The 288,358-nt window shown below is 41.1% G+C and overlaps 1 protein-coding gene across 1 annotated transcript; it reads left to right on the top strand.

Moving 5' to 3' along the window:
• Window positions 1-113,824: 113,824 nt before the first annotated feature.
• On the top strand, window positions 113,825-254,734 carry NCAN (neurocan). The gene is made up of 15 exons (XM_063455369.1): window positions 113,825-114,199; window positions 152,933-152,991; window positions 182,137-182,538; window positions 197,955-198,129; window positions 204,780-204,907; window positions 206,994-207,281; window positions 214,084-215,142; window positions 227,628-229,349; window positions 240,623-240,739; window positions 241,371-241,484; window positions 246,091-246,249; window positions 246,927-247,009; window positions 247,302-247,446; window positions 248,635-248,817; window positions 252,042-254,734. The coding sequence occupies exons 1-15, from the start codon at window positions 114,177-114,179 to the stop codon at window positions 252,227-252,229; spliced, it is 4,845 nt and encodes a 1,614-aa protein (XP_063311439.1). The 5' UTR covers window positions 113,825-114,176; the 3' UTR covers window positions 252,230-254,734.
• Window positions 254,735-288,358: the final 33,624 nt, after the last annotated feature.

The raw sequence follows: 288,358 nt of genomic DNA, 5'->3' as shown, positions 1-288,358 counted from the left end.
ATAACAGGGCGGATGCCGCTGTGCTCCTGGCGGGTTTTGCGACAGGGTTTTTTATTCCGTTTCAGGAGCGGGAGGGGGGATCGGGGAGGCTGCGCAACCTGAAGTCTGTGGCTGACTTCCCGGACGTGGTTAGGGAGAAGCTGGGCAAAGAAGTCGGGCTGGGCCGCATGGCGGGCCCGTTCGCAGTGCCTCCGCTGGAAGGCCTGCGGATTTCCCCACTTGGGGTGGTTCCCAAGAAGGAGCCGGGTAAATTTAGACTCATTCACCATCTCTCGTACCCAAAAGGGGAGTCGGTGAATGACGGTATTCATAAGGACTTGTGCTCGGTGTCATATGCATCTTTCGACCGGGCGGTCGATCTGGTCCGGCGGGCCAGGCGTGGGGCTCTGATGGCGAAAGTGGACATTGAGGCCGCGTTTCGGCTGCTGCCGGTCCACCGGGACTGTCATCACCTACTGGGGTGTTTCTTCGAAGGGGCCTACTTCGTGGACTTGTGCCTGCCCATTGGTTGTTCCATTTCGTGCTCCTATTTTGAGAAATTTAGCACTTTTCTCGAATGGGTGGTACGGGTGGAAGCGGGGAATCGTTTTATTGTGCATTATCTGGATGATTTTCTGTGTGTGGGGCCGGCTGATTCCTTGGATTGCCTGCACCTGCTGCGGATGGTTGAGTGGGTGGCGGGCCACTTCGGGGTTCCGCTGGCGGCGGATAAAACTGAAGGCCCGACCACGTGTCTGAGTTTCCTGGGTCTGGAGATTGACTCCGGGTTGGGCGAATGTCGGCTGCCCCGGGATAAGCTGGACAGGCTTCGAGGGGCGGTGGCTGCTGTGGCCGGGGCGCGCAAGGTTACTCTGCGGCAGCTACAGTCTTTGATTGGGCTGCTCAATTTTGCGTGTCGGGTCATTCCAATGGGAAGGGTCTTCAGTCGCAGTTTGTCGCCCGCTACCGCGGGGGTTCGGTCCCCGCACCATTTCATCCGGGTGTCGGCGGCCATGAGAGCGGACTTGGGCATCTGGGATGCCTTCTTGCGGGACTTTAATGGGACAGTGTTGTTCCGACAGGAGGGCCAGTCGTCGGCCGAGCTTGAGCTTTTCACGGATGCATCGGGCAGTGTGGGCTTTGGGGCATATTTTGGTGGCTGCTGGTGTGCGGAGAGGTGGCCGGACTCTTGGGGTTCGAGCCCTCTTATGCGCAACTTGGCTTTCCTTGAGTTGTTCCCGTTGGTCGTTGCGATGGCACTGTGGGGCGACAGGCTGCGCGATCGGAAAGTGGTCTTTTTCTCGGATAACATGGCAGTGGTTCACGCGGTGAATCGTCAGTCTGCGGCCTCGAGGCCGGTGGTTAAGCTGCTTAGGCGACTGGTATTGCTGTGTATGTCTCGGAATGTTGTTTTTCGCGCGCGCCATGTTCCCGGCTATTTGAATGAGGTGGCTGATGCTCTGTCTCGTTTTCAGTGGTCCCGATTCTGGCTGGTGGCGCCGGGGGCATCGAAGGAAGGGCAGGCTTGCCCGGACGAGATTTGGCAGCTGGGAGCATCCTGCTTGGAGGACTTGTGAAGGCTTCTCTGGCACCGGCCACTTGGGCCTCGTACAGTAAGGTTTGGGGCTTGTGGGAGCGGTCGCTGGACGGGTTGGCCATGGACAACGGGGATGCCCTGCGGGATGTTTTTCTGTGGTACACCTGTCAGTTGCTGGCAAAAGGGGCGTCGCCTGCCATGGTAGACAGGTCCATGGCGGCGATGGCATTTTGGTTTAGGTGGCATGGGAAGGAGGACTTCACCAAGACCTTCGTCATCAGGCAAGCCCTGAAGGGTTATCGCAAGGGACGCAGGTCGCCGGATACCAGGCGCCCGGTGTCAGTTCAGCTACTGGGGGATTTGGTGGGTTTCTTGCCTGAGATCTGTTTCGATGGGTTCGAGGCTTCGCTGTTCAAGGTGGCGTTTATTTTGGCGTTTTTTGGGGCATTCCGAATTGGGGAATTGGTGAGCGCTAATAAGATGGTGCAGGGGGGCCTGCAATTTTCGGGGGTTCGTGTCTTGGATGGGAAGGTGGTGGTGCACCTTGGCAGATCCAAAACGGACGTCCGCGGCGTGGGCCGGGACGTGGCACTGGGGGCCTTGCCGGGCTCGGCTTTGTGCCCGTTGGCTGCTACGGCAGAGTACCTGGCGCGGAGGCCAGCGATGGGGGGTTCCTTGTTGGTGCATGCCGACGGATCGTCCCTCTCTCGGTTCCAGTTCACGAAAGTTTTTCGGTTGGGCTTGGGCAAGTTAGGGCTTCGTGCTGAACGATTTGGAACGCACTCATTCCGTATTGGGGCGGCCACGGAGGCGGCTCGGTTGGGATTGGGGGACGAGGTGGTGAAGCGGATCGGGAGGTGGGAATCGGTAAAATTCCGTTCCTATGTCCGGTTGGGTCTGTTGGAGTAATGGACTTGGGGACCGTTTTATGCAAAAAAAAAAAAAAAAAAGGGAATAATAGACTTGTAACTGGCTGTACTGAAATGGTTCACTGTGTTGTTTGGGCTGGGGTGGGGGTCTCTGTCGGACTTCCCTCATCATTTGTTTCGGCACCAGTTCGCTGGTTTGGGTATCGGGGTTTTTGCTGGGGGGATGTTTGTGGTACACTGTTTGGGATGCTGGCGGCGGGATGCACGCCAGACTTACTGGTCCTACATATTGGGGGTAATGACCTGGGCCTTACGCCGCAACGCCGGCTGGTGAAGTGGATGAAGCAGGACATCAATAAGTTGAGGGGCCTGCTTCCGGGGGTCATGTTGGTCTGGTCGGAGATTGTCCCTAGGCGCCGGTGGCGGCACGCTCGGGATCCGGTGGCTATGGATAGGTGCAGAAAGAAAGTGAATAGCTTGATGGCAAGCTTTGTCCGGAAGGTAGGGGGTGTGGTGGTAAGGCACCTTGAGCTGGAGGAAGGGTTGCCAGGATACTACCGCTCGGATGGTGTTCACCTCTCGGATGTGGGTTTGGACCTGCTCAACTTGGGTTGGCAGGATGGTATACGGATGGCTCTGTTTCTTCGGGGTGGCGGAGCTCAGACAGCTTAAGGGGTCAAGGTCTGAGCTTGTGGCGGGACGGGGAGCTGAAGGAGAGGAAATAGGCTCCCCTGGATGAACGTGAGGTGGAATAAACAGATTGTGGTCATCGGTGGTTGAGAGGTTTCGAGTCCTGGAGGTGGCTCAGAACCTGGTGGGGCAGGGGTATCCGGGTATACCCCTGCCGTGGTTAATGGATGGTTGGCACTTTGGAATGTTGGTGTATGTTATAAATATGTATATGTGTTATTATATGGGGGTCATTGCCTTTTGTATGGTAGCCGAAGGAACAGGATGCGAGGGGGCGGAGTATGGGGGGCAATGACCCATGTTTATCTGTTAATTTATTATTGTTATTATTATTATTATTATTATTATTATTAATTATTGGTTAATAAAGCTGTGGACAAATTTCCCCATATTACTTAGTGTCTGTGTGTTATTGGGTTAGGATATGGGGGTGGTTTGTCCTGGATTCCGACTGCCCAAATGGCGACTATACACCTGTCATGTAGCCCCATGTAGCTAGAGCGCAGCTAAGCGGAAAAAGGCCTTGACAGGGGTTAGGAGGCGGGCTTAGGAGGAAGTAAGCAAGGGTTGGAATTATGGGTAAGTAGGATTGGCTATTTAAATGAGCAGCCATTTTAGGTGAGTCATTCTAACTTTCTACCTGGTTGAGTTTGTCCCACCCACCCTCCCTTTGTTTGTTATGTGTTTATTTAACCCGTTTCTTTCACAGCGGCGGGACGGGGAGCTGAAGGAGAGGAAATAGGCTCCCCTGGATGAACGTGAGGTGGAATAAACAGATTGTGGTCATCGGTGGTTGAGAGGTTTCGAGTCCTGGAGGTGGCTCAGAACCTGGTGGGGCAGGGGTATCCTGGTATACCCCTGCCGTGGTTAATGGATGGTTGGCACTTTGGAATGTTGGTGTATGTTATAAATATGTATATGTGTTATTATATGGGGGTCATTGCCTTTTGTATGGTAGCCGAAGGAACAGGATGCGAGGGGGCGGAGTATGGGGGGCAATGACCCATGTTTATCTGTTAATTTATTATTGTTATTATTATTATTATTATTATTAATTATTGGTTAATAAAGCTGTGGACAAATTTCCCCATATTACTTAGTGTCTGTGTGTTATTGGGTTAGGATATGGGGGTGGTTTGTCCTGGATTCCGACTGCCCAAATGGCGACTATACACCTGTCATGTAGGCAGAGCTGCTGTAATCTGCTTGCTGGGCTTAGCAGGGGCATTGGGGGCAGAAACCTGTTTGTCAGCTTGAGACTGCATACTGGCTAGAGTTTAATACAGATCTTGACTTGGGGAAACATGCACTACACAGTATGGTGAGTAATGGGAATGGCACAGGTCAACTGACACCTTTTATAGTGGGTAATGACATGAGTATGGCACTTAAACCAACAAAAACCCTGTCTGCACAGTATTGAAAGCACTTGGGCAAAGGCACACTATCTGGCACACAAAACAAGGTATTGCACAAATAATATGGCAGCTTACCAAGTGTTCCCTCAGGAATGACTCCTGGGGGACACTGGTAAGCTGCCCAACACCTCCCTTATCCAATCAGCTTGCGCCCCTCCCCTAACAAATGGCGCGAGTGCTGGGTGAAAAAAGGCGGCAAATCCGCCAATCGCAAGATGGCCACTGCGATGCGCGGGAGTGAACCGCGCATGCGCGGGCGGCCGAACTATCGGTAAACACTGGCCACGATCCTTCTGGCGGCTAGACTGCTCGTTATGAGCAGCGGAGTGGAGGAGGAGGTGGAGGAGGATGGAGAGGGGGGGGGGATTGGTAGGAAAAACCGGGTTATAAACAAGCCGTGCGGTAGTGCAGAGTGGAGGCTTGCCCCAGGGGAGGGGCAAGTACTCTGCACTTAAGGAAACAGAAAAACCAAACACTAAACATTAACAGACATCAGTAATAACTAATGAAATGATATGCAAGGTACATTAACACTTAGCAAAACACTTCAATATAGTACAATTTTTTCAGAGTAGAAAATATGAGGTACTTAGCTGAGGCAGCAGCAAAGAAAGAGGGAGTGGCTTAGGTCCCATTGATTAATATATCTGGAATGTTATATGGTTAACCCTGAAGGGTATTTGTTTTTTTGTTATTGCTATATTAAAAATATCAATATCCTTTCTGTGCTGCTGAGGAATAAAGAAAGAGATAAAGCCTAATATGAGCCTCCGTGTCCTTTAATAAAATTCCTTGTCTGCCTGGTTACATCGATGTCACGCAAACTGTTCTCATAATATTAACAATGGCTGGACTTTTTCCGGATACACCTCGTATATTATAGGCCCCAATAAATGGATGACTAGACTGAATAGACATTATTTATATTCTTTATATTCTCTTTTTCATGTTTTTATACTACAGCTAAACAATGTTTATATTTCTCATTTTATTTTCTTCTGTATCCGCCCCTGTTTGTAAATTTTGAAAATGGCTATCAGCATTACTCAGTAGTTGGGCTTCCAAAATATCAGCACCAACGAGTTACATCCTCCAAAAATAAATCAACTCTATACACAGAGAATGTTAAACCCACTGCATCTGAACAGTGTAAAATCTGTAGAAACTGTGATGACACATTCCTGGTGCTACTCAGTAAAGCGTTGGATGTGAAACATTTATTTTAAATTGTTTGTGTATCCGTAGATGTCAGAGAAAAACACCAATAAAAGATAAGAGGTAAAAAAAAAAGAAAAAAGAAAATCAATGCACAATGAATCTGTGCTGGGCAGAGTTAAACATAGTCTGTACAAGAGCACATCCAATTAACAAGTTTACAGTCCCCCTGGGCTTCATATGCTGAGATTACCCATTGTGAAAATGAAGTGTTTTTAATACTAATTAACCCTATTTTTCTGACAGAGTATAAAAATAAATGGAATCCAGAGAAAGACGGATGAGTATATTTAAAAAGGTACTAATTTTAAATGGGTCTGACATAATTCCTGCCATGCCAGTAACTTGTGTATGTAGCCTTTTAAATCGGTGTCACAGTGACTGCACATTTGAGGACTCTATAGATTTTGCTTGGGCTCTTGTATGTACGTAGTGGGGAATCGCGATGCAGCCTAGAACAAAATCTAACCCCATTAAACCCCCCAGTAACGACAGACCACTTAGTATGGATGAAACAGGCCACAGCATTTATTATCACAACTAAATTACTGCATAACACATCCATAACTTTATTTATTAAATCTCTTCTTTTCTGTAACCAAAACATTAGACATAAATAAGCATAAATTAACATATATACATATATAACTCCACCCATAGTGTTATACAGTGACCCAACCGTCCTTGCCAATAAAAACATGGAGTGGTTCCTAATCACCACTCCCTCTCACCTCCCCCCTCGTCATAAAAATCCTTCCAATGCCTGCCATCAGCCGACCTTATCCACGCTCGATGGGCACGAGACCTCAGGCAACCTAAAGTTAAACCTTTAGAGCAGGGGAGGTTTGAGACCTTAAAAAACTTGTTCATCTCATTCCATCTACTTAAACGTAACCTCAAACTCAATTGGCAAGGACATACCCCCGGCTAGCTGCGACAAAATATAGTATAGGGTGGGCGGGAGGGAAGCTGTTTGCTGGCCCGAATCCCAAGTGGCACTGAGGTAAGACCTCCCCCACACTGTCTTACACAGAACATAATCACACCCACAGACTCTTCCCAACCAATCCCATGCATCTATCCCCACACTCCTACATGTGCCCTTGTCCTCTTAGCTGCGCTATCTCCCCAGGGCCTTAACGTTGATAGCTTTTTGGCACTTACATAATAATTGATTAGAGAGAAGATGATCTTTTTCTTAATATTGATTAGGAAAGCCTGCAACATCTGCCAGGTTTTCTGGCCTGTGCTATGTACTGTGTAGGAAGTATTATTACATAGACACTATTTTTCGAGTGTGATTTGCACTAGTGAATTTGACATGCAGCCTGGAGTATTGAGCACATATAAATTTAATCATGTACAGTGAATCCATGCTTTGATCAATGCTGCTGTCGGAAATATTGCATTGTAAGACTTATATTCTGAAAAAGGAACCGGTACTTCTGAACTAATGACACATCCTAATAGCTCACTAAAAGGTAGACATTAGCTATTCTTATTATATATTATATATATTTTCTAAATTCTCTATTTTTCTTGTGCATACGTTCACAAACAGGCTTGTAGCGCCACGACAGCGAGTACAAGCTTTACTTTGGCATACAATATCATGGCAGAGTTGTCAGCACATTTAATTTTGTAAAATGTCACGCTTGGAGTACTAGAGTAGCATTTATATAGATTAATTAGACTATACAGACTTGAGTAGATTTTCGTTACGTCGTTAGTGAGTTTACTGACTGTTTAAGCTAACATAAGCTACATACTAGTGACTGCAGTAAATAAGTATGCTTATTTCATCTCGCTAAATACAACATTACCATTCAAGTAGTTGATAACTGCTAGTGATATAGTTTTGCATGCTAGTTATTGAGCTCTTCTGTTCTTAGGCTGACTGCAATAATGAGTAGCCATCTTTCTTAGCAGCCTAAGCTTTGTGAGAGTGGTTGCAGGTAAGGCTGGGCTAGAGCTAGAGGATGAGTGGCTATATTAAACTCTAAAGCAGCCTTAACATTTCTGATTAGACTTCAAAAGTAAATGTCCACCCCAGGTGGGTTCCACGTCGCTTATTATACTTTTATCTACAAAAAAAACAGTATATTTTATTTTTATTGCTTTTTTATAAATGTTTTTTATAAATATTTTTTATATTTATTTTTTATAAATATTTTTTATAAATCACACATTGTCGTGGGAAGATGTACAGTTTTTTGCTAATCATGTATAAATGGTAATTGCATAAGTGTACTTATATTTATTTACGTACTAATGCAGCACACCTAGTCCAAAGTTAGGCTTCAATAGTGTAAGGTCAGGGGATTCTACACTGTGAAAGTTGAAATTACCTCTTTAAGTACAAAAAAAAAAATTAAAAGAAAATTTTACTTTAGCACAATACAGTTTTTTTTTTATTATTTTACAGTACAGTGTTCAGTAATTTTTCCTCAACAAGAGGTTCATGTCTCAATAATGCCGAATGTTTTTTCAGTCCAATAGGCCAGACATTTCTATATTATTAATCAATGATGCAACCTGATAGGATTACCTGACACTTAATGCTTGCCATTTTATAACCTCCAATGTAATCCAATACTCTGACAAGATGATGAGAGATGAAGAAATAGAAACTGTAAGGATCATTTGATAAAAGCTTCCTCAGCTTTTAGTTGTTACTGCGAGATAGTATAACTGTATAATGCTTCCTCTACTCTATTTATAAATATATATATATATATATATATATATATATATTTTCTAAAATAAGCCTAACCTTTCCTTTTCTCCAATGTCAGTTATCAGGTTATGCCCAACGGTCCCCAATTAATTTACATTAAAGGACAACTAAAGTCACCATAACCACTTAATCACCATGCAATGGTCTGGTTGCAGTGGTCCTGTAGCTGTAAGTGTTGTAATGAGAATGTGGCGAAACCAACCTCGCCACTGGGCCCTGGAGAAGCCTGTTTGCTAGCCTCCTACCTGCTGACTATGGCCCCTGGGTTATTTGGGGCATATTGTACTTTATATTGCTGCTACTGGCCCTTTAAAATCAGCAATGGATATATTGGGACTTTTGGGACTACTGTCCCTTTAAGACTGTGGAGCATATTCCAGTATACTGCCTTTAATATTACATATGTATTTATGTGTTGAGTTTAACCTGGGATATGTATGCAGCATTCACCTGATTGTTCGGTAGAATCACTCCATTCATTATATTGAGTGAAACTACCGAACAACCAGACCACCCAGGACTAAGTGTGCCTCCAATTACAGTTTGCAACAATGTTGCAAACGGGTAATTGGCAATCAGTGTAATGTATTCTTTGTCCTCTGGGTGGCCGCCATTCGGGAAACAAACACGTGGCGGCGGCCATCTTAAACTACCGAACAGCGGTGTTTTGCCGTCGAGTGTCTGGAACTAAAATCGGACACTTGACTAGGCAAACACCGCTGAGACCTCCATACTTCCAGAAATTCGTATAGAAACTACTGAATGACCCGCCGTTCGGTAGAAAGAACCCCACAAACAAGGGAATTCATTCAAACCCTCTCCAGGCTCTATAACACAGGCAATTCGCCTGTTTTCATTCCCTTGTTTGTGACCGACCGCAGGGCCAAAATGCATGGAACTGTTTTCGGATACTTTACCCATGCGGTCGGTCAAATCTTTGGAACCTCATATCTCCCGAACTGTTCATCCGAATGACTTGAATTTTGGATATGTTGTCCCCCTGAATAAGGGCTATCCAGCGATGCTGGATTTAAAGGTGTACCCCCTGTTTTTGGGGTACATCCAGAACTTGGCTGGAAAAGTGTACCGGATAATTGGGTTTAATGTTATCTGAGGGGAGGGGATGTGTGGGCTGAACCATGTATGTGATTGGTTATTTTATGCCTCCCCCTGGGTGTGGCCTGTATGTGGATTATTGTAATAAAAGCCAGGCTGGATGAGCCAGTCCAGAGTTCCTGTTTTACCCTCAAAGTGATGTGTCGTCTCATTATTGGGGGAAGGATTTATTGTATGCTGTTCCAGTTGACTGCTAGGAGTACAAGCCTATTCGTATGGTTCCTATTCAATGGTCTACAGCATTCAGAGGCTTGAGAAGGTTCATATGTTTCTCGGATTCGGTGATTGTGGTGTCTGCCAGAGTGCTTGGAGTCCTCAGGAAGCACTAGGAGCATCCATTAACGGAGGTACCAAGTCGGGGTGCCAGGTGATCCGTTACATTGGTGGCAAGCGGTGGGATGGCGTCCTAGTGTGAGGTAAAGCAGCTCGGAGACACAGTTCGTTTGGATTTACAAATTGAGGGCAACGCTAGCAGTCGTGCAGCGCCCCTGGGAGCAGACAAGTATGGAAGGTTCTGGCTCTGGAGATGATTGGCTGGCCGAGGTGAGGCAGCGAGTGGCCGAGTATGGGGATGATATACCCATGGAGACACGCCGGGAGATCTGGAACCAGGTCATGGCCGAGCGAAACACAAGGCTGGACCGAGAATTCCGGTTGGCAAAAGAGAGGAAGTATGCTCAGCAGCAGGAGCGTTACAGCAGCCGGGTAGAGGCTGCATCCGAGGAGGTTAGCCGTCTTTCCCTGAGGCGGCGGGAGGAACCCGAAGTGGGGGTCCTCATAGACTGGTCCTGTGAGGAACCACAACAGGCAGGTAGAGATGGGACCAAGGTCACTCCACCGGGATGCTGGGCAGGCGGCCCAGATCCCCAGCAGCAGCCAGAGTTGCCAGGTGGGGAAGCAGGTGGCCCTTACTCACAAATGTTGAGGGGCCTCACGGATTGGTCCTGGGAAGACCCACAGATGGCAGGTGGAGATGGGACTGCGGTCTCTCTACCGGCCCTACAGGGATGCTGGGCAGTCGGCCCAGATCCCCAGCGGCAGTGTGCGTTACAGGGAGCTGAAGGTGCCGTTCTTGCTCCCCAGCGGCAGTCTACGGTGCAGGGAGAGGAGCCTGTTATCCCCTCTCCCCAACGGTTGAAGGTGTGTAAGGGAGAGGAGTTTGTTATTCCCTCTCCCCAGCGGCAGCACAGCTCACCAAGGGGAGACAGTAAGCCCCTCACCAGGGCAGATGGGACCGTGGTCTCTGCGCCCTGCCTACAGGGAGTACAGAGGGTCAGCCCTGCTCCCCAGCGGCTGAAAGTGTGTAAGGGAGAGGAGTTTGTTACCCCCTCTCCCCAGCGGCAGCTTAGCACACCAAGGGGAGACAGTAAGCCCCACACCAGCGCAGATGGGACCGTGGTCTCTGCGCCCAAGCTACAGGGAGCTGAGGGGGCCGTCCTCCCTCCCCAGCAGCAGTGTGATTTGTTGGGAATTGGGAGCCCAGTCTCCATTCCCCAGCGGCAGTGTGAATTGCAGGGAATTGGGAGCCCAGTCCCCATTCCCCAGCGGCAGGCTGAGTTACAGGGGGCAGAGGTAGTTGGTCCTACCCCCCAGCAGCAGAGTGATATGCCGGGAAGGCAGTGTGAAGTGCAGGGAGAGGAGAGCAGCGTCCTCCCTCCCCAGCGGAAGGCTGAGTTACAGGGGGCAGAGGTAGTTGGTCCTACCCCCCAGCAGCAGCGTGATTTTTTGGGAATAGAGAGCCCAGTCTCTATTCCCCAGCAGCAGGACACTGAATTGGGAGGAGAGACAGTCGGTCTCCCTCCACAAAGACTGAAAGTAGGCATGGGAGAGGAGATTGTTACCACCTCTCCCCAGCGGCGGATCATCAATGGGCAGAGTGTTCTAATGGGAGAGGAGCTGGTTACCACCTCTCCCCAGCGGCAGCTTAATGTACCAGGGGGAGACTGTAAGCCCCACACCTGTGCAGATGGGACCGTGGTCTCTGCACTTCCAGCACAGGGGGTAGGGACGGTCGGTCCTGCCCCCCTACAACAGGGCTGTTTAGCCAAAGGGGAGCCAGTCTGTCTCCAGCAGCAGAGCTGTGTAACTAAAGGGGAGACAGTCGGTCTCCAGCAGCAGAGCTGTGTAACTCAAGGGGAGACAGTCGGTCTCCAGCAGCAGAGCTGCGCAGCTAAAGGGGAGACAGTCGGTCTCCAGCAACCAGGCTCCAACCAGACTACTCCCGTAGTAGTGCTGGCACCAGGGCAGAGTACCGCTGGTCTCTGCCCACTCAGCAACCCACCAAAACAGCCTACCAGTCCCCCACACAGCCGGGGTGAGGCACCTGGACCTGGACAAGTTTTTCCATTACTCCATAGGTGTAGTAACCATTCATTGTGGGTGGGCTGTACTGCTGTTTCTGTTTTGTGGGTGGGCTGCTGGACTAACAAGGGCACTGACCGGCAAGAGGTCAGGTACCCTGTTAGTCTGTTTGGAAAAGGGGAGAAATGTGGCGAAACCAACCTCGCCACTGGGCCCTGGAGAAGCCTGTTTGCTAGCCTCCTACCTGCTGACTATGGCCCCTGGGTTATTTGGGGCATATTGTACTTTATATTGCTGCTACTGGCCCTTTAAAATCAGCAATGGATATATTGGGACTTTTGGGACTACTGTCCCTTTAAGACTGTGGAGCATATTCCAGTATACTGCCTTTAATATTACATATGTATTTATGTGTTGAGTTTAACCTGGGATATGTATGCAGCATTCACCTGATTGTTCGGTAGAATCACTCCATTCATTATATTGAGTGAAACTACCGAACAACCAGACCACCCAGGACTAAGTGTGCCTCCAATTACAGTTTGCAACAATGTTGCAAACGGGTAATTGGCAATCAGTGTAATGTATTCTTTGTCCTCTGGGTGGCCGCCATTCGGGAAACAAACACGTGGCGGCGGCCATCTTAAACTACCGAACAGCGGTGTTTTGCCGTCGAGTGTCTGGAACTAAAATCGGACACTTGACTAGGCAAACACCGCTGAGACCTCCATACTTCCAGAAATTCGTATAGAAACTACCGAATGACCCGCCGTTCGGTAGAAAGAACCCCACAAACAAGGGAATTCATTCAAACCCTCTCCAGGCTCTATAACACAGGCAATTCGCCTGTTTTCATTCCCTTGTTTGTGACCGACCGCAGGGCCAAAATGCATGGAACTGTTTTCGGATACTTTACCCATGCGGTCGGTCAAATCTTTGGAACCTCATATCTCCCGAACTGTTCATCCGAATGACTTGAATTTTGGATATGTTGTCCCCCTGAATAAGGGCTATCCAGCGATGCTGGATTTAAAGGTGTACCCCCTGTTTTTGGGGTACATCCAGAACTTGGCTGGAAAAGTGTACCGGATAATTGGGTTTAATGTTATCTGAGGGGAGGGGATGTGTGGGCTGAACCATGTATGTGATTGGTTATTTTATGCCTCCCCCTGGGTGTGGCCTGTATGTGGATTATTGTAATAAAAGCCAGGCTGGATGAGCCAGTCCAGAGTTCCTGTTTTACCCTCAAAGTGATGTGTCGTCTCATTATTGGGGGAAGGATTTATTGTATGCTGTTCCAGTTGACTGCTAGGAGTACAAGCCTATTCGTATGGTTCCTATTCAATGGTCTACAGCATTCAGAGGCTTGAGAAGGTTCATATGTTTCTCGGATTCGGTGATTGTGGTGTCTGCCAGAGTGCTTGGAGTCCTCAGGAAGCACTAGGAGCATCCATTAACGGAGGTACCAAGTCGGGGTGCCAGGTGATCCGTTACAGAGAAACATTGCTGTTTTGTAAAAACCAAGTCAAACCCTGGTGATAGTGGCGTTTTTGTCCCAAATGTTTCTCTATGAGAAGCATTGGATTGGACTAACTAGCAAAAGATAGATTGCAATGAAGTTGACATCAACAGAGGCTGAGCTCTTTGCTACAGTGGAGGAGTCTGGGCGTTGGAATTTTACAGAGCAAAGGGGTTGGACAGTGATCAGGCTGCTGGAAGGGAATAATTTTTATTTTTGGGACTATAGGTTCCCTGTAAATGTGTATTTTGTATAGTAAAGGGGTTGTGCATAGTGATATGATGGACACTAATTTACATTAATTGTCCATAGGATACCAATAAACATCACACATTTTTGTCTCACCTTTTACCGGTTTTCTATCAAATTAATTACTCCTTTTCAATATACAGAATTTGTATATATGATATTTACCTGTAGGTGGTGATCTATTGGATTTAAGTCTGATGAATGTTTTTTTTATGTATTTATCCAATTTAACCTGTCTTTTATTTGCTAAAAAAATCAAAGATAAAACTCACCTCTGTATTACCAGTTGGAAAACATATATGACGTCAGCCAAAGGTATTCAAATATTGTGCATGAAATATTAGATGGTAAAGGGCTATCTACTGGGTTGGAGTGGTTTAATGTGTTATGTCTAGCTAGGAAGCAGGGTATATTGCTTACATTATTGATAATAATACTGAATAATACTGAATACCAACATACTGAAGAATTCTGTACTGTGGTACAAGCTTAAGGACACAGTGTGCAATAACTTGCCTTCCTTCTAGAAAGCCTATCTGCCTGGGGAAAGTATGATGTATAAATGTGGTATATCATCATACAAATACTATCCTCAGCGTGATGGAAAATTCCTGCTTTACCTTCCTCCTTTTCTTATGTTTCAACCCTTTAATATCACTTATATACAGTCTAGACTTATATACAGTCTAGACTGAATTTTCATTGTGGCTTGTAATTTGTTTTACATTGTTTCTATCAAGACTTTAAATAAATAATTTACAACGAATACCTGCTTCAAGGTGGACCTATGTCCTTCTGCATGGACCTGACAAATGGCAGTTTCCCAATGCACATCAGTAAGAGGCTATTGCTTGGTGTGCAGTAACTACAATTTCCACCCAATACCCATCACATTGCCATGTGAGAAGAATGTATTTATTGACACAGGACTCAGCTGGACATGATTTGGAAAAGAAAAACACAACTATATCATATGAAACACAACCCAACCTCGTGCCCACCAACAGGAAATGAATAAAAGTCCATAGATGGATGCAAGAAGGATTCAGGTTAAAATGAAATTACCGCATAACGCAAGGGTTCTGTGGTTAATACGGAATGAAAATATTGCAAACAATAGTGAGCAAGCACCATTGTTATAAGAACAGTTTCATTGTTTAAGGAGCCAGTAGGGGGAGACATTGCATGATGCTAACGGCTGCAATAACAGCATTATGAGGTCAGGAATAAACACATAGCTAGGTTCAGAGGTGGATGAGCCCCCTGAGAAACGGTATAGGCATGCATGTCTGGCTCTGTGCATCAGCTAGTGATATATGCTTTTTTCCTTTCATTTATTTGATACCATGTAATTATTAAAATATTACAAGAACAACAGAGAACAAAACAAAGACCCTCACATATCTAAATGCATTTTTTATATTGGGGTATATCTAAACACAGCTTACAAAAGCTACAGATCTCTTGTCTGCAGCCTTTTCAAACACCACCCTTCTAACCCCGTCCAAACTTTCTGTGGCTGTCCAATCGCTGACTTTACAGTGCAACTAATTAAGAAGTTTTTGCAAGGCAGGTGCTCTGGGAAATTGCTGCCCCCTGAGTTTAGCTCTAGGTAGTAACAGGACTGGTTGTCTGATTGACAGCTGGTGGAGGGTGTAACAAGGTTTCATCTTTTTGTAAAATGGAAAAAGAAATTGGACAAACCCTTCACACATAAAGCACTTCGGCAGAACTCTGAAAGTCTGAATGGCAATATTTAGTTAAAAAAGCAGATTCAGAAGAATTGTTAGATACAGCTATTCTCACGGCGTGGCTACTTTAGTCTAATTTATTTCTGTTTTTAATTTTCTACAATTTGGAGTTTAGTAAATATTGGAATTTATTCAGAATAAAACAATTCACCCAGGATTTACTTGTGAAGTTGTATTAATTGAATAAGACTCTATGGGTAAATCCTGGACTGATTGATTTGTTCAGGTGTAGATTAAAATGAATTTGATTAGGATTGACAGGTCAAAACAAAGTCTCAGAAATGTACCCTGTGATGATCTTAAAGACTACTTGCAATATTTAGTACAAAACAAAAAACTTGGGAATATACTTTTCTGACGTGAAATTTAAGTGAATATTTATTGGGGCGAATAACGCAGTGTAGGTTAGTAAAAAACAAACAAACAAACAAAAAAAACACCTCTGCTGCACTTGCATTTTTGTAGGTGTCTTTGGGAATTTGTATTCACCCTTGTCATTTCTACATAAATGCTGTATGAGTGCACGTGTGATTGGTCATTCCTTCAGTAGTGTCACATGTGCGCACGCTCCGTGGAAACGACACAGTGGGGACTAAGTTAAAATACATATAGATAGATAGTGGAAGTGCACTCAACCCTTTGTCAAGGAATCCAGGGTGCTCCAAAGTCCCAGTACCAAAATGGACCAAATGTAAAATTATTAAATGTAGAAAATAATCCAGGCACTCCAATAAATTCCAAAATGTAGGCAATTTTATTTAGAACCAGAAGCTACACAGCAACATTTCGACCCCTTAGGGCCTTTGTCAAGCTTGACAAAGACCCTAAGGGGTCGAAACGTTGCTGTGTAGCTCCTGGTTCTAAATACAATTCTAACAAGCTTGACAAAGGCCCTAAGGGGTCGAAACGTTGCTGTGTAGCTCCTGGTTCTAAATAAAATTGCCTACATTTTGGAATTTGTTGGAGTGCCTGGATTATTTTCTACATTTAATAAGTTAAACTACATGACATGGTAGGAAGGGCACCTAAATTACAAAAAAAATAAAAAATAAACTGCTGAAATAGATAAAACAATTAACAGCTCACTTTTCCTTAGCTATTTGGTTGTGCAGAAATCTAATGTGTGATAGTTTGACTGTAAAATTCCAGAAAAACTGAAAATTAAAATGAGTATGAGACATGTAAAAAATGTAAGTAACAATGTGTCAGGTAAAGGAACACTACAAGAACCATGGCCGATTTGACTTCTTACCTGGGAATCACTGGGTGCCACTCTGTGCCTTGACTACTAATAAGGGTAGCCAGAAGCTCTACGTCAGACTTAAGCTCTGCAGTGTAGGGCTTACCTAAGAGGCCGAGAGTAATCAACTGCTTAAGAGTTCCCAGCTCTCGGTTGTCATTCGTGGAGGCGGACCCCAGGGACGAAGTCAAACCATTCTAAAACGGTTTGGCTGCCTACAACTGGAGGTGCACAAGGGCACAACAAGCTATAGTGGTTATGGTGCTTGATGTGTGTTTGTTGCAAACACTAATGTGAGAATTCAAAGTAAATTTCAAATTTAAGGTCAAAATAGTTAGACTGTCATGTCAGTAAATAACCTTGAATGAATAATATTGTCTTCCACATAGAGATGCATATAGGTATTGCAGATATCTGCTTCTAAGGCGCATCAGTTTGCATTCATTTTCATAAGAAAACAAGTTCAAGTGAAATAATATAATGAGTTGAATTAATTTGCCCACAATGTTCCTTGCGGCATCATGAAACAAACTGGACATCTGGCACACAGCCTCTGCCTTTCTCTGTGTGATTCAGAAAGACTGAATCATTACAGCAGATCGCAGCATAATGTACTAGAAACCATTAATGACAACACTGATAATTGTACGCATTGCATATGGCAGGATATTATTTTTAAAACTGATTATTCCACATTTTAGGCAGTTTTTAAAACCTGAATCCCGTAAAAAAAAACTAGATTTGAACACCTTCATGCTGTCTATCTTTATAACATCGTAATCTTGGTTGATAAAGTTCAACTTTTCACACCTTTGTGTATGCTCATGATTAAAAAGGAAACAAGATTAAATTTGGAAAACATATTTTCAATTGTGTACCAAAAGCGCAAAAAATGTTTTTTGTTTCCATCATGTTATTTTTGGTGCATGTATCTAATTTGAATTTTTTTTTATTTTGGTTCAGGCAATATAAGAATACAATATTTTGTCCTTAGTTCAGAAGAGAGCTTAGTGTGTGGCATAGTGTGTTTTAAAGTACAATAAACATTATACAATGATATATAACATATAAATAAGATATCAATAATATGACTGAAAAAAAGAAAGAATATTAGGGTGTTTGATTGACAGCCAGTGAGGACTGCTGACTATACCTTTTCACAGGCCTGCTGTTCACCTCTTCTGTGTTCACTAAAAAACGCTATTAAATCCTGCTCCTGGTGTGACGCTCCAGACAATAAGCGAGCAGCTGGTATTGTGCAAGCATACAGCGACTGGCTAACTCTTACACTGCTATAAGAAGCAATCTGAAGCTTGCAGAGTTAGAAAATATGTTTTCTCTTCATACAATCCGATCTGATATACTTAAACCTTGACTACATGTTCCCGTATTTTATTGGCTATTAAATTAAAAATAATGAGAGCTCGGAGGTAAACAGTATCTTCTCTTTGATAACATTTTTAAAAATCTTTATAATTTGTAATGCTCTCTTTGACCAATGGAGAACCATTGGGTTAAATCTGAGGCTTTAAATTGTATGTTCAAATTTCTTTTGTAGGCTTTTCAATCCACTTCAAAGGGTTGTAAATATATGCCTTTCCCTCTAATTGCTGCCTTTTGGTCCTACAGAATGGAACAGATTCTTGAGAAGATATGGCTCACGTCTACAGAACGGGTTAGAATATTGCATCTAATTTGATTTAGAAAAACATGAATGGAGGTCATAAGAGTACCCGTTAATGATGCCATTAAATGCAGCTGAAAACCCATATCTTAGTAGTATAGTACAACGGGTTGGAGAAATGCAATGACATTATTATTCTTTTAATTAACTCTTTACGGGATGCAACATCTGCGACAATAATTGACTTCCTGTAATTTATGACATGCACACATGAGGTCTCTATGAATTTAGATTGAATAGGCTTAGATTGGATGGTAATAAGCAATCCAATGATCTTGAATGCAACACAGTAAAAAAAAACTCAGTATATTTCAGTGGCGTGACTTACAGGTTCTGCCCACACACTGTGGACACATTTAGAATAGGGATATGTTTCTAATTAACTGGCACAAAAAGAACACTGTAGCTATTGAACCATATTATCAATATCTTAATTGCCTATATTTAAATCTGGCTGTTGGTTTACAAAGTCCCACAAATATTAATTCCCTCAATTTGCACCATGAAAACAAGAAGGTGTGGTTGGTGTAGCCAACCTCCCAAGTGTCCCTATTTGTCCCTATGTCGGCCCAAATCCTTCTGTCCATGTTTTCTAACCTAATGCCCCTCTTTTCCAGGAGCGCCACATTGTTGGTGTGTCTGTGTGTATAGCAGTGTTCCGCAGCAATAATACTCACAGTAATGTGTTAATATACTACAGTAAAACTGTTTAGAAATCAGTCTCTCTCTCTATATATATATATAAGATACATTGTTCTTGTTCTAAATTACATGTTAGCTGTACTTGTTATACAAGAGTCTGATCTGGCCTCATTTCCTCACCCAGATCCAAGAAATACTCAATCTCTCCATTTTATATCTACCTGTAACTTTAGGTACTGACTGAAGCTTGGAACATACTCAACATCATTTATTCTTACTGTGGGGATATTTATGGGATGATAATATTAAACAGTCGAGAAGTGCCCACTATTTCAATTCTCTTAGATCTTAGAGATCGTTATCATGTAAATGAAATGTATTCCATACAAATAAAATCACAATTTGTTATAAAAATAGATATAATTTATTGTGACAAATAAAATAATAATAATATTAGGCAACATGCATAATAATAATCAGTGAATATTTAGTATAACATAAGTATGCAATACAGTTGAATGGCTATACACGTTCCAATAGCTAACAGCATCAACTGTCAAGACTTTAGATTTATGAGGGTACTTCACAGACAGAAAGTAAAACTTCACACAGCCCAGCGAAAAGCCATAAAACCTTGGCTAACAGTTAACTGAGTAACCCTTTCAATGCTGGCTAGATACCCCTAGGCATATAATATCATATTCTTATGTAATTTTCAATCAAAATAACATTCAAACCAGTTCATTAATCATTTCCTGGAACCATCCAATACGTATAATCTACCAGATTCTATAAGCCAAATTTTAATTTGCCTAAAAAGATATCATTTTATTTAGAGCAAATCAATACACCTGGATAAAAACAACGGTATGCTAACACGTGATAATATCACACTAATATATAATTATTCTTAATTCCACCTGCAGAATGGAATGTTTATAACTATATATTCTTTAGTTAACTAAGATTTCTAAATATTGAAATCTGACTGTGATTTATCCAGTCATATATCATGCTATTAGATTTTTAATTGATTTAGATTAATTAAATAAAACCCACATAATTACCAGTTTAGTAGATGTTCTCATCAGATGAGTAGGTAGTCCCAGGAACTTGAATGCGTGTATGATTGGTTGTATGGAGGTATGTAAGTGATAGTAAAAAGTAAGTGTCAAGGAGTGTTTCTTGAGTTGGGTCCAAGAGAGTTGAATGTTAGTCCCAGAGTGAATATCTGTCATGGATCTCTCTGCAGGTCCGCATCTGAAAGCCCAACTCCAACTAACTTCTATCTTCCCTTTGTCCTTACTTTTAAAGGGCCAGATTCTCTGTACTTCATCAGTTGGTAAGGCCAATAGGATACTGAAGGTGTGGTCAACCTGCAGATTGCAATTTAGGTATTTGGTCTATAGAGGGCAGTCTCGCTCACTAAACCTTCCTATCCAGGAAAGAGTTAACTTTTCCTGATAACTAACTTCTCTCTTCCCTTTGTCCTAACTTTTAAAGGGCCAGATTATCTGTACGTCATCAGTTGGTAAGGCCAATAGGATACTGAAGGTGTGGTCAACCTGCAGATTGCAATTTAGGTATTTGGTCCATAGAGGGCAGTCTCGCTTACTAAACCTTCCTAGCCAGGAAAGAGTTAACTTTTCCTGATGACGATTTTGACGTAATTTGGCTTATCTAATATGACTACCATAACTTAGATTTGCTGTCAGTTCAAAGCATTTGCCCCAGTCTTTGTGGTAACGACTTTGATCATAATTTCTAAAATTGACAGTTGTAAACTCAATTTCACCCCTTACTTACAATGGGAACTTGTAAAATTTAGAAAGTAAAATTAATTATTTAATCTTCTCTGTCACTAATGTCTGTGTTTAAAATTATTTCTATTCTATTAACATTTAAACAGAGCATTCCATCCCCCCTGCTTCATTGCTTATCACTTGACTTGTTTATATAATGCATTCCTTAGCTCAGGCTCAGTGGTTAGTTACAGAAAGGATTGAAATTATGTATCTTTGTTAGTCTGAAGATAGCAAAATGGAGTCCGCTCTGTTCTGAGTGACTCAGGCAATATACACTTTTAATTTCTATTTTAGCACAAAATGTCTGCCGATATAAATATCCTGACATTACTTTGTTACCATATTAGTATTTGTTACTATAGCATTGTTACCATTTATACCTGTAGTTTGCCACAGTAATTTTCTTTACATGCAGTTTTCACTGTTATTTTCATTGAATGTATTACGCCACGATTTCATGTACACATAGTTATTAAAGGGACACTATAGTCACCCAGACCACTTCAGCTCAATGAAGTGGTCTAGGAGCCAGGTCCCTCAGGTTTTAACCCTTCACATGTAAACATAACAGAGAAACTGCTATGTTTACATTTGGGGTTAATCCAGCCTATAGTTCCGGACAGCCACTAGAGGGGCATCTGCAATGCTGGAGGCGAATTCAGCCTCCATCGCGCAGAGCGTCCATAGGAAAGCATTGAGAAATGCTTTCCTATGGACACTTTGAATGCGCGCGCGGCACTTGCCGCGCATGCGCATTCGGCTCCAGTGACATCGGATGGGGGGGCTGACGTTGGCAGGGGAGGAGAAGTCACCAGCACAGAGGGAGCCCGGCGCTGGATAAAGGTAAGTGGCTGAAGGGGTTCTAACCCCTTCAGTGCCACGGGAGGGGGACCCTGAGGGTAGGGGCACCCTCAGGGCACTATAGTGTCAGGAAAACCGCTTTGTTTTCCTGACACTATAGTGATCCTTCAATATTTGGGGTGATAGAATTTGGTTGGTAATTTTTTCAATTGTATATAACAAATGGTTGCCCCACCCGCCCCTCTCTTTCCATCCTTTGTCCATCCTGGCTGTATATATCTTAACTGTCTCATGTCTATCCCTGTTCCTTCGGCCTCACTTTACACACCCAGATCCAAGCAATACGAATCTCTCAATTTTTTCTAAGCACTATTAAAAGTTTTGCGAATGGCTGTGGGGCAGAAGTCAAGTCAGCAGTTTAGCTCACAGTGATCTCTCATTGATTGGGCTACACTGTTCCTTTCTATCAGGAAGACTTTTTGTAAAAAGTAGAGATGTGGCTAAGGGGTAGCGCTATGCTTCAGAAAGCTCGAAAATATTTTTCTTTTTTTAGGCAAAATATACAAGATTTTATTTGTGTTACACACCTCTTCCTCACATTTACTGTTTTATCTACTGTAGAAATATGCTTGGTTGACAAGTTCACAGCCACCTAGAGGTATCATGTACTATGGCTGATACTCTTATTTACATTTCTGATACATTAGGAATATATATATATAAATATATATACATACATACCAACAGACTTGTGGTGGGGGAAAAAAGGGTGAATGAAAACCCCTTCCACCTGAAGTAAGAGGATAGTTAATACGTTGCTAAACACAAATATACACACCAGTCAAGCCATAAGACCACATTTTTGCCTCATAATTCCACTTTATATATGGATTCCCTGGAGTATGTGTCTGTTGTGTACAACAGCTTTGAAACACAACTCAGGACTGTTAATGCAACTCATCAGCATGAGGCTGGTTACTGGCTTGCTATGGAGGCTTGGCGTTACTTGTAAAGTACATTCCAATTGAGTTGTGGTGGGGAAAAAAGTGTGTATGAAAACCACTTCCACCTGAAGTAAGTGGATAGTTAATACTTTGCTAAACACAAATACACACACCAGTCTAGCCATAAGACTTGCTTTCCCACAGAAATCTCAATTTAACAGTGCTCTCACTACTGCAAGGGATTCTGGGTAGGCATATGCAAATGAGCTCAACAAAGAACCAAATTTTTGCCTCATAATTCCACTTTATACATGGATTGTTTCAAAGCTGTTGTATACAGCAGACACATACTCCAAGGAATCCATGTATAAAGTGGAATAATGAGGCAAAAAATACACCTACCCAGAATCCCTTGCAGTAGTGAGAGCACTGTTAAAGTGAGACTTCTGTGAGAAAAGCAGGTCTTATGACTGGTGTGTGTATTTGTGTTTAGCAATGTAATATATATATATATATATATATATATATATATATATATATATATATATATATATATATATTTTGTTAAATCAGTTTAGAAGTCTCTACCTTGGGGGCACTGTTATAATAAAGCCAAGCCCATTTGTTTTGTCAAATAAGGGTTGGGGTGTTTATATATCAGACTTTACTATTAAGTACATGGTGTATGTGCCCTAAGATATCCCTTTATTTTATGATATATCTCTGTAGACAACCTAGTACATTGAGGCAGGATAATTGTATGTTGACGAAGGTGAAAGATTTTTGCTACATTGCGTATGGTACTCATATAGCAACTATATTATTGGTGATTAAGTAAAACTGTAACAAGCTGGGGAAAAACTCTTTATGTTGGTGTTATTTCCAATCTTTTGATTCACTCAGTTAATTTAGGGTCAAGCCCTTGACAATTCTGGTCTTGTCATACTGGCTACGGTAACCGCTTTCAACAATAGTTGACTGACGTCTGTTGTTATTGGTTTAAAATATAATGGCTGCACTCAGATATTGTAAGAAACTATAATAAATATAAACAAAGTAAGAAAATATAATAAATATAAACAAAGGCAAGTGACAAGGAGGGGAGTATAATCATAAAATACAGGGAGCACAAGGAAAGGTAAACTAAACAAATGACTGGTCACTTTAAGGCTCATTTCCTTGTTTGTCACGAACTGCAAACATGGTTTTCACCTATGAAATCTGGCAAGTCAGGTGCTAGCATTTTTCTCAAGATATGTTGAAATTCCAACTTTACTAGCTGGTTTATTCACCAAACTTTTGCGCAAATTAAATCTGAATGGAAAAAAACTGGGACAAAGATAGCTGATCTGGAAACATTTTCCAACTCGGCTCTAGTCATGACCTCGTTTTGTCATTTTAAATTTCAGTGAATGAATCTGTAAGTGCTGGACAGTAAAAGTAGATTTGAAACATGTGAAATACAAGTGTTGACAAAGTAAACCTGCTAGCATTTTTAAAACTGGAATCGTCTTAACAGCTGCAGGTAATTTTATTGCTTAACAGCGACATTGTACCTAAAACAGTAGAAACGATGTATGTGCATACACTGGATATTTATGCATATAATTTTGAGTGTATAAACTGTACGCACTGCCTTGCATGTTACTGCAGGTAATAAATACAGACTGACTGCAATTGGTTGCATTCTTGGTATCGTCCTGCAAAAAATTCTCCATGCTTTTTGTCCCACCTTTTCACACATAATTTTTGCTCAATATTTGCATGCTCCATTTTTTCAATATTTCTATCCTCTTTTTTTGTTCCACTTTTGAATGCTCCTTATTTCTACTTTTGCATAATTTTCTTTCTGCTCAGCTGCATTGCTCTGAAACGCATGGGTACCTGCTGGGAAACATTACTTTCTTTTTATTGTAAGGGGTATGTTGTGCCCACTACTTGTGTCACGAGGTTAGTTTGGTGGCAGTTTCTCTTACGGTCTGGGCTATAGGCTGTGATCAAGTTTCTTTCCTTTTATTCTCTCTGCAGAACTGGCTGAAGCAAATTCAAATCGACGAATGTGGACTACATGACTACAAACTGCACAAAAATCTGGTGAACTCAATATATAAGCAGCAAATTGTACAACTGTGGGGCACAGCATAACCAAGAAGTGTAGAATCTTCCTGCAGTTTCATAAACAAAGCAATCTATCATACATGTTAACCATGAATTATACCCAGCGGTAATCAAACCAGTGGGCTCTTGGCAGGTTACCAGTTCGGGCTTCACCCCTTCATTGTTCACATTGGGTTGGGTAATGAGGCCAAACAAATTCATGGTTTTGGGGCCCTTGTTTAACCCCTGGGCCCTAGCTAGACGCTGAGGATTGTCTTATGGTTAATCTTGCTCTGCTTGCCTGCTAACATGTCTCAGCTACTACCATGCCTATTGGTCTATCTTCCCTGCAGGACAGTCCCTGGTCTAGATTTGACACTGTGACAATTTTCCTCACTTTGTAGTCTTCCTTACATAATGCTAATATGCTAATGCTATATAAGATATGTAACAGGGTTGATGTTCCAGGAGGGATAAGCCAAATGGCTAATGATTTAGGTAAACTAGAAAAATGGTCAGAGTTGTGGCAACTGACATTTAATGTGGATAAGTGCAAGATAATGCATCTTGGACGTAAAAACCCAAGGGCAGAGTACAGAATATTTGATAGCGTCCTAACCTCAACATCTGAGGAAAGGGATTTAGGAGTGATTATTTCTGATGACTTAAAGGTAGGCAGACAATGTAATAGAGCAGCAGGAAATGCTTGGTTGTATAGGGAGAGGTATTAGCAGTAGAAAGAGGGAAGTGCTCATGCCATTGTACAGAACACTGGAGTATTGTACGCAGTACTGGAAACCGTATCTTCAGAAGGATATTGATACTTTAGAGAGATTTAAGAGAAGGATAAGGTTAGGGACTAATGAAAGTATTTAGAAAATTGGGAAGACTAGATGGGCCGAATGGTTCTTATCTGCCGTCACATTCCATGTTTCTATGTTTCTATGCAATCTTGAAAGGCGAAATGCAACACCACACAGCAGCAATTTAAATTGCAATTCATTTTAATAGGAAAGCTGCATGTGCATTCTGCTCCCTTAGTTTAGGTGGTGTCCAACTGACTCACTGACATTACTTGATCTGTTCCTTCATGCTCCTACTCACGATACTGGTGTTTACCTGACCACTATCCATATAGGCTGCTAAGATGAAGACTCTACTGCTTGCCCTTTCCTAGTACTACACAGATAATCCAATAAACACAAAGTGTTCTGAAAAATTTATTTATGGGGGTTTAAAAATCTGTTCAATTCATTAAAGTGTTCTAAACATAGTCTGAGAAGGGCCACTTTTCTGCTTTGCAAATTCATATTAAATGTAATATACTGTGCAAACACACACTTTCCTATTCTTTAACCAGTGCCAGATCAACCATAAAGCAGCATAGGCTCTGGCAGGACAGTGGAAAAGAACAACTTACACAATAAGACACTAGATACACACACACACACACACCCAACCAACCACATTCAGACTCCCCATTACACACACAAACACACACACACACACACAATTCATCCACCACACACAGAACACTCAACTAGCACACAGGCACACTCAGCTTCCTTCCCACATATAGCACTGAGTCTTCCCCCAGCAAATACATTACTCAGCCACCACACACAACACTCACTAAACAGAGCCCAGAGCACTAGACGGGGGGCCCAGTCTCACATCCTACCTAGGGCCCTGGGAAACCTTATTCTTTCATCAACGACTGTGTCATCCTGTGCTGCCTTCAGCCTCAATCCAATGCACATTTCTCCCACACTTGTCATTTATGATAATCCCAAACCTCATTACATGCTTAGAAAGCACACGACTTGTCACACAATGCCACAATGTCATTAGACATATAACCACACAACAATGTGTACATATTATATGCATAGGTATCCCTGACAAAAGTCTTAGAATTTGGTTTTATTCCCAGTACTTCAATCCTTAATGCTGTGATTACTTTTTTTTTTTTAATTCTTTATTTTTCTTTGTACAAAGAATGACAGAACGTTTGCCCATGCCACAACAGCAGGAATTAAACATATAAACACAGTAGTTATAGAGTAGTGACATGAAAATTTCAGAACATTTTTAAATTGTTAAGTCATGGAAAAGCTATTCGGACATTGCCATTTGTGGTACGTAACTGATTAAAATCGTTTAGGATACAATATGTTAGTGGTTCGATTGCACTATGTGTTTCGGTTACTTTAAGTAAGACTCAGTGCTAAGTGCTACTCTCATGGCGGTAGCCTGGGAGTAGTTTGCGTGCGAGGTGATGCTGTTATGCAAGATTAATACATTTGGTTAAACGAGTGTGGGGATGTGAGTCAGCGTTTAACTGTGGGAAGCATGAAATAAAGCTGGTCGCACACTCCCACAGTGAGGTACCGTGGTCTAAACAAGTGTATAACAGTTTATGCTTGGCTTTGCTAGCTTGACTATGGTTGGTAGTTAGATCTACCTGACTAGGTACATGCTAGCTGGGTCATCTCGGTATCCACTGAAGTAGATGGAAATCCTGCGTTTACATATAACATCTTGACAATTTACTTATAACAATGCAAGAGAATAGAATAGAATAGAGGTGGCCTAAACAGTTACTTGTAAGGCATGACATAAGAGTATAAGATTGACACCAAATAAAGGAAAAACAATAAAAACTTCAACATTTGCATATAGAGGTTATATGAGGTATGGAGCGATTGACTCATCTGTAGTAGCAAGAGTCCCGGTCAGCCAACCCCCGCAAGAGGTATTCCACAAACCCACTCTGGTGCTTTTGTGAGTCTTTGTGGTTGAGTCTTGTGGTTGTGGGACGTTGTTGGGCCGACCCGGTGTCGTCGCCATTTTGTGCCCTGTGTCTAGCTGTCTCCTCTCCTGTTTCAGTGTCACTCCTTTCTTAGGTGAGTCCCATCTGGGAAGCCCTCTGCTTGCCAGTGTGCCTCATGCTCCGAGGTCCTCCACACTTCCATGCCCTGTTTACCGTCGAGTAGCACAGTCCGCAAGCCGGTCTAGGCCCAGAGGGTCCTCTGCTTGTCTGTAGGCGTCGCTGCGATATGTGCCACTTCTGGCTGTGTGGAGCGCGGTGTCGGTCCTTGCCGGAACAACGGTGTGGCAAGAAGGCAGGCTTGCATTGGCGCCCTGCTTGGGTGAGTGAGGGCGTTTGGCGGCTGTGCTGTTGCCGGGTCGCTTGATGGGAGTGGGTGAGTGATGCTCGCCTTGTAGGAGTGGGTGGTTGTGGTGAGGCGGGTTAATTTAGCTTACCCACCAGCTTCATCAAAAATGCCTTGAAGTGGTTGTCTATTCGAGTGAGGATATCTTGTGAGGTGTCACTGGGGTTGTAAGCACATGTGTCCGCCATCTTAGGGAGGTCTCCGTTTATTGCCTTTGTTGGTGTTCCCCTTCTCCTCATACTCAGGGTCGCCACCCCAGGGTGGACCGGGATCACCCCCGCCGGTCCGAGGGGGGGGTAGCGGGGCTTGCTTGTGTGGTGGGCACCTCCCGGACAGGGGAGCGGCCGCCTCCCCCGCCCGATGCAAACCAGGCCGCAATGTCGGTCTTGATTTCATCTGGCCCCAATTAGGTCGCATAAGAGCCCCTTGTGTGCCCTCCATCGTGGGTGGCATTAGGGTGCCTGTGAATGCAGTTTGTGTCGCTTGGGTGAGCATATTATCGCTTGTTTTGTCAGGCTTTTGTGGGAGCTCATGGAGAACACGACTCTCCGCCATGGTGGTCAGGCCCCGCCCCCCGCTGTGATTACTTTTAATTTAACTGTCTGTATTTTTTTTTTTGTTTTGTTATTTCATGTTCTCTGATCACTGTCTGCTCTTGGCCTTGCTTGCTTGCTGTTGACCCTTACCATTTAGACTTCTTTTGATATAACTGTTATGCTACTCATAATCATTGAACCTATTCAATTCCTGAGGATCAATAGCAGTTTGTTAGTAGATACATTTATCAAACACATCAGTATAATCTTCTGGTGCTGTGATCTTCTAGCTGATGTAAATATGCAATACTTGATAAAGGCTTATGAGTACAACGTTTTTAATAGAAAATAGTGTTATTTTTGGTTGCTTGAACCCTTAGTATATGTGGGTTCGCATCCTTCTGTTTTTGTCCTGATTCCATAGTGCACAACATTCTGACAATAAGGTCAAATGCTTAACTCTCCTGGGCAACTGAAACTGTGGTGCATGCAGGAAATAGTTTGTAACCGGGCTCCGTTCTAAACCATAACTCCAATAAATGCCCTTAAGCATCTCATAAAAATGCAGACAAAGAATATGATCCAGGCACATTCTAAACGAGGCATTAAATTAATTCCTCAGAGATTAACTGGATGACATAAGATATCCTGAACAAAATAAATGTGATCTAAAAATGAACTAAAGAGCAAGCTGACAATCATTAAATTGTGTGTTTATTAGATAAATACCATTCAAAAATACATCACACACACCGCACGCAGGAAGAATTGGATGGCTCACACACTGTGTGGAGTAAAAGCAAGAATTTTACATCAACACAAATATGCATAAAAAGTGTAAAGCTATTTACGATTAACATAAAATTCGAAATTCTGAGTTTTCTGCTTCTTAGATGCACCTGTATTTATGAGCAGACTTTTGTATGCATTGCACTGATGCCTAAAGATACATTTATTCATCTGGGAGATGGTGAGTAAGTATACCATATTTGGGTCTCAGTATACCAAAGGTGTGGAAATGCATGTTTGATGTCCACAAGTTCACAAAGTATGTAACAAAAAAAAACCCAAAAAAAAAAACCCCCAAAAAGAACATTTACATTTATTGGATATAGAGAGACAATTTTAAAGTTACAGTGATTACTAAACAGTTTTAATTGATGTTCCTTAGACTGACGATGAAGTGTTCACTTATTCCACGCGGAGACATTTTTAATAGGATGAAAAGGGCAGCCGTATTCTGTTTCTTTGAATTATTTGCTTCTTATTCTATACTTGTATTTTTTTCAGCCACTTACCATTAAAATCTTTACTGAATTGGCATCGGCCCTTAATATTCTACATACAGTATGTGTCAATTGTGGAAGCTAACAGGAATAGACAATTCTCAAAAAGGGACTGTATTTTAAATTATTCTTCCACAGGTGGCAGGATTTGCCACTCTTTTTAATTTATAACACTTGTTCATTAGTGCCTAAACCCATTCCCTCACTTTTTATCTTTCCATTGTTACATAGCTTCCGTTTTTCATGACACATTGCCAAAAGGAATAAGTAAGGACCTCACTGGATTCAGACAGAGCAAATCTGGTGGTGTGCAAATAAAAAGTTGGCATCAAGACATTGAATTACAAAGAGATTAAATATTGCTCCCAAAACAACACATTAGGCGCCATAACCATGACAGCATGCTGAAGTGGATATGGTGTCAGGAGTGCGCCGGCACCCTCTCCGATTAATGTATCAAACTGTTTAAGAACAGTTTTCCAAAGTGCCCCTGGTGCCCTTGTTGTTGTCTTTTTCTGCAGGAGAAGCAAGTCAGATGTCTTCACTGACCTAAGCAGGTCCAATACAGGACATTTCTCATTGCCTGTGAATGCCCAGCTGATACTCTCAGCCAATAAGAGCGACACTGCTTAGCTCAGTGGAGCTGACCGGATTCTCAAGGGATGCAGGTAAGTTGTCAAACTGTTCTCTTTTCTTTCATACCACTCTTCTTCCAGTCTGTTACTTCCCTGGTGTCTGGTGGAATAAGGGAGCTATACTGGGATTGGTTCTAAACACAGCTCCCTCACTGCTCTCTGTAGTGATGCATAAACTACAGAGCAAGCTTTTTAGAACTGGCTTAGGTACAGCTCCTACTGGCTGTGCTCTATTTAATGGGCAGGGACTCTTGGCCTTTGAACCTCCAGAGCTAGCAGGTGTTTTTAAAACGGAAGTTTTTCATAAAATATTGTATTTTATACACTATATATTCAATTAAACAGTAGGTTTGCAATAATAGGAGGAAAAGAATAAAGAAGAAGGAAAAAACAAGGAGGAAAAAATCACAAAGAACTATTCAGATGGATGGAGGGGTACCATTCATATTCTTAAACTGTACTTACCTCCAGTGCAGGATGTATGCAGGTGGGAACCAGATACCTAAACGGCACAAAGGGATACACATTTGTATTCCTAACATTAGAGTTCTCCTTTAAACTACATTTCAGATTTATAACTAACAGCTTCAATTCTAGTTTTAATGTTTTGCTTTTTATGTTTAAATTTGCTATTTTTGCCCTTCCATATTTGTATATATATATATATATATATATATATATATTTTTTTTTTTTTTTTTTTTTTAAAATATGCTAAATTCCATTTCATAATGAAAAGCTTATGATGTTGGGTGAACAGGCAGACTTGTCCACGATCTAATCCATGGCTAATTATTAGGTTAGATGGTCATGACAATGATTAAGTTGATAACAATGGAAAATTATGGTATGATTTTATAACAGATAATAAAAAGACAGTGTGTGGGTTATGAATTCTTTTATATCTTGAATAATAACTAGGAATGATAAGGAATAAAGTCAGTGCATAATAGAAACATTTGTATTTCTTGAAAGATATGCAAATGGACAAAGATTACAAATGTAATAAGAAAGACGTTGCGGTGTAAAACCATTTCTAAGATAAAGCAGTCAGCCAATAGAACTCCAATGCAAGTAGGGATCTTTGACTATTGGGGCCGAACAATAAACTAAATAAAAGTGACACCACCTGCAGCAATTGTTTAATTGACCATTCAATAACTCTGCATAAATTAACTACATCAAGAGTTCAATGCGATCACATAATGAACCTGTAACACTAACAAGTCACAGGGGTTAGAGGGCATAGAAACACAGACTGTAATACATTAAATGAAACTGTCTGGGAATACTAACATACTATTTAAACATATATAGCACAGAACTATAGGTTTCATGTCCTATGCACATTTAATTATTTATGTTCGTTAAATGTAGTAGAATAAACACATATATTAATAAGCTAGTGAGGTGGAAATTTATCAAGGCAAAAACAGCTAATATTTTGGGCCAAAGTGTTATATCAGAAACAATCACCAAGGAAACCAGTAGAATATCTCTCATCATTCACTTTGCAAACAAAATGGCACCTGGTTTGTTTTGACAAAGTTTCCACGTGATTTTTTTAGAAAACAATGTTGTTTACACCATTCTATCAGATGCCACCCTCAATTATATTTCTAGAAGCCCCAGGTTCCAGGATTTTGTGCTTTTTGGGCAAACAGTGGTGCCACTGATGTTTTTCTCCTGCAATGTGAAGCACTCCTTTTATGGTGATACAGCAACATTTAATTGTGAGGCTAAACACAGCTCTCATCATAACCACTAGATGGTTCTTCTGGAGTGAGAACTGAGTAAGATTGTGATGCTTTTCACAGGGAAGCATTTGATTGATGGAGACAAAATGTTCTCGTCCAGGTCGGGTGGGCGACTGGAAGTACTGTGTGTTGGCGCTGGAATAAAAGTAAGTAGAGGGTTACCAGTCATTATTTAGTTGTAAAGAGGTGGCAGAGGGACATGAATGTGCATGTGGCTAAAAGTGCTTCACTCTTTCACCGAATTTCAACTAATTGGAGTTGCGTACCATTTATAAATACAAGAACCTTTAAACCAATCCAGTTGCTCCATAACTTAAAGTGAATCTGTAAAGGGAATCTGTCATTACTGGTTCACTTTAACAATTAACAGCTCTCAAGACAGTAAATACATAATTAATTGACTGATAAACCATATATTAAATGTGCTTTAAGAAATGCTATATCTTACCTGCAGCCCCTTACTCCAGCGTCACCATTCTCAGAGGTACGTTGGTGTTACAGTGCTTTAAAACCAACAATTATGTGTCTGGCCCTGAAATACTTAACCAAGAAGGGCCATGCTCTTTGCTGAAGACATGCTGACATTCTCTGTGCTGGCAAAGGTGGAGACTCTAGGAAAAGTACACAGGAAGGGGGGCACAAACAATACCACAATCAAAACTGGGTTGGTACCAATAATTTCTACCACTAAATTATATTAGTATTGTTTGCAGGGGGATAGAGGCTGTAGTAGGTGTAGGAGAGGGATTGGGGCTATAATGAGTGCAGGGGAGGGATAGAGACTGTAGTGAAGGCTGAAGAGGGTTATAGACTGGAGTGGATGCAGGGGTAACAGAGACTGTGGTACGTCCTTGGGGCGTATGGCTGTTGAGGGATGGGGGCTGTAGTGGGTGCAGGGAAGGTTAGAGATTGTAGTAGCTGCAGAGGTAACAGAGGCTTTAGTCAAGGCCAGTGCTACGATAAGGTGGCACAGACGGTCTACTTAGAGCGCACCGGCCTGGTGGGCGCAGGATCCAGCTGACTGGAGGAAGGGGAGCACACTGCACAGCACTTTTTTCCAGCCAGTGATTCCTTGTAGCGTGGCCAAGCTGTGGAACATTGCAGAGGAGCCTGTTTCCCTCTACCTGGTCTGACAGGAAGTGGACACAGAGAACACCAAACTGCTTTCTGTCAGACCAGATAGAGAGAAAACAAAAGCTCCTGTTTCATGGTCCGTGGCTTGGCCATGCTACATGATGGAGGTAAGCTGGGAGGTACAAAGAGACAGACAGGGGCAAAAGAGGGGGAGACACTCAGAGTGGCTCGGGGTGGGGTCAAATAGAGACACAGAGGTGCTGGGGTGGACACAAAGAAACACAGAGTTGTTGCGGGGGGGAGGGGAGAGATAGAGACCAGATGCTGGGAAAAAAGACACACAGAAGGGCAGGGAAGGGGACAAAGAGACACATACAAGGGATAGTGAAGGGGCAAAAAAGTCAGACATGGGTTGGGGGAGACAAAGAGACACAAAGGGGCTGGAGAAGGGGAAAATAATAATACATAAGCTTGGGGGGAGACACCCAGAGGGGCTGGGGGGGGGTGAGACAAAGAGACACAGAGTTGTTGGGGAGAGAAAGAGACAAGATGCTGAGGGAAGAGACACACAGGAGAGAAAAAGGAGGGAAAGAGACACACACGCAAGGGACTGTGGGGAGAAAGAGGCATACAGAGGGGCTAAGGAGAGAACAAGACATAAAAGGGTGAGTAAGGGGAGAAAGAGATACACACAAGGGGTTGGGTGGGAAGAAGGATAAATAGATACACACAAGGGGTTGGGTGGGAAGAAGGAGAAATAGATACACACAAGGGGTTGGGTGGGAAGAGGAGAAAGAGACATATAAAGGAGCTGGGGGAAATATACACACAAAGGGGCTGAGTGAAGTAAGAGACACACAAAGGAGCTAGGAGGAGTAAGAGACACACAAAAGCGGCTGGCAGGAGAGTAAGAAATGCCAAAGGGAAAATGCGGGATACAATATACAAATGGGGTTAAGAAATACAAAAGAGAGGATAGGAAACACAGGGGATAAGAAATTCAAGAAAAGGGTTAAGGGACACACAGGTGAATATGCATTTTTGGGGAGGGAGAGCAGCAAAATGCATTTTCTCCTGTGTAGCCAAAAATTCTTGTACCGGCTCTAACTGTAGTGGGTGCAGAGGTATAGGGGTTATTGTGAGTGCAGTGTGTAATGGGGCTGTGGTGGGTTTGTTATGGGCAAATGCAAATATTACAAGTTTTAGAATGAAATGTTGTATTTCTTAAACTGTGTACATTGTCTTTTAGAGATATTGCAAATTGACAAGGTGTTAGAAATGGAACATGTTTTTCATAGATGTTTCTTTAAGCAATAACCTCAGTGCATAATATGTTTGCGCCATTTTGTCCCAGACAAATTACAATAACAATAATGCATAAACAAGCTTCAAGGCTATCCTATGACTCTTTCAGTACACAATATACTGTGGTAACCCCAAGCTAATGGAACTTCCCCAAATCCGGGAATCTCCCACGACTGTGCACTTACGTCTTAGTATAAACAACAGATAAGCTATTCAGACTTTAAGATGCCATCTTGAACTAAGTCAGGAAAATTTCCATGACGTATGCACCCTTTAGTTATGGCCTTGTATGTTTGCCAAATTAAGGGTGGTCCTAAAATGAATAAAGTAAAAAAAGTAACTTTTTCAAATATGAACTACAGTGACCGTAAAATGACGACACCTAAGGTATAAATAGGTGTACTTTTTTAAATGTTAAGACACAGAGGAGAGACTTGGAGACAGACGCTGCTCCATCTTAAAATGACTGAGAGGCTGACATGATGACATGTTCAGAAAGAGTATGTTAACCTATTAATGATATTTGCAAGCATTTAATTTCCTCTAATAAACTCTGCTATAATGGATTTTATATGTCTATATTTATATTTTTATATAATAAATATCTAAAAGACAAAACTATTGCTTCCAAGACAATCCTTATTTTATATTGTATTCTCAATTATTTATAAATGTTAAATAGAGGATCTCTTACACTAACTATATAAAATTATGGCTAAGATATCTGTATGGTTAGCCCTACTAAGTTCTATGCTTTAAGACATTATAGTGGTAAATAAGGGAACCGCCAGTTACAGGTTCAAGGGGTATAGGGGCTATAGTGGGTGCAGAGGACAATGGGGAATATAGTGGTTAACAGTGGCTGAAGTGGGGGCAAGGGGTTGGGGGATGTAGTGGGTGCAGGGCTAACATGAGCTGCTGTGGGTGGGAAGGTTATAGGGGCATTAGTGTGTAAAGATGGCTGGGTGATAGGGGCTGTGCTGGGGATAGGAGCAGAAGATCGGGGTAGGAGTTTATTTTATTTATTTTATTTATTAAAATTCTTAAGAAACGCAGTCTTATTACCCATAGGGTCTCGATGCGCATACCAGCAATCAAAAACAAGCAAAACAATATCCAGCACACAACAGCATTATAATCACATGCATTTGAACCAGGTTAAAAATTTCATGTAATCCCGTATGCCTGAGCAAATAAAAAGTTGTGATGAGAGATGGGGCAGTAGTGTGGAGATAATTTAATAAATGTAAAAAAAATATATACATTAAAAAAGTGTTTACTACCCCCTCTGTGAACTTGACCTTTTACCAGGGAGGGGAGAATCTTTATTCATGGTACGGTGGGAGATAATACTTGTCTGCACTAACAGCGGGCTCCTTCCGGACAGTTTAGGGGCATATTTCAAAGTTTTGCCATGGCGACGACATGCTGGCATCATTGCCAGTACAGTGGCATCAGTGAGTAATACTTGCTTGGGGTAGTACAGTGACCTCAACCAAGAGAATCACCTGGAAGAGTCCTCTTGTTCTCTTGTTTCCCTGTCACTCACTCCTTGGAATTGGACGCTGTGTGGCAGACAGATGTAATGCAGATAATTTGATTGACAGATGGGGTAGGAGCCATCATTTTTAAGAGCTTTAAATAAAAAACTATACATTTCTGCTAGCACAATGAATAGATGGAGTTTAATGTTCTTTTAAAGGAGATTACCTTGTGTGCACTATGACAGACACACTGTTTGAATATAAACCATTCTGCCCATATATTGTTCTTAATCTCTGATGGAGTCTAAATGGTATTTAATGGCAAAGGTATAGAAATATCTAAAAACAAGCACACACAGGTTTCTGTCTAAAGAAAACTTAAGGCCGAAGTTATTCTCTTTTTTCGTATAATATACAATGTAAAGCCTATGTAAAGCTAATTATTGGAGAAGCAGATAACACTGTATCTACACTAAGAATGCTGGTCTCTGTCCTGCACATTACTCTATTCTAATTCATGTTTCATATTTAACAGTCAGGATATTTGGTTGCTCAATTTCTTCCCCTATCTCTTGACATCAAAGCGTCAGCCAGTTACCATCTATTCTAGATCTATGGTTCACAACCTTTTTTACGCCAAAGTACAATTTAAAGGACCATTCAAGTCACCCAGACTACTTCATCTCAGTAAAGTGGTCTGCAGGCAGTAATACTGTAATTTTAACCCTTCAATGTAAAACATTGCTGTTTTGTAGAAACCGCTATGTTTGCATTGAAAGCTTACCGGTAAATACACTTCGAGTTACTCTCTTCCTGACAGCAACCAGAGGCGCAAGCACCACAAGTCAAACTTGGTCCTGCAATCAAATGTTCACACACATACACATGCATATCTCATCCCAAATGCTTCTCTATAAGAAGCATTGGATTGGACAAGATCGCATTAGAAGTCAGCAGGCATGCAGAGGCCGGGTAGGTGACTGCATCGGAGACGTCTCGGTGCTGAAAACAAACCAGCAAATTGGGTTAGGCACAGGTCAGAATAATAGAAGGGAACTTATAGCGCTGAAAAATATTATTATTTTCAGGATTATGGGTTCCCTTTGATAACAGAAACATTTCCAAGGTACAGATATTTCTTCTTTTTACTGTCGTTAGAAGCTTATTAATATCACATTTACCCAAAGCCTTACTGGATAGATATGCACACTTCTAGTTAAACTAACCTATTAGTATTATAAGGGAACGTCCCAGGACTTGTTTACGTACCCAAGACGTCTAACAAACACATGCATGAAAAGCAAGATTAACTTTATGCTGCAGCTGGGTACCCCCATTCTATTTCCCTGTCAATCTGTGTTATGTTATGTTCTTCACATCTGAAAGCTAGCATAAAGAAAGCATACAGAGAAGATGAGACATGAAACATTATATCTATTTTCTATTCTTCATTTAAAATGTGTGCCCTGGATCTACCTGGACTAAACTGCGTTGTGATGCTATTTGCTCAATCTTTAAAAGGATACTAAAGTTATCATAGCCACTTTAGCTTAATGAAGCAGTTTTGGTGTATAGCTCATGCTTCTGCAGTCTCACTGATTGGCTCTCTGCCATTTAGGAGTTAAGTCCATTTAGTTTCTGTTTATACAGACCTAGCCACAACTCCCCGTGATGTAACTGACACAGCCTGCATTATAAAAATGGTTTCACTTTCAATCAGATGTTAACTTGCTTTAGAAGTTTTAATCTCCAGTTCTGTAAATTGAACTTGAGCAGAGTATGAAGACGCCAAACAACCCTTATTGGTATGTATTGAGTCAATGCATTTCTATTAGGAGATGCTGATTGAAGCAGCGTGACAATTGCTGCATGTGCGCACTAGCCCTCTCTTGCTTCCTTATGGGAAAGTGCTGGATCAATAATCTAAATAGTGGGGCAAACACACTAACGGAAGAAATACATATTTGTATTCATAACGCTAGAGTGTTTCTTTAAATGAGATTGCGGAAACCTGACAATGGAATTGCAATGTTATGCCTTGAAAAATAGCTGAAAAAAAAGATGATTTTTCAAGCCGATCTATTTTGCTTAAAATTTGCAATTCCCATGTTAGTGCTTCAGAACTCCAGGTTTGGCAAATAACCCCAAAGTGTTGTTTTATTGTTTTTATCTGATCTCAACTAGACTATGTAGTATCCATAGAGATATTCTATAATATTAGCAATCCATTATATCCAGATGCAAAGTCCAAGGCTTTCCCTGAGCCTTGTGAATACAAATGTATTAAAGATATTAACATGCGGAATCTATATAATGACTTTGTTATAGATGGACATATCCCCAACAGGCAGACTGATATAATAACATGTGCAGTTAAACATAACACGAGCAAAGATTTAATGTGCAGGTCAACATATTGATATGCTGCACATGGCGCCAATGACACCAAGATCAATAGAACGGATGTAGGATAGATATTATGACATGCAGATGAGAATACCAATGTGTGGAGTGATCACAATGCATTTGGTGATAACAGCATGCAGAGTGATCTAATAGAATGCAGCATTATATAACAATATATTGAAAAACATTACCTAAATGCATGCACTGCTTTAACCCTTTGATTCAAAGGGATGTAAGCAGTGGGATGACTTCAAACTTCTTGCCCTTTCAGTGCTCAGGTAGTTAAAAGACCACTATACACCTACACAGTACCTTAGCTTGCTGTATGCATTATGAGTGAAGCGTGTCCTCTTTTTTTCAAAATAGAAATTGGCATTTGTGTAAATTATGTACAATGTGTAGCAAAATATGGGATACAGCTGTGTACCTAAAAGGAAATGTAAAAAAACAAAAACAAAATAGTGTAGTATCCTTTAGTAAAAGCAAGGTATCACAGGATGTATAGATAAGTCGCCTGTAGGGTGCCTCCCCCAATAGAGTTGGGGGGCTAAATGAGATCTTCCTTTCCTTCCTCTTATGGATTTTCAGCAGCCAAACGAAGCAGGAATCGGGTAAGGTGCAAAAGATACATGTATTGACAAAATAAAATATTTAAAAAGATAAACTTATTCTGGACCTTAGCTCCTGAAAATCCATAAGAGGAAGGAAAGGAAGGTCTCATTTAGCCCCCCAACTACAAAGAAGTCAGTCAGAATAGTCAACATGAGTCACATGGTGTATCAGTATAAAGGCGTTCAGACCCTACAGGCACCCTACAGGCGACTATTATCTCTACATCCTGTGAGTGTGCAATCTCAGCGTGTCATACCTTGCTTTACTAAAGGATACTACACTGTATTGTTTGTTTTTTATATTTCCTTTTAGGTATGCAGCTGTATTTCACATTTTGCTCCACATTGTACATTTTTCTGAGAGGTACCAATCTGGGAGTGTTACCTTGGAAAGCAGTTTCTTACAAGTTAAGTTATAATTTGTGTTTCTTTTATTTTGTAATTTGTGTAAATTAACCTGTTGTTGGGGTCAACTTTTCTTTTTGCATAATATTACACTGCGGGGCAAAGTGTTCCAATCCACTTTAATTTTGGACCAAACGTTCGGGTAGAGCCTTTCAGTGATACACAGACAATGTGTTTCAAATTGGGCTACTACCAGTGTATCAAGGATCAGGCAAACATATTTATAGACATAAGTTACAGCAAAAGTACATCAGCTAAACACGATTATGCTCATTCAGCAACCAACAACCCGAACGTTTGGTCCAAAATTAAAGTGGATTGGAACACTTTGCCCCGCAGTGTAATATTATGCAAAAAGAAAAGTTGACCTCAACAACAGGTTAATTTACACAAATTACAAAATTAGGTAGCACACTTAAGAAAAGGACCTCCACGGTGGTATTCTCTGAGATATTACCTGTGCCACGCGCTACAGTGGAAAGGCAGCGGGAGATTAGAGAGGTTAATGCGTGGCTGACGTCTTGGTGCAGGAAGGAGGGTTTTGGGTTTTTAGAGCACTGGGCCGACTTTGCGATTGGGTACAACCTTTATAGTAGTGATGGATTGCACCTAAACGGGAGAGGGTCTGCAGTGCTGGGGGATAGGATGGCTAGAAGGTTGGAGGAGATTTTAAACTAGTAGTAGGGGGGGGAGGGTCATAGCAATTTACAAAATGGAGATAGGAGAGAAAGGAGATGGACTTTAGCACAGAATAAGGAGGGTGGAGATGGGGGAGGGGCAAGCTCAGAACAGAGAAGCTATGTAATGTTGATAATTCACAAAATATACAAGTGATGCATGATATTAAATGTATGCTTACTAATGCAAGGAGCCTAAATAACTAAATGGGGGAACTAGAGGCATTAGCATACACTAAACAATATGATATAATAGGCATAACTGAAACATGGTGGGATGAGACACATGACTGGGCAGTTAACTTAAATGGATACATGTTATTTAGGAAGGATAGGAAAAACAAGAAGGGTGGTGGGGTATGTTTGTATGTCAACCATGATTTAAAGCCAAATCTTAAGAAAATGGAATGCGATGAGGAAAATGTGGAGGCTTTATGGGTAACTATCTGCTTGGGGGAAAATAAGGGAAACCAACTATTGGTTGGGATATGTTATAAACCACCTAATGTTAAGATTGACGAGGAACAACAGCTGTTTGAGCAAATTGAGAAAGCTGCAAATCTGGGTAACACTTTAATTATTGGAGATTGTAATTACCCGGACATAAATTGGGACAGAGGGACTAGTAGCTCAGCAAAGGGAATTAGGTTTTTAAACTTGTTAAATGACACCTTCATGTCACAACTAGTACAAGCACCAACTAGAATGGACGCTTGTCTGGACCTGGTTTTAACAAACAACGTTGATCTTTTGACCAACATTCAAGTAGGTGAGCACTTGGGAAATAGTGATCACAATATAGTGTCCTTTGAAATAAACTCAAAAAAACAAAAGCACATGGGGTATACTAAAACATATAATTTTAAAAAGGCCAATTACAAAAAGTTAAGGGAAGCTTTACAATATATTGACTGGCATAAACTCTTTAGTGAAAAGAACACTAAGGATAAATGGATCTTCCAACAAATATTAGAAAGGTACATTTCTCAGTATGTACCATTGGGAAATAAATATAAAAGAAACAAATTAAAACCAATGTGGCTTACTAGAAAAGTAAAACAAGAGATTAAAAATAAGAAAAGGGCATTTAAAGCATTTAAATCGGACAAATCAGATGCATCTTATAAAAGATATAAGGAAGCAAATAATGCGTGCAAAAAGGCAATTAGACTTGCTAAACTTCAAAATGATAGCTAAAGAGAGCAAAACCAACCCCAAAGCATTTTTTAAGTACATAAATTCTAAAAAACCCAAAAATGAAAGTGTAGGTACACTAAAAACTGAAACGGGGGTGTTAGTCAATGAAGACCAGGAAAAGGCAGGAATTTTAAATAACTATTTCTCCTCTGTATATATTAAGGAAGAACCCATGGCAATAGATGTGCAAATGATTGCTACTAAAAACGTGCAGAATAATTGTAATTGGTTAACTCAAGACAAGGTGCTGCAGCAACTAAAGAAAGTTAATATAAACAAAGCTCCAGGGCCTGACGGTATCCATCCACGTGTACTTAACCCCTTAAGGACACATGACATGTGTGACATGTCATGATTCCCTTTTATTCCAGAAGTTTGGTCCTTAAGGGGTTAAGGAACTAAGTGTAGAAATAAGTGGACCTCTGTTTTTAATCTTTCAAGATTCTTTTCTTTCAGTAAGTGTTCCGGAGGATTGGAGGAAGTCAAATGTGGTTCCTATATTCAAAAAGGGTTCAAAATGCTTGCCTGGAAATTATAGACCTGTGAGCTTAACTTCTGTGGCTGGTAACATATTTGAAAGGTTATTAAGGGATTACATTCAAGAATTCCTTGAGAAGAACATGGTTATCAGCAAAAATCAGCACGGTTTTATAGAGCATAGGTCGTGTCAAACTAACTTGATTGGATTCTACGAAGAAGTAAGTAGAAGTATAGATCAGAGTGTTGCAGTGGATGTGATCTATTTGGACTTTGCCAAGGCATTTGATACAGTTCCACACAGAAGATTAGTGCTCAAACTCAAGGAAATCGGTCTAGATGAAAATGCTTGTTCTTGGGTAGAACATTGGCTTAAAAACAGAGTACAAAGAGTTGTCGTTAATGGTAAATTTTCAAGCTGGACAGAGGTGGCAAGTGGTGTCCCTCAGGGGTCTGTTCTGGGACCCCTTCTATTTAACATGTTTATAAATGATCTTGAAGACAGCTTTGAAAGTCATGTTTTAGTGTTTGCAGATGACACAAAACTTTGTAAAATAATACAATGTGAGCAAGATATTACTTTGCTGCAGAGGGATTTAGATAGACTGGAGGACTGGGCACTCAAATGGCAGATGAAATTTAATGTTGAAAAATGCAAAGTTATGCACTTCGGCGTAAAGAATACACAAGCAACGTATACCCTTAATGGAAGCGAATTAGGGATAACAACACACGAAAAGGACTTGGGAATTGTTATAGACAACAAACTATGCAACAATGTGCAATGTCAATCAGCAGTGGCCAAGGCCAGTAGGGTATTGTCATGCATGAAAAAGGGCATTCATTCTCGGGACGAGAATATCATTTGCCTCTTTATAAATCACTGGTAAGACCACACATTGAATATGCTGTGCAATTTTGGGCACCTGTTCTAAAGAAGGATATTATGGCACTAGAAAAAGTGCAGAGGTGGGCTACAAAATTAATAAAAGGAATGGAACATATCAGCAATGAAGAAAGGTTAACACATTTAAACCTATTTAGTTTAGAAAAACATCGCCTGAGAGGGGATATGATAACATTATACAAATATATTCAAGGCCAATACAAACCATTGTGTGGAAATCTATTCACAAACCGGACTTTACATAGGACACAAGGTCATGCGTTTAGACTAGAAGAAAGAAGATTTCGTCTAAGGCAAAGGAAAGTTTTTTTTACTATAAGAACAATCAGGATGTGGAATTCTCTGCCTGAAGAAGTGGTTTTATCAGAGTCCATACAGATGTTCAAACAGCTACTAGATGCATACTTGCAAAAACAGAATATTCAAGGATATAATCTTTCAATGTAGGGTAATAAATGATCCAAGGATAAATCTGACTGCCATTCTGGGGTCAAGAAGGATTTTTTTTCCTAGCTTGTTGCAAAATTGGAAGTGCTTCAAACTGTTTTTTTTTTTTTGCCTTCTTTTGGATCAACAGCAAAAAACATATGTGAGGAAGGCTGAACTTGATGGACGCAAGTCTCTTTACAGCTATGTAACTATGTAACTATGTAACTTTGTAACAACATGTATTTCTAATAGAAAGGTTAAAAGGTTATCTCTCTGAGGGTCTGCAACAGGTTCACTTCAAGCTGACATTTAACAATTGCTATATCTAAAATAGTCTATTTCCGGTAGTCAAATATTCAAATTTTCACCCTTTCACCCTGTTACACCCCACCTGGCTGTCAATCAGACAGCAAGTCCTCTTACTTCCTGGATTGGTTAGCTCAGTGGAGCTACACTCAAGAGGGCATGCAAATGCTCAGAGCACCTGCTTTGCAAAGACTTCTCATTGAGCTGCATTGGGACGTTTGTGTTTTGACAGCCACGGAAGTCCACCATCCCCTGACGAAGGTGCATCATAGAAAGCACCGAAACGCGCGTCGGGCTCGAAGCTCTCCCTTTCCTTTCTCACTAGGGCTATCACTATGTGCATGCAACCAACATCCTAAGTATGGTTCTGCACATAGAGTCACTTTAACTTTTATTTTCTTTACTTTTGTACCTCCTCACTGGTCACTATCTCTCTGTCTAGATATATTCTGACATTGCTAAGTTTGGGACAGAAATTCTCATTGCCAGCTGCACATTATCTAGAGGTTACAAGTGTTTAGTGGATTAGCACATGCACCATTATTTAAAGGTGCACTACCCACTCTTTACAGATACCTTAATTACATAAATTGAATTTCTAATGCAGCTACCTGTTCCAATAAGCCGGTCTTTGGATATTGTTGAACATTGTGGTATATGATGTGCATTTATAGGCGATAAGCCCTTATTACGCCATCACTACTCACACAACATTCTCCAATAATCAGGCATTTTTGTAGTGACCAGTCTCCCAGTGACTGACCTCACAAGCTCAGAGCGACTAGACTTGACCACATACAGTTGATTAAAGTCTCTAGTCAGCCGCCAAGTAGGAGCAAAGTGAGTTCGTATATATTTCACTGGGATATCTGGAGGTAAGCCACTAAGGCTAAGATTACACTTCACCATAGTGTCTCTTTTCACATTTCTAGCCAATCTCTATAGATATACAGTCTATGGGTACATTGATTTATCTATTTGCATTACCACTCTGCATTATATTCCAGTTTTTACTCAGTGAGGTTGGTTCTCCCAACTCTCTGAGTACATTTATTCTACTCCTAATAGGGGTTATGCCCCAGGGCACCACTGGAGTGTCCATCCAGGTGTACTTCCACCAGTAGGACAGATCCTAATTCGCTAGGACCCTCCTACATTGGTGGAATTTTTTCAGTTGCTCTTCTGCAAACTGTTTTTAGATATACCCCAATGCATGCAATTTTTTTTCATTGGTGGTATATCTATTAAATAATGCAATAGTGAAAAGTGCAAATATTCCATTAGTCCAACTTGTTATTGTTCCATAGTGCCATATCCCAGATCCCAACGTATGTGCTTCTTGCGATCTTCCTCTACTGGGTAATTGCTCTGTAAAGTTCTATGTGGCTTAGCATCCTGCCTCAATTGTCTCCAGCTTGGACCATCTCTGCTGTTAATTCTGCTCTGCTCCTGGGTTGGTTCCAGTTGTCCTAACAAAGGCTTAAAAATAATTTTAGGAAGTATTACATTACAGAGAGGGTAGTGGATGCTGGAATAGCCTTCCAGCTGAAGTGGTATAGGTTACCACAGTGAAGGAGTTTAAGCATGCGTGGGATAGGCATAAGGCTATCCTAACTATAAGATAGTTAGAAAATTGGGCAGACTAGATGGGCCGAATGGTTCTTATCTGCCGTCATATTCTATGTTTCTATTTTTCTAATGAAGTCCACTGCTTTTAACCTACTGGTTCAAGAGCAGAGATGGATTCCAGCTCAGTCCCATTACAATTTTCCTTTGCCTGTACAATCATACTAATACTCCAAGAAACTGCAGAGTTAATACTAGCAGGCTTTTTATTTGTCTCAAGAGGCTGTCAAAAAGTGGGGTGTGTGACTTCTCTAATGAAAACTGCATAAAAAAACTTCAAAGTAGTCAGTCAGAATAGTCAACATGAGTCACTTGGTGTATCAGTATAAAGACAGAGGCGTTCAGACAAACTAACAATGCTGAAATGTGTAGAGATCCTCACTGCGTCGGTGGAATTGTTGTCATAAAATCACAAATTGCATTACGCCACCAGTTTCAGCCAGTATTTGAGTCATCACTATTACCCCCAGATGGGTAAAGGGTGTTGCACCCTGCATCATGTCTGTATTGTCACCAATTTTTATTCTAATTGTATTCATTTTGTACTTAACGAGTTACCCAAACCTCCATTACTACTTCTGCTCTTAGAAGTGGTCATGGTAGTAGGAATCTGCATGTCAAGCAGGGCCGGCGCGTCCTACAGGCGACTTAGGCAGTCACCTAGGGTGCACCGGCCCTGGGATACGCAAGATTTGAGTGACCCGGCAGGAGGAAGGCACACTGCACTCCCTTCTGCCAGTCCCTCAGTGTAGAGTGGCCGGGTGGCTCGGACCTCTCTCAGTGAGCACTTCCTGTCAGTCCAGCCTGGTAAAGGAAGCAGAAGCTGATGTACCGCGGCGCCCGGTCATGCTACAAAGAGGTAGGAGGCACAACAGGGAAGGTATGGGGAGATGGCACTATGGCACACTGGGGGGGAGGAGAGACCACTAAGGGACACCAGGGGGGAGGGGGAGGAGAGATCACTATGAGACACTGGGGTGGGGGAGGAGAGACCACTAAGGGACATGGAGGGGGGAGGAGAGACCACTAAGCGACACTGGGGGGGCGAGGGAGGAGAGACCACTGTGGGAAAGGTGGGGGGGAGAGAGGAGAGACCACTAAGTGAAAGATGGGTGAGGTGGGAGAACTCTAAGGGACAGGGGGAGGGAGAGCACTATGGGAAGGTTGAGGGCAGGGTAGAGCCCTATGGTAAGGGGGCGGGGGAGAGCACTAAAGGACAGGGGGCAGGGGAGAGCACTAAGGGACAGGAGGGAAAGGGAGATCACTAAGGGACAGGAGGGCAGTGAAGAGCACTAATGGACAGGGGAGCAGGGAAGAGCACTAAGGGACGGGGGCAGTGGAGAGCACTAATGGACAGGGGAGCAGGGAAGAGCACTAAGGGACAGGGGGGCAGTGTAGATCATTAAGGGACAGGTAAGGAAGGGAGATCTCTAAGGGATGGGAGAGCACTAAGGGACAGGAAGGGATGGGAGAGCACTAAGGGACAGGAGGGGACGGGAGAGCACTAAGGGACAGGAGGGAGGGGGACAACACTAAGGAACAGGATTGCAGGGGAGAACACTAAGGGACAGGAGGGGAGGAGAGAGTTCTAAGGCACAGGAGGGGAGACCTCTAAGGGACTGGGGGAGAAGTGGAGTTGAGCACTAATGGACGGGGGAAGTGGAAGAGATCATTAAGGGATGGGGGGGAGTGTAAGACACACAGAGAGGCTGAGGAAGGGGTGAAAGAGAAGCACAGAAGGGCTGGTAGGGGAGATAGAGACACACAGAGGTGCGCAGGAGAGAGACACACAGAGTTGCTTGTGAGGGAGACACACAGATGGGCCTGGGGGGAGAAGAGACACACCAAGGAGCAGGGAAGAGTAGGCAAAAAAGGGGGTTGGGGGAGTAAGACATGCAAATGGGTTGGGAGGATGTAGGAGACATACAAAGAGGGGGGGAATAAAAGACACACAAGGGACTTGTAAGAGATACACTAAAGAGGAGCGTAAGACACAAAACTTAAAGAAAAAATATACAATAAAAATATATTAACAAAATAAATATTATACTAATAAAAATAAAGATCTGCTCCCCTCTCAGCCTCTATCCTACCCCACAAACCCTCTCTTTCACACTACACACATACACAATGCATCCTTACACATACACAGACACATACATACACAGAATACATCCCTACTCACACACAGACACACTGAAACACACAATGTATGCTACACTCAAACAGAAACACACTATGCTTCACTTACACACACAGAAACACACAATGTATCTATTACACACACAATGCATACCTCACAAACACACACAAACACACAATGCAGCCCTTGCACACATACACAGAAGCACACAATGCAGCCCTTACACACATACACACACACACACACAACTTCTCTTAATGCATCTCTTACACACACTCAATGCACCCCTTACACACACAGTGCTTTACATTACATACACAGAAACACACCTTGCATCCCTTACACATACAAACACAGATTCACATAATTAATCCCCCCAACACACACACAGAGAAACACACAATGCATTCCTTACACACAGAAACACTCTGCATCCCATATGCACACCCACTACTTCCCTTACACAAACTGATATCCCTATACATTCCATTCCATAAGAACACACACACACATTACATCCTCTATAATAACACATAACGCATCCCCTATACACATTCACTCCACTCCCTGTGGGCGGCAAAAATCCTTGCACTGACCCTGATGTCCAGCATTTTAGCTTTATACACTGTGCATTCAGAGATGCATTCGGGCTCACTAATCTTAATTCTGTGCTAAATTTCTATTGGTTGTCAGTGTGCACTGCCCGATGGTGACAGATAGAATGATCTTTTACCCTTGCAAGCAGTGCTGGAAGAGAGCATACAAGGATGAACCTAGATCTTCTCTTCCTCTTTCATTTGGGCCCTCTCTATCGATCCCACCTCCAGGCAAAGTGCAAGGATTTTGGTCTACACAGACGAAGATACATTACCCCAGCCCCCCCAAAAAAATAATCTCTATCTATGTGTCTCTTAACCCCCTTTAAATAAGTGAACACTATTAGTCAACAGCTTGGCAATTCTATTGAGTATGCTAGTCAGATATGTCCCCTTACAGAGATTGATAATAAAATACAAAACATGTATAAGATAATAATTTATAGACAGTTTCTGGATTGAGATCAGCATTAACTCTGACTTCTGGCCTGGACAGTATGCAACAAGCATGTTGAGACTTTTAATCCACAGCTGCCTGCACGGTATGATGTCTTGCCTACATATTCTGGATAAAAAAAATTAACATCCCACATCACTCTATGAATATTAATGAAGTGGTACACAAATAAAGTGAAGGTAGGTGAAGAAAAGATGACTCTTTGTGAGACACATTTGCATGTCTCTAATTGGCATCACTCACTGTAGAATCACTGCATGTAGATGCATTCTGGGAAAACATGTCTGCTAACTTGTCTCAGATGTGTAGATTTGCTCAGAAAGGCTCCTTTCTGCATCTACAGTTACTTTTTTAATCACCGTCAATGTACCCAGGTCACTTGTCACCTGGAACAGAAATGTATGTTGGCAGCCCCCCCTCCCCCCCCCCCCCCAACCCCCCCCCTGCCAATTTTTGTATTTTGCTCACTTAAGTGCAAATACAGTTGCAAGAAAAAGTATGTGAACCCTTTGGAATGATATGGATTTCTGCACAAATTGGTCATAAAATGTGATCTGATCATCATCTAAGTCGCAACAATAGACAATCACAGACTGCTTAAACTAATAACACACAAAGAATGAAATGTTGCCATGTTTTTATTGAACACACCATGTAAACATTCACAGTGGAGGTGGAAAAAGTATGTGAACCCTTGGATTTAATAACTGGTTGAACCTCCTTTGGCAGCAATAACTTCAACCAAACGTTTCCTGTAGTTGCAGATCAGACGTGCACAACGGTCAGGAGTAATTCTTGACCATTCCTCTTTACAGAACTGTTTCAGTTCAGCAATATTCTTGGGATGTCTGGTGTGAATCGCTTTCTTGAGGTCATGCCCAGGGCCGCCACCAGAAATTTTGGGGCCCCTAACTCAGCTCAGGGTCTGGGCCCCCAGGGGCCCGCCTCCAAATACCGCCCACTGGGTCCACCTCCAAATACCGCCCACAGGAATACATACACAGACACAAACACACACACTGATACAAAAGGACACAGATACATACTAACAGAGACACATACTGAAACAGACATACACGCATACAGGCATACATACTGACACACACATACTGAGACATATACACAGGCATACATAGTAAAAGACAGACACATACTAACATACATACAGACACACATGCATGAAGACATAAAGACACATACATACATACAGACACCGACATACATACATACATACATACACACATTCATACATACAGACATACAGACACTGACATCCATACACACATACATTCCTAATGGCATACATACATACATTAATACATACAGACTGACATACATGCATAGATACAGACCTACTGACAGACATACATGCATACAGACATCCATACACACAGACATACGTTCATAATGATATGCAGACATACATTCATACTGACATACAGACATACATACAAACACATATACATACACACACAGACATACATACAGACAGACATACATACATAGACATTCATGCAGTCAGACAGACAGACATAGACAGACATACATGCATGCATCCAGACAGACATACATAGACATACATACATACAGACAGTCAGGCATACACATACATACAGACAGACATACATACACAGACATACATGCATGCATACAGACATACACACATGCATACAGACATAGACATACAGACAGACATACAGACATACATACATAGACATACATGCATAGACATACATGCATACAGACAGACATACACAGACATACATACAGACACACAGACATACAGACACAGACAGACAGACACATACATGTATACATACATACAGACATACATACACAGACTTACATACAGACACATACATAGACATACATACATGCATACAGACAGACATAAATACATACATACACAGACATACATACATATACATACACAGACATACATACATGCATACACATACATACAGACACATACATAGACATACACATACAGACATACATACATAGACATACATACATAGACAGACAGACAGACACATACATACATACATACACATACATACATACACATACATGTATACAGACATACAGACATACATACACAGACTTACAGACAGACACATACATAGACATACATACATACACATACATACATACAGACATACATAGACATACACATACATGCATACATACATACATATACATACACAGACATACATACATACATACATAGACATACACATACATGCATACATACATACATAGACATACACAGACAGACACATACATACATACATACACATACATGTATGCATACATACAGACAGACATACATACATACATACACAGACTTACAGACAGACACATACATAGACATACATACAGACATACACAGAAAGACACACATACACAGTGCTCATTTTCTAGCCACCCCCCGTCTCTTGCCTTTGCAGGAGGGTGGCTGGGGATGATGGGAGTCGGCGTGACTCCCTCTTCACTTGCGCGCGCGCTCCTCCCGCGCGGAGTGTGCTGGGAGGAAGTGACCACTTCCTCCAAGCAGCACTTGCGACTGCTTTTTTTTTTTTTAAAGGGGCCCAGTCGCGCTATACAACGGCGCTATGTCACCCCCTGATGGCGGCCCTGGTCATGCCACAGCATCTCAATAGGGTTGAGGTCAGGGCCACTTCAGAAGGCATATTTTCTTCTGTTTAAGCCATTCTGTTGTTGATTTACTTCTATGCTTTGGGTCATTGTCCTGTTGCAACACCCATCTTCTGTTGAGCTTCAGCTGGTAGACAGATGGCCTTAAGTTCTCCTGCAAAATGTCTTGATAAACTTGGGAATTCATTTTTCCTTTGATGATAGGAATCCGTCCAGCCCTGACTCAGCAAAGCAGCCCCAAACCATGATGCCCCCACCACCATACTTCACAGTTGGGATGAGGTTTTGATGTTGGTGTGCTGTGCCTCTTTTTCGCCACACATAGTGTTGTGTGTTTCTTCCAAACAACTCAACTTTGGTTTAATCTGTCCACAGAATATTTTGCCAGTAATGCTGTGGAACATCCAGATGCTCTTGTGCAAACTGTAAACGTGCAGCAATGTTTTGTTTGGACAGCAGTGGCTTCCTCTGTGGTATCCTCCCATGAAATCCATTCTTGTTTAGTGTTTTACGTATTGTAGATTCGCTAACAGGGATGTTAGCATTTGCCAGTGACTTTTGTAAGTCTTTAGCTGACACTCTAGGATTCTTCTTCACCTCATTGAGCAGTCTGCGCTGTGCTCTTGCAGTCATCTTTACAGGATGGCCACTCCTAGGGAGAGTAGCAGCAGTGCTGAACATTCTCCATTTATAGACAAATTGTCTTACCGTGGACTGATGAACAGCAAGGCTTTTGGAGATACTTTTATAACCCTTTCCAGCTTTATGCAAGTCAACAATTCTTAATCGTAGGTCTTCTGAGAGCTCTTTTGTGCAAGGCATCATTCACATCAGGCAATGCTTCTTGTGAAAAGCAAACCCAGAACTGGAGTGTGTTTTTTATAGGGCAGGGCAGCTGTAACCAACACCTCCAATCTCATCTCATTGATTGTACTCCAGTTGGCTGACATCTCACTCCAATTAGCTCTTGGAGATGTCATTAGTCTAGGGGTTCCCATATTTTTTCCACCTGCACTGTGAATGTTCACATGGTGTGTTCAATAAAAACATGGCAACATTTCATTCTTTGTGTGTTATTAGTTTAAACAGACTGTGATTGTCTATTGCTGTGACTTAGATGGTGATCAGATCACATTTTATGACCAATTTGTGCAGAAATCCATATCATTCCAAAGGGTTCACATACTTTTTCTTGCAACTGTATATGTATACGTTAGAATTCACATGCTTCTATCCTGATATTATAGATACATGTTAGTCACAAAATTAATTGTACTACAATTCAAATAGGAAAAAGAATACAGCATCTCAGGACCAATCTATCACTGCTTGCCTTAAAATAACTCCAATATTATAAAAATACAAAAAAGGGTGAGGTCCAGTCCCAAAGTTGCAGCGCATGCTGACGACTTGGTCTTAAAGGGTCTAGTTCGGTTGTTTAAAAACTGAACAAACTACCAAACATAGTCAAGAGGCTTACCCTGAAGCTTGTTCACCTTGTTTGTGGGAATGTTTCCTCCGAACAGTCACCTTCTAAGTTAAGAAGAACCGAACGCAGGTGATCCTGGAAGTGCAGCGGTGTTTGGGAGTTTTAGTGTCCAAAAACTGTTCCATGAACTCGACGACCAAACACCGCTGCCTGCGTTTGGGGGAACAAGATGGCTGCCACCTCGTGGTCGTTCATGCGAACTGCAGCCACCCAGATGAACACTTAGAACGCTGAGGTAGAAAGTGTTAAAAAACTGTCAATTCGGCTTAACAACTCCCGGGTGGTCTCTGGTTCATGCGCCAGTTTGGTTCCCGAACCAAATATAAAATCCCACGAACAAAGTCTGTTCACATCGTTTTTTAAAGGGCCCATAGCCTTTTCCAGGAAGCTGGCAAGCAGGCCCCTCCAAGTACCCGTGACGAGGTTCCATTCGTCACAGAATGCATCTAAAAAAGGGAGGATGTTAAGATTACTTGTCTTAATAGGTAGGATTAAAGAGAACAATAAAAAGCACAACCTAAAAATACAAAGGAAGACCAAATAGTGCAGATAGAAAAATTTATAAAAAACATAAAAAGGAAGACTAAAATGCACTCACAAACATAGGAATAAAAAGGCAGGGTATAGCCAGTCCTCTTCAAGTGCTTCTTTTCTTCTCTTATATAAAGATGAATGCTTGAAACAAAGCACAAAAAAAGAACAGTGTATATCTGTATAGTATTAAAAAATAGCTTTATTGTATGCACTTACAAAATGACAGTGGTAAAAGGGCTCATCAAATCAAACTCAATGTCTTCCCACCAGGAACAGATATAACCATCAGGATATGGAGACAAGGTAGATTTAGAAAGTTCACAATTAAAAATTCAGTAATAGAATAAAGCTTGCCACCCTACGCGTTTCGTCTGAATGACTTTGTCAGGGGCTTGTGGCAACAATACAAATATAATACACACACATACACTTTAAATACCCTGCCAGAGAAGACTTCAATGAACATGTAACCAATCCTAGAAGAGTCTTTCAAATCGATCCACCTGAGAGTAATCCCGTCCGTCAGACTTCGTTTTCTTTTTGCGCTTCAATTTCGCGCTTGCGTCCCAAGCTTCATCCTTGGGTAACAACCGGAAGTGGAAAAGAGTCTGTGCTGGAACGCAAATGCGTTCCACTTCTTCTGGAAGCGACAACGAGTCTGTATTGGAACGCAAATGCGTTCCACTTCTTCTTTATGCTCAGACATCGGAAATTGTAGCCAGAACTTCTAAATTAATATTGGAACGCAAATGCTCTCCAAAGATGGAAAAAGTCCATGATATAAAAACAGATTGATCGTAAAAAGGGAAAAAAGAAAAAGAAAAACAAAACTATAAAACAATCATATTAAGACAAAAATAATCATAAATAGTTAATACACATAAACCAATTATAGGAAACAAGCCATATCAAAATCTACATTCATACCATCAGGATGCGTTGTTTTTAAAGTATGAATCCAATAGCCTTCTCTCTGTCTTAATTTAAGTACCAGATCACCACCTCTTTTATCCAAAGACACCTTTTCAATCCCAAAACATGAAAAAATATTGGGATTGAAATGTTGATACCTATTACAGTGGACGGGAACTGAGTAGGTTAATAATTTATTTTTGATATTATTACAGTGCTCTAAAAATCTTTTTTTTACTGGTCTAATTGTCCGTCCAACATATTGAGTTCCACATCCACATGTTAGGAGATATACCACATGTGTAGAATTACATGTGATGTGTTCCTTAATTTTAAATTTATTTTTCGTTTTTGAACTACAAAAGTAATAATTTTTTTGGTTCTTATGATGACAACTTTTGCATGAGCCACATGTATAAAAACCCACATCCTTTTGAATTTCTTGCTTGTCTCTATTTCTAAAAGTACTGGGTGCCAAGACATTTTTAAAACTTTTCCCTTTCCTAAAGATAATCTGTGGAACAGGGGGAAGTTCTGTCTTTAAAAAATCACCTTCTAACAGAAGAGGCCAGTGTTTGTTTAATATTTTCTTGATTTTGTTGGCATGAACATTATATTGGGTATTAAAAGAGAAGGCAAATTTGTTGTTAGCCAATGGAACTCTTTTTTCCTTATTAAGTAATAAATCTCCTCTCTTTTTATTATAGTAATGCATAATTTATTTATTTATAAAATTATTTGTATAACCCTTTTCTATAAACTTATTTTTTTTAAAAGAGGCCTGGTCTAAAAAAACTCCCTCAACCGTACAATTCCGCCTAATTCTTGTAAATTGACTCCGTGGAACACCACGGAGCCAATTGGGATGATGATCATTTTCTATGTTAATATAACTATTAGCATCAGTAGGTTTGGAGAAAGTGTTTGTATTAATCTTAGCATCTTCAATAAAAATGGTAAGGTCTAAAAAATGTATTTCACTATAGCTAAAAACCCGAGAGAAGATTAAAAAGAATTTATTAGAATTAATATAATCAATAAAATCTATTAAATTACTTTCTGAACCGTTCCATATAAAAAGGATATCATCTATATACCTTCTCCAAGTTCGCGCCGAAAGGATTATTCATCCAAATAAAATTATTTTCCCAATAGTCTAAAAAGATATTGGCATAACTCAGCGTGAACTTGGTACCCATAGCTGTTCCCTGTAATTGCAAGAAAAAATCTTCGTTAAAAGAAAAAAATTATGTGTAAGAATAAAATGAATACTGTCTAATAAAAAACTACTAAAATTAGGAGATATTTCAGAATCTAAATCCAATGCTGATTTAACTGCAGCAAGCCCTAAATCATGTTGAATAATTGTATACAGTGATGTAACATCTACTGTAACCCAGATAAAATCTTTTTTCCATTCCAGGCACTCCAATTCTTGTAATAGACTCTTAGTGTCTTTAAGATAAGATCTGGCCCCCTGAGCATATTTCTGAAGGTGAAAATCTATAAATTCTGATAATTTAGATGTTAGTGAGTCTACTCCACTGATAATAGGTCTACCTGGGGGATGGGTTATTGATTTATGCACTTTGGGCAAAAAATAAAAAGTCGGAATTCTAGGGGTTTCTGAATACAAAAATAAAAAAAAATTTCCATCGATAATACCTTCTTCCTTATATTTAGTAAGTAACAATTTTAACTCACTAGAATTCCGACTTTTTATTTTTTGCCCAAAGTGCATAATCAATAACCCATCCCCCAGGTAGACCTATTATCAGTGGGGTAGACTCACTAACCTCTAAATTATCAGAATTTATAGATTTTCACCTTCAGAAATATGCATAGGGGGCCAGATCTTATGTGCTATAGCATCGCTGGACGTCCTCAAGCTATGCGAGGACCTCCAGCGTCACTAAAATCCCCATAGGAAAGCATTGCCGCGCATGCGCATTAGGTCTCATCCCGCCGGCGGCCGTGCATGCGCAATCGGTCTCCCCTGTCAGCTGATGTCGGCGGGGGAGAAGCGTGGGCGGACCTTAAACCACCACCGAGGGACATCGGCACTGGTCTCAGGTAAGTCACTGAAGGGGTTTTCACCCCTTCAGCAACATGGGATGGGGGGTGGGAGGGAGAGGGGACCTGCAGTGCCAGGAAAATTATTTGTTTTCCTGGCACTGGATTGTCCCTTTAAGTACATTTTTCTTTTACATACATGCTCTGGTCCCATTGTGTACATAAAAGTGGGGTATGCCTGAATATAACTCGAGACAGGAGCTCTATAGCATTAGGGATACAGATTTGTATAACTCACACTATAGTGTTCCTCTATTTTTGTCTAACTACCAATGGCATGTAAAAATTTTACTATTTTAATCGGTGTAAAATGCATTGTCTCTGTTTTAAACCAAAACAATATTTGCTCATGTGTATCAGAAATACGATACTGTTGTGACCATAGAAAGTATCTTTTGTGTTTTACCAACCTACCAACAGACTAGAAAACTGTCAGAGCTCCCTGTAGTTTGTAGTTTGTAAGATTGCTGCGGGCAGAATAAACGACAATTTGTTTCACTTCTTAGCACAAAGCACATTTGTACATCTGCCTAATTTCATCTCAAGAGAATTTTCAGAAAAAAATTCACTAGATGCAGTCCATCCTGCAGCTATGTACTAATTAAAATATTAATTAAATTAATCATATATTTATATTATATTATATATATATATATATATATTATTTATTTATGTAATTAATTATATATATATATATATATATATATATATATATATATATATATATATATATATATGATGCTTGAATTATTCTTATTTGTTATTTCATAATTGCATAGTTTTCTTTCCTCCCTTCAGACCTTTCTTTGCCCTCAATACATCCCTAGGAATTATCTTTTGGAATATATAATGACAGCACAGTCCAGCCCCATGCTGTCTTTTGTAGCAAGTCACATTACACACGACCAAGCACAAATGGACAGCTAATGGTATTTAAATTGTCAGCAGAGGGGAGGTAGAAATAAATGGGCGTTTTATTGCAATATCTTGGCACCAAACTTCCGATTGGACATATGATGCATTATCTAATTGTTAACATTGTTCTAAACTGTCAAACTAGGTATATACCAGACCCTACACTCTTATTTTTGTCCATATATGCTTAACATTTTTTTTATATAATTTAACATTTGTTATTGTTTGCCTTTATTTAAATGTATTCCACAAAAAACAATACTAATACAATTTTTGAATATAAACAAAAACATAAAGTAAAAACAAATTATACTTATATATTTTAGGTTTTTAAGTTTTTACTTTAGGTTTTTGTTTATATTCATAAATGTGCATGAGATGGGACAGCAGCATATTAAAACTAGGATAACTAAAATTATTCAACAGTGGAAAGAGCCCTGGACAAAAAAACTATTCACAAAAAAGGGTATCTGGGAGGCACACAGAGAACACGCATTTTGCAGCAGCAGTACTGCAGTAAAGGCCAAATTGTATGCAAAATACAGAATAAGGAACATATTTCAATTTTACAATTTTTAAATTTTTGTAAAATCAGCTAGCAGACAAATATGGGAATTTAGTTACACCAAATGGCCATATCATGTTAAGTCCACCACTGTGTCACAGAACCCAAATATCGTTGGGGCCTATGCTAATTTTAATATGAGAGATGAACATGCTAAATTCAATACTTACAGCTTAAATGGCTTTCAGAGACTCTTCCCAATTTATACTTTCTTGTGGTCACCTATAAAGGATGGGTGGGATTTGCAACCCAAAAGGAATCTGGTCTGGGTTCCAAATATTCACAAAGATTAAGAAAAGATTAAGAAACATCATATAGACAAAATGTAAACAAACTCAACAGAAAGGAGTGTAATCAAACTTTTTTTTTCTTTTTTTTTTTTAATTCTTTATTTTTGTTATGCAATATGGGTTACAAACATGCCTGTTATGCCACGACAGCAGTCCCAGGTTCATCAACACAAACATTGTCATGACAAGATTGAACTGCACATTTTTATAGGTAGATAGGTCTAATAGGTGAGTACGTGTGATCATTGTCAAAAGTATGCAAGTTGTTATAAGTTAGGCTTCTTAACATGCAATGTTGCTCTATGCTTGGTACACTTTAAGAAACATGCGATTTAAGGGAAACAAGCTTAGTCTAGTTATAGGGTTCAAACATCAGAAATACAGTTTAGTTCAAGCTTAAATTGTTAACATAGTGAGTTTTAGATATTATAGCGTGGTCGAACTAGTGTGGTTTAGCTCAAAGACATCGGGTAAACTTCATTGCAGAGCATAGTAACCGGTGGCACTAAGGTACAGCCTTCACATTGTGTGTTATGGTATGTTTAGGTTGTAGGCTGGCTAGTGTATGTCTAGGGTGAGTGGGTCTCGAGAGTAAGTGTTCAGGCAGAGGTGGATAGCCGGTGTCCCAGGTAACCTTAGGGTGGGCCTCTCTCCCATAGTGCCGGTCAGCCGATGCCACGTGTGGGCAAAGTATAGTCCTGTGCCAGTTGCTGGAGCTGCTTGCTCCACGTTCTGGGTGTGTAGAGGAGAGGAGCGGCAGAGAGGGTTGTAGGTTCTCCTGGTGGGTATCTTGGGGTCCTGGCAGTGCCTTGTGCTGATCGGCGTTGTCGCTGACCTTTGCCGGTTCGCTGTGGCAGTGTAGTGGTATCTGCTAGTTTAGGCTCGGCAATCCACCGTCTACCCGGACTGTCTGGATGGGCCTTACCCCTCCTGAGTCTGCTTTGGGTTGTTGCTTTGCGACGGGGCTGCCCATGATGTTGTGCCGCGGGAGTCCCCTCAGTTTTATGAGCTTTGTGCAGGCCTTCTGCAGTCGCGGCGTTGCTCCGTGTGGGCACTGTAGGGTTGGGCCATGTCTTAAAAGTGGCCATATGGGGAGGGGGGTTTATCCCATCCTTCTTTTTGCCTTTATGCTGAGATCCCTGCAGCATACTGCCGGTTGAAGATTCTGCTTGTGGGGGCCACAGTAGAGCCTTTAGCTTCTTCCAGGTGGCCCTGAATATGCGGTTGTACCTGAGCTCCATCTCTCTCTCGATCGTGTGCACGGCATTGTAGTATGGGTCAACCGCCATCTTGTGGGCTCCGCCCGTGGCCCCTGGGCTGTGTGGTCCTGTCGCTTGGGCCTTGCGTGGCCAGTTAGTCACTTGAGCTAGGACCGGGATGTCCCCCGCCGGTCCAGAGGGGGGGACAGGGGCTCCGAGTCTGTGTTCTCCTTGCGCTCGGCGGCAGGAGAGCGGCCGTCTCTCCCGTGGCCGCCATGCCAGTAGGCCTCAACGGCGTGTGGGGGTTAGGTCGGGTCGATCGTCGCTTGGAAGGTATCGTTTTTTTGTGTCCCGATTTCCCCCATCGCTTGGTAGCCCCAATCTGGCTGTTAGGTGCCATTTTCGTAGGGTTATTTTGCTTTTTTTTGCTCTGGATGCAGGAGCTGGCAAGGTTTGCTGCTGCTCAGCTCTGCGGTTCGGCCCCGCCCCCGGGTGTAATCAAACTTAATAGGAGCTGGCTACCTATTAAGCTCATAGCCAGCGCTGTAGCTACCGCGAGGCAGGCAAGGCATGTGCCTTGGGCAGCACTTTCAGGGGGCGGCAAAAAAAAGCCACCCCCCAAACGCTCTGGCATGCCTTGCCAGTCTGTTGTCCTGGGGGGCAATGAGCTCCCTCACCGCCTCCAATATGAACCTGCCTGACTGCCCGCCCATGCCCGTGCTTGCCAGCCCAGCGAACAAAATTTAAGTGTGTTAGTGTGTTTGTTAGCGAGTGTGTTAGTGTGTGTGTTAGCAAGTGTGTTAGTGTGTGTGTGTGTGTGTTAGTGAGCGTCAGCTAGGAAGCATCTGTTGGTGGAGGTGCCCAGTCGGGGTGCCAGGTGACCCGTCACAGAGTATATGTCAGTGCATACATCAGTGAGGGCGTGTGTCAGTAAGAGAAATTTGAAAGGTGGTCGGCTGGTGCTGTGTTTTGGTAGGGCTGTACAAAACCAGAATACACAACTGCTCACAGCAGCCTTCAATTACAAATTGTGTCTTTATGAAATGGATTCGAAATCTAAATCGCACTAAAAATTAACACTAGACTAAAAGACTGACTGTAACTACACGGGTGCTGCACTTAGAGTAGGCAATTCCAGGTCATTTAAACCAAACATGAGTGCTAATGCAGTCCTAAGGATATGAACAGCCCTAAATTACTCCTCTACAAGGCAGGTGTCATCTTGATGCCTCTGTTTGCTGACATGACTTGCTTCATTTAAGTGAATATGTCACATATGACACAGAACAGCACTCAAATCACATGAGACAATTCAGGTGCTTTACCAGACCCAGGACCAGCATAAGGCCAGCGAGAAATAAATACCAGTAGAAAAATGGTCCAGGTACTCCAATGCTCAAAAATTTACTTTTATTTGAACAAGATGAAAACCGCAATGTTTCAACCTACACGGGTCCTTGTCAAGCTTTGTGAGTGTGTTGCGGTGTTCGCCTTGTTCCAATTAAAGTGCCTTTTTGAGCACTGGAGTGCCTGCACCATCTTTCTTCTACTGGTATTTAACTTGCTGGGCTTGTGTTGGTCCTTGGTCTAGTAGAGCACCCAATTTAGCTCATGTGATTTGAGTGCAGTTCCTTTCTTCTTTTACAATTAATATAATGGACAGGGGAAAATGATGACCCAACACTCATGCACTCTACCTAACGATTTGAGATGTGTCAATTAGGCTGTCACACTAAATATAAAATGTTAAATGCAAAAAAAATATTATACGCACACATTTCTAACCATGTTAAACACTTACAAAATGACTGCATCAAAGATGAGAATACTATAAAAGGAATTGTAAATTGGGAAATTTGTGAAATTAGACAGTAGAGATAATCCCTGAACTGTAGAAGCATTTTTGATGCCTGCAGTATCAAGGGAGATAGAAAAGTAAATGGAAGTTGTCCAGGATTGATGGAATGATTAAGGACTTCCAAGAACATTCAAGTGACCATAGCGATAATCTTAAAGTGAGCCTATCACCTTTAGAAGTTTAAAATATATATTGTTCCACCTCCAACATGACCAACAATGAATGGGTATCTATCTTTGCAGTTGCCACCCCGGCACCCATCGTAACATATCTGGAATCCCACAATTTTGTCTATGGACATTTTTGTTGTTAACATGCCAACGGAGCTATTTAAGTTAAAAAAAAGTTAAAATGAGATAAACTAACAGTTCATCTAGCAAAATGGGTAGAAAATGGGTAGAAATTGCATGAAAAATGCAAGATTATAGTTGATCCATGGTTGCAATTGTTTAATGTGGGATGAATACACTAGAAATCGCTTGTCCATCCAGTTAATACTACTTTTTTTTTTTTTTTTAAAAGAGGTGGAGGTATCATTATATCACAATAGATATCACAATATCATTGTGTAAGGCTAACCTCTGTTTTCTATCTATATGGCTTCTGTTGGCAAATGCATTAGCTCCTTTGCATTACAGTACCACCTATACCCAGTGGTGTATCCTGGTTTTGTGCTGCCCGAGGCATGACAAAACTCAGACGCCCCCCTTGCCCCACCACCCTCCAGCCACCACTCCCTTCTCCGCCTTCTAAATACACACACACACATTCGATGACAGGCACATATACACTAGCTAACAGACACGCATACACTCTCACTAACAGACACACACAAACTAACAGACACAGACACACACACTCACTAACAGACACACACACACACTAACAGACACACACACTCACAGACACACACACACACTAACAGACACACACACTCACTCACTAATAGACGCACACACACACACACACTCTAACAGACACACACACACACACACTAACACACTCACATTTCTTTTTAAAATTCAATCCCTCCAGCCTCCTTACCTTTGGGAAAGCTAGGGTGGATTCTCGTTTTGCTGGGGTCCAGTGGGGCTGCTGGGCTGCTGGGCGGCAGGCCGGTGACTGCAGGTGATGAGGGAGCACTGATCCTCCTGTTTAGCTCCCTCGCGCTCGGCAGAGTGATGCCGGGAGCTGGAATATGACGTCATATTCCGGCTGCCGGCATCACTCTGCCGCGCTCGAGGGAGCTGAGTAGAGACAGCTCACTAATAAGTGCTCCCTCGCCAGCACCGCACGCCCGCCTGGATTGTCAGTTAGCCTCCTGGCTAACAAGACATTTGCCTGGTCATTTGGGGGTGGCTTTTTTTGCCGTCCCTCTGGAAAGTGCCGCCCAAGGCAAATGCCTTGTTTGCCTCGCAGCTAATACGTCCCTGCCTATACCTCCTTTTTACTCTTCTAGGACATGTCTTTAACCGCCTTTTTTCATCGCCAGCTGATGTCTTCCTGCTTTTTAAAACTCAAATCTTTCCAAAACTGAGCTTTCTGTCTTCTCTCCTTATAAAACGAATCATCCACTATCATTCTCTCTGTGAGTTAAGATACAATCACTAGCCCACCTTTGAAAGCTCAGTATTATCTCTGATTCTGGCCTCACCTTTATACTCCATATCCAGTCTGTACCAAATCTTATAATTTTCACCTTAATAAACTGCCCTTGTTTGTCCCTTACTTAAAATGCTGCTAAGGAGCTTGTTCAGCTATAATAATTTCCTAGATCGATTACTGCAGTTCTCTCCTAATTGGTCTCTCCAGAACCCATACTGTTTCTCTACGGTCTACAATTAATGATGTTGCCAGGTTTATTTTCCTTTCTTGTCACTCCTCTAATACCTCACTCCTTGGCCAATTGTTACATTGTCTTCCTGTCCCCTTCTATATTCAAGATACGAACACTCTTAACTATGAAGCTCTTAACAACTTTACCTCTCAATACATTTCTTCTAATTCATAGGTACACTTGTCCTCGGCTGTTCTGCTCTGCCAGTAACCTTCTCTTGTGTACTGCTCTCACTCATGCTACTAATTCTTGCATACAAGATTCCTAAAGAGCAATTCTCATTCCGTGGGACAACCTTCTTTTTCCATCAGACTTTCTTCTAGTCTCGGTTATTTTTTTTTTTAAATGTACACTATAGTCACAAAAACAGCATTAGGTTATTGAAGCAGTTTTGGTGTATAGCTCAAGCTCCTGCAATCTCACTGCTCAATTCTCTGCCGTTTAGGAGTTACATCTCTTTGTTCATGCAGACCTAGTCACTTCCCCTGCATGTGACCTACACAGTCTTCCAAAACACTTCCTGAAAAGTAATCTAATGTTTAAACGTCCTCTATTGCACAGCCTGTTTACGCTAGAATTTCTTGTTTCCTGCTCTGTTAATAGCTTGCTAGACCTTGTAAGAGCCTCCTGTGTGTGATTAAAGTTAAATTTACAGAGTGGGAGATACAAACTTCTAAAGAAAGTTAACATCTAGTTAAACATGAAACCACAGGCAGGGGAGGTGTGGCTATGGCTGCATGGACAGAAACAAAAGGGATTTAACTCCTAAATGGCAGAGAATTGAGCAGTGGGTATTATTTATACCACAAAATTCCGCAATTAAGGTAAAGTTGTTTTAAACCTGTAGTATCCCTTTAAGCTGTCTACCCATTCTGTACCATAATTAGTGGCTTCACAGTCAACTACACTACCTTGCAAATGTACTGCTTTCTTGGACACTCCCGTGTTGATATTATCCCCCACGTTACTCTATTATTATTATTATTTTAGTTTTATTATTTATATAGCGCCATCAGATTCCGTAGTGCTGTACAATGGGTGGACTAACAGACATGTAATTTTAACCAGACAACTGGATGTACAGGAACAGAGATGTGGAGGGCCCTGCTCAATGAGCTTACATTCTAGAGGGAGTTGGGTATAGTGACACAAAGGGTAAAAGTAGGGGTATGAAGTAGGTTGTTAGAAAAGTATTCACTCAGGGCTTAGTAGGTAATTTTGACAGTTGCAGGAGAGGAGTCATGGGGAGTGGGAGATAAAAACCTGCTAACAGTTTAATTGATATGATTTCTTGAAGAAGTGAGTTTTCAATGATTTTTTGAATGAGTGGAGACTGGGTGAAAGTCTTATGGAGACGGGAAGGGAATTCCACAGAGAAGGTGCAGCCCTGGAGAAATCTTGAAGGCAAGCATTAGAGGTGGAAGTATGGACAGATGATATACGTAGGTCTTTGGCAGAGCGTAGGGGCCTCGACGGGACATACTTGTGTATTAGGGAGGATAGGTAGGTTGGAGCAGCCTTATGTAGGCACTTGTAAGCAAGCACCAGAATTTTAAATTGAGCCCTATATCTAACAGACAGAGCGGGGAGGCGCGGGAGGTGCAAGCAGACAGGAAAATGAGCCTCACCGCCGCATTCATTATAGATTGCAGTGGTGCAATCTGGGAACACGTAAGACCACTGAGAAGGGGATTGCAGTAGTCAAGGCGAGAGAGAACAACAGCTTGGACCAGCACCTTAGCGGCATTTGGCGTTTTTGAGATGGAAGCGGCAGGATTTGGCAATTGATTGGACATGAGGAGTAAATGAGAGGTTGGAGTCAAAAAGAACACACAGGCAGCGAGCCTGCAAAGGTAGAGGTGATGGTAGCACCGTTGACTTGGAGGGAGACAGACACGGGAGTGTTAACACTTGAGGGAGGAAAGACCAGAAGTTCTGTTTTGGACAGGTTGAGTTTAAGGAAGTGAGCACAATCTGGTGTATACAACCCTCTCGAGGATCTTGGAGGCAAATGGCAGTAGCGAGATAGGGCGGTAGTTGGATGGGGAGTTGGGGTCAAGGCTGGTCTTTTTCCGAATTGGTGTTACAGTTGCATGTTTGAAGGGTTAGGGAAATGTGCCAGAGGAAAGGGAGAGATTGAAAATTTTAGTGAGAGGAAAAGCAAGAGAGGGAGACAAAGTTTGGATGAGATATGAGGGAATAGGATCGAGGGAACAGGTGGTCTACCTCTTATGTTTTTAAACCTCGTGTCCTTAGATTGCAAGCTCTATCGCAAAGGATCCTATTGTTTCCTGTTATATAGAAACATAGAATGTGACGGCAGATAAGAACCATTCGGCCCATCTAGTCTGCCCAATTTTCTAAATACTTTCATTAGTCTCTGGCCTTATCTTATAGTTAGGATAGCCTTATGCCTATCCCACGCATGCTTAATCTACATAAAATATATTGTCTTCTAATATAAGAAAGGCAATGGAATTCCACCTTTTTAAGCTCCATGTACAATGTGTCAGCAGTAGGGTGGGATTGAGAAAGTAAATTTTGCTGATGGGATGGGGAAAGTCTAACACCCTCATCTACTTCAGTTTGGTGGCAAAACCAGAAAAACGGGCATTCTGTTTTTAAGAACATCCAACACACCTGCCAAGGTTATTCACTTAATTGTCTAGAATTCATAATGAATTTAAAAGATAAAGGCAAAATAACCCAACTGGGAAAAAAAAAATCTCTCTTTTTTTGCCAATCCAGCTATTTTAGCATAAAATGGCACATTCACGTTGAATTATCCTGTGAACACGCTTGATTTAAACAATGGACAAAGCGCCATAGATTTTTTAATTGTAATACGTTTTCCAACAATGTCATGGTTGGATGGGAACCACAAATCATTATTTGCATATGCGTCAACTATATGGTGTGTGATGACAGATAGAAATCCCTGCATATCTGAATTAACTTGTATAGCAGACAGAGGAGGTTCAAGCGGCAGCGTCAACATAGTGGAGATAGGAGGCATCTGTCACCTCATGTTTCTATAATGGCATTGGCTATGGTGAATATATATCACAAGACTAGATTATGGTTCAAATATGAGCTGCTCTCAGAAGAATCAGACAGTTTGAGGGGACATCTTCTATGCATATACAATTCAATCAAGGGATTGTCATTCTCCATTTAAATCCTATTTCACTACACAACATATAATTTAGACTTGCCAAGTCTCACATTAAATACACAAAAAGCCTCTGAGGGCTTATTCTGTCATGCCTTATCATGACCCTCTGAGAATTCTGAATTCCCCTGCCTTTTTCAATATCCTCATTGCAATGCATGTAACCTTTTAACCATTGACTGCAAGGGATGCTTTTTAAATAGAGCCGATTGTCTGTGTTGTTCTGAGTGAAATATGCATCCTTTTCCAATCTTGATAGGTACGGGTTTATAAATATGATTTTGTTTTTGAAATCTCTGTCTGTCTGTGCTCCTGGGTCTCAGCTGTTTCATGCAGCTACACAGGAATAATAATGATGAATGACATTTTACATTATTTTGTCAGCTTCTGTTAAGTTTGATCCCAGACTTGCCAGGGCACACTGTGGGTGGGGGAAGTGGGTTATTTCTGGGTTATGCAATTAAATTATATAAAGACCTATATATTTTAGAGCAAATAAGATGTAATAGTAAAATTGTGCAAGAAAATTGATTAAAAGTTTTGCTACGTGCAAAGGCAGAACTGCCAAAAAAAAAGCATATTTAGAAAATATTTTTTTTGGCTTGTGCTTTTAAGGTGGCTGGCACAAAGATGTTTATAGAATGGATCGATTAATTGGAACATGACTGCCAAAGAAAATAGTGGACTCTTTGTCAAAACCAGTTGACGTGTCCTGTCTAAAGATATTGATGTGCAGCAATATAATGGTAGAAAATCTGTATGCTGCTCATGTTCTCTCTTTTAACTTGCTTTGTATGAAACTTCCTTTGGTTTTATTTCTATTGTTTAATCCTATTAGTGACCATACAAAGAGATGGGGTAGGGCTGCGCCAGTGGAAAAGTTAAATAATGTAAAATGGTCCAAAAGAGTCTCACTAGAGCAACAATGCTTGATGGGATATAGATGAGTAGTTGTTTCAGTAGGGGTGCGTCCTAGTGTCTCAGGGTATTCGCATATGTGAAAGACAGAGATACAGGAACAACCAGTAGTGCCAGCTCTGGTGTGAAGAGCGTACAACAGTATAATCCCCGCTGTTGGGACGTGTAAAGGAAATGCAACTATCAGCGCCGTCTGGTCATCAGAAGCTCCAGGGGAAATATAAAGAGGCGACAATAGTGCTCTTAATTTGATAAAAGTAAGTAAAAGTAACTAGAATAATACTTACAGGTATAGAGCAGAAAATACTGCTCTTTAAATAAAGCGTTGGTGGTATGATCCCCAACTGAGATTTCTTTAAGTGCCGGAACAATAATAAAAAGCCAGGAAAGTAAAAAATAGTAGAAGTGCATAAAAATACAATAAAAAGAGAATTGGCACAGTAAAGTAACCAAAAACCTTTAATTGATCTAAAATACACAATTTAAAATAACCATTACGCATTTCACCAAAAAGGCTTTCTCAAATGGCATAAAGAACCTATTTGTGACCATACCTGAAAATTTGGTTAAAACATGTCCACTAGTCCACAATGTACCTTATTTACATAGACCGATTTCGAAACACATTTATTGCAGTTTAAAGACACATTACTGTGAGTGTTATTGCTGTGGAGCTCTGTTATACACTCAGGCAAAAAACCAGCAGCCACTGGACCCTCAGGGAAAAGAAGACCCCCCCCCCCAGCATTCCCAAAGGTAAGGAGGCTGGGGGGGTTAGTGTGTGTCAATGTGTGTGTGTATGTTAGTGAGTGTGTGTGTCTGTTAGTGTGTGTGTGTGTCTGTTAGTGTGTGTGTCAGTGTGTGTCTGTTAATGTGTGTGTGTGTGTCTGTGAGTGAGTGTGTGTTTGTTAGTGTGTGTCTGTTAGTGAGTGAGTGAGTGTGTGTCTGTTAGTGGTTTGTCTGTTAGTGTGAGTGTATGTTAGTGTGAGTGTGTGTCTGTGTCTGTTAGTGTGTCGTTTAGTGTGTCTGTTAGTGTGTGTGTCTGTTAGTGTGTCTGTGTGTGTGTGTCTGTGAATGAGTGTGTGTTTGTCTGTTAGTGTGTGTCTGTTAGTGAGTGAGTGTGTGTCTGTTAGTGTGAGTGTATGTTAGTGTGTGTCTGTGTCTGTTAGTGTGTTGTTTAGTTTGTCTGTGAGTGTGTGTGTGTCAGTGTGTATGTTAGTGTGAGTGTGTGTCTGTTAGTGTGTGTGTGTCTGTTAGTGTGTCTGTGTGTGTCTGTTAGTGTGTCTGTGTGTGTGTCTGTGAGTGAGTGTGTGTGTCTGTTAGTGTGTGTCTGTTAGTGAGTGAGTGTGTGTCTGTTAGCTAGTGTATGCGTATCTGTCAGTGAATGTGTGTATTTGGGGGGAGGGGGTGGGGTGGCGGGGAGGGGGGTCGGTGGCGGGGGGGGGGGGTCTGAGTTTTGTCCTGCCTAGGGCAGCACAAAACCAGGATACACCACTGGATTAGGCCAAACCCCTTGCAGAAGTCATCTTCTGTAAGTAAACCTAGTAAGAAATTACATCCAACTTGTTTTGCTTTTTGTTAGATGTTATCTTTACACACTACAAAGTTACACACAACGTATGTGCTTTCTTCCCAGGCTAGATTTTTGAATGTATGAAGTATGAATTTATTTATCTATTTTCTATGCTCATATATAAATTTTCAAATCTCACAGTACTAACTTTATGTTAAATATAGCCAGACTTAACAGCATCATCTACTCTTTTTTTTTTTGCATTCTCTAAAATATTGAAATGTATGCCACTCATAAATTCGCTTCTGCTGTCCTGGGATTTTAGTTACTGTGTGCCCTGCATCCAGCATCTTCACCTCCAAGATCATCTGAGACCAGCCACCTGGACAGCTGCTGAAACAATTGGTTTGCACAGAATTTCTGCACTAATTGTCAGAAACCGTCTCAGGGAAACTCATTTGCATGCTCATCGTCCTCATTGGGGTCTCGACCTGACTCCAGTTCGTCGTCGTAACCGACTTGAGTGGGCAAATGGTAACATTCAATGGTGTCTGGCACTTTCGAGAGGTGATGAATCCCGGTTTTCACTGTACAGGGCAGATGGCAAACAGCATGTATGGAGTTGTGTGGGTGAGCAGTTTGTCAACTTTGTGGATCGAGTGGCCCATGCTGGCGGTGAGGTTATGGTATGGGCAGGCGTATGTTATGGACAATGAACACATGGTGCATTTTATTGATACCGTAATGAGATCCTGAGGCCCATTGTTGTGCCATTCATCCACGACCATCACATCATCTTGCAGCATGATAACGCGTGGCCCCATGTTGCAAGGATCTGTACATAATTCCTGGAAGCTGAAAACATCCTAGTTCTTGCCAGCATACTCACCGGACATGTCACCCATTGAGCATGTTTGGGATGCTCTGAATCGGCGTATACGACAGCGTGCTCCAGGTCCTGCCAATATTCAACAACTTTGTACAGCCATTGAAGAGGAGTGGACCAACATTCCACAGGCCACAATCAACAACCTGATCAACTCTATGCGAAGGAGATGTGTTGACTTTATTTTGGACCTCCCCGGACCCCTCCTAATACAGTAAAACTACACATTTTAGAGTGGCCTTTTATTGTGGCCAGCCTAAGACACACCTGTGCAATAATCATGCTGTCTAATCAGCATCTTTATATGCCACACCTGTGAGGTGGATGGTGTGACGAGACCAATCTCGCCACATTGCATTGGAGGAGCCTGGTTGCCCGCCTGTTGCCTCTGGACTATGGGCCCATGTTTAAAAGTATTCCTTTTGCCTGCAGAAAAGGCTTGTTCGTGCCCTTCTGCCCGGCGGTTGGTAGATTCAATCTACCGACCTAACGCACGAATGACTGGACCACCTGGGAGCTGGAGTGTGTCGGCAATTTACCTCCCAGAAGCTGCGGTTAACCGCAGCTTAATTGACAAATACTGGGTGGCCTTTGTTCATTTGCCGAACACGTGGCGGCGGCCATTTTAAACATGCGAAAGACCAGCGGTGTTCGGCAAGGATTCTATGGAACTAGAAACGGATACTATTTGGCACGAACACCGCTGAAGCCGCCGACCTCCTTTCTCGTGCAGTAGAAAGCTCACGAACGTCCCTGTATTCGGTACTTTTGACACAAAAAGCCATACCCCAGATAGCCATCCCGTGGAGTCTATTCGTATGGAGAACAGACTATGTGAACACTTTGACTCCACGGCGATTGAACTGTATGCATAGGATCTGAGCGCTATTCGGTAGTTTTGTGTGCTCGGATCCCAGCTATCTGAGGACACATTAAATGCCTGTATTATAGTATAATATTGTAAAGTTATGTATTTTTATGCATTTTGTCATTGTCACCTAAAATGGCGTTTAGGCTCTGTCCTGGGAGATAAGTGAATTACTTCACAATTGTCTCCCAGGCAGAACAGAGGGTCCTGGGTAATTAAAGAGGAATGGCTATGTGTATAACTCTGTGATTGGTTGTTACAATGTCCTTGTCACAGTCTCCCATTTGGTTCCCTAGGGGAGTGTCCACCAGGTGGGAGACCTGCATAAATACCGGGCAGGTAGCCCACATTAAAACAGACCACTGCTTGACCCACAACATGGAGCTCTGTCTCGTTTTGGGGGAGATTTACTGTATGCTGCTAGGGACTGATTGCCAGGAGTGTAAGCCGCTTGGATGCTTTTCCTGTTCGTCTGCTAGCAGCTATTCGTGAGGTTCCAGTTCGGGAGTTTGGAGCATTTCCTTGTATTCAGTTCGGGAATTTGGTGTTCTACAGTAGCTGTGCCTGTATCTCTGAAAGGGGAAGATCTACTAAACGGTGGTTTAACCCTTTTATGCCTGGGGGTGCCATTACAGATGGATTATATCGACAAAGGAGAAGTGCTCACTAACACAGATTTAGACAGATTTCTGAACAATATGTGAGAGAAATAGGCCTTTTGTGTACATGGAAAAACATGAGTTCAGCTCATGAAAAATGGGGGCAAAAACAAAAGTGTTGTGTTTATAATTTTGTTCAGTGTAGATTCATATTCAATATCCCTATACACTTCTCAACCACTGATCTCCAGTCTCTATTGAAAAATGCATTCTAAGTGATAGCGTGGATAGCAAACACAGTGTGGACTATTGCAGAAAGTGAAAAAGGGACACATCCCTAAAAGTGGCTCATACAAGGGTTACGTGTGCAAATCTGACAGCAGAAGCTGCTCTTTCCTATGTCCTCTTACATCATGCTTCCTCCTCTGTACATATATATATATGCATTGAAAGATCTGCTTTAATAAAACCAGAAAAAGCTTCACTTCACACATATAGACTTCAATCAGTATAAAATGTAAGATAAAACTCCATCACCTCAACATGAGGGTCAATAAACAGCTCTGCACAATCAGTGAAGCCGGCACGTCAAGCAGGTTACTAAAGCATGACACAAGGGTATGATTTTAACTTTAAATGTTAAACTAAATAAAAGCTTGACAGACTACTCACTGTGATTTATTATCACGTCCTATGCCAAGCTAAGCAGATTTATTGTATAGCTGGTGGGTGTTTAATTCAGCTCACGGTTCACCAGACGTTTCAGCTGAGATTGTGCGAAAATGTAATTTCCTGGTTAATCATGGCAGCATCACTATTGGGTTTGTTCCCCTCTCTCAGCTGACAGAAAATTAATATAATATTTAAGTAACTAATTAATAAGGTATTAAGGATAGTCCCTCCCAGTCTTTTTTCCTATGATGACAGTAAAACTTACCTGCCCTGGTTACTCGTGATGGTGCAGAGGTTTTCAGGGGTTTTCTCTCTTCTTGAAAGCACCCAGGTGCAGCCTATGCTGTTGGGAATCCCCAGGTTAAAGATATTAAACTGTCTGGAAGAAAGCGTGGTAAGGAGGTAGTTAGAACATTTTTGCTTTAAATACAATTATTAGGTTTAGTGGAGCTTGGGCAGCCTTTTTTCTACCCAGTGATCGTATTGATCTACCTATCCAGTGGCTTCCATTGTTGCTTTAAGTGCCCAGTCTCTATTTTTAGCTGTTTTATTAACAGATATAATCCAATAGATGGTAGCTAGGAGTCTTCCAGCTATGCCTGCACAATCAATAAATATGGTTCCATTTAGTTTTTTAAGCTTATATTAATGGACATTGTGACAAACTGCCATTTGCCACTGGGCATTGGAGAGGACTGATTGCCAGCCTCCTACAATGTGACTATGGCCCCTGGGATGTATTGCCCTTTAAGGAACTGATTTGGGAATAATGGATTTTTATAATGCTGTTTCTGGCCCTTTAATTACTTTGGAGCAGTGTTGCAACTTTAAATTGGCACTTCAGATGCAGCCAAAGTGCCGAAGTAGTCGAAGTGGCCGCCATTCGACAAACGAACACATGGCCATCTTTGTTCATTCGAACGAGGTCAGCTGTATGTGTAGCCAAATCCATGGAACTGAAATCAGCTACACATTTCAACGGAAACCGCTGACCCTTACCTTCTCCTGCACTGAGTTTTCAGCCACAGAGACTAAGTCCCATTCGAAGATTCGTCATTTTTTCAGTGTGAAATTGACCGACCAAACAGCCCAAATCTATGGAACTGTTTTGGGCAGGAAAATGTGCTTGCGGTTGGTCACAAAGGACTTCCGACTAACTTTTGAACTAATGGAAGGATTTGCATGATTTTTGAGTATGTTCATATTTCAAGTATGCTGATTAATAATATGTGGTTTTATGAAGAATGGGTGTCTTTATAAAGATTGGATGTGTGGTTTTAAAGTTACAGTGTATGTGTAAAAACTGTATATTTTCTGCCTGTGATAATTAGAGGCAGAGGGGATGATTTCTGCTGGGATGAATGGGAGTGGTTTACTTTATTGTATGTGTTGTAATGTTTTTATTGGTTGTTCTGAAAAACCCTGTGGGTGGTCCTATGTAAAGAAAACCTGCATAAAAGAAGGCCCTTTGGTGCCAAGTACACAGTTCTTCTTGACCCTCAACACGTAGTCTTGTCTTGTGATTGGAGGGGACTGCTATACTCACAATGGTCTGCATTCTCCCCTGAGCTTGAATCACTTGTCTCTTTTAATAGCTTGTTCCTGATACGCTCTCCTGGAGGAGAGGTCTTCCCCACACGGTCCTGGAGGACAGAAGCTGATCCAGGGTGGACAGAAGACGGCGTTAAGCTACGGCGGTTGTGGAGTCTGCAGTGGTTGTGGTGTCCGGTGCGGTGCTTGTGGTCCTCGGCGCAGGCTTGGAAGCGTCCATCAACGGAAGGTACTCGGTCGGAGTACCTTCCGTTACAGGCACCTTTAAGGGAAACCATAGGCATCAAAACAAATTTAGCTTAATGAAGCCATGTTGATGTATAGTCACCAATCTCCTAGTCACCCCGCCATTAAAAGAAAACTTCAGTGACAGGAAACCAAACTTGTTTTCTTGGCACTATAGCTTCCCCCTCTATCAAGTGGACACTGAGAGACCCAGGGACACTGAGATACTTGGGGACACTGGGAGGCATGGGGGGGCACTGAGACACTTGGGGACACTGGGAAACATGGGGGCACTTGTGGATACAGACATGGTGACATTGGGACTCATGTAGACACAGGGAGACATGGAGACACAGACATTTGGGGACACTGGGAGACATGGGGACACTAGGGACACAGATACATGGGGACACAGACACTTGGAGACATGGGGACACTGAGAGACATGGGGACACAGACACTGGGAGACTAGGGAACACTGGGAGCCAAGGGTACACTGAGAGCCATGGGGACACTGAGACACTAGGGATACTGGCTGGAAGACATGGGGACACTGTGTCCCTAGTGTCTCCGTGTCCCAATGTGTCTCCCTACGTCTCACAGCATCCCCATGTGTCTCAGGGTCCCCATGTCTCCCTGCTGCCTTTCCCCCCATCCTTCACATACCTGAGCTGTTGTTTGTCTCTGCAGGCTGGGAGCTGCTGTATGGACGCTCTGTGCTGTGTAGCTGCTCCCCCGTGGATCAGTGAATAGAGGGAGGCAGGGAGATGCTGTAATTTCCTATCCCTGCCTCTCTCCTTGCACAGTGACCCCTGCTGGGTGGTGCTGGTATTGCAGAGTAATCTCTGTTTATACTGAGAAAAATATTTGCATTTGTATTGCCAGTGTTACTGCAACATCGTCACGGACAGGCAGCCTCAAATACCAGCTGTGCCTTAAAATACCAGTCAGGTGGAAAACCTAAGAGTAGTGTGGAAAAAAAAAATTTATACATATATTTTTTTTAAATGGGCCTATTCCATGGGCCTGGACCTGGAGCTGCAGCTCCATCAGCCCCTATGTTAATCCAGCCCTGTGAGGACATCCAGCATCAGTATAGTGTCCCTTTAATGAATGAAGATTAATTAATAGGCATTATGTAATCCATAGATAAGAATTATATTATGACTGTAATTAGCAATAAAAATATTGTAAAATTTTCAATGCCACTATTTATTTGCCCTGTGATGTTGAACACTGTGATAAATTGTCGAACATTGGGTGATTTTCCGTGTGAGGTAGAGAAAGTGCTATTTTTTAATTTATTATTACAACTGTATTTTCAAATGTTGTGCCCAGGGCAACCACCCCTGTTCCTCTCCCCCCCTCCCCATGCTACGCCACGCCATATTTGTTGATGAAAATCTTTAAAATACGGATTCTTAGACATAACAAAACATATATAAGAAACATAACATATATATATAAAGCCTTTCCCACGCTATGTAAGTTATGACATTACATGGTAAAATTTCCCATGCTCTGCAATATTATTATTATTATTATTATTATTATTATTATTATTATTATTATTATTATTATTATTATAATGGTATTATTTATATAGCACCAACAAATTCCGCAGCGCTTTACAGTGGGTGGACGAACAAACATGTAGTTGTAACCAGACAAGTTGGACACACAGGAACAGAGGGGTTGAGGTCCCTGCTCAATGAGCTTACATGCTAGAGAGAGTGGGGGTAAAGTGACACAAAAGGTGGGACATACTTGTGTATTAGGGAGGATAGATAGGTGGGAGCAGCATTATGTAGAGATTTGAAAGCAAGAACCAGAATTTTAAATTGAGCCCTAAATCTTACAGGAAGCCAATGTAGGGTCTGACAGAAGGGTGAGGCGTAGGAGGTGCGGGCAGACAGGAAGATGAACCTCTCAGCGGCATTCATGATGGACTTTAACGGCGCAAGTTGGGAGCACGTAAGACCACTGAAAAATGGATTACAGTAGTCAAGGCGAGAAAGGACAGTGGAATGGGCCAGCACTGTAGTCGCATCTGGCGTTAAGTAGAGTCGGATGCGCTTAATGTTTTTGAGATGGAAGCGGAAGGATTTGGCGATAAACTGAACAAGAGGCGTGAAAGAGAGGTCGGAGTCAAAGAGAAAACGTAGGCAGCTAGGCTGCGTGGTGGAGCTCATGGTAGCACTGTTGACTTGGAGCGAGACAGACACAGGAGTATCAACCCTTGAGGGAGGAAAGACCAGAATTTCAGTTTTGGTCAAGTTGAGTTTAAGGAAGTGGGCAGCCATCCAGTTAGAAATAGCAGAGAGGCGGTCAGAGACACTAGTTAAGAGGGACAGGGAGAGATCAGGAGAGGACAGATAGATTTGTGTGTCATCCGTATAGAAATGTTATTGGAAGCCAAAGGAGCTAATGGGTTTGCCAAGGGAGGCAGTATAGATAGAGAACAGTAGGGGACCAAGGACTAAACCCTGGTGGACACCAACAGAGAGGAGTTCGGGAGAAGAAGCAGAGCTAGAGAAAGAAACATTGAAAGAGCACTGGGAGAGGTAGGCAGAGCACCAGGAGAGAACAATATCTTGTAGACCAATATTGCGGAGGATAAGAAGAAACTGTTGATGATCAACAGTGTCAAAAGCCGCAAAAAGGTCAAGGAGAATTAGGATAGAGTAGTGTCCGCCGAGATTTTGCAGTGAGTAGATCATTGGATACTTTGGTGTACGTGCAGTCTACACAGAGTGCTTAGTGCAGAAACCGGACTGAAGTGGGTCTTGCAGAGAGTTGGACTCAAGGAAGTCTGTCAATCTCGCATACACAACTCTTTCAAGGATCTTGAACGCAAAAGGCAGTAGCGAGACAGGACGGTAGTTGGACGGGGAGTTAGGGTCAAGGTTGGGCTTCTTTAGAATTGGGGTTACAGTTAAATGTTTGACGGGCAATGGAAATATGCCAGAGGAGAGAGGGAGATTGTGAATTTTAGTGAGAGGTACAGAAAGAGAAGAAAACAGAGTACGGATTAGATGCGAGGGAAATAGATCTAGGGAGCAGGTGGTGGGGCAGGAGGACTGTAGCAGAGCAGAAACCTCTTTCGCTGTAGCGGGTGTGAATGAACATAGAACAGCAGAGGGAGTGAGGTTAGCGGGAATATTGTAAGGCAAAGAAGAGAAATGAGAGATCACTTCCCTGATTGTAGAGATCTTGTCAGTGATATCTTGGGTTCGTGGTAAAGTATGGTTATGAGAGTATTGAAATTATTTACTTTTGCAGAGGAAAGAGCCAAGCTGTATGAGCAGAGCATAAATTTATAGTGGAGAAAGTCAGATGCACAGTGAGACTTTCTCCAACAGCGTTCAGCAGTTCTGGAGCATTTTTGGAGGTATCGAGTCAGCTTGGTGTGCCAAGGTTGTTGTTGGGGGTGCTTGCTGCGTTTAAACGTAGGTGGGGCCATGATGTCTAGTTTAGAGGAGAGGGTGGAATTGTAGAAGGAGGTTGCAGAGCTAGGACACGTAAGGTTTGAAATAGGTAAAAGGAGTGTTTGGAGATTAGTGGAGAAGTGCTCTAGGTCAAGACATTGGAGGTTTCTGTGAGATTGATGTTCAGACGGTGGTGTCAATTGGGTCTTGGGTATGCTGATGTCAAAAGTCAGCAGATGGTGGTCAGATAGAGGAAAAGGAATATTGGAGCGATTAGAGGCAGTACAGAGATTGGTGAAGGCTAGATCAAGAGTGTTTCCCACTGTATGGGTTGCTAAATTGGACCATTGCGTGAGGCCAAAGGAGGAGATTACAGAGAGCAGACGAGAGGCATCAGTGCAGTTGGGGTTGTTGATTGGGATATTGAAATCGCCAAGTATAAGGGAAGGAGTGCTAGATGAGAGGAAGTGGGGAAGCCAGGAAAAAAGTGCTCAATGAATAGCCTACGATGACAGGGGGGGGGGGGGGGGGGGTGTTTAAATGGGCGGACAGTGTGAACTTCAAAAGAAGAAAAGTATAGCGCAGGGGCAGTTATGATTGGTTGAAAGGTACATTGAGGGGAGAGAAGGATGCCTGCACCACTTCATTTACAGTTGAGTGTGAAAGAATTGTAGCCCACCAAAACATAATCGTATTAATCCAACCAATCAGAGCACTCTGACAGGGAAGACCAGCATCCATTATTTATTTAAAATTCCCCCTCCCAGTGGCCAATATCTGCCCACTTGCTAGTTTTAAACATTACGTATTTTTACCCCCACCTGCTGCACAGCAGGTGGGGGCATAGAAGGGGTTTAGATCTCCCTTATAGTAATATGGTGATTTTATTGTGCCCCTCATATGTTTTTTATTTATTTGTTTGTTTATTTATTTACGTATTACTTTTTTAATGTGGCGGCTGGCTAGCAAGCACTGGACGCCAAGGGTTTTTAACTATTTGCCTGCTGGCTTCTATTAGATGCATATAGTTCTGAATTTTATTAAAATGGTGCTTTGTGAATATTCCGAATACTATTTTTTATATACACAACTCTTGTTGTACTGATTTGAATCCGGACACAGAATGCATCTGGGCAATAACTGCAGATTTGCTCAGGATGACCAAATTCCTACCATATTTGGCTTTAGAGAATTATATGAATTGCTATTGCGGCTGGAATGCAGTCATTTTCACTGGATTTTGTCCATCTGTGTAAAATATGATGTTTACTGGATAACTCTGAGAATTTCCCTTACAATTTGTATGATTATATTTAATTATGCTTACATTTTTTTGAGAATGGCCTCTTCTACCTCTTTCTCTCACCATAGAATAGGTCATTTTTGAGACGTCAAATTGTTCAGGATTTAAGGAAAAAGTGCAAGCTGTGTTCAGGCAACGGGAAAAATACATCTGTTTGGACTGCTTTCTGTTCACTGCAGAAGAGGAACCTTCTACATCAGCCATAATTTCTAATATGATGTAAGTGAATTTTACAGGCAGTATGGAATTCAGGAAGTAATCAGTAAAAGCAATTCTTTCAATAGGGTAAAAAGGGCAAAAGAGGAATCTTCTACCTCCAGTCCTGATTGGAAACATTTAGCAATACATTTAAAAAAAAATGAGAAATAGGCCCTCAAGTATTTGCAGTGTGTAAACAGTGAAGCAGTACAATCTATAACTCTATAGTTGTCTAAAAGGGACACACTAAGTATTCCAGAAAACACAGCAGACAGAGCAGAATCTGATATAAACTTTGAGACTTTAAAGACATGAGACCTACTTTACTCATTCATCCAGCCATTAAAAAATCATTAAGCACACATAAAATACTTTCAAGAAAAGTTCTGAAGGGTACTTAGGTTCCATATATATATATCCATAGGTTCCATATATATATATATATATATATATATATATATATATATATATATATATATGCATACTAGAATCTCACACCCTGCATCCATTATTAGGGTATTAAAATAACTGTTCTTCTAGTCAGTGGTTCCCAACCCAGTCCTCAAGTACCCCCTACTAGTCCAGGATTAGAAATTACCTAGTTGTATCTAAGGTCTTTTTAGAAAGAAGGGCAAACGAGTCAAATGCTTGTTGATTGGCTGCCCTGCAGCCTTTCAAAACGCGTCATTAAATCGCAGAAACACCGAACTCCAACCCGAACATACAGTGATATGTCCGTGTTCGGGTCCGGGGTCCAAAAAACATAATGTCCGGTACGAACCCGAACTTTACAGTCCAGGTTCGCTCAACTCAACTAGTTTTCAGCCATTTATTTACTGGGTTGGAGAGGGCGCGAGGGAGGGGGGAGGAAGAGGGTTTGGTAGTGCCAGGAATACAGCTTTGTATTCCTGGCACTACAGTATCCCTTTAAAGAAATCATGCTGACCATGTTTTGTTTCAGAAGGGACCCAGCAGTTATTCTGTTTTGTCACCTCATTGTAAGAAAGATTATTATTTGTTTTAAACAACCAAACAGAAATATATATATATATATATTACTCTGAGAAAAAACAAACGGTGTAATCATCTTTGAGCATTAAGTAATGATGGCAATTCGATGTTGGGCTAAGTGACCCATGGGGATCATTTGTACCCATTTTATGATAAATAAAAGATTAGGGAGACCTAATAACACTATTTGGATACATTATATAGAAACTGGGTTTTCCTTTGATCAAATAGATGGGAATAGAGGAATTATGAGACCAATCTTCCATTTAAAAGGTGTAGTACAGCCCAGAGTGATGTTACAGTACTTCGTAGGCTGATGACGTCACGACGATGGAATGGATATGAGACGTCAATAGGAGGCGGGCTATACAATACTTAAGAGTGGACTCAGACTTGCCAGTTTCAAATCTCTTGAGAAAGGTGCTGGTGCGCCAAAACGTGCGTCGAAATGACGGCACTTTAGATTATATGCACATGTTGTGCATTTGTTTTTAAGCTCACTCTGCCTTGTGGTTCCATATTATCTAGCCACACTATGCTCTAACTAGGGGTATGTTAGATATATGCAAGGGAGGCCAATTCTTCCCTAACTGTTTTGAATTTATATCAATTACTCTAATTCTAATTGTGGCGAAACTAACCTCGCCACTGGGTTATGGAGAAGCCTGATTGCCAGCCTCCTGCCTCATGACTATGGCCCCTCTCATCAGCCCATGCTAAACTTAAACCCCATGGCGATTTGACTGTGTTTGTGGGATCTGAGCGCTGTTTGGATATATTGAGCGCTCAGATCCAAGCCATCTGGGGATAGGTTGAATGTTGTGGGTTCTGTTCAGTATGATAGGAATTATGTATTTTTTTTTTTTGCTGTTGTTGTGAATAAAGATATTTTCTGTACCTGGAGATAGTTGGCTTAGCACACCCAGTTAAGCCAATTATCTCCAGGATAGAGGACTCTGTGGAACTGGTTTGGGCTGGAAAAGCCATGCTTCAGTGGTCACAAAGGACTTTCGACCTAACTTTTAAACCACTGGAGGGAATTGTCTGATTTTTGAGTATGTTTGTATTTGGAGTATGCTGATTCTGACAATGTTTTATGTGAATGTGATGTATACTTTTAAAGTTATGAATATTGTGTAAAACTGTGTATTTTACTGCCTGTGATAGATACATTAGCCCATTGTGTTCAGTAATTATATCACAGGCAGAGGGGAGGATTTTGCTGGAATTAATGGGAGTGTTCATTGTATATTAAAACGTATATTACGTGTTTGATTGGATGTTCCACAAAACCCTGTGGGTGGTACTAATGTGTAAGAATGTGTATATAAGAACAATAAAAACACAGCTCTGTCTGTTCCTGTTTTGCCCCTCAACATAGAGCCTCGTCTCATGATTGGGGGATCTGGCTGTATCTACACTGGGGGATTGCTATACTCTGTATATTCCCCTAGCTATAATCACTGAGCTCTTTTAAGCTTTGCTTTCTGCAGGAAGAGAGGTTCGGTCTGCAGTGCATATGGTGTCTGGAGAAGTGCTTGGAGCCCTCGGGAAGCACTAGGAGCATCCATCAACGGAGGTACTCGGTTGGAGTACTAGGAGCTCCGTTACATTAATATCACATGCTGCATATATATCTAACGATGTCTCTAACCTATTTGTTCTATCCTATCTTAAAATGTATTAAAACTGACTTAACAGCACCTTCTATTTAACCATGGATGTAATCCATGTCGCATAAAAGTGTATTTTCAATGCAACGGGGGCATAGGTGGGAGGGGGAGGAAACACCAAACTACAAGAAATAACACCTTAAGAGATAGCTGGCCACACGGAGGGGAAGCACAACCTAACCAAAGCACAGAATACACGAGCACCCCATACACCCCCCCTGCGGACCCGCAAGCCACACAGCCGAGTTAGTTGCCCAATATGGGTCATAACCGCAAAAGAATTAACGGGTACATGAAGTTTAAACACAGCAAAGAACGGAAGAGCACAAACACCAATGACTGTCTATAGAACGTTTAAATAGGACTAGAAAGAGGAAAAGGGATCTGCCAGAAGGGATAAACCCCAATAGAAACAAAACACCACAAATGTGCCAGGTGAAGCGGGATATACATGACTGAAGGCTATAAATGTTATGATAATAGATCACACTATGAGATATGCGTATCTCGAGTACACCTGCACTGGATTCCAGAACTGAAACCTGCGTGTTTCTCCAAACTAACCATGTACCTTTCTTCTTTCTGTAACAACTAAAAATTTCGAATAAAAAAAAAATTAAAAAAAGTGTATCTTCATCTTGCAACAGTGTAGCCAAATTATCATACTTACTGCTACTTTGAAAGCAAAATCTTTATCTAAGAGTACGCTTGATACATGTAATAACGTATTAACCAGTCTTTGGATCACTAAGGCTGTTTCTATTTATCATGTTTGTGAGGACACTTGCACATTATTTTGTTTTAAATTGTCATTTTAATGTTTTCAGTTTTTAATAAATGTATCTCCTTTCAAGTCCTTCTGGCTTACCATTAATTGCTCTAATATTTGAATATTCTACACCAGAAGCTGTGGCCTTTTCTTTCTGTTTTTATTGAGCTCATCTAATGGAACATTAGAAAAGGGAAGGGTGAGTGTGTTTATTATTCTCCACAGCGCTCCACTATGGGACTTGGTGGTGGAGGTCACTTTACACCCAATACCAATACCCAATGGTTTCTCCTAAGCTAAAACTGTGTTTGTGATCCCAGTATGATAAAGGAGAGGAGAAGCAGCATCAATAGAAAGATGGATTGCTTCTCTGATTAGGAAATTGTATGAGAAAGCAGGACTCCTGACCACTTTAGGAGTGAAAGCCTACTCAACAGAAGCAGTGTCAGGTTCATGAGCAGCATGGACAGAGGTTCTTTCAGAAGCAAAATGATCATCAGAAAGCACCATAACACTTTCACTGTCATAATTTGCTTCTCCTGGCTAATTGTCAGGGCAACCTTGCCATACCCTCCTATATTGATGATGTTCTCCTGACAGCCTGTCATGAGACTGGGAACCCCTGGGAGGGACTACTATTTACACGTTAAAGTGATCCTCTAAGCATCAAAACAACTTTCGTTTAATGTAGTTATTTTGGTGTGTAGATTATGCACCTGCAGCCTCACTGCTCAATTCTCTACAATTTAGGAATTATATCACTTTGTTTATACAACCCTAGCCACACCTCCCTGGCTGTGACTCAGCTTCCATAAAATTGTTTAATTTTCAATCAGATCTTTCAGCAGAGTTTACTTAGCTTTAATCTGCTGCTCTGTTCATTGAACGTTAATCACAAACAGAAGGCTGCGGTAAGCTCTAACATGCTATTAACAGAGCAGTAAATAAGAAATGCTCAACAACATGTCCAATAAGGGAACATTTTAGTCCCAGTAACCATGGCTAGTTATATTGTTTCTTACAGTGTCACTTTAATTGACCAAATATTCTGTGAATTTATGGTCCTGTTGGTTGAGAAGGAGGAACCAACCAAATGGTGATGCTTTCTTGAAAAATAGCCTTTTTAACCCCTTAATGACCAATCTTCTGGAATAAAAGGGAATCATGACATGTCACACATGTCATGTGTCCTTAAGGGGTTAAGAGGATGATGATAACTAATATATAAATGTTCCTGTATAGTTGATGTTTATCATGAGTGTAAGGAGCTTGAAAACAGGGATTGGTTCTGTTAGAACAAAGTGAATATTTGGACTAATGTTGGCCACTCTGGCCTGTTAATGACCAATATTTTATATGGAAAAGTTGATTGATACTTCCCACAAAGCAGGAAGGATGTAAGGAAAACATAGAAACATTGAAACATAGAATGTGATGGCAGATAAGAACCATTTGGCCCATCTAGTCTGCCCATATTGAATATTCAGCCTAGTACAGGCAAGGTTGACAACTTAAACAACCTTTGCAAGAACAGGAGCCTCTGGACTGCAGGCAACAACTGAGCCACATTCCAATGGCAGTTGTCTGTGGACAGAGCCTTGTAATACATGGAGCATGATGATATATTCGTGAAACTGCTTCATCAGAAGTCTCAGTGTTGCATTCAGTCCTTCAACATATCATTATATTCCTTCTTGCAAAATTAAAGAAACACTATAGGGTCAGGAACACAAACATGTATTCCTGACCCTATAATGTTAAAACCACCATCCAGCCCTCACCCCTCTGCAACCCTCTAAATATAATAAAACTTCAATTTCAGTTTGCTGCTGGTGACTCTGCCCTTGATCTGCCTGCTTGACTGACATCATCAGAAGTGGTGATCTGAGACAATCATAATGCTTTCCTATAGGAAAGCATTGAATTGGCTGTGACTGTCAAGGAGGCAGATCAGGGGCAGAGCCAGCTTAAGCCAAACACGATACTGGTCAATCAGTGTCTCCTCATAGAGATGCATTGAATCAATGCATCACTATGAGGAAGATCCAGTGTCTCCATGCAGAGGGTGGAGACAGTGGTGTATTTTGGATTTGTGCTGCCCTAGGCACGACTAAATACGGGCACCCCCAAAATCTAAATTTGCCCCCCCAATTTGTGTCAAGCACATTTTTATGACTGACAGACACATGCCCTCATTGATACATACAATGATATACACTCACTGACAGATACACAGTCATTGGCACACACATACAGTCATTGGCACACACTGTTTAACCAACACACACTTTCACTGACACACCCACTCACTGACAGGCACACACTCTCAGATACACATAAAATGACATACACACACTGACACACACTCACAGGCACACCCATTCTCACTCACAGACACAGTGACAGCTACACTCACTCACTCACTCACTCACAGTAAGGTGGGCAGCCCCAGAACATGAAGCAAACATGGCATTTGTCTGGGAGCTTGGGGTGGCATTTTTTTGGCGCCCCCCCCTGAAAGTGCCGCCCTAGGCAAATGCCTTGTTTGCCTTGTGGTAAATACATCCCTGGGTGGAGACACTGAATGTCAGTGCTGCTCACTGTGCAGCACTGTCCCAGGAAGCACCTCTAGTAGCCATCTGAGGAGTGAGAACTGAAGGTATCCCTAAGCTGTAATGTAAACACAGTGTTTACTGCAAAATGCCTGCAGGTACTGACTATACTCACCAGAACAACTATGTTAAGCTGTAGTCTATTTGGTGACTATAGTGTCCCTTTAAGTTCTTGGACACATTCTATTCACTCTGGCAAACCCAAATTCCTGGACACCTCAGAATATCCACTTCTGAACCATGTGCATAGTGTTTATCACACTAGTCACAGACATACTAGTGAATAAAGTCTTATAGCACATTGCGGGTTATGTACAAAAGTGCTGTGTTTACATTCACATTTGCACTGGTTCCATGTGTATGCACTATTTTCACCATTTACAAAACTGTTAGCTCACACTTTACAGTTGTATGTCTTTTTTCCTCCTTCTCTGTAATGCAACAAAATGATTTGTTCCGCCATTGTTTAATCCTCTTTTTTGCCCATTCTTTCCTGATGATTCAACTGTTGATTACACTCACAAATAAGAGTAAAAATAAAAGTAACATTGATAGTGGGATACAATCACCCCATGATCTTATAGTGGGATACAATTTTGTTTAAAAAAAAAAAAAAAGCCACACTTTTGTTGCCTTTTTTTTTTTTTTTTTTTTTTTTTATAAATTCTTTATTTTTGAGTGTTCAAGAATGTTTCATTTTGTGGGATACAGAAAAGAAAAAGGGTTGCAACGTAGTACAAGGGTTAAGGTTACATTTTCAGATTTCACATTGTCCCTTTTACATTTATTCTTTCTATTTTCATGCATATTGCTTTCTTTACCCAGGGTCAGGAAAAACAGGGTGGGTAGAAGGAGTGGGGGAGTCTTCCCCGGTTAGTGTAACCACCAGTGTCCCTGTGCTTAGTATCTTTGTTTTGGGCGCTAGTCTATGTTTTTATTGTGTTAAGCTCGTTTAAGTTTAACGTCGGGTTCGTGGGCTCCTTGAGATAGTGTGATCACGCTCTGTACTTTGCGTTATGTTGTCTCGGTCCTCGAGGGATGCGGTGTTACCTCTGGGATCGGGGGTATAGAACTTGGAGTCGGTGTGGGAATTGTGGATGCAGGGGAAGGGGTGTTCGCCGCCTTCCCTGGGGGGAGTTGCCCTTGTGTCCTTAGGTCACTTTGTGGTGTTCGAGTCAACTCTAAGAGTTCTCTAAGTTCGGGTCAGGTGTTTTCTTTGTGTTTGTTATGTTTGCGTGTTTATGTGGGTGGTTGTCTTTTTTATATGATGAAAGAGACAAGTTTGCGAACCACAAATAAATGAAAATAGAAAAGGAAAAAGGCAGGAATAAGGAAATAATTAGGTATAAATAAGAAAAGGCCCCCCCCCCAAAAAAAAAACTGCATAAAAACTAAACATGATACTTTTTATACATAACTCACTAGATGGAATGTTGCTGTGAAACATAATTCAAAGTATAATTCCCACGCACAATGAAAGCAAATATATACAATGTAAAAATTCTATTAGGAGTTCGACTACAAGGATCCATGTGTTCATATTAAGCAGGGATTTTTTTTCTAAACCTAGAAATACAAAAAGAACCTATTATGGCAGAACATTAAGCTGTGTTTTTTTAATATATGATAACATTCATCTTTATGCCTGCACTTTTATTTTGTTTGTTGCATTTTACTTCTTCGAGCTGAAATGACTATAATTATGTATGCTACTACTTGATCTACCATAAAAAAAATCAATAATGTACTATTGTCACAGAAATGCTTGACGTAAATTATATCCCCACCATAAATAAGTTTGTCTTAGCTACCTTTACAAGATATCACAATATCCCAGGAGATAATATATATCAATTACAGCCCTATTTAAATATATTTTACTAGTAATATTTTTTATAAAAAAGTAATTTAATAACAACATGGGATTATAGCCTGCAAGCAAACACAGCACTTACTGAAGAAAAATATGGATGTTTCTTCCTTGAACCTGTACGTATCTGAATTTTTTTACTAGCACGGACAAAATGAATACAGAAATTTCACATACCTGATCCACCTGACGGCAATGGGTTTAATATACCGGTACTTTTAAAACGATGTAATATTTAGACAAATATTTTAATATTTTCATTTTTTTATATATTGATCTATGTTTTATATGGGATACATATTTTGTAATATTTTAATATTCTGAAATAAAAAAGCTTATCCAAAAATATTAAATTGAGGCCATAATGTTCACACTACAATCCCTGTATCTTTCTATACAAACAATATTAGCATGACATCTTAGAAAAATGAACAGAAAAATTAATTTTGGTTAGGAATAAATGGAGAGAAAACTATTGGTTATATGTTGAAATATTCAAGGATCAAGGCAGAGAAATAGAAGAAAACTAAACATATACTGAGATGGAAATTTAATCAGAGAGATTTGAGCATAGTTTATGGTTTTTAGTCACTGACTGTGTAGTTTTCTACCAAACATATTGTTTCTGATTCTATCTGTAACACTAAAAAGAATACTGCAGTGTTAAGGATACATATTATCTGTATCTCTAATGCTTGATGTCCCTCCATTTGTAAAAATAAAAAAACAAATGTAATCAGATAATTTACCTTTTCTTTAGTGCCGTGTCTCCCTCGGCGCTGCCCTGACCTCCTTCTTCTCAATTGACGTTATCCTGGAGGCACTCCTCCTTGATGATGGGCCAATCCAATGCCCTTCATAGAGAAACATTGTGGAACGTAGATGCGTTCTGAGATGCACCTACATTTCTGCCACAGAGAATGTTTGCAAGCAATGATTCTCTATGGAAGAACATGATGGCACTGTGTAAGTGCGTGTGATGGTATGGAAGGTTATGAGAGCCAGGAAGCATAGTTTCAGCAGGGTTTATACAATGAGTCATTGGAGGAGTGGCTTGAAGCCACGTTTCCAAGCCTTCAAATTACTAAACTATGGAGCTTTTGGGGCAACTAAGGAGAGGGGAACAAATTCAAGAACTAAAACACCTTCATCTAGTTGAAGTTGTTATAGTAAGTACAGTGTTCCTAGAAGTTCCTAGAAGTTCCTATTATATTGTGATAGAACTTGAATAACAGAGGAAAGAGATAGAGAGGAATACATAATGAACTATGACTTAAACTCAAGGATACAAGTATAGGGTTATTCACTAAAGTGAGAATTAAATTACAACAATTCTCACTTTAGTAAATATGCATCTTGTATGAAATCAAACAGAAAAAAGAAACGTTTGGCCACATTCCAGGGTTTTATGTGCATAGAAGCCCCAAGAATAGGATGATCTGCCTCACTGGACCATGCACATGGTCAATTTGTGTGAAGCAAGATATAAGAAGGAATGGGGGTCAGAGAATTAGAAACAGAGAAGGGAAAGGGGACTGAGGGAGAAGAAGTAGAAATGAAACCCTGCATGCTCTGCACAAGATGGGTTGTGATGTACAGATCTGCACTAAAAATTTTACATTTCTGGAGAATTCTTAACTGAATATTCAGAAGAATTTTCATATGGATATAGTTATGGTCTGTTCATACAGTGACTGCAGCATTAAAGGGGGACATATAGAGCATTTTGCTTCAAATAGGGAATGATGGCATTATGGAACTGTGAGTAGTGATGTCGCAAACATAAAATTTTCGGTTCGCGAACGGCGAACGGGAACTTCCGCAAACGTTCGCGAACCGGCGAACCGGGCGAACCGCCATAGACTTCAATGGGCAGGCGAATTTTAAAACCCACAGGGACTCTTTCTGGCTACAATAGTGATGGAAAAGTTGTTTCAAGGGGACTAACACCTGGACTGTGGCATGCCGGAGGGGGATCCATGGCAAAACTCCCATGGAAAATTACACAGTTGATGCAGAGTCTGGTTTTAATCCATAAAGGGCATAAATCACCTAACATTCCTAAATCACAATGGATATGGATTGACACCTGACATATGACATATTGACACCTTGACATATGGATTGACACCTGTCCTCAGAGACCCTGATACACACTGACACAGAGCAGAATAGGGACTGTTCCCCCTACAAAGGGTCACTTGGCAGATATGGATTGACACCTATCCTAAGGATCCCTGATACACACTGACACAGAGCAGAATAGGGACTGTTCCCCCTACATAGGGTCACTTGGCAGATATGGATTGACACCTATCCTAAGGAACCCTGATACACACTGACACAGAGCAGAATAGGGACTGTTCCCCCTACATAGGGTCACTTGGCAGATATGGATTGACACCTATCCTAAGGATCCCTGATACACACTGACACAGAGCAGAATAGGGACTGTTCCCCCTACATAGGGTCACTTGGCAGATATGGATTGACACCTATCCTAAGGAACCCTGATATACACTGACACAGAGCAGAATAGGGACTGTTCCCCCTACATAGGGTCACTTGGCAGATATGGATTGACACCTATCCTAAGCATCCCTGATACACACTGACACAGAGCAGAATAGGGACTGTTCCCCCTACATAGGGTCACTTGGCAGATATGGATTGACACCTATCCTAAGGATCCCTGATACACACTGACACAGAGCAGAATAGGGACTGTTCCCCCTACATAGGGTAACTTGGCAGATATGGATTGACACCTATCCTAAGGATCCCTGATACACACTGACACAGAGCAGAATAGGGACTGTTTCCCCTACATAGGGTCACTTGGCAGATATGTATTGACACCTGTCCTCAGGGACCCTGATACACACTGGGGGGGACCTACTATCCTCCCCCCCGGCCCCCACCCATGCGCGGTGGGTGGGGGGCATAACTCACAATGGGGGAACCTACTGTCCTCCCCCCGCCCCCAACCCCTGCGCGGTGGGTGGGGGCCATAAAAATAATGAGGGGGGACCTAGTGTCCTCCCCCCCAGCCCCCAACCCTACGTGGTGGGTGGGGGGCCATAAATCACAAAGGGGGGGACCTACTGTCCTCCCCCCACCCACCCCTGAATGGTGGGTGGGGGCCCTAAATAAAAATCCCCCCCAATCAAAGGTGACTAGGTGTCCCCAAGCCCCTAGTCACCCACCCACCCCCCCACCCCCCCCACCCCAAAAGAAGTTACCCCCTACCTATCCCCCTCACCGTAAAAAATAGTGAGGGGGGAATAAAATAACTAACCTGTAAAGAAAAATATAACTTACCATTTGATGTCTTCTTTTTTCTAAAATCTTCTTTTTTCAGCCCCCAAAAAAGGCCAAATAAAAAACCATAAGAACCGACGCAATTTAAAAAAAAAAAACGAGCGCAAAAATAACTAACTTCTTTTGGGGTGGGGGGGGTGGGTGACTAGGGGCTTAGGGACCCCTAGTCACCTTTGATTGGGGGGGATTTTTATTTAGGGCCCCCACCCACCGCTCAGGGGTGGGGGCCAGGGGGGAGGACAGTAGGTCCCCCCCTCATTATGTTTATGGCCCCCACCCACCGCGCAGGGGTGTGGGCCAGAGGGGAGGACAGTAGGTCCCCCCTCATTATTTTTATGGCCCCCACCCACCGCGCAGGGGTGAGGGCGGGGGGAGGACAGTAGGTCCCCCCCCATTGTGAGTTATGGCCCCCACCCACCGCGTAGGGGTGGGGGCCGGGGGGGAGGACAGTAGGTCCCCCCGTTCATTATTTTTATGGCCCCCACCCACCGCGCAGGGGTGTGGGCCAGAGGGGAGGACAGTAGGTCCCCCCTCATAATTTTTTGGCCCCCACCCACCGCGCAGGGGTGAGGGCGGGGGGAGGACAGTAGGTCCCCCCCCATTGTGAGTTATGGCCCCCACCCACCGCGTAGGGGTGGGGGCCGGGGGGGAGGACAGTAGGTCATATCCTCATTATTTTTAAGGCCCCCACCCACCGCACAGGGTGGAGGACAGTAGGTTCCCCCCCTCCCCCCGTGTGTATCAGGGTCCCTGAGGACAGGTGTCAATCCATATCTGCCAAGTGACCCTATGTAGGGGGAACAGTCCCTATTCTGCTCTGTGTCAGTGTGTATCAGGGATCCTTAGGATAGTTGTCAATCCATATCTGCCAAGTGGCCCTATGTAGGGGGAACAGTCCCTATTCTGCTCTGTGTCAGTGTCTGGAGGGAGTATCTGCAGTAACACAGGGTGTCTGGAGGGAGTATCTGCAGTAACACAGAGTGTCTGGGGGGAGTATCTGCAGTAACACAGAGTGTCTGGGGGGAGTATATGCAGTAACACAGAGTGTCTGGGGGGAGTATCTGCAGTAACACAGAGTGTCTGGGGGGAGTATCTGCAGTAACACAGAGTGTCTGGAGGGAGTATCATCAGTAACACAGAGTGTCTGGAGGGAGTATCTGCAGTAACACAGAGTGTCTGGAGGGAGTATCTGCAGTAACACAGAGTGTCTGGAGGGAGTATCATCAGTAACACAGTGTGTCTGGAGGGAGTATCTGCAGTAACACAGGGTGTCTGGGGGGGAATATCTGCAGTAACACAGAGTGTCTGGAGGGAGTATCTGCAGTAACACAGAGTGTCTGGGGGGAGTATCTGCAGTAACACAGAGTGTCTGGGGGGAGTATGTGCAGTAACACAGAGTGTCTGGAGGGAGTATCTGCAGTAACACAGAGTGTCTGGAGGGAGTATCTGCAGTAACACAGAATGTCTGGAGGGAGTATCTGCAGTAACGCAGGGTGTCTGGAGGGAGTATCTGCAGTAACACAAGGTGTTTGGAGGGAGTATCTGCAGTAACACAGGGTGTCTGGAGGGAGTATCTGCAGTAACACAGAGTGTCTGGGGGGAATATCTGCAGTAACACAGTGTGTCTGGAGGGAGTATCTGCAGTAACACAGAGTGTCTGGGGGGAGTATCTGCAGTAACACAGGGTGTCTGGAGGGAGTATCTGCAGTAACACAGGGTGTCTGGGGGGAGTATCTGCAGTAACACAGAGTGTCTGGAGGGAGTATCTGCAATAACACAGAGTGTCTGGAGGGAGTATCTGCAGTAACACAGAGTGTCTGGGGGGAGTATCTGCAGTAATACAGAGTGTCTGGGGGGAGTATCTGCTTGTAACATTTATATGCACTGGAAAAAAAAAATTGGAAAAAAAATGAATGCAGCTTCCGAATGAATCTTAAATGGATGCTGTCCAGGAGGTGGGAGGGTCTGGAAGGGAGGGACGGCTGCTGATTGGCTGGAATGTGTCTGCTGAATGTGCGGTACAGGGTCAAAGTTTACTCAATGATGATGAATAGGGGGCGGACCGAACATCGCATATGTTCGCCCGCCACCACGAACGCGAACACGCTATGTTCGCCAGGAACTATTCGCTGGCGAACCGTCCGGGACATCACTAACTGTGAGCTTTGCCACTCTCTCAGTTTAATGCTAAGGGAAATAAATATCCCTTTACAGTGCATTATGTGAAGCCCTATCTGAACTCTCTGCTCGACCCACTTCTATCTGGTTTGCGCTCTCAGCACTTTGTGGAAATGGCTCTGACCAATGCACTCAACAATCTACTCGCTACAAAATCTTGTGGTCACTATTCTATCCGAATTCTCCTTGACATTTCCGCTGCTTTTGACACTGTTGATCATCAACAGCTTTTTTTCATCCTCCAGTTTACGAGATATTGTTCTCTCCTCGTGCTCCTCCTACCTCTCCCTGTGTTCTTTCAGTGTTTCTCTGGCTCTGCCTCTTCCCCCCTACCCCTTCCCCCAAAGTTTAGTCCTTGGTCCCCCACTGTTCTCGATCTATACTGCCTCCGTTGGTAAACTCATCAGCTCCTTTGGCTTCCAATATCATTAATATCTCTCCTCTCCTGATCTCTCTTCCTGCCTCTCTTGACTGGTGTTTCTGACTGCCTGTCTTCTATTTCTAACTGGATGGCTGCCCACTTCCTTAAACTCATGTTGTCCAAAACAGAACTTCTGGTCTTTCCTCCCTCAAGTGTTGCTACTCCTGTTTCTTTCTCTCTCCACGTCAATGATGCTACCATCAGCTCCACTATGCAGGATCATTGCCTAGGTGTTCTGTTTGACTCCGACCTCTCCTTCACCCCTCATGTCCCCTCATGTCCAGTTGAACGCCAAATCCTGCCCCTTCCATCTCAAAAACAATGCACGCATCCACCTTACCATTGCTTAACGCCAGATGCGGCTAAGGTGCTGGTCCATGCCACTGTACTCTCTCACCTTGACTACTGCAAGCCGCATCCTAGTGGTCTTATGTGGTCCAAACTTGCCCTGTTCCAGTCTATAATGAATGCAGTGGCGAGGCTCATCTTCCTATCCACCTGCACCACCCAGGCCTCACCTCTCTGTCCGTCCCTGCATTGGCTTCCCGTAAGATATAGGGCTCAATTTACAATTCTGCTTCTTGCTTTCAAATCTCTACACAATGCTGCTCTTACCTATCTATCCTCACTAATACACAAGTATGTCCCGTCTAGGCCCCTACATTCTGCCGAAGACCTACGTCTATTCTCTGTTTGTACTCCCACCTCTGATGCTCACCTTCAAGACTTCTCTAGGGCTGCACCGTTTCTGTGGAACTCTTTTCCCTTTTCTGTTAGATGCTCACAAAGTCTCCACTCCTTCAAAAAATCATTAAAAACTCTTCACAAAAGCGTATCAATTTGACACGCCCCCTTGCACTGTCAACCGATTACTGCCATCCAGGTTGGAGGAAATGTAAATAGATAATACAGAAATGTAACTTCTGAATGATCAATGTGGCTGACAGAGAGGCTACCTCTGAGTGCAGAGAAGAACCCTAATTTATGTGAAATCCTAACTGTCCAATGTGGCTTAAGATTAAACCAGGAGACTGAGCCAAGACATTCTAAACAAAATAACCAAAACAGCAAGCTGGTGTTGCTTAGAGTGTCCCTTTAAGTTAGAGTATCTATTAAGTAGATATTCTAAGCACTAAAACAATTTCACTGCTCAATTCACTGTCATTTAGGAGTTAAATCACTTTGTTTCTGTTTATGCAGCCCTAGCCACACCTCCCCTGGCTATGATTGACAGAGCCTGCATGAAAAAAAAAAACTGGTTTCACTTTCAAACAGATGTAATTTACCTTAAATAATTGTATCTCAATCTCTAAATTGAACTTTAATCACATACAGGAGGCTCTTGCAGGGTCTAGCAAGCTATTAACATAGCAGGGGATAAGAAAATATTAATTAACCAGAACTTGCAATAAAGAAATCCTAAATAGGGCTCTCTTTACAGGAAGTGTTTATGGAAGGCTGTGCAAGTCACATGCAGGGAGGTGTGACTAGGGTTCATAAACAAAGGGATTTAACTCCTAAATGGCAGAGGATTGAGCAGTGAGGCTGCAGTGGCATCTTATATACACCAAAACTGCTTCATTAAGCTAAAGTTGTTCAGGTGATTATAGTGTCCCTATAAGGAAGTTTAAACATTAGAACACTTTTTATGGGACATGTGTAAGTCACATGCAGTGGAGGTGTGGCTAGGGCTGAATATACAAAGCGATTTAACTATTAAATGGTAGAGAATTGAGCAGTGAGACCTCAGGAACATGGTCTATACAGCAAAACTGCTTCATTAAGTTAAAGTTGTTTTGGTGACTATAGTGTCCCTTTAAGTTATGCTACGTGATATGGGTCACAAAACGCTTTTCCTAAATATTCACTAAGGTTGGATACCTTTGGGACACATATCATTAATTAAACCTTAAAATACATCTTTACACTATCATAAAAATGTAAAGCATTTCACATTTTTTATGTCTATAAGATATTTCTCTCGGATCAGTCTTTGGCTTAATCTTTTGCATGTTTAGAGCAGAACAAGAGCTTGACAGGGTATTATATAACAAAATGACAAGAGTCAGCATATTTCAGACACTGGATGAAAGCAATCAGCAATTCAACATCTACTCTTGCTGTACCTGAGCCTTCTAACAATTTGGCTGACACCCGATAGGACAGGATTGTATAGCAGATGGCTCTTGTATGGCTTAGACCAATGCAACCCTAGAAAGCATGAGATGTGGATTGGGGGGGAATTAACCCAATCATTTCCACTGGGTTCTATAAAAACATGCAGTTCAAAATAATAATACATTTTCTCTTTATTTGGAATGAGAAGTGAGTGTGCATATTTGGACAGGCACAAATTAGTGTAAATTTGTTGATGTAGAAGACAACAGCTGCAATTCAGTTTCTGCATTTTTTATTTAAGGGACACATCTAGCATCATACAAAGAAAAAGAAGCAAAACTCTTTTCATTGTGCTTTATCAAGGAATTTTAATTTAGGCATTTGGATCATCAATTTAAACTACAATCTAACATTAAAAATAAATATATATATTTTTTAAGACAGATGTATTTCTTTTTACCTTAACCCCTTAAGGACCAAACTTCTGGAATAAAAGGGAATCATGAAATGTCACACATGGCATGTGTCCTTAAGGGGTTAAAGACTCCAGTGTCCAAATACAAAATACATTTTAAAAACCTGTTTTGTATATATACCCAAATGAAAACTTACATGCATTTAATTATGCATTTTTTCATTGGGGTTATATCTAAAAACAGCTTGCAGAACTCATGTCTGTTGCCTTTAAAAGCCCTCCCCCTCTAACCTCACCCAGCCTTTATGAGACTGTGCAATCACAGACTTTCCAATGAAGCTCAATGAAAATCAATGGCTTTCTCTTGTTCAGTGCAGATAAGCTAACTAATCCAGGAAGTAAAAGTCTCTGTTGTCTGCTTGAAAAGCCAGGGGGTGTAACCAGTATAATTTATAAAAGTGTACATTTCTACTTAGATCTGCACTATTTTCAAAATTAAAAAAGAGGGCACACTCTTCACACATAAAGCTTTTAAGCAAGCTAAAGTGCTTTAGAGTGCAAAATCTTGTACTCCAATACGGTGAAAAAATAAAAAAAAATTCCCAGTAAGCGCTTGACATTCTAAAAGGTGTAGTAGCAGCTCAAAACACTTAAATGTGGGAATACCCCCATGCCCACACACAAAAAATTACAAATGTGACAATTTTTTTGAAGGGGCACGGTCGCGCTATTGCATGGCCGCAGCGCTGACTGGGCCCCTGAAGATATAGGGCCCATTGGGTGGTTCTAAATGCTTATGCCACTCAGTGGGCCCTATCAGCCTGCAGGCCCTGGTGAAGCTGCACCGGCGGCAGTTCCGCTGCTACACGTGGGGCCCGTCATGGTTGTCACCCCCTGATGGCGGTCCTGGTCTCACTGCTTAGTTCTCTGCCATTAAGGAGTTAAATCACATTTGTTTCTCTCTATGCAGCACTAGCCATACCTCCTCTGACCGTGGTTCACTCAGTCTGCATAAAAAAGTGGTTTTATTTTCAATCAAATGTTAACTTATTTTAGAAGTTTGTATCTCCTGCTCTGTAAAAGAATAAAAAGGTACTATATTCGGAGGAATGGTACACTTATTACTGAAAAATAAGTCACTTAATGGCAAACTGAGCAACAACAAACTGAGCTGTTATGAAGTATTAGCTAAACCCCCCATCATAAAGTACAATCTATACTTGTGCAAAAAATCCATAATTATTAGCATAATTATCTGGCTAATTATGTATACTGGTATAACATGTGGACATATATGTAAGCACAAACTTGGTAACAGATTTAAAAAATCCAGTTATAAGCATAATTATCTACCTAGTTTTATGTTTACTGCTGTAACAATGTGTAAACCACATTAAGAAAGGATAACTTCACCTATCATAATCCCAATGCTTATCACAATGTACCAGCCATTATTAGACCAGCACCTCATCTATTTAAGCACTGATAACCTAAGTATTGGTACCCAAGGTTTGGAATTCATGCTATTGAAGCATTTTTGGTATAGTCACATCATACTCATCAGAGGAAACTGCACTTTTTTCTACTAAGAAAAATTGCTTAGTAGAGCAGCGCAGCCTTCTCCGGTGAAATGGAGAATGTCTTTGACACATTAACGAAGATGTTCTTAGATTTTAGTTTGCTATATATTAAATTGCAGTGTAAGAATGGGTCACAGCTAATTTTATACTTGAAAAATAGGTCGTTATGGGAATTCTGGAAATTATACCATTAAAAAAGTGATTGAAAGTCACCTGTAATTTGTGTTAACTTTTTTCATTTTCATTTGCATTCATATTAAAGATTAAGTCAGTATCTAGTCAAGTCCAGGAAAAATCAAAAGAATGCAATGGATGGATCACACACGCGGACATGGTGGATTGGTGTTTATCTGCAGTAACTTTTTTCCTAAACTAGCATATTTGCACAAAACTTTATGTTTTTTTGCCCCACCAGGCCATCTTCAATAGATGGATGTGGAAGATTCAATAAACACATCATAGAGAATTCAGTACATTTGCCTCATCTACTTACACTTTCGCAAACTTCAAAACTGTCCTTTTGCTAATGGAATAGGATCTCAAAGGTCGTCCCAGCCCTGATGAATATCTTACTCTCCTGCAATTCTTTAAAATGTGAATTCTTTACTCTCTCCCAACAATTGAAAGGAAAAATGACTTTATCAAGTGAACTTGAATGGTGGGGGAGCTTGCACCACTTCTTAAATATTCATACCAGAACTGTTTACCCAATAGAGAATTCTATAAATGCTTACAAATCAGGTGGTATATGGTAGGCTTTCTCGTATGACTCTCACTTTATAATTATATTTACTGTAACTGTTGTGGTAGCAAGGATACATATTTACATATCTTTTCAGATTGCCCTTTGGTGTGTTCCTTATGGTCCTTCCAAGACCGCTAAGATATATGTTGTGTAGCTACCAAGAAATCTTCAAAGTCAAAAAAGTGGAATATAATTTCTACCCCCTACCCAGTCCATCTCAAAGATATTCTCCAATTACACAGATTATAGGAACAAATGTCCCATAAGAGACACAACACAGTTCATAATTTTCAAAAAAGTTGGCCTTTGTGCTTCATAGCCCCAAATTCTCTAATGTCTGACACCAGCACTTCATCCAGCAATTACAGCAACTGTATTTAAGGTAATCTATAGTTCCAAAATTAAAATTAGTTTTTTGGGGACTATAGGTTCACTTCTGTTCACCTCCCTTTGCTTTAAAAAAAAAAAAAAAGCACTGGATTAGAAGGAAGCATGCGTGCAAAACGTCATGCTCCTCACACTACTACAGCTATCAGCAGTATTTGATTCTATAAAACTGCAATGTTCTAGAGTGCAAGGTTAAAACAAGAGTGCAAGGTCAAAACAAGAGGGCCACTGCACTCAGACAAATTAATTGAGATGAAGTGGTTTAGGTAACTTCAGCTGCACTTTAACCTTTTGTTTATTTTTCTATGCATTAGTCTTTTTCTCTTTGTGTTTATTGCTTATAGAAAATGGTACACCACTTGCTGTGATAATTTCATTCCCGATTATAAAATGCTCTGTAGTGATGTCGCGAACATAAAATTTTCGGTTCGCTAACAGCGAACGCGATTTTCCGCAAATGTTCGCGAACGCGCGAACCCGGCGAACCGCCATAGACTTCAATAGGCAGGCGAATTTTAAAACCCCCAGGGACTCTTTCTGGCCACAATAGTGATGGAAAAGTTGTTTCAAGGGGACTAACACCTGGACTGTGGCATGCCGGAGGGGGATCCATGGCAAAACTCCCATGGAAAATTACATAGTTGATGCAGAGTCTGGTTTTAATCCATAAAGGGCATAAATCACCTAACATTCCTAAATTGTTTGGAATAACGTGCTTTAAAACATCAGGTATGATGTTGTATCGATCAGGTAGTGTAAGGGTTATGCCCGCTTCACAGTGACAGACCAAACTCCCCGTTTAACGCACCGCAAACAACCGCAAACAGTCCATTTGCACAACCGCAAACTCCCCATTTGCACAAGGTTGGATACCAAGCTAGCCATGTCCCGTTCCTTGTCCTCACTGATGTCATTGAAGGTCTCTTCCTCCACCCAGCCACGTACAACACCAAGGGTCCCCGAAAGGTGACAACAAGCCCCCTGTATTTTCTTTATTTTTAAATGTACACTACTGTTACACCAAATATGAGTTGCACTGGTGTGACACTGTGTCCTGGCAGGCCCTGAAATGCACACGTGTGAAGGAAACTGACTGTTATTACTGGCTATGGGGGAGATAATGTATAATAAGCACAGGTTACTGGCTATGGGGGATAATGTATAATAAACACAGGTTACTGGCTATGGGGGGATAATGTATAATAAACACAGGTTACTGGTTGTGGGGCGATAATGTATAGTAAACACAGGTTACTGGTTGTGGGGGGATAATGTATAATAAACACAGGTTACTGGCTATGGGGGAGATTATGTATAATAAGCACAGGTTACTGGCTATGGGGGGATAATGTATAATAAACACAGGTTACTGGCTATGGGAGGATAATGTATAATAAACACAGGTTACTGGTTGTGGGGCGATAATGTATAATAAACACAGGTTACTGGTTGAGGGGGGATAATGTATAATAAACACAGGTTACTGGCTATGGGGGAGATTATGTATAATAAGCACAGGTTACTGGCTATGGGGGGATAATGTATAATAAACACAGGTTACTGGCTATGGGGGATAATGTATAATAAACACAGGTTTCTGGTTGTGGGGGGATAATGTATAATAAACACAGGTTACTGGCAGTGGTGTATTTTGGATTTGTGCTGCCCTAGGCACGACTAAATTCGGGCACCCCCAAAATCTAAATTTGCCCCCCCAATTTGTGTCAAGCACATTTTTATGACTGACAGACACATGCCCTCATTGATACATACAATGATATACACTCACTGACAGATACACAGTCATTGGCACACACATACAGTCATTGGCACACACTGTTTAACCAACACACACTTTCACTGACACACCCACTCACTGACAGGCACACACTCTCAGATACACATAAAATGACATACACACACTGACACACACTCACAGGCACACCCATTCTCACTCACAGACACAGTGACAGCTACACTCACTCACTCACTCACTCACTCACAGTAAGGTGGGCAGCCCCAGAACATGAAGCAAACATGGCATTTGTCTGGGAGCTTGGGGTGGCATTTTTTTGGCGCCCCCCCCCTGAAAGTGCCGCCCTAGGCAAATGCCTTGTTTGCCTTGTGGTAAATACATACCTGGTTACTGGTTGTGTGGGGATAATGTATAATAAACACAGGTTACTGGCTATGGGGGGGATAATGTATAATAAACACAGGTTACTGGCTATGGGGGATAATGTATAATAAACACAGGTTACTGGCTACGGGGGAGATAATGTATAATAAGCACAGGTTACTGGCTATGGGAGGATAATGTATAATAAACACAGGTTACTGGCTACGGGAGGATAATGTATAATAAACATCGGTTACTGGCTATGGGGCGATGATGTATAATAAACACAGGTTACTGGCTATGGAGAGGATAATGTATAATAAACACAGGTTACTGGCTATAGGGGGATAATGTATAATAAACACAGGTTACTGGTTGTGGGGGGATAATGTAGAATAAACACAGGTTACTGGTTGTGGGGGGATAATGTATAATAAACACAGGTTACTGGCCATGGGGGAGATAATGTATAATAAGCACAGGTTACTGGTTGTGGCGAGATAATGTATAATAAACACATGTTACTGGCTATGGGGGAGATTATATATAATAAGCACAGGTTACTGGCTATGGGTGGATAATGTATAATAAACGCAGGATTCTGGCTATGGGGGGGATAATGTATAATAAACACAGGTTACTGGCTATGGGGGGATAATGTATAATAAACACCGGTTACTGGCTATGGGGGGATGATGTGTAATAAACACAGGTTACTGGTTGTGGGGGATAATGTATAATACACACAGGTTACTGGTTATGGGGGAGATAATGTATAATAAGCACAGGTTACTGGCTATGGGGGGATAATGTATAATAAACACAGGTTACTGGCTATGGGGGGATAATGTATAATAAACACAGGTTACTGGTTGTGGGGCGATAATGTATACTAAACACAGGTTACTGGTTGTGGGGGGATAATGTATAATAAACACAGGTTACTGGCTATGGGGGAGATTATGTATAATAAGCACAGGTTACTGGCTATGGGGGGATAATGTATAATAAACACAGGTTACTGGATATGGGAGGATAATGTATAATAAACACAGGTTACTGGTTGTGGGACGATAATGTATAGTAAACACAGGTTACTGGTTGTGGGGGGATAATGTGTAATAAACACAGGTTACTGGTTGTGGGGGATAATGTATAATACACACAGGTTACTGGTTATGGGGGAGATAATGTATAATAAGCACAGGTTACTGGCTATGGGGGGATAATGTATAATAAACACAGGTTACTGGCTATGGGGGATAATGTATAATAAACGCAGGATTCTGGCTATGGGGGGGATAATGTATAATAAACACAGGTTACTGGCTATGGGGGGATAATGTATAATAAACACCGGTTACTGGCTATGGGGGGATGATGTATAATAAACACAGGTTACTGGTTGTGGGGCGATAATGTATAGTAAACACAGGTTACTGGTTGTGGGGGGATAATGTATAATAAGCACAGGTTACTGGCTATGGGGGGATAATGTATAATAAACACAGGTTACTGGCTATGGGAGGATAATGTATAATAAACACAGGTTACTGGTTGTGGGGCGATAATGTATAATAAACACAGGTTACTGGTTGAGGGGGGATAATGTATAATAAACACAGGTTACTGGCTATGGGGGAGATTATGTATAATAAGCACAGGTTACTGGCTATGGGGGGATAATGTATAATAAACACAGGTTACTGGCTATGGGGGGATAATGTATAATAAACACAGGTTACTGGTTGTGGGGCGATAATGTATAGTAAACACAGGTTACTGGTTGTGGGGGGATAATGTATAATAAACACAGGTTACTGGTTGTGGGGGATAATGTATAATACACACAGGTTACTGGTTATGGGGGAGATAATGTATAATAAGCACAGGTTACTGGCTATGGGGGGATAATGTATAATAAACACAGGTTACTGGCTATGGGGGATAATGTATAATAAACGCAGGATTCTGGCTATGGGGGGGATAATGTATAATAAACACAGGTTACTGGCTATGGGGGGATAATGTATAATAAACACCGGTTACTGGCTATGGGGGGATGATGTATAATAAACACAGGTTACTGGTTGTGGGGCGATAATGTATAGTAAACACAGGTTACTGGTTGTGGGGGGATAATGTATAATAAGCACAGGTTACTGGCTATGGGGGGATAATGTATAATAAACACAGGTTACTGGCTATGGGAGGATAATGTATAATAAACACAGGTTACTGGTTGTGGGGCGATAATGTATAATAAACACAGGTTACTGGTTGAGGGGGGATAATGTATAATAAACACAGGTTACTGGCTATGGGGGAGATTATGTATAATAAGCACAGGTTACTGGCTATGGGGGGATAATGTATAATAAACACAGGTTACTGGCTATGGGGGGATAATGTATAATAAACACAGGTTACTGGTTGTGGGGCGATAATGTATAGTAAACACAGGTTACTGGTTGTGGGGGGATAATGTATAATAAACACAGGTTACTGGTTGTGGGGCGATAATGTATAGTAAACACAGGTTACTGGTTGTGGGGGGATAATGTATAATAAACACAGGTTACTGGCTATGGGGGAGATTATGTATAATAAGCACAGGTTACTGTGGCTCACAGTGGTGTATTTTGGATTTGTGCTGCCCTAGGCACGACTAAATTCGGGCACCCCCAAAATATGAGTTGCACTGGTGTGACACTGTGTCCTGGCAGGCCCTGAAATGCACACGTGTGAAGGAAACTGACTGTTATTACTGGCTATGGGGGAGATAATGTATAATAAGCACAGGTTACTGGCTATGGGGGATAATGTATAATAAACACAGGTTACTGGCTATGGGGGGATAATGTATAATAAACACAGGTTACTGGTTGTGGGGCGATAATGTATAGTAAACACAGGTTACTGGTTGTGGGGGGATAATGTATAATAAACACAGGTTACTGGCTATGGGGGAGATTATGTATAATAAGCACAGGTTACTGGCTATGGGGGGATAATGTATAATAAACACAGGTTACTGGCTATGGGAGGATAATGTATAATAAACACAGGTTACTGGTTGTGGGGCGATAATGTATAATAAACACAGGTTACTGGTTGAGGGGGGATAATGTATAATAAACACAGGTTACTGGCTATGGGGGAGATTATGTATAATAAGCACAGGTTACTGGCTATGGGGGGATAATGTATAATAAACACAGGTTACTGGCTATGGGGGATAATGTATAATAAACACAGGTTTCTGGTTGTGGGGGGATAATGTATAATAAACACAGGTTACTGGCAGTGGTGTATTTTGGATTTGTGCTGCCCTAGGCACGACTAAATTCGGGCACCCCCAAAATCTAAATTTGCCCCCCCAATTTGTGTCAAGCACATTTTTATGACTGACAGACACATGCCCTCATTGATACATACAATGATATACACTCACTGACAGATACACAGTCATTGGCACACACATACAGTCATTGGCACACACTGTTTAACCAACACACACTTTCACTGACACACCCACTCACTGACAGGCACACACTCTCAGATACACATAAAATGACATACACACACTGACACACACTCACAGGCACACCCATTCTCACTCACAGACACAGTGACAGCTACACTCACTCACTCACTCACTCACTCACAGTAAGGTGGGCAGCCCCAGAACATGAAGCAAACATGGCATTTGTCTGGGAGCTTGGGGTGGCATTTTTTTGGCGCCCCCCCCCTGAAAGTGCCGCCCTAGGCAAATGCCTTGTTTGCCTTGTGGTAAATACATACCTGGTTACTGGTTGTGTGGGGATAATGTATAATAAACACAGGTTACTGGCTATGGGGGGGATAATGTATAATAAACACAGGTTACTGGCTATGGGGGATAATGTATAATAAACACAGGTTACTGGCTACGGGGGAGATAATGTATAATAAGCACAGGTTACTGGCTATGGGAGGATAATGTATAATAAACACAGGTTACTGGCTACGGGAGGATAATGTATAATAAACATCGGTTACTGGCTATGGGGCGATGATGTATAATAAACACAGGTTACTGGCTATGGAGAGGATAATGTATAATAAACACAGGTTACTGGCTATAGGGGGATAATGTATAATAAACACAGGTTACTGGTTGTGGGGGGATAATGTAGAATAAACACAGGTTACTGGTTGTGGGGGGATAATGTATAATAAACACAGGTTACTGGCCATGGGGGAGATAATGTATAATAAGCACAGGTTACTGGTTGTGGCGAGATAATGTATAATAAACACATGTTACTGGCTATGGGGGAGATTATATATAATAAGCACAGGTTACTGGCTATGGGTGGATAATGTATAATAAACGCAGGATTCTGGCTATGGGGGGGATAATGTATAATAAACACAGGTTACTGGCTATGGGGGGATAATGTATAATAAACACCGGTTACTGGCTATGGGGGGATGATGTGTAATAAACACAGGTTACTGGTTGTGGGGGATAATGTATAATACACACAGGTTACTGGTTATGGGGGAGATAATGTATAATAAGCACAGGTTACTGGCTATGGGGGGATAATGTATAATAAACACAGGTTACTGGCTATGGGGGGATAATGTATAATAAACACAGGTTACTGGTTGTGGGGCGATAATGTATACTAAACACAGGTTACTGGTTGTGGGGGGATAATGTATAATAAACACAGGTTACTGGCTATGGGGGAGATTATGTATAATAAGCACAGGTTACTGGCTATGGGGGGATAATGTATAATAAACACAGGTTACTGGATATGGGAGGATAATGTATAATAAACACAGGTTACTGGTTGTGGGACGATAATGTATAGTAAACACAGGTTACTGGTTGTGGGGGGATAATGTGTAATAAACACAGGTTACTGGTTGTGGGGGATAATGTATAATACACACAGGTTACTGGTTATGGGGGAGATAATGTATAATAAGCACAGGTTACTGGCTATGGGGGGATAATGTATAATAAACACAGGTTACTGGCTATGGGGGATAATGTATAATAAACGCAGGATTCTGGCTATGGGGGGGATAATGTATAATAAACACAGGTTACTGGCTATGGGGGGATAATGTATAATAAACACCGGTTACTGGCTATGGGGGGATGATGTATAATAAACACAGGTTACTGGTTGTGGGGCGATAATGTATAGTAAACACAGGTTACTGGTTGTGGGGGGATAATGTATAATAAGCACAGGTTACTGGCTATGGGGGGATAATGTATAATAAACACAGGTTACTGGCTATGGGAGGATAATGTATAATAAACACAGGTTACTGGTTGTGGGGCGATAATGTATAATAAACACAGGTTACTGGTTGAGGGGGGATAATGTATAATAAACACAGGTTACTGGCTATGGGGGAGATTATGTATAATAAGCACAGGTTACTGGCTATGGGGGGATAATGTATAATAAACACAGGTTACTGGCTATGGGGGGATAATGTATAATAAACACAGGTTACTGGTTGTGGGGCGATAATGTATAGTAAACACAGGTTACTGGTTGTGGGGGGATAATGTATAATAAACACAGGTTACTGGTTGTGGGGCGATAATGTATAGTAAACACAGGTTACTGGTTGTGGGGGGATAATGTATAATAAACACAGGTTACTGGCTATGGGGGAGATTATGTATAATAAGCACAGGTTACTGTGGCTCACAGTGGTGTATTTTGGATTTGTGCTGCCCTAGGCACGACTAAATTCGGGCACCCCCAAAATATGAGTTGCACTGGTGTGACACTGTGTCCTGGCAGGCCCTGAAATGCACACGTGTGAAGGAAACTGACTGTTATTACTGGCTATGGGGGAGATAATGTATAATAAGCACAGGTTACTGGCTATGGGGGATAATGTATAATAAACACAGGTTACTGGCTATGGGGGGATAATGTATAATAAACACAGGTTACTGGTTGTGGGGCGATAATGTATAGTAAACACAGGTTACTGGTTGTGGGGGGATAATGTATAATAAACACAGGTTACTGGCTATGGGGGAGATTATGTATAATAAGCACAGGTTACTGGCTATGGGGGGATAATGTATAATAAACACAGGTTACTGGCTATGGGAGGATAATGTATAATAAACACAGGTTACTGGTTGTGGGGCGATAATGTATAATAAACACAGGTTACTGGTTGAGGGGGGATAATGTATAATAAACACAGGTTACTGGCTATGGGGGAGATTATGTATAATAAGCACAGGTTACTGGCTATGGGGGGATAATGTATAATAAACACAGGTTACTGGCTATGGGGGATAATGTATAATAAACACAGGTTTCTGGTTGTGGGGGGATAATGTATAATAAACACAGGTTACTGGCAGTGGTGTATTTTGGATTTGTGCTGCCCTAGGCACGACTAAATTCGGGCACCCCCAAAATCTAAATTTGCCCCCCCAATTTGTGTCAAGCACATTTTTATGACTGACAGACACATGCCCTCATTGATACATACAATGATATACACTCACTGACAGATACACAGTCATTGGCACACACATACAGTCATTGGCACACACTGTTTAACCAACACACACTTTCACTGACACACCCACTCACTGACAGGCACACACTCTCAGATACACATAAAATGACATACACACACTGACACACACTCACAGGCACACCCATTCTCACTCACAGACACAGTGACAGCTACACTCACTCACTCACTCACTCACTCACAGTAAGGTGGGCAGCCCCAGAACATGAAGCAAACATGGCATTTGTCTGGGAGCTTGGGGTGGCATTTTTTTGGCGCCCCCCCCCTGAAAGTGCCGCCCTAGGCAAATGCCTTGTTTGCCTTGTGGTAAATACATCCCTGGTTACTGGTTGTGTGGGGATAATGTATAATAAACACAGGTTACTGGCTATGGGGGGGATAATGTATAATAAACACAGGTTACTGGCTATGGGGGATAATGTATAATAAACACAGGTTACTGGCTACGGGGGAGATAATGTATAATAAGCACAGGTTACTGGCTATGGGAGGATAATGTATAATAAACACAGGTTACTGGCTACGGGAGGATAATGTATAATAAACATCGGTTACTGGCTATGGGGCGATGATGTATAATAAACACAGGTTACTGGCTATGGAGAGGATAATGTATAATAAACACAGGTTACTGGCTATAGGGGGATAATGTATAATAAACACAGGTTACTGGTTGTGGGGGGATAATGTAGAATAAACACAGGTTACTGGTTGTGGGGGGATAATGTATAATAAACACAGGTTACTGGCCATGGGGGAGATAATGTATAATAAGCACAGGTTACTGGTTGTGGCGAGATAATGTATAATAAACACATGTTACTGGCTATGGGGGAGATTATATATAATAAGCACAGGTTACTGGCTATGGGTGGATAATGTATAATAAACGCAGGATTCTGGCTATGGGGGGGATAATGTATAATAAGCACAGGTTACTGGCTATGGGGGGATAATGTATAATAAACACAGGTTACTGGCTATGGGGGGATAATGTATAATAAACACAGGTTACTGGTTGTGGGGCGATAATGTATACTAAACACAGGTTACTGGTTGTGGGGGGATAATGTATAATAAACACAGGTTACTGGCTATGGGGGAGATTATGTATAATAAGCACAGGTTACTGGCTATGGGGGGATAATGTATAATAAACACAGGTTACTGGATATGGGAGGATAATGTATAATAAACACAGGTTACTGGTTGTGGGACGATAATGTATAGTAAACACAGGTTACTGGTTGTGGGGGGATAATGTGTAATAAACACAGGTTACTGGTTGTGGGGGATAATGTATAATACACACAGGTTACTGGTTATGGGGGAGATAATGTATAATAAGCACAGGTTACTGGCTATGGGGGGATAATGTATAATAAACACAGGTTACTGGCTATGGGGGATAATGTATAATAAACGCAGGATTCTGGCTATGGGGGGGATAATGTATAATAAACACAGGTTACTGGCTATGGGGGGATAATGTATAATAAACACCGGTTACTGGCTATGGGGGGATGATGTATAATAAACACAGGTTACTGGCTATGGAGAGGATAATGTATAATAAACACAGGTTACTTGCTATGGGGAGGATAATGTACAATAAACACAGGTTACTGGCTATGGGGGGGATAATGTATAATAAACACAGGTTACTGGTTGTGGGGGGATAATGTATAATAAACACAGGTTACTGGATATGGAGGGATAATGTATAATAAACACAGGTTACTGGCTATGGGAGGATAATGTATAATAAACACAGGTTACTGGCTATGCGGGGATAATGTATAATAAACACAGGTTACTGGCTATGGGAGATAATCTATAATAAAAACACAGGTTACTGGCTATGGGGGGATAATGTATAATAAACACAGGTTACTGGTTGTGGGGGATAATGTATAATAAACACAGGTTACTGGCTACGGGAGGATAATGTATAATAAACACAGGTTACTGGCTATGGGGGGATAATGTATAATAAACACAGGTTACTGGCTATGGAGAGGATAATGTATAATAAACACAGGTTACTGGCTATAGGGGGATAATGTATAATAAACACAGGTTACTGGTTGTGGGGGGATAATGTATAATAAACACAGGTTACTGGCTACGGGGGAGATAATGTATAATAAGCACAGGTTACTGGCTATGGGGGATAATGTATAATAAACACAGGTTACTGGCTACGGGGGAGATAATGTATAATAAGCAAAGGTTACTGGCTATGGGGGGATAATGTATAATAAACACAGGTTACTGGCTATGGGAGGATAATGTATAATAAACACAGGTTACTTTCTATGGGGGGATAATGTATAATAAACACAGGTTACTGGTTGTGGGGGGGATAATGTATAATAAACACAGGTTACTGGTTGTGGCGAGATAATGTATAATAAACACATGTTACTGGCTATGGGGGAGATTATGTATAATAAGCACAGGTTACTGGCTATGGGTGGATAATGTATAATAAACGCAGGTTTCTGGTTGTGGGGGATAATGTATAATAAACACCGGTTACTGGCTATGGGGGGATAATGTATAATAAACACAGGTTACTTGCTATGGGGAGGATAATGTATAATAAACACAGGTTACTTGCTATGGGGAGGATAATGTACAATAAACACAGGTTACTTGCTATGGGGGGGATAATGTATAATAAACACAGGTTACTGGTTGTGGGGGGATAATGTATAATAAACACAGGTTACTGGATATGGAGGGATAATGTATAATAAACACAGGTTACTGGATATGGAGGGATAATGTATAATAAACACAGGTTACTGGCTATGGGAGGATAATGTATAATAAACACAGGTTACTGGCTATGCGGGGATAATGTATAATAAACACAGGTTACTGGCTATGGGAGGATAATCTATAATAAAAACACAGGTTACTGGCCATGGGGAGGATAATGTATAATAAACACAGGTTACTGGCTATGGGGAGGATAATGTATAATAAACATAGGTTATGCCTATGGGGAGGATAATGTATAATAAACACAGGTTACTGGCTATGGGGGGATAATGTATAATAAACACAGGTTACTGGTTGTGGGGGGATAATGTATAATAAACACAGGTTACTGGTTGTGGGGGGATAATGTATAATAAACACAGGTTATTGGCTATGGGGGAGATAATGTATAATAAGCACAGGTTACTGGCTATGGGGGGATAATGTATAATAAACACAGGTTACTGGCTATGGGAGGGATAATGTATAACAAACACAGGTTACTGGCTATGGGGGATAATGTATAATAAACACAGGTTACTGGCTATGGGGGAGATAATGTATATTAAGCACAGGTTACTGGCTATAGGAGGATAGTGTATAATAAACACAGGTTACTGGCTATGGGAGGATTATGTATAATAAACACAGGTCACTTGGTATGGGGAGGATAATGTATAATAAACACAGGTTACTGGCTATGGAGGATAATGTATAATAAACACAGGTTACTGGGTATGGGGAGGATAATGTATAATAAACACAGGTTACTGGCTATGGAGGATAATGTATAATAAACACAAACACAAAAAAAATGAATGTAGCTTCAGAATTAATCTAAATTGTATGCTGTCTAGGAGGTGGGAGGGTCTGGGAGGGACTGTCTGCTGCTGATTGGCTGGAATGTGTCTGCTGACTGTGAGGTACAGGGTCAAAGTTTACTCAATGATGACGAATAGGGGGCGGACCGAACATCACAATGCAATCATTATTTTCATCATATACATCAAGTGATCTAAAAATAAATTGTTTTCTTCATAGTAAATTCTGTACGTTTTATTAGGAATTTATATCTTAGAGAGGCGAAAAAATCATAAATATTTTGCTTTGGCAAACATATGGCACATGTTCCAATAAAAGATTGGGCACATTAAAAACAGCAGATGAAAAATATTAATTAATAAATTGTGACAAAATATTGCCAAAGAGTCAGCAACCATTACACGGGTCACAAATACATTTTTGTTAAATCTAGGGAGATAAGTAAAAATATTATTAAAGATCCTAGGAAGTCACGGTTCCCTATTAAGTTAGTGCAAACTACATCATAAAAATGTATTTGTGACCAGTGAAAAATAAGTCTCAAAATTATTCAACCCCTTCATGACAAGCACCTTTTGCTGTTATGACCTGCTGCAAATGAGATGCATAGGCAGACACCAGCTTCTGGCAGCGTTCCTGAGGAATTTTAGCCCATTGCTCATGAGCAATGGCCTTCAGCTCAGTATTATTCTTGGGTTTGCGTGCAGCAACCACCTTCTTCAAATCGTACCAGAGATTTTCAGAGGGATTAGAGTCAGGTGACTGCAATGGCGACTTTTCCAGGAATTTTTCAGGACTTCTTCTGCAACCAAGCCTTGAATTTGAGGTATGTATGGGATCGTTATCTTGTTGTAAGGTCCAATGACGCCCAAGCTTAAGCTTCCTCACACACAGCATGACGTTTTCTCCTAGGATTTACTGGTACTTTGATGAATTCATCTTGCCTTCCACAAGCTGCAGGTTTCCAGTGCCAGAGGGTGCAAAGTATCACTGAGCATCACTAGTCACTGCCATGCTTAACTGTAGACAGAGTGTTCTTTTTAGAATATCCCTAATTCTAATGGCACAAGATAAGCTAAAACCAGCTTGAGTTCTGAGCGGGGACCCACCGAAGGGCAGGCTATTTCAGCTGCTGTCCGTCCTCAGTGTACTCTTGCGACTTGTTTTTTGCTCTCCACAATTTGAAAGGGTAATCCAGACGTGGACCCCTTGCTCACGGTGCCTAGAGATATCAGCTATGCCTCACTGATGATGCCTAACAAGGTTGAAACGATCGTCTGGGGTTGCTGTATCTCTCGTGCAGAGGGAACTTGCTGGCATTTCGGATCTGGACTGCCCGTATGGGTGGGACAAGTCTGATATGCTTCAGAGATGTTCTCTCTGTAATGGCACAAGATGAGCTAAAACCAGCTTGAGTTCTGAGCGGGGACCCACCGAAGGGCAGGCTATTTCAGCTGCTGTCCGTCCTCAGTGTACTCTTGCGACTTGTTTTTTGCTATCCCTAATTCTACTTCCTCCAGACATACCGCTGATCCATTAGCCTGAAAAGTTCAGGTTTTGTATCATCGCTCCACAGAACAGAATCCCAAACCTTTTGTGGCTTATTTCTATGATGTTGAGCATATTGGAGCTGACTTTTCATGTGCTTTTGGTCAGTAGTGGCCTATGTCTAGGAGTTTTGGCAAGGAAACCTTCTGCATTTAGTACGCACCTTGCTGTGCTTATTGAAGCTTCAGCGCCTGTTGCCACCAAGTCTTGCTCCAGGTCTATTGCAGTCACTCGAGGGTTTTTCACAACCTGCCTTTTCAAAAATCTGGCTGCGACTGTTTATAGTTTCTTTTTTCTGCTCCATCCGGGTAATGTATCTACTGTTCCTTCAACTTTGAACTTGCAAAGTATGCTTTCAACGGTGTCTCTAGGAGCATTCAGTGCCTTTGCTATCTTTTTGTATCCTGTTCCTTGTTTGTGAAGGGCGCTGATCTCTTCTCTTAACTTTGTGGACCATTCTTTTGACATATTTCTAACATGCAGTCAAACATGGCACTCAGCAAACCCCTAGCCAGTTCAGATATTTGAAATGTTCTAGCTCAAGCACACCTAGTGCAACAAATAAAGCCCTGGATTAGTCACATCAGGTGTGCTTGGGACAACACCTGTTTTGCATATTTGTACTGCTGTGAGGGATTCTATTCAGGGGGATGAATAATTTTGAGACTGGAGACGTCATTATAGGTTGCATTTTCAGTTGAATTGGGGGAAACCCCTTAAAGCATCATTGTCTTGATCTATTTCAATTGCTTTTGTTTCATTTGTTCATTGCAAACACCTTAAAGTCTATACATTTTGACAGTAAACCTGATTTTCAATGGGAGGTTGAATCATTCTGATTATAACTGTATCACTGTTACTATTGGTAATGTGAATTACTTGTCAAATATCGTTATGCTGTAATTGTAAAGCACTGCGGAATATATTGCTGCTATATGAATGCTAATAATAATAATAAAAAATTACACACACCTACTGTCTGGCATTAGCTTACTTTGCATGCTGACGCCGCCATAAAATAGATTAAATTATTGAACCTATTTTAGTTTAAAGCCCCTAGTGGCCGTATGATTGATAGTGACTATAGGAGTGAGGATTGCAAAAAGCAGGAATGGCACTGTTTTCAAAGGCAAAGCTGCAGTACCTACGCCCAAAAACACTTAATTAATCAAAAATGATTTTGGTCTCTTTAAAGGCACAAACATCTTCCTAACCAGTTAGGAACTTGAGCAAGATCTCACTAATGCTAGCTCTGAGTGTACCTTAAAATAATAATACAATTCTAGCTGTAATTCCATTAGCTAGGTCAATCATTAGATATTATTGCATGATACATAAAGCACCACTATCATTGTGTCTAAGTCCATCTATATGATACTAATACTTGTCTTAAAGTGAATTATACATTGCGCCATATCTGCACATCTAGATGCACTTTAAATAGAGTGATACTGCTATTTAAGAGAGTAAATTGATATGTCACACAGTCAAATAACTATAGGAGTCTAGCCCTACCTATTTATATTATATTCACTGTTACATATAGAATGTAAGCTCGATCGAGCAGGGTCCTCTTCAACCTATTGTTCCTGTAAGTTTATTTGTAATTGTCCTATCTATAGTTAAATCCCTTCTCATAATATTGTAAAGCGCTACGGAATCTGTTGGCGCTATATAAATTGCAATAATAATAATAATAATAATAATAATACATAGTTATTATTTTTTTATTATTATTATTGTTAGGGCAATGGTACATTAAATATATAAAATACACCTTGCTGTACTTATAGTAGGAATGTAGAACTGAATATAAAAAAGTGAGGAAAAAAATAACACATGAACGAAACTAATAAGCGATAAGGAGCACTTTCATTATTTCTTCATGAATTAAGAACAGACACTCACATAGGGTTCCATGTAATAAGTGGAGATAGCATCTGAAAGAAAGATTTTTATCAGTCTCAGTATCTTGGGCTCTTTCTTTCAATGACTGGCAGACTTCAGAAACTACAAATTCCAATGGATGGAACAATCCAAAAAGCTCGCCGGTCAGTTACAGCTAGGCCACAGGGGTATTAACAATAGCACTAGTTATTTGAGCTAGCCTGTCGAGTGCTTTTAATCTTTGTGCATGCATCTTTTTATTAGCAGCTGAGTGAACTACCATTTAGCTAGACTTGTTATACATGGTAAAGTTATTATAATAATAATATAATTTCCCAATTCCACATACAGTTATTTCATGGTGGAAGCAGGGTAACTTTTACTTATTTCCATGGTTACTGGGCATCAACTGTCACTACAAATTGGAGGGCTTTGAGGGATCAATTGAGAGGGTAGAGGGGCAGGGATTTGCCATACTGGGTGGCTGGGTATCTCTTGCTATTTATTAATTTTATTAATGATAATAACATAACAGAATAAAAAAAACTAAATAAAAAAAAACACATTATGTTTTGACATGCCAACAAAAACTATTTTCCAAAAAATCAAAAACTGGCTTTCCCACAAACACTGCCATTTTAGAGCTGTGTTGTCTACTGTCCACGCACCCCTGCTGTGCCCCTATACAGCTATTGACAAAGGCCAGGGGTATGATTTCATAACATGGAACAAAACATATCAGGAGAATTATAGGTGAAGGCATCACACCCCTCTTCCAAAAAAAATATCAAAAAACAAAAGCAATATTGGTGAATCAAACCTTGCTCACTTTTACATACTGAATATCCTCTGTAAAATAGTCAGTGTCTTCTCCTCACAGCTGGCCCGACACCTTTTATCTACCTGTATAGCTAATCCATTGACTGCCAGCTTGTCCTTTTCAGTCACCTCCCCTACAACCTATCCCTCAGACTCTCACCTCCTCCCCAGCCCCCCCTCTCCCCGCTTTCTGCACCCCCCTTGGTGCAAGGTGCCGGAGCACAAAGGGTTAACTCGCCCTCACGTGGGACACCCAGGACCACCCTAGCAGGTGGTAAGCTTCGCGGTAACACAACCCCTGCAGTGCAGCACTTGGACCAAACACCAACAGTGCTAAATAAAAGGTGCAGATACCCCCCCCCCCCCCCCCCCCCTCCCACGCATGCTCAAAGCAGCCCAGGCTTCCTCTTGTCTCCCCCACCTTCACTAAAAGACTAGAGAGCAGAATCTCCCTCTCTTATCCTATTGATCATTGCTGATGGCTCAGAGAGGGCAGGCTCGGGGGTCTGGAGAGAAAAGATCCTGACCTTAGCCATTCCCCAGACTGCAGATCACCAAGGCAATGATACAGTGTATCTGTATCCTATTCACACCCTTCCTGCAGTATCTCACATTCATAGCACCTCAATAGATGTGGCTGCCTAGTGTACCTCTTATGCTGCTACACAAATCAGCTCGTTATTCTTTTTATTACCCCTAGTGCTACCCAACATACATTGACTTACAGCTGCATCCTGGGGGGAGATTTTATATTTCAATGAATTCCTGAAGACTTTTAAAAAATGGACTTACAGCATGCTTGCAGGTAAGATATAACCTGTTCCAATTTCATAGCTAAAAGCTTCTTGTTAATATTTTAGCATTATTACACCGCAAGTTCTTTTAATTGTCTTTATAATAAACAGAGTCCACTGATGCATTGCTTTGGCAGAGGCAGTGTGAAATGATTTGTGTTGTGTAGCTTGGTAATTTTACGAAAAACAATTTTAGATAATCCCTTATCTGTTTCATTACTATACAGACTTTTTCTTTTTTTTTTTTTAGAATGTGCTGTTTCTTTAATGTTCTTCAATTTGACACCATGGTGAGGATATTTAATAATTAATTAAACTTTGGTAATGGAATTTTATGTCTGTGATGGTAATTTAAGCATCATTACACTCATTTAATTACAACACACAATGTTTTTATCTTACTATCATTAGAAACTTGTGTGTTGCTCTGGTTGATATGGTGTATGGGGGGGGGGGGGGAGATACTGATTGCTAATAGAAATAATTGTGTGATAGGAAGTAGCTTATCTCTGTTAATGTTCCTTATAACTGCTGAATTCTCTGTGCGTGCTTGCTATACATTCTGTTAATTGATATTATTGTAACAGTCATTTTATCAGTATTTTTATACATTTAGTAAATAAGCCCAAAATACCAGGTATCTATCCATCTATCTATCTATCATTGATCTATCTATCCACCTATCTATCTATCTATTATCTATCTGTCTATCTATCTATCTATCTATCTATCTCACTTCAAGTTTATGGATTGATGGTTTTACTTATAATCATTACTGTCCCATTAAATAGTATTATTATCATTATTATTATTATTATCATTATTATTATCATCCTTTGTCATATATATGATATGTATTATTTTCACATTATGTTTTTATTTTGTTCAAAATGACATTGTGCAAAGATGGTCTATATAAATAGAACATTTATACAAAGTATTCTGAAATTGAAACTAAAACTAGTATCCATGTGTTTATTAGGGAATTGCTAAAGCCATCTCCATAATAATATAGGTAGCTAAGTGAGCTGATTAGAATTGTATATACGTTATAGGTTAATTGTTTCTGTATATTCAATATCTATTCACGCTGGATTAATCATATGACCTTTAATCTACCCCATCAGAAACTTTTCCAGTTCTTATATATAGGTGAATATTAAGATATTCTGTTGTATTTGTTTCTTTGCCACAGTGCTAGAAGTGTCATTCTGATGCTCCATTTGTTTGGCAAGAAATTAGTTAATTGGAAGTGTTTGCATGATTAAACTGAAATGTCTTATACACTCATTACAATTCTAAGTTTAAATAGGAGGACTTGCTTTGCGAATGTTCCTTTAGAATGCAGGGTGACTTGAAACCCATCAAAGATAAATGCACATAGAAACATGTCATTTGTATGTATCCAGGGGATGGATTGAAACCCATTGTGACAACAGAAAACCAATATAATTGGCATTTGTCACACTGTCTATTCTTCATTGGAGCAGGTGGGCCATTAGAATACTGTCTGCAGTCCTATTGAAATTAATAGGGGCTGGGAAGAAATACAACCAAGTCAACAATGTTATAAAGAAATAAGGGAATGATTCATATTAGAAACCACCACTGCTAAAATAAATCTATCTATCTATCTATCTATCTATCTATCCATCCATATATCAATCTGTCTCTTTTTGTTTGCCAGTCTCTCTTTTTCTCTGTGTTTGTCTGTCTTTCTTTCTGTCTGTCTGTCTCTATCAGTCTCTTTTTCGCTATTGGTCTGTCTCTCTATATATCATGTGTTCACTTGATTTTAAACATAAAATGTAATTTCAACATATTCCATAACAGTTTAGAATGGATATAAAAGACATACAAAAAACATGTATTTATGCACTGGTGTATATGTGTGTGAATGTAGTCTGTGTGTGTAGGGGGGGGGGGGGGGAGGGTGAGGGCAGGGGGGTGCTTCTCCCCAAAGAGATGTCTACATGCCTAAGATCAAGGTCTAATGGCCAGTATATTGGTTAAACAAAAATCTTTACAATGGCAAGTTGCTTTACAAGTCATGTCTAAGATTAAGGCTTACAAAATTTATCAGGATCTAACAGTGTGTTGTTGAAATTACACTGTTTAATTAAATTTGTATACACTGTGTCAGAAATGTACATTAAAGCCTTTATTTACCCGTTTAACACTGTTTAACATGCAGATACAGACAATAACAGCAAGATTTTCTTGTTCGGTTATAGTCAAATAGACAGGGACAAACGGAATGACAGGGGGACAAAAGAGAGTGATTCAGAGACAGAGAGGGTAAGGTGATTTATTTGACGTCACAGTTTTCTATTCTAATCTATAGAGGATTTGAAGAAAGAACAAGTGATAAATCCAACTCTTTATTTCATCATTTTTTTCAGCTTTACTTTATCCACTTTATATGCTGAGCTATCTTTTATTTTATTTTTTTCACATTTATACAAACACATAAAGTACAAAGAAAAAAAAAATCTTCACATTAGACAAAAGGGATTACGTGTTCCCAATACTGTATTTGGTCCATTTTAACAAGCGTTATTATATTCCAGATACGTATCTGTGGGCTATACGGGCTTTGTTCTCCTAAGAGTTAATTGTGCTTTCTCCCAACTGAGGTGATAAATGAGAATAAGAGAGAAAAAAGGAACTTGGAATTAATGTGACTGACCCTGGAGTATATTGGATGTGAACCTATAAGGGACAGGGATGGGTGCTGGGTGGAGATGATCTTCCAGGTTAATTTAGCCATTAAATGGAAGATGAAAAAAAAAAAAAAAAAAAACCTCGGCAAGATGTATGACTTGGAAAAGGATAGCATAACAAACAGGTGTTTTATTCCCTGCCATTATATTTACAGCCCAGAGGCTGTGCCAAATTATACCCTCACTTTTTGTTTGATGATCATTGTATCAATCAAGCATTTTCCCCCAGATACTAGTATACCCCAAGGCTGGGAATATTTGTACAATTCATAAGTCAGACACATATTTGGGAACTTTTGTATTCTCTTATTTTGTATTCCTTATAAATTATTCAAAAAGTTTGGTGCAAGCAGCAACAGCCTTATAGAGAGAAGCCTTAGAGCCATCCTCTGATTGTGTAGATATTGTATCGAAACAGAACATTAAATATTACATAGATGACATCACGAGAATGAGTCGCCTAAAGACATTATATTCAGCTTGACGAGCCTAAAAAAAGGGATCTGAATTTGTTTTTGCTTTGAATTTAAGAAAGCATTGATGACATAACGGTCACTTGGGTGTCTGGAAATAGGAAATAAGGAGGTGTGAAACTGTCATGAACTATACAAAGGTTGAAATGTACCAAAATGTTCGGCAAGTAGAATTGGAAATAAGTAACATTGGCTTAAAAATAGAGCACAGAGAGTTGTCATTAATTAGTGGTGTCCCTCAGGGTTCTGTTCGTTGTCCACTTCTATTTAACATATTTATAAATGATCTTAAAATGGGCATTAAAAGTTGTGTTTTGGTATTTGCAGATAACACAAAACTCTGTAAAGTAATACAATATTAGCAAGATATTACTTTGCTACAGAGGGATTTAGATAGATTGGGGGAATGGGCACTCAAATGGCAGATGAAATGCAATTAGAAAAATGCAGTTATGCGCTTCGGGGTAAAGAATGCACAAGCAACTTAGACCCTAATGGTAGTAAATTAGAGATAACAACACATGATAAGGAATTGTTATAGACAAGAAACTAGGCAACAATGTGCAATGTCAATGGGCAGTTGCTAAGGCCAGTATGGTATTGTCATGTAGAAATAGGGACATTAATTCTTGGGATGAGAATATAAATTTGCTTGATTTATAAAGGACGGGAGTATGGACACCAACACAGTGAGAGAGAAATGGTACATACAATGACTTTATTTTCGAAACCTCTAAATATTAGTTAGAAGAGCACTATAGCATACAGGTATACATGTTTATATTACTAATGCTATAGTGTTCCTTTAACCATATCAACACAATAGATAAACTCTATTACTCAATTACACGACACTACAAGGTCATTTCACAAAGTATGGGACCCTTGGCTTCATGGAGACGCTTCTACGTTCTGTTGAAACACACTATCAAGTTAGGGATCACGGGCTTGAAGCAACTGTTCTACTTCCAAACCATACACAGGTTTTTTCCCTCTCCCCCTCTCCACTCTTCTAATATTTTCTCCTCTAACTCTGTCAGGTGCATCTAGACATACCCTCTAACTCCTTTACACAGTACTTTGAATTTTTCATATATTCTCAATTCCCATGACTCTCATCCATCTTACGGTCATGTACCAAGTTTCCAAACCTTTTTGCCCTTAGTTCATGCCTACCTCCAATCTCGAAGCACTCACCAAATGCAGCTCATCCAAGCACAAAGTACCTCTTCCCAGTTTTTCTTCCCCCAACCCACCACAAACGTGAATACACACCATAGGCACATGGACAGTGGGCAGTACAAGTTGACAGAACCATGAGGGTAAAAGGCATCATACAATTGGAAAGAAACTTACCTTGTTCAAGACAGTTTTGTGAATGCAGTGGCACTGATTGGCTGAGAGGATCAGCTGACCATTCTCATCCAATCAGAGGCGCCCCTTACCAGTGGCAATCCGTGCTTCCTGAAACTGAAATTTAAGAAGCTGGATGTCACCGGGGTACAGGGGGCGGGGGGACTGAGATTGGCGCTGGAGGCAACTTTGGGGTTATACCATTTGAAAATGATTTTATCCCTGAGGGTAAGAATGGGCCCATCATAACAACTTAATTTTGAAGAAGTTGTTTTGGTGCCTGGAGTGTTCCTTTAACAATGCACCAACAATGGATTAATGAAATTCACTATAGATTGCTATATTAATTTAGCACTAGTACTATTTCAGTAGTTGTTTGTCTCCCATGTTAAACTTAGTGTGGGACCCATATTGGGGAACTGTGAAGCAGTGGTGGGTTTAACACAATATGGCCATATGGTGGAACTAAATCTCCATATTTATTTGCTTAGATGGGTGATCCTAATTAGCCATGTAAAATTTAAAACTGTATTTTTCTGTGTTTGCTGTTCCTTAATCTGTATTTACAAGTGGGGTGGTTGAACACCAATAGGAAGGTAAGAAGTGTAATTAAGCCCCCCTCTCCCACCACCACCACCTCCACCACCTCACCATGGAAACCACCATCATACATATTGAATATGTATACATAGTCTTGTTTTCATTGACCAATAGACAGAGCTGGATCTGAAATGATATAAATTATATCCAGGATGCCTTTAATAGTTTATACATGTCTAGAACGGCCCACAATATTGCCCTTAATATTTTCAGTTTTGGAAAAAACAAACTAAATTGAAATCTGGCAAATCTTTTTCCATCTGTTGATGACATGTTTGAAGACCACAGAATCCCTTTTGTTTAGTGGATTTACCTATGAAAGACACGTTAGTGTTGTAAACTCTCATATTCCTATAAGTACTTAAACTTAGAGATCATTTCTGGAATCAGACATCTGTATCCAAAATTTGAAAAATGTATCCTAGTTTAAAGATATCTGATTGTAGTCTTTTTAACTCCTTACCTGCATAGCCTCAATATCTAAATAATAATGCATTAGTGCCATATTTCTGATACTGACGCTATTTTTCATCATAATGTTATTAATTATATGCCCGGATATTTAAACCTATGAGGATTCTTTGTGTTGAACCTATTAATGTTGTAAGAGGGTAATGTAATTCTAATCTCGTGAAATGTTGTAGATATTAAATATCACAAGAGATGAGCAGGGATTTCCATGGCAACTGTTCTATGGAAAAGAGATTTCGTTTTTACTGTATGACTCAACCGTGCAACATTCTCCAGAACTGCATGAGTTAACACTGTCCCAAGATCCTGCAATTTTTTATCGTCATGTCATTGGTTCAGGTGTTTATATGGATATATATGTATGTGCTCTATATGTGTCTCACACTCTCTCCATTGACTAATTTTACTGCTCTTTTTACAGTTCGAGTGCCATAGGGCTGGTCAGTTTAGTTGCTGGTTTATATTTTATACAGCTATCACACAATATTTTATTTATTTCTACATTCCCCATTTAGAAACACACAGTACATAGTAGATGCTGCAAAAAATATATAATATATAAAATATAAGATAATATTTAAACCACACATACATGAAATTGTTGAGTGGCTAAAATGTAATTAACATCTAAAAGTGACTAACAGTAAAAATGCATTTAAATGTCGACACTTGCAGCAAGGTTATGGACTGTTTAAAACTGGTAGAATCTGAGAGGCAATTGACCCTTTTAACATGTTTCACTTTACGTGAAATTATAGAATTTATGGAATCCACTCTCTTTTCATTTAGACCAATATGGAACTTCAAAGGTGAATACTTCTCTGAAAATTACACCATTGGAAAAAAATGAATAAAATTCAACTTGCGTTAACCTTTTTTTCATGTGATGCCCCATTTCTTTTTAAATTTATATGAAAGTATTGAGCAGTTGGAATTACTATCCAGTGTAGTCCAAGGGAAGCCATGGCCAGTGGTGTATTTTGGCTCTATACTGCCCTAGGCATGACGGAACTCGGGCACCCCTAATTTACATTTGCACCATCCCTTCCTGTCAATGCCACACCTCTTCCTGTTAAAGACTAACACACACTTTGACTGACAGACACACACACTCAGATACACTGACATACACACACACACTGATTTGACACAATCTGACAGACACACACAATCACTGACTCACTCAGAGACACACACAATCACTGACCGACACGCACACATTTACTGACATACACACACTATGATGCAGACACACACACACTCACTCACTGACACACACACCCACACACAGACACACACACTGACAGGCATACACAATCACTCATACACACACACACTGACAGCCAGACAGCCAGACAGACACACACACACACACACACACTGACAGACAGAAATTAACACACACACACACACACATTTTCCCCCAACACTCATAGATTATTTTAAAATTTTAATTTAAATCCACCCAACCTCCTTACCTTTGGGAGAGCTGGCTGGATATTTTACCTGGGGTCCAGTGGGCTGGTCGGGCTGTTTGGGCAGGGAGGGAGGCAGGCGTGCAGGCAGTCGGGTGGCCAGTTGAGGTCCAGGTGGGTGGTGAGGGAGCTGGAAGATGACATCATATTCTGGCTCCTGGCATCACTCTGCCTGGACCTCAGCTAGCTGCCTGTCACCTTTCTAACAAGGCATTTGCCTGGGCATTTGTGGGCGGCGTTTTTTGCCGCCTACTGGAAAGTGCCGCCCAAAGCAAATACAGCGCTGGCCATGGCACACATTGAAAATGAGAGAGAGCAAATCAAAATTTATCTCCTCTCCTTTTCCCTGTGTGTTTTCTCTGTTGACTGCCAGGTGCAAAGGACAGAACTTATAATGATGATTGACGGGGAGCTACGATGGAGGCATCCAGTTGCAGGATAAAGAATGCTTCTGCTTTAATTTTATATTCCATGGCTCACAGATAATTTTTTTTATTAAATATACGTGATAAGTAAATATAATATAAAAAATCCAAGGCAGTGACAATTCCCATTTACGAGAATACTTTTCTAGTATGGTGGAGACTATTTATTCTAACAAGACTCATGATGATCCAGGAAAGGTCAGAAGAGGCTTGTATGAATAAAAAGTATCTGTGATGCCAGACTAAAATATAATATATTGTAATATAATATACTCAGATTATGGCAAAGGCTTGACAAAGACTTTTCAAAACGTTGAAACATTGCGGGATCACTCTGTTATAGCACCTGAATAAAAGTATCTGAAATTGAACTTTTAAGTGGTGGAGCAATTATTTTGGATTCAGCTCAAGACAGGTCCATTTTATTATCACTCAAAAAACCCCACACATTTCCATTGTGTGTTGATAAGGATTTAACCTATTTTTATCCATATTTTTACTCTTTAAAGGGACACTATAGTCACCTGAACAACTTCAGCTTAATGAGGTTGTTTAGGTGAGTGCTACAGCTACCCGGAGCCTTTTTCTTGTAAGCACTGTATTTTCTGAGAAAATGCAGTGTTTACATTAGAAGCTTGGAACACCTCTTGTTGCAGTCAATCAGACGGCCACCAGAGGGACTTCCGAGTTCAGAGGCCCTAAAAAGGCCTCTCGTCCGATGCATTCTGGGTGAATGCATCAGACGGGCTATCAGCACACAAAGCACTGTGAACGCGCTTTGTGTGCTGACAGCCTGTCAGCACTGCTGTGGGCGTGGCTTCAGCTGACAGCTGAAGCCCGAACCCACAGGGATGCTGTCCGGCCACAATAGTGGTTGAAGGGGGGGGGAGGGACCTACTCTCCTCCCCCCCCCCGGCCCCCACCCCTGAGCGGTGGGTGGGGGCCCTAAAAATAAGGGGGGCACATACTGCCCCCCCGGCCCCCACCCCTGTGCGGCGGGTGGGGGCCCTAAAATAATCAATAAGGGGGGACCTATTGTCCCCCCCCGGCCCCCACCCCTGTGCGGCGGGTGGGGGCCCTAAAATTCACAATAAGGGGGGGGGGGCTACTGTCCCCCCCCGGCCCCCACCCCTGTGCGGCGGGTGGGGGCCCTAAAATAAAAAATAAGGGGGGGACCTACTGTCCCCCCCCGGCCCCCACCCCTGAGCGGTGGGTGGGGGCCCTAAAATTCACAATAGGGAGGGGACCTACTGTCCCCCCCCCCGGCCCCCACCCCTGTGCGGTGGGTGGGGGCCCTAAAATTCACAATAAGGGGGGGGGACCTACTGCCCCCCCCCGGCCCCCACCCCTGAGCGGTGGGTGGGGGCCCTAAAATTATCAATAGGGGGGGACCTATTGTCCCCCCCCCGGCCCCCACCCCTGAGCGGTGGGTGGGGGCCCTAAATACAAAGGGGGTGGGGACCCTAGTTAACCCTCTCCCCCCCACCCCCCCTCCCCCCAAAAAAACTTATCTCCCTACCTACCCCCCTCACCCTAAAAATAATGAGGGGGGACCCTTTAACTAAAAACCTGTAAAGAAAAAAAAAATAAGATAAAAACAACTTACCATTCGATGTTTTCTTTCTTCTAAAATCTTCTTTCTTCAGCCCCAAAAAAGGCCAAATAAAAATCCATAATAACCGACGGAATAAAAAAAAAAAAAAAAAACCCGAGCGCAAAAAAAATAATCCATCTTCACCCATGGAGGGCTCCGCGCAGACTGAGCTCCGCAGGGCGGGGGAAGGCTTATAAAGCCTTGCCCCGCCCTGCAATTAGGCTAAGAACACTCTGATTGGTGGGTTTAAGCCAATCAGAGTGCTCTTTGTCATTTTACAAGCGTGGGAAAATTCCAAAGAACTTTCCCACGCTTGTAAAATGACAAAGAGCACTGTGATTGGATGGCTTGAAATCCATCCAATCACAGTGCTCTTTGTCATTTTACAAGCGTGGGAAAGTTCTTTGGAATTTTCCCACGCTTGTAAAATGACACAGAGCACTGTGATTGGATGGATTTCAAGCCATCCAATCACAGTGCTCTGTCATTTTACAAGCGTGGGAAAATTCCAAAGAACTTTCCCACGCTTGTAAAATGACACAGAGCACTGTGATTGGATGGCTTGAAATCCATCCAATCACAGTGCTCTGTGTCATTTTACAAGCGTGGGAAAATTCCAAAGAACTTTCCCACGCTTGTAAAATGACACAGAGCACTGTGATTGGATGGCTTTAAATCCATCCAATCACAGTGCTCTGTGTCATTTTACAAGCGTGGGAAAATTCCAAAGAACTTTCCCACGCTTGTAAAATGACAAAGAGCACTCTGATTGGCTTAAACCCACCAATCAGAGTGTTCTTAGCATAATTGCAGGGCGGGGCAAGGCTTTATAAGCCTTCCCCCGCCCTGCGGAGCTCAGTCTGCGCGGAGCCCTCCATGGGTGAAGATGGATTATTTTTTTTTGCGCTCGTTTTTTTTTTTTTAATTGCGTCGGTTATTATGGATTTTTATTTGGCCTTTTTTGGGGCTGAAGAAAGAAGATTTTAGAAGAAAGAAAACATCGAATGGTAAGTTGATTTTATCTCATTTTTTCTTTTTTTACAGGTTTTTAGTTAATGGTCCCCCCTCATTATTTTTAGGGTGAGGGGGGTAGGTAGGGAGATATTTTTTTTGTGGGGGGGGAGGGTTAACTAGGGTCCCCCCCCCCTTTGTATTTAGGGCCCCCACCCACCGCTCAGGGGTGGGGGCCGGGGGGGACAATAGGTCCCCCCTTTATTGATAATTTTAGGGCCCCCACCCGCCGCTCAGGGGTGGGGGCCGGGGGGGGGACAGTAGGTCCCCCCCCCCTTATTGATAATTTTAGGGCCCCCACCCGCCGCTCAGGGGTGGGGGCCGGGGGGGGGACAGTAAGTCCCCCCCCCTCATTGATAATTTTAGGGCCCCCACCCGCCGCACAGGGGTGGGGGCCGGGGGGGACAGTAGGTCCCCCCCTTATTGATAATTGTAGGGCCCCCACCCGCCGCTCAGGGGTGGGGGCCGGGGGGGGGGACAGTAGGTCCCCCCCTCATTGATCATTTTAGGGCCCCCACCCGCCGCACAGGGGTGGGGGCCGGGGGGGACAGTAGGTCCCCCCCTTATTGATAATTGTAGGGCCCCCACCCGCCGCTCAGGGGTGGGGGCCGGGGGGGGACATTAGGTCCCCCCCTCATTGATCATTTTAGGGCCCCCACCCGCCGCTCAGGGGTGGGGGCCGGGGGGGGGCAGTAAGTCCCCCCCCTCATTGATAATTTTAGGGCCCCCACCCGCCGCACAGGGGTGGGGGCCGGGGGGGACAGTAGGTCCCCCCCTTATTGATAATTGTAGGGCCCCCACCCGCCGCTCAGGGGTGGGGGCCGGGGGGGGACAGTAGGTACCCCCCTCATTGATAATTTTAGGGCCCCCACCCGCCGCACAGGGGTGGGGGCCGGGGGGGGTACAGTAGGTCCCCCCCCTTATTGATAATTTTAGGGCCCCCACCCGCCGCACAGGGGTGGGGGCCGGGGGGGGTACAGTAGGTCCCCCCCCTTATTGATAATTTTAGGGCCCCCACCCGCCGCACAGGGGTGGGGGCCGGGGGGGGACAGTAGGTCCCCCCCCTTATTGATAATTTTAGAAAGCGAGCTGAGCTGTCAGTCAGACAGCTCAGCTCGCGAACGCGCATTCCGCGCACATGCGCGGTAAAGCGCTCAGGTTCTTCATAGGGCGGCATTCAATGCCGCTCTATGAAGAACGCGATTGGTCCAGCGCGAAGCCGTCCCATTGGGCCCCGCGATTTCGTCATTTTGACGAAAAAGGGGGCGCGGCCTAGCGGGGAGCTCGGCGCTGGAACGGAGGTAAGTTTTTAATATAAAAACACCTCGAAATTTATTTTTAATAAATGAAAGTTCATATAAAAGCAAGAAGGAAGGCTGGGGGACCTGTCTTTCTTGCTTTTATATGGTGACTATAGAGTCCCTTTAATAGTTGAGAAACCTCTACTTAAACTTCAGATATTTTGAAGGTAGCACAAGAACAATTCTTTATATTTCCACCAATAAAACTTAAACAAGTATAATATTATATAAAGGGATGTGCTACAAGTAATTTACTTATATATATACATGTACGCATGCAATTACTTCCATTGTTCCGGGTCCACATGTAAGCAAACATACCAGACTAAATCTTGTCGGTTGTGAGACATTCTTTATTGAACATGGAGTATTAAAAATACATTAGAACCTAATGTACAGAGAGGAACATAAAGGAGGGAGAACGACACAAGTCCGTTATTGTTGTCCCACATGTGGACCCGGCGCTAAGGAAGCATTTGAATGTTAAGTGGAAGAAGAACCCACACACCAGGACTCTCTGATGGTAGAACCATTTTTTCTTTATCTGCTTTGACACTCATCTACCACAGTATTTGTTTTGGAATTCACAACATGTACGCAAGGCCTTTCAGTGACTCCTACATGCATCTGGGCCAATATTAGCAAATGTATTGCAAGGAGAACACCTGTTCCCAAGTCTCTCCTAGGGGTGAGTCAATGGTCTGTGACACTTGGGTGCAGTTTTGGCACCTGTAGCTAAATTACTTTTCATCCCATTTATATCCTCCATTCCTTTTCTGCTAAAAGACAACTGAGAATCGTTGCAAATTACACACACATGCTCACTCAGACATACACACAAGTTCTCTCTAATGGATACACATACAGGTTCACAGACAGAGACATGTTCTCAAGCATTGGGCATATTCCATGATGCCCAGCCAGCTTAGTTTTTTTTTATAAAAATTATAAACATTTTCACGGACAGGGCAAAGAAGATGTTCGTGCATGGAAATTCTGATCATGCCCAATCTGATCTATATCCTAACTGAAAATCAAGGGAATTAAGATCTGGTCATGCCCATGTGTTTGAACCCCATTACCTTTTATGTATAAGGGCTAATCGTAGAGCTGGCTGAGCGCCACAGGAATTAGAGTCCATATTATCTTTAAATATCAAATGAAGAAGATGTTTGTGAATTCCATTTTCCAGCATGTTCTGTCCATAATGATCATTCCACTTAGCACTTTAAATATTTACCTTTGCACCCACTTGTGACTGTCATTTTTAACCATTTCTAACTGGAATGATCATTAACATGTTACAACCATCTATTAGCAAACAAATACACTGTTGTTATGAAGGCGATTTCCTGATCTGATTAGCAGTGATGTCCATTTAGGCTGGAACATCTAAATAATGCTCTTGTTTGAACGCGCGGCCCAATATGTGTCACAAAAATACACTCCACGCCATCACACCACCAGCCTGCAGTGTTGACACATAGCATGATAGATGTATGTATTCATGTGGTTTTCTCCATAACCTAATCCTCCAATTAGTGTGAAACAGCAGGGACCCGGATTTATCCGACCAAGCAATGTTTGGCTGAAAGAAGTGTAACTCTGTTATGTTGTCGCCTGCCATACCCAATGCTTGTCAAAATAGGACATGTTATGCATGCTTATTTATGTCTTTCAGCTTCAATGCTGTACTGGACTGTTAGCTGATAGCTGACTAACCACAACCCTTAATTGCCAGAAAAGAAAAAAAACATTTCCTGAATTTTTTTTTTTTTTTAAATCAGTGTCATCAGTCGTTGGTCTCATTGCATTTTGAACTTTTTTGACTTCTGGCTTCCCAGGGATTAGCTCTTCTGCGCATGGTGAACTATCATTAATACAAGCTAGAATCTCAGACATTTTATAACCATCAAATTGCCATGCATATCTCCTTCTATATCACCATGTTAAAAGATCCTTAACCCCTTCACAACTTAAAGGCCATTAACCCCTTCACTCCCAAACATTAGATTGTAGAAAACTTAAAACCGAATTGCTAAACGTGCACTATTTAGAGTATATTTCTTAATTAGCTGTTTTTGCCTTCATTTTCCGGTTTGGTTTTCAGTGAACTACATTTCTTATTTAGTGAATTAAACCCTAAGTGTTTTTTCAAATAGTAACTATTAGAATCTGTTTGTTTTTTCTGCAAATTCATCTCTAAATCTATTGTCACTATGCATAGGCAGAACATTTTGTAAAAAGGAAAACTCAAGCACCAAAACCACCTTAACCTGCTGTAGTGGTCTGTTGCTATGATTACATTGGTGTTCTCACAGAGTAAATAGTGAAATGATTTAAGAACAGTTTGACAACTTGCTGCCATGTTTCAGTCACAGCCTCCTTTGGTACTGGAAGCTGCTGGAGGGCTGGCTCATTGGCTGAAAGGGTCAGTGGAATGTAGTAGTTATAGTACTTGGAGTATTCCTTCAATGAGAAAACCATAATGTATTTGTTGTATTTGTTGATTATTTTAAAGGCGAGCAAAGCAAGTTAGCACCCAGCACCAATCATTACAGAGACAGAACAGCATGTTTCTTGCATGTACTTCTAGGGACCAATGCTGGCAAATCCCAACATGTCGGCACGCTGTGGATGCAGAGAGCCGGGAGGTAAAGTTTCTAGCTCTTTGAATGTCAGGGTTTTGAGAGTAGAGCAACGAGCACCATTTAAAACTCTATTTTGTAATTTAGACAAGTTAGTTAAATATAACAATGCACAGATACCATAACCCCTTTAATAAGTTAGATGTCCCTTTATTCGATCAAACATCCACTGTTGCCAGTCTATTTCATTGGTTGTTAATATCTGTCCTAACTCTAAATTGTGTCCACATGTTGTCACCGTGGCTATCTACTTGATGGAACAGTAACTGCATATATTCATCAGGCACTGGAAACCTACCCAACATATATATGTTTTCTGTAGCAACTTTGCCCTTCCTGGAACAAAACAGACCCTTCCACCATGAGGAAAAATCTAGTGATTTGCAGAATATGATTCATATTAAAGCAGGGACATGCCCCTTAGACATTCCAGATGTTGTGTACTACATATCTCATAATGCTCTTAAAGCCATAAAGCTGCCAAAGGATCAAGGGAGATGTAGTCCACAACATCTGGAGTGCCGAAAGTTGCCTACCCCTTTATTAAAGAATGGGTCACTAAGCTAGCTACTGCCATAGGCCCATGTGCATACTATGGGTCCTTTAAAAAAAAAAAAAAAAAGAACCACTGGTATATTTCACGGAAAGAACAGGGTCCTAATGTTTAGTACTCAATGGATGTACTTCGCTCCATCAGCATACTCAAGGCTTGTAGAAAAAACTGCCAGAACAGGCCACGACCATCCAGCTGTGTCACTCCAGCTGTTTTTTTAGAACAATCTACAATCATTCACAAACAGCTTCAGAAGTTGGGGGAAGATGATGGCAGCTGTCTTCCAGCACTGGTTTAGAGAGTCTCTTTTAATCTATGGAAAGCAGTGGCACACAAGGGCCAATCCCTTTTCAGTCTCATTGTCCTTATTCTTCCTTCCCATCATCTCTCTGAGATGCAGTGTCATGACTGTCCTCTTTACTATTAATCTCCCCCTCAAAGCAGCCTCAGATGTCTTTCTTTCAGGCATTTTGCTTTGCTCCCATGTCATTTCTCCATATATTTCCTTCCTGGTATATATTTTTTACTTTCTACATCAATTACATCACTTTGCTCTTTATCAACAACAAAATGAATCTCTAGGCATTTGCAAGTGTGAGAACAGTGAAAGCCGTTGGAAGGGGTGGGTGTCAAAATGGTCCCCTTAAGGTATGAGATAAGTGGATAACATAAAGAATCCCTGACGTGCAAATGTATTCCATCAATGAATAGTTAAACAATCATAATGTTCTGCTTATCAGTGCAGAACTGATTATTAATTAAAATCTAAGTCCTTTTTTAATATATATTCTGTCAATACAGGTTTTACAGTCTTCTGTGTTTGACATTCCATTTTTCTGCTGTGCAATAAAGCAAAATATAATCATAAACATCATGATAACCACAAGTCACCTAGAAAATCCCCCACTCACCCTGCATTCAATAAATAGTGGAGCGCAGTCAATAAAAGCACACGTTTCCAAAGCCTTCAATTAACCTCATGGATTGCAGGTGGAACCAGAGAAAACAATGTAATAGAATCCATGGAACTTGTTGTAAATCGACAATTGACTCTCTACCTGTTCCTATGTGCCATGTACTGAAGTATTAATATACACTTCAGTACACTAGTTAATATAGTTATACAAAAGAGGAAGAAGATTTCCCTCTTTCCGGTCCAGGGTCCTACATTACTGCTTTGGAGCTGACCACCTGCGCCGACTGTTATGATCGGTCGTGCGGCAAGAATGTTATAGGTGAGAGTGCTGCTTGTGTACAGATCACGTTCTTAAAGGGGCAATGGGAGCCCCACTTCACTTCTGGCTCCCATTGGTCCACTTTATTCTGGTGCCCCCATTTACACACGTTTTTGGGTCGAAGGCATGATGTGGACTAATCAAAACCCACGTAACCCCTTAAGGACACATGGCGGAAATATTCCATCATGATTCCCTTTTCTTCCAGAAGTTGTGTACTTAAGGAGTTAAAGGTATTTAAACTGCCCTGTTGTGGTTTCTGTTCCCAGTACACTTTAGTGCATTCCTTAATTCTTTGTGTTATATTCTGGTATTGACCTTGGCTTTGTTCCTGACTCTAAGTATGTCTTTAACCCTTCCATGTCTTTTTTGCCTATTTGACTGATTACCGTGTACCCGACTTTGGCTAGTTCTCCATTTATTGACTATGCTTTCCTCTATTTTACGTTAAGTCCAGCTCCAGCCACTTTAGGGCCCATTAATACAGTTATCCTTTGTCTATTTTTCTACGCTATCCTAAACTCTGCATGTTGGTGTTATACCTCATGCCACTTATTTAGTATAGAGAATTAAGGCATCCTAATCAAAATCAAAATAACAAGCATTACTGCCCGTAATTGCTCTTTCTTCTACTCATTAAAAAAGATTTTAAAAACCGCCCTTAAAGGGACACCCAGGTACCAATAAATGGTTTGCAGAATGCTGCTTTACGAGCCTGCCTACTTAGCCACACCTCCTCATGTCAGAAAGACTTCCTCATCAAATGTATGTGCACAGTCTCAGCCACAACAGCACTGGGTGAGCTGTTTTTAGTTCACAGTCAGAGAAAATACAAACATGTAGTAATATCCTTACTATATGTCTCTGGGTGTCCTCTCCTTCTAATGCAGGTTATTTTGTAGTTCAGATCATTCAGCGCATTCAGTGGCTGAGCTGCGTGAATACCTTTTTAATAAGGAAGTCTTTTTCTGGAGTGGGGGTGTGTGGTTAAAGGGACACTATAGTCACCTGAACAACTTTAGCTTAATGAAGCAGTTTTGGTGTATAGAACATGCCCCTGCAGCCTCACTGCTCAATCCTCTGCCATTTAGGAGTTAAATCCCTTTGTTTATGAACCCTAGTCACACCTCCCTGCATGTGACTTGCACAGCCTTTCATAAACACTTCCTGTAAAGAGAGCCCTATTTAGGCTTTCTTTATTGCAAGTTCTGTTTAATTAAGATTTTCTTATCCCCTCCTATGTTAATAGCTTGCTAGACCCTGCAAGAGCCTCCTGTATGTGATTAAAGTTCAATTTAGAGATCGAGATACAATTATTTAAGGTAAATTACATGTGTTTGAAAGTGAAACCAGTTTTTTTTTTCATGCAGGCTCTGTCAATCATGGGGATTGCCAGGGGAGGTGTGGCTAGGGCTGCATAAACAGAAACAAAGTGATTTAACTCCTAAATGACAGTGAATTGAGCAGTGAAATTGCAGGGGAATGATCTATACACTAAAACTGCTTTATTTAGCTAAAGTAATTTAGGTGACTATAGTGTTCCTTTAAAGAGGCAGGATTATGGTGTGGCATTCTGCAAAGCATTTATTGATGCCCCTTTAAAGCTAAGGTAAACTGCTGAAATGCAGGGGTCTTGGGAATTCAGTAAATGCAGAATTTTTTTCCTGGAAATCATGGAAATCACGAAGATCCTATGAACCTGTAATTTAAATATTTATATATAAGCTGTCATGCATAAAAGTAACGTTTTGCTGCTTTAACTACATACCACCCAATATTTCTAATGAACAAAGAGGGACACTGATTTTAGTACATATACACATTTCTGTGAGTATCATTGCTTTGGAGCTCTGTTATACACTCAGACACACCAATAATATGGAGCTCCTAGAAAAGAGGGACATTAGGATAGAAAAGAGGGACATAGGGATTTGAGCCCAAAATAGGGACTTCCTCTCTTCAATAGGGACACTTGGGAGGTACGTAACCATCTGCAGTAACACAGGCACAGGGAGGCCTAACTCGGTATATTTTGCTGCAACAGAGCACATGTTACGTGTCTGACAGTTATCAGTTTGTTTTCCAAATAGCAAGAACAAATCTTGGGCAGTACATTTTCAGAGGGTGGAAGTGCCACTGTTGAATTCTTTACACAAGGTCGTTTTTTTATTTCTACCATTAACTTAGCTTTGCACTTGCAATAGCAGGGCTATCCATTTAATGAGTATTTATTGGATTTCCAACTTTCGTAAATGCTTTTCCTTTAATTTAATAAGTTTTATTTACATGCCGTGCCAATATTCTGCAGCATTTCACAGAAGGACTAGAATTGCAAAAAGCTATATATATATATCAGACTCAGCAATTATAGAAATGACAGCAGACAGAATCTCAATGTACTGAAGGCTTTGTCCAAAAACTTTGCAATGTCACACACCACACGTACTTATTAATTCCCACCTGTCAATTCCATTGATTGGGATATCTGTTGTAATTTAAACCCGTGTATTTTTGTCTTCCTAATAATTTCTGGATGTAAATGCTGTTAAAAAAAATCTACTCTGGGGGGCGGAGCCTGGCTTCCTAGCAGGGTGGACGTGCTACACGATAGCTCCTGCAAACTAGCCGCAAAAACGGGGGATATACCTCGAATTATCGCACACACACTGCTGGGAAGGTGACTACAGAGTGGGGGAGACCCAGGCAAACGTAGTGATACCACACATGATCCCGAGACTCACCGGGTCCCCTCGAATCCAGCTTGCGGCCTACCTGCAAACGAGCCAGGGAGAGGCAGCCGCTCTCCTCGTTGGTAAACCTGCAGATGGCAACCTTGACGTACTCACCTCTAACCCCCCCCCCCCCCTCTGGACCGGCGGGGGTCATCCCGGTCCTCGCTGGGGACGATCACCCCCAAGCCACGACCAGCACAAGAGACAAGTCCTCATGCGGACCGAAGCGACCTAGGCACAAATAAAATGGCGGCACGGACTCAGTCCATACTGAACCGCACACTTAACAAGCCCCCTAAATGCACGAGAGAATTCTACAACCGGCTATGTGCCAATCTATGGATCAAGCTGCACGCCCGGGGACAGGCATTCAAACAGGCGATGAAAATAGTAATGGCATGGATCCGCCCGGCGACTCGACGCCAAATAGGCGGGAATCTCCCCCATACCTTCACAGCAGCCCCGCGTCAAAGCAGAACCCATGAACCGGCACGGAGGACCAGCACCCATATCCTCGTGACCCAGCAGGCGACCTACCAACGAGCATATTCTGCTCGCACCTCAGCGTTTTTAACAACTCTCAGCAGGCAGTGCACGGATCCACACACGAACACCCACGGTGCCGACCACGATACTGACCAGGAGACAGCACAGCATCACACCAGCGGGGCACACAGACGGAGACCCCCCACACGGACCGCAAGAGAGAAAGCATGGAAAAGTGGAGTAGAGGTGCCAACCATGAGACCTTCACAGCGGGACTTTGCGCAGATGCACCACCCACCGCAGGGATTACTCACCCAGTCCCGTCAAGGGACTGAAACTATACCACAGGCATAGTAACCTCAGACACTTGACTTTCTTTGCCCGTCTGGAACGCACACGCATGCCTGCTGATGTGTATCATTTATTTTATGTTTCCTATTTTGTTCAGCCTTATTTTCCTACATATCCCATCACTCGCAGCCATAACAGAGGCTATTAAGATAAGATGCTAGGGTAGATAGGGGGTTTTACTTATAACTTACTTTTTAAATCGATACTCTCATCTCATGTTCCACACATTCAACCCTCTGGCACTGCTCTTGCTTAACATGCATATTTTTCATAAACCACGCGGAGTTAGCTACCGAGTTTAATTATAACTTGTAGTCAAAAAATGTCTATACTTTGTTTGCATATTTAATTTAAAATGACCTGCACTCGCCACTGAGAATAAGCATTGTGCAGCCTGTTTCCTTTATGTCTTTATGCCAGTCAGGTTATTCTAGCATGCCATTCATGTTTTTGTCTGTATAATGTTCCGAATTGTGTGACCTGGGGCGAAGCGGTTCTGCCTCTTTGGCCCCTCTTTAGCCAGCATGTTCACGTTGAGCACATTACGACAACGCCAACTTAAAATCTGCCTGCATTTTATGAATAACATCCAGCGGCTTCTAAGCTACAGAAATAGATATAATTCATAGATTCACTTATTTTAAACATTATTATCGCTAGTCTTCTCGATATGTTTAACTTGTGCTTCCTACCATCTCATTATCTGACTTACTTTGTTTCTGCTTGTTTGTTACTCTTGAGAAAAAAAAAAAAAAAAAATGTGCACCCTTTCTTAATTGCCACAGAAATATGTCTTTTGAAATGCCTGTAACTATTGTCGTGGCAAATTAACATGTCTGTCAAGCTTTTGCACATCAAAAATAAAGAATTAAAAAAAAAAAAAAAAAATCTACTCTGGTAGTAAAAGGGTACTATTCCATTATTGCACACACCCAGCATTTCATATCCCTCTTTCCACTCTGCATGTTTGTTAATAGGATTTTAATCAATGTTCTCTACTGTTCCTTAGTCATAGGCAACCATGAGTTATTCATGATCTGTCCTAGTGATAGATACATTGATTGCAATTAACTTACAGGCAGAATGGGGTGCCAGGAACGTAGGTTGAAATTAACGAGTGGCTTCTTTTTTTGGGTAAAGCAATTACTACTTTTTTGTTTTATTCTGCTCTTCTTTTTGTCATATTCATTATGCCTCTCATGTACAGATAGACCAGACGTAGGCAACCTTAGGCTCTCCAGATGTTGTGGACTAGATCCACAATGCTCTTACACCCATAATGCTGGCAAAGCACCATGGGAGATGTAGTCCATAAAATCTGGAGTGTGGAAGGTTGCCTACCCCTGAGATGGATTAATTGCACACTCTTGAAGAAGGGCACTAGTCCCAGCAATTAACTGTCATGGTATATGCCCCGTAATTAAACACATTTGAAGACACAGGGCAAGTTGAAGACAGAAAACATAGGGGAAGACCCTCCTACAACCTTTGAACAATACACAAAGTTTACTAATTTGAGAGATATAAGTTAATATAGCAAAGTGCTTGTTCAGTTAGCAGTCACATACATCCTGCATGCCCATTTTCACCAATGGAAAAAGTCTTACAATAAATTATCTTACAGGACGTATTGCAAAAAAAAAATCCTAAAAGGCAAAACAGAGAGGCAAAGAGATGGCAGTAATTTAAGAAGAGTCTGTACTCAACTGGCTGTCACTCCACCATGGTAAGCCATGGATTGACAACTGGTGGAGAAAGTCGTATGTAGTGATAAGTGATGTCCTTTTGTCCCTCAAAGTGATGTTCTTCTGGTATCATCTATTCAATGCAGACAACATTTTGAGAGTTGAATTTTGGTTCTTAAGTTTTCTTTTTTGCAGTGTCCCAGATTCTTACAATTTACATTAGTTTTGCATTCCCAGATACACCTCACAAAATACTGAACTGTTTAAGAAAAGGAAGCTATTTCATTATATTTAATGTTTAGCAGAAGACTGTGACAGTGGAATACCCTCTTGCTTAGTCACATCCCGACGCTCTCATATTCAGACAGCAAGTTCTCTCCATTTACACACATGACATCTTCTCTACTATGCCTCCCTTCTGAATTGGTTAAATCGTTTGTTCATTATCTGCCTAAAAACGCGCTAATTGCATTAGGAAAAAAAAAACTTTTTTAATTGCCCTAAACTGCCATCTGCAAAGAATATATGAACAGAAGCCCTGGGTCCCTGCAGATCTGTGTTAGTTTAATGCATTTATTTCCCATGAAATGTTAGCTTTTAAACATGTGGTAAAGTAGGCTGTCTTATGGACCTTGGATCTAGGCTGCTGTATAATGGTTTGAGTTTTTTTTTTGTATATTCTAGTGAATTATTCTAATTTATTCTATGTATATTAGGAAAGAAAATCAAAGTAGTAGTTTTGCATTTCACACTCAGCATCTATTAAGTGATTGAAGCATCGTCTACAGAACATGTAGAAAAACGTGGAATCTGGACTGAGCTAATCTGTCACATGTTAAATGTATTACTTGTTTTTAATAACTTGGTTTTAATAAAAGCCCTATTTCCCTCACAGGGTAATGAGGTGTAGTCACCAGACCAAGGATTGGGTAGAATTGACAATTGAACTGCGAACTATAGCTCATGACAGATAAACTGGAAAAATCCTCTATCACAGCTGTTTTTATCAGCTTAAAGGGATCCTATGGTGCCAGGAAAACAAAGCCATTTTCCTGCACGTTAATAAGCCCCCCCGTCCCTCGGGGCCCCCTTCCCGCAGGACTGAAGGGGTTAAAACCCTGTCAGCCACTTACCTGATTGCAACGCCGATGTCCCTCGGCACTAGGTCAGGCTCCGCCAACGCTCCTCCCCCGACAAAGTCAGCTGGTGGGGGATACCTAATGCGCACACATTATACCTCCCCATAGGAAAGCATTATTCAATCCGTGAGGACCATTATTCAAGGTCCGTGAGGACGTCCAGCGTCAGATAACGGACCAAAAGTCTGTTTGGATTCCGGAAGACCTCTACTGGCTGTTAGTCACAGAGGACAGACTTAGAGCTACAATGTAAACATTGCAATTCCCTGGAACTGTAATGTTTTACATTGCAGCACTAAGTGCAAAAGGGTCACAGCACCCAGACTACTTCAATTAACTGAAGTGGTCTGGGTGCCTACAGTGTCCCTTTAACTACTCTTGCCCAAAATTTCATGTCAAAATTCAACTTAGTAGTTCCATCATGAAGAGATGTTATTAACCACTGCAGGATTATTGCTTAGTACATATGATGGCAAATCTCAAAATATACTTATAAACATTGCTTGGGAAATGGTGGTTTAAATGGTTGTTTCATTTTTCATGCCTGCAACTGCAGTGTCTTTTCTGATCGTAACACCCCCAATTGTGTCCATGATCCAGCAACTACAAAAGCTTCTGTAGTCTTTTCTCTTCACTGACTCCTTTGATTTAGCTTGTATTATGTTTTTTACGGTCAATTGTTTCGTTATTTTTTTGACAATGCCTTTACTCGCCTCACGCAGATTGCTCCTATCACTGGTTCATCTGCCACGTTTGATAATGTGTTGGATTTACCACTTTTAAAATAATGAATGATTTTCTATGTTCCCCTGTCATCTAAATGCAGTGATGCTTTTCATTGCACCAAAGACGTTTGTGAACTGTATTTCTCATGATACAGCTGGCTGAGCATCATGGGTAATATATTCTCAGAATTCTGGGATGGTTAACCATCACTACATTCCATGTCCTCTTTTTTATGGTGTTTTTTTGTTTGTTTTTTTTCCAATGCAGCCTTGCTTACTCATGTTCTCTTTCTCTCTTTTGTCACACAATAAATTTGTTAGTTAGTATTCTTCCCTCCTCTCCCTTGCCTCCAGCGCGTGTTTGTCCTCCCCGTGTGTAGTGAATGATATTTTGGGCTTTGCGCCAGTTTGTAGTCTGTGGTTTCTATCTAATTACTCGTTGTCTGGGCTCCAGACTCAATAATGAACAGGCAAACCATGTCATTCTGAGCCAAGAAGCCAGTCTGCTTTATTCTGCCCTCTCCAAGTCAATAGCGTGCGGTGGATCCTTTGTGTGAGCTCCCAGCAGGCACTATACAGCATATACATCAAGCTCGTATTTATAATGATGTCCTGTGCATGATCTATAATGTATCTATATACTGTTCTATTATCCACCTTTATTTTACTATCATTGAAGCACTACAGTCAAATGGGGACAATATGTATCACTGATATAACTAGCTGGTTCTCCTTCCAATATATAGATGTGTCTTAGTTGCAAATAGTTCCATATTAATAAAGACTAAAAAAATAAAGTCCATGCAGTTCAGGCTTCCACACATCTGTATTTCTTCTGTGGATCCACATCAAGGTAATAAATATTATGAAGTGAGTTCCAATTTTGCCCCAAATTTCTTCATGTGTCAACAAGCTGTTACCTCACATATTTAAGGGCCACTCCAAGAATTATAGCCACTACAACCTGCTGTAGTAGTTATGATGCCAGAAGTACCTGGGTCTGGTTCTCCGGTAATGGAGCAAACTGTTTAGCAATGGTTTGCCTTCTTACCTGAGTCCCAGCTCTGGAAGTTGATCTAGTCGCCATTTATTGGCTCAGAGCAACAGCTTACTACTCTCAGCCAATGAATGGCACAGTGCCAGAGGTGCAGTTACACCTCTGGCAGCAAAGGGGTTAAACTATGTGTGCACAGTGTTTCATACTGAAATTCTGAACTTAGAGACTCCATGCACCATAGCCGCACTGTAAATCACTGATGTGATAGCAAGTGAGAGATCCTGCATGTTGGCTTTCTCATTATCACAAGAGCCAGCTAAGGTCTATGGAAGCCCCGGAATTTATTTATTTATTACTGCTATTTATAAAGCGCCAACAGATTCCGCAGTGCTGTACAATTAGTGGAGAAACGTACAATATACACAGACAAATACAAGAGATAGAGAGCCCTGCCCGTAAGCTGATATCTTGCCCATACTAGCTTGTGCAAACCTTGTAATTTGTGGATGTCCATTAGGAAGGCTTTTGGCATCATTGCATACAGGTTGCTAATAGCAGACACATATTATTATTATTATTATTATTATTATTGCCATTTATATAGCGCCAACAGATTCCGTAGCGCTTTACAATATTATGAGAGAAGGATGTAACTATAAATAGGACAATTACAAGAAAACTAACAGGAACAATAGGTTGAAGAGGACCCTGCTCAAACGATCTTACAGTCTATAGGAGGTGGGGTATAAGACACATTAGGACAGGAAATAGCAATGAAATAAGGTGGGAGTGAAGCAGAGCTGGAGGAGAGAGTAAAGTGCTGCCCTATAAGAGAGGGCAAGAGACAGGTGTGTAAGGTAGAGGTTACTCTGGGAGGCCATAAGCTTTCCTAAAGAGATGGGTTTTAATGCACTTCTTAAACAATTGAAGACTAGGGGAGAGTCTGATGGGGGTAGGCAGGCTATTCCATAGGAAGGGAGCCGCTCGTGTTGTTTTAGATGGTGAATGTCTTTCAGAGTGCTAGATGTTGCCATATATGGTCAGGAAAATCTTCAGACACCCCATCTACTATTTTGTCATAGGTGATGTCATCGATGTATTGGGTATGTTCATGATTTCATGTGCACACCCTAGGAATGGTAGAAAATGGGATTTGCGTTGGTCGCCAACTTAGAAATTCTAAAGTGGCAACTCTAGGAAAGAAGATCCAGCCAGTTGAATCAGTTCCAACGCCAATAAATGTTACGGAGAGGCTAGAGAGGAGGAACTCTAGGCTGATGGCCTGGTGGTAATTTTGTGAAAGAGACACTTTTTGATAGTGGGCTAGTTTTTATGAAAGGATCCAATCCAAGACACAGTGCATGTCCTTTTATGCAGAGCTGAAAGAGCTACTGTTTGTGTTGAGATGGAATTGTCAGTCCTTAGGTTGGTCTTAGTATGTGGTTTAGTGTTTTCTAAAATATAAAGGTTTTTTTAATGGATAAGATGATTGCAGACCTTGTCAACCTGGCAGCCAAGATATCCTACATTAGTAGATATTTAATATGAGAATCAAAATATATTACTAATTTTGCATTAAATTCACCTTCAGGGCCACTGAATAGAGTGAGAGCGACTTTAACGATATACTCTGTTTTTCCATGTGACACTTCATCATTGTATTTTATGAAAAATCTTACAGTGTTTTGATTAGTTTTATAAAAAAAATATGCAAAGGAATAATCCAGGCTTCAACTGACACCCCTTTTCAATGCATTATATACACAGTGCATTGAAAATATGTAAAAATAAATAAATAAAACTGTCAAATTAAAAAAAAAAGATGCTCATATTTGTGTTCGGCGATGTCTCAGGAGTAAAACAGTACCCAGCATGTACAGGCCTTATGGAGTTTTGGAAAGTTACATGGTCAAATATAGGGTTTTCCGATTTCATTTTTTACATATGGAAATTTGCCACATTGGTTACGGTGTCTTTGAGACTGTATGGCAGCCCAGGAATGAGAAATACCCCCATCATGGCCAGTGGTGTACACACAATCCATGGGGCCCCAGTGCAAAACTGATCCATGGGTGGGGATCCATTATGGTATTTTGGAAAGTTACAGGGTTAAATATAGGGCCTGTAAATTAAATGCGCTGGACTTTCTGCCTGGGTTGTCAGGCAGGTCTCTTGAATCATAATTAATAAAATTACTAAATTATGTAAAAATAGTAGAAAAATATACACATTGCATATATATACCGACGGAAGGTTAAATGGCGCAAAAGGAGGAAAATATATATGTATAGCGAGCATACACAATATAAATCGAAACAAATAGCTGCAACTCACTGGGAGTCCTGGTGAGATCTCCTAAGTACTAAATAGGTAATAAGGAATAGTGAGTGCGCTTACAATAAATAAAATCTGAAGGGCATATAACACATTTGATTACAATGCAATAATACCAAAGTGCTATAGTGCTTTAAGAAATTTACACAATATGTGGAGTGCCAAAGTGCATATATGTGCAGACAAGGGATATCCAATATAAATAAAAAAAGGACTGATATACTTGCAGAGCTTCTGGAACAAATAATACACGGCTCTGTAATACAAATAATACAACACCTAGTGCAATATGTTTGTACAGTGCAAAATTAACAATAAATAAATAGGTATCTCACTCACAATGGTGGAGTGGTTGAAGTACCACCCCAAACTATCAGGCTCCAGGGAGGATCAGCCCCCAGTGATCGTGGGATCCACTCAGTGTAGAAAGAACGTGGGCCAATCCGGATCAGTGTAAACCAAGAATTTCTTTATTACCAATGCATAAAAATATAAAACACCAGTCTCCTGCAACCTGCTACCGAAAGTCCGAGAAAGAGAGAGAAGGTCTATAATCAGAGTGTCCTCCTCGCAGCTCAATCCTCATGGATACACGGATACACGGTGTACGTGCAAAAACTTCCGGATTGGTCAGATGCAATGCATTTCGCCCCATCTACAGGGCTTTTTCAAGCATATATATACACACACACACACACACACATGTACATACATACACAAACATATATATATATATATATATATATTATATATATTATTATATATATATAAAATGTAATTCTAAGTGTATTTTGATACACATATATAATATCAAGATACACTTATGATATTACATATATCATATTTAACATTTTCTTTTATATATATCATTTATAATTATATTAATTAAATCATCTGATTAATATACTACATATATAATTTAATTCTAAGTGTATTTTGGTATTAATATATAGATTAATACCAAAATACACTGTGGCAGACCGCCTGGTACCCCGACTGGGTACCTCCTCCAATTCACGCTTCCTAGTAATCACTGAGTATCATAAGCACTGCACTGGGACACCAAGAGCACTTCCAGCCCCTAGCCGCAGCAGCTTGGCTGGGGTCTCACCGTCTCCACCCACCCTGGACCCAAGTCCTGAATCCAGCTCCCAGTGGGTAGACCTCTCCTCCAGAGAGTGTAGCAGGCATAGCGGTTCTCTCACACATGAGCCGAGGCTTAATGCTGGGAATAGGCTGTTTAATGCAGGCAAACACTCACGATTTATACACACATTTTAACCCCCAACAGCCTCATTTACATACAATAGGGTGCATAAAGTACCATAGTGCAAGGAAGGGTGGGGTCAGACAATAGCAAGTGCTGATGGGAGACTGAGGATGGACAAAGCAGCTAATTTAAACTGGTCTGGCAGTGTCCCTGGGACAACGCCCTGCTGGGGAAACAATAGGACAGGAAAAAGGGGGAGGGGGAGAGGCACATACAAGCAATACATTCAACATACTCCTCCTCTGTGCCTGAGAGATAATTGAGTCAGGAACTGTACAAACTCAATTATCTCCAGGTAAAAAAACACACACAATTTCACAACACCCCAAAAGTGCCACCAAAATCCATGGAAACCCCTCAAGAGTCACATCACCGGATAGCCCTGATCTGAGTGACCATCATATCCAGAAATCACTCAAATTGATTCAGTGGTTCGGATTTTCCATGGAATTTTTAACATAATAATAATAATAATAACGACAAAGTATTTAACCAGGAAATGTACATTCAGATTACTCTGGTTTTCAAGTACATCCTGGGGATGTTACCTTGGCCCAACATCCAGGGACTGTTACTATTACCAAATTTAATGGTACTCACTTTATCTACCTTGGAAGGATGAAGAGTTAAACCTGCAACCCAAGGGTTGAACATGTTTTTTTACATGGCTCATAGTCTTTGGGAAGGTGGCTAGTCAGCAGACCCCTTCAGGAACACGTGGCAGAGGCATATTTGCCACATACACTTATTATTAAATTATATACGTATAATATGCTAATCAGATTGTCGGTCCAGGTAAGTCTGCAGCGACAGGGGAGCTAACGATCGTTTATGCTCACTAAATGCGGGGTGGCATAGTACGCCCTAACGGCGTTAAGGGGTTAAACAATATTACACTATGTTTTTATAATTCATTCTTCTTAGGAATATCAGCTGTATTCCAGATTGTGTATCTTGTATTACCAACTAGAACTTGTCTGAATCTCGTTATAACAAACAATGTTGATTATTTGACATACATTCAAGTAGGGGAGCACTTGGGAAATAGTGATCACATATAGTGTCTTTTTAAATAAACTCAAAATGTAATGAAAAGCTTTGAATATGCTGTGCAATTTTGAGCACCTGTTCTAAAGAAGGACATTATGGCACTAGAAAAATTAAGAGAGGGAATGGAACGTTTTAGTTATGAAGAATGTTTAGCAAATGTAATTCTGTTTAGTTTAGAAAAACGGCGCCTAAGAGGGGATATGATAGCATTATACAAATATATTCAGGGCCATTTCAAACCATTGTCTGGAAATCTATTCAGAAACAGGACTATACATAGGGCACAAGATCACACATTTAGGCTGGAAGAATAGCTTCTCCATTCTGGAGTCAAGAATGAATCGTTTCCTAACTTGTTGCAAAATTGGAAAGTGCTTAAAACATGGTTTCTTTTGGGTTTTTTTTGCCTTCTTTTGTATCAACAGCAAAAACAGATGTGAAAAAGGCTGAACTTGACGCATGTCTCTTTTCAGCCTATATAAATATGTAACTGATTTTCAATGAGTGTAATGAACATATGCAAAAATGCCTGATCTGTACAAAAAATGCCTCAGTTACTGCTACGAATTCATACTTGTACTCTCGCTGTTTAGACATTTGTTGAATGCTTTATGCACCCCCTCAAAGGAGCACTATAGTGTTAGGAAAACAAGCCTGTATTCCTTATGCTGCAGTGCACCTGTCCCTAGTTATATCCAAATGTCTCCCCCTTCCCTCCTCCCCCCCCCCTGCAAGCAATCAAAATAAATTAAATAAAAGTTTTACTTACTTTTTCTGCACCGAGGCTCCTTTTGCACTGCTTAACTCTCTACATCCAGCATTATCATCAAGCAGTGGTCCTATTCAATGCTCCTCGAGGGCGGGTATTGGGGACCTGATGTACATGCATCAGGAAGACCTCTACTAGAGGTGGATTTAACTCTGAAATGTAAACATTGCAGTTTCTAATGGTTTACATTGCAGAGTTAAAAGGACAGGGCCGCTGCACCCAGACATCTTCATTGAGATGAAGATGTTGTGGTGACTTTAGTGTCCTTTTAAATACCTGTGGAAAATTATATATTACCATAAACATCTGCACATCAATACAGCTGTATTTACTCTTCACTAGCCTTAACCTTGGAGCTAAGATACCAGTATTTTGTTGGGGGTTGATTTTTTTCCAAATTGGGCACTTAAACCACAGCCCCAATACTGCTACCTTTATAGTGGGGAATTTCACTTCATTATTCTCTGTTTAGTTTTGGATGGCAGTGATAGACTGTGAAGACTGGGAGCTACTTAGCACAGTACACAAATTAGGGCAGACAATTAGAAAGTGAAATTCATCTTTATCTCAGGGGCTGCATACGGAATAGCCTTCAGATGCCACTTAAAAATCAGAAGGACTGTACTCAAAGACATATTGTACCATAACACCTGCATTAAATCTGTAATAGTTCCAGTGCCAAGTGTGAGACTTTAAATAAGGAATTGTTAAACGGGTATCTCTGTAGCCTTCTTCTAATGCATTATTTCCATACGTAAATCTTAAACATATGGTTGAAGAGGTTACTGTGTTAATCCACTTAAGAGAGCAGAAAAGAACCCTAATGTTGTCCTTTGACCCCTTGAACTTTGGCATTCTATTCTCTTAGCATCTCACTTTTGCCCTTCACATCTGCTTATAATAGATACTATAAGCAGTTCTGCACTTTTAAGGAACAGATTGGAGCATTGGCTTCAATGTATTAACCCCTTAAGGACCAAACTTCTGGAATAAAAAGGAATCATGACAAGTCACACATGTCGTGTGTCCTTAAGGGGTTAAAGGAATCTTACTGAAAATAAAAAAACAGTAGAGGAAATAATTTAGGAGTGTTTATTTCTTGTGCCTTATAATGGAAATTCAGATATTTTCCACAACCCAATAACTACATAACCGTTCACTTCTGCCCACTGAAGTAGGAATCTATTTAGAAAAAAATGCAATAGGTAGACACAATTTAAAAAAAAAAACACTACATGTCAAACATTTCATTTTAGAGTTTATGAGATGTGTGTGTTTGGTATGGGTAGCTTATGTACAACCTTTTCCATATACCGGTATGTCTGCAATCTTACATGAAGCATTTCCTCTGCTGGAGCATTGGAAGAGCATTGATATGTGCCTGAAAAATAACATTATTTTTATACATTTAATGACAATTGACTTAGCACAATATAACAGATGATACAGTAGGTCCTACTGTACCACCTGTTATATTGTGCTAAGTCAAATACAGTCTGTCAAATACAGAGGAGCTAACCATTCATCTATAAATTAAGGGAACAAAATGGATACTTAAAATGTTTTGAAAGCATATTTTCAAAATGTTATCCTTTGTCCGGTGGCACCCTGTTGGCATCACTGTTGTAACAATATGGGGTCTTTTCGATCCCCATAGAATTTTTGTTTACTAATTGTTTTTTTTTTATTCGTTTCTTTTTTTCTTTTTTTTATAATAATCTTTATTGAAGAATTTTCTCATTTTATCGTACATATAACAGCACTATTGCAAATTTACATACAAGACAAAAACAAGTGTGACAATAACAACATATAATATTGCATTTATTACAGCAGTTCTAGTCTAAAGTATAAGATTGATTCCCCAACTAGACAGCTGAGAATATCTTTATAAAAAGATACATTTTATCATTTAGAACTGCTGTAGGAATAAATATGGGCAGTGGTCAGTCTGATATATAATAAAAAACATCGTTGTGAATGTAATTATCTATCAGAAACAAAAAATAGTTCATTTGTCTTCCAAAATTCGAATCCAATTAAAGTATTGATCTTGTTTATTTATAAGATGTATAGAGGAGACCGGTAAATCTTTTGATGACTTTTATAATTTAGAACTGCTGTTTTCGTTTTTTTACTTTTTGCATGTGGCGGCTGGCTAACCTGCATTGGTCAGCTGCAACATAATTAACACTTGTGCTGCCAAGATGTCTTAGCTATTTGCTAAAGAGCTTATGTTTATAAACATGCATTTTATTTTTTTAACGACAAGGTAAAGAACAGTCACATTTATTCATATTTGTGAATATGACAGAATTATTTTGAATGCATGACTTAATGTCATTTTTGCTTTAGTTTACATTTAAAATGACCTTTGCCTACCTTACAAGTAAAGCATGGATAGCTCGGGTCAGCACAGAAGGGCCCATTGGTGGAGAGTTAAAAATGAGCATTATATGGATTGATTAGGTATCTGAAGAGTTACAATAGAAAAGATATGGCTTCAGACGGATACAACATGCCAGAGAAAATGCATGGACGAGATTGAAGGAGAGTTGTACTAGAGAAGAGAGTATTTAAAAGCACAAAACATCTGTCATCTGCAAAACATTCTGCCACTTGTGGAAAAGAGAGAATTTAAAAAAGATAAGGGTAGTAGGGTGAAACTAAAAGTAACCAAAGATAGGGGAAAAGTTGGGGGAGAGGAAAGTTTGCTCATTGAAGAGAGAAACAATAGCTGCATAGCTGTAAATATTCCTGTGTCTCTAGTTCCTAAACATTGTTTTGAATGTGACGGTGGGCCCATTGTTCTTAGTTAATTGTACAATGTATAACTACTTTGATAAAAAATGTGTTATGTGTTATCTCGATTTACTGAGATACGGAGCAGTTAACTGGGAGACTACAATATTTTGTTTTGAAGGAAAGATGCCACTGCACAAAAACATACTTACAAACACAAATCAAAGGATAAATGCTTCACGTAAAGTACATATAGTTTTCAATGCAAGACTATTGTCAAATCTGTTTGCATTTTTTTTCTTCCTTAATTATTTTCCTTTAAGCAGGTTGGATTTCCTATCCTGGGTTTCAACTCGTTCAGATGTAGTACTTAAAGGAACACTATAGTGTTCGGAATACAAACATGTATTCCTGACCCTATAGTGTTAAAAACACTATTTAGCCCCCAGGAACCCTTTAACACCCTTAAATAGAGTAAAAACTCACCTTTATTCCAAACCTGCATGGGTCTGTTGGCACTGGCTCAGCCCAAAATTGATATTCAGTATTAGATATGTATTTTAGTTTAAAAAAAAAAAAAAAAATCTAAATTATATGTAGGCTAATGTGTATGCACAGCAAAACACTATGCTTGCCAATCAGCATCTTCTCAAAGAGATGCATTGAATCAGTGCATCTCTAAGGGGAAAGTTAACGTCAGTGCTGCATGACCCAGGGAGCACCTCTAGTGATAGTGTTTACAGCAAAAGGCCTGCTGGGACTGAGAGTTGACATCAGAACAGCTACATTAAGCTGTCGTTGGTCTGGTGACTATAGTGTCCCTTTAATGTTACTGGTTGAGGTGAAAATAGGGCAGACTGTCATTGGGGAGAGCTGAACAGGTTTGTGGATTTAAATCTGCGTTGATGAACGCTCCTCTCAATCAAGACATACAATGTGCAATTCTTTTTTTAAATTAAAATACATATCTTACATGCAAAATTACTGTATTATGATCATTATTATTTATAATATTACCCTAAATCTAGAACCTAGCTATGATTGTATCCCCCAATTTTTTTTTGTGTAGTGGGAGGTGGGTAACATTTCCCATTGTAAATCCAATACTTTTCACCTGCTCACTCCCCAGGGTAAAAAAATAGTATTTTCATGTATAGATTGGTGTTCAAGGGGAACACAACATTAAAAATATGTAGACACGAGTATTTAGAAGGATTCTCTTCAGAAATGCAAATACAACTGCAAACTCATACCATATATTTCTCCTTTATGAGAAAATTGACTATATGAAGACCGTGACAGGAGGAATATCCTCTGCCTCCTTGGATTCTTTAAATCAACCAAACTGAACCACTTATTCATACATTGGCTACCTATGACTTTACATTTGTTGTTTGACAACGAACACCTGACCACACAGATTAGGAATTTAGGACCCAAAAATACTCTTCTTCAACCTCATGACCATGTCAAGTTATTTTGTGGGTCTTCACGTTGTGGACAAGGTAACCATTTTAAAAGTCTATAGGAAGAACTGTGTCTTTAAGTACATCATCCAATCATCATCCGATTCTTCTCTTCCACGACTATGCTGCATTGTTACAGCCAAGCAACAGGGATTTTCTCCTATATGCAAGGTTCTTATTAACAAACATATAAAATTCACTTTACAATTCCCTGCCAAGCTGAGGATCACTTATAACAATTAAGCCTAATCCTCGGATTCTCTCCAAAACACAAGAAAACAACTGGCTGAGTTGACTATTATCTGAAGATTCACTCCATGTAGAGTTCACCGCCTTTTAGGTCGGAGTTACTCTTTGGTATAATGTGCACCAAGAGGTTGCAGGAACAAAATACTATTGCAAGGACAATTTAAATGCATCTTATAACAGTGCAAATTTGTTCAGCAGTAATTTACAATTACTACATAAATTAACCATGGAGAACAAACATGTTCAAATTATTAGAAACAATAGGTTTGGAAGCAGTATTGACACAGGTCTAGATGAAGTTTTAGGTTGGTCAAGTTTTGACCAATGTGTTGGCCAATCAAAACCGTAACCATTTTGTGAGTTACAAAGTTGTGTCCAATTAGGATATTTAGAAACACATTAGTGCACGCTATCAATATGCATATGATTGTATAAAATATATTTTTTCATCCTCGCACAAATCACTTTTATTGCTCATGGTATAGTCTACAGGTCATCATTAATAATGGGCTACCATACTGTGTAATACAGTAATGCCATTAACATGACATAATTAACTTGAACCATATCCACAGAGATGGAGCATTACATATTAGCTTTCCACCTAATTTTCATAAAATATTATAAATTTTATTATTATTATGATTATTATTATTATTGGTATTTTTACAGCGCCAACTTATTCTGCAGTGCTTTTAGTCTAATATGTCATACAAACAGCAAAACACACTATTGACATAATTAGCCAATTATGGCCATGACTTTAGATTTTTTGAATTAGCTTTTCACATGATTTACTATTTTTGGATACACTTTTAAAATGATTATTTTATATTTAAAAAAAAAATATATATAAAAATATATTTCCTGCCTGCTGCAATATACTGAATTACTCAAATTATAAATGCAATAATGCATGTTCCCTATTTATTTTTTTTATATGCATTTGTACTTCTCTGCTATTATATAAACCAAAGGTAAGTTGAAGAATTACTGACTCTTTAACCCCTTAAGGACCAAACTTCTGGAATAAAAGGGAATCATGACATGTCACACATGACATGTGTCCTTAAGGGGTTAAATCATTTTTTTTTTTTGGTGACATTTAAGGACTGAGTATTTTTTTGTCATTTGTATCAGTTGCCCTTTCCAGCACGTTTTGCCAGCTGTTGCCCATGTTGCTGTTCTTCATGTTCCGTGTAGTAGAGGGACAGTGTAACAGTATGCAATATGTCAATTTTGTTTAATTCTGTCTCCAAATAATGAAGCGGCTCCTTACAAAAGAAATCAATTAGGCAGAATTTCTGAGCCGGTGTCTGGCTGGAGATCTATTCTGGCTTATTTGTTACGGAATAAAGGCTCCCGTAAAGCTTTAATATCTGTCTTTGAGTTAAGATAATTAGCTGTTTTATATCACTGTTGATACTCTCCCCCACCCTAAACTACAGATCTATCTTCCTTTCTTTCTAGTGTCCCCTAGCACTGGGCTTTGAGCTGTAGTTCTCTGTGATATATTGTATTGACCTCCACAGTCATCATAGAGCCTTCTTCTGTTATTCTGGTATTCTGTATAGACATTGTCCCAAGTGCACATTACTAACCCGAGCTTAACCTTTAACAGTCTGTGATTGCTCTGTTATTTTGGTGCTCACTTAGATTTAACATTGTATCTCCGAGGTATGCTCCTATCTTGCCCAACATATTAATGGCCTTCTGTCTAGACTGGCAGAATCTTTGACTGTAAAAAATACATCTGTTCGTATTGTGCTTGATGTTAGTGGGATAACAATATGGGTCACAGGGAGAGCTGTTAACCTAATGACCCTACCACCTACCAGTTCTACACTCATGGCAACAAGCATCTGTCCTCTCATCCTGCACCGACTTAAATATTACTGGGATACGACATGTATCCGAGAAAACTAGCACATGTACAGTTACAGATAAAGATGGATAAGACCAGTTTCGATGCAACATTTTGCTTTCGGATACAAAACAGAGTGATCTGATTCATTGTGGTTGTCTCTTGAGATCACCTGGGATACAGCCCCTGGACCTCTTTTCACTGACCCACTAATCCTAAGTCCTAACTTTCTATAGTATGAAGAGGCAGCTTGTAATGGATGGATGGACAGCATGTCTATGGTTGGTTAAAAGGGTGAGGGGCAACAAACCAGTGTAAAGTGCCACTTGTATGATTAAATGTATTCTTTCAGCAGTATTATTGTACAAAGGAGACTTGAATGCAGTGTCATGTATTTTATTAATCTTATACATAGTTAGATAGCTGAAAAGAGACTTGCGTCCATCAAGTTCAGCCTTCCTCACACCTGTTTTTTGCTGTTGATCCAAAAGAGAAAAAAAAAACCAAAAAAAAAAAACCCAGTTTGAAGCACAATTTTGCAACAAGCTAGGACAAAAAATATCTTCATATAACAGCATTTCTAACCGTGGATGTATATTTACCTAATATGTCTTTATTACCCCCTTTGTAACTCCTTTGTGACTATCAATAAACCTTTTTTATTCACGGACTTCCAATAGTTTTATATCTTTGTAAAAAGAAGAAAAATTAAAAGGACAAACTACTTAATCAATTTAAACACGTTGTGGGTCAATGTTAAGAATAAGATAGGAAATCCTTCAAGTCCTTTCTAGAGATTAGCTCTGTATTAGAGGTTTATGCCAGTTGACACCTTTCTGCAGATAGAATCCTAACCAATGAAGCGCAGATATGACTCATATTATCATGATGACTTGAAGATTATCCAAGGCTATAGGCATCCAGCATTTATCTTGTGTTCTGAGCATTTGAGTGGGAAGTGTATTGTGTGTTCTATGCATTCGACTGGGATGTATACCCAGGCATAGAGGCATAGTTAGTGTTTCAGTACTATGCAAGCCAGGTTGTTAGAGGGGTATCAGCTCTTCTAGTTTGATCTATAAACTCTTTATACTCTTTTATATCAGCAAATATCTTGATTTGTGCTTTAAAGAGCTCATGGAACTCAGTACTGTTTTTCTATTGGAAAGCAGTGAAAATTCTAAGACCCTATGTATATACCCGTACAAACTACCCCAAAGGAAAGAGGGATAGTGAAATAAGAGGGATAGTGCACAAATAATCACTCTTAAGATGGTCGGACACCGCAAGGGAGATGAATTTGGCTGCAAATATAAATTAAGTTGGTAATTTTTAATGTGATGTGGGTTCCACTGCTGAAGTGAATAATGCTTATTTTATGATTGCATGATTCATGGGCTTTGTTATGTCGTTAATTGCAAAATGTAGGGCTAATTCTTCTCAAGGCTAGGGTAAGGGGAAATGGGCCACGTTACGTCACAGATAAATGTATAAATATATATTTTATTGGAAAAATAGATGTTTTTTAGGATTTTTAAGCTGCATACAGTTAAGTTTATGTATCTGATCCTTTTTTTAAATTAAATATGTAAATGGGTGTACTAATTAATAAAGTAATACAGCCCCGTCCTCAAAGCCAAAACTCTACCACAAAGACCTAGACACGTTAATTTTGTGAAGGAATATTTTTATTCAATTAGTACTCATCAATTTAAACAATACTAAGAACATGCTGTAATGCAGGCCACATGTGACATGAGGCCCAATGGACTTATGTGCATTTAGCATCTTAATCATGTTAAGTCCAAAAGGTCACAGAGACTCTGGCTATCTAGCTCAGGTATAAATGCTCTTGAATCCAAAATGCTGGCAAATCATCAGTAGTAACCATAACTGTCACATATTCATCTGCACATAAAAATGTGGTTAATGGCACTTACTGTCCTGACAGGAAAAGTTGTGCCGAGCAGCAATCATGCACATGGAAACTTGGTAATTGGCATTGGGGTATATAAACCCAATTCTCCTCTTGTTCATTGCCCTGTCGTGGTTTCATGCCTATGGTTATCTGAGAGTGCGTTCCTGATCTTGATTTTCTGGTATTTGACTTTGGCTTTGTTTTGACTTCCCTGATATCTGGTATCCTTGACTTTTGGCTTTCCCTCATCTTTGTGTCTGATTCTGTGTCCCTGACCTCGGCAAGTATTTTGACTATTCTTGGAGGACTTAAGTCCAGCCACTCTAAGGTCCGGTTATACGTTATCCTTAGTCCTAGGTGTGACACAGTACTGCATGCTGGATCAACTTGTAATCCTGACAATAAAATTTTGGGTGCCGAAGGTTGCCTACCCCTGATCTAGCTGTGTAATAGCTCAGTGGATCAAGCAACAGCAACAGCCACAGATTCATATTATTATATAATGTATATTAATATTGTTATTTCATTTAAAATTCTGTCACCAGTGTTTACACAGCTCACATCTAATATATGTCCTGGGATGTTAGTTGGAATGCTTATTTCACCATGGACTAGAAAATGGTTATACTGATAAAATATAAATATCAGAACAAGCGGATTCTAGATTCTAGATTTATTTTTTTTTATAGTTGTGCATTTATACCATGTACTATTCTGTAACTCTGCTTTTCTAAAACTGCATTTAAAATTTGCAGGTTTCAGCCTCTCTACAGGGGCACCGTTTTCATGTGTAGAAAATCACATTATTGTATGTTTGCTGTTCATAATCTTCTGTCAGTGAATTTCAGCCAAACCTTTCTTCCATTTTAGATAGTCTCGAAGTGCATTATTTCACACAGAGCTCTGTTCTTTCTTTCAGTTATCTATTTTTTCTCTAGGGTTGACTGACAGACGTGCATTGCCTGCTTTCCCCCATATATATCTGATATTAATGTGTAGAACCCTTCAGCCAACTCTGATGATCCCACGCATATAATGTTGCCCTGTCTAAAATCCTAGAGCAAATGCAATCAATAATGTTTTTCTTCTTTTCCTTTTATTTAAGGTTTCTGGCGCTCGGGCTCTGGCTTCTCATCTCGGGGAGTATCAACATAGGCACTGAAGGTAAAAAACATCCCTACAAGTATTTGTATATCTGAGAACAGTATATAAGTACAATGTATTCCTACAAGCTCATAGAAGCCCCAGGCCACATTCCAGATGCTTTAATAAGATCACGGAACTCTGGGATACCATGTAATAATTGGATTACATACACTAGGGGGTATGTTCTGCCTTACAGCATCAAGTGAAAATAAATATTTGATCCTACTGCAAATAGACCATACATCTTTTCTTTGACAGAATATATACACTTGGTATTACAGCAAACCTGGAACTTGCCAAGAAAAATATGTGGCTATTGTCACAGAGATTAAAACATTGACATGTGCATTTACATTCATGAGGACTTTGCCAGTCAAATAACCCAGAGACCACCAAGGTCTCTGTTATGATGGCAGAGTGAGTGTAGTTTTAGCCAAAATAAGGTTGTCCTACCATGAATGCATTAAGGATGTGAATATGGATGAAACCAACAAATACAGAGGATTTAAGTGGAAATAGTAGAATCAGTTAAGGGAGACATAACATGTGGACATACAGATGTGCTCAAAAGTTTGCATACCTTTGGAGAATTGGTAATATATGTACATTTTTTAAAGAAAACATGAATGAGCAGGCAAACACATTTCTTTTATTTCTTATGGGATCCATATTAAACTGTAGGTTATAACCGAATGGCACAATCATGAAACAAAACATGGCAAAAAATGAAATGACCCTGTACAAAAGTCTGCTTCCCGTTAGATCTTAATACCATGTATTGCCCCCTTTAGCATCAAAGTCTTTTGTAATAGTTGTCTATGAGACCCCTAATTCTTGCAGGTGGTATAGCTGCCTATTCCTCTTGGCAAAATGCCTCCAAGTCATGCAGAGTCTTTGGTCTTCTTGCATGAACCGCAGGTTTGAAAACTCCACAGAGTGGTTCAATGATATTAAGATCAGGAGACTGTGATGGCCACTCCAGAACCTTCCCCTTTTTCTGCTGTAACCACTGAAGGCTCAACTTGGCCTTGTGCTTAGGGTCATTGTCATGCTGGAAAGTTCAAAAGCGTCCCATGCGCAGCCATTGTGCGGAAGAATGCTTATTGTCTGCCAGTATTTTCTGATAACATGCTACATTCACCTTGCCATTCATTTTCACAAAATTCCCACATGCCTTTAGAACTCCCCCCCCCCAACCCCCCCCCCCCCCAAAAAAAAAAAAAACATCAGTGAGCAATCACCATGCTTCATAGGGGGCATGGTATTCTTTTCACTATAGGCCTTGTTGACCCCTCTCCAAACATAGCATATGTTTGCGACTATAAAGCTTAATTTTGGTCTCATCACTCTAAATTACAGCATGCCAGAAGCTGTCAGGCGTGTCAAGGTGTCATCGGGCATATTGTAACTGAGTTTTTTGTGGCATTGGTGCAATAAAGGCTTCTTTCTGGTAACTTGACCATGCAGCTCATTTTTGTTCAATTATTGTCACATTGTGTTCCTTAAAACAACCACACCGTCTTTTTCCAAAGCAACAGAGTATTTCTACTGTGGTTACCTGTGGGTTTTTCTTTGCACCCAGAGCAATTCTTCTGGCAGTTGTGGCTGAAATCTTTCTTGGTCTACCTGACGATGGCTTGGTATCAAGAGATCCCCGAATTACCCACTTCTTAATAAGTGATTAAACAGTACTGACTGGCATTTTCAAAGCTTTGGATATCTTTTTATATCCTTTACCATCTTTATAAAGTTCCATTACCTTGTTACACAGTGTGCAGCACTATCTATGTGTGCAGCCGCGGGCTACTCGACTCCCTGTTACCGCAGAGGGGGGCCCAACACACAGCTTCTTCACATTCAGTTCATTGCCTCCAATAACTCCAATAACTCTCGCAAAACCTGCGCCCTGCTTACCTCTTGCATGGGGACTGTCATGAAAGGCCAGTGTGGCACCATTAAAATTGAATCCTGCTTTACCCTCAACATAGAGCCTTGCCCCGTGTTTGTAGGGACCTGCTATACAAGCTATATCACTAGGTCTTATAAGAGCTTTACAGCTATACTCCCTTGGAAGAGAGGCCTTCCCACTGGGAGCTGGATCCAGGAGTTTGGTCCAGGGTGGGAAGGGATGGCGAGACCCCAGGCCAAGCTATGCAGCTAGGGGGCTACAATGCTGATGGTGTCCAGTGGAGTGCTTGGAGTCTTCGGTGAGCACTAGGAACATCAATTGACAGAGGCACCCGGTCGGGGTGGCAAGCGGTCCGTCACATTTGGTGGCAGAGGTGGGATGGCTTCCTAGTGCGAGGAGCAGAATCCTGAAGACACCAGTTTTTAATTATAAATGGAGGGAAAGAGCTAGCTACCGTGCAGCGTTCCTGTCTACAGCGATATGAAACCTGCTAGTTCTCGGACGGCGTTCACATATGAGGAGGAGTTTCACTGGAGGCTGCAGGGCCTCTTGGCCCTACAGGATGGGCCTGTATCAGAGGAGGCCATGTTGGACTACAGAGAAGCCGCCAGAAAAAAGCTTTGGACCGAAGCCCTGGAGGGTGTACAGCGTTGGTGGGGTGAGAGTCTCCCCAGCGAGGAGCAGCGGCTACAGGTACGAGTGGCAGTGCGGATGCCTCTCCTGGGAAAGCAGCCCCTGGATGAGTGGGTGACGAAGCTCGAGAGACTGGTAAGGAAGGAACTGTGGATCGACGACACATACCAGGCACTATGGTGGTACGCAATTCAGCGTATTTCCTTGATGGCTGAGCATGACAGGCCCGAGGGCGAGTATTACAATGGCCCTGGCCTGTTATGGGAGACCTTTGCCAAACTGGAGTTCTGGAGCACTACAGAATCACTCTTTTGGGTCATACATAACCACAGGGAGGCTATACTGGATCTCCCTAGAGCTGATCCATCTGGCCAACATGGAATGGGATCTGGAGCAGAAGTACCAACACATACTCAGCTCAAGTCGGCCCCAATATACCCTGCAGGCAGAGCAGGAGAGCTAGGTGGCAGATCCAGACCTACAGCCCTAGAGAGACATCATAGACTGGTCCTGGGAAGACCCCCAGATGGCAGGTAGAGATGGGACTGAGGTCTCTCCACCGACCCTACAGGGATGCTGGGCAGCTGGCCCAGATCCCAACTACAGCCGGAGTTACTGGGAGTGGGGACAGTCGGTCCTACTCCCCAGCAGCAGCTTACCTTGCAGGGAGAGGAGACAACCGGTCTCTCTCCCCAGCGGCAGTGTGCAGTACAGGGAGCAGAAGGTGTCATTGTTCCTCCCCAGTGGCAGAGCGAGTTACCAGGAGTGGGGACAGTCGGCCCTACTCTCCAGCGGCAGCTTACCTTACAGAAAGAGGAGACAACCGGTCTCTCTTCCCAGTGGCAGGGTGTATTACAGGGAGTGGAGACAGTCGGTCTCACTACCCAGTGGCAGTGTGCATTGCAGAGAGAGGAGACAACCGGTCTCTCTCCAACAACCGCCGGAGATATCGGAAGAGGAGACAACTGGTCCATATCCCCAACTACAGGGGGACAGCAACCCTGACCTTAATGGTCTCTGTACCAAACATACAGGAATGCTGAACGGTCAGTCCTGATCCCCAACCGACCCCGCAGGAATACCAGGGGGAGGAGGTGGACGATCCCTCCTCTCCGCAGCAGGTCCTCAACCGGGTCCTGGGGGGTAGTATCCGCTGACCCCATCCCAACAGAAAAGCTGGCATCAAGGCAGAGTGCCGCTGGCCTCTGCCCTACCTGCTCCCTTGTTACAGGGCAGGACTACGTACCCGTCTTCCCAACAGAAACGCTGGCACCAGGACAGAGCGCAGTTGGCCTCTGCCCTCCCCTTGTCCTCAGTCCAAGACCGGTCGACCCCCTGACTTACCCAACTGTAACGCTGGCTACATGGGAGATGCCGCTGGCCTCTGCCCACCAAGCACTAACAACTTTATGCCTGGGAGTACAAGGGAGACCAGGAGTACCAGATGCCCACTTGACTGCTGGGGACATACAGGACAGAGATGGGCTACAGAAGTCACCAGGTCTAGTATACTTATAGGTGGGCTACTCGACTAACTCAGGTACCGACCGACAGGAGGTCAGGTACCTGGTTAGTCTCCCCTTGGGAGGAAAGATATGTGACGAACTGGACCTCGTCACAGGTTCTTGGAGGGGCATACTTACCAGCCTCTTGCCCACAGACTATGGACCCTGTAAACTGTGATATAAAAGTCTCTGTTTGTCTATTTGAATTATATGGTTCGGTAACTGAACAGCCGCATGAACCAGAGACCACCCTGCTGGTTAAGCTTAATTGATACATTGTTGCAATTTTCACCGCAGTGGTCTAAGTGTTTGTCTGGGTGGCTGCAATTTCTATGGACAACCACGAGGAAGCGGCCATCTAGTTTGCATGGACCAAAAATGCGAATAGACTTCAGGGGACTTAGCCGCAAATGCCCTGGAACTATTTTCGGCTATGGTACCATGCCTGCGATCGGTAAAAATGGATATGTTGGTCACCCAGATCAGGGCTATCAGAGGATGTTACTTTTATGGGGATTTTATGTATTTTAAGGTATTTTGGTTTTTTTGTAAAAATGTGTTTTTTTTTGTGTTTGGAGATAATTGAGTTTAGTATAGTGCTTGACTCAATTATCTCCTAAGTAAAGGGGAAGGCTTATTGCATTGTATGTGGGAGTGTCATGCATTGCAACTCTGTTATTATTGGTTTGCAAGTTCGTGTCCCTGACCCAACAAGGTCCATGTGGGCGTACCTCTTGCATGGGGACTGTCATGAAAGGCCAGTGTGGCACCTTTAAAATTGAGTCCTGCTTTACCCTCAACATAGAGCCTCGCCTCGTGTTTGTAGGGACCTGCTATAAAAGCTATATCACTAGCTCTTATAAGAGCTTTACAGCTATACTCTCTTGGAGGAGAGGCCTTCCCACTGGGAGCTGGATCCAGGAGTTTGGTCCAGGATGGGAAGGGACGGCAGCTAGGGGACTACAGTGCTGATGGTGTCCGGTGGAGTGCTTGGAGTCCTTGATGAGCACTAGGAGCATTTATTGACGGAGGCACCCGGTCGGGGTGGCAGGCGGTCCGTCACAACATCCCCAGCAGCAGTAGGTACTCTTCTTTCGCGAGCCGCAAGAGCGTTACCACGGGTTGCCATGGCAACACGTTCGCGACTCGCGAGAGAAGAGTACCTGCTGCTGCTGGGGATGTAAGATCACTCTTAGGGCTCCCTCTTCACTGTACACAACAGCAGGCCCCGGAACAGCACATGTATAGAGGTAATCGCTATATATTTGTGCAAATAGACGCCACGGGTCCTGCTCCAGATTTCTTAAAGGTACAGGGGCGGCAATGGACAGGCTGGCCCTGCATATGCTTCTTCCAAAGTGGGCATTTCAATTTAGTGCCCCTCCACAGTAGCCAATGCCCAGAGTCAGTGACAAGCTCTTGCATGGGGAAAATGCCATGATTAATAAATGGGACACCAGAAGACAAGAGAGACAGAACTGGAAGAGGATGTTGTGTATGCTGTTTGTGTTGTTACAAATGTGTGGGTAGGCTACCTGTGGTGTGTGAGTGTGTATGCTGCTTGTAGTATTGTGTTTCTAAGGATGCTGCTTGTGGTGTTGCATGTCTGTGGGGACATGTGTGGGGGGAGATGCTGCTGGTGGAACTGTGTGTGTGGGGCTGTTTCTGGTGTAGGGTGTTTGGAGAGGGCCACTTGTGGTGTAATGTAATATAGCGTGTTTGTGTAAGTGGTAGAGGCTGTAGTCTGTGTGTGGATAGGTGTTGACAGAGCAGTATTAACCATATGGTGACCTTACGCAGCTGCCTAGGGCCAACGGACTAGATAGGGGGGCCAGGGGTTAGATATGAGCCCCACAACCATAAATGTGCTTTAGTGTGAGGGTATATGGGCTGTAGCATGGGAAGATGGAGATGTAGTGTAGGAGGGTATAGGTGCTGTAGTATAGGGGATATATGAACTGATAGGTGCTGTAGTGTAGAGAGGAATAGGGACTGTAGTGTAGAGGTGGATAGGGGCTGTAGCATGAGAAGATGGAGCTATTCGGTAGGGGATAGTGGCTGTTCTCTGGGCTGGTAGTGGAGTAGTGTTGTGGGAATATGAGCTGTTTTCTAGAAGGGAAAATAAGGGCTGTAGGAGCAGTATGTGTGTTGGGCATGTCAAAAAAAATAATTATTAAAAAATAACACGACGGGTGCAGACCGAGTGTACAGCTCTCTGATACAGGTGCTGACTTAACAATCAGAGAATTGCCATGGTAACCTGCAGCAACATTCGGATCCACTATAGGATGCTATACACACAGGCTGCACCTAATATAGGTGCAGACCGCCAGCACCCTAGGTACAGTCTGTCTCTGATGCCAGCAAGATGTCCCATCAGTGCCTGGTGGCATCTGCCCCCTTCCCCCCCCCCACCCCCTCCCCCCCAGTACACTTCTGCATTTTGGGATGTTGTTTCAGAAAGTGAGAATAGATTATAGGTATATCTTCCATGAATGTAGTAGATCTCAAAGCAGTCCTTCAGAGCAGCCATTGGTCCAGGATTTAGGGATTAACCTGAGTGTTAATGGTCCCCAAGGACTGCTTTGAGAACTTGTGAGCTGAATGGGTTAATTTGTATACAGCAAAAAGTCAGTTATTGGCAGTGTTATGACAAGAGCAGATCCCATGTGCAGATTGTAATTACCAGATGCAGAGACACTGATCATCAGTTACACAGTTTGGGAAACAGCCTCATCAGGAGTGCAGAATAAATCTACTCTTGGAAAAACACTCATAATTGCTGTGAATATTTAACCCTCTCTGCTGATGGAGATTGTACAAGGCAGAAAATAAAAAGGAACTGATGAATGGGAATGTTTTAATTTTGTGATTTCACCATCTTTTCAATGAATTCTGAAACAACTGTACAAATGAAATATTGGGTTATTCCAAATTACATAAACATTTGTAGGTCATTCAGTCACTCACCCTATATTGCCACATGTCATTCCTACCAATTGAAGATTATATTAGCTTTAGTGTACTAATAATCTTAATTTTAGTAATGACAGGAGGCGAATATTTGCATATCTTTCTTTACTGAAAACTCCAGCAGCATAGAAACAGTAACAACCAATCAGAGAAAAGATATGCTGCCCATAAAAGGGCCTGTCTATGACATCATTTCCTCTTTCTTTGAGGCGAAAAAAGGTAACAGTCAATACATAAAATATCAATACAGATTAACAATTCAACAATATATAACCATAAAGAACTTAGGTAAATCCATGATATGACTCAGTGGAAAATGATTCTTCATCCCATGAAATGGATATTCACGCTGAAAGAAAAAGAAACAAGGTGAAAGGTTTCTGGCGTGGAAACGTGTCCGCATATCACAAACATTGTATAATTGAACAATAATTTATATTAAGAGTAGAAATTTAAACCTAGGGCATCCAAGTATTATACTTAACTAGGTTATCAAAACGGAACGTGAGCAACATGACCACAAAAACAAATGAAAACTGATGATATAAATGATCCATACATAACCAGAACAATGCAAAAAACATATGCTAACATATACAGTAATAACCTGCATGCTTACCTGAGCACTAGGACTTAAACCTGAAGAAAACAAAGTATCTGGGGGGGAAGAAAAAACCCTAAGGCGGGAAATATTCGCCTCCTGTCATTACTAAAATTAAGATTATTAGTACACTAAAGCTAATATAATCTTCAATTTTACCACATGACAGGAGGCTTCATATTTGCATTTTTAAAGCTTAGGCCTAACCAGTGTGAAGGAAGCATGCGAAACCTGGCGGAAATAGAATGTCCGAAAAGTACTTTCCCTAGACCAGTCCGCGCAACGCATAATGTCGGTTAGGGAGGCGCCTGCCAAGAACGCTTGGGATGCCGCCGCCCCCCTAATTGAGTGTGCCCCAAAGCTAGATTCGATTCCCACCAGTTGTAGTAACCAGCGAACCCATCTGGCCAGGGTGGTCGTAGACACTGGTCCGTGAGGCTTTACGTAGGAAATCAACAGTTGACCCGTCGGCAAAAGCCGGAGAGAGGCTGTACATTCTACGTATCTCCTGAGTGTCTTGACAACACACAGTTTGGGGTCCGATTCAAAGTATGGATAGGATACAGAGGGCGTATCTGATTTAGTCCGTCTCGTAATGGAAAAGGTGACTCCCTCTGGAGTGAGAGAGAAACCGTCCACGTCAAAGGCCCTAATGTCAGACACCCGTCGGAAAGAGACCAGGCACAACAAAAGGGCCAATTTTGCTGAGAGTTGTTTCAGAGATAGAAACGGGTTGTCCGGCCAACCTCTCAGAAAGTCCAGAACTCTACTCACCTGCCAAAGGTTGGAATATTTGGGCGCTGGGGGTCTCGTCATTCTAGCGCCTCGCAGTAGGCGACACACCAGCGGGTCTTGACCCACCGGTCTGCCTTGTACTGGGATGTGTGCCGCTGAGATGGCCGATCTGATCACGTTAAGGGATCTGAATGATCTACCAGTCGAGAAGAGATGGGCAAGGTAGTTAAGTATCAGCGGGATAGGGGCAGTAAAGGGATCGGAATCCCTTTCCACGCACCAATCACTCCAGGCTGACCAAGCGGAAATGTAACATCTCCTGGTGCCCGGGGCCCACGAATCCCAAAGGAGGTCTTTAGTAGACTGCGATAGGCCGTGGACTGACCAGGATCCCCTGAAATCGCCCAAGCCACCAGTTCCAACTGGTCTTCCAGGACGAGGGGGTGAGGTTCCCCTCGAGGTCCCGACAGAAGGAGTGGGGAGGTCGGGAGTCGTACGGGAGTGTCGTGGGACATCTCCAGGAGGTCCGGAAACCACGGCTGACTCTGCCAGAGGGGCGTTATGAGTAGAGCCGAAGTCCTGTGGGTGCGTAAGTACCGTAGCACTCGTGGGATCATCGAGAATGGAGGGAAAGCGTAGGCTCCGTGTGAGGGCCAGTCCTGCAGGAAAGCGTCCGCCGCTTCGCTCATCGGATCCGGCAGCCAGCTGTAGTATCTCCGCAGTTGGTGGTTGGTCCTCGATGCGAACAGATCTATTGAAAGCGGACCCATCCGTTGTCGCAGTGACTGAAATATCTCTCTGTTGAGCGTCCAGTCGCTGGTGTCTCTCCAGTGCCGGGAGAACCAGTCCGCCGTCAGGTTGGCGACCCCTGGGAGGTATTCCGCCTGTAACGTGATGTTCCTCTGCATGCAGAAGCTGTAGATGTCCTTCGTAGCTTCGGTCAGATCTTTGGACCTCGCTCCGCCCAGGCGGTTGATGTATTGCACCGCCGAGATGTTGTCCATGCGGAGCAGGATACAGCAGTTCGATTTGTCCTTGGCCAGGCTGCGTAAGGCGAAGGAGCCCGCGATCAACTCCAGGCAGTTGATGTGCAGACCGGTCTCCTCCCCTTGCCAAGGTCCCCCTGTGGAGGCCTCTGAGCAGTTGGCGCCCCATCCCCATAAACTGGCGTCCGATTCCACAACGAAGTCTGGGGAGGGGCCGAAGATCGCCTTGCCGTTCCAGGCTTGTATGTGTAGCAACCACCATCGTAGTTCTGATCTCACCTCCCGAGTGAGTGGGACCCAGTGGTCGTAGGAATGTCCGGTGCGTAAGTATCCCGCTTTCAGCCGTTGCATGGCCCTGTAGTGTAGGGGGCCCGGGAATATCGCTTGAATGGATGAGGACAGGAGTCCCACGATCCGGGCGAGCATCCTGAGCGGCATTGAGTCCATCTTCAAGACTCGCCTGATTTCCTTCCTTATTGAGGCAATCTTTTTCGAGGGGAGGCGTAATACGCATTCCCTCGAATCGATGTCGAACCCCAGGAACTGTACTGACTGGGATGGAGTGAGAGACGATTTTTGCATGTTCACCACGAATCCCAGGGACTCTAGTAAGTGAACTACAAAGTTCGTCTGCGATCGTAGCCTGGACGCGGACTCGCAAAAAATCAGTAGATCGTCCAAGTATACGAGACAGCGTATGCCCCTTGTACGGATGTGAGCCATCACCGGTCTCAACAGCTTCGTGAAACACCACGGAGCCGAGCTGAGGCCGAATGGCAGGCAAGTAAATTGGCATACCCGTCCCCTCCATCTGAAGCGGAGAAACTGACGGAAATCTTTGTCTACGGGGACCGTGAGATACGCGTCTTTGAGGTCCAGGCGCGTAAACCAATCGTTCTTGGTGAGAAGGTCTTGCAGAAGATGGATGCCTTCCATCTTGAAGTGTCTGTAGGCCACGAAGGCGTTTAGTTGTCGGAGGTTGATAACCGGCCGATACTCGCCTGTTTTCTTCTTCACCAAGAAGATATTGCTTATAAAGCCTCCCCCGTCTGGCGCGTACTGAACCGCGCCCTTCTCGAAGAGCGAGTGGATCTCCTCGTCCACCAGTCGGTTTTGTTCTGCCGACATGTGTATCGGGAGGGGAAGAGCGGTTTGGACAGGTTGTGCGGTGAAGTCTATCACGAAACCGCGTACCGTCTGGAGGACCCAGGCGTCTCTGGTGACCCGTGTCCAGTTCTGGAAAAAAGAAGACAGGTTGCCTGCAATAAACTTTGGGGCAAATGTACGTATGGAGGGACTCACCATTATTGAAGCGGCCGCGTCCGCGGCTCCTGAAACCTCTGGACCTTCCTGCGCCTCGAAATGTAGAGGGCTTTTGTGAGGAGGACGGGAAGAAGGTTGGCGTCTGTGGGAACGCCCTGGAACCTGAGGTCCAAAATCGGCTGGCGGCACGGTTCCGCTGTCGGCCAGCCCTTCCAAAAACACCTCTAGCTGGAGGAGTGTGGAACACTTGTCTGAGTGAGGTCTGGGCCTTGTTCAGAGTCGTGAATAAGTTCACATGTCGTTTCAGCTCAGAAATGAAGGCATCGCCAAATAACAGACCTTTGGCCTTAGGCCCGAATTCCTTGGCTCCCAGTTCCAGGAGCTTGCTGTCTATTCTGATCAGAGCCGATCTGCGTCTCTCGACACAAAGCGCTGCGTTGGCGTTGCCCAGCAGACAGATTGCGCGTTGGGCCCATTCGCGCATGATATGGGGGTCCAGCAGCGATCCTTGGCTGAGGGCCATGTCAGCGTGATGCAACATCTTGGCTATGGGACCCAGCAGGTCCAGCACTTTGTCCTGTGCTGCCTTGATGCCCTTTTCAACTCCTTTGCGCGGGTCTCTGCCCGAGCGTGACATAAAGGCTACCATAGTATCGTCAAATTCTGGTGTTAGCGCCACCTTGTCGGGGATCAGGGGCCTGGGGCATTCGGCCCGGAGGCGCGTCCGCACCTCCTTCTCCAATGGCTTGCGCAGCCAGAAATGAATAAACTTCGCCAGATGTTCTGGCAGTGTCCACTCTGAGGAGCGAGGGTGTCGGATGGTGCGTGGGTCAAACAGCGGCAAGCCCTGTTCGTCCATCAGGACGCCATCCCCGGACGGGCCGGCGGAGTGGCTGTCATCGGCCTCTCTGTCCAAGAAGGTCTCCTTGACATAAGTCGAAGAAGTGGGTGGCAGGTCCTGCCAGTCCTCGTCGTCCGAGGGTGAACCCTCTCGTTGCCATTCATCCACCACATTTAGGTCACGGGGGTCGTAGGCGTCGTCCTCGTCCGAGGACAGGGGTGCGCAGGGTGCGGGTTGTTGGACCGCGCCCTTGACCCGTTTGGCGGGCACCTTGCCCTTCGTCTTGGCGGAGGGGGGGCTCAAAGGTTTCTTGAGTCGCCTGGTCTTGGACGTCTCAGAGCCCGACGCTTCCATGCGTCCCGGAGGGCTAGTATCACCATGGCTGAGGGGGAGGGCTCGCAAGAGAGCCTTTTCCACGGAAGCCGCCACGGCGGCATTGATCATGGCTTGAAAGTCTGAGCTTTGCGTATCTTCCATGACCAAAAGTAGCGTCAACCTGTGGGGCGAGAACAAGGTTCAGTGGGGAGAACCGTGGAAGTTTGCAAACATAGACAATATAGTCGTGTATAGAAGGCTTTTATGCACGTATGTTATCCAAAGGGCTAAACGTCAGACTTAGGTCCGCCCTAGTGCATATTCTCGGGGTTCACCCCGGGTGGCGTGCCGTGGTAACCAGAGGACACCCACATCAACCAAAAAAAAGGGGGGGGCTGTATCGCCCTGCATGCGTGACTGGGGGGTCACCCCAGGTGGTGTGCCATGAAAAAATACCCAGAGGACACCCACATAAATTTCACCCTTGGGTGCAGTAATATAACAGGACCCTATGAGGGGTACCCAATGATATACCCTGGATGCAAGGCAGTGCCAGTAAAATTCCCCTGAGGGGTGATAACATATATATGTGTATATGTATGTATGTCCCTTTAATAGTAGTCACATTGAGGGGACGGTAGCCTTATGAGCCTTCAAATTTTTGCATGCAAACCCTTGCCTTACAGTGAGGCAGATGTACATATATGAGAAAGAAACAAAAGTGTTGTGGAGAAAAATTATTTGCACCCTCAGTGAGAAGGAGTGCATTAACATATGAAAAACGTAAACGGAACTATCCCTGCATGTGGTGCAGGAGTTGGGAGTGAAAAGAGACCGGGGAGACACCTCTGCTGGTGGTCCCCGGTGTCGATACGGCGGTCGGTGAGTACCGAACCGCAGAGAGAGGCCGCCGCGGATCTCGCGATAACCGCGAGATCCAAGATGGCCGCCGGCCGCGTGGGGAAGGGGTTCCCGCTCGCGGCCGCGATCTGTAAGGAGGAAAAAAACGCGGCGAACAAGCTCAAATAAGCCCTGGCTACCCTCCACCCGTCACCCCACAATAACCCTGCGCTAGATAGAGGCAGGTCCGTGCGGCGAGCGTGGCACAGACAGCCGCGCCGCCCGCGGATCGCCGGAAAATAAAAGTGAGAAAAACGAATAAAACGATCACAGAGCAGAGAGAGGGGAGCAGGTACAGGCAGTCAGGGCAAGTATAAATATATGCATACAAAATATACAGTACACAAATAACAAACAGGTATACAGTAAATCATTGCACAAGGCAAAATACTCTGACCTGTTAATGGCTGGAGCAGCAAAGAAAGAGGAAATGATGTCATAGACAGGCCCTTTTATGGGCAGCATATCTTTTCTCTGATTGGTTGTTACTGTTTCTATGCTGCTGGAGTTTTCAGTAAAGAAAGATATGCAAATATGAAGCCTCCTGTCATGTGGTAAAAATAGATTTTTCTGTCCATTTAATGTATTTTAGCTTTATACTAAATGGTAAATTATAGAAACAAATGTAGGCAGTTCTTTACTCCAGACCCATTAACACTCAATAGATGAATCACAGATGGTGATATATAGTTAGAGATGGTTAGAAATGGCATTCCAGACACTGGATGAATCACTTTTGTTTAAAAAAGTAAACTGAATTGCAAATAAATACAACAGCCGAATTGATACAATTAACACTAGCATTCACGTAATGAATTAAGTTAATTGCAGAATCAATCCCCTTTCCTAAAAAAATATTGAATTGCTCAAAGTACAGGGTCAAAACAACGCCAATGTCAGACAGACAGATAGAAATATGTAAAACTCTAAATAAGTCTCATAATTCTTGTGACGAAGTGCCCTTTGCCACTTGTTCCTGGAGGGGACTACTGGCTAGCCTCCTGCCTTCTGATTATGGCCCCTGTGCTGATAGCTGTATTTTATCCTGCAGAAAGGTTTATTTGTGTATTTCTGCCGGAGCGTTCGGGACTTTCAGTATGTGAGTAGTGCTACCCCAGATAGCTATGCCATGGAGCCTATTTGTGTAACGAAAGACTATGGAAAAGACTTTGGCTCCATGGCGATTGAACTGTATGTATGTGATCTGAGTGCCATTCGGTAATAATGTGCGCTCAAATCTAAGCTATCTGGGGATATGTTGCATGTATATGTTTTATGTATTAATTGTAACATTGTGTAATTTTATGTCTTTTTGTAACCATGTGGTTAATGGAGTCTTGCCTCTGTCCTTTGACATAATTTGACTACTTCCAAATTATCTCCAGGATAGAGAGGAGGGATTGTGATGTCACTGTGGGAGTGTTTTGTTTGTATTGTCTGTGATTGGCTAATATCCAATATGTGTCCCATTGTTCCATCAGGTCCACCTAGTGGACACTTGCATAAATACTGGGCAGGTAGCCCTCAATAAACCAGACCTACTTGCACCTTTCTTGAAGCCTTGGCTCATGCTTGGGGGAAGGGATACCTACACTCTGGGGATTGCTATAATCACTTACTCCCCAGAGTAAGCTCTTGTAAGAGCTTGATTTGTTCCTGCTACGCTCTCTGCATTTAGGAGAGGTTTACCCACTGGGAGCTGGATCCTGGTCGTGGATCCAGGGTGGGTGAGAGACGGCGAGACCCCGGCGCAGCTGCATCGCTGGAAGTGGGGTCCGCAGTGCTGATGGTGTCGGTTGGAGTGCTCGGAGTCCTCGGCAAGCGCTAGGAGCATCGATTGGCGGAGGTACTCAGTCGGAGTGCCAGCATTCTGTCACATTTGGTGGCAAGCGGTGGGATGGCGTCCTAGTGCGAGGACCAGCAGCTCAGAGACACCGGTAACGTGTGGAGTTACGGATTTATAACTGAGGGCAATGCTAGCACTTGTGCAGTGCCCCTGTCTATAGAGGAACTCGTGAGAATGGAGCGACCTAGCAACTGTGCAGCGTCCCCATGTGAAGAGGAGTTTCTCTGGAGATTGCAGCAACACTTATACTGGACTGGACTGGAGAGATGCCACTCGGAAGGAGCTGTGGATTGAGGCCTTAGAGGAGGTACAGCAGCGGCGGAGAGAGAGCCTTCCCAGTGACGAACAGCGGTTCCAGGTACTTGTGGCCCTGCGGTCACCTTTCCTAGGGGAGCAACCCCTGGATGAGTGGGTAATGGAACTGTGGGACCTGATTTGGAAGGAGTTGTGGCTGGATGGAGCTTACCGGGCACTAAAGTGGTACGCCACCCAGCGCAACCCCTGGATGACTAACCACTATCTGCCGGAAGGAGAGGATTATAATGGCCCGGGCTTACTGTGGGAGGCCTTTGAGGAAGGCAATGACTTTGGATGCCCCGCAGAATGCCGTCTCTGGGACATCCACGACATCAGGGAAACTCTGCTGGATCTTCCCCGAGTGGACGACCTGGAGCCAGACCTGATTCATCTGGTCACAATGGAGTGGAGACAACCGGTCTCTCTCCCCAGTGGCGGCCTGCGTTCCAGGAGGAGGTGATGGTTGATCCCTCCACTGTACAGCAGCCAGCGTCCTGGGGAGGGGAGGCAAACAGCCTCCATCTCCAACAGCAGCCAGAGGTACCAGAGGTGAGGGACCTCATAGACTTGGCTTGGGAAGACCCACAGATGGCAGGCGGAGATGGGACCGAGGTCTCTCTGCCGGCCCTACAGGGATGCTGGGCAGCCAGCCCAGATCCCCTGCAGCAGTATACTTTGCTGGGAGAGGAGACAACCGGTCTCTCCCCAGCGGCGGCCTGAGTTCCAGGAGGAGGTGATGGTCGATCCCTCCACCTTACAGCAACCAGCGTCCTGGAGAGTGGGGGCAACCGGCCTCCCCCTCCAACAGCAGCCGGAAATACCGGGAGAGGGGGAAGACAACCCTAACCACACCAGCGCAGATGGGACCGAGGTCTCTGTGCCAGTCCTACAGGGATGCTGGACGGGCGGTCCAGATCCCCAACCAACCCCGCAGGGATGCCAGGAGGAAGAGGTAAGCAAAACTTCCCCTCTCCAGCTACATCCCAAACGGTTCCTGGGGGCAGTGGATGAGCCTGTGATACCCACTGACCCCCTCCCAGCAGCAGAGCTGGCATCTGGGCAGAGCGCTGTTAGCCCCTGCTCTCCCTTTTCCCCTGGTCCAGAGCCTGACTTACCACGGGTTACCCCAGCAGAAGAGCTGGCAGCAGGGCAGAGCTCAATGGCCTCTGCCCCCCAAGCAGTTTGCCTAACTGCACCAGAAAGACCGAGAGTGCTGCACTGTCCCACTACAAACTTGAACTTACAGGCCAGTACCATTTATTGTGGTGGGGTTACTCTGCATATTTTTCTTTGTGGGTGGGCTGCCCGACTAACCTAGGTACTGACCGGCAGAAGGTCAGGTACCTGTTTAGTCTTCCCCCCAAAGGGAAGATGTGTGTCGAAGTGCCCTTCGCCATTTGTGCCTGGAGGGGACTACTGGCTAGCCTCCTGCCTTCCGACTATGGCCCCTGTGCTAATAGCTGTATTTTACCCTGCAGAAAGGTTTATTTGCGTATTTCCGCCGGGGCGTTCGGGACTTTCAGTATGTGAGTAGTGCTACCTCAGTCTTTTTGTAACCATGTGGTTAATGGAGTCTTGTCCTGGGAGATAATTTGATTACTTCCCAATTATCTCCAGGATAGAGAGGAGGGATTGTGATGTCACTGTGGGAGTGTTTTGTTTGTGTTGTCTGTGATTGGCTAATATCCAATATGTGTCCCATTGTTCCATCAGGTCCCCTAGGGGGTCCCCAGGTAGCCCTCAATAAACCAGACCTACTAGCACCTTTCTTGAAGCCTTGGCTCATGCTTGGGGGAAGTGATACCTACACTCTGGGGATTGCTATAATCACTTACTCCCCAGAGTAAGCTCTTGTAAGAACTTGATTTGTTCCTGCTATGCTCTCTGGATTTAGGAGAGGTTCACCCAGCTGCAGCTGCATCGCTGGAAGTGGGGTCCGCAGTGCTGATGGTGTCGGTTGGAGTGCTCGGAGTATTCGGCAAGTGCTAGGAGCATCGATTGGCGGAGGTACTCGGTCGGAGTGCCAGCATTCCGTCACAATTCTCTCACAATTCTCTCTCTCTCTCTCTCTCTCTCTCTCGCTTATTGTCTTTCCTAAGCTTTACCTAGAAAGAAACTTGATATGGACAACACACCCTTGCAATGTAATTTTTGAGGGGAGGATGACACAATAATATTATTATAAATTATAAGCCATTCATTAACTTTAATTCTGCAGCTGTGAAGACCAGAGAAAAGAGACTACTACTGGTACCCCCTAATAAACACTCATACCCCACAATATACAGTCATACCCCCACATGGATTGAAGGGATGGTGTGTGTCGACTCTCTTTTTTAGCAGCTCCTAAATATGTTTGTTATGGGACAAAGGACTGGGACCCCCAACATACACCTTAATTAAGGATGGTTATGATAATTCTCACCCTCACAGCGGGCATGAGAGAGCCGGGGTGAATATTGTGATGCATCCGGGTTGATTACAGTGCAAGACTTTTCTTCCTCACCCAAGGCTGTCCCATTTTATTGGGAAGGAGGAAAGATTTATTATATTATTTTAAAACTTGCACAAGACATGCTGGAAATTGGAAAGGGATTTCTGGTTCCCCTCACAATTTGGGTTCTATCAGACCACCTGCTCATTTATTTTACACTGTACCCCTTAGCAGGTTACGGCACAGACTTTAATTCTTGAGCAAATCCCGAGCTCTCTGACTGCCATTTGATACAAATTTTTCAGGACTTAAAGATACTTGAGTGAGTCACCTGTAACAAGGCAAGGGTTTCACCCACGACATCAGTGGGAAGAACTAGGAGTACCAGGTTTCTCTTAATTAATGTAGAATAAGCAGCTGGTAGCTGGCACTTCACCTTGTCTCTGAGACTGTGAACATCACAAACTGTCATGGATCATTATAAAACTTCCTTCTAGACAATTTATCATGTTACAGACTGTCATTAAATTTCTAAAACACAGAGGCATTTGGCATCTTTAAGTTACATTTTCTCATTCCTGCACTTCTTATACTCTAATCCACTACATAGTACTTTGACCAGCATAGCTGGAACTTGATGTCAGTAGAACAATGAAGCATTTCATGTAAGAAGAGATAAAAGGAGAGAACAAAAATAGGAAAACGAAAAGTTGTCTAGAATACCAGCAACTGTTCAAATGCACCATCAGACATTTACAGAAATGTTCTTGTAAGGAATATTTTGTTTTCCATATACATTTTTTATGAGCATCGTGCATTAAGAGGAGATCGGGAGAAATAAAAACCCTCTAGGTAATGAAAAATGTAGTAGAAAAATCTGAATAATAATTTCTGAAATGAAGCGAGTGAAGGATAATTTGTCATAAAATAGTTAAACAATGTATACTGTCAAACAATTAAATGCTGGAGAACCTCAGGAAGGGAACTCACGAGATTGGGAATGAACGAAATAGAAAGCATGAAAGATAACGTGAATACGAGAGTTAAACAAAGAGAAAGAAAGGATTGTAATGTAAGCAATTCTTATAATGTTTTTTTTGTGGTTAGAATGAGTCTCCGGGGATCTGTTTAATACTGGCTCGGAATCTAAGTAGATTCATAGAATAGAACAATAGTCGTGCCTGGAATAGTGACAGCCCCACACAGAGGTGTGCTCAGCACTGATGTACGTCTGTCCCCTCTTTAGGCTGCAGGGCACCGTTGGCCCAGATGATCCTTATCACTGGCAGCCGGGATAATAAATCCTCACAGGACAGATCATTCCACTGACAGGAATGAGATTGGCTCTAATCTCAGCTGTGATCTGGTGGAGCTGTTCCTATTAGCGCTGCACACCCTACTCCAAATCTGACATTGCTTAAATTGCTGTATGAATGCAGTCTGTACAATCTGCACAGTAAAAACGGGGCTGGATTTTCAGCAAGGCCTACTTTAAGGATAATTCTACTTATTGGATTTTTCATAATGCAACTTTAAATCTCCCACATCCCTAACTTATATCTGCTTTCATTTTCTGAAATAAAACAGGTTGCACTGGGTGAAAATTAACTCATGGTTGAAGCTAAAAGGGATATGTCATTTCACAGATTTTTTTTAATCATGTTCACTTATCCCTTATATTTCACAAACATTTATTTTTGAGGAGTTGAAATAAAATTTCACTTATAAATCCACACTTCCTTATCCCGCAGTGAGTACCTTCATCTTGGCTTTTTGTCAATATTTATATTATAAATTGTGTTCATTGCACCTGGCAGTCAGCATAGAAAAAGCTTATTGCGAAGACCAAGAATGAAACACTGTTTCTATTTCTCCTCCTCATTTGCAATGCATGCCCAGACCATGCCTGGAATGGATTGGATTGTGATGTCATTAGCTAAATTTTTAATATAATTTTAAAAGATAACATTAGAAAGGCATAATGAGAACAGAGAATATAAGAACAGACAAAAGAAACTCAGTATCTTGCCCTTCGATAAATCCACGCTCTGGTCTCAAAACAGTTTTTTCTCACTTGTGCCATTACAGAGAAAACCTATTCCATTGCATATCAGATTAATCCCTCCCATAAGGGCAGTCCAGAACTGAAACGCCGGCATGTTCTCTCTGCACAAGAGATACAGCAACCCCAGACGATCGTTTCGGCCTTCTTTCTTTGGGCCTAGTCGGTGACATGTAGCTGATACTCCTCAAGGCACAGTAAGCACAGGGTCCACTTTTGGATTACCTTTTTAACTTGGGGAGAGCCAAGTTAATGGTAGAAAGGCAGAACTAAGAGTGGCTGCCATTTAACAATTTTAAGTTTCACAAGTTTATTCTCGGACATACAGATTGACTGTACATAACTAAAGATCCAAATTTGAAACTTGTGCCTGTATAAATTAATATTCTTGCCTCTACAAAGACAGAACCATGATGCCAGCAACCCCAAAATTAAAAAAGGGTGTTTATAGAACTTATTGATATACAGTACTACACTATATTCTGTCTCCTGCCCTCTTGTTTTACATATCGGCCCACTATGACTTTGGACTGGAGGACATCTTTAAGGCGCTGCTTCCCCCTCCACCCACAAAACTAAATATGCCAAGCTTCATGGTGGCCCCTGGTTGTAAGATGACAAACCAATTGCCATAAAATAGAACAAACTATGTGTGCTAGTGAACTCTATATACAGCAATCGGAAATAATACTTATTGGCAATGCCATCATGAAAATGAAAGAAAATTGTCCTATTAAGAATTTCCGTTAACTCCGTTAACAGTTTGTTTTGGTAGATCACCCCATACTATTCATTACCCTTCAAACTGCTACCTCAGAAATACTCAACTATCTCAACTGAACTGGGCCTCATCATTGGCCACATAATAAATGCACAATGAAAATTGTCTAATAGCAACGATGTTCCAATCTCCATGGTCACATATTTCAGGACTACTTCTGAGCTCTATTGACATCTTTTATGAAACAAATCGAAATGCCATTTTAGATTGCGCCATATAATACCTATGCCATCATCCCAAAATAGTTTGCCAGTGCTAATTTAAAACCCGCCTACACTATCTCATCTTGACATTTTATACCGACTCCTTCCTTATTTCTCAGCCACATAGGACAGGCATGGTCACTTATTTCCTGCCATCTCCCCTTCTAATAAAACTCAATATGTTATTATTTTATTGTTACACACTAATTTCAACATACTCTGCATCCCTGTGAAATGGCTAAACTCAGCGAGATAGTTTTATTAATGTTTTCTCAATGTGTTCTTTATTCATGGCCTCAAAAATAATTTCCCATTTATTAAATATTTTACAAGTAGTCTGAAAAGTGTCACCTTTCCTCTTTGTATGTGCCAAAAGATTTATTTTCTGCCAAAATGATTTCTAACTAAGAATACAGTGAGAATATTTTGCTAATATCCGACCTTGCCTTTTTCGACAAGATTAGGGTGGTTTAAGAGAACACAGAAAAATAGAATATGGTATTCTTGCTTAAATAAAGATGTAAATCAAACACGCTATGCAAAAAATAACACAAACGAAAAAAATGACGGCAAGGACACACAAAAAATAATAAATAAAAAAATTCTGCTTTTAGAATTCATACCATCTTTGATGAACCTGCTTCAGTGTATAAATAGTGAGACAACTTTACTGAAACAAATTGTAAATGTGGATCCTGCCCCCAGGAGATTCCAGTTTCTATGGGTTATTCACTAAAAGTGAGAATTCAAATGTAATTTCAAATTTAAGGCCAAAACAGTCAAATCGGAAAAAATGTCAGCTACTTTGGCCTAAAATTTGAAATTCACTTTGATTTCTCTCTTTAGTGAATAACCCCTGTATATCCGACTCTGCTGTCATTCTTTTTGTCTCTGAATATGATACTACGAAGAGAGTCGAACACAAAAAGCAAATGCTTTCTTTACAGCCAAGCTTTGGCTGCTGAGCACACATCACCATCCAATATTGGAAACATTTCATGCTGTGATATTAAGGAGCAATAGCACAGAGCTCTGCTCCTTTCCAGATTTGCTTTGGATGCCGCCCATGCTAGTGGCACAAGCATGCTGTTCATTATTCAGTTGGAATGAGCAGAAAAAAAAGCTATACCTTTATTTTGTAAATTGGCTATAAGATACAGCAGCATTCCGCAGCTGGCCTCTGGGTTAAGCAGTGTGCCAAGCTTTGTTACATTGCTCAGTATAGGTCTTCAGTGCTATTTATGGCATTTCAGTGAAATAGAGACTCTACCCACTATTAAACTAAAGGTATTCTGTCTAGTATATAATTACTTACCCCCAGGGATGGATTAACATAGGGGCTGATGGAGTTGCAGCTCCAGGCCCAGACCCATGAAACAGGCCCATTAAAAAAAAAAAAACATTTTTTTTTTTTTTACACACTACTCTTAGGTTTGCCACATGACTGGTATTTTACTGGCACAGACGGTATTTGAGGCTGCCTGGCCATGCCGGTATTGCAGTAATACCAGCAATACAATTGCAAGTATTTTTCTCAGTATAAACAGAGACTACTCTGCAATACCAGCACCGGCCAGTAGGGGTTGCTGTGTGTGTGGAGAGAGGTAGGGATAGGAAGTTACAGCATATCCCTTCCTGCCTCTCTCTACTACTCACTGATCCAGGGGAGAGCAGCTACACCGCACAGAGAGTCCAGACAGCAGCTCTATAGCTCAGGTAAGTGCAGGATGTGGGGAAAGGCAGCAGGGACACTAGGGGACACTAGGAGACCTGGGGACACTGAGACACATGGGGACGCTGAGACACATGGGGACATTGGGACACGGAGACACTCTGAAAAGACAGTGTTTACTGCTAAAAGCCTGAAGGGAATGATTCTACTTACCAGAACAAATACAATAAGCTGTAGTTGCTCTGGTGACTATAGTGTCCCTTTAAGTTTGGAAGCTTAAGAGGGATGTATGGGAACAAAACTTGTGTGGACTGGCTGACAATAAAATTAGTTTAGGTAATGCAGACTTTGGTCTCTATAACACTGTGGCATGTCCCCTTTCTTCTACTCACTACATACACCTCTTCTCTGTCTCAGACTATATCCCATGAACTTCTGCCTGCTAGTAAGAAGGTAAGGAGACAAGTGGACATGTGAGTGCTAGGGGACAGTCCTTAGAAAGCGTGGAGTAGGAGCATCATTTATGCTAAGCTCAGGGTGCTGCCTGCATAGTAAGAATTTAGTTGGACAGCCTGCATGCTTGGCAGGCAGCCTGACATGAATTCATGCCACGAATGGTAGTTGGATCAGCGCTATTAAACCAGTGAACCGCTGAATATCAGTAAGAGATAGGCCGCAACCTAAGGGTATGATGTTCCTTCAAAACACATCATCAGAAAATACAATAGTACAAATCAGAATATAGGTTGCGCCAAAACTGTAATAAAACAACAGTAAAAACAATGCGTACTTACATAAAATAAATAAAAAAGGAATAATGTCCTGATAAAAAGTGTAAGAGATAATAGTCCATGTTTGATTGAAGAGATAAGTAGAATCAATAGACCTTGTAGGACCTTGTAGGATCTGAGGAAGTCAGGTATCCAGATGATGTGGAAGCATGCAGATAGAAGGGAGAAATTCCAATGGTGTGAAACTGTAATGGGAAGATGACAGTGGTGGTAATAAGGACTGATATTACCACCACTGTCATCTTCCCATTACAGTTTCACACCATTGGAATTTCTCTCTTCTATCTGCGTGCTTCCACATCATCTGGATACCTGACTTCCTCGGATTCCACAAGGTCTATTGATTCTACTTATCTCTTCAATCAAACTTGGACTATTATCTCTTACACTTTTTATCAGGACATTATTCCTTTTTTATTCATTTTATGTAAGTACGCATTGTTTTTACTGTTGTTTTATTTCAGTTTTGGTGCGACATATATTCTGGTTTGTACTAATGAATTCATGCCAGGCCTTCCAATTCTTTGGACAGACATGCCCCCTTTTGGCAGGTCTGGTCACGTGATTTGCGCCAGTGGCCCACCCTTTTACCCTGCCCATTGACTTTCTGCTTCACTGGACTCTGCTGTTAGTGGGTATGGAGTTACTTGAAAGATGAAAGCATAAATTAGAGAGAGATTAGCAAATAGTATGTGTTTTCATATAGCTGCATCCTTTGAGTTTCCTTTCAACACCATCTCCATCAGATACATGACGCTTGGGAGGTATGACTGTTTTAGTGTTTTTGGTCGCTAAGATCCTGTAATTAGGCCCCTCATAATTGTCAGCACCAGGCCCACTGGGCTCTTAATCTGGCCCTGCTTACCCCACACAAAGTAAATTCAAGGTGAATTTCAAATTTAAGGCTATTTTGACCTTAAATTTAAAATTCACTTTGAATTTTCACTATAGTGAATAACTTTGTATTATTTGTTTACAGAACATGGAACATGTTGTATGTGCAACCAGCCATGATCCAAATGGGCATACAAAAACATGTAGGGGCCTATTTATCCAGGCATAAACAGGTACAATTTTGTGTGAAGATGTTAAAGGGTCACTTTAGTCACCAGAACAACTACAGCTGAATGTAGTTGGTGAGTATAGCCAGTCCCTGCAGCCTTTTTGCAGTAAACAAAAAGAAGTGTTTACATTAAATCCTAGGGACACCTCTAGATACTAGAGGTGCTTCCTGGAGCAGTGCTGCACAGTGTGCAGCCTTGATGTTTAGTGTCTACCACACTCTGCATGGAGATACTGAACTTTCCCCATAGAGATGCATTAATTCAATGCATCTCTATGAGAAGATGCTGATTGGCTAAGCCAGTATTGACCCCGCCCGACCCCCACCCTGCTTCCTTGTCAATCTCAGCCAATGCATTGGATTGGCTAAGATCATCAATCCTGATGATGTCAGCCAAAGAGGTGGATCAGGAGCAGGGCCAGCACCGGCACTGGAAATAAGGTATATATTTTACCTTTTATGGGAGGCAATGGGTAGTTTTAAAACTATAGGGTCAGGAATACACGTTTTCTGACCCTATATTGTTCCTTTAAAAGGGAAGCTATCACCATAGAAACTAATAGAATTACTCAACATTTTGCACCTGCCCACGAATAGCATCTGTTCTGCATTGCCATTTTTTCTAGCACATTGTCTAGAAGAAAGGATTTGTAAATGAAAATGGTATTCTGTCACATCATAGACCTTTTACACATATTTCAGTTTTACATCTTTTTGTATAGTGATGGTGGTTGCAGTTATATATTTAGAAATCTAGAAACGTGGCATCTTCTTTGCAACAGATGTTGGACTGTGCAGGGAGATACCCTGTTACCTATTAAAATAGAACGTATCTCGATACAAACTGCGTTGGAAGCGATGTGTAAAGGTTAACAATGCAGCAAAACTGCTCTAATCAGCTTTTAGTGAGTTATTCTTAGTCAGTGTGGGGAAAGGCAATATGCTTGGCACAATGTATTTACTAATTGCAGCTACTGATTATGCATTTGAACTATCTGAGGTGAAGTAATTTTTGTTTATGTGCAAACTGGGGATCATTTACATAAAATTCCAAAAATGCACACGCTACTGTGTCTCATTTACTGACCAGAGCCAAATAATTTGTACAGTTGAACCTGTTTTTCTGCAACTATACGGTTTATGCACTAAACAGTTCTGGCATGTTGGTATTTGGAAACAGTTGGACCTAATTAAAGATGTTTGTTTACCAGTTTGGTCCCTTAAGGACCAATGCAATTGTCCAAGTTCTGAACCAAAACATAACCCAGGATTTGCACTATGTGTTCCTCTGTAATTTAAGGGTTTCTCATTAAAGGACCACTATAGGCACCCAGACCACTTCAGCTTAATGAAGTGGTCTGGGTGCCAGGTCCATCTAGGATTAACCCTTTCTGCTGTAAACATAGCAGTTTCAGAGAAACTGCTATGTTTACCTATGGGTTAATCCAGCCTCTAGTGGCTGTCTCATTGACAGCCGCTAGAGGAAAATCACAAGGAGAAGACGCCAGCGTCCATAGGAAAGCATTGAGAATGCTCTCCTATGGACTGGCTGAATGCGCGCGCGGCTCGTGCCGCGCATGCGCATTCAGACGATGACAGGGAAAGGAGGTGAAGAGTCCCCAGCGCCGAGGGAGCCCGGTGGTGGAGAAAAGGTATGTGTTTAACCCCTTCCTCACCCTAGAGCCTGGCGGGAGGGGGACCCTAAGGGTGGGGGGGACCTAGAGACCCTATAGTGCCAGGAAAACGAGTATGTTTTCCTGGCACTATAGTGGTCCTTTAAGTGCCTCCATACATATTTTATATTTCTTTTTACAGAACAGAAAGGTCTTTATTTTAATAGCACAGCACTGAGTGTGGGATTTTTTTTTACAAAAAATAAATATATATTTTTCACAGCTTATATGCCTATAATAATATTTACACATCCTGTGCAGCTACAGAAAAATAATTCAAAATATATTCACGTATCAGTCCTCATTCTTAGAATCCTAACATGTCTAGGATCTAAATGCAATTTTGGTAGTTAAAGCTAACCCAATACCAGCCCTCTCTGTAACACTATACCAACCCTACCCCTAACTCTATGCTTACACTAACTCTAACTGTATACACTAACCTTTCATCTACACTATCCCTAAGCCAGCATTAACCCGTACCTCAACCAAACACTACTCTTATACTAACCCTTACTCTAACCTTATCGTAATGTACCCCTAATGTAACCCTATCCCTAAGCTTAAAGTATACCCTACGCTGATATCAGTACAGCCAATAACAGGCGTACATTACCTCCAGCTACTGGCTGTTTTCAGCCAAAAGCACAAATGTTGTGCATTTGTTGTGCATGCTCCATAGGGCCACAGTGCTTTTCAATGAGAAGCATCAGATTGGACCCATCGTGATAATCTCAAAAAAAGAGGATGGTCTGCCACTGAAAGACCAGAAAGGGGCTGGATAAAAGAGGAGTTTGTTTGACTTTAACAGTGTGGCAATCACAATCTAAAGAAGAGGAACACTGTAAGTCTATAAATACAGTGAGGGAAAGAAATATTTGATCCCCTGCAACGTTTGTCCACTGACAAAGAAATGATCAGTCTATAATTTTATTGGTAGGTGTATTTTAACAATGAGAGACATAATAACAATTGATTTAGATGTCAATGAGTGAAATAAGTATTTGATCCCTATCAATCAGCAAGATTTCTGGCTCCCAGGTGTATTTTATACAGGTAACGAGCTGAGATTAGGAGCACTCTCTTAAAGGGACTGCTCCTAATCTCAGCTCGTTACCTGTATAAAAGACACCTGTCCACAGAAGCAATCAATCCGATTCCAAACTCTCCACCATGGCCAAGACCAAAGAGCTGTCCAAGGATGTCAGGGACAAGATTGTAGACCTACACAAGGCTGGAATGGGCTGACGAAGGTGACAACAGTTGGTGTGATTATTCGCAAATGGAAGAAACACAAAATAACTGTCAGTCTCCCTCAGTCTTGTGCTCCATGCAAGATCTCACCTCATGGAAGTTCAATGATCATGACTCATGAGTATGGTGATGAATCAGTCCAGAACTACATGGGAGGATCTTGTTAATGATTTCAAGGCAGCTGGGAACATAGTCACCAAGAAAACAATTGGTAACACACTACGCCGTAAAGGACTGAAATCCTGCAGCGCCCGCAAAGTCCCGCTGCTCAAGAAAGCACATGTACAGACCCGTCTGAAGTTTGCCAATGGACATCTGAGTGATTCAGAGGAGAACTGGGTGAAAGTTTTGTGGTCAAATGAGACTAAAATCGAGTTCTTTGCCTTCAACTCAACTCAACGTGTTTGGAGGAGGAGGATTGCTGCCTATGACCCCAAGAACACCATCCCCACCGTCAAACATGGAGGTGGGAACATTATGCTTTGGAGTGTTTTTCTGCTAAGGGGACAGGACAACTGCACCGCATCAAGGGGATGATGGACGGGGCCATGTACCGTCAAATCATGGGTGAAAGCCTCCTTCTCTCAGCCAGGGTGTTGAAAATGGGTCGTGGATGGGTATTCCAGCATGACAATGACCAAAAAGACACAGCCAATGCAAAAATGGAGTGGCTCAAGAAGAAGCACATTAAGGTCCTGGAGTGGCCTAGCCAGTCTCCAGACCTTAATCCCATAGAAAATCTGTGGAGGGAGCTGAAAGTTCGAGTTGCCAAACGTCAACCTCGAAACCTTAATGACTTGGAGAGGATCTGCAAAGAGGAGTGGGACAAAATCCCTCCTGAGATGTGTGCAAACCTGGTGGTCAACTACAAGAAATGCCTGACCTCTGTTATTGCCAACAAGGGTTTTGCCATTATGTAGTAAGTCGAAGGGGTCAATACTTTTTTAACTTATTGACATACAATCAATTTAGAACTTTTTTGACATGCGTTTTTCTGGATTTTTTTTGTTTTGTTATTCTGTCTCTTACTTTTAGAATACACATAGTATTAAAATTATAGACTGATCATTTCTTTGTCAGTGGTCAAACATTCAAAGTCAGCAGGGGATCAAATACTTTTTTCACCTCACTGTAGATATTAAGATTTATAGCATTAGACTGTTCGTTAAAATGTTTAAGTCCATTATGATCTTACATATTTAGTGAATAATTTCCTACAAGAAGGGCGATAAGTCCTTAGGTCCTTTTCTACCATGTAGTGCAAATGTGTTTACTAGAGTGCTGGACACATGGAAAAAGTCAAGTGTCTTTTTAATATTTGTCCACTACCTTAGAAACCCATTTCAGGATTGTAGAAAGTATCTTGGTTAAAGATCTTGTTTGATGATGAAGTCTGGGAAAATTAACCACTATGATAAAATGCATGAAGCAGAATAGAACTTGCACACGTGTGAAGACTTAGATCTGTGCTCTGCTATCCCAAGACATTGTGCTGCCTGGGTCAAAAGATACATATGTTACCATATCATATCCATGTCCAACACAAAAAAAATCTCACTCTCATTACAATATACAATTCCTTTATTATTTCATACCTCCTTCTACTGCCTTCTCCAGATCCATCACAAACCTTCTGTCCCCCAATAATCCCTTGCCACTAGCCATTGGTAAGGTATAAATATAAACAAGAAGGGGCCTGTTGCTGCTGACACTTGATGAAGAGGAACCTAGAGAAGCTACATTTGCTGCCCCTTGCTAGTGCCTCCTGAGTCCAATGAATCTACTGAAACTCCAATAGGACAGACTCTGATTCTTACAAAGTGTCCCTACATAACAAAAAGGACATTTGTTAATTGTAATATATTGAATTGAAGTACAAGGAGGGGACCAGCTATGCCAAGTAAAGATGCCTATTTTGCGACAAATGGAGACATGGATAATGGGCCAGGTAGAATAAATTTAAAATGTTGCCTTTTGTCTATTGTTTTTCAAATAAACCGTAGGCTTGATGGAGTGACATTACTAGAAAGATGCAATGATGTTGTAATGAGCCAGTGAACATAACTCAATTGTTTTACATAGGTAATTCACTAAACTGGGGTTTGTTGAGAGATGGGAATGGAAGAGATAACAAGGGTCGTGGATGGGTATTCCAGCATGACAATGACCAAAAACACACAGCCAATGCAAAAATGGAGTGACTCAAGAAGAAGCACATTAAGGTCCTAGCAAACCGGGAAATATAACTGAGATAGTTCAGTTCTTTTGGTTTCAGATTGGAAATTATTTTATTAGTACTTCATCTTATTTTATTGAATGACCCTGCTAGTGTAATGCATTGTTATCAATATTGTGTATATGAAGTTACCACTTGCTTTGTGTTTCATGTGAACATGTAAAGCTGCTATTCCTATGTTTTTCTGCAGGAACTGAAGAAAATGTGAAGCTCCTACGTATCCACCGACACCACCTAGGGACTGTAAAAGGTGGGCTAGCCCAGTCTGTAGTTCTCCCTTGCCTTTTTCTTCTACGTACGTCTCAGTCCCAGCAAGGCGCAAATACAACAAATGAGTCGCCACGCATTAAGTGGAGTCGTATCCAGCCTGGGCCAGAACAGAAAAAATTGGCTGTGTTGGTGGCTCGTGAGAATGTCGTGAAAGTTGCTCGTGGCTATGAGGGAAGGGTTTCATTGCCTGGATATGCTCATAATCGCTACAATGCCACCCTAGTCTTGTCCTCTGCCCGTTCCAGTGACTCAGGAGTGTACCATTGTGAGGTGGTCCTAGGGATAGAAGATGAACAGGATACTGTGCAGTTGGAAGTGACTGGTAGGTGGAATGTTTTAGAACATAAGGAGGAGGGATACATTTGCTAACGGACATCATGTAGAAAATTTGTTGGAATACCTTTTTATGCTTGCACTAATGTTGTGCTTATGCACCATTTTCTTACATAGAAAATGGTTACTTCACACATTATACATTGGGAATTTGTTTTTGCCTTTTCTGTAATGCACCAAAATAATTAATATTTTACACTTTTTATTCATCTTCCAGATTATTTACTCTGCTTTCTTAATAATTTTACCATTGGTTACTCTCACAAAAGAAGGAAAATAACCAATATTAATAGTGAAAAATAGATGCATTCTCAATTTTAAGGTTTGTTGTTCCTTAAAAATGAAGGTTGTGAAAACTGTTCACCTTTTACATAAATTCCACCACTCTGACAATGGTGGAAAAATTGTTCAGAAAGAGAATACATACTCGAAAATAAGAAAAGTGGCAAAAACAGCCTAAAAGTGAACACAATACTTTTTATACACAACCCCCATGTATTGTGTAAAACATGCTCCAAATTCCTATATTTTATGTAGGCAATAAAATAGCTCTTACTTAAATTAGTACATTTGTTCTTATATTTACTTTTTAGTTATGAACATAGAGACCTCCAAAAATTTAAAGAAAGAAATATCTCTAGTGGCATGTTGTCAGCAAAATGTTAACATTACTGTTTCTCAGTAATAGCACTATATATTTTACATTGCCAAAGAAAGAGGACAGCATCTATGCAGCAAATTCACTTCATTAAGATGTAGTTTGTCTGCTAAGAATGTCCTTTTAATCGAATATGCCTCTGAATTAGTGAAGACCAGGCCAGCAAACTCAAGGTTAATATTCAATGTTTGTGTAAGCAACGTTTTTCCTATTGTGCGTGTATAGAGTATAGAGTGCGTTCACCAATGCATCGCATTCTTTTACATTTCTTTGTTCTTCCATTTCACATCCACTGTTACCACCCAACTCCTCTCCTGATTATTATTTTAATGTGTTTACATACCCTCTTGCTTCCTCACTCATTCACTACCTCCATCAGTTTAATGCTCTGTGAGATGACTTCAGAGCTCAGCCTCTCTCACTAATGCCCACGTTCACTGTATTTTTTTATTTTACTTCTATTCTTTCACATCCGACATCCCCATCCTAATGCTTTGCATTCATTAAACACATGGTCATTAATTTTAATTCACTTCCACCCTGTCTTGTGTACTCACTACTAACTCTGTTCTATCTGTTCAATGTCACCCCTTGTCTCTTCCGTTCAGTGTCAGTTACAATCCCCTTGTTTCATCCCCTTCCTATTTGTTTTATTCACTATGTTCCTCAACAACTCATATTCACGTGTCCCCTTTATTGGTATCCTTATAGGTATTGTTAATGTTCCCCGACAATCTGTACCATTCAGCCATCCCAGCCCCCAACCTCTGGTTAAAGTATTTCTATGCCAGTTCGATAAAAATAATTTAAAAGGTTAATTTGTTACACCTTTTTGGCAAAAATATAGTCATTCAAAGTGTTGTAGTGTTCCAAATTTCGTAGAATTAGCCCTGAACTGGAGTGCTTCGGAAATACACTGAATTTAAGATGATCTCCCCAATACTGTCTGATGATGATACTGACTTGAACAGTAATTGTTCCATAATGGTTCCTGAGCAATGCCTGAATCAGTACCAAATGAAAATAAATAAAAATAATAAGCTAGTTCACTGGTTACAACAACAGCAGCCAGCAGACATGATGTTATAAATTAATGGATACTTACATACAGGATACATAATAACCATTGTGCGCTCTCTGGGGACCCAACTTTTAACTTTTCAATTCATTGTTGTCCATTGGCTGAATTTTGCTTCCTTCATTTTGCCTGCAAAAAGCTTAACTTTTAAACTGTCTTTGATAACTTTCTTAATTCTTATTCTTTGTCTAAAAAATGAGATATTCCAACGTTTTAGCAGACACCAAACATTTTGGGAACATTAAAATGGCTCTGTAACCTAAAAACTTACCTTTCTCCTATTGTTTCTTCTTTCAGAATGTTTTTATTTTCTTCATTTCTTTCCATTGCTCCATGGTCCAGTTCTTATGCTCATTTTCCATTAAAGGTGCTTTTTGAGGTGGACCGGGGTCGCAGGGGCCGCAGCTGGCTAACCGTCAGGAGGGGAGCGATGTGCTGTGCTGCTCCCCTCCTGCCGCTTTGTGTAGAGCATCCACGCGGTCTGACAGGAAGTGCTCACCGAGAGAGCACTTTGTGTCAGACTCAGATGGGTACCGCAACCACGGCAAACAGGTAGGGGGTGTAATAAAGGGTCTGCAGGGAAAGGGGGGTGGGGGTGGAGGATTTAAAGGGAAAGGGGGATAGAGAAATAAAGGGTCTGCATGGGAAGGGAGGGAATAAAGGGTCTGCAGGGGAAGGGGGAAGAAATGGAAGGTCGACTAGGGAAGGGGAGAGAGAAAAGGAGGGTCTGCAGGGTAAGGGGGGAGAAATGTAGGGGCTGCAGGGGAAGGGGGAGAGAAATGGAGTGGCTGCAGGGAAAGGGGGAAGAGCAATGGAGGGGCTGCAGGGGAGAAAAATGGAGGGGTTGCAAGGGGGGAAGAAATGAAGGGGGTACTGGGGGAATGGGGGGAGCGAGAGAAATGGAGGGGCTGCAGGGGAAGGAGGGGGAATAGAGGTGCTGCAGGGGATGGGGGGAGAAATGGAGGGGCTGCAAGTGGGGAGAAATAGAGGGTCTGCGGGGTAAGGGTGGGGGAGAGAGAAATTGAGATGCTGCAGGGAAAGGAGGGGGTAAATGGAGGGGCTGCAAGGGGGAGAAATGGAGTGGCTGCAGGAAGAGGGTGGAGGAGCAAAATTGAGGAGCAGGAGGGGAGGGGGATAGAAATGGAGTGGCTGCAGGGGAAGAGGAAAGAGAAATGGAGGGGCTGCAGGAGGGGAGAGAAAAATGGACGGGGAGAGAGAGACACATGGAGGGGCAAGAGTGGAGGGGGGAGAAAGACACATGGAGTGGCTGTGGGGGGAATGAGACACATGGAGGGGTTTGGGGGGAGGGCATGATACACATGGAGGGGTTGGGAAGGAGGAAAGGAGACACTTGTAGGGATGAGACACATGGATAGTCTAGGGGAGGGAATGAGACACATGGGGGGATGAGACACATGGACGGGGCTGAGGGGAGGGAATGAGACACGTGGAGAAATGAGACACATGGAGGGGCTGGGGAAATGAGACACATTGAGGGGCTGGAGCGGGACCCAGGGCAATTTTCACACTGGGGCCCGGTGGTTTCTAGTTAGGCCTCTGCTCCCATCACTGCTTCCTGCAAAGTATCAGTAAACACTACAATCTTATTGCTGTGCCACCTGACAACTGCTCACATTTACTACTTCAGTCTCTCTCATAAGCTGCTCTTATCATGATCTGTTTCCATTCCTTCTCCAAATCTCTCATTTGCTGCTCCCCTTTAATCTTTCATCTTCTGATGCCTATTGTTCTCTCATCTCTCACCTTCATCTCCCCCACAATATCTCATCTAGTGTCCCCCACAACCTCTCATGTACTGCTCCAAGCAATCTATTTCTCATCTACTAATCTCCCTCAACCCCTAATCTGCTGCTCCCCAACATATCTCATCTACTGCTCCCCCACAATATCTTATCTACTGATCCCCACAATCCTTCCTCTGCTGCTCCCCCACAATCCTTCATCTACCACTCTCCACAATTTCTCATCTACTGCTCCCCTACAATCCCTTCTATTCTGCTCCCCCACAATTCCTCATCAACTGCTCCCCACAAGATCTCATCTTCTGCTCCCCCAAATCTATATTATTTACTATTCCCCCCCACAGTTTGCAATTTACTCCTTTGTTGTCTTTGTTGTCATTTATTGCCCATCCCCACAATATTCTCTCCCTCAGTTCCCCCCAACCTTTCTATTACTGAGTGAAATATTCTATGCCAACCTCCCCCATCTCTCTGAATTGCCCATTCTATGACACCTGTCAGTCAGCTTCCTGTCTCAATATATCTCTCCCTCTTTTCCCTCCAGATGCCCTACAATTAATACGAGCACACTTAGCGAAACCCACTTAGATGGTGTTTTCTCTGAATTCAGCAGTAATTGCATATTTCTTATTCTTGGCATCCCCATCCCCCTGGCTTTTTTTCACCAACCTCGTCTCTGCTTCAGTCAGTTCCCCCTCCTCTTTCTCCCTCTGAATCTCACCCCTTCTTATGTGACAAGACCCTCTCTTTGTGTAATTCCTTATTTCCTCTCCAAGTCTGCCTGTTTCACAGCTTGCCTACTCTGGTAATTAATAGCAATTATGTAAATTTTCCAGCCTGCGCTGGACAGACACAACTGTGCTTCTCTTTTGTCGGGATAGACGTTTAGAGAGACTAAAAGAAGTCAGCTCATTATCATACTACTGATACGACTAAAATTCAAACCCAGTGACGATGTCATCCCAGCCGATTTATTGTTCTTAAATTGCAGTGATAGTTTACTCAGCTTGTTCAATAATGTTCCTGATTAGTTTGATCTACCGTTTATAACTGTATTTAAAATGCACAGTTGACGTGGTTAGTTGGATTTTTTTTGTAGAAGATATGTCTTCTACAATCATAGTACCAAATTAATAAAATGGATTTATTTACAAAAATAATGTTTGTATTGTCAGTGCTGCACTGTCGTAGACGTAGCTACGGTAATATTAAGTTTGGGGGGACATTACGGGGGCCAAGATTTAGGGAACTAAGGGCTGAGGCCGGGTATCTAACCACAAGACTTTCATGATCATCATCTATTCCCTTTCATCATCCTAGTATTAAGTACTACTAAATCTCTGTATGGGATACACCTCTTTATCTGCATATTTTTTTTAGCACCAAGTACAGCTGTGAACCCAGTGTTATAATGATGTCCAGCATTACAAATACTGCTATAATTTCAAAGTGCATTTTTTATTGCAGCAACATTCTAGCAAGACCATAAGGACGCACTGCTTTTATATGCCGACATTTCAAAGTCAACATTTTTTTTAAAGTGAATATCTGAATGTGTCAAATTAAAGCCATTTATCTAACCAGTAAGTGTAGTCTTTTGTTTAAACCTTCACTATCATTTGTCTGGTTGTCCTTCAGAATGGATCAGCATAGTTTTAAGTGGAGCTAATACAGTCCCCTATTGAAAACGATCCCATTTATTCTTGCCTTTTTGACTTTTTTATGACAAGTCATTATTTTGTGTCACTGTTTTTGCTATTATTGGTCATTATAAAAGAAAGGAAAAAATTAAAAAGTCCTGTTTAAGGGAGAAGAAATTGATAAACAAATAAAGTATTACTCCAGCCACCACAACCACTTCTGCTTTTTGAAATGATCATGGTGGTAGCAATCTGTGTGTGCAGCATTGTAGCTTGAAACACTTCCTATACACACACACACACACGTGACTTATGCTAAATCGCTGCAAAAAGTGTTAGCAGACTGATAAACAATGTAATTAGATGCTTCACAGCCGTCTGCAAATTAAAGCCTAAACGCCCTCCAGCTAGTCAGTTCCTTGTCCATTCCCCACCACCCTCTGTACAGCCCTCCCTTATTCCGCTCCTTAGCGATTAGGAAAAGGGCAGGATTTAGTGGCCAGATGAGCTGTTTGTGAACATGAACTTCAGATGTGGAATGCAGCGTTTATTGGTCCAACACTGCTTCTCTATGAAGCATTTGATTGGACTACAGACATGTGGCGTGATGTCAGAGAAGGAGGGGACGTGATCATGGAGGATTTTTCCTAGTGCTGGATTTCAGTTACGTTTTGCTCAGTTTTCTGCAAAAATATAGGAGGGATATGGCACAAAGTGCAAAATAGGACTAATATACATAAAATTAAATAGAAAAAAGGGCTAGGGTTGTGTTAATTGGTTTGTTATACTTGATCACTATCTCAGCGCCTTACGCCACAATTAAGGGTCTATCCATTTGGCTCAATTCTGTTGTTCATGTTATTCACTAACAGCCGAATCTTAAATGAATTGAGACGAATTGACCCCTGCTATTCTCAAATAAATTTCATTACAGTGATGAGATTCATTCAAAATAGCTAAACCGAATCCCAGTAAAATTAGATCAAATAAATTAAGGCAATTCGGTTACAATTCGGTTGTGTATAGTCAAATTACCCATGTTATATGGAGGTTCAGCTGACAACCACACTGAAGCTGGATGTAAGTGAAAATTCGGTTGAAATTTGTGAATAACGAAATGTGTTAAAACAGTCAAATTGTGACCACTAAACAGTATTTGTCTGCTGTTCCGTTTGTTTTGCATTTAGTGAATACACCGCCAGATTATTACACTAAGCAATAAGTGTGTATTTTAAATAAAATACTATACAACACTAAAGTAAATTCAAATAAATATTCAAATGATCAAAAATAAAACCCTTTGTGTTGTTAAAACAACACAGTATTTTGTTTGCCGTTCCTGAGCACGTCAAGTTAATGGAAATCTGAGAAAGTGGGGTCTATTGAAGAAAGAAAACCAGTGGAGGACACACAAAGCTGCCCACATCTGATGAAAATCTACCCCGATCTCACAATTTTGAGATGCTGAAAGAAGTCCAATGAGGCACTTGTTTAGCATCTAGCAGTCAGGTGGACTCATTTAGACCCATGGCTGACCCAACACATTTTACTGCACATACCCTAACTTCTAACGCACAGCTAATTCACAAATCAGATACAAACATACATAATTATCTATACACGCATACACATATATATAACTAACAACTCACAGACATACTTACTTAGCAACACACATACGCAGACACTCATTCATTCACACAGGCATATGTGCAGACATATTTTTTTACATACTACACTTACATATACAGATACTCATTTATTCATAAATAACACAAGAATCACATTTTTGCCTCATTACATTTTAAAAATGGATTTCTTTGAGTCTGTGTTTGCTGTATACAACAACTTTGAAACACAACTTATGAAAAGATGCAAAGCCAGTGAAGCACTCATAGACAGCTGTTTCATTGTTAACGCAAATCATCAGCATGAGGTTGGTTACTGGCTAGTTTTGAGGCTTGGAGGTACTTGCGAAGCATCAACCAACTGAGTTATGGTGGGGAAAAAATTGTGATTGAATACCCCTTCCACCTGAAGTCTGTGGATAGTTAATACAATGTTAAACAAAAATCTGCACACAAGTCAAGCCATAAGATTTGCTTTTCCCAAAGAAATCACAAATTTGCAGTGATGTTATTACCGCAAAGGATTCTGGGTAGGCATACGCAAATTAGTTCAACAAAGAATCATATTTTTGCCTCATTCCATTTGTTTCTGGAAAACGCAATTTTTTAAATCTTTATTAATAATGTTTGCTTAATATTATATGTTGTTAACATGTTGCTTTAAAAAATAAATATGTGCTACTTGCAAAAATGACTTTCATCTGACTGATTGCACTCTGCAGAGGCGGCATTTGCTCCTAATATCAGATGACAGTAAATGTAGAAGGACATTTATTCTGTTTAGGTGAATCTATGTGCTTCCACCTGCCAAACTAGAAACAAAAAAAACTATTTCTTGATTATAATCTGCCCCAGTAGGCCCCCATACCTTATGTTACTTATTAGTCATGAACTATAAAATGCTGAATTTAATATGATTTAATCACCATGTGAAAGCTACGTGATTATAGAAGATGTATACTAGATTCATTACAGCACCTTTTACTTTATCTGTGGTTTTGGTGGCAGTTTTAGGTGCGGGTATGATTTGCACTCTCTACTTACTAATTTTCAAGCCTCAGGCATGGTACAACTATGGAATCTTCTTGAAGTCAGCTGTTTTAGCCTTATTTTTGCCATTTGCCAGATTTCAGTTTTCTACAATATCGAGTTTAGGAGATAAACCCTTCCATACCATTTCTGATATATCTAACAGGGTTAATCACTAAAATTAGAATTATCAGGAATTCAAATTTAAGCCCAAAATAACCAAACTTGAAAAAAATCTCCAAATCAGCTATGCTTCCAGTTCAGCTACTTGACATCAAACAAGTGATTGTAAAATTTTAAGTCCAATTTGAGCTACCTACAATTCTCAGTTTAGTGAATAAGTCACATAGGGTTATCAGGTCATCAAATGTTTTGACCGGTTTCTGATTGACCCCTGTTTTGTTATTTTGAAATGTGGCAGTATGTGTACCAATTCCATTCATATAGGTAAACTCTATCGATTACTGATTCTTAAAGGAACAAGTGAAGTTGTTATGGTGCCTGGAAGTCCTTGGTGCCGTCTTTCCTTCAGGAGTTAAACTTTTTACAAATGGTTTAACCCCTTACTGCAACAGCGCAACACAAGACCAGGTCAAGACTGGCTTAATTCAGCACTACTGCATTTAATCATTGATGGCAATGCCTGGCTTGCATATTATTGTTAGCTAAGGTAGGTGTCCTACTAAAACAATTTGAATCAAGAAGTATTGTCTAGACCAGGGTCACTCAAAAGGTAAATCCCCAGGTGTTTTAAAACTACAGTTTCCATGATGCTTTGCCATTCTAAAGGCATACCAAAGGCATGCAAAGCATCATGAGAGTTGAAGTTCCACAATATATGGTGATCTACCTTTTGGGCAGCCATGGCTGCCGGGGCCCCAGACAATGCAAGGCCTTAGGTGGCCGCCTAAATCGCCTAATTAGAGAGCCGTCTTTGATTATGACTTTTTGGCCAGTTTGTGAGTTCTGAGAGCAGATTTGAGAAGAGCATTATTGGTTCAATGGCATGAAGAGATATGGAGTTAGGTGGACCGTCACTAAGGAAATGGCACTGATTTTGTGTTTCCAGTCTGTGCTCTCACTAAGCACATCTTACATGCATGTTGTCTACACTGCAATCTAAGAAATAGCTGCTGTCTAGCTGCTGGTACGTTCATCAGAAATTAGCTTTAATTAATAAACTAACTGCATGGCCAGTACTAAATTGAATTTTGCTATAAATCTCCCATGAAATGACAGAATAGAATGGTCACACTACTCTGTACTTGATATTGTATGTTATGATATCTTCATTGGTTTTCACACTAATTACAAAAAAAATCCACCACTGCAGGGGTTTAGTCTACTTTTGTAGTTTCATACGCACCTCCTTTCATGTATTAGATGTTAGGCTAACATTGCATTTTTGCCCAAATCAGCCCCATTTGCCGAAACTTTGCTATTTAGTTTTCAACTCCTTCAATTTAATGTTTAATAAATAAACCTCAGAATTGTAATGTTTAACCCCTTCTGGAATAAAAGGGAATCATGACATGTCACACATGTCATGTGTCCTTAAGGGGTTAAAAATCTTTAGGGTTATTATTTAAGCTAATTATTAGGGCAAATTCACAAGGGTATTACATTTTTAGGCTAAAATAAGGAAATTGAAAACAACTTTTTTTTTTTTTTTTTTTTACCAATTCAGCTTTTTTGCCTGAAAATTTGATTTTCCTAGACAAATCTCCACAATTCCTAGTTTAAGGAACACTGTAAGCACTGCAAATGCTTCATCACAATGACGTGGCTATAGTGTCTGAAGTCTCCAGGATCCATCTATCCATATAGCGTTAAATAGTTTTTAATGTGTTAATGCTAAACGAGAGTGTGTACACATTAGCCTGGGGCCTGTGAGCAGCAATGGGTGGGTGTTATTGGCTGTTTTTTTTTTAGCCTATCACAGCCGCCCATTGCTGGTATGAATTTGTATGGCTAAAGAAGAGTGATATGTCTGCCTTTGCCATACCTCTAGTGGAGGCCCTACATTCAGTGTTAAACTGGTTGAAAATGGTTTAACACTGAATAGAGGTGTTCTGTCAGGGAACTATAACCAATTCTATGAGATAAAGCAGTGGTGCCCAATAGGTACATCCCAAGATGTTTTCAAACTACAGCTTCCATGAAGCTTTGTCATTCTAAAGACATTCTACTGCATGCAAAGCTTCATGTGAGCTGTAGTTCTACAACATCTGGTGATCTATCTACCTTTTGTTTTAAATTAGTTTTATTGTCGTCACAATATGAATGCAGACATCAAACAAGTGATTGTAAAAAGCATTAGGTTGCCTATGCAGAGGCATATGCATCGAAACAGATGAATGCAACAAGACCAGTTTCAGTAAAGATGCTGGTGTGCAGTTTTCAACTAGTAATGCATATCATCAGGGGTTGGCCTAACATGATTCAGCATGTCTAAGTCGATATATATATATATAGATTCCCGGTTCTCGTGCTGAGGATATTTAGTGAGGCGAACCTGTTAAGTGTAGTGTGTTCAGAGCATACCATGTGAGCATGTCTATAACCGGTCTGCATTGAAATTAAAAGTCATCTGTTCAGTGACTGTACGTCGTGCAGGAGTGTCGGTGGGTAGCAGGAGTGTCGGTGGGTAGCAGGATGTCTACCATGTGCTGTCACCAGTGTTCGATGACTAACATGGAAAATCTGTCGTTGATCGGTTGCCGTTAGCAGACGGTTTACCCACTGTGGTGTACTGCTTGTACATTTTGTACTGCTTTTAGGTGTGCAATAAAGCACTTCGATTATGCACCTGTGTAGTGTGGAGCATGGCCGAAACAGGCCTTCGTAAGGGATAGGTATGGAACAGGTTACGGCTGTATAAGTCATGTTAAACTGCTCTAACCTATGGCCTCTGAGGGCTTTGTGATAGAAGAATTGAGTTCGCTGTTTGGTAGAAATATGAAGATGTGGGTAGTCATTGTACTGAGTAGGGTGTGGGTATGGGACTCTGTAGGAGTTTGTGTATGTTGGTGAGCTAGCTTAGCTGTGTACTCTGGGAATTGTACCTTGCAGTGAGGTCTCAAATGGTGGGTTCGACAAGTGTCTAGCAGTGTTGTGTTGGGTTGGGTTGCAGTGACTGGCTCGTCGTCTTCGGAGAATCAGTGTCATCTGTGTCAACCAGTGCGTGACGGTGGTTGCTCTCTTTGTTTGGCTTCGCTGGTGCGAGCATGCGGGGCAAGGGTAAGTAGCTGGTCTCCTTCGAGTGGGTAGCTGTGTTTTCGCGGTGTGTAGCTCATAGAGCTGTGAGGTGTCAATAGTGTGGAGTTGTGTAGGTCTGGTGTGGGTATCGAGAGTAGGTGCTGTGTTTGTGATGGTTGTCTTCTGATTGCTCTATTTATCTGTAAGGGGGTCTGGGGTGGGGGTGGTGGAGTTCGGAGGAAAGAGAGAGGAAGAGGAGGAAAAGGGGAGAAAAAGAGGAAAGGAAAAAAAAAGAAAAAAAAAAAGGGGCGGGGGGGGAGGAAGTGATCTACCTTTTGGGCACCCCTGGCCTAAAGTGTCTCTTTATTGAATACAATTCTTCTGTGCGCAATAGATTTGTTTCATAAGGAGACAGTTTAATTTTTGGATATAATGAATTTGAAACCGTAAATTTAAAATAAGGATTATTGTGCAAACAACATAAAATGAGACACCTCTTCATAAGTCTCATTTAAAGAGCCAACAATGACACAATAATATGACATATAAAAAGTAATATGCTTGGAGAACCATGGGGGGATGGGGCTTTTAGGATTCATGCTAAGGGAGGACATACTGAACATAGACCTCACAGCTGTATGCTAATGGCTGCTTTTGCTGTGAGATAGAACAAAGCGTGGTCAGTAACCAGAAAATCTGTGGATGATTATGGATATATATTCTCATACTTATCAGGGCTGCCCCATCAGAGGTCCTAATAGGTCCAATGAACTCAGAAAAATACTTAAAGGGAGGAGGCATAGTACTTTCTGAGTGTGCTTGAAGGAACACGGTACTAACATCCAGTATGTTATATTTTATATATATTAACATGTTATATATAAAAAAACTCTCTTTTTTAATTTTAAAATTAATATTTACCTTCTCACATTCTATTTTTAAGTGTTCTTGCGGCATTATGCCCCACCCCCTTGTGCTTCATCATTTTCCTATGGGTGAGATCCAATCATAGAGAAGCATTGCAGACTTTAAGTGCATGCGCGGAAAATCAAATTATACCCATAGGAAATCATTACATTCAATGATTCTCTATGAGAAATTCTGCAATCACAAGCTGTGAGCTGAATCAGAGATCAGTTCACCTCTGTGTTATGTCTACCATAAAAAGGCTTGTTGGTTGTGCCCAGGAGCGCAATAACGTCGACATCAGTGCACTACGCATGCTGACATCACATTTATATACACACAAGTTTGGGATACAGCTTGGTAACTAAAAAACAGAAATTAAACAGCACATAGTAATGTATTGGAACACATGTTTAATGAGCTAGATAATGATTGCACTCACAAAATGAAAGAAAAATGAGCACTTTGAGATCCAAATGGGCTATAGTCATCCACTCTCCTTCTTTGACTGGAATCGGTGACCTTTGTGAAACAGGAATCTCAGCAGATGGAGTCAGGAACCAGTAAAAAATATTATTTATTTCGGCAATAATAAGCCTTCAGTAATAAAAAAATGTAATAAAACCAATAGACATAAAATACAAAATATCCAACGCGTTTCTTCCACACAAGGTGGACTTCCTCAGGGATAAGAATCAGCAAATAATACCATGCAATGTGATGTATAATCTCAGACCCCCCAAAATACCATTTATGTAGTACCAGTTCTGATATAACAGTAAGATTGGGTATGAGAGCAGGGATGCTTTTTTTTTGCAAAAACAGAATATTCAAGGGCATAATTGATATGTATGTGAACAGATTTTTGATCCAAGAAAAAATCTGATTGCCATTATCAAGCCAAGAGGATTTCTTTTTGCTTTTTGTGGCATAATGGGAAATGGCTACAATAGGGTTTTTCTTGCCTTCTTTTGGATCAACACTATAAAAGAATGGGTTTCAAGGTTTACCTTGATGGACTTTAGTAATTTTACAACCTAGACTACTATGTAACTATACCTTCGCTATGCCTCTGCAGCATTGATAATTCACTGTATAATGAATTAACCATTGAGAAAGCAAATCAAAGTTTCCTCTTCCCTGCCCAGTGTAATGCATAAACCTAATTTGCAATGCAGCCTTTATTTTTGTAATGGACATTTATAGGTTTAGTCACACAACCCAGAATTGTGGAGAATTGGCAAGGGAATTTCAAGTTTTAGGTCAAAAATGGTAACTTGAAAAATGTCTCCACTTCAGTTTTCTTTCCTAAGCTTTTATGGAGTTAAAGAGACACTATAGTCACCAGAACAACTACAGCTTATTGTATTTGTTCTGGTGAGTACAGTCAGTCCCTGCAGGCTTTTTGCAGTAAACACTGTATTTTCAGAGACAAGACAGTGTTTACATTACAGCTTAGGGATATCTCCAGTGGCCACTCTTTAGATAGCTACTAGAGGTGCTTCCAAGGGGAAGTGCTGCATAGTGTACAGCACTGACTTTTGGTGTCTCCACCTTCTGCATGGATACACTGAACTTTCCTCATAGAGATGCATTGATTCAATGCATCTCAATGAGGAGATGCTGATTGACCAGGGTGGTGTTTGAGCTCCGGTCTGCCTCTCAGTCAATCCAATGCATTCCTATGGGAAATCATTGCAATTGGCTGAAATCATTACTTCTGATCATGTCGGCCAAGAAGGAAGATCAGGTGCAGAACCAGCACCAACAGACAGGAATAACGATAAGATTTTACTTTAGGGTGCAAGGAGGCCAGTGAGGCTAGATAGTGATTTTCCCACTATAGGGTCAGAAATACATGTTTGTGTTCCTGACCTTATAGCGTTCCTTTAACCCCTTAAGGACCAAACTTCTGGAATAAAAGGGAATCATGACATGTCACACACGTCATGTGTCCTTAAGGGGTTAAATTTGCATTTCCTTGGACAATTGAAAGTTCCAGTTAATTCCAGTTAACTAAATAAGATATTGAGTGATAATTGTAATATTGTGCCTGATTGAATCCATCCACACCAAAATCAGATCTTCATGTGATAGAGTAATATTTTCATAGCATAGTAATATATATATATATATAATACTAAACCCTTTGAAAACAATGTTTCAAACTGCTTTTTGGAATGAACATTTTAGTGACACAATAAGCTGGTTAATGGTATTTGTAGCATTATTTTGAGAACAATGGAAGGATCACAGATTGTACAAAAATTGAGAATGCACCTTTTGTAATAAAAGTATATATAATTTAGGATTGGTCACTTTTTGTGAGCTGCAGAATATTCATGAAATATACAAATGATGTATTCCTTACATTTTCTTAATATATCTCACACAAAAGATGGAATAAAAAAAAAAGAAACACAGATTACAAAACTGTTCTCAAAACAGGGGTGTTGCTATGATAAAAAAAATACCCTGGACTTGAGCCCCCCTGAAAATTTGGTTATCCGTAAAGCTCCACCTCTGTCCTCTGAACAACACCCACCACTGCCCCTCACTAACTCCACCGCTTAACACACCTCTTGAAACACTCATATTTACTTACAGAGACAAACACAGAAACACATACACACATAGACATAGACTGTTAGACATGCACATACAGAGACATGCACAAGCACACACAGGGTTTGCCAGAAAACTCAGTACTTACACCACTGTGGCCAACAAGTGTACCAACATGTTAATTTCCATTGCCTTACCCTATGATTGCTCCTAGACTTTAAAGGGTTTTGTTAAAATTTTAAAAAAATTGTGAAAAATATTGTCGCTCTTCTTTTTAAGTGTTCCTCTGTGTTCTGTTCTGTGTCGACCTCCTAGTTGCATACCCCTCCAACACTAGGATGAGATGGTCCACTAAGGAACATCTCATTCTAGGACTGTCCCTATTCCATAATCCCTTGCCCAGCAGGGAATTATCTCAAAAGTAAAAGATTACCAAAGAGCTGCCCCAGTCATCACATGATTGGAACTGCTTAATAAACACATCACAGTTTACTGTTTAGTATCAGGTCTCTGCTGCTGTCAGACACTCTCTGTAATGACAGTGGGGTTGGGAAGCTCTAAGCACCATGCACTTTGCAATAACGCTTAGTCTTTAACTACTGTCATTGACAGCCAACCAGTGACATGAAATTGTAGCTTTTGATCATACAAGAGAATGTAATTGGCTAAATTACCATACATTTAACTGCCAACCTGACTTCTGGCATAAATGATTTATATTTGACAAAAATGTAATCAAACCAACATAATGAGGCTTGTTGATGCTATGTTTACATTAAATCGGTTTCTTTATAATCTTCACAGTGCCTCATCAGGGTAACCTGAGCATGAGCATCTATATACCAGCTTATTTTTATAATGCAAATTTTGTTACATATGCATAACACATATTTTTAACAAGCAATTAAAAATCTGTTCTTTTTTTCTTTTTCTCGCCCAGGTCTAGTGTTCCATTACCGGGCAGCCAGTAACCGCTACGCTTTGACATACCCAGAGGCCGTGCTGTCTTGCCAAGAGAACTCTGCTGTGATTGCCTCCCCGGATCAACTGCAGGCCGCGTTTGAAGATGGCTTGGACAATTGTGATGCTGGCTGGCTTTCTGATCGATCCGTAAGGTGCAGTAAGAGAGAGATTATATATTGTTATAGCTACAAATCAGAGATGGGTGGGAATAAAAATCGGTCCCTGAAATAAGGTTTTGCCAACCTTATCCCTTTGTACCAGTGACTACTGAGTTTGTTTGCATGATGTAGTGATAGAGCAGCTGCTGTCCTGGAGTGTAACTCAGACTAATTTTAAGCCGGCTGGAACATATAGGTTGGGATACCTTCAAACTGCTGTTGCCCTATGGTTAAAGGAACCCAACCTTAATAAAAAAAATAAGATAAAAACTTACTATAAAAGATATGGGGAAATAATGCATGACATCCAACCTTCAGCCATGTAGTCTTTGCATCACTGTCCAGAATCTCTGAATACTCATTCCCTTTCCAGTCTGTATTAAGGGAATTGGAATAAATGAATTAAGGGGATTGTTTTGTTTTATGGTTGTAGCTTGGATGTTTGTGAATGGCTGAATTAGCAAATGTACAGAGAGTTGGCTGTTTTAACAGCTAATTGAATAGCATTCACATTGTAGTACAAATACAGCTGAAATAACTAGATTTCTCTTTTTGTGAAAAATAAACTTTCAGTTAAAATAGCTGAGCTTGGTCACATATAATAACTCTGTTCAGCATTGTTCCCAATAAGCCCTCTATCCTTGCCTACGTTCTGTAAACCTGTTAGATAAGCTGGGGTTCTGGTATTCTAGAAAGGTGAACTATGGAGCATTGGTGTTTTATATAGAAGTGATAAATAGTATCCTTGAAATCAAACACACGAATAACAAATTATTATTATATTTTAAGTATCTACTCACAAATGTTTGTGACGTTATTGCCCTTTCAGTAGATATTATCTTATTGGGTTTTTTTAGATTCTTTTATTTTTCTATATATATGTGTGACTAAATTCAGCCCTGAAGTTGATACATAATGGTTTGATGAATTATATGCTTTGAAAAGAATCCATCATTAATGAAAAGAAATCCAGTGTACAAGCTTTTAAGAGCAGCATGGACCTTGGCCAACGTCAAGCTAAGTTTATGAAGTATGTGTTCCCTTGAAAAAGGGTTGTTAGACCAATGATTGTAATCAGTTATCTGATTCACCCAGTTTCTGACTCAATATCCGAAGCAATATAACAGGCGATTGAATTAATAGAGTAACACTGAATTTTAGTACGGCTTATGTGAAGCAATAGAAAGAGTTAGGTAGTTGGTACATGAATCAATGTGAAGAGCTATAGAGAGAGACTGATTTTATTGTCATCAACTTCAACATTTTGTTTCAAGAAAACTATTCATCTTTTTCTTCTTCAATGAAGTACATGATTGATAAAAAAAAAATATTCCAGTTAAGCACATTGCACAAAAACACTTTTTAAAAAATTACTAACTAATATTGCTTGTAACTAGACTACCTAACTTCTAAAGAACATTCACCTGAACATTTGCTGCTGATTTTAAGAAAATGTGCTTGCATTTGTTAAATATACACTGAACAAAATTATAAACGCAACACTTTTGTTTTTGCCCCCATTTTTCATGAGCTGGACTCATTTTTCTATGAACACAAAAGGCCTATTTCACTCAAATATTGTTCACAAATCTGTCTAAATCTGTGTTAGTTAGTACTTCTCCTTTGCCGAGATAATCCATCCACCTCACATGTGTGGCATATCAAGATGCTGATTAGACAGCATGATTATTGCAAAAGTGTGTCTTAGGCTAGCCCCAATAAAAGGCCACTATTTTGGGGGCAAAAACAAAAATGTGTTTATAATTTTATTCAGTGTTCTTAACAAAACATTTACAGGCATAATGTAGTCAAACTTTAAGAAGTATTGCTATTTAGATGTTCTTTTAGTTAGCCAATAAAATCTGGAAAAATAAACTCTTTAATAGACTTTAATAACATGTTATTTGAGAGGACTTGCTGTGCAAACATATACATAACAATTGGCTATTTTAAAAAATATGACTCTGTGCAGCATTTACATTTTTACTTAAACGGAAAAATGTGTGTTTTTCTCAATTTTAATTTGCATGCTTGTTTATTGGTTGTTAAAGGAACACTTGCGCATTAGCATTAAAAACATTTAATTTCATAAATAAAATTATAACACTGGAATGTCCTATTGTTTAATTAAATTTCAGGACTTCCACCATATCCCAAAAATAAAGTAGTTACCTCCAATCCCTCAATAGGATGGACCCTTCCACGCAGCTTTGCATCACTCCCAGGATATCCTTTCTAGGGACAATCTCGCAGGCCAATCCATTGCTTCTCAAAGAGAGGCACTCAGTGAAGAAATGAATTAATTAAATAAAAAGAAATTAAAAAAATTATTATACTAAAAAAGCAAATATTTAAAGTAATCGTTCTTCTGCTCCATCTGGGGGAACTGTCTGACAGCCCAGACAGTCCCCCCTCTGCAAATTAGGACCCCCCAGGGGCCATGTGACCGCCCTGCAAGAGCCGTCACATGGCCGCAATAGGTGTCCACAGTGCTGCCAGCAGGGGGACTGCCTGAACTGACAGGCACAAAAGAAGAAAAACACAGGCAGCACTCCAGGATATAGAAGGGGAATTTATTCATGGGTTCACCACCTCACCAAAATAAGTGCCACTTATTTTGGTTAGGCACTTATTTTAATGAGGTGGTGAACCCACGAATAAATTCCCCTTCTATATCCTGGAGTGCTGCCTGTGTTTTTCTTCTTTGGTACTACATTGGTGGATTCAGTGGTGTCCATCCTATACACAGAGAGCCCCCTTGGTGGAAGGCCGGAGCATATTTACAGGACCTGAGTGTAAGGTATTCTGTTCTTGTTGAACTGACAGGCAGTCCCCCATGCTGGTGAGTATAAAGTATAAAATAAAGATAATAAATCTAAACATTTGTTAAAATATATATATATATGTAACGGATCCACTGGCACCCCGACTGGGTACCTCCGTTGAAAGATGCTCCTAGCGCTTCCAGAGGATTCCAAGCACTCCACCAGACACCATAAGCACCGCAGGCTGCAGCTATCTCCCTTCAGAACGAAGCAGGAACAAGCTCTTACAAGAGCTCAGTGATTATAGCAAGGGAATATGCCTAGCATAGCAATCCCTTGTAGCAGATTCCCCCAATAAGAGACAGGACTCAAGTTGAGGGTAAAAATAGAACTCTCTGGCTGCTAGCTTGCAGCCCTTTTTATTAGGTGCTCCCATGAAGGGGAGGGACACACACAGTAACGTACATTAACCAATCACACAATAGTTACATCCCACACATAGCCCTCCCCTCTACCTGTAAACTAATTATCTGTACACACAGGAAAATACAATTATCCTAGGTAGGGAAAATACAGTTTTTACACAACATTCATAACTCCCAAAATATACATCACATTCGCATAAAAATACATATACACAATCAATCCATTCGGGGGAACAACATACTCAAAAATCATACGAATTGGACCAGGGGTTCAAAAGTTAGTACAAATGTGCATTTGACCTTCTGGAAGCATGGTTTTTAGAAGCTCAAACTAGTTCCCCAGAATCCTCTATCCTGGAGACAATGGAGAAGCTGATTTAATTATATCCAGGGACAAACACAGCCTCCATTAAGCACATGTTACCAGCAACCACCAAAAGACATAAAAATACATAACTCCTGTTATACTAAACAGAACCCCCACATTGGATCTGAGCGCTCAACATATCCAAACAGCGTTTAGATGCCACAAACACAGTTCAAACGCCATGGGGTTTAAGTTTCGTATGGGCTGATGAGAGGGCCCATAATCCTGGGGCAGCCCAATAACCCACAGTATGCCCAAATACCGTGCATAAAGGGCCAAATCGCCCAGGGACCGTAGTCACAGGGTAAGAGGCGGGCAAGCAGCCCCCTCCAAACCACAGTGGCGAAGTGGCTTTCGCTACAATATATATATATATATATATATATATATATATATATATATATATATATTATATATAACACCATACAAAGTGTATTTTTTTTGATTACTATATACGTATATTAATATAAAATACACTTAGAGTGAAATTACACACGTGTATATATATATTATAAAAAATACATAATAATGAATTAAAAATAAATAAAAAAATTTAAAAATAATCTACATTTTTAAAAACAATTATATATATATATGTAATTTTATTTTAACTGTATTTTGATATTAATATATATATATTTATATCAAAATACACTTAGAATGAAATTATATATATATATATATATGTATATATAAATAAATAAGAATAATACGAAATATACATATGTCCATGTACATAATTACATAAATAATTTCATAAATATACATGTAGACTTCAAATATATAAATATGTATATATATTTAAATTATACGTGCATATTTATGTAATATTTTTACATAATGAAGTAATTTTATTGATTGCAATTTGGGGGACCTCCCTGACAACCCAGGCCGAAATCCAGAGAATTTAATTTGCTAGCACTATATTTAACCCTGTAACTTTCCAAGACACCCTAAAACTTGAACATAGGGGGTACCGTTTCACTCGGTAGACTTTGCTGAATACGAACAATAGTGCTTCAATACAGTAAAACATATCACAGCGATGATATTGTCAGTGACAGTGATGTTTATTTGCATTTTTTTCACACACAAACAGCAGATTTACTGATGATATTGTTGTGATACGTTTTACTGTTTTGAAACACAAATATTTGTGTTCAGCGAAGTCTCCCGAGTATAACAGTATGCCCCACGTACAGGTTTTATAGTGTTTTTGAAAATTACAGGGTCAAATACAAGGCTGTTTTTTCACATTGAAATTTGCCAGGTTGGTTATGTTGCCTTTAAGAGCGTATGGTAGTCCAGGAATGAGAATTACCCCCATGATGGCATACCTTTTGCAAAAGTAGACAACCCAAGGTATTGCAAATGGGGTAGGTTCAATCCTTTTTAGTAGCCACTTAGTCACAAACACTGGTCAAAGTTAGCGTTCATAATAGTTTTTTGCATTTTAACACACAAATATAAATGCTAATTTTGGCCAGTGTTTGTGACTTTGTGGCTACTAAAAAAAAGACTGGACATACCCCATATTGAATACCCTGGGTTGTCTATTTTTTAAAAATATATGGTTTGATGGGGGTAAATTACATGGGCCAGTTTCAAAAAAGTCCCAAATAGGACATGGGTGCATTATGACCAGATGTGAAAATTACAAGTTGAAAAACTGGAATGCGCACCCTCCAAATGAGGTCTTTTAGCCCCCAGAGAACCTAACACACCTATACATGGGTGGTATCACTGTACTCAGGAGATGTTGCTGAAAACATATTGGGGTGTTCTTGGGCAGCAGCCCTTAAAGTTCTCAGTACATGTATTCTTAAATTGCTATGTGTGTCAAAAAAATAACCATTTTTTTTTTTAAATTTGGCATAGATTGGTGGTAAAATGGTTGCATGAAAAGAGTAAAAATACCCCAAGTATAATACCTTAGGTTGTCTTCTTTTAAAAAAATACATAGTTATTCAGGGATTCCTGACAGATATCAGTGTTACAATGTAACTTGCGTTAATTTTTAAAAAACATAAATGGTTTGGAAATAGCAAAGTGCTACTTGTACTTATAGCCCTATAACTTTAAAAAAAAAAAGCTAAGAACATGTTAACATTGGGTAATTCTAAACTCAGGACAAAATTTAAAAAATATTTAGCACGGGTGTTTTTTGGCGGTTTTAGATGCGTAACAGATTTTGGTGATCAAAGTTAGAAAAAGTGTGTTTTTTTAGATATTTTCATTATATTTTATAACTTTTTCTATAGTAAATTATATGATATGATGAAAATAATGGTATCTTTACAAAGTCCATTTAATGGCGAGAAAAACAGTATGTAATATGTGTGGGTACAGGAAATGAGTAAGAGGACAATTACAGCTAAACACAAACACCGCAGAAATGTAAAAAACAGCAGGGGTCCCAAATGGTAAGAAAATTGAAAAACGCTCTGGTCACTAAGGGGTTAAATCAGCCTCCAAAAACTTCTGTTTTGCTCTCTTCCAGTTATGTCTTACTTACATACTAACAGGGTTATTGAATTTCACATTTAAGGGCAACATTACTGTAATGGAAAAATTCTCTGTCAGCTTTCAGTTCCGCTACCTTGGCATTAAATTTGAAATGTACTTTGAATTTGTTGTGAATTCTCACTTTAGTGAATAACCCTGTTAATCTTGGGGTCTATAAACAAACCAAAACTCGCCAAAAACCCAAGATTATCTGATTATATTGGTGCCTAGTTGCATAAGCTTATTTGAGTAGGGTCACATATAGCAAAACAAGGATTTATAGGGTTGGGTTATATTGATTAATAGAAGGTGTTATAGGGTGGGGGGTTATATGGGGCAATAGTTTTTTGAATAATAGGAATAGTTTTGGAGGGCATATAAGGAGGAGTTACCGTATATGAATTAATAGTTATCTGGGCAATAGATACATCAATAGGAAATAGGAATTATTGGACAGGTTAAGGATCTATACGGTATTTTATTGATAATCAGTGATCTACATGGAGTAATGAATCATTAAATCTATTAAGGATAAAATTGTAATGTATCATAAAAATCAATGTATACTGCTATGTTCTACAGGTACCCAATCAAAACCCCCAGGCCTGGTTGCTATGGAGATAGAAATAACCTTCCTGGTGTAAGGACTTACGGAGAACGAGACCCACAGGAGAACTATGATGTATATTGTTATACTGAAGATTCCCAAGGTAGAATTTCAGAGTGATACAGTATTGAAGCAACAGATCATTGCAACTCAGGAGCAGCATGGCATCACATTGGCTGTATACAAATGTTTTATATGGACACCTGCATACCTTAGAATCTCATTATATAAAATCGTGTTGTTGCTTTTATATCACCCAGCTCCTTAGCCTACGCTTCTAAATGGTTTAATGGTTTAAGCCTTGAAATTGCAGAGTGCTTTTTAAACAGGAAATCATGTTGTTCTCATACTGCATACTTTTATCAGTTGGCATTGGATTTTGGTTTTAAATTAGCATGCTGTCAGCAATCTACTAGTCGCCTTTAACACAATACATTGCACCCAGTTGACAAGGACATTATGGGTGTGCAGATATTTGTGTGACAGCTTTGGATACTTGTATAATTTTTCACATGCATTAAGAGTGTTTTTTTTTTTTTAACTATAATGGAGAACTTGAAGGCAAGTGCCCTCTAACACTAAGCCCCATTTAATACCCTTAACACTAAAAACCTTCGGCTGTTCAAACCCTACAACCTCTTAATGCTCCCTGCATTTCACAACTCTCCACTCCTAAATAACCCTAGCACTAATCTCACCTTAGTGGCACTATTATGAAAGTGTCAGTTTTTAATGGAGATTAAAGGGTTACTCCAACCATAAAGCAGTGTTTTAATAAAACACTGGTTTTGGTTTGAGTAATCTTTTCTGTGGTGAAATACGCTTAAATTTGCATATTTTCCATGACCGAGGCCAAGTTCTCCCCTCAGCCTGATCCTTCTTGGCTATCACTCCCTCTACTTGGAGGGGAAGGCATGTCATGGAGGGCGGGCCGAGTAAAAAACAGGAGAGCATGCTGGCGTAAGACTCCAATTCTGTACAGAATAGATATTAGTTAGCCTGGAACTCTTGTTGATGGATAATTTCCCTTTGTGCAATGTATCTGCAAGAAATACTGCACATACAGGCACATACAGACTCCTGGCACCATAACCACTTAAAATCACTGAAGTCGCCATAATGCTTGAAGTAACCCTTTAAAGGGTTAAAGGCTATGTTTAGTGTATTGGGTGGCTTTTTGTTATAAATCATGTTTGCTTTTAAAGGCGAAAGAGTAGGTCAATTGTACTTGAATAAATATAAAACAAAAATATGCATTTATTGTTCAATTATTTTCCCAGTTCTCTAATTCCTTGCTTTTTCTGCAAGTAATGCAGAACCAATCAAACCAATACAAACCAGGTTTAAAAATACCTGATGACACATCATGGTAAGTGCTAAACCTTTCATAAAAGGACTCCTGGCACCATAACTACTACAGCAGAGACTATAGTTCCTAGAGTCTCGTTTATCATGCTAGTACCACAGCCAGCTGCGTCCTTTTTGAGATTAGATAAACTTTCAAAGGAGGAAACAAGATTCATAAGAGCACCTCCCAGCACGAGTAAGGATGACAGTCAGCATAGATGCATTACTTGCAGAAAAAAATAAGGATTTAGAAAAAAGTACTTCTAAACTGTCGAAAATTGAGCATTGCGACTGCAGAGCATGATCTATGTACCAAAACAACTTTATTAAGCTTAGGTGGTTTAGACTGATCCTTTGACTCGCAATGCAAATATTGGCCTGTAGTAATGAACAATGCTCTGTTGTAGCTTTTGTTCCCTTTGTAATCTTGCTTTATTACAATTTTGTGTAAAAAAAAACAAAAAAGAGTAATGTGTACAAACACTGTAATCAAAACAGTAATGTACCATTTCATAGGCATCAATTACCAAATTCAACTAGACAAAAAGCAGAAACATGCATAAATATAGTTTATTTTATACCGATATATTAAATCAGTATTACACACAAGTATAGAATTTGCTGACAGTTAATTTGTTCTATGTAGTCACCTGCCTTCTTATTAACTGTAAAATCTATATACACTTCAGCTTTTGTATTCTTCTGTCTCAAATATTTATATCCTTTGTTGACAGTGTCATAAATAGAGTTACATTGCAGGATCTCCAGGGCATCCTTAACCTTAGCTGAAGTAATGAGGAATTGCATTTTTATGTTGTGTCTTCTGGCACTTTATAATGTAGGAGATGTGTATTATATTCCGGAGAGGAGCTCCCTAGAAGGCGCAAGAATCAACTGCATGAAGGATGGAGGCTTACTAGCAACTGTGGGACATCTGTACTCTGCTTGGAGGAATGGTTTGGACCAATGTGACCCAGGGTGGCTAGCAGACAACAGTGTGCGTTACCCAATTAGGAACCCAAGAAGAAATTGTGGTGGCCAGGAACCAGGCGTAAGGACTCTGTATCAATACCCAAACCGGACAGGATTCCCAAATCCCACAAGAAAGTTTGGAGCTTATTGTTACAAAGGTATTGACAAAGGTACTGACACAGGAAATATGGCTAGAAATCTTGTTTTGGTAAAAGTGGAATATTATTTTTATTATTATTATGTTATTATTTATATAGCGCCCACAAATTCCGCAGCGCTTTACAGTGGGTGGACGAACAGACATGTAATTGTAACCAGACAAGTTGAACACACAGGAACAGAGAGGTTGAGGGCCCTGCTCAATGAGCTTACATGCTAGAGGGAATGGGGTAAAGTGACACAAAAGGTAAGGATAGTATTAGACTAATGACAGTTTCAAGAGAGGAATCAGTCAGGAGCTATTAACAGTTTAATTAATGCGCCTTTATGAAGAAGTGAATATAGTATTACCTGCTGCCAATTTGGTTCCATAATTGCACGATTTATGGGAAGTAAAATGTGCATTCTACCACCCCCGGCTATTGGCTAACTAACAATCAGGGCCGCCACCAGAAATTGTGGGGCCCCTAACTGAGCTCAGGGTCTTGGCCCCTGGGGGCCTGCCTCCAAAACCGCCCACAGAGACCGCCTCCAAATCCCACCCACAGGAATACACACAGACACAAACACATTCACTGATACAAAAGGACACAGATACACACACACACACACACATACACACTGATACATACTAACAGACACACATAGAGGCATACATACTGACACACACATACTGAGACATACACACATATACAGACACACAGGCGTACATAGTGACAGACACATACTAACATAGATACAGACACACATTCATAAGGACATACAGACACAGACACATTCATAATGACATACAGACAGACATTCATACTGACATACACACATTCATACTGACATGCAGACATGCATACACTGACATTCATACACACATAATGACATGCATACAGATAGACATACATGCATACAGACATGCATACAGACATACATTCATACTGGCATACATTCATACTGGCATACATACATTCATACAGACAGATAGACTGACATACATACACACATTCATAATGACATGCAGACATACATACACTGACATTCATACACACATAATGACATGTATACAGATAGAAATACATGCATACAGACATACAGACATACATACAGATATACATACAGACATACATAGTTACATACATACATTCATACTGGCATGCATACATCCATACAGACACTGACATCCATACATACACACATTCATAATTACATACAGACATACATACACTGACATTCATACATACACACATTCATAATGACATACAGACATACATACACTGACTTTCATTCATACACACATTCATAATGACATACAGACATACATACACTGACCTTCATACACACATAATGACATGCATACAGATAGACATACATGCATACAGACATACATTCATACAGACAGACACACAGACAGACATACAGACAGACAGACACACAGACAGACATACATACACACAGACAGACATACACACAGACAGACATACAGACATACATATACACAAACAGACATACAGACAGACATACAGACATACATAGACACAAACAGACAGACAGACATACATACACACAAACAGACAGACATACACATAAACAGACATACAGACATACATATACACATACACACAGACAGACATACATACACACAGACATACATACATACATACACACAGACAGACATACATACACAAACAGACATACATACACACAGACAGACATACATACACACATACACGCATACATACACACAAACAGACATGCAGACAGACATACACACATACAGACAGACAGACATACATACACACATACAGACAGACATACACACAGACAGACATACATACACACAGGCAGACATACACACAGACAGACATACATACACACAAACAGACAGACAGACATACACACAGACAGACATACATACACACACACAGACAGACATACACACAGACAGACAAACACACAGAGACACACACAGAGCGCATTTTCCAGCCACCCTCCTGTTTCTTACCTTGTCTTTGCAGGAGGGTGGCTGGGGATGACTGGCAGTCGGCTGGCTCTTCCTCTTCATTCTCGGACGGGCGCTCCTCGCGCGTGGAGTGAGCTGGGAGGAAGTGACCACTTCCTCCCAGCAGCACTTGCGCTGCGGCGGCATTTTTTTTTTTAAAGGGACCCGGACGCGCTATACCATGGCCGCAGTGCTGACCGGGCCCCTGAAGATATGGGGCCCATCGGGTGGCCCTAAGTGCATGGGCCACCCGATGGGCCCCATCAGCGTGCGGACGCCGGTGCAACTGCACCGGCGGCAGTTCTGCCGCTACACGTGGGGCCCGGGCGGCCGGGCCCTGCAGGGCCGCCGGGCCAGTGACAACCGTTATGGTTGTCACCCCCTGATGGCGGCCCTGCTAACAATCACCAGTGATATTGTGTTGTACCCATTATTTTAACAGTAGAATGTTCAGCAAATATTAAATGTATTATTAGAGACTGATATCAAACAGTTCTAAGAGAAAGATCTTGTTATGATTTTATTTCAACATGTTAAAGAAGACACCATAAATCTAGAGCAAGTGGGCTGGTTTGTAGCCGTGAGTTACATGAATTGAAATAGGACAACTTCAGTTATACAACAGTCATATATTGCAGAGAACAATTATTCTATAGATCAGTGGTTCCCAACTTTTTAGGTACAAGGCACCCTTAATATTTCAATATTTTTCCAAGGCACGCCAATTCAAAAAATGTCTAGGTTGTATACATGTACATCATAGAGAATAGACAAAAAAAGAAAAAAATGCCATTCTACCTGTGTATGATTTACTGAGAAAATTATAGGCTTAAAAAGTGACTTTTAATAAATAAATCTAAAATAAAAATATATTAAAGAAAAATCATATGAACAACAGGAGTGGGTGGAGACTATACAGTGAGTACAACTCTGACTACTTATACAAGCTGTAAAAGTGTATACATAACACTAATGCTGAAGCAATACTGTTTTGCTACAATATAACATCAGTGTATTCCCAAGTAATAGAAGTGATACTATATTATATATCACTAATAGCTGTAACAAGATCTAGGCTATGATCTAGGCAGCTTTTGTGATATTTAACTGGCTAATCGCCGTCTGTCAGAAATCTGTCTTAGCTGAACCATTATCTTGGATCTTTCTGAGGTTAAGCACCATAGAACATTATCAATTATTGTATGTGGAGCTAACCCATGTCGTTAGTTGTACTATCATGTAGGGATTTACTTATCCATAAATCTTTTAACTATTGACAGCACTGGTTTAGCACTGGTTTAGTGTGTGTTAGGGGTGCAATGTATGTGTGTGTGTGTGTTAGAGGGATGGAATGTGTGTGGGGTTAAGTGTGTGTGTGAGGGATGCAGTGTGTGTGTGTGTGTGTGTTTGTGTGAGGGGTGCAGTGAGTGTACGGGGGTGCATTGTGTTTGTGACAGATGTAGTGTGTGTGTGTATAAGGGGTGCATTCTGTCTGTGTGTTTGAAGGGTGCAGTGTGTGTGTGAGGGATACAGTGTGTGTGAGGGATACAGTGTGTGCGTGAGGGGTAGAGTGTGTGCGTAAGAGGTACAGTGCGTGTGTATTGAGGGGTACAGTTTGTGCGTATTGAGGAGGGCAGTGTGTGTGTATGGGGGCATTGTGTGTGTGTATGGGGGCACTGTGTGTGCATGGGGGTCAGTTGTGTGTGTATGGGGAGAATTATTGTAGGTCTGTAGGGTTGGAGGGTAGATTCATAAATATTAAAAAAAATGTAATTAAAAAAGTCATAATAATTTTGATATCCCCCCTCCCTGCTTACCTTTGCCTGGGAGGGGGGACAGTACAAATCCCTGGTGATCCGTGGGGAAGCCCTGGTGGTGAGAGTGAACTCTAGCAGCCTCAGGAGCTGCTAGAGTTCCCTCTTGCGAGATTCGAAGCGTTGCCGTGGTAACGGTAGCAACACTCTGAGCTCGTGAGAGGAGAACCTGGTGGAGCTGCAAGTTAGAGCTCCCCCGGGTCTTCTCTCCCTCCCCTGCTGGCTGCAGCATTACAGTTTGGGAACCGCTGCTATAGAGTGACACTCCCTCACCCTTACTCCCTCCGCTAAAACCTCTGGTCTTAGCTGATATCTCTCTGTTACATTCATTACATATTTTTAGCACTACAAGTGAAATAATGTTAATTTAAAAGTAGTCAAATGACAAGCAATACATAAGATAAATATGATAAATGCATTTATATATGCCATGAATGCACCATACTTGAGTATATAATATTAGCAAAACACGTTTCCAGTTAAAGCATCAAAGCTATTGTAGGAACAAGCCCTACCACAGCAACATTTTTATGCCATGCATTTTTTTTCGATTGACCTAGGCCAATTATAGCTAAATGTGAGCACTCAACTAAAGCTGTTGTTGACTATATGCCATTTGATTATTATCCAGTATGTTGACATAGCAACAACAGACTGGGTGCCATAATTTTTTCTATTCCAGCTTTAGGTTATTTCTGTTTTGCAACTTTATTCTTCGCAAGAAACCAAATATTGTGCTCATTTACTTCCTTCAAATGTGGTACAACCTACACTAATTCCTCAGAAAACATATTATCATACAGTCCTGCGACTTTCTCCATGACCCTGTATTTATTGACTGATGATACATCAATGTACCTGTTTCTTATACATTGGCTATCAGTGAGTATCAGTAATTTAACTTAAAAACCTGCTGTGCCTACAATGCCAGCGAGTGAATCTGGATATCTTTGTGCTTGAATCTACTAGTTTTCAATCTAATCCATCCAAAATTGAGTTTGTGGAATTACATTGTGTGCAGGTAGGAAAGCCATTGTAGGGCTTGAGTTAGAGACCAGTTTAGGAAGCAAAGGGCTCAGTAATGTCTGGTATAATCAATATTGGTCATAATATTATCACTGGTTTATGGGTTATTCCATTTGTAGACGTTCTCATTAATGACACATTTTATTAATAACTGCTTGAAAAAGGGCAAGAGATTTGTTTAAGTCAATCATTCATCCATAATGGCCAAGTGGCATATATTCCAGAATTACATTGCATAAAACTGATTCCGGAGCTTCAGAAGGTTGCATAAAGAAGAAAAAGTTAAAATTAATGAAGAAAGGTTAGCTATATTGATTCAGTTAGATCAATACGTTTGTCTTGACTAATCCTTTTCAATGAATATTTAATGGAGGTCTTAATCAGATAGCAGCACTAGGAAAAAAAGTGACGAGTACATTGGGGTATAACCACACCAACCATGCACAGCCTCTGATGTGAACATTCCTGACAAGGATTTGGGGAGCAAACAGCTAATGTAAAGCCTGCAGGGTAAAAACCCACAAGAAATAAATGGCATTTCAATATGCGTCTCTCTTTATACTTCACAGTTGATGATAATTATTTATCAATAAATAGTTTTTCTTGTTAAAGAATCAATAGAGACAGTGGGAAGAGCAGGGAGATACATTTCCATGTAGGTGGTACATCTTTAATGATTCAGAAAATTACCAATGCAACTCATTGCAGAGACAGGAATACATAGTTACAGAGCAGAAAAGAGACAACATGCGTCCATTAATTTCAGCCTTTCTCATATCTGTTTTTGCTGTTCATCCAAAAGAAGGCATAAAAAAAAAAAACAGTTTGAAACGCTCCCAATTTTGCAACAAACTATGAGAAAAATCCTTAATGACCCCAGAATAGCAGTCAGACCTCTCCTTGGATCACGAACGTTCTTATTCTTCAATAAAAAAATGATATCCCTGAATACTGTATTTTGGCAAGTATTCATACAATTCAACCTAAACATATATACAGACTCTGATAAAATCACCTCTACAGGCAGAGAATTCTATATCCTTATTGTTCTCACAGTAAAAAAAAAACCTTTATTTTACCATAGCCTAAATCTCCTTTCTTCCAGTTTAAAATTGACCTTGTGCCCTATTCACAGTCCTGTTTATGAATAGATTTCCAGACAATGGTTTATTAGTGTGTCTTAGAGTGTCTCTCTTAACTTGCTCATATTGTCTACTTGACCATGAGTTTTAAGAGGTGAGTTTTTTTTTGATGACAGTAGAGAAACAGTTTGCCTTTAAATTTCTTATGCAATGACTTTATATTAGCAAGTAAAGCCATTGCAAGTACACATTCACCTCTGTCATGGACCATCTAGGCTTGCAATGACAAGAAACTTTTAAGTACTGGCTAGTAATATAGGACTTGAAATGTGAAGTTGTGACCTACGGTAACATCTTCTCATCCTTTTCTTTGAGGAGAGAGTACCACACATCATGCCAAACAGCTGTCAATCTGATTTTATTGTAAACAAAGGCTAGTTTAGACCATGTGTTATTCTGTCGTTCCTGCATAGGCTTTCCTTTGAGCATGGACTGCAATACAATTAAATAACCTACCTTGTTTAGATTAAAAATATGATGATGTGGTTTACATTCTAAGTGACAGCATTAGACTGTTCACGAAACTGCAATTATCTACTACACAATGTTACAAGACTTTAAAATTGAAAAATGTTCAGTAAATACAGTCCATCATCATTTAGTAATTTAAATGTATTTGTAATGTTAAATGATGACAGGCTGTACTAATGGAAGAGATGCTAATCATATGATTACAAACAGAAACCCAGCACGGAACAACTTATATCATTGCTTTTCCATGAATCTACTGTTGAATAAAGCACAGTTTCTTGCTCTATTTGGCATCTTCTCTCCCCGTTCAGCTTGATAGATTTCTAATTTATCTTTCTGACATGTTTCCTCTCAACAGTTCTTAAAGAAGCAACCCCCACCCCGATGTGGAATGAACAGCAACGACCAGACTTCATGCCACAGGAGGACCTTGGGCAGATAAAGCCAGAACTTCAAAGTCAAGAGACTGGACAGGAAATACAATTGGAATTTAATAATGCTTTGCCTGCCAATGACAGTCTAAAATCTGCTACAAGACATGGGTTATTTCAGATGGAGAGCGGTGATCCAGTAACACCCAGGGGCTCAGAGGTAATTGAAAAGGAGATCAGTGCCTTATCTTCAAAGCTGCTTCCGCCAGCTTCAGCTGATAAACAACAGACAGTGACCAGTGAACCACTTGGCGGGAGTTATCTCCATAATGTTCAACTGGAGACATCAGCCGTTACAGAAATGTATATGTTGAATGGAATAGTCACACATAAAATACATGAGACCGAGGCGACTACAGCCACAGACAAGGAAAAAGTTAGACAATCTGCAGTTCCCAAAGCAGAAGAAGATGATTGGGTATTAAATATGGTGGATAGGGAGTCCAAAGTAAGCCACAACACCTGGCAAGAATTTGCTGAACCATCAGTTCCAGATTCTTCAGAAGAATCTCCAAGTATCGAAAAATCATTAGAAGAACGTACACTGACCAAGCACACAAATGTTATCTCTGAGGAGACACAAAACTCATTGCAGTTTCCTTGGCTTTTCGGAGACAGGGAATTTCTGACATCATCAACAGTTCAACCTGAAACTTATGAACTTGCTTCTCATTCGTCTACTAAACTAATAGACAATGAAGAGCAAAGAATGGACATTAATTTTGCGTCAAACCAGACTAGTTCATCAGAGGTATCTAATGTGCATACAAATCTTGATCAGCAGAATTTTCACCAACATCTCAGCAAACTGAATTTGGAAACTGAGAGTGAGAAAGAGCTGTTGCCAAACCATCATGTGGTAAGCAACATGCTAGAATTTGGCATTGAACAAACCACTGAAGGTCATCACAGCAGAATCCATCTTCTTCAGGGTAGCTTGCCGTCTTTTTCTAATAAAGTCAAGGGCGATGAAAGAAGAAATCAAGGTAAGATTGTGTTTAGAAACTCATTATTCTAATTTTGTGGTTGATGTTAACTTATTAGAGGAGGACTTATTTTTTGTTGTGTAGTGCTTCAATGTCCCTGTGACATTTAATAAATCCAAAAACATAGTTCTAATTTCAGATGACTTGATGTGAAGATATAATAGCATATCATGGTTCTGGAGTATAGCAGTGTGGTATTAATTGCGCTCGGGTCTAAATGACAGAGGAATACCATATAGTGGAGGACTTTCTCGTGATAGTGAAGGGAATATAAAAAAATTGACTAGCTCCAAGTATTTGCGCTTGGGCGGTATGACCCCTAGCTGTGCTTATATTGGTCCTTTAAAGTGTTTTGTAGATGGTATGTTCAGATTTGAATGTATATAGAATATAGAATGCACACCATAACAATCTCAAAAAAAAATTTAAATTTTATTGTGTACAAAAAAGTACCAGAATGTAAACATATAAGAAAAAATGAATATGAACAAAGTAACAGAAGTAAAGGCAGATACAATAAAATAATAGTAATAAATTACCACAAAAATCCTTACAAGCCTCAGACAGAAACACGAGTCACCAAACCCCCCAACGTTTCGGCACCGACTGGCTACCTTTATCAAGGATACCCTTGATAAAGGCAGCCAGTTGGTGCCGAAACGTTGGGGGGTTTGGTGACTCGATAAAGGCAGCCAATTGGTGCCAAAACGTTGGGGGGTTTGGTGACTCGTGTTTCTGTCTGAGGCTTGTAAGGATTTTTGTGGTAATTTATTACTATAATTTTATTGTATCTGCCTTTACTTCTGTTACTTTGTTCATATTCATTTTTTCTTATATGTTTACATTCTGGTACTTTTTTGTACACAATAAAATTTAAATATTTTTTTGAGATTGTTATGGTGTGCATTCTATATTCTATATACATTTGAATATTTAAAGCACTTGAGGGAGTGCTTATATGGTTTGCACCTGGCTGTTCTTATATTGTTTTGTCTCTCCATGTGCTGTTGTTTTGAGAATGTTCAGATTTGATTGCCACTATTCGTTGCTGCGACCAGGCCCACTGGAGGGGGTATTGAGACATAGGGAATTGACTGTGGGGAAATTGACACATGGAAGGGGGAATAAGACACATGAGGGGGAGAATGAGACATGGGGAAAATGAGACATATGAAGGGGCCTCGGGGAATTGAGACACATGGAAGTGGTTGGGGTAATTGTGACACATAGAGGGACTTGGGAAGGATGAGACACATGGAGGAGCTGGGGAAGGGAGAATGAGACACATGGAGGAGCTGGAGGGGAAGAATCAGACACATGAAGGGGCTGGGCAGGATGAGCCAAACAGAGGGGATGGTGAGGTGAGACACATGGAGGAGCTGGGGGGAGAATGAGACTCTTGGAATGGATAGTGGGGTGAGACACATGGGAGTGAGACACATGGAGGGAATGATGGGGTGAGACACATGGGGGCATGAGACACATGGAAGGGATGGGGGTGAGAAATGTGGAATTGATGGGGGAGTGAGACACATGTAGAGGAAAGGGGGTGAGACACAAGGAGGGTCTGGGGGAGAGAGAATGAGACACATGATGGGGGGGGCCTTCTGGTGGTTTCTAGTTACCCCTCTGCTCCTTGCTATATAATTCCTCTGGCAGATTTCCTGGAAGAAGGAATGGCAGTATGAGTGCCAGCTGGGTGTCTAAACACTTCTTAAATTACACTACAATTAATGAGCAATTTAAAGTTCAATAAGTCATTTCATATTCCTTCATATATGAAGGACTTACTTTTGATTATATATAGAACATGGCTGCACACCTAGACAGCAATGATGTTTTGCTATTTTTAATATAATATCTTGACAGAATGAGATGGTGCACATTGACCATTAGAGTTCAAATCTCCATGGCTGTATTCTCTCATATTAAAGAGCACACAGAGCTGTGCAGTTCCTTGGGACCCTGCTGTGTGCAGATGAATTGCCTTTATCTGTTGTTACAAGCTTCATTTAGCAAGAAAATCACAACCTCTGTTAAAGAATGGACTCTGGATAATGAACTTCCCACAGCTGGATCTCTACCCAGTGGTGCCCATGAAACACTACCCATAGACACCCTCACTCTAATGGACTCAACCTGGCTGCTTTAGATGTCAACAAAGTAAGAAAACCAGCACCTGAACAGTCGTCTGCACTGTTGGAACAGGGAATTTCAGATTTTGTCATGGAGCTGTCAAACATTTTATTGCACCCACTGGTGTGTGTTAACTTGCTACGTTAGAAGCGCAGGAGGTTCAGCTTGGATTAACACTAGATTTAGGCATAAAAGGAAGCCACTAACACAATAATGTGAGCTCTTTAATGAGCCGGTGGTTGTGACACATGTGAGCCTATCTGGAACACAATTGCCCAGGAGATTTAAAATCAATGCTGGCCATTCAGACTGCTGCAACATCTCCCTAAGATGTAATTTGAATTTGTAATTAGTGGTATTTAATGAATGCGTTGTGCCTAGAAATAAATACAGACATTTAACTTGTATATTGGTATACAACTTGTATATATGTTAGTGTGTGCATGTGCATATGTGTGTGTGTGTGTATATATATATATATACACACACACACATATATATATATATATATTTATACAATGCACATCATCTACAGGATTCTACAGAATGATCTACTCTGCTCTATCCTTCATTAGTATATTAGCACCGGTCCTCAGTTTTTTAAGGGGCTGTAGCTCCGGATGTGTGCTTCTTTAGCCCGGAACCCTGGAAAAGCATTATTGTTCTGTACCCTTTAAATCCCTTCTCTTTACCACCTGCTTCTTCTCTACTGACTCTCTGAAGATCACATTGTGTGCTGGGACTGTATTACCACAGGGTTCATTTAGGAAGCCTGCATGGGCCTCTTCTGTCCTAACCTTGCCAGACACAATTATATTAAATGGATGGTGGTGGTGGAAGAAACTTCGGGAGCAGGTGTTTGCAACACTGGGGTTGGGAGATACTAGATGAGGGAGATGTTGTCACTGGGACAGTCCCAACAGTCCTACTGGCTACAGGCTGGACAGTCCCGATTCGGATTAGTTGCCTCGTGTCCCACATCTGGGAATTCCAGGCACCTTTGTTTGGGCAACACAGACAGAGCGCATTATTAGATGCTTCTGTCTGCTACTAGAAGGAAAGGAAAAGAGTGGACATGTGAGGGTTGAGAAGGGACTATTTTGCAGTGCAACAAGGGTTACTCTGACCAAAACCAGTGGTTGATGACAACACTGGTCTTTGGTTGGTGTAAGTCTTTAACCAGAAAGCACAGAATTGAGAGGCTAAGCTTTGCTCTGGGTACTTGAAATCACAATAAAAAGGACCAAGCCATGTTAGAAACGAAAGTGCCTTTTTGGAAATACCAGGAATCCACAACAAGGTAATCGCATAAGCAAATGGAGGCATTAGCATGTTACAGTAGGTTAATGTCTTTTTTGCATATCCACAACATGCATGAATTGTGGTGTACAGGTGACACATTCAAATGGCTACTGAAGTTAGTAGAAAATGACACAGTGGAGTACCCAACACATAAGATATGTTGCCAAAATGATGCACAGGAGGACCCAAAATGGTGGGCAGCACTTGCTGAAACCACAGGTAACATAACAGATGTGTAGGCAACTCTCAAAGATGAATTTGGTGTATAAAGGGAATATGAAGAAGGGGAACTTAGAACTTGTGTAGTTGCTCTGCAGGTAAACTTTGACCTGTTGCAGTATCTCTGCAGTTGGACTGCATGGTGATTTGTAGCTATTACAGTACCCCTGATCGGGGATTTGGAAATCTTACAATAAATTTAATGAAGCACTGCATCTGCAGGCTGCCTTGAAGTTCTTCCGGTAAGTCCTGTGAAATGATTCTTGGAACCAGAATAAAGCAGGGTAAGAAATCAAGTGGAAGATTAGTGAAGGGTTTTGGCATTTAAGGTATTAAGGTGATGCAGGCTAGGCTGAATAAGACACTATGTAGAAAATCATGCTTGAGACTTTACGGAGGAAGGTGAAATAGATGAGATGTGAGGGTTGAGGGGATGGAAAAAGAAAAACAATATGGAGGTAGAGGAAAGATTAGTTTTACAAACCTTTAAACCCTCTTACAATGCCTTATTTATTAGAATCGTATGTGTTGTGGAGAGCAAAAAAAAAAAAGGTGGAGAACATAAGTTCTCCGTACACTCTTGCGCCTTGCTTTATTGCTCTCCACAGTATGTGTTGTGAATATATAAACACATACACTTACATATATTGATCTGTATAATTGTAGGATTATTAGTATATATTATGTTATTATTGTTGCAAAAAGTAGAGGCAGTGTTTAATGACCAAATGCTTCAATAACTGCTGTCAACGATTAATGGTCCCTGAGGAACATCTAGCTGTGGGCAGAAACAATGACAGCTTCTTTAATAAACACGTCCACCTAATCTCTTTGTTTTTGTGGAGTGGTCATTGATTAAACAAGGCCCATTCATCAAACAGGAATGGTAGTCTGAATATCGAAACGGGCAACAGAGGCATCCAGGCTTGAAATTAGTGTCAGCAAGATGGACTCATTCCCATTTTTATAAGAATACATTGTATGTGAGTCTGGGCTTAGCCTGCATCAATCAGGACTGGAGGACAGATATATGAGAGTTTGGTTATAACAGCCTTATAGCTATAAAATCTATTATTTCAAAGGTGAGAGCAGCAACCTCCTGTAACCAAGGATGCAGACAGGACAGACTCACATCTCTACAGACAATGCTAACATTAGAATATATACACCTACAGGGATAGTGCCCCTGTATCCTGTCTGTTTATGGATCTGGAGTCCACAAAACAAGCAAAACATTAGAGGACATTATTTAATCAATAGATTACCAACATACTCCATTCTATTTAACCCATGCTCCACCTCCCCACACAAGGAAAAAAAAAAGGGCGTTGGGTTTGATAATTTTCTGTTTTTTCTGATAGCACAACCAAAAAAAGGGATGCCTTACCAGGCAGGGGTGAGGGAGCGCTAAGCTGCATTGGTAGATTGCAAATGAGAGCAAATGCAAGGAGTCACTGACTATCTCATTGCTTTCAATGACTATGCCAGGTGAAAATGTATAATCTGTTAAAGTAATACTATAGCATTAGCAATACAGTCATGTATTCCTAACGCTATCGTTCTAAGCTAAAGAAAAAAAGAGTTACCTGCACACTAGCCCAAATCCCTATGCATATTTAAAAATGTGTATAGTAATAAGCTGCCTATTTAGCACAGCCGAATGGTCAACAGGAAGTGCTTACTGAGAAAGCACTTCCTGTCTGATCGGTGGCACCACGGCAGTGACCAGGTACAAGAGGGGGGAGATACACATGAAAGGGGCAGGAAATGGGACACATTGTAGAAATTGGGAGGCAAGAGGACACATGGCGGGGCTTGCTTGGGGGGGATGAGACATATGGAGGTGCTTGCTTGTGGTGTAATAAGATTTATGGAGAGGCTTGGGGGGCAGGGACACATATGCTTGCTTGAGGGTGGGATAAGACACATGGAGGGGCTTGGTGGGATGGAACACATGAAGGGGCTTGCTTAGAGTGGTGGAATCAAACACATAGAGGGGCGGGGGGAAATGAGACACATGAAGGGGCTAGAGGAGGGGGAATGAGACACGTGGACGGGCTGGGAGAGGAGAATGGGACATGTGGGTGGGCCCCAGAGCAATTTTTGCACCACGGTGCACTGGTTTCTAGTTACGCCTCTGCTTTGAGGTTGCTTGAAGCACAGCACACAGGTTGTAAACTTGCCTTAGTGAACAGCCTGCCTGCCTGATTTAAAGGATTACTCCAAGTATAATAACCCCCAGAGCTGTCTTTAATGTTGATTGGATCCTGGGCAAGCATTTGCTTGGGCCCCATGATCCCCTCCCACCTTCTAGCATGCAAACACGCCTTCCACCCAAAGACAAACATAAAAAAAACACACACATAGATCGTAGACTTAGCCACACTTATTTTTCACCTAGAGAAAATATACACACTGACACACATACAGATACACACATACACAGGCTTAGACATACACCGGTACATCCATCCAAATAAACAGAGAATAGAGTCAGTGCTAATATATCTGAAAGAGGTACAAAGGGCAGCAATCCCAAACAAGGACTTGCTCACGTGTCCTTGAAATAAATAAGAAAGGCAAACAAACAAAGGGATGGGACTGCGCCAGTGAGCAAAGTAAATGAAATTAAAAGTCCTGGTTGAGGTAATAATTTTGAAATAGAGTCCAGTATAATGGAACTTTGGTCCTATGTTGGTCTCTGAAGTTGTAGAGTATCGCTCCTTGCAGGTATATGGAGGAGGGCGATGAATGATGAAAATAATAATGGTAAAGGGTGATACAAAAGGTATCCAAATAAAATAGAAGAGATAATACTCACTTTTTGTAGAGCTTAATCCAGCTCTGGTATGAATAGCTTGCAGCGGTATGATCCCCGCTTATGGGATATGCGGTGAGTATCCTCTTCGGTGTAGTGACAGACAGCCAGGGGGGGAGATAAAACAAAAAAACAGTGATGGTGCAATATGTTCCAAAAGTGGATAAAAAGTATGTAAATATAGTAGATCGACTCACATTTAATAGAGCTTATACTAGCTCTAGTGTAGTAGGCATACAGTGGTATAATCCCCGCCTCTGGGATATGTGGTGAGCGTTCTTTGAAATGGTTCTTAAGATGGTAACAGGAGCTCAGGGAGAAGATAATAAAACAGCAATAGTGCTCTCAGTAAAATAATGCTGGTATATAAAATATAATAAAATAAACTCACAATGTATAGGGCAGGCTAACTGCTCTATGATACAGGCACGGGTGGTATAATTCCCACCTAAGGATTCTTAGAAGTATAGGAGATATTTGGGTAAAAAGCCAGATAGTTATAATAAAAAATAAATAAAATAAAAAAGTAAATAAAAGATAATGGTACAAAAGAGTAAAATGACCAAAATCTATTTATTAACAGTAATTTAAAGGCAGTACAATATCCAAACGCGTTTCACCAATTTAGGCTTTATCAATGGGTTAAAAAACATCCATCCAAATACACAGACATCCAAAGACAGATACACAGACACACAGGTGCATACACAGATACACACTGGCACACAGATACACTCACTGATAAACATACAGACACATACGTTACACACAGATAAACAGACAAACACACCTTGACATATATGTAGATACACACAATAATACGTATACAGATACATACACGGATATACATGCAGTTACACAGACACGCACTAACACATACAGACACACACTGAGACACATACAGACACACACAGGCGCACACACTGACACATATGCAGATTCACATACCAAGAGATACACATACAGACACAGAGATACACATACAGACACACTGACACACATGCAGGTACACAGACACACTTAATGACAAACATTCAGATACACAGGATGACACTCATATAGATGCAAACATTGACACAGTACAGAGTACAGAGGGGCACACACTGGCACACGTACAGACACATACAGACACACAGATACACATATAGACAGATGCATATACACATGCAGACAGACACACAGACACAAATGCATTTACACATACAGAGACACATACAGACATACATATAGACAGATACACACACATATACACACACAGTCACACAGATACACAGACACACATGCAAATACACATACAAAGACACACAGATACAGATACACAGACACGTGTGACAAACTCCCCTTTTTCTGTGGGTTGCCACAAGTTTTTGTGTTTGCTTGCCTCCTACCTTGTGACTATGGGCCCCGCAATATACTTTGCCCAATACACTTTAAAAGGCTCCATTAATGTAATGTAAGTACTTTTCTACTCCACAAAGACAGACCGACCGCTGGCCCTAATTCCCTGGAACTGTTTTGGGCATGAAGCCATGCTTGCAGACGGTCAAAAAGAGACTGCCATGAAACTTTTGAACCCCTGCTCTGATCTGGGTAATATTTGGATATGTTGTTCACCCAGATGATCAGGGCTATCCAGGGATGGGGGTATGTTATGTTTTGGGGTACTTTCTGAACTTTGTAAAAATTTGTTTTTTCTGCCTGGAGATAATTGAGTTACTTACGGGACTTTGCTCAATTATCTCCCAAGCAAAGGGGAGGGATTGTGTGCTGTACATGGGCGTGTCACAGACTGTATGTTTGTCTGATTGGTTTATGTTCTTTGTGTTCCTGTGCCCCATCAGGTCCAGAGGGTGTTCCTCAGGCATGGAGGATTATATAAAAGCCATCTTGAACCATTAAAGCTCAGATCATTTTGCACCTTCATGAAGTCTTGGTTCATGTTTGGGAGATTGCTATAATCACTATACTCCCCTGAGTATAATAACTAAGCTCTTTTAAGAGCTGTTCCTGCTATGCTCTTGGGACTAAGAGAGGCCTACCCACTGGAACCTGGATCCTGGTCTTGGGTCCAGGGTGGGTGGAGGACGGTGAGACCCCAACCAAGCTGCGGTGGTTTGTGGGGTTTATGGTGGTAATGGTGTTCCAGTGCAGTGCTTATGGTACTCGCTAGTACTAGGAAGCAGCGATTGATGGAGGTACCCGGTCGGGGTGCAAGGGGGTCCATCACAACATGCATATACACATACAGTCACACAGAAACACACACACAGACACACACACAGTCAGATACACACACAAACTGATACACAGACAGATATACACACAAATACAAATAGACATACATGGAAAATATAGTTTTAGTCACCCTCCTGTTTCCTACCTTTTGGCTGCAGGAGGGTGACTTCCCTGGGGCCCAGTTGCTGTCTGAGGCTGTTGGGAGTTGGTCTCTCTCCCAGTCCGCGCTCCTCCTCTCTTCTCCCCTCATGTGCAGCACTCTCTGTGTTAGCTAGGAGGAAGTGACTGCACTTCCTCCTAGCGCTGACCTCATCACAGGGGGCCTGGTCGCGCTATTAAGCGCCGCAGCGGTGACCGAGCCATTGCAGACTCATTGCTATCAGATGGCCCTAAGAGCATGGGCCACCCGATGGGCCCCCTCATCGTGCGGCCCGTGGTGGTAGTACCACGCGGGCCACACTCACCATGGAGGCCGGCGGACTCAAGGGGCAGATGCTTTGGGCCCCCTAGGAATGACTGGGCCTGGGGCAGCTGCCCCTTTTGCCCCGCGGTAAAGATGGCCCTGATAACCCCTACAGAACACTCCTGTCATGGCTGGTTGGCCACAATCTGATGTTGCAGGGCTGCATGAGCCGGATGTTGATCCTCAGTGCTCTCAGTCAAAGAATGGGCTGGAAAATATGCAAAATATGCACAGAATTGACTTTAGCCAAGTCAGAACTCTTGTTAAAGGCTACCGAATAATGCTGCCAAAGGTGGAGTTATACTTCCAGCAACTAGACTAAATATCCCTGCATCTGCAGTTACCTACTGAAATGGTGAATACATAGAATCTGAGCATCATTACCACTTCAAAACATTGAAGTAGTCAAGGTGCTTGAAGTAATCATTTAACCTTACCTAATGAATCTCTTAATTTGCATATCAGGTCAAATCATGATACCATACACCTACCCTGATGTATATGCTTCATTGTTTGTCAATTTACAATGTGTACATTTTTACTGTGCATAGAGCTTGGGATATACACATTTAAGAGTTTTGTACCAGTAATTTGAGTTACTATTATTTTTCAGGTATAATTGTATCTGCTATGGAATATACCTGTTTTTCCTCCAGTCCATATCCACTTTAATTGATATCTCTATATTATATCTTTATGCATCATTGATCTTCAGAATAGCATCTAATTATTCCAGATCTGGCACTTGAGAGAATTGTGAAGAATGATCTTGTACTATTTCACTGTGGAGGTCACAGACATTGCATAATTCTTTGTAATGAAAAAATATAATTCACAAATAATGATGGCCATAAATGAATATTTAATTCAGAATTCCCAGGCATGTTATCTGTTCCAGGCTAACTACAAGAGGATATTAATCACACCTACCAAATGTGAATGGTATAAGACGAATAATGTGTAGGCAAGACTGGATTTACAGTTCAACCTCCCTTGGGCAATTTCCAAACTCCAATTCCATCAAGTTTGATTTGCATCACTGTATTTGTGTATTTGTATTTTTATATGGATTGCTTTTATTGTGTTGACTTTGCTTCCTTCTATTATTTTCACACAGTAAACTTTGAACAAGTAAAACTTGTCTTAAACAGTAAACTGCTAGTCTGCTTTAATCAGATAAATGTCATTACCGACACATCAGAAACTGGGACTACAATCATTGGCTGAATTAATTCATGGTTCTTAGCAGCTGGAGTGTAGATCCATATACTTGATTATCTATCTTATTATTATTATTATTATCGCCATTTATATAGACAGATTCTGTAGCGCTTTACAATAATATGAGAGGGGTATTTAACTATAAATAGGACAATTAAAAGAAAACTTACTGGAACAATAGGTTGAAGAGGACCCTGCTCAAAGGAGCTTACAGTCTATAGGATGTGGGGTATAAAACACATTAGGATCGATTGATCTATCTATCTATCCATCTATCTATCCATCTATCCAAGACTTAGAATTTCAAGTCCGGCACTAATGGCCAGGCCTTAAAGGTTAGTCGCCACTATAATACTTATGGGTCTATGGCCCATTAACCAGAGTTGAATTTTTACTTGCTGGCACCAAATTGTCACTCGCCAATGGCTAGTGAAAATTTTAGCCATATGTAAATATATAATCTGAAGTAATTTAATCTCTGTGTTAGAATATACATAAACATATCATGCAGAACACCTTCAAAGACATATTGTACTATTGTCCAATCTGTATTCCCTGCACTTCTCTTTAAATACAACTCTTATCAAGCTCATCGTTAAATGCATTACACCTTTCACTTCTCTCATTACAATACCTGCATCTACAACTGATACTTGTACTAGGATTTATGTGTTAAACTTGGGAATTTGGAGAAATGACAAGGGAAATGCAAATTGTATGCCAGCATCACGTTAGCGATTATTTATGTTGATTATTTGGGGATAAAATGTGTAATTCAAATATCAGAGCATTACAGAATAATTAATTGTATGGGAGAATATTTGTATATGCCCTCTTCTTATATCTACATATTACAATCTATTCCATGAATATTTGGAAGATTGCAACATACCATTGTTGCCTGTACCGTACGAGTTACCTGTAACATCCCATTCTAAGCTGGAATTCATTTGCCTGTTAATTCTAAACCACACGTGTCATTTTGTTCTGACAGTACAATGACACTGTCTTGACCGATGTATAAACAATCTGTCATAGTAAATGACACAATAACTCACTGCTAATTGCAAAGGAGCAAAACATTGTGAGTAGGCACGTGTCTTGCATAGCAGCAACATTAGAAAAGTGCGCTTAGCATTGACAAATCATTTATATACTTCCTATGTGTTATGTATGGTCTATGATTTGCATTTTTATGTACGGTAGCTAGAAGTGTGAATGAATTCCTTAACTGTTGAGTTGTATCTGCTATTTGGTAGAACTTAACTTCTGCTGCATACAAAGAAAGTCTTTTTTCCTTCAGTAACTCTCTTTCCATGAGTTATGTTCTTCTTATTACCAGGTCCGTGCCTCAATCATTTAAGCACATTATCATCATCTTTCATATCGTTATTCTAGTTTGCACCTATACCTTGCCTTTACTGCATCCTCTTATGCCTTTTGTGTTTTTTTTTGCCTTAATTTTATTTCTATTCTCTTTCACGTTCCATGTCTTTGTATTTGTCACCACTCTTGTTTTCTTCTCTTTTTGCACCCTTCTTCACCTCCTCTTCCCCTATTTTCCTATTGTCCACTTTTGGATTTTCCATTATATACCTCTAGCCATTTCATCTAGTTTTCTCCTCTCTGCTTCTTGTAAGAACCACCACATTAATTACTGAAATGTTGAGCTCCAGCTAATTGAAAGTAAAGCCCTTTACATATTTATTTTGAGGTATAATGACCATCTGACCATCTAGTATTGCAAAGGATTGATAATAAAGTCATTCCAGGTGAATAACATAAAATTCAGCTGAAATATTACTGACCTCACCTACATATGTACTGTTTATTGCATTGTGTAAGTTGAAGAACAAGACATATAGGAGGGAGGCAAAAGTCGAGGTCATTAACCTCAAAGTTGTAGAGTAGGTTAAAAGAAAATTAGATGTTCAAAACAAACAATTTTTATTATTTGAAGCAAAAAAAATCAATGTAGCCATAAGGAGAGAAAATATTTTCTTCCCTTCTATTTTCATTAAAAAGCTAGTGCACCTGAGGATAATCTTATTTTTCCATGTTAACCTAATTCTGCTGTGCTCTATATCACAGGATTGACTGACCTAGGTTATCACGCGAAAGAAGACAACTTGACATCTACTGCTGTCCATCCTGATGCTGTTGACAGCGATGATGGTAAATACCATGGACAGACATCAGTTTCAGATATATTCGGCATCAATCTGTCAAGTACAACAGATCCCCTGGGTAATGGTAGGCAAAAGGCTTATCACCTAGAAGAATGGGGTAGGAAGAGCGATTACTCAAGTTATGAAAAAGGTATACCATTGACTGTGAGGCCATCAAGTACAGCAGATCCAATATCAGGGGATAATCGAAGTAACAGACTTGTCATTCAAACAACTAAAATGTCTGATATAATACAGAGTTGGAGTCACCCAGACAATCCTGACAGAGAGAAAGGCAATTCTTATGATGATCATACCCAGATTATATTGGGAAAACCTCACAAAAACATATCTGTGGATAGGGACATTGTTGATGGTATTTCAGGAGACATAAAGATCTGGAATGAGCACAAACATACTCAGACAACGGCATCAGGATTCCCATTTACTGCTAACTCAACCTTGGGTAGTCAGGTTTTAGATGACTTCTTCTTCCCAACCACAGGACTTCCTAACACTGCAGGTTCATCTGTAGCTAGTGTAAGTGAAACAACATTGCATAGACACGAAGAGGAACTGTATGCAAATTTTCAAGAAAGGCAAGGCAAAGAGATAACTTTCTCAGAAAAACTGGCCTCTGCTTTAAAGGAAGATTTAAAACAGGTAGAAGTAAAAAGTACCTTCCCAAGTGAACTAAATGTGTTCTCCACAAATGCTCCATTTTTAGATTATGACCACTCACTGCAAAAGAGGAAAGTGGAGACTATGTCTAGGGAAGCTCAGCATGAGACTCACACCACAAATACACAGAATGCACAAAAATTAGAGGATTCTACAGCAGATGACAATTTTCCATCATTGCCCCATCTACCAAGAACAGAAGGGCCAGCTACTACAGATGCCCCTCATTTGCATAATTACAGCTTGATCCCAGACATGGGAAAACATATTTTCAGTACTCAAAGCTCTAAGGATGTGGCTGAGATGTCTTATAGTGCACACAATCAGTTGTCTGCACAACTCAACTGGAAGGAAGATTCCAATCATTTAACTCAAATGTATGAAACAGCTACTGAGGCTTTTCTCATGGCACGTGAAGAGGGTGAGGCAGTTGATGAGGGATGGACCACTGCTACAAAGCAGATTTTTAAGGATGTTCTAGAAAATGGTGACTCTACAGCAACAGTACTTAAGGGTTCACCCTTAACTAGAGAACATACAAAAGTTGACGGTGCTCATGGAACATCAGTGTCTCCTTACACCTTTAGCCATGTCAGTGTAACTGTTCAAAGTGATTTAAATGGATTGCTTGAAAGTCCTAAGAATGAAAAAGGAAGCTTGAAAAATCTAGCAGTCACAACAAAGTCAACAGACTTATTACAAAAACTTAGTGAACTTAAAGTCCACATGAGTTCTGGAGAAGAACAGGAGCTTGATGTCCAGGGTCCCTCTGTATTCCCTCCTTATAAGCTCAATGCCCACTCTGATAGATCCAGGCAGATGCTATTGACTTCCAAAGGAGACCCCGAGGGATCTGAGACAGAAGAGACATGGTCTGAGGACAAAGAAGTGGAAGACGACTTGGGAAGTACAGGAGAAGGGGAAAGTGCCCAGTGGTTGGTGGAAGATCATACAAGTACACAAGGTAACTGCTCTTTTGAGTGTATTCAGGGAACACAAGCCATTCAATGTAGAAACAATATTCTGTTGTTTTTCTTTTTACTATTATTGTGTATCATTATCCTCTGAGAAATAAAAACAGACAAAGAGATAAAAGAGCCTGGATAAAAGAAAATTTAATAGACACGCTGGATACGGTTTAAAGACTGACCTTTTTAATCATGTTTATAATTTGGTAAAGCAGCTCATTAACTGTGATAATAAATTTGCACAAAACCCTTTTCATGAGCAATGCGGGAGATAATAAATCCACACAGGATATTTTGGGAATTACCTCTCCTTAGCAGGAATTGAGACATGAAGCCATAGAACCACAGATATTTATAATACCAGTGTGTTTATTTTATGGATAAATAGAAGATATGCATTAAATACAAACTGCAATGGGGTAAAATGAAATGCAAACAATCTAGAATCAAATGATGTAGGTTTATATAAATAAAGACTGACAGGGTCACCTTGACATAGTTCCTTTGTAGCTTATTAAACGTTTATTTACTGCAAATTTATGTTTTGTAACTGGCACCAAATAGGTTAAGGATTTTAAGGCCGACCATTAGAACAACGGTATATCCAGGTGAGCACGGTTGTTCAGTTTCCATAACAACTATGCATATTAGCTGCCTGCTGCAAAGGCAGGAAGGGTGAATATTTCAACTGTATGCTATTAATGAGACCCAGTGAGCCCATTCCGATCTGCTGTAGATTTAATCAGGGTTGTGTTCAGTATTCCCAATACATCACTGTAGTTTTAACCTGAGACTTTTGGCATTCACGAATCCATTATGGCATAGAATTCAGGAGGGAATAGTTCTGGGGTCTAAAGGTGCCTTCCCACTGTGCAGTGAACAGTAAAGCACTCAAGCATGTGACAGACTCGCTTTAAATTGAAAAGTAGTTCTATTAGAACTGGGTGCTATTGGAAAATATAACTGCACTGCGTGTATTAGGCTTGGTAATTTTTGTGTATGTCTCAGATGGATTCTAGTCCAATGCATACTTTACCCACCTCATTAATTTCTCAACCTCTCCTCATCATCTTCTGTCCCCATACCAACATGCATCGTCTGTCCCCGTCCCCCACCCACCGCTTTTCATTTGGTCTTTTCACTTTTTATTCTTCTACCTCAAAGCCCATTTTTCATTCATTCCTTCATTTATTTTATTTTCTACTCTTGGTCTCATGTTCCAGTATTCCATTTATCAATGTCCTTCTCAAGAAAATCTCTCCTTCTTCCTTCAATCCCTCTGTATTCTTCTTTCACTACAGCACCCATTTATCAACACTCTCTTTTCTAGAGACAATATGAAGAAAGGAGAAAACCGCAAGATAATACTAATACAAGAAAATGCTACTTGGCATTTTAATTGCTCAAAATTGCTCAAAAGAGTGACTGCTAGCATTTTCTATATTAATTATTAAAATCCCACCACATACATTTATAATTGAAAACAATATTTCAGTTTTAGTAACTGAACATTTAAAAGTGGAAAGGCAAAAAATATAAAAAAAAGCTTAATTATTTTCTGTTTGATCAACAGTTTTTTCCAGTTTACATGTTTATTAAAACTTGTGCAGTGAATATAAATATAGAGTTCCGTGTGTTCTCTCTTATCCCAGTGCCGTGAAGCTGGTTGGGTGAGCTACCTTTTGGCTACAATATCAGTTACTTTGTAGACTTGAGAACCCCTTACTACTTTTTTAAAGAAAGTATGCTGTCCATCCCTAGGGGTGCCTGGGTGCTCTTGAACCTTTTTATTGTGTCCTTCTTGTAACAGGCCCCAGTTGACTGCCTTGAAATGCCTCAAAATAGTTCAGAACCAGCCTATCTAAACATTTGCTAGCAATTCAGATATAAAGTGTATTGATAGACCAGCCTCTAAAAAAAAACTGAGTTAAGGCACAGCCTTTTTAGTCAATAGGGCACTGTCTTTATCACAGTCAGCCTGTGTTTTTACTTTGAGTCTAGGTTTGTATTCAGACCTGCCATTATAAATATTAATTGACAGGGGTGAATTTGACAGCCTCTTACTAGACAAATGGTAATTATAAATAAATAAATAACAATATAGTAAAAAAAAAAAAAACTAGTTTCTTGTTAACTGATATTTTCTCAACACTTTTGTTATAGATTTTCATATTTATTGAGCATAAAATACTTCATTGTCAGGTACTTGTATCCCCTTGGGCTTTTCTCTTATCCATTATTATTTTGTTATGTACTTGTTATGATTGTAGTGCTCTTCAATGGTTCTACTAGAGCAATTTTGATCAAGTGAAAATTATTATTTTCCTGTATTCATTCTGGTAAAAAAAAAAAAATGTCTGTATGTATATATACACATTAAGTTCCCATATGTTATTGTATTCATTGTGTAAATGAGTAGAACATATGTCATCCTCTTATATTTTCTGTTTATATTAATTAAAAAAATGGTTGTATAGTCCTCTGCGCCTTTCTTCACCACCTTCCGTGTTGTGGGTGGAAGTTAAAGATTTCAGGGTGCTGAGGGGTACAGTAATGTGTATAAAATTATAATGCAGGCCTTGTGGGAGCAAGACCTGCCCATGAATGGCTAAGGTCTTGAGGACCCTACATAGCGGCAGCCTTAACAATTTTGGAATAATGACTGGGTATACCCGGGTCGGTCCTATTTAACCTATACTATTATCACAAGGAGCAGGGCATCTCTTGGTCCATTGTTTACTTGTCTTTAACTCTCTGCTCCTAGAGTAAGGGGAAGAGGCCATTTGTTGGGATCCTATCTAGTTAAATATTCCCTCCAACCCCACTCCCACACACATGGAATGGATCCTCCATTAGGCTGAGTAAGAACCTGCCTTCAGACACCTGTCCTGTAGGGGCACCTATTTACAGCAATTATAATGTGCCTTTTTGGAGCTAAGGAGGCCTGGTGAGGTTTGATAAGTACCATGGGCTTTGGTCAGTGTCCCCTGTAGTCTAGTCAGCCTCCAATGATTGATAGCATCACTGCAGGAACAGTTATAGAGGATGTAATACTCAGTGATATCCCATTTCCTACAAGGTCTGCCTGTGAGGCTGGACAGGAAGGGGAAGGGATCAATGATCTAGAGCAGTGGTAGTCAACCTTTTTCTACCTACCGCCCACTAATGCATCTTTTTGGTTGAAAAAATGTCCTTACCGCCCACCAGTTTTCGCGCAAATGTGGAATATTTTTAAGAAAGGAGGGTGTTTTTTAAAAAAAATAAATGTACGTACATTTATCTTTTTATTTCTACTTAATGCAGGTTTATAAGGTTTTTAACTTTATAACGTTTAATGAGAAAACAATAAAGTAAATTGAAATTACCTTTACTAGTGATTAATGAGATCCTTGAGGTTGATGCTGCGACACTAAATATTTGATATCTGGTTCGATTTTCGTAAGGAACAAACGAAGGTCTCTTTCAGTGATATTCAGACGACATTTGTGCGTCAGCTCATCTCCTCTCCCTCCTCAGTTCCCCTCCCCACCTTTTTTTCCCCTTTTTTCTATTTTTTAACCGTCCTTATAGCAATGCCCAGTAGGAAGGCTGAGCTAGGTAGCCCACTTACTATAGTCCACTATAACAGACAGGCACACATACACACAGACATGCACACACACATGCAGACACACACATAAGACATACATAGACACACAGACATGCAGACACACATACAATGACACATACATACAAAGACAAGACATACATACATACAGACACACACACACACACATATATATACATACAGACACATACACACACACACAAGACACACATACGACACACACACAGACATACAAGACACACACAAGACATACATACAGACACAAAGACACAGACAGGCACACATACACACAAGACACATACATACAAACAGACAGGCACACATACAAACAGACACACACAGACATGCACACACACATGCAGACATACATAGACACACACACAAGACACACATACAATGACACATACATACAAAGACAAGACACACATACATACAGACAGACACACACACACACATATATACACAGACAGACACATACACACACACACACACAAGACATACATACAAAGACACATACAGACAGACACACACATTATATTTAAGTCACCCTCCTGTTTCCTACCTTTAAGGTGCAGGAGGGTGACTTTCCCTGGGGTCCAGTGGTGGCTCAGGTGGATGGGAGTCAGAGTTCCCACTCTGACTCCCTGGTGTTCCTCCCGCGCGGCTCTCAGTTTTAGCTGGGAGGAGTGACCGGGGAATCACTTCCTCCCAGCTCTGATGTCATCACAGGGGGCCCGGTCGCGCTGTTAAAGCGCCCAGCGCTGACCGGGCCCCCTTACAATCCGCATCCATCGGGTGGCCCTGACAGCATGGGCCACCCGATGGACACTTTGGAAGGCGGCCCCGGCGGTTTACCGGGCGGGCCGAAGCCGCAAATGGTCACAGCGGTACCGAGCCGCACGGGTACCGCCGGCTCGCACCCGCCCGCCCGATCAACCTGGAAATCCCTACCGCCCACCTGGAATCCTGAAACGCCCACTAGTGGGCGGTAGGGACCAGGTTGACGAACCATGATCTAGAGTCTGCTGCAGTGTGATCGCTCATAGGAGAATTGCTAGCAGTTTTTAGTTAGATAGTACATCCTGCAATTCTCATGTGTATCCTGCTTTGCCGGGGTATTAGCGACTCAAGTCCCATCTGCACATTAACAGTCTCTCATACAGGTAGTGCTTTGCAGGGGCAGCACAGAGTGATGCTCAATGTAAACAGCTCATGCAGTTCATATTGATAGCACTTGAGAGTACTTTGTGAATAACCTCCCTTCAAACTCACCATGACTGTACCCTAAATACCCGTGACTGGTAAATCCGGCCCTGGGGAAAGAAGGAGAGGGGAGGCTACTAAGTGAGCCTCCCCTGATTAATACTGTGATCTCTATGAGACCCTATTGTCTTTTTTTTGTTACATATTGAGACCTTTCATTCCCCAGCCAAGTTTTAAATTCCTCTTTTATGTCTAGTGGGATCCAATGTCAGTTAAAAGGCTTTATTCTGGGGGGCGTGTCCTGACTGGTGAACAGAGCGGTCGCATGTATTAACGGCTCCGTTCCAACCCGACCTCAAATGAGCAATTAATCCCGAAAAAACAACGCAATTATCATCCGCAGTACAGAGATGTCACAGCTAAAGGGGAGGAGGACCACTGACAGGTCCGAAAAAGCAAATTTCTTTACCTCCAGAGCCGGGCAACACAGAGCTCAGCAGCCGCATGAGCAGGCCCAAGATGGCGACGATGATCCTGCAGACCATGCGGAGCAGATGGCGGATCACACTCCTGCCCTGACACAAGGAGTACTGAAAGCCCTCCTGGAAGAAATGTCAGGTAAAATCCTGAGCAAGCTGGATGATGCAATGAAAGACATCCGCAAAGACCTGCACAAGCTAGGTGCAAGAACGTCACAAATAGAAGACAAAATGGCGGATTATGAAACGGCCCATAACTCCATGGCGGACACCATAGACGGCCTCCTAGCCCGACTCGAAGAGCAAGACGTTAAAATGGCGGATATGGAGGACAGAGCCCGCAGAAACAACCTGCGCATAAGAGGTGTATCTGAATCCGTAAGTACACCAGACCTTATGGCTCACATCACAGGGCTCCTAAAATGCCTACTGCCTGACTGGCCACAGGAGATGCTCCTGATAGATAGGATTCACCGAACAGCAAAACCAAGTTTCCTACCACCTGAAACCCCAAGGGATATACTGCTCCGCATGCATTATTTTCACGCTAAAGAAGCAGCCTTAAATGCTAACAGAACGAAGAAAATAATGCAATACAAAGATATTTCAATATACGCAGACATCTCCACCTATACACTAAAACGCCGGAGAGAGTTCAAAGACATCACGCAAGCGTTGCGAGACAACCATCTCCCATACCGCTGGGGGTATCCAACCAAACTCTTCATCACTAAAAAGGGGAAAACAACAACCGTGAGAACACCAGAGGAAGGCCGCGACCTCCTAAAGACATGGAATATAATTCTACCAGACGCCTCGCCTGGAAAGAACACTACCAGATTATCCACGGACTGGAAGAAAGCAAGGAAGCGTCAGAACTGATTACTGGCTCAGCATACTCCAGCTGCAAACACGATCAAAAGGAAAAGGTGCACGATAGGAGAAGGCCAAGACTGGGTAACGTAACAAAAGAAAAAAAAAAAAAAAGGGACATATACCCGTGAAACGGGGGACATTACTATATCAAAACACATATAGACTAGCTGGGCGCAATTACTGTATGACCGTTTGACTAAATGATAGGAATCTGTCAGATTTATGTAACCCACCTGGAATACACAAGGCATCCCAGGCCCTCCTATACATCCAAACACATAGAGCCACTCGGCACCACAATATAAAAGTATGCAACTCTGTATGATACACCACTGTTGGGTCCACACAGACCGCAATACCCTATATGAGGTTTAAGGTTAGAGACGGTACAGGACGGGAAGCTTCGCTTCAACCCCTAGGCACGAAGATGCAGTGCCCTGCCACACTTTTGGCAATGTTGTTCAATGTATATACTTTTGTTATAGTTGTTAAGTTTTTCCTTTATATGTCTTCCTGGGTTCAACAATACACGGTTCCCTACCTTCACAACACAATCACACGAGAGAGATTAGGGGTTAAGATTTTGGAGGCACCAACACTCGGCTTGAAAGGCTGGGAAGGAGTGATGGTTGCCATTGTCATAGAACGGACAGATTATCACACAAAAAGGCGTTATAAAGAGCCACCGTGAAGATCTGTACTTACAATGTACGGGGGCTTAACAACCCCGCAAAAAGACATCTACTCAACAGAGACCTCAAATCACTAGACGTAGACATATTATGTCTACAAGAGACGCATTATAGACGAAACGACCACCCACAGTTCCAGATAGCAAACTTTCCACACCAATTCCATTCAACTTCCCCACACAAGTCCAAAGGGACGTCTATTTTCATAGGCAAGCATGTTAATTTTAACCTACATAAACATGAAGCTGACGAAAATGGCAGATATGTCATAGTTCTGGGAACAATAAACAATATACTGTATACACTGGTAAGCATATATGCCCCTAACACCAATCAAAGAAATTTCCTGCATAGTGTACTAACCAAATTAACCAAATTGCAACAGGGCATAACGGTGATATGCGGAGATTTTAACCACGTATTGGATGCAACACTTGACACCACACTGCAGCAACACCGTCATAGACACCGCCCACTACTAAGGCAATGCAAAAACATACAAAAGCTCCTCCATGACCACCACCTGTACGACACATGGAGAATTACACACCCAGAGACTAGAGCCTACACACATTTTTCCTCTGTCCATAACTCTTACTCAAGAATCGACAGGTTCCTCCTGTCAGGCCCTCACCTTGACCAGATACACACATGCGATATCCATCAGATTACATGGTCAGACCACGCTCCAGTGGTATTAGACCTGAAAAACACTTACGATTTTAAACATCGCAGCCCATGGAAACTGAATAACACCCTAATACAAGATAAGACCTTTAGCAAAGATCTCGAAAAAGACCTGGACACATATTTTAGTACAAACGACAATGGGGAAGTAACACCAACGACCCTATGGCAAGCACACAAATCTGTGATTAGGGGGCTGCTGATCAGGAGGGCAGCCTACATTAAAAAAACCACACATACCAAACTCCAACAATGGAAAAAGGAATTATATGACCTCAACTCTTTGAATCAATTACAACCCACAGCAGAAACCAAACAGAAAATAGTAAACATATCCAGACTGATACACCAACAAGCCCTTGAACAGACACAAGCACACATGACAAAATTAAAAATAGCTCACTACATGCAGGGAAATAAAGCAAGTAAACTACTAGCGTCGCACCTTAAACAGAAACAAACGAACCAAAAAATAGCTTATCTTATAGATAACAAAGGCAGGAAAATCACTAAACCCAAAGACATAAGTGATGAGTTTGCCACGTATTATCATAGCTTATACAACCTAAAAGAGGATAGCAACACGGCTACCCCTACGATTTCGAGCATTCAAAACTATCTACAGCAGATTACACTGCCAACTCTCACAGCACAACAAAAGGCAGACTTAATAAAACCTATAGACGGACACGAAGTTGCGACTGTCATTAAAACATTACCCACTGGCAAATCACCCGGACCGGACGGCCTAACGAACCAATATTACAAAACATTCAGCTCGACTCTAGCGCCATACTTAGCCTCCACTTTCAATTTCGCGACAACCGCGCGGTCACTCCCAACAGACATGTTGCTAGCCCATATAGTCACGCTACCAAAACCCAACAAACCTTCTACCACCCCACAAAATTTCAGGCCCATATCGTTGCTCAACACAGACGCGAAAATCCTAGCGAAAGTATACGCACTGAGACTGGGGCAAATCATCCCGCACATCATACACGACGATCAAGTGGGATTTGTGAAAGGGAGACAGGGGTCCGATAGTACCAGAAAGGTGGTGAACCTACTGCACAAACTCCAGACCCAAAAACGAGGGGGCCTCTTCGTATCTTTAGATGCGGAGAAAGCCTTTGACAGGCTGCACTGGGGATTTCTTAAAGAAACCTTGCTCAAATTTGGGATCCCACAAGAATTCATAGCAGTAGTGGACACGCTCTATAGTGCACCATCGGCACGGGTCCTAAATTCGGGCTTCTTATCGAAACCCTTCTGTCTCACGAACGGCACCCGCCAGGGATGCCCCCTATCACCATTGCTCTACATCCTGGCCCTAGAACCTCTAGCCAGTAAAATCAGAGCAAACACGAGCATACATGGCATCAAGATAGGGCACAAGGAATATAAAGCGGGGCTGTTCGCGGATGATGTGATCCTGACACTCACACAACCACTCATCTCGTTACCTAACCTCCTCACCGAAATTGTCACGTATGGGCAACAATCATACTACAAATTAAACCTCAATAAAACGCAGGCTATGGGCCTGGGAATACCCGCCACAACACTAACACAATTAAAGGAATGCTTCCAGTTTGACTGGAGAGATGATTATCTGACCTTCCTGGGTCTGAAAATCCCTAAACAGCCTACGCACTTATTAGAGCTAAACTACGGTAGACTAATGCGAGAACTAGGAGACACGCTGAAGAGATGGGAGGGTAAATTCTTATCCTGGATAGGAAGAATGGTGGCCATTAAAATGATGCTATTGCCCAAATATCAATATTTATTACGCACATTGCAGATATTTCTCCCAAAATCTTACCTCAATAATCTACAACGGCTAATCACTAGATTTGTATGGGCACACAAAAAGGCCAGAGTAGCTACAACCTTGCTATGCAAACCAGCGACCAATGGGGGGCTGGGCCTCCCCAATGTACACATGTACTACAAAGCAGCTATTATGTCGACAGTAATACAGACGTTCAAAACACAAATAACAGGGGGCAGACCACAATGGGAGGAGATAGAATCTGCTGAGGGGTGCCACACTGGTTTACGCCACATGTTTTGGGTACCACATAACCTAAGACCAAAAACCCCAACGCTACTCCCGACAACAGCATTGACAATGGATATCTGGGACTCTACGAAACGACAAATGGGACATCTTAACAAATGGGCAAAATAGACGCCGATGCAGAGTCTGACCATTGTGAACCCCACACTGAATGTTCGCCCGTGGATACAAAATGGTTGTTCAAATCTGGGCCAATTATTCTGTGACGACAAAATAATACCATATACAGACCTAAGACAGACATATAACTTACCTAGTAACACTTTGTTCTCCTATTTTCAAATGAAATCGCTACTAGAGAATAATATAGACACGACTCCCTCTCACTCTCTTGAGATGCTATATACACTATGTGGACCGGGTACCATACCGCCAGAACTGCTATCTAAACTCTACACAACCCTAAACACCAGCCCGCACAATGACACATTAGATAAATTTAAAGAACACTGGCACAACGACATAAGCAAACAGTTCACAGATGCTCAATGGCGGCAGGCTTTTATAGCACATAAAGGGAGATCGAGGTGTTCTTCCCACATAGAGCTGATGAGGAAAATCCAATATAGATGGTACTTGGTACCGACTAGACTGGCGAACATATATCCAACCACATCCACACTATGTTGGAGATGTGGGGAAGACGAAGGTAGCATGTACCACATATGGTGGAAATGTCCGCGGATAGAGAAATATTGGGAGCAAGTGGGAGAGATTATTAACGGTTCCTTACATACGAGACTTACTCTGCAGCCAGAGACTGGGCTGCTTTTTATGCTTCCTGAAACGCTAAACAGAGCACAAAAGACACTTCTGTTCCACGTACTCATTGCCGCAAACACACTGATTGCAAGAGCATGGAAACAGCCCACTTGCCCTAACATCACGGAACTCCTATCCCAGATTTCCATAAATCTAATGTATGAAACGTTGCTTAGAATACAATATACTGCCTCAAACCACCTCTTAGAGGCCAGACAACAATGGGAAGAGTTCATGATCGAGAAAGACGAAACCACACCCGCATTCAAACACAGAACACATAGGAAAGTAACACAGGTGAACAAAGCCATACAACAGATCATACCACAGAACTAGATCGGTACCTTAATGTCATGAAGGCTCTGCGCAGCCTAAGCTATTTTAATGTATATCTACTGTATGTACAATGTGGCAAAGCAGCCATCTGTTGAAACGCTGACATTTGACCTTGCTTATGGTAAACTGTTGTAAATAACAAGCGCTGTACACTGTTGCGGAAACCGCATTATATTAACCATGACACTTGTCAAGTTATATCATGAACCTGGAAGATTTGTTCCCCCTCCCCCTCTTTTTCTTTCTGTACCCCTTTATGTTTATGTTTAAGATGACTGAAAAAAAAAAAAAAAAAAATCTCAATAAAGAATAATTGAAAAAAAAAAAAAAGGCTTTATTCTGTGGTAACATCAAAAATACCACTTAGTTTATATCATTTTGGTGTAAATTTGTCACAACGCCAAACATAAATGCTTTGAGCTTTGTAATGGTTGTTTTGTTATTTTGTGTGCAATGTTTGAACATATATGTGCCTTAAATCTGTATATATGTGTGCCTTAAATCTGTATATATATGCGCCTTAAATCTGTATATTTTCTAGGGGAGCCTCAACCATGCTCACACAACCCTTGCTTGCACATGGGGACCTGTCAGTCCAATGGGAGCACCTACAGCTGCCATTGCCACCGAGGTTACACTGGGGAGAACTGTGAAATAGGTATGTTACACTGCCTGTGCTCATGTTATTATTTTAGATGGAGGCACTTTATTGCTTTATTTTTAGGATATTAGCATCCAGTGGCAAGGTAGATTTTGGTAAGTTAGCCGTTAAGTCCCTGGCTTTGGCCTCTTCGCTTTGAGCCTGTTGGGCTGGAGGTTCCTTAGTTCTGCTGAGCTGGAATAATTGTTCCTTTCCCTCAACTGTGAGAAAGTACCGTTTTATGAGAGATGGAAGATGGGAGTGACAGGCAAAAGGTAGTGCAGATTCTGGCCATTCATATTAACAGGGGATTAAACCAGGCTTGTTGCATCTCCTGCCTGCAGTGTATACGCATAGATTACTGGAGTGTAACCCAGAACACCATGAAATCAGTCTCACCTGGGCAACATATTACCTGCTGGCTACCTGGGATGTCCTGCAAGTCACTACACTATACTAGTGGTTTGAGAAACACACACTATATAAAACTTAGAAAACCTCCTGTTTCCTGGTGCTTAAAGGGATCCAGTGTTAAAGAACCCTTATCCAGAACGTCATTCTCTAATGCCCCTGACAAACATGGCTATGGCCTGACCACAACCTGAAATACAATATCCAATACAAACAGAAGTGTTTCTTGTGTTCACAGATATTGATGAATGTCTCTCAAATCCTTGTCAGAATGGTGGGACCTGCATTGACGAAATCAACTCCTTCCTGTGTTTGTGTTTACCAAGCTATGGAGGAAGCACATGTGGGAAAGGTGAGAACACACAGTGCACATAGTAATATTAATGGAATATATTATAAATAAACGCATGTTGGGAAAGATAAGTGAATGTGTGTGGCCTGCGTGCATTGTGTGTGTCATATATATATATATATATATATATATATATATATATATATATATATATATATACACAATTTGTTGGTGTTTTGCACTCCAGCTTTCCTCTCAGTTAAACGCCCGGTGCTCAGCTGCACAAAAATACAATCTGACAAATGAAGCCAGCACTCAAGAAAAAGGATTTTAATCCATAGTCATAGTCAACGTTTCAGTTTACAACAGCAAACTTTCATCAGGACATCAATAGTCATATATATATATATGTTTGTGGGAAGTCTGTAATGTTATTGGTGTGTAAATGGTGATATTGTATGTGTGTGGAAGGGGTTGTGGCATTAAATGTGTGTGCGGGGGGGCTGTTTTATGTATTGTGTGTGATAATGGGCACTGTTTGTTGTATTGTGTGTGGGATAATGGACTGCCTGGTGTGTTATGTAGATGTGCACGGTCTTTGTGGTATTTAGGTGTGTGGGGCTGTCTTTGGGGTTATGTATATGTATATGGACTGTTTGTGGTATTGTGTATGTTTGTGGGAGGCCTATTTTGTCATGTATGTGTGTGGCACTATCTGTGGTCTTATGTGTATGTGGTATTGTGTGTTGTGGAGGCTGTCTTTGGTGTTGTTTTTGTGTATGGGAACTGTTTGTAGTACTGGTGTGTGGTGTGAGCTGTCTGTGGTAATGAGTGTTGGGGGAGTGTTTGCAGGGTTGTGTACTTGTGACTGTTTGTAGTATTGTGTAAGGGACTGTGTGGGGGAAAGTATTTATGCAATAAATATTGTTTTAATTGAAAAAAGTTTGAAAGTATTTTTATAACCCCTCCATCTTTTCCAACTTTGGGGTGGTTGCAACTCTTGGTCTGAATCTTCTGTGGATGAAGACCACTTCTCTCTGCTCTGACATTTTTCCATCAAAATAGTGTTGCTATGGTAACCTGCGACATTGCTCTGACTCTTCAGGAAGCATTGATGCTCAAGGAAAAGTCATCTGATGTGTTTGAAAGTGCTAGATGTGCAGACCATATACTTCCTGGCGCTCTGGACACTGGAACACTCTTGGCTGGATGGGGAGATTCTCTGATCTCCTCAACTGGTCCATTTGGGTCAGCAGCTCACATGCCATCCACAGGAACCCCATGTGCCATGCATGCAAGTGTGAAATAGGTTCATGTCCCCTGGTCTAGATTTTAGGTAACAAGGCAAACTCAGTTTTTGTTACAGTACTCAAAATCAGATTGACATTAACCTGTGAGACATCACCATAAAAACGTTTTTGCACTGTAAACAATGCAATTAGCTTAGAGTGTCTTTTTTTTATATAGTACATTTGGAATGAGAAAATTGGTCATGGCTGTGTCCTTATTTCTGCTTTAAATATAAGCTGAGATAAAAGTTACACCTTAGAGCTTGTCCAAGGGCTTTGGGGAAAGGTTAGCCTAGACCAGGGATAGGCAACCTTCGGCTCTCCAGATGTTGTGGACTACATCCCCCATAATGCTCTTACACACATAATGCTGGCAAAGCATCGTGGGAGGTGTAGTCCAAAACATCTGGAGAGCCAAAGGTTGCCTATCCCTGGCCTAGACAGAAGCAATAGCCACTTATGTGTTGCTCAAATTACAACCATTATATTTAGATACTAAGTAAATGTGCTCTTTTCATGTTCTAGAAAGGCTTTGCAGCTTTTACAACCAGCATATAGGCTCTTCGTGTTTCCCTTTGTCAGATCTCCATTGGGACAATAATATTTTGTCCCTGAAATTGCGAACAGTCGGTAATTTGCTAGGAATGTGGAACTGCTCTAGTGCACAATTTATATAGTTTATTATAGTTAATAGAAAACACATTAAGTGGATGAAATGTAAAGGATAGACATAACGCAGAAAACAGACCGGAATAGAGAAGGAAATTGTAGAGCAGGCTGGGCAGAAAGGAAAGGAAGACCTCAAGATATCGGCTACTAATGCCTGATAATTTACTGGTGCAGCATTCTCAGATCAATACTCCAGCAAAGGAAGAGTGTTCAGGAATACAAATACGCTTGCACTGGCTTATGCAGGAACGCAATTACTTTTTCATCCGCACTTTGTGACATTCAGCGAATGCCCTATTTACCTGCACTTACTCTAGACTCAGCTTCCACGTCTGTCTGTCTGCTTGTCTATCTGTCTATCTATACCCACGTGCAGATTTAGATATATATTTAATGCATGGGAAGATGAAAATTGCTTACCGTTTATATAAATTCTGAAATATATCACAAAGTAGATTGGGAGTACATTTTCAAACACAGCAGGCTTGAGAGAAGGTGTTTCCAAATCCAAATCATACTGAATATGTAACTTCGTAAAGACAGCATTTCTTTGGATTTCCAATCCCATATTTATACTGGCTCCCTCAGCTATTTGTCAAGATATACAGGGTTCTTGGAGCAGCCTTAGGCTCAGTGGAATCTTGATGTCATCAGCATGAACTGAACTAATAAACACAGTTGGAACAATATTTTAAATCGTCAAATTAATAAGGATTGATCATAATTTGATCATAATTTTAACTGGTGACTTATTTATGTAATTATTTCCCCTAGGGCCCTTATCGATGGCAGAAATGGGACATACTGAGATTAGTGGAGGTTACCAGGGGATGGGTCCTTTTTTTAGTAAAAGCGCAGTAATGACTGCCCATTCGCTAGTTAAACATTGGAAATATACACAGACGTCCAGGAATAACCGGATGGTTTCTTCAAAAGGCAGTGTTTATTTAGAAACAAAGTGTGATGACAACGTTCCAGCTCTATGGGCCAGTTTCAAATATGGCAGGTGGGGACATATGGAGGTACAATATTTACATTTTAGTAATATCTGGGTCTTTTTGACCCAAATGCTTTGTATTTATTTATTTATTTTTTACTTTTTTGACATAAATAACCCCATAATTAGCATAATTAACCTTCGGGCTGCAGATGTTTTTTTTTTTTACAATTTGCCCACTGGCTGAAATAATTTTGATATTTCAGACCCAATTCAGGCCCATTCAGCTCCTCATCAATAATGTCTGGATTTTGCAGCCCATATGGTTGCGTACTGCAGCAAATGGTTTTGCCCCATTCCGTGCTGCCTGAGATTAGTGGGAGTTGCAACCCAGAGTATAACTCTCGCTAATCTCATGCTAGCCAGAACACATATGCCCCAGTCTGCCCGTTAGTAGGAACCCCAGACCACACAGAGGTTACTTGTGCATTATTTACCTATACAGTACCGTTCACAAAAATGACACATATGAAGTGTAATTATACACTAACCATGCAGTATGTGGTTATAAGGCTCTGCTCTCAAAAGAACAGGCAGATCACATTATATGTATATATATTATATATAGCTTGTCCATATTTTTACAGTAGCCCCCTTCATTTTCTCTATTAATGTAAATAATTTAATTTAAAACGGATCAGTAGTCAACAATAACTAAAGGACAATGCTAAGTTGACATAAAACAAACTTGGACAGATTCTGTACTTCCTGATTCCTTATCTTGAATGACTGTCAGGATACTAATAAAGAACACATAAAATGTTGTCATCCAAACGCTTAACACTTAATAGGATACAATTTGGATTACGGGTGGTTACAGAGTCTTTACTGCTAGACGCTTTATATCGCTTGAGAGAGGCCAATTAGACATAAGGCTGTTATGTGGGGTTGCTGTTATGTTAGGTCAGCATTGAGTTGCAGAGTCAGCTCCCCGCAGTGAAGCATTACCTGTGTCAGCAGCTCAAACAAATGGTTGTGTCCTCCTATCTTCTCCCCACAATTCTCCCTCCATCTGTGTTAAGAGCCAGACAGCTGTGCTGGGACCTGCAAGTAACCAGGAGCAAGTGAGGGACACAAGGAAAATTAGCACAATGAGAGCAGGGAGAGATACATTGAAGAACAAATATAAACTCATTTTCTGTTATGGAAAATTGGGGTAACTCAGCATTTCCTCATGTATGCTTCCTTAATTTCCTTAGTGTCATGCCTGTGTCCCCAGAATAGCTGCTCACAGCTTTTTAAAGTAGGAATCCAATGGTGCGTTATAAGAAGGGATATTTCATTGTTATTATTGTTATTAGAAATTTAGGTTTGTGTATTTTTCCCACGTCAGTTTATTGTTTTAAAGTATACATAAAAAAAAATCAAGAAAAAAAAAAAGAACTGCTCATTTAATTTAAAGGTTTAGTGTAATATGTATATAACATTTTTTAACATGGATTGGATGAGTTAGAACAATTTAATGAGTGAGATTTGTGAGACTCAAACAGAGATGGTGATTGATGGAGAATGAAGTCCTTGGTTTAGGCCAAAGTCGAGGCCTCTTTGTGTTGTTAGCAGATCACATCTAGCAGTCTAGATTATACATGAATACATCTCATATATTAATGCTCCACCTGTGTGGTCTATTGACCTCTCTAAACATTGTATATAACTGCTTCTCAAGTTCCCAAAACCACATAATCACTACAATGTCTGTTGTATATTTTAGACACTGAGGGCTGTGACCACAACTGGCATAAGTTCCAGGGTTCGTGCTATCGGTACTTCCCTCAGCGACGTCCTTGGGAAGAGGCAGAGAGAGACTGTCGCCGGCGGGCCGGTCACTTAACCAGCATTCATTCAGAAGATGAACAGAAATTCATTAACAGTAAGTATTAGCTATTCACTTTCACATTAAGGAGCAAAGCCAAATACAGTAGGCAGATAATTGATTCACATCACAAAGTCATATCACAAAGTTGAAATGTATACTGTCAGTGACTTAGTCCAATTCTATGGATGTGCAGAAATTGAGACTACTAATAATAGCTCTACATGTCGTAATTAAGGACATTACAGTACAGAAAAAGTAGTTGGACAAAGTGCCTTTATTTAGATTGAACTGTACTAATGACAATATGGTCATCTCATTTTCAACATTTGTGTTTTGGGTTGTTGTTTTTTACGGGGATTGATATCTAAGATATTTATTTTTGCATTTACTGTATTCTTGTTCTGAATGCTTTTCTTAACCGTCAGTTTATGATATGGAATTAAAAATCCTTAATAAATAGCAACTTTGCTACATTTTGAATTCACAAAGTAAAGCAGCATGTGTATATAAAGAGGGGCACACATTGACATATCCTGTAATGGTGTATATCTCATGTGTCTGTAAGTAGGCCAAAACCTCGTAATTTGGCTTTTTTTTAGCTGAGTTTGGATTAAAGCTCATGATGGCTACGGTGATGTAAATTGTATTTAATACTAACTGGAAGGCCCAGCCCGACTTTGTCCTTGGTGTATTATATATTCTTAAACTAAGACAATGTGTTCTTACTAAAGGTTTTGGCCGAGAGAACACATGGATTGGTCTGAATGACAGGACAGTGGAACAGGATTTCCAGTGGACAGATAATACAGCACTGGTGAGTAAATGACCTACAAATATCATTGCAGTCTTTCAAGAAAATGTTGCTTTTTCAGTAATAAATGCTGATGGCACTCTACATGTCAGGAAATGTAACTGTAAAGCATAAGTGATTCTTAGAATGTCAGGAAAAAAAAACAAATAAAACATCCAGGTCAAGATATCAGATGCCAGGCCAGGATATCAGATTTTGGGGTATTTGGCTGCAAAGCAGCTTAATGGAGATTTTTTGAGTGTTTGTCTTGATATTTTCTGATTAGATGTCTTGTTCATACTTTCCCATTTAATAGCAATATGACAGCTGGCAGAAGAACCAGCCGGATAATTTCTTTGCTGGAGGAGAAGACTGCGTGGTCATGGTTTCCCATGAAGAGGGCAAGTGGAATGATGTTCCCTGTAATTACAACTTACCTTATATCTGTAAGAAAGGAACAGGTAAGTGAGTAGGACATCTGAGATTTTGTTTAACTGATTTATAGATAGTAAATTGATGGTTATATCTAATGAAGCATATTATTTGGAACACTGACCTTTTCACTCTTCAAATATCGGTTTCATAGTAAATGTGCAGTGCTATATTATTGATGGAGGCATTTTATAGAAATATATGGTTCACTATAAGATGCATATTAATAACTTTTTTTTTTAACATATCTCCCTCAATCCCACATTTATTAGCATTCGAACATTCAAACCATGATCAAATTCTTATTCCTATGTTGGTCTCAATTTAATAAGCTTTCCAAATAAGACAATACTGTTAGAAAAACTTTCAAAATGATTTATCTACAAATATCCCATAGCCTTCAACGGTAACTTCTGAGATAAGTCATTTGGGAAGTTTGTCTTTCTAACAATGTTGAAACATTTATAACGTTTATTAAATCAAGGCCATTATCTATCATTTAGATGTTAGTAGAAAATGTGCTTGGAACCTCCCTATAAGCATTTTTAGAAGTTCAGAGCTGAAACAATTGAGGAATTCTTATAACACACACAACCTGTAGCTGTCAGTATGTACTATTATTTATTTTTTACTATTTTACTTTTTTTTTTTACTATTAGGTAATTGTACAGAGATTCCTTTCTCACCCATTTCATTGCTGGATTACTTAAAAAAAATACTTAAGTGCAATTTTTCCATTGTCTTGTTTTTAACTGACGCATAGCAAAAAATAAATAAATGAAAATACAATATTATATGAAGGGTATTATGAGTATGTGTGTGGCATGCTGTCATACTGGGATACTTTGTACTCTGAAGCCCCTCTGCATCCATACAGTAATTCCTGTGACAGACGGGTTGTGCACCTCTGTGTTTTATAGGTGGCAGTGGCTCTAACTGAGTCCCTCACCCTCCTATAAAACATGACCACGCATTACTATGGTGATCACTCGTAGATAAGAGGTACATGTGACCTTTTGTTTTAAGAGGCCTTCAAGTCCACACTGTGTCATTCTCTGCATTTTAGAAGCTGTGTTGATAATGACAGAGTTGTTTTCCACAGTGAAGGGGTTAGATTATAAGTGCATACTTCAATTTACTGATTAATCCAATAATTGTTGTAGTATCTATGATCAGATGTTCATTAAGTGGTACTAAGTTTATCATATTTTCCATAGTCCTTTGTAGTTCTCCTCCTGTGGTGAGAGATGCTTATCTTATTGGCAAGAAACGAGAGAAATACAGCATCCATTCCACTGTACGCTATCAGTGCCAGGAAGGATTCATACAGAGGCACATCCCAACCATCAGGTGTCACCGCAACGGGGGGTGGGACAGACCAAGGATCCTTTGTGTTAAACGTAAGTTTCCAGATTATTATTATTATTATTGGTATTTATTTAGCTCCAGCTTATTCCGCAGCGCTTTAAGATAAAATGTTCACATACTAAGGAATTGTGTATATATACATATCTATATACAAACTATATGGCAGTGGCGTACTAAGGGGGGGCAGAGGGGGTGGTCCGCCCTGGGTGCCACCAGGGTGGGGGTTGCCATGACCCTTGTCTGGGTGCTGGAGGGGACTGTGTGAGCTGTGACTGCACAGTGCCCCATAGTAGTTAGGGTGCCGTGCGGCCAGAACAGCTCACACACACAAAGAGCAGCTGAACTGGCCGCACGGAGGTAAAGGGGGGGTGGAGCTAACACAAAGCGGGGCGGGACCAAACCAGCAGTGGGAGTGGGGCTTAATATGGCCCTTACCCGCTGCTGTTACTGCTGCACATGGAGGTGCAGCAAGATGGAATCCCTGCTTCTCCACACGCTTCAGGGAAGGACTTCAGGGAATCTAGTCCTCCTCCAGCCCACTGTCTGTAAGAAAGAGTGTGTGTCTGTGTGTGTGACTGTGTGTGTGTGTGTGTGTGTGTGTGAGTGTGTGTGTGTGTGTGTGTGTGTAAAACTGTCTGCCTGTAACTGTGTGTATAACTGTCTGCCTGTAACTGTGTGTTTGTGAGACTGTCTGCCTGTAATTGTGTGTAACTGTCTGCTAGTATCTTTGTGTGTGTGTGTGTGTGTAACTGTCTGCCTGTAACTGTTTGTGTGTGTGTGTGTGTGTGTGTGTGTGTGTGTGTGTGTGTGTGAGACTGTCTGCCTGTAACTGTGTGTATAACTGTCTGCCTGTAACTTTGTGTGTGTGTGTGTCTGCCTGTACGTGTGTGTGTAACTCTCTGCCTGTGACTGTGTGTGTGAGTGACTGTATATGTGACTGTCTGTCTGTAACTGTGTGCGTGACTGTCTGGCTATGACTGTGTGTGACTACCTGTAACTGACTGTGTGTGTAACTGTCTGCCTATAACTGTGTGTGTGACTGCATGTGACTATGTATGTGTGACTGTTTGCCTGTGACTGTTTGATGTTGCCTGTAACCGTGTGTGTGACTGTCTGTGACTGAGTGCTTATGACTGTCTGCTGCTGTCGTGTGTGTGTGTCAATGTATATGTGACTGTCTGCCTGTAATTGTGTGCAGGACTGCATGTGACTGTGTGCGTGTGACTGTCTGCATGTGACTGTGTGCGTGTGACTGTCTGCCTGTAACTGTGTGTGACTGTATGCCTGTAACTGTGTGTTTGACTGTCTGCCTGTAAATGTGTTTGTGGGGTTGCAGGGATTTTGTAGAAGGGGACAGGGGTTTTGTATTGGGACAGGAGTCTTTATAAGGGGGGATAAGCAGGGGATTTGTGGAAGGGGGTTGCGGGGGTTTTGTAGATGGGGGGCAGTACAGGATTTGTAGAAGATTGCAGGACAAGGGTTTTATAGGAGGGGCGGGGCAGGACAAGGGTTTTGTAGGAGGGGCTGACAGTGGTTTTGCAAAGTTTACAAATTGTAAAAAAGGGGGGGGTGAGGGGGGTGAGGGGGTGAGGGGGGCGAGGGGGTGTCAAGCACAGGTCTAAATGCTCTAGGTACGCCCCTGCTACATGGACAAATATATTGGGACACCTGACCATTATACCAACAGGGACTTTTATGACATTACATTCTAAATACATTAATATGTAATTGGTCCCCCATTTACAGCTGTAACAGTTTCCACTTTTCTGGGAAGGCTTTCCGCAATATTTTGGAGTGTTTCTGTGGGAATTTTTTCCCATTCATCCAGTAGAGCATTTGTGAGGGCAGGCACTGATGATGGACAAAAATACCTCCATTCTAGTTCATCCCAAAGGTGTTCAATAGGGTTGAGGTCATTGTGCATCTTTCACACCAATCTCATCCAACCATGTCTTGTGCACTGGGGCCCAGTCATGCTGGAATAGAAAGGGGCCTTCCCTAAGCTGTTCCCACAAAGTTGGAAGTCTAGCATTGTCCAAAATGTCTAGGTATGCTGAAGCATTAATATTTCCCTTTACTGAAAGTAAAGGCCCTAGCCCAACCCCTGAAACACAGCCCTATAACATTATCCCTCCACCACCAAACATTACAGCTGGCACAATGTAATAAGGCAGGTAATCCGGTGTTAAAACTGCCCTGTGGCTTGTTCCTCGGGACCGCAGGCATCCTAGACAAAACATCACTTCTGGTCCACAATACTTATGGGTAACGCCATACTGTGTGAGTTGGTGACTAGGCAAGGCTCACACCACTGCAAGTTCTCTCCCAGTGTTTTCTCATGGCTTGAGGGTGCCTCTACCCTAACTAGTATCTGGGCAATCTATGGCCAGTTTTCAGAGATTGCCATTCTCCTTAGGCCTGGCAAAGGGCATCCTAGAAAACACCACACTAACCTTACAAGCCTAAACTTACAAGCCTAACCTGACCATCAGTTTAGGCACACTTCAGCTGACCTTACCGCAAAAATAGGTTTGCCAACCTTGCCTTAACTAGTTGGTACAAGCACGACCTTGGCTCCTGACCACAGATAAGACCATGCTTGTACCAATTAACTAAGGCAAGGTCTGTTGAAGTGTGCCTGAACTGGTGGTCAGGCTAGGCTACTTTAGATAGATAGATAGATAGATAGATAGATAGATAGATAGATAGATAGATGGATAGATAGAACCAAGTTTTACTAATATATGCCCAAAAACGTAAACTTTGACCCTATAGGGTTATTATCTTGAAAGTGACCCTATAGGTCAAAACATTGATGGTAAAGTGAGAATTCAAAGTGTATTTGATATTTAAGACTAGAGCAGCTGAACTGAAAGCATAGCTGACTTAGAGAAATGTTCAAGTTAAGCTATTTTGACCTTACATTTTAAATTAACTTGGAATTCTTACTTTAGTAAATAACTTTGTTTGACTTTAATATTTTATAACAGACACTATTTGCTGTTGTACTTAGGCAGGAACCTTTTAGCCAGCCAGCAAAATGGAATGCCCATAAACCCATAGGATCATAACTAATAAAATTAAAATAAAGTGGTTATAGTGTTGAAAGTGGCCTTTAAACAATTTTATACGAAAAATGTTATTTACTTAGGGGCCAAGAGTATTAGAGTTTTATAGTAGTAGGTTTTATCATTTGCTTGCAAGTTGTAAGATTACCATTTGTATTTTTGTTTGTTTATTTGTCTCCCTCAAACAGCTAAAAAAAATCATAGGGCACGAAGACACCACCACCAACACTGGCATCATCCACACAAGCAACATCACCACCACAACCACCACAACCATCACCACCATCACAATCATCATCACCAGCACAAATCCCACCGTGAAAGGAGGAAAGAAAACAGACACCCACACCAGAAAGTTAAGGACGCCTACTATTAATTCAGCTCTCCAGTTTCATAACCCCTGTGTGTCCACTTCCGGCTGACAAACCAGGCTATTTTTATGGAAGCATCCACTGCTTTGAACAACACTCAACCATGATGCAGAAGAAGACTTATCAATGCCCAGGTTCACTTAAAAATAAGGTTTCCTGAGATTCATTAGATTCTTTTGGCTAATAAATGGCTACGGATTTATTACAAAATATTTTTTTTAACTTAATTTGGTGGTGATCTTGTATGTTTTGGCTCCATGTAGCCAGAAGACTACTCTGAAACACAGAATCGTGATTCATAAGATGTGTCCATGTAATCCAGATCTGTTTTATTAGGGACTTCTATTAAGGACATGGTAATTTAAATGCATTATGTGAACTCACGGTATCAAATGGCTCTATTTTTAAGGGGCCATGGAAACATATTTTGTATTGGTCTTTTTTGTGGGAGAATAACACCTGGAAACTGAATTCCGACTTCGCATGAAGATTGTTCAGTAGAGGTTAACAAAAGATCACTAGTAGTATTATTTTAATCAGTCTGTCTTGGATTGTGGATAATGGAAAAATGGTTGTCATATTTATAATCAGGTGTCCCAGCACAAATTAAATCAATGACCCAACATATTTAAAAAAAAAAATGGGTTTAATCTACTTGTGGGAAACACAAGAAGTGCACAAATAAATAGTTTTCCAAATTATTTAAGATGCTTTTAAAGTTATCAAGTATTCACCCCTGGTGACACTAAATGTAAGATGGTGCCGGAGGTGTTTGTTTTCCTGGTACAGAGATCCCAGCTAAATATGTATTCATTTTTAGATTGCTGTTCCCTTTGCAAGTGTCAGCATTAGAGGACCATTGTGCACTTGGATTTGCTCCACGTTAAATGAGCATGTGGTCATATGAGTTTATTAGAAGGAGGGCATGCAGTGGAGCAATGCGGGATGTGTCTCTGAAGTTAAAGAAGCAGTAAAGCAAAAATGCATATTGATCACTCAGTGACATGTCCAGTTGTGTCTTAAAAAATGGCATCGCCAAACTTCTCAGAAATATATGATGCTGTTTATTAGTTTGCTCATGCACCACAGAATCTGGACTTTAGTAAGACCAGTTGAAGAAGAAATGTCCAATTTCAAGTAAGAACAGCTGTATTTTGGCGTGATGGGGTGCTATTTTACAGAAAAGATCTATTGTTAATGAGCGATGCTGTTTTCATGTAAAATCTAGTTGTATTTTGTCTCTAGTATCTTAATTGAACTCTGTGATAGACCACAGATGGCACATACTCGATCCTTTAACCAATGGAAAATATCCAGGAAGGTTTATTGGGTGGAGCAAGGTGAGGGGAAAATGCAAATGGGAGGGGAGGGGAAGGGAGGGATGCACCTCTGTTTTGGGTTTCTTCATGTTTGCTTAAAGATATGTACTGTGGTTCTGTGGTAGGATGTTTTAACCCTTTATTCTTCCCATCCTTTTTGCTAATATTTTAATATGTGAGAGTGAGTGTGTATCAAAATATGTGTGCGAGTTTCTTGGAACACCCTGGTTACCCCTTCATTAGTAAAAGCTTGGATTGCACCTTTTGGGAACACTGTCCTTATTATTTAATATAATCTTTATGTTTTGATATATCATCTCTTTATTTTTAAATTCATGTGTATTGAAATTTTTTATGTATGTTTGGTCAGATAAAATGCAATGTACAATTGCAAAATAGTGAGCATTGGGTCAGATAACTGACAATTTGACTGAAGATGCCTAAAGATGGCTGTCATAAAGAAGGAGAGGGAAATAGGTTGGTAAATAATCTCTATAAAAACATCAATATAAATGAATTAAAGAAATATTAATGAGAGGCTATAACATGAAGACTATATTAAGATATTAGCAATGGATGACAGTATTCCTTTAAAGGCTCACCTTATAATTAATAATTTTTGGTAATAATTTTGGGTACATACTTGAAACATGGGTCATAATGAGCTTATCTACAGTAGACGTTTCCTGTCTCTAGAGATCCCTGGTCACAATCCACAAATGTATCAATGGAAGTGGTAACATTGTGCTCTTGTGTTCCGTCTATCGATACCTGTGCCGTTCCTGGCAATCACAATGCATTTGCATGAGGTCAAGCTGATGTAGGCCATGCTCCATGTACTCCGCACAATAGCTATAAAGTGAAGATTTGAAGAGATTTCCAGGGAAACTCAGCCAGTCCTAATTGTAAAACACTGATACTCCAGCAAAGGTACAGGTAGACATAGATACTAGAAGCATTAGAAGAACTGACTGCAGTATTTAATTGTTGTGTTATAATCTATAGAAAATGTTTAGTGAAAGGCTAGGGGAGAAATGTAAGAAAAATTAGTAGTTTGGAATAGGAGATAATTATTAGAGTTCTAGAAACAGAGAGGAAAGATACTGTATTAACTTGAATCTAATGCGCCACCGAATCTAATGCGCACCTCAATTTTTAAACCTGGAAGTTGAAAAATGTTTTTACTGGCGCTACAATGAAAATGTTTATTGCCATATACCATAGTAACATTGATGGTATTTCTGTTTTAGTGTTACATGTTAAGCCTACTTTTTCTTAAGCCCTCTTTCAGGAACGAAATTTACCTGTGTGAATTCGACAGAATGACATTTGCTTGTGTGAATTCGCCAGTTTTAATTCACTAGTTTTAATTTACCTGTGTGAATTTGCTGGAAAATGTTGAATTTTGCCCCAAATGTAATGCGCCATGGAATCTAATGTGGATTAAAATTGTGGAAACTTTATTTAGATTCGAGTAAATATGTGTATTTGCTTTAGAATATACAGAACAGGTGGATAGTTTATATTAAGTGGTTTTAGGAATACCAGTTAGAGAATGGTTGGTACATAGATTGCAGCAAGTTTCAGGACATCTAGAAGATGCAGCTAGAGAAGGCTTTATAGGGAGGACATGTAGGTGCTGATAAAACGGAAAATAGAGGTTATATGATTTATAGTAAAAGATTATGGAGGCAGTTCGAATGACCCACCTCTCATCCAAGTCATAACCATACCATGATGAAGGACCATGCACATTTCTCTCTTTACATGTGAATATTGCAGATGATTTATAATTATTATTTATTGAAAGTATTGAATGTATTAGGGTAAATTATAAAATAATTTTATTTTCTACCAAGTAAGCTTCAGTTTAATTATTTCATGCGATTTATATATCTATACATTTTTTTTTTATAAATAAAGGCAATTTTGAAGTAATATGAAAATACACATGTGATCACATACTGTACCCCCTACATAGCTATCACCCAATAATGGGAAAATATGAAGGGTCATTCACTAAAAAATGTCAGGAATTTCAAAATTAATTTCTCAGTTTGGCTATTTCAGCTTAAAATATAAAAATATCTGATTATAGAAGGCTTTTGAGATTGGTGATACACATAGTTAGGAGGTTTAAAGGGAGAGGTTATAGGACTTTGTTTAATGCTTAGTAAAGGGTTGTGGTCGGTCACTAGCTTTGATCAATTTAATTCCAAAATAGTTAATTGTCAGAGAGAGGTAGATGAGGAGAAGAGTTGCTGACAAGGGATGGGTTTTGGAGTGCAGAAAATATGTAAAAATATATATATATTTACATACCACGATCGATTTCAAAAAAAGCATTCTTGAAAATGTTATTTAATACACTAGAAAAAAACTCCTAAGATACTGCAATGGCTGAGTTGTCCCTATGGAATTGAGAGATGAGTGTGTGAAAGACGGTTACTTGGGTTTATTTTATTTTAGCGATGTAGAAAATTGTACATAATGAAACAGAATGTGCTGTTTTAACACTGTGCATTGATGTCAAGCTGGAATTTTAATAAACTTTTTTAACACAATCTGTTTTATCTGTTAATATTAATAAACTATTTTTTTGGCCACCTCAATGCATCTATCCACATTGAAAACTGCAAACAATTTATGATAGCTTAAACCTGTCAGAATAACTGCACCTCTTACAATCCCATTTATTTGAAACCCAATTACAGGAGGTTTCTCTGTACACCTGTGACTCTGTGTTAGATGAAGTCTGCAGGGTTAATTCCTGCCAGTAATGTGTTGGATTCTCCCAGCGGGACTTCTGTTTAATGTTCTACAGTCTGCTGCGTACCGGTCTGTGGTCCTATTTACATGAAAATGACTGGAATCTCTGGGCTGCCTTTTACAATAGGGACTAATAAAGGAAAATATATTGGTCCGTTACTAAAAATCTCTTTGCTGCAGGTTACAATACAGCAACGTGATATATATATATTTACTGGCTAATTTACACTGTCTCCTTCCTTAAGATAGACACCTATAGGTCAGGTTTTAAAGATGAATGTAGAAAGATGTTTCTATTTGCAATCCCTTTATGAGGCCTATTTGATGACAAGTTGTAAGTATTCTGGTGTTTATGAGTAACTGTGGGTTGATGGGGAAACCCAGGATAAAAACTTTCTTTATTAATGCATTGTAAAGATAATGCATTACAAGTATACAAAACTACAAATCCAAAATTATTATTAATACAAAAAACAAAAAAACACAATGATATTTAAAGTTCTTAATTTCTGCGCAAATCCAACTCTCTCAGTGAGCACTTACTGTCAGCCTCGACGATTGACAGGAGGGGAGCAGCTTTCCTCCTGCATTCGTGAGCCCCTGGCTGGTGCAGTAGTGCACTGGCCCTAAAGCTTAGGCGGTGGACCTTGGTCGCAGGGTTCGGCAGGGCGACTGGGTCCGTCACTCCAGGGGGCCCGATTGCCCTACCGACCGCGGTAGGTATGCCACTGTACACATATAGGAAAGATGCAGATGTCAACTCCCTTTTAGAGGCAACAATCAACCATCCTTTTAATTCAATACTAAACAGGCATTTTGTATTTCAGGGAATAAGAGAAGCAGTGATCTTCTTAGAGAAGGAGTGCGCAAAAAGAAAACAACATTTAAAGACTGCAAGTTCTTTTCTACTCCCAGCAGTCGGCAATATTATTTAAATAATCATTGAGAATAATTTACCTATTTTACATGGCGATGATCAATTAGCTCCACTTATATCCGGCAACATTATTTTTTTTTTATTATTCTTTATTTTTGCCTAAACAGAGATTTGTTTAGACGACAGTAAAGGTTTTCGCAGAAGCCAAATCACAATGCAAGTTTTGTTTGTTTTACAGAAAGGAAACATAGTTGGTTAGTGCATATCAAATATCAGACTGTCATACCGTACATGTTCCCGTCACCAGATGTTTACCTAGACGTAACACTCATAATACATATAGCGTTTGAATCATTAATCAAGCAAGCTGGTACAGGCCAACAACAGTAGTAGGCTCTTACGGACGAGATGTTCTGTTCCTTGGCCCTTCTACCAGGTTGGCCACTCACTCAATGAGTTTGGAGCGTTCAACGTACTCTGGTCCTGCATCTGGATCGCCCCACGCATACAGTAAGTGCTTGGCTGTCGACATGTCACAATCTATCGTCATTTTACTTCAGTTTAAACTTTAGTTACATAGTTAAAAATCAAACGATAACCAAAAATCAAGTTAAGATAACAATAAGTTAATAACCCACGGCCCGGTTGAGGCACACTCTATCCACATTCCCCCCTGCCCCTGTCTCCCATCCTCTTCCCTAGTCAACCTCCCTCCTCTTCAATGTACTGCTCCCATAGCTCCCAAACTTTTTGGTGGTGTTTCGGACCATGGAAGTCCAGCAACATTAAATATGTTGCTAGAGAGGCACCAACTCTTGCACATGGAGTCTTTTTCGTGCTGATGTGAAAGACAACGCCAATCAGAATTCATGGTTAAAATACAATGTTTTTTTTCAAATGTTGTGTTTTCCCTTGTGGATCCAGTTATTTGAATCTAGAATTACTGGAAAAGTTTTTCCAATTAAGACAAATGTCAACTGCCATACCAGGTTCATTATATAATTAAAACATGCACTCAGTGTAACATACCGTATGTGGGAAAGACAACAAGTAGATTCAAAGTTAGGATCAGACAACACTTAAATGGTAAAGGATCGTATAAAAGACCTACCACAGTGGATTGACATTTTCGACATTGCCACAACAGGTCTTTGAACAGTTTTGTATGCCAAGATATTGAGAGGGGCCAACGGAAGAGGAGGTGATCAATCAGGCTTTTGTCCAAACCTCTCAACTACAACTGCCTTCTTAAACTTTTGCAACAACATCCAAACTGGCATGGAACAAGGAGACCTAACTAGAGCTGTGTTCCTTGAGTTTGATTGAAATAATAAAAAGCATGTAATACAGTCACAACACACGTATAGTACGTGACCAGTTTCTGTAGGTTTACCTTACCAACATACATGTTTTCTTAAATTATTGCAGCAATCTTCTAATGCAAGATCTCTTTAAAAATACTTCAATTAATTGAACATTCTTGGTTCATTGATGCTGTGGGCTGTAACTCCCATTCTCTGACTGGCTAATGGAAACTATTGCAGATAATCTCTTAAAACATAAACTACTCCATAGATCAAATCCCATAAAGTACTCCTAGCAGCACTATTAAAACAGCATCATTATGAACAAATTATTGTAAAAATAGCATAATTTTACGGTCATAAAAATGACAATTTGTACTTCCATTTTGATGCTGATGTTGCATTTGTTTTCAAATTCAGTGGTGCTGTAATAAATTGGGTTACAGTGAAGAGCTTTTTGTCCACTAACAGACATATCTCTAGGTTGTATTTTACATAATAAAATTGCTACAGCATAATGTAGTGGTTATGGTGCCAAATTTTCATATTTACAAAAGCCATATCAGATTGAAATTTGGTTATCCTGACTGAATGAACACCATTTAATTTGTAATATTCAATGTCTGGTTAAAAATCTGCCATTTTGACCTGCAAATCCTATAATTTGATATAGGATTGACAAAAACATTCTAATAAAACTGGATTTTGCCATCAGACAAATCGAGTAAATAGAAATAGAAATACACACTTTTTACAGTAACAACAAATAGTTATAAAAACTTTCTGCAATACAAGGGTTAATTGTGTACAGGTTGACCATTGCTTGCTAGCTAGCCATCACATTAGAAATAAAGATAAAATCTTTATTAAAAAAAAAACTCACATTGACTGTGTTGGAATTTCATAAAAAAGATGCAGTCAGAAGATATACTAAGACATATACATATATTCCTTCCACTTGACAAAACTTGACCAAAGGCAGACCTACCGCCGTTAATTTTTGTAATTTCCCCTAGCCATCACTAGTGACAGCTGTAGGGAAAAGGGCATTGTCTATGAACGGTCTTACTCTCTCATGGCATCCTCAATAGACGTCATTGGTCAATGGGGAATGTGTAAGAGTATAGCGCTGATGAGGGCTCCTGACAGATGAAACGCCAGGAGAGGTTAAAGGATCTTAACATGTATAGCTTGGAGGAAAGACGAGACAGGGGGGATATGATAGAAACATTTAAATACATAAAGGGAATCAACACAGTAAAGGAGGAGACTATATTTAAAAGAAGAAAAACTACCACAACAAGAGGACATAGTCTTAAATTAGAGGGACAAAGGTTTAAAAATAATATCAGGAAGTATTACTTTACTGAGAGGGTAGTGGATGCGTGGAATAGCCTTCCAGCTGAAGTGGTAGAGGTTAACACAGTAAAGGAGTTTAAGCATGCGTGGGATAGGCATAATGCTATCCTAACTATAAGATAAGGCCAGGGACTAATGAAAGTATTTAGAAAACTGGGCAGACTAGATGGGCCGAATGGTTCTTATCTGCCGTCACATTCTATGTTTCTATGTTTCTATGAGTTGAAGAGGGCTGACTGGATGATGGCCGCGAGGGACACATTCAAGTAATTTAAACTCACCTTTCCCTGCATACCACAGCCACCACACAATCAGGCACGGCAGTCACCATCAGGGGTGTCTGCAAACTATGAAATCAACCCAGAAGGCGATAGAATTGCATTTTTTTTTTAAGTGAACAATTTCAGAGACATACAAAAAATCACCACAAAAATGAAAGCAATAGATAGGACCCACAGAGCCATCACACTCTGACTCTGATATATACCTGATATGGGCCTTGATTTAAACTGGTACTATCACTCATCCCATCTGAAAAAGGAGTATTTCATAAAGATAGAATAGTGTATACAAATAAACAAGCCGGTGAGCATTCCAGAAATACTCAAAGTCGATAAACAAGCCAAGGTCAGTCTCAGAAATTCAAGAGAGACTTACTGTATGCACTATACAGGTACCAAGGTGGAAACCAGTGATAGGGCACTGAATAAGGGCCTTAACAAACATTATATTGGCTTATTTAACTGCTGATTGGTCATCTCTGCAACACCAAAAAGTACGAGAATGAGGTAGCATAGATGGGGCGGGCACCACAAGACCGGATGTGACGTTTTATGAATTCATTATATATAAGGATGCTTCATTTGAGAGGACAGTTTTGCATTCGGCCAGTGCAAACTGAGAGGTGGAGCCGCTGGACGGTGTTGAACAGTTATGTATTTCATTTTTCACCTCCACATGTCTGCAAGAAGGCACGCCGCATGGACAAATGGACCATTCGGCCTGCGTGACCTGTTGATGGAAGCAATTCAACAGCATGTAACAAGTCAATATCATGACATTATCTCCAGCAAAAAGATCTCCAAAACATGTAACAAATTCACTACCTCTGTCAGATACAAAATGATCCTGTATACAATGTAGACGAAATACCTCCCTGGAGAAAACCTCAGCTAATTCTGCCGAGGAGGAGAGTTTTTTAAGGGGTTAAAATGAGCCATTTTGGATATAAGATAGCAGTTAACCCGTTGGAAGGGGAAAGTTCAGCAATAAAGTCTATAGATAAGTTAAACCATTGTTCCACAGGTATAGTTAATGGCTGGAGCAAACTACATGGCACTCTGTATATGACTTAATTTTTTGCACATATATCACAAGCCTGAACATGTTCTTTAATATCCGCTTTATGAGATGGCTATCAGAAGTCACGAGATATAAGGGTTGTAGTTTTAGTAATAACAGAGTAATAACAGAGTGTCCAGCAGACTTACTCTTGTGAAATAAAGAGCATCCTTTCTGATTTCTGGTGTGACATATAACTTGTCTTTAGGTTTACTATCAGGGGATTCATGTTGTTTTAATTTGATATGGTCTAATAATGAAGACAATATGGAAAGAACAGTTGTAGCTATAATTCTTTCTGGAGAAATACTATGGCTCTCCTCAACCATGTCTTGTTCAACCATATCAAATTGCCTGGATAAAGCATCAACTTTAAAGTTATGAGGTCCAGGTCTATATGTACTAACAGGGGCGTACCTAGAGCATTTGGCACCCGGGGCGGACCCTGAGTGTGGCACCCCCCCCCCCCCCATAATAAAAATGTAAGAAAACACCCACAATTTTTTGCTTTCCTATGGACTGTTTGAATGTGCGCGCAGCTCTTGCCGCATTCGGCTCCACTCGGAGCTGACGTCGGCAGGGGAGAAGAGGTCACCACTTAAAACCCATTCAGCCACTTACCTTTCTCCAACGTCGGGCTCCCTCGGCGCTGGTGACCTCTCCTCCCCCTGCCGACGTTAGATCCGAATGCGCATGCGCGGCAAGAGCCGCATGTGCATTCAAACTGCCCATAGGAAAGCATTACTCAATGCTTTCCTATGGACGTCCAGCGTCTTCTCACGGTGAGTTTTACAGTGAGAATTGCGGAAGCGCCTCTAGCGGCTGTCAGTGAGACAGCCACTAGAGGCTGGATTAACCCTCAGTGAAACATATGTTTTCAGCTGCAGGGTTAAAACTAAAGGGACCTGGCACCCATACCACTTTATTGAGCGGATCCTTAGAAATAGCATAGGAAAGGGATTTGAGTTCAAAAGATGTAGCGGCTAGGGCAGAGGTTTTGTAGAAGGGGGCCAGGGCAGGGGTTTTGTATAAATGCGCCATTTTTGTAGAAGGGGGAAGACCAGTGCTTTTGTATAAAGGGGCTGGTGAGAAACTTCTAGAAAACTCCTCCCCTGCCCCTTTCTACAAAGCCCCTGGTCTCGCCCCTTCTAGAAAACCCCTGCCCTTCGCCCTTCATATAAAAACCCTGCACACTGATCACATAAATTTCATACACTCCGTACACATAAAAACCCTGCACACTGATCACATAAATTTCATACACTCCGTACACATAAAAACCCTGCACACTGATCACATAAATTTCATACACTCCCTACACATAAAAAACCCTGCACATCCCCCTTAATTAAAAAAAAAAAAGCTGTACACCCCCTTAAAAAAACCAAAAACCTGCACAACCCCCCTTAATTAAAAAAAATCATGCAAACCCTTAATAAAAACCCTGCACACCCCCTTAATAAAAAACAAAAATCTGCAGTGCACATCCTCCCTTAATAAATAAAATACTGCAACCCCCTTAATAAAAAAACAACCTGCACCCCCTTTAATTAAACATACCCCCTCTAAATAAACTTCCCCCGTGCTGCACCCCCTTTAATTAATCCACATCCCCTTTAATTAATCCACCCCCTCTTTAATTAATCCACCCCCTCTTTAATTAATCCACCCCCTCTTTAATTAATCCACAACCCCTCTAATTAATACACCCCCTCTAATTAATACACCCCCTCTAATTAATACACCCCCCTCTAATTAATACACCCCCTCTAATTAATACACCCCCATCTAATTAATACACCCCCATCTAATTAATACACCCCCTCTAATTAATCCACCCCCTCTAATTAATCCACCCCCTCTAATTAATACACCCCCCTCTAATTAATACACCCCCCTCTAATTAATACACCCCCATCTAATTAATACACCCCCTCTAATTAATACACCCCCTCTAATTAATCCACCCCCTCTAATTAATACACCCCCTCTAATTAATCCACCCCCCTCTAATTAATCCACCCCCCTCTAATTAATACACCCCCCTTTAATGAATCCATCCCCCTCTAATTAATACACCCCCCTTTAATTAATTCAGCCCCTCTAATTAATAAACCCCCTCTAATTAATACACCCCCCTTTAATTAATACACCCCTCTAAATAATCCACCCGCCTCTAATTAATCCACCCCCTCTAATTAATAAACCCCCTCTAATTAATAAACCCCCTCTAATTAATACACCCCCCCTCTAATTAATACACCCCCCTTTAATTAATACACCCCTCTAAATAATCCACCCGCCTCTAATTAATACACCCCCTCTAATTAATACACCCCCCTTTAATTAATACACCCCCCTTTAATTAATACACCCCCCTTTAATTAATACACCCCCCTTTAATTAATCCACCCCCCTTTAATTAATACACCCCCCTCTAATTAATACACCCCCTCTAATTAATCCACCCCCTCTAATTAATAAACCCCCTCTAATTAATAAACCCCCTCTAATTAATCCACCCCCCCTTTAATTAATCCACCCCCTCTAATTAATACACCCCCCTCTAATTAATACACCCCCCCTTTAATTAATCCACCCCCTCTAATTAATACACCCCCTCTAATTAATACACCCCCCTCTAATTAATACACCCCCCCTCTAATTAATACACCCCCCCTTTAATGAATCCACCCCCCTCTAATTAATACACCCCCCCCCCCCCTTTAATTAATTCAGCCCCAGACATAAAATAACTACTTTATACTTACATTTTGATGATGCCTTGCTTGCCCACCGAGTCCGACCACTGGGTACCTCACCGCCCGGAAATGGATCCTTCCGCTGAAGATCCGTGAAGGCGGACTGACGGCGCTGCGCACGTCATCACGTTGCGCGACGCCGCGGCCCGCAACGCTCCTCCCCCTCCTCCTCATAAAGAAGGAAGTCCCGCCGGTGTTTGGCCGCAAAGGTGCTGCGGCTGTGCGCAGCGTAATGATGGGGGGTGACACATGACACTGGAAGTCATGGCACCCCCATAGTCAGTGGCACCCGGGGCGGGCCGCCCCTCCCGCCCCCCCCTTAGTACGCCACTGGGCTTTATCATTTATTTCTATTGCTGTTTAATATTGTTTAATATGGTTTGTTATCTATTCTAGGATTAAAATGTATTACCAAAAAAACTAACACGCATTTATTTCCTATAGGATGTACATTACCTTAACAATTGTTAACCTGTTTTTTTTTTTGTATTTTCACCAGGCAAGAAGCAGGTGTTGAAGGTTAGCGACAGCAGGTAAAGAGTAGTAACAGGGTCGGAAACCAGTCACAAGGTAGCAGCTATTATCTCTAATTATACCGTATATAAGCTGTTAACAGTAGTAGCATCCATCAACTCCCTGTCATTACTGGTAAATTTTACCAGTTGGGGAACAGCTGTTAAGTAATAATAGGCACTTTAGGGAGTAGCTCATGGTCAGTAAAAAGTGTACACATGGTTCGAAATGAGAGAAATGTATCTCACTGCTAGGGGGCCAACGATATGATCAGCTTGTTCTACAAATCCTGTTTTCAGATCCGGGGTTCACAGTGTTACAATCTTCGTGCACACGTGCATGGTAGTGGTTCATAAGACGAGTTAATATTCTTCAGATCTAAATGCATGTCGATTCAGTAGAGCTGAAAGTTGTTAGCACTAAATTAGCACTGGGACAAAGTAATTCCCGAAATTCTTTTCAGTAAGTAATGTAAGATTGTGGCAGCACCAATCAGTAAAGGTTTCCAACAAGGCTATCAGCATGCCATGAAGATCCCAAATAAAACTTTAAAGCCATTTACAATACACTAAATGGTATCGTACTTTCATGGGCTGAAAAAAGTCCCCTTACTGGATGCAATGTCCAGTAAATTATAACTTTGCCAGTCTAATTTAACCTTTTCAGTATTAACCCCTTAAGGACCAAACTTCTGGAATAAAAGGGAATCGTGACATGTCACACATGTCATGTGTCCTTAAGGGGTAAAACCAGAGTGCAGCTCAATATACTGATGATCAAGCCAAGGCCAGGAGGTTGGACATTCCAGTAATCATTCATTTGACTGCAGCTTTTAATGTCATAGAGGAGAACAGAGCTGTTTGGAAAGGGTTAAACTCTTTACGTGTTTGTGTATACTTTATCGGGTGTCACAGGTGCCAGCACTTTTTTATTTTCTTTTTTCACAGTTTTTACTATTTATAGCAGGAAACAACAAAAAGCTGTCATTATTTTCAGCACTGAGTTTTTGAGGAGTCTTGCAGTTGTGCTGGGGAAATAAATTCACTGGTTGAACTCAGTTACGCTCAGAGGCCAGCATGTTAGTCTTCATGGTCAATATCACGGAACTCTAATAGGACTTTCAAACGTAACTCATTTTAGATTTACATTGCTTAATGAATTGATGTGTATTTTTGGGGTATCACAATTAACTAAACACTGAATTTAGTGGAAATTACCAAATTAACAATCCCTCCAAACCGTATCTGCACTATTTGGTCAGATACCTTCAGTGTTTGGTTTAAAATCAATGCTTTTTTACTGCTGAATCCTATAGAAAGTATAGGATTCCGAAAATTGTACGAGTCATCAGTTCTAAGCAAATCTGACCAAATGTATATCAACAAATTATTGTTTGCTTGCTTTTTACAAAGGAATTATAAAACATAGTACTATTGGTGCTAGCAGCCCTTGGACAAACAAGCCTTCGGCAGCATAAGGGTAAACCATTTTGCAGCTGGCCAACACTTGCTATCCTGCTGTCACATTAAAAAGTAAAAAAATAAATAAATGAAACAAGCCTATGGGAGCCAATATGCCCTCCATATTACTATAGAGAGATGTAATACAGTGTGTGAGGACATGTCTGCTATACAGTAAGCTATTTCTGATCATTTGCAAACAGGGCCTTATCTCATTCAGAAATTATCAGGGTGACCTATTGCTCGATGCCTCCACCCATGGTCATCAGGTGGGTGGACAGGTTACTGTCTAAGCCCCATAGCCAACCTGTGACAACCAAGACTACGGAGCCTTATGAGCATGTATATGAGAATATAGTGGGGTATAATGAAAAAAAAATGTTTTAGGACTGTTTGAATTCTTACCTGGAGTCCACATTGATGCTTCAGAATGTCCGAATTGTAGAAGTGCTGAATTGCCGAAGTAGTAAATTTTGGAAGTGCCAAACCGAACTGAACTGCCGAATTGCCGAAGTGCCAAACTAAATCGAATTGCCGAAGTGCCGAATTTCAGAAGTGCCGAAGTGCTTCGGATTTCTGTAAAGTGGCAAAATAGGTGAGGGAGGGAAAATAAGGGAATGATGACAGGAGTCTAATCCTAACCCTAACCCTAGCTCTACTCCTAACCTTAACCCTACCCTCTCCCTAACTCTACCCCTACCCCTAACCTAACCCTACCCCTAACCCTAGTAGGGCTAGGGTTAGGGGTAGGGATTAGGGTTAGGGTAGGTTTAGGAGTCGGGCTAGGAGTAGGGTTAGGGCTGGGGTAGGGTTAGGGTAAGGTTGGAGTTAGGGGTAGGGTTAGGGTTAGGGTAAGGGGTAGAGGTAGGGTTAGGGGTAGGGTTGGAGTTAGGGGTTAGGGGTTAGGTTTGGAGTATGTTAGGGGTAGTGTTAGGGGTAGGTTAAGGGTAGGATTAGGGTTAGAGGCAGGGTATGGGGTAGGTTTAGGAGTAGTGCTAAGGTTAGCGCTAGGGTTAGGGTTGGGGATAGAGGTAAGGTTAGGGGTAGGGGTAGGGTTAGAGGTAGGGTTAGGGTTAGGGGTAGTGTTAGGGAATTGCTAAAGTCCTGAAGTGCCGAATTGCCGAAGTCCCGAATTTCGGAATTGTCGAACCTAACCGAAGTGCCGAATTCCCGAATTTAGGATTGCCAAACCTAGCCGAAGTGCCAAAGTACCGAAGTCCTGAATTGCCGAAGTCCCAAATTTCAGAAGAGCCAAACTGAACCTAATTTTTTGACCATGCACATCCCTAATAACTATTAGAATTTCTTATCTCCTGCTCTGTCAATAGCTTGCTAGATCCAGCAGGAGCCTTCTGTGTGTGATTACAGAGCAGGAGATAAAAACTTAATAAGTTAACATTTCAAAATGAAAATTAATTTCAAGCAGTCTGTGTTAGTCACATCCAGGGGAGGTGTGACTCGGGTTGCATCGACAGAACTTAAAGTAAAGTTATAATTAACATACTGAGTGTGTGTCTGTGATGTGCATTTTTTGGTCAAAAATCTATTTATGTATGTTTTGGCCCGAAGCAAACTAAATTTGCTAAATTAAGCTCAAGATTGCCAAGCTGGAAAAAATATTCATCACATTACTTGTTTTGTTTCTATTTGAGGAAATTTGTTAGAATTTCCGATTCACAGTTTAGTAAATAAACCCTCTTGAGCTGATAAGTAGAAATGGCTGGTCTGAATGTATTACCGTATATACTCGAGTATAAGCCGAGTTTTTCAGCCCATTTTTTGGGCTGAAAAACCCCAACTCGGCTTATACTCGAGTCAGAGTCTGTATTATGGCAATTTGCATTGCCATAATACAGACTGGGGGGAGAGGGGGGCTGGCAGAGCTGTACTTACCTTTCCTGCAGCTCCTGTCAGCTCTCTCCTCCTCCGCGCCGTCCATTCAGCACCTCGGTCAGCTCCCAGTGTAAGTCTCGCGAGAGCCGCGGCTCTCGCGAGACTTACACTGGGAGCTGACAAAGGGAGCTGCACAGACCGCGCGGAGGAGGAGAGAGCTGACAGGAGCTGCAGGAAAGGTAAGTACAGCTCTGCCAGCACCCCTCTCCCCCCACTAAACTGCCACTGGACCACCAGGGAAGGAGAGCCCCCCTCCCTGCCATGTATCAAGCAGGGAGGGGGGACGAAAAATAAATAAAAATATAAATAAAATAAGAAATAATAATAATAATAAAAAAAAAAAAAAGGGGGTATAAGGACCACTGTGGGAGGGGGGGGTATAAGGACCACTGTGGGAGGGGGGGGGGTATAAGGAGCACTATGGGAGGGAGGGGGGGATAAGGACCACTATGGGAGGGAGGGGGGGGATAAGGACCACTATACCACTATGGAAGGGAGGGGGGGATAAGGACCACTATGGGAGGGAGGGGGGGATAAGGACCACTAGGGGAGGGATAAGGACCACTAGGGGAGGGGAGGGGGGGATAAGGACCACTAGGGGAGGGGAGGGGGAAGTAAGGACCACTAGGGGAGGGGAGGGGAAAGTAAGGACCACTAGGGGAGGGGAGGGGGAAGTAAGGACCACTAGGGGAGGGGGGTGAAGGAACATGGGGGTGGGGAGGTAAGGACCACTGAGGGAGGAGGAGGGGAGGTCAGGACATATGGGGGGGGGGCAAATATCCTTGCACCGGCCCTGCACACACTGCATTCATACACTGCATTCATACACACACACACTGCACTCATACACACGCTGCACTCATACGCACACACGCTGCACTCATACGCACACACGCTGCATTCATACGCACACACGCTGCACTCATACGCACACACGCTGCACTCATACGCACACACGCTGCACTCATACGCACACACGCTGCACTCATACGCACACACGCTGCACTCATACGCACACACTGCATTCATTATACACACACTGTAAATAAATATTCAATTAATATATTTTTTTAGGATCTAATTTTATTTAGAAATTTACCAGTAGCTGCTGCATTTCCCACCCTAGTCTTATACTCGAGTCAATAAGTTTTCCCAGTTTTTTGGGGAAAAATTAGGGGCCTCGGCTTATATTCGGGTCGGCTTATACTCGAGTATATACGGTATATATGCTGGAGCTTCACTATCTCTGTGTAATCCTAGAGAAGGTGAACATCCAGCTGTTTAAACAGGATGATTGAGAGAACAATCTGTATCAGAGCATGGAGTGTAGGCTGCAGGTGAGTCAGGCTGTGAGTGGGACTAGGTAACTTGCTTCAGCATTGTTACTGGCAAATTCTATTATGACATCACATACACCAGCTGCATTACATCATCGCTGACACTAATACCAGGACCAACCATCTTAGGATAAAGGGGGAGGGAGTAGGTAATCATTTTGTAGATCAATTTGTTTACCTCCAGAATCTGCATTGAGAGAGCCCACACAGACGTTTTTTTTTTTTTTGCTAAAGTGAGACTACAGTAAATTAGCCCATTTAAGATCAAACTCACTATCACTTTAAATTTCCAATAGTTCTCGCCTTAGTGAATAAACCTGTATATTGCCCATACAGTGCTCTTTGTGCCTCTGTTTGACATAAAACAATAAAACAAATATATCCATAATTTGTAATTTTAGTCATTTAGTAATTTTTATTGTGCAATCATTTAGAAAGTAATAAAACATACATGTCCCTGACTCGTTTAGGTGACTAACCAGCATTGTCAGGGTTATACAGGACTTCAATCTGTTTGTGACTCTCTTCAATGACAACGAGTTAAACCTGAGATTCACCTCGGAATTTAGAGGTGGAACTCTAAATTTCCTTGACCTAACTGTCTCAATTACAAACCAAGGAACTATTCAGACCACACTTTACAAAACACCTACGACTTTCAAAAGCCTACTATGCTGGGATAGCTTCCACTCAAGGCCCCTGAGGTGGGGCATGCCCATCGGCTAATACCTTAGGGTCCGCAGAAACTGCAGTACTATTTAAGGATTTTAAGAATAAAGCAAAAATTCTAAGGCAGCAGTTTAACCCCTTAAGGACACATAACATGTGTGACATGTCATGATTCCCTTTTATTCCAGAAGTTTGGTCCTTAAGGGGTTAAAGATAAGGGCTATACCAAAAAATGCTTGAAGACAGCATACAAGAGAGCCTTGGGAGCCGATGGGAACACATTACTTGTTCATAATCCACCTTAAACTTCTATAAACCCACTATGCATGATCGCAACATATGATGCTGGATGTGACCGAGTCAAGCTAGGCATTCAACATTCTGACCCCTTCTAACAGAGGACGCACATCTAAAACATATTCTTGGCCTGAAGGTTAATATTACAACACGAAGGGGAAAAAATCTAAAAAAACCTCTTGGTCCCTCCTATCCTACTCTTTTTTGACTTTTTTGTCTTTTTGTTACTCAGTTAGGAACTTGATAATGAAGTTTAATAGTTTTTTGCTTTTTTGCCTTGTATGTCCAAGGCACTTAGCCTACTATTAGATTAGCAGCTTCTATTAGGGTGATAGGATTAGGACTGGGTTTGCTTTTTGTAAGTCCGCTCTAATCTTTCTTATTATCTTTAGGTTAGGTTATGCCCTAATTACCCTACAACCACTACAATCTCGGCAAAAGATTTCTCTCTCGCTGCCTTTGTATTTTTCCCCGAGATATACAGGTAGTTTATTTACCTTTTCTCTCTCACAGAGCCAGTCTCCTTCGTAAAATTCTACCTATTTGGCCGAGATCATTGAGATTGAGTCCATTTCAAGTTGGTGCTTAGTGAAACATTAGTTTCCTATACTAAAGTCAACTTGTTACTAAATAACTTAATATCAATAGATTGCAGATATTTGCGGCAGCAAAATACCAACAGATTTCCAAGATTCACCTCAGCCTTAAATGTCTGTACAATACTAACGGCTACTGCAAATAATATTGACAACACACATTTTGATTACAGTTGTGAAAATTGGAAAACAAAGACCCATATATCAATAACTTTCAATACCAACTCCACCGGGCCAAAGTTCTAATTGAAATAAAAATGCAGAGGGAATGTATATACTATTCCAAGTTTGTTTAATTGTTCTAGTGACATTATGAAACACTAAACATGTTTCACTGTTTGTGACTATAATTAACTACTTTTGTTACTGGCATTATGCACAGTCAGTTCTTATGGTAAAAACCATATGGAGAGCAAGGGAGATTAATGTACATAGTTAGCCCACAAACAAAATTAATTATCTTTTCTATGAGCGTTTTTATCTGGACAAGTAAACTTACCTATAAGTCTTTGAGACGATTAGTACTTTAGTTTCTCTATTAACCAGTTGCATTTTAAATGCCAAGTTAAATTTTGAGTCTCCAAATTCAATCAGCACCACAGACAGCTCCCATCAGAAGTACTGGAACACCGTGTTCATACACAGAATTATTTTTTTATACCCCCAATGCCTCAGTCCAGATTTGCAAAATTGATCTGGAATACCAATCTGTATCAGAGCATGGAGTGTAGGCTGCAGGTGAGTCGGGTATCTGACTATGATTGGGACTAAGGACACTTGCTGCAGCAGTGTTCAACAAATTCCATTGTGACATCACATACAGCAACTGCATTACATCATCACTGACACCAATAACAGGCCTAACTATCTTAACATATCTTTTATAGATAAAATTGTTCCCTTCAGAAATTACCATGATAGAGCCTACATTGACAAGATTTTTCACCAAACAGACATGAAGGTGAATTTCTAATTTAAGGCCCATGTAGCCAAAATGGAATCACTTTAAATGTCCAATAGTTCTCACCTTAGTGAATAACCCTGTGTATTGCTCATACAGTGTTCCTTGTGCATCTGTTTGACTTATTATCATGGAGTTGCATTGCAATTTGAAATAATATATATATAGTGAGGGGAAAAGTATCTGATCCCCTGCTGATTTTGAACGTTTGTCCACTGACAAAGAGATGATCAGTCTATGATTTTAATGGTAGGTGTATTTTAACAGTGAGAGACAGAATAACAGACTAGCAGAGCGGGTCTCTTTGGTGAAGCTCCACCTATTTGACTGAGATCATAGAGATTTAGTCAATTTCAAGTTGGTGCTTTGTGAACCATTAGTTTGCTATACTGAAGTCAACTTAAAGGACCACTCTAGTGCCAGGAAAACATACTCGTTTTCCTGGCACTAGAGTGCCCTGAGGGTGCCCCCACCCTCAGGGTCCCACTCCCGCCCGGCTCTGGAAAGGGGAAAGGGGTAAAAACTTACCTTTTTCCAGCGCTGGGCGGAGAGCTCTCCTCCTGCTCTCCTCCTCCGATCCTCCTCTTCTCCTCCCCGTCGGCTGAATGCGCACGCGCGGCAAGAGCTGCGCGCGCATTCAGCCGGTCACATAGGAAAGCATTCATAATGCTTTCCTATGGACGCTTGCGTGCTCTCACTGTGATTTTCACAGTGAGAATCACGCAAGCGCCTCTAGCGGCTGTCAGTGAGACAGCCACTAGAGGAAATAGGGGAAGGCTTAACCCATTCACAAACATAGCCGTTTCTCTGAAACTGCTATGTTTATGAAAAAATGGGTTAACCCTAGAAGGACCTGGCACCCAGACCACCTCATTAAGCTGAAGTGGTCTGGGTGCCTAGAGTGGTCCTTTAAGTTACTAAATAACTTAATACCAATAGCTGGTATATATTAGTGTCAGCAAAATACTAACTGTGACGGACCGCTTGGCACCCCAACTGGGTACCTCAGCCAATCGCTACTTCCTAGCTGTCACCTAGTACAATAAGCAGCGCACCAGACACCATAAGCACCATAGCTCCTTGGCCGCCGCAGCTTGGCTGGGGTCTCACCGTCCCTTTCCACCCTGGACCAACTCCTGGATCCAGCTAAGAGTGGGAAGGCCTCTCCTGCAAGAGAGTATAGCAGGTATAGCAGAGTAGCTCTGACAAGAACTGGTGATTATAGCTGGTATAGCGGTTCCCTACAAACATGAGATGAGACTCTATGTTGAGGGTAAGCAGGAACTCATTTAATGGTAGCCACAACTGGCATAATATGCAGGTCCCCATGCAAGGGACACTCCCCTCTGAACCTGAGAGTAAACCACAGTAGAAACAAATACACAATCACATTGGCTCTCAGATCCAGGACACTCCCATACATAATAGGTGAATCCCTCCTCTGTACCTGGGAGATAATTGAGTCAAGCACTGTATTAACTCAATTATCTCCAGACACAAAAACACACGTTTTTAGAACATATTAAAATTACCCCCAAAACACATGGAAACCCCAATATAGTCATATCTCCTGATTGCCCCGATCTGGGGGACCAGCATATCTAAAAAATCACCCAGATTGGTTGAGGGGTTCAGGATTTCCATGTTTGACAAACCGCACGCATGGTGCCTTGCCCAAAACAGTTCCAGAGAATCAGGGCTTGCGGTCGGTCTAGTTCGGTAGTTCACTATATAACAGAAATACGAATGTAACCAGTTCGTATGTATAATAAAGTGAAAAAGAGAGCGCAAGAAAAGATGGTATATGATCAACTTGTGTGTGATGGTACAAAGTACCTCCTAATTGCAGCTGCTTAACAGAAAACAAATTTTCCCAGATTCAATGAATAGAATTTTTTTTGATTATGTTGTCAGCGCTAAGTAGATAATCCCCTTAAATATAATTCAGGGTATACACATTAAAGGTATCTATAACAATCAGAGACAACTATGTGATACAATATTTAACATAAAAAGTATCAATGTTGCTTATTACTATATAAAACAAACTAATATCACAATCCAATGCATATGATATTATAGCTGGGTCCAAACTGTAGGAGAGTCCACAAAATTGTTGAAAACACAGACTGGTGCTTGAAATCCCTTAAAAAAGACAGAAAATAAACATAGCATAATACTGTATTTAATGTCTTAGCATAAAAAGGGAATCCCCCTCCCCAACATAGAAACCCTTACAAGAAATAGATGTGGTGCTTATTTCTAAGAACCACGTAAAAGCTTATCTGGCTGAAGTCTCTTCTATGTCCCAAAGGTGCCGTCCGGTTTGCAGATGGAGACAGCGTTCGCCTCGTGCACTGAGGCAGGCTGGATACTCTGTAAAGTCCTCTCTTCCGCAGATGTAACCTCGGCTGGCACAGGAGACGAGACGTATTGGCAATCACACCAGCAAAGCAAATAAAAACGAACACCTCATCAACGAGTTTCGCCCCACTTGTGTGGGCTTTTTCAAGATAGGTGTTCCATACACTAATCGGCAGTTATATATCTTGCCGGGAAAGAGTATTTGAATCCTTAAAGGCATATCAACAATTTGTACACATTTCATCCTAGTATAGCGATTAATTGTGGCAAACTATGCCTTTTTCTTATTCTGGCAATTAAAAACAACTAGTACAGAAAATAAACAGAAAATAAACAGGAAAGCAGTTGCAGTAGCTCTTAGAAACATAATTAAGCAGCTACACAAGCTAATAATGTAATAGTCATATCGGAAATAATGTGAAAAAATAACAATAATAATAATTCTTAAAAATATATAATAATTGGTTTACATAAGAAACCTTGTACTAAAACACATAGACAATATGCAATCATATACAGTAAATGTTCAAGGATGCAAATCCATTTTCTGTTTAAGCACTTCCTTTTAAAAAAAAAATATATATATATATATATATACCTTTTCTACTATATATTGATTCATGGGATAAATAAACTAAAATGTATATACAAAGTAAATGGTTGTGATGACAGATAGTACTGGTATACACCTTATCTAATATATATTGACTTATGGGATAGATAAATCGGAGAAGAAAAGATATGTAGAGAAGAGAAGAAAAAATGTATATACAAGATGGATGGTTATGATAGCAGATAATGCTGATATACACCTTATCTATTGGAGCCTAGAGATTTCTTATTATAGTATGTTTGCTAGTTCTAATTCAGCATTTAACCCTAAAGGGGCTAGGGTTTTCAAGTTATAAATGCAATACATTTCTCTATAAGTTAAAATTTTATTTAGTTCACCTTTCCTCCACTGTATTTCTATTTTTTGGATACCACTATATTTAAGTAATGTCGGATCACTATTATGATGCGTTTTAAAGTGACTTGAAAGGGAGTGTTTGTCAAAACCTCTCCTAATATTGTAGATATGTTCCCTAAGCCTGATTTTTAGGATTATTTTAGTCTGTCCCACATATTGGAGGCCACAAGGGCACTCCAACATGTAGATCACCTGTTTTGTATTGCAGGTGATACACTCCTTAATGTCATATACTTCTTTCGTGACAGATGATGTAAACGTGGTAGAATTTTCTCTTTTTGGATTTAGTTTACATATGTTGCACACTCCACATTTATAAAAACCATTCCTTCCTATCAGGAAGTGATTACTTTTTTCAGGTTTGTTATAGCTATGCACCAATTTGTTTCTTAATGTTGGTGCACCTCTAAACACTATCCTAGGTTTTTAGGCAAAATTTCAACAAGAAATGGATCCTGACGTAACAAGTGCCAGTGCTTTTGTATACTTTTCTTTAGAAAGCCAGCTTGGGTACTATAGTTGAAAACCAGAGGGCACAAATCTCCCGTGGTTTCATTTTGTTTTGTCTCTTTAGTTTTATTGGCCAAAAGTGTTGTGCGTTCTATAGTTTGAATCTTTTGGGCGGCCATATTGAGACAATTCTCGTCATAATTTGTGTCCCTGAATTGTTGCTTAACTTCTTGTAGTTGTGAATCGCATACATCTGGATCTGTGCAGTTCTTCTTTACCCTCAAGAATTGGCTATAGGGTACTCCCGATAGCCAGGATGGATAGTGACAACTCGAGGTCCAGATGTAGCTATTCACATCTACACTTTTAAAAAAAGTTTTAGATTTCAAAACTCCTTGTTGGTCGGTATATAAAACCAAATCTAAGAAATCTATGTCCGTAGGACTGTATTTATACGTGAAAGACAGATTATATTCATTATTATTAATATAAGCCAGGAATTCCAGTAGCTCTGATTCTTTCCCCTTCCATACGAAAAAACGCAGGTTCGCCCCCCACTGGTGACCCTGCCAAATAAACAGATTCTCCCAATGGGCCATAAAGATGTTAGCATAGCTCGGGGCGAACCTGGTCCCCATAGCGATACCATTGACTTGGAGATAGATGTCCTTTTCATACCAGAAAAAGTTGTTATTTAGTATGAAGTCTATACATTCAATAAGAAATTCTACCTGTTCTACCAGCATAGAGGGGTCCTTGTACAGCATTTCTCTTACTGCCTTGATTTCTAGATCATGTTTTATGACAGTGTACAAAGCTGTAACATCAAATGTTACCAAGAGAAAATCTTTTTCCCATTTCAAACCTTCTATATTTTTTAGCAAGTCTCCACTGTCTCTCAAATATGATCTAGCTTTCTTCATGAAGGGCTGTAGGATCTCATCAATGTATTGTGATAAATTGCACGTTAGGGACCCTATCCCTGATATTATGGGTCTACCTGGTGGCCTCTCTGGATTTTTGTGGATTTTTGGTAATTGGTAGAACACAGGTTTTATCGGATGCACTACCATAACAAAATCCAATTCTTTCTTATTTAATATATTCAGAAATCTTCCCTTTTCTAGAATGCTGAATAGATTCTTCTTCATATCCAGAGTGGGTTCTCTACTTAATTGTTTATAGGTGAGAGAATCATTAAGTATGTTTCTACACTCTATGTCATAATCCTTGGTGTTAAGGATGACGACACCCCCTCCCTTGTCCGCTGGTTTCACTGTAATTTCTCTAATTTCACATAGCTCCCTCAGTGCTTTTTTCTCCCAAATATCTAAATTCTGCTTATGTTTGGGTACTTTTTTTGGTAATTTTTCTATGTCTGCGATAACCGCCAAGTTAACCCCTTAAGGACCAAACTTCTGGAATAAAAGGGAATCATGACATGTCACACATGTCATGTGTCCTTAAGGGGTTAAAAGCTGACATAGGACCACTCATTTGATTTGTTGGACAAAACTTTGATTTACTTTTTAAAGTGCTTCGGTGTTTGGTTTAAAATCAATGCTTTTTTACTGCTGAATGCTATAGAAAGTATAGGATTCCGAAAAATGTACGAGTCATCAGTTCTAAGCAAAACTGGGACCAAATGTATATCCACAAATTATCGTTTGCTTGCTTTTTACAAAGGAATTATAAAACATAGTACTATTGGTGCTAGCAGCCCTTGGACAAACAAGCCTTCGGCAGCATAAGGGTAAACCATTTTGCAGCTGGCCAACACTTGCTATCCTGCTGCCACATTAAAAAGTAAAAAAATAAATAAATGAAACACACCTATGGGAGCCAATATGACCTTTATATTACTATAGAGAGGTGTAATACAGTGTATGAGGACATGTCTGCTATACAGTAAGCTATTTCTGATCATTTGCAAACAGGGCCTTATCTTATGCAGAAATTATCAGGGTGACCTATTGCTCAATGCCTCCACCCATGGTCATCAGGTGGGTGGACAGGTTACTGTCTAACCCCCATAGCCAACCTGTGACAACCAGTACTATGGAGCAAAATGAGCATGTATAAGAGAATATAGTGGGGTATAATGTTTGAATTCTTACCTGGAGTCCACATTGATGCTTCAGAATGTCCGAATTGTAGAAGTGCTGAATTGCCGAAGTAGTATATTTTGGAAGTGCCAAACCGAACTGAACTGCCAAATTGCCCAAGTGCCGAATTGCCGAAGTGCCAAACCGAATCGAATTGCCGAAGTGCCGAATATCGGAAGTGCCAAAGTGCTTCGGATTTCTGTAAAGTGGCAAAATAGGTGAGGGAGGGAAATTAAGGGAATGATGACAGGAATCTAATCCTAACCCTAACCATAGCCCTAGCTCTACTCCTAACCTTAACCCTACCCCTTCCCTAACTCTACCCCTACCCCTAACCTAGCCCTACCCCTAACCATAGTAGGGGTAGGGGTAGGGGTAGGGTTGGGGTTAGGTTAGGGGTAGGGTTAGGGATAGGGTTAAGGGTAGCGTTAGGTTAGGGGTTAGGTTAAGGGTAGGGTTAGGATTAGTGTTAGGGGTAGGGGTAGGATTAGGGCTAGGGTTAGGGGTAGGGATTAGGGTTAGGGTAGGTTTAGGAGTCGGGTTAGGAGTAGGGTTAGGGCTGGGGTAGGGTTAGGGGTAGGGTTGGAGTTAGGGGTAGGGTTAGGGTAAGGGGTAGAGGTAGGGTTAGGGGTAGGGTTGGGGTTAGGGGTTAGGTTTGGAGTATGTTAGGGGTAGGGTTAGGGGTAGGTTAGGGGTAGGGTTAGGGTTAGAGGCATTTCAAAATGAAAATTAATTTCAAGCAGTCTTTTGTCAAAAATCTATTTATGTATGTTTTGGCCCGAAGCAAACTAAATTCGCTAAATTAAACTCAAGATTGCCAAGCTGGAAAAAATATTCATCACATTACTTATTTTGTTTCTATTTGAGGAAATTTGTTAGAATTTCCGATTCACAGTTTAGTAAATAAACCCTCTTGAGCTGATAAGTAGAAATGGCTGGTCTGAATGTATTATATATGCTGGAGCTTCACTATCTCTGTGTAATCCTAGAGAAGGTGAACATCCAGCTGTTTAAACAGGATGATTGAGAGAACAGTCTGTATCAGAGCATGGAGTGTAGGCTGCAGGTGAGTCAGGCTGTGAGTGGGACTAGGTGACTTGCTTCAGCATTGTTACTGGCAAATTCTATTATGACATCACATACACCAGCTGCATTACATCATCACTGACACTAATACCAGGACCAACCATCTTAGGATACAGGGGGAGGGAGTAGGTAATCATTTTGTAGATCAATTTGTTCACCTCCAGAATCTGCATTGAGAGAGCCCACACAGACGTTTTCTTTTTTGCTAAAGTGAGACTTTACAGTAAATTTCCCATTTAAGATCAAACTCACTATCACTTTAAATTTCCAATAGTTCTCGCCTTAGTGAATAAACCTGTATATTGCCCACAGTGCTCTTTGTGCCTCTGTTTGACATAAAACAATAATATCAAATATATACATAATTTGATTTGCATTTAGTAATTTTTATTGTGCAATAATTTAGAAAGTAATAAAACATACATGTCCCTGACCCGTTTAGGTGACTAACCAGCGTTGTCAGGGTTATACAGGACTTCAATCTGTTTGTGACTCTCTTCAATGACAACGAGTTAAACCTGAGATTCACCTCGGAATTTAGAGGTGGAACTCTAAATTTCCTTGACCTAACTGTCTCAATTACAAACCAAGGAACTATTCAGACCACACTTTACAAAACACCTACGACTTTAAAAAGCCTACTATGCTGGGATAGCTTCAACCCAATGCCCCTGAGGTGGGGCATACCCATCGGCCAATACCTTAGGGTCCGTAGAAACTGCAGTACTATTTAAGGATTTTAAGAATAAAGCAAAAATTCTAAGGCAGCAGTTTAACCCCTAAAGGACACATAACATGTGTGACATGTCATAATTCCCTTTTATTCCAGAAGTTTGGTCCTTAAGGGGTTAAAGATCAGGGCTATACCAATAAATGCTTGAAGACAGCATGCAAGAGAGCCTTGGGAGCCGATGGGAACACATTACTTGTTAATAATCCACCTTAAACTTCTATAAACCCACTATGCATGATCGCAACATATGATGCTGGATGTGACCGAGTCAAGCTAGGCATTCAACATTCTGACCCCTTCTAACAGAGGACGCACATCTAAAACATATTCTTGGCCTGAAGGTTAATATTACAACACGAAGGGGAAAAAATCTAAAAAACCTCTTGGTCCCTCCTATCCTACTCTTTTTTTGACTTTTTTGTCTTTTTGTTACTCAGTTAGGAACTTGATAATAAAGTTTAATAGTTTTTTGATTTTTTGCCTTGTATGTCCAAGGCACTTAGCCTACTATTAGATTAGCAGCTTCTATTAGGGTGATAGGATTAGGACTGGGTTTGCTTTTTGTAAGTCCGCTCTAATCTTTCTTATTATCTTTAGGTTAGGTTATGCCCTAATTACCCTACAACCACTACAATCTCGGCAAAAGATTTCTCTCTCGCTGCCTTTGTATTTTTTCCCGAGTTATACAGGTAGTTTATTTACCTTTTCTCCCTCACAGAGCCAGTCTCCTTGGTAAAATTCTACCTATTTGGCTGAGATCATCGAGATTGAGTCCATTTCAAGTTGGTGCTTAGTGAAACATTAGTTTGCTATACTAAAGTCAACTTGTTACTAAATAACTTAATATCAAAAGATTGCAGATATTTGCGGCAGCAAAATACCAACAGATTTCCAAGATTCACCTCAGCCTTAAATGTCTGTACAATACTAACGGCTACTGCAAATGATATTGACAACACACATTGTGATTACAGTTGTGAAAATTGGAAAACAAAGACCCATATATCAATAACTTTCAATACCAACTCCACCGGGCCAAAGTTCTAATTGAAATAAAAATGCAGAGGGAATGTATATACTATTCCAAGTTTGTTTAATTGTTCTAGTGACATTATGAAACACTAAACATGTTTCACTGTTTGTGACTATAATTAACTACTTTTGTTACTGGCATTATGCACAGTCAGTTCTTATGGTAAAAACCATATGGAGAGCAAGGGAGATTAATGTACATAGTTAGCCCACAAACAAAATTAATTATCTTTTCTATGAGCATTTTTATCTGGACAAGTAAACTTACCTATAAGTCTTTGAGACGATTAGTACTTTAGTTTCTCTATTAACCAGTTCCATTTTAAATGCCAAGTTACATTTTGAGTCTCCAAATTCAATCAGCACCACAGACAGCTCCCATCAGAAGTACTGGAACACTGTGTTCATACACAGAATGATTTTTTTATACCCCCAATGCCTCAGTCCAGATTTGCAAAATTGATCTGGAATACCAATCTGTATCAGAGCATGGAGTGTAGGCTGCAGGTGAGTCGGGTATCTGACTATGATTGGGACTAAGGACACTTGCTGCAGCGGTCGGTCTAGTTCGGTAGTTCACTATATAACAGAAATACGAATGTAACCAGTTCGTATGTATAATAAAGTGAAAAAGAGAGCGCAAGAAAAGATGGTATATGATCAACTTGTGTGTGATGGTACAAAGTACCTCCTAATTGCAGCTGCTAAACAGAAAAATAATTTTCCCAGATTCAATGAATAGAAATGTTTTTGATTATGTTGTCAGCGCTAAGTAGATAATCCCCTTAAATATAATTCAGGGTATACACATTAAAGGTATCTATAACAATCAGAGACAACTATGTGATACAATATTTAACATAAAAAGTATCAATGTTGCTTATTACTATATAAAACAAACTAATATCACAATCCAATGCATATGATATTATAGCTGGGTCCAAACTGTAGGAGAGTCCACAAAATTGTTGAAAACACAGACTGGTGCTTGAAATCCCTTAAAAAAGACAGAAAATAAACATAGCATAATACTGTATTTAATGTCTTAGCATAAAAAGGGAATCCCCCTCCCCAACATAGAAACCCTTACAAGAAATAGATGTGGTGCTTATTTCTAAGAACCACGTAAAAGCTTATCTGGCTGAAGTCTCTTCTATGTCCCAAAGGTGCCGTCCGGTTTGCAGATGGAGACAGCGTTCGCCTCGTGCACTGAGGCAGGCTGGATACTCTGTAAAGTCCTCTCTTCCGCAGATGTAACCTCGGCTGGCACAGGAGACGAGACGTATTGGCAATCACACCAGCAAAGCAAATAAAAACGAACACCTCATCAACGAGTTTCGCCCCACTTGTGTGGGCTTTTTCAAGATAGGTGTTCCATACACTAATCGGCAGTTATATATCTTGCCGGGAAAGAGTATTTGAATCCTTAAAGGCATATCAACAATTTGTACACATTTCATCCTAGTATAGCGATTAATTGTGGCAAACTATGCCTTTTTCTTATTCTGGCAATTAAAAACAACTAGTACAGAAAATAAACAGAAAATAAACAGGAAAGCAGTTGCAGTAGCTCTTAGAAACATAATTAAGCAGCTACACAAGCTAATAATGTAATAGTCATATCGGAAATAATGTGAAAAAATAACAATAATAATAATTCTTAAAAATATATAATAATTGGTTTACATAAGAAACCTTGTACTAAAACACATAGACAATATGCAATCATATACAGTAAATGTTCAAGGATGCAAATCCATTTTCTGTTTAAGCACTTCCTTTTAAAAAAAAAATATATATATATATATATATACCTTTTCTACTATATATTGATTCATGGGATAAATAAACTAAAATGTATATACAAAGTAAATGGTTGTGATGACAGATAGTACTGGTATACACCTTATCTAATATATATTGACTTATGGGATAGATAAATCGGAGAAGAAAAGATATGTAGAGAAGAGAAGAAAAAATGTATATACAAGATGGATGGTTATGATAGCAGATAATGCTGATATACACCTTATCTATTGGAGCCTAGAGATTTCTTATTATAGTATGTTTGCTAGTTCTAATTCAGCATTTAACCCTAAAGGGGCTAGGGTTTTCAAGTTATAAATGCAATACATTTCTCTATAAGTTAAAATTTTATTTAGTTCACCTTTCCTCCACTGTATTTCTATTTTTTGGATACCACTATATTTAAGTAATGTCGGATCACTATTATGATGCGTTTTAAAGTGACTTGAAAGGGAGTGTTTGTCAAAACCTCTCCTAATATTGTAGATATGTTCCCTAAGCCTGATTTTTAGGATTATTTTAGTCTGTCCCACATATTGGAGGCCACAAGGGCACTCCAACATGTAGATCACCTGTTTTGTATTGCAGGTGATACACTCCTTAATGTCATATACTTCTTTCGTGACAGATGATGTAAACGTGGTAGAATTTTCTCTTTTTGGATTTAGTTTACATATGTTGCACACTCCACATTTATAAAAACCATTCCTTCCTATCAGGAAGTGATTACTTTTTTCAGGTTTGTTATAGCTATGCACCAATTTGTTTCTTAATGTTGGTGCACCTCTAAACACTATCCTAGGTTTTTAGGCAAAATTTCAACAAGAAATGGATCCTGACGTAACAAGTGCCAGTGCTTTTGTATACTTTTCTTTAGAAAGCCAGCTTGGGTACTATAGTTGAAAACCAGAGGGCACAAATCTCCCGTGGTTTCATTTTGTTTTGTCTCTTTAGTTTTATTGGCCAAAAGTGTTGTGCGTTCTATAGTTTGAATCTTTTGGGCGGCCATATTGAGACAATTCTCGTCATAATTTGTGTCCCTGAATTGTTGCTTAACTTCTTGTAGTTGTGAATCGCATACATCTGGATCTGTGCAGTTCTTCTTTACCCTCAAGAATTGGCTATAGGGTACTCCCGATAGCCAGGATGGATAGTGACAACTCGAGGTCCAGATGTAGCTATTCACATCTACACTTTTAAAAAAAGTTTTAGATTTCAAAACTCCTTGTTGGTCGGTATATAAAACCAAATCTAAGAAATCTATGTCCGTAGGACTGTATTTATACGTGAAAGACAGATTATATTCATTATTATTAATATAAGCCAGGAATTCCAGTAGCTCTGATTCTTTCCCCTTCCATACGAAAAAACGCAGGTTCGCCCCCCACTGGTGACCCTGCCAAATAAACAGATTCTCCCAATGGGCCATAAAGATGTTAGCATAGCTCGGGGCGAACCTGGTCCCCATAGCGATACCATTGACTTGGAGATAGATGTCCTTTTCATACCAGAAAAAGTTGTTATTTAGTATGAAGTCTATACATTCAATAAGAAATTCTACCTGTTCTACCAGCATAGAGGGGTCCTTGTACAGCATTTCTCTTACTGCCTTGATTTCTAGATCATGTTTTATGACAGTGTACAAAGCTGTAACATCAAATGTTACCAAGAGAAAATCTTTTTCCCATTTCAAACCTTCTATATTTTTTAGCAAGTCTCCACTGTCTCTCAAATATGATCTAGCTTTCTTCATGAAGGGCTGTAGGATCTCATCAATGTATTGTGATAAATTGCACGTTAGGGACCCTATCCCTGATATTATGGGTCTACCTGGTGGCCTCTCTGGATTTTTGTGGATTTTTGGTAATTGGTAGAACACAGGTTTTATCGGATGCACTACCATAACAAAATCCAATTCTTTCTTATTTAATATATTCAGAAATCTTCCCTTTTCTAGAATGCTGAATAGATTCTTCTTCATATCCAGAGTGGGTTCTCTACTTAATTGTTTATAGGTGAGAGAATCATTAAGTATGTTTCTACACTCTATGTCATAATCCTTGGTGTTAAGGATGACGACACCCCCTCCCTTGTCCGCTGGTTTCACTGTAATTTCTCTAATTTCACATAGCTCCCTCAGTGCTTTTTTCTCCCAAATATCTAAATTCTGCTTATGTTTGGGTACTTTTTTTGGTAATTTTTCTATGTCTGCGATAACCGCCAAGTTAACCCCTTAAGGACCAAACTTCTGGAATAAAAGGGAATCATGACATGTCACACATGTCATGTGTCCTTAAGGGGTTAAAAGCTGACATAGGACCACTCATTTGATTTGTTGGACAAAACTTTGATTTACTTTTTAAAGTGCTTCGGTGTTTGGTTTAAAATCAATGCTTTTTTACTGCTGAATGCTATAGAAAGTATAGGATTCCGAAAAATGTACGAGTCATCAGTTCTAAGCAAAACTGGGACCAAATGTATATCCACAAATTATCGTTTGCTTGCTTTTTACAAAGGAATTATAAAACATAGTACTATTGGTGCTAGCAGCCCTTGGACAAACAAGCCTTCGGCAGCATAAGGGTAAACCATTTTGCAGCTGGCCAACACTTGCTATCCTGCTGCCACATTAAAAAGTAAAAAAATAAATAAATGAAACACACCTATGGGAGCCAATATGACCTTTATATTACTATAGAGAGGTGTAATACAGTGTATGAGGACATGTCTGCTATACAGTAAGCTATTTCTGATCATTTGCAAACAGGGCCTTATCTTATGCAGAAATTATCAGGGTGACCTATTGCTCAATGCCTCCACCCATGGTCATCAGGTGGGTGGACAGGTTACTGTCTAACCCCCATAGCCAACCTGTGACAACCAGTACTATGGAGCAAAATGAGCATGTATAAGAGAATATAGTGGGGTATAATGTTTGAATTCTTACCTGGAGTCCACATTGATGCTTCAGAATGTCCGAATTGTAGAAGTGCTGAATTGCCGAAGTAGTATATTTTGGAAGTGCCAAACCGAACTGAACTGCCAAATTGCCCAAGTGCCGAATTGCCGAAGTGCCAAACCGAATCGAATTGCCGAAGTGCCGAATATCGGAAGTGCCAAAGTGCTTCGGATTTCTGTAAAGTGGCAAAATAGGTGAGGGAGGGAAATTAAGGGAATGATGACAGGAATCTAATCCTAACCCTAACCATAGCCCTAGCTCTACTCCTAACCTTAACCCTACCCCTTCCCTAACTCTACCCCTACCCCTAACCTAGCCCTACCCCTAACCATAGTAGGGGTAGGGGTAGGGGTAGGGTTGGGGTTAGGTTAGGGGTAGGGTTAGGGATAGGGTTAAGGGTAGCGTTAGGTTAGGGGTTAGGTTAAGGGTAGGGTTAGGATTAGTGTTAGGGGTAGGGGTAGGATTAGGGCTAGGGTTAGGGGTAGGGATTAGGGTTAGGGTAGGTTTAGGAGTCGGGTTAGGAGTAGGGTTAGGGCTGGGGTAGGGTTAGGGGTAGGGTTGGAGTTAGGGGTAGGGTTAGGGTAAGGGGTAGAGGTAGGGTTAGGGGTAGGGTTGGGGTTAGGGGTTAGGTTTGGAGTATGTTAGGGGTAGGGTTAGGGGTAGGTTAGGGGTAGGGTTAGGGTTAGAGGCATTTCAAAATGAAAATTAATTTCAAGCAGTCTTTTGTCAAAAATCTATTTATGTATGTTTTGGCCCGAAGCAAACTAAATTCGCTAAATTAAACTCAAGATTGCCAAGCTGGAAAAAATATTCATCACATTACTTATTTTGTTTCTATTTGAGGAAATTTGTTAGAATTTCCGATTCACAGTTTAGTAAATAAACCCTCTTGAGCTGATAAGTAGAAATGGCTGGTCTGAATGTATTATATATGCTGGAGCTTCACTATCTCTGTGTAATCCTAGAGAAGGTGAACATCCAGCTGTTTAAACAGGATGATTGAGAGAACAGTCTGTATCAGAGCATGGAGTGTAGGCTGCAGGTGAGTCAGGCTGTGAGTGGGACTAGGTGACTTGCTTCAGCATTGTTACTGGCAAATTCTATTATGACATCACATACACCAGCTGCATTACATCATCACTGACACTAATACCAGGACCAACCATCTTAGGATACAGGGGGAGGGAGTAGGTAATCATTTTGTAGATCAATTTGTTCACCTCCAGAATCTGCATTGAGAGAGCCCACACAGACGTTTTATTTTTTGCTAAAGTGAGACTTTACAGTAAATTTCCCATTTAAGATCAAACTCACTATCACTTTAAATTTCCAATAGTTCTCGCCTTAGTGAATAAACCTGTATATTGCCCACAGTGCTCTTTGTGCCTCTGTTTGACATAAAACAATAATATCAAATATATACATAATTTGATTTGCATTTAGTAATTTTTATTGTGCAATAATTTAGAAAGTAATAAAACATACATGTCCCTGACCCGTTTAGGTGACTAACCAGCGTTGTCAGGGTTATACAGGACTTCAATCTGTTTGTGACTCTCTTCAATGACAACGAGTTAAACCTGAGATTCACCTCGGAATTTAGAGGTGGAACTCTAAATTTCCTTGACCTAACTGTCTCAATTACAAACCAAGGAACTATTCAGACCACACTTTACAAAACACCTACGACTTTAAAAAGCCTACTATGCTGGGATAGCTTCAACCCAATGCCCCTGAGGTGGGGCATACCCATCGGCCAATACCTTAGGGTCCGTAGAAACTGCAGTACTATTTAAGGATTTTAAGAATAAAGCAAAAATTCTAAGGCAGCAGTTTAACCCCTAAAGGACACATAACATGTGTGACATGTCATAATTCCCTTTTATTCCAGAAGTTTGGTCCTTAAGGGGTTAAAGATCAGGGCTATACCAATAAATGCTTGAAGACAGCATGCAAGAGAGCCTTGGGAGCCGATGGGAACACATTACTTGTTAATAATCCACCTTAAACTTCTATAAACCCACTATGCATGATCGCAACATATGATGCTGGATGTGACCGAGTCAAGCTAGGCATTCAACATTCTGACCCCTTCTAACAGAGGACGCACATCTAAAACATATTCTTGGCCTGAAGGTTAATATTACAACACGAAGGGGAAAAAATCTAAAAAACCTCTTGGTCCCTCCTATCCTACTCTTTTTTTGACTTTTTTGTCTTTTTGTTACTCAGTTAGGAACTTGATAATAAAGTTTAATAGTTTTTTGATTTTTTGCCTTGTATGTCCAAGGCACTTAGCCTACTATTAGATTAGCAGCTTCTATTAGGGTGATAGGATTAGGACTGGGTTTGCTTTTTGTAAGTCCGCTCTAATCTTTCTTATTATCTTTAGGTTAGGTTATGCCCTAATTACCCTACAACCACTACAATCTCGGCAAAAGATTTCTCTCTCGCTGCCTTTGTATTTTTTCCCGAGTTATACAGGTAGTTTATTTACCTTTTCTCCCTCACAGAGCCAGTCTCCTTGGTAAAATTCTACCTATTTGGCTGAGATCATCGAGATTGAGTCCATTTCAAGTTGGTGCTTAGTGAAACATTAGTTTGCTATACTAAAGTCAACTTGTTACTAAATAACTTAATATCAAAAGATTGCAGATATTTGCGGCAGCAAAATACCAACAGATTTCCAAGATTCACCTCAGCCTTAAATGTCTGTACAATACTAACGGCTACTGCAAATGATATTGACAACACACATTGTGATTACAGTTGTGAAAATTGGAAAACAAAGACCCATATATCAATAACTTTCAATACCAACTCCACCGGGCCAAAGTTCTAATTGAAATAAAAATGCAGAGGGAATGTATATACTATTCCAAGTTTGTTTAATTGTTCTAGTGACATTATGAAACACTAAACATGTTTCACTGTTTGTGACTATAATTAACTACTTTTGTTACTGGCATTATGCACAGTCAGTTCTTATGGTAAAAACCATATGGAGAGCAAGGGAGATTAATGTACATAGTTAGCCCACAAACAAAATTAATTATCTTTTCTATGAGCATTTTTATCTGGACAAGTAAACTTACCTATAAGTCTTTGAGACGATTAGTACTTTAGTTTCTCTATTAACCAGTTCCATTTTAAATGCCAAGTTACATTTTGA

The sequence above is a fragment of the Pelobates fuscus genome, chromosome 5 (genome assembly GCF_036172605.1).
Source record: "Pelobates fuscus isolate aPelFus1 chromosome 5, aPelFus1.pri, whole genome shotgun sequence".
Classification (NCBI taxonomy): Eukaryota; Metazoa; Chordata; class Amphibia; order Anura; family Pelobatidae; genus Pelobates; species Pelobates fuscus.
This window is presented reverse-complemented; position numbering and strand designations above follow the sequence as displayed.

Excerpts from the sequence above, each read along its gene's own strand:
- NCAN (XM_063455369.1), top strand. The coding sequence starts at position 114,177 with ATGGACTTACAGCATGCTTGCAG. Across the intron at positions 207,282-214,083 it reads TGGAGCTTATTGTTACAAAG|TTCTTAAAGAAGCAACCCCC; the intron begins GTATTGACAAAG and ends TCCTCTCAACAG. Across the intron at positions 241,485-246,090 it reads AGGAAGCACATGTGGGAAAG|ACACTGAGGGCTGTGACCAC; the intron begins GTGAGAACACAC and ends TGTATATTTTAG.